At 43.7% G+C, this 288358-nt stretch overlaps 4 protein-coding genes and 1 pseudogene across 10 annotated transcripts; 3 read left to right on the forward strand and 2 right to left on the reverse strand.

Moving 5' to 3' along the window:
- Positions 1 to 508: 508 nt before the first annotated feature.
- On the reverse strand, positions 509 to 34373 carry KIN (Kin17 DNA and RNA binding protein). The gene is made up of 13 exons (XM_047740277.1): positions 34203 to 34373; positions 29241 to 29335; positions 24178 to 24221; positions 23972 to 24094; positions 22703 to 22884; positions 19616 to 19664; positions 18567 to 18624; positions 12495 to 12624; positions 10302 to 10352; positions 7483 to 7551; positions 6467 to 6566; positions 4602 to 4702; positions 509 to 846 (listed from the first exon to the last, which is right to left on the reverse strand). The coding sequence occupies exons 1-13, from the start codon at positions 34314 to 34316 to the stop codon at positions 784 to 786; spliced, it is 1179 nt and encodes a 392-aa protein (XP_047596233.1). The 5' UTR covers positions 34317 to 34373; the 3' UTR covers positions 509 to 783.
- Positions 34374 to 34497: 124 nt separating this feature from the next.
- On the forward strand, positions 34498 to 55256 carry ATP5F1C (ATP synthase F1 subunit gamma). Of its 3 annotated transcripts, XM_047740278.1 has the most exons (10): positions 34499 to 34652; positions 45019 to 45053; positions 45601 to 45732; positions 48216 to 48420; positions 48983 to 49126; positions 49245 to 49309; positions 50968 to 51123; positions 51576 to 51672; positions 54469 to 54505; positions 55113 to 55256. In XM_047740278.1, exons 1-9 carry the CDS (start codon positions 34597 to 34599, stop codon positions 54473 to 54475), a joined length of 897 nt encoding a protein of 298 aa, XP_047596234.1. In that variant the 5' UTR covers positions 34499 to 34596; the 3' UTR covers positions 54476 to 54505; positions 55113 to 55256. The 3 variants fall into 3 exon arrangements, with proteins under 3 accessions (XP_047596236.1, XP_047596234.1, XP_047596235.1); XM_047740279.1 differs by lacking the exon at positions 54469 to 54505; XM_047740280.1 differs by lacking the exons at positions 54469 to 54505; positions 55113 to 55256 and having other exon boundaries at positions 34498 to 34652; positions 51576 to 51676.
- Positions 55257 to 62857: 7601 nt separating this feature from the next.
- On the forward strand, positions 62858 to 236841 carry TAF3 (TATA-box binding protein associated factor 3). 2 transcript variants are annotated; one of them, XM_047741836.1, is made up of 7 exons: positions 62858 to 63213; positions 67699 to 67941; positions 187475 to 189297; positions 199304 to 199386; positions 230573 to 230828; positions 233999 to 234105; positions 234852 to 236841. In XM_047741836.1, the coding sequence occupies exons 1-7, from the start codon at positions 63048 to 63050 to the stop codon at positions 234964 to 234966; spliced, it is 2793 nt and encodes a 930-aa protein (XP_047597792.1). In that variant the 5' UTR covers positions 62858 to 63047; the 3' UTR covers positions 234967 to 236841. The 2 variants fall into 2 exon arrangements, with proteins under 2 accessions (XP_047597792.1, XP_047597791.1); XM_047741835.1 differs by having other exon boundaries at positions 62871 to 63213; positions 187478 to 189297.
- On the reverse strand, positions 224030 to 225402 carry LOC125107113 (histone-binding protein RBBP4-like; annotated as a pseudogene).
- Positions 236842 to 266825: 29984 nt separating the features above from the next.
- On the forward strand, positions 266826 to 287210 carry GATA3 (GATA binding protein 3). 4 transcript variants are annotated; one of them, XM_047741987.1, is made up of 6 exons: positions 266826 to 266915; positions 268520 to 269159; positions 271558 to 272094; positions 277515 to 277660; positions 282011 to 282136; positions 286026 to 287210. In XM_047741987.1, the coding sequence occupies exons 2-6, from the start codon at positions 268919 to 268921 to the stop codon at positions 286308 to 286310; spliced, it is 1335 nt and encodes a 444-aa protein (XP_047597943.1). In that variant the 5' UTR covers positions 266826 to 266915; positions 268520 to 268918; the 3' UTR covers positions 286311 to 287210. The 4 variants fall into 4 exon arrangements, with proteins under 4 accessions (XP_047597943.1, XP_047597945.1, XP_047597942.1 ...); XM_047741989.1 differs by lacking the exon at positions 266826 to 266915 and adding an exon at positions 267849 to 268074 and having other exon boundaries at positions 277518 to 277660; XM_047741986.1 differs by lacking the exon at positions 266826 to 266915 and adding an exon at positions 267851 to 268074.
- Positions 287211 to 288358: the final 1148 nt, after the last annotated feature.

Raw genomic sequence — 288358 nt, forward strand, 5'->3', positions numbered from 1 at the left:
ATCCACACAGTGGACTACCGCTCAGCAAGAAGAAGGGAAGGGAGTATCGACACGTGCCAATGTGGACAGACCTTGAGAACATGATGCTACCTGACAGAAGCTCGTCATGAGAAGACCCCATGTTGTATGATTCCACTGACAGGAAGTGCCCAGAAGAGGCAAATCAGAGACCAGAAGTAGACTAGTGGTGGCCGGGGGCTAGGGAGAGAGGGAGGACAGGGAGTGAACGCGAGCACTCACGGCAATGACAATGTTCTAGGTAAATAGTGAGGATGGGCGCACGACTCTGGAGATGTATGAAAAACCACTGAATTGTATACTTTAAATTGGTGAAATTATATGGTGTGTGAACTCCATGTCCATGACATGTCCATGTCCGTGACTCTGTTTATAGTCTGACTTTTTAAAATGTCATTACATTTATAGTTTAAACCTTACTACAGAAAATAGAGAGTATATGAAGGATTTCCTCTAACCGTAGGATTCTAAATAGTCTTACATAAAACACTTTACAATAACATTCTTTTAATGAAGATTAAAAAGCATTAAGGAAATATTATAAAGGCAACAAAAACACCAAGAACAAAATTTACATTGTTTTGATACTTAGTGAGACATAATTAGATTTTTCTGTAAGCTTAGCTGAACAACTATACAGTAATATTTAAATAAATCCATTCGCTTTATACAAAAGAAACACCCTAACACAGTAGAGTCTCATAATGCCTTGGTGAACACCAATTTGATGCTTTAGGATTTTAATGTGTTAATAAATTTTCAAACTCAGGCAAGTTTCGAAATGTCTTCATACTGAATTCCTTCAACTCTGCGTCCTTTTAAAGGGCCCTACAAGTTAAAACAATTTAAAAAAAGATTAAAAACAGATACTTAAACACAAGAAAATGACACTACACTTAAAGATTCAAATGTGCCTTTTCCACACCCCCGTAACCCTATTCCGGTAGCCACCGATTCTCTGCGACTCTGAATTTTAAACTCCGCTTTGTCATACTCATTACAAAGTGCCGTGACTTCTTCAGTGACATGTGAAATGTGTCATCACTACATGCTGTGGCAAGGACCTGCCGGCTGTTCGGTGTGTCCTCTGCTCCCTGGATGCTTTTCCCCTGGGTCCGCGTGTGGGGAGGTGCAGTCATAGGGGAACAGAAGTGACCATGCTCGGCCGTGTCCTGTGCGAAGCACACGGCAACTGTAAAAGCAGCTCGCGGATGACGGTGGAGACATGAGCAGGAAGATTCCTGGGCTCACAAGTCACCCCTCCGAGAAGAGCTGTCTCCTGGTTGAGAACACCCATCATGGACTTCAAGAATGGGAGGCTAGATTCTACCGTGTTTGCGCTACTTGGGGGTTTCCTTCCTTTTCAAGAGCAGGTATCATGTGAAGCAATTCAGATACTCGTACGCAAACATGTTTGTCTAGCTTAGCTCTGACAGTTCGGCTGGCCTTTATTACCAAAAATGAGCCCAACTTTAAATGTATTTGCTTGGGTGCCTGGGTGGCTCAGTTGGTTGAGCGACTGCCTTCTGCTCAGGTCATGGTCCTGGAGTCCCAGGATCGAGTCCCACATTGGGCTCCCTGCTTGGCAGGGAGCCTGCTTCTCCTGCTGACTTCTCTCCTCTCATGCTCTCTCTCTCTCTCTCATTCTCTCGTTCTCTATCTCAAATAAATAAATAAAATCTTAAAAAAAAAAAATAAATGTATTTGCTTTATCCGTTGGTATCCGAAACAAAGGGAAAAGGGCTACGCTGGGTATTGGGAAAGAACACCCATCACTAGCGCAGATACAGCCGGGAGCACAGAGGCAAGAGTGCGGGCCTGAGCCCGGACTCACCAAATCCCACCTTCACAAGTGACTCGACCCTCAGTGCCCCCAGTGTCCCCAGGCAGGCAGTATTAACAGGATCAGGTTCCTGGGCTGTTGTGAAATATAAATGAGTCACGGAAGAGCTTAGAACAGTATCTGGAACGTGACAGGAGTATGAGCTCAATAATTCTTGGCTCTTATTATTGCATCTTTTGGTTAAAATTTGAAAGCTGGTGTTCTCTTGCACTATATAAAATGATGATGATGATCACTCTAACCCTGAAGGGAGGTTTCAGTGTTTTTTATTGTGAATCATACCCTCCCTTGATCCTTTTTATGGTGCTACTCCTTTAACATAGGATAATGACTGTATCTGAAGGAAGTAAGTTCCCAGATAAGAGGCATGACTCAGATCGAATCTTTCATTATCAAGTACAAAGGCCTGTGGTCAAGTGCGCTTTTCCAATGATAAAACCTGGGGAATGAGAAGGGAGCCAGTCACTTGGTTAATCAGGCAGATAGGCTAAATGGCTGAGACAGTGTTTGAATAATTTGGTAGCTACTTAAAAATCTGCTTAATAAATGAGTAAATCTCGGGGCACCTGGGTGGCTCAGTGGATTAAGCCTCTGCCTTCGGCTCGGGTCATGATCCCAGGGTCCTAGGATCGAGCCCCGCATCGGGCTCTCTGCTCAGCGGGGAGCCTGCTTCCTCCTCTCTCTCTCTCTCTCTCTCTCTCTGCCTGCCTCTCTGCCTACTTGTGATCTCTGTCAAATAAATTAAAAAAAAAATGAGTAAATCTCAAATATTTTGATGCTGATCTACAATTTCAGATGATAAAAAGATAATGATAGTGATAAAAATGGTATTTTGGAATGATATGATAAATGATAAAAAAGAACAGCAGGAGAAAGCACTTAGGAAGTTCGTGTGTTTCATGGCAATGATATGAAGGAACTGTGGGGATGCAGACCAGTGGACACCTGCTCACAGAAACATTAATTTTTTAAATGTGGCGAGCTCAAAAAAGAAGGAGCAGGTGGATTTCTCCTTTGAAACGTGCAGGCTGCTCTGCAGTCAAGCAACCCTTCCAGCGGGGGCCCTCCTGGGTCCTGACCCCCTACAGCTCTGTGCCCCACACAAGCTCAGGAAGGAGGAGCCACTCAGGTCACATCAAGGGAGGAAAGGAAGGGGCCCATGGGAACCACGCTTCGTGACCCAAAGGGATCTGGACGGGACCTACAATGCCCCCCATGGTGACTAGCTGTTTGCATTTCCTGGAGAGGAAAGAATGAATTGGAGCAGGATGTCATTTGGATAGGCCTATGCGTTTAGAAAGTGCCGAAGAATCATTTTGCCAAGGAAATATGAGATGTTCCATGACCGTATGCTGGTTGAGTCAGAAAGACTGACCAGTACCAGGAGAGACGCCTTTTCCTCTCCTTCCCTTATGGTTTATGTCCGTGAATGCCAATTTCTCAGTTCGTGACGTCAGAGCAGGAAAAAAAATGCTCCAATTTCTTAAATGTGGTTTCTCTCAGATAAGGACCTACATGATTTTCCAAACGCAGTCCAGCGAGGGTCTGAGGGGCCTACAACCCCGTAACGCAAGCCATGAAATTGGGCAGATACCTGCAGTTCTAGAGGGCCCGGGACGGTCACTGGACTCTCCGAGGGGTCTGTTATCCCCCCAAATGCTAATACGTATGGTACGGGGTGTGAAAACAGATTTCCCCGCAAGAGGCACAGCACAGTTGTCGTAGTTCCAAAATGCATCAGGCCGGAGTGGGTAGGGGGCGGGAGCCTGCCTCAGGCCCTTCCTTAGCGGGGAAGCAACTCAGGCCTCGCAGGGCCGGGCTCGCAGGCCTGTCCGTGGGCCATCCGTTCTGTCAATCAACAGGTTTACTCTTTGCACATCACATTTCCTGAAATTACTCTACTGATCTCTGCTACCCTCTGGACCTTTATGAAAGGAGGGGCGGACTGTTTAAAATATTGAGGTCTGGGGCTTTCCCCCCATTACGTCTGACTCTATTACACCGTGCCAAATCGAGTTTTGTATTAGATGTGAGAGAAAAAAAAAGGTGGGGATATGAGACTGTACATTATACATCGCATACAATTTTATAAAATACAAAGACCAGAGAGGAACGGATCAAAACGTTAAAGGGAGTTATCTGGCTGGGGGATTATGGGTCATTTTTAAAGCTATTTGTATTTAATTGTCCTTTTCAGGCTTTACACAATGAGTATTGCTGTGGAATGAATGTGTCCCGCCCAGAAATCATAGTTGTGACCTAATAACGCCCTGTGTGACTGTATTTGGGAGTGATGAGGTCATGGGGGTGGGGCCCTCGTGAATGGCCCGGCGCCCTTCTAAGACCCCAGAGAGCTCCTCTGTCCCTTCCACCAGGTGAGGACACATGAGCCAGGAAGTAGGCCCTCCCCAGACACTAAACCTGCCACTGCCTTGTTCTTGCATTTCCAGCCATCAGAACAAACCGTGAAAAGCACACTCGCTTACAAGCTCCAGGCCTACAGGGTGCTGTTACAGCAGCTCGAGCGGACTAGGACCCATATGCATTTCTTTTGAAATCAGAACACAAAATACTTAATAATGGTAGAGTCATTACAGAAACTAAGCTGACAGATTTCCATATAGGAGAGAAGACAAACAAAAAACCCAGACTCTAAAATAAAACAAAGACCAACCCAATGAAAGAGAACTATGGCACATTTTTAAAGCATTTAGAAATTTCTCTGTGTCGACGTACGTACAGTTTCAATGACTATAGTAGCTGAGAAGGTCTTCTCATTGATGGATTCTAAGGTGCCTTCATTCCCTCTGTAGCCTCCATTTAAAACGAGAATTCTTTTTCCTACAGCAGAAAAGAATATCACACTGAATGCAAAGAAAGGTTCACTTTTTTCTTCTGCTTTGTTACAGGAAAGTGCAGTTACACTGAATAAACACAACTGACCACTGAAGGAAAACCAAAACCCCTCTTAGAAGTTCTTAATCATTTTAGAACTCCGTAATATTCTAAAAGAGAGCTTGTATGTCTTGATCACTGTTAGCATTTTAAGAATCCTCAAGGTTTGCTTTTTTTTTTCACTTATTTGTCAAAGGGATATGTTTTAGCTTTAGATTGCAAGGGGTAGAAGGTACTTAGGGGAAACGTCGATAGTCCAGAAATGATCAGGAAAAATTTAGCTTACTTTGGCTCCTTTTTTTTTCTCAAGAGAGAGAGAGGGTGCGTGAGCGGAGAGTGGGGGAAGAGAGAGAGAATCTTAAGCAGGCTCCACATTCAGCGTGGAGGCTGATGCAGGGTTCGACCTCAGGACTCTGAGATCATGACCTGAGCTGAAATCAAGAGTCGAGCACTAAACCGACTGACCCATCCAGGCGCTCCACTTTGCCTCTTCTTAAAAATCACAGGATGGTTTGGCAGTTTCAAAAAAATTTAAATACATCCTATGAGTGAGCCATTCTACTTCTAAGTATTTTCCCAATAGAAAAGAAACTGTATGTCCGTATAAAAATTTGTGTATGAATGTTCTTGGAAATTTTACTTGTAACAGCCAAAAAAACTATAACCAACTGAAACGTCTATCAAAAGGTGACTGAATAAACAGAAAGTGGTACAGCCATATAGTGAAACACTATTTAACAACAGAAAGAAGTGAGCTACACATACACATACACACAACAACATGCATGAACCCAAAAAAATTACGCTTAATGAGAGGTGCTAGACCAAAACACAGGAAACATGGTATGATTTTATTCATATGAACTTCTCGACGGGAACTCCTCTGTCGTGATGGAAAGCAGACAAGTGGTTGCCTCAGGGGCCATGGGAGGCAGGAGTGGAGGGGTGGCAGGGAAGGATGATAAAGGAAGGTGATAAAATTTTCGGTGGGGTAATGGGTGCATTCATGATCACAATTGTAGGGATGGCTTTGAGACAATACTCATGGCTGTAAACTGATCACATTGTATACTTTATATGAGTACAGCTTACTGTGTGTCAATTACATCTCACTGGCGCCAAAAAAATTTTTTAAGCCATAAAGTGAGTTTTACTTTGGGGGAAAGCATAAAGGATCTGATAAGTGGAGGTTTTAGAGACTGACATTATCACCATGCCAGCAATGACGCCACTATAAAGGCTCTGGGTCAGAGCCAAACACCCTAACCATAGCAGCTTTCATACTAGGTATTTAGAAGTACTCAAATGATAAAGACAATTAAGGAAAAGAAAAAAAAAATACAATACAGACTTTTACTTTACTATCTCAGGTAGCTAGGGAAATAGATTAACAATAACTGTAGTATGATTGATTTTTTTTTTCCTTGTGAGTTTGTGTTTTATGTCCGGAAAAAAAAAAGAAAAGAAAAGAAAAAAATGAATCCCAGGAAGGGAAAATGGATTCAGCCACAAAAGAGCTTACACAGAGGACTGGTAGGCAAACTCCCATGTCACACGAAACGAAGCTCATGAGTTATACCAGCAGCTCTATTCTCCTAGAAAGGAAATCCGTGTCTGTAACTGGCAAGTCATGCCTAGAAGCTATGGATTTAAGGATGGAATCACTCCTTTCGATAGCATACACAGTAAATGGTCTGCAAAAAGATTTACCTGGTGCTGGAATTACTGTTTCTAAATGAGTCTGGTCAAGTTTCAGCTTGTCTCCAGAGTCAATCATCTTTACAACAGCTGTGTATTTGTCAATTACTTCCTGTCATGTGAAATCAACATTTTATAACAGCAGAAATCAGTGCAACAAATTTCAAAGGACAGAAACAGGTAAGATGAAAACAAATGAATTCCAGTCAAAAGGTAAGAGTAACTCCTTTATAAATGACACTATTTTATAGATTCTATATATGACTACTCATTCTAGGCTTCTTTTTAACTTTAAAACTTTTATTACATTTTAATTTTAATTCTAGTAGCGTTCACACATGGTGTTATGTTAGTTTCGGGTGTACAATATAGTGGTTCTATGCTTCCTAATAAAGAATTCAGTTCAAGGCTTAGTGAAAGTTTTCGTCTGGAAAGAATAAAGGACTGGTTGGTGATCTTAGAATACGACTTCAGCAAATACAGTGAGAGGAAGAATGCCTAGCTTCAAGTACAATAGAAGGGCATTTCCGCATGCACAATGCTGGGTTCCAGGATGGAACTATTTAGGAAGGGCAAACAGAGAAAAGGACTGGAGCGTCGACTTTTAAATTTTAAAATCCCAGAGCATAAAAGTTTCTCGGGCAAAACACAACAAGGAAGTCTGCCTGGGAACCCTGGGGACATAATCATCTTGCCCCTCCTTAACAAAGAGGAGTGTCTCACTAATTGGCAAGGCACGCAGAGCGCGCGAGTGACTTGAAGCTGTGCCGGTGGGATTTTATACGTGCTATTTGCTCCAGAAAACACACCAAAGTGAACTAGAAACTATGGTTGCAAAGGAATCATTTTCCCAGCCATTATGAATTCAGCCTTCCTTTTATGGAAATGATAAAGACACATGGAACCATCAAGAACCCGAGATACAATGCTCCGGCCCTAGGATGTGATTTTTCAGGAATATCAGAATGGCTTGACTCGGCCACCCCCAGCTCCTTCCACAAATCCCATTCACAGCCTCCTGTCCTTACCTTCACAACACCCTTTTTCTTATGGTATTTCTCTCCAAGTTTCTTGGTTATAATTTTCACAATGATTTCCTAGAAAAGAATAAAAAAATAAAGATGAAAGGAAAGACATAAGTTAGCTTTCCAGTTTTACTCCTTTGCTCTAAACCGTGTTCACCAAAAATCACAGCAAAACGTTAACTGCTCTGCTAAATAAGAAATTTTGAGTTCCAAGCCTTCCCAATTATGCAAAACATTCCCTTATTGATCTCTTTTTTCTTCTTTCTCCCTTTATTCAACACAGTTACCAGGAGGGAAAAAAAATACCTGTCTCAAGGCTGATTTCCACACTGAAGGTCTCTTGAAATCTAGGACTTTTATCTGTCAATCTCAACCCTATTAATCCACGTCTCTTACAGACAGCTTCTCTCTCTCTCCATTCAAGGAAGTGAAAAGGGCCAAAGGTATTACACCGTTGGTGTTCCCTGCTGATAAAAACTCAGATGGCAAGTCTCCCTGTGAATTGCAAGGAACTGAGCATTTGAGCTTTCGCATGACATTTTCCACAATGTTCTTTTCTCATTAGGTTACTCTGAATTTTTGAGACAGATGGGATTCTTCCAGATTAGCTCCCGCTAAAAGTATCGTTCTTCTGAACATCTAATTCTCCAATGGGAGAGAAATCTGGGCTTATTTCATATTAATGCATTCTGCGTTTGCTTCTTTATCATCATTTTCCTGATTTAGATTAGCTGTCTAGCAGCTGATCATGAAAATTCAATCGCCTGACTTCATGCAATAGTCACTATAGTGATTCTGTATTTGCTACTTCAAGTGAATGTAACAGAGGTACTAGATGGTCACAAGTAAGCCAATTAAATTTTATTAATCAAAATTCAATAAGGACTTTGTAGATAGGATATATTATAGCAGAAAAACACACTTAAGAGAAAATATGAGTGGTCTTATTCTTAAGCCTCTAGTCTGAGAATCTAGGACTTTCTAAACGAAGCCAAGTAATGCCAAAACAGCTTCTCTGATTTAGCCAGAGTATTTCTGGGCTAAATTTCTCAAAGGCCCTCATGGGTACACACTTAAAATCTGAAGCTAATTCATTACATCATTGGGGTTACTGATACTTGCTCACACAAAAGAGCGGTTCAAGATATTTCTGAGTTTAAACAATAAATCCCTCTCCAGTCTGTGTGGACTACTGGTGATTTTAACAAACATATCGAGCATTTCGACATAAGAGACACACTGATCCTCACTTTTAATGTAATACTCTGTAGCAGGAAAAACATTTGAATAATTTATTGTAAGAGAACCATCAAAGAGAAAAATGTTAATTGAATTTAAAGTATTATCAATGGGAAGAAAATTCTTGGACTAAAACTTGGAATGCTTTCTCTCTCTCTTTCTTTTTTGGTTTTTTTTCTTTTTAACCAATGAACGGGATATATCAGAATCACCTAGGAGGCTGGTGAAAATACGTACTTCCTTGGAGGAGACTGGAAGGTGGTAGTAATTTGGAAAAAACACTTTGTTAAAAATTTGTGAATTCCTCTCTGGGTAAGAATGATTGCTTTCAGCAAAATTCTTGATTATGTTTTCATAAACAATAATCAAACTATTCATAGTCACATGGCAGCTATTGGAATGGAGAAAACAAAAAAAAACCACGGGTGGTTTCTTCCCTTCAGGTCCAGCCTTTGCTGATCTTGACTAAACCTGTCCTCAGAGATGGGGAGTCAGGGTGCCTGAGACACTCCAGGAAGCAGGTCTGCTGACCAGCTGAGGGCACAACCTACTGAATAAGACTGCCAGGGAGATCCTGTATCACTGCTTACTCTATGACCTTGGGGAATTACTGAAATGCTGATGGCTCAGTTTTTCTCACCTCTGAAATGGGAATTATAACAGGAATTACCTTATTGGGCTGACAGAAAAATTCATTGACGTAATTCATATACAGGACTCACTCGCTACTTAAAGCAGCAAGGATTTTCATGTCAGCTGACTTGCTTCCTGAGCCTTCACGTGGGCACCAGGTAGAAATGCCTCCCATGTAGAAGACCACAAACTAAGACATGGAAGTGAAATTGTTTTCCTGCTTAGAAGGAGCAGGACAATGAAGATCTGAATGAGAACTCTGGATTTCTGGACCTTCTTCTTAATCTTACTTTTGGAATCAAAACTATCTAAACGACACACACTCTCACTACTTTTCAGTCTCCTATTGTTGACCAAACCAGTTTCTTTCAGAAGCTTTAATGAAGGCAACCTGAGTGTCCTCTGGAAACTTCACATCTAGGCTCAAAACAGAGCATCAATAAATAATAATGTTTAAAATTATTTGAATGTTTCAAAATTATTATCTTAAAATAACATCAAAATAAATATATGAGAAAATACAAAGCTCTACTTGAGTTTGTGAAATTAAAACCAGCATTTTTCGACAAAGTATCTAGAGGGAGATTCTAAGTTCAGTAAGCTGTAAGTTGAAAACAAATGCTGCGGCATTCACAGTTCTACTTTTCAGTCTCATTTCTGAAAACACAACCCATGTCTTATAGCAAAAACTGGAAATAATTCCAGGCTTAAAATCAAGAGGTCCGCAAACGAATCTGGCAGCAAACTCAAGAAATCTTACCAACCTATACATGTCAAGTAACTCTCCAATACGGGTGCAACTGATCACTGAAGATCAGATAAAAAGAAAAGTCAGGAAAGTTATAGATCTAGCCATATGATTTAAGTATATTTGAGAAATTCAAGTCTCTTTACATGATTCACTTTTTTAAAAGCATTCAAGACGTAAGAAGCCCCAGCTGGGTACGTACAGGCTGTAGCCAGTGGTCTGTTCGGGCAGTTCTTTTCTTTTCCTCTTCGATCTGGAGAACACAGAAGATACAGAAGTCTCTCTTTAAAACCCTCAATTTATTTCAAATACCATTCTATGTAGCAAACACCATAAAACATACACCTCAAAGGAAATCCGTGTAATTTACAATAGCTCTGACAAATACAAATAACCATTTCTTCCAATTTTGGATTTAAAAAAAAAAAAATTGGGGGGGGCGCCTCTCTGGCTCACTTGGTGGAGTGTGTGGTTCTTGATTTTGGGGTTGTGGGCTCAAGCCCCACCAGGTTCGAGCCCCACACTGGGTGTTGAGACTACTTGAAGATAAAAATCTTTAAAAATGCGCGCACACACACACACACACACACACACACACACACACATACACACATTCTTGGATTTACAAAAATCATGATAAAGCACGTCAACCGGCCAAGAAAATAAACACAAGCAACCTCTACGTAGTCAAGACTGCAAGGCCACGTGCCAGCACTACGTCCCCGTCTCCCTGCTTCCCCCTGGGTGCCTGCCACAACTGGGACACAAGCAATGTTTTCACATGATAAAAACACAACACTTCAAAAAAATGTTGCGCAGTGTGGTTAGTTCTACGGTGGTGGCCAAAAGAGACTTCTCTGTTTGATAAGGATAATAAATCCTGTGAATGTAGGGCAGGAAAAACCTAACCACGAGAGATGGAAACACAGGGGTGTCCAAACAAAGAGCGTGGTCTGGCTGCTGAGGAGCCACGTGACGCCTTTTTCTTTCCTGACAGAGTAAGTGAACCCAAAGTCCCAACTTTCAATGGGACAGACGCTGCCATTTTTTGGTTGATAATAAATCCCACTTTAATGTCTCAAGCTTTCCAATACGAACAAAGAACATTCTAAATTTAGCAGGTTTTTACAAAGCAGAGCGGTCTAGCTTCCCAATTTACTTTGAATTAGATTCAGGAACTTCCTGTCATGGCCTAATGAGACACATTAAGATGTTGCTCTACCTTCTCTCTCAGACTGCGAATGCTACCCAGCTCCCACACTCACCATGCTCCAGCCACGTGGACCTTTCCTTCAGGTGCCGGAATTCAAGATCTTTCCTGCCTTGGCACCTTTCCACAAGCTGTCCCCCAGAGCCCGCCCTCAGACCCCCTTAGCACTTAGTATTTTGTAGTAATACTGGTTCTCTTGTTCATACTCGTACTCACTGGCTCACTTGTTCATGGAATGTCTCTTACTAGAACGGAAGCCCTGTGACAGAGTGGTGCTGTACTTTTCTCCCTACCACGGTGACACAGGACCTCGCACGATGCCCAGCACATAACAGCGACTCAGTATTTGCTCAGTGATGGAGTGACCACATCTCCCAGTACATTTTATACTAGACTCTCAACCATTCAGACCACCTGCATAGTGAGAGCACCCAGAAATGGGAAAGAGCAAGCAGTTGCCTCTGTCCCTTCACAAATGAAGAGGAGGGCTGGGGAGATGACTTTGCAGGAAAAAACAAGTCAGCTTCTTCTATCCATTTCTTCTTTCCCTTCACCGGTCCTTCTTCTCTTTCCTACTTACTTCATAAACGTACTGACAAGGGAAGGCTGTGTGTGGAAAGGGAGACGGGAAGATTAGAACCGCTCTAGCAGCGTGGTAGAGTCAGAGCTGAAACATGGCCCTAGGTCTTAAATCACGGGTTGTCAAGGATTCATCACATAGGCTTAGCCATCAGGCTAAGTCAAATTAAAAATATGTCCTAGCTTCCTCTCGCTGGCTAGGAGGTGGCAGGTGAAGTCAGAGACTGAAGGGGAGCAGGGGCTGGCGGGAGGAATCTGCGGAGGAAGCCCATTTCACAGAGCCACGGAAAGGAAACAGAGCTTTTGTTTTGAGCTTCAGTGACTGCCCAAGCCCCTCTGCTTGAATTCCACTGACCATGAACACACGGGGAGTTCTGAAGACAGCACTTGAGGCAAGAAAATAAACGTGTGATGACAGATTCCAACTCTGCTCAGATGGAACCGTGGCCATGCTCCCTTCCCCCAAGGGGAAGGGAGTACATCTTCTGAGTACATCTTCTGACTTTATGTTAACCCAGGAATTAGTGAGACTAAACTTTCCTTAGTTTGAATGATGTCACTCCTCTAACTGCTAACACGTCGTCGATAAGCAGCTCGTAACTATACCTCCATGATTTCGTCGAGGGCAGATTTCTTTTTCTTCTTTTCTTTTGATTGAGCTGAGCTCCGGGAAGATTCTTTCCGTTTAACTGATGCTGCATTCCCAATGGTACTCAATGCGCTTGGTCCCAAGGAACTGGTGAAAAGAAGAGCCATGCCTGTTAACAAACCCTACGTATAAGAAGGCAGCTTTCGAATGTGCAGGGGAACAGTACAGAAGATGTCTGTTACATGATTAATTTACAACAGATTAGTCAAAACAAGAGAAGACCTGTCTTTAGGCCTGCGGAACCCTAAGCAGCATGAGAACATGTGACCTTTCCTGCCTTAACGCCTTTGTCCCTCTCCTCGCCCCTTCCCTTAGTGCCCACCATGATCAGCACAGACCAGTGGTGACAATGCTGGCTTCGGCTTCAGGGTTAGGCAGATCAGGGTCTAAGGGACTTCTGCTTCTGACCTTGGGTGATTTACTTTTCTAAGCTTCAGTTCTTCATCCATGAACAAGGATAACCATGTGACCCAACTCAGAGCTCAACTGCAAGGATTAAATAAGAGGTTGGCAATGAAGTCTAGCACATTACGGTCAGTTCTATTTTTTGAAAGCAATCTCACCATGTCACCTAATTTCTGATGGTTCCTAACTGCCTAGAATTGACAGTGTAAATTGTTTTTTAGTGTGGTATAAAATTGTCACCATTGGCCCAAGAAATGGTATTTCTGATTTCTTATATGCGCCAGCCATTAGGGATAACTTCTTACTGAGCCATGCCGTGTTTTGGCCTTTGTAAACCGCCTCTTTTATACCTAGAACAATCTCTCTATCTCCATTTGTCCCAAGTCTTTAAGATCCATTCTTCATGAGGGTTTGAACTGCCATAACACTTTCCAGCGTGTATCCTATACCACCTTGTATTATAATCCTTTGCATATATGATATGTACATACAATAATGCGTATATATTTGTATATACTTATTTTTTTTCTGTAGAGCAAGCTGTTATCTTGTGACTCACATAAAATACATGCTCAGTCAATATTTCAATGACTCTTTACCAGTGTAATCATTTAGTTTGTCCTATTCGCAAAAGACAAACAAAGGATAAATCCATGTACGAAGCTACCATGGAGATAAGCAAGACAGAAAGTGTGATGAACAGGAAAACAATAGAACTTTACTCGGACTCTTTTTTTTTTTAAGAGGGGGAAGTGTGAGTGGAGGGGGATGGGGCGGAGCAGAGGAAGAGGGGAAGGGAGAGAGAGAGCAGAAGCAGGGGGAGCAACAGGTAGAGGGAGAAGCAGGCTCTCCGTTGAGCAAGGAACTGGATGTGGGACTCGATCCCAGGACCCTGGGATCATGACCAGAGCCAAAGGCAGATGTTTTACTGACTGAGCCCCCCAGACCCCCCCAACGACTTTTCTGTCCAGGGGCCCAGGTCAGGACTCCCTCACTCGGCCATCAGGGCAGGTGTTCTTCGTTCACCAAACTCTAAGCTTTTACATTTACCCTTTTGAAATTTCACTCACTGGCTTTTGTCCCATAATTCAATCCTCTGAAGAGATTTCTAAGTTCTGATTCTGTTTCTGGGACCCTTGCGCTCTGGTGTGGGGAAGTCAACTGGGGCAGCTGCTGCGGCAAACAGCGAGGCAGAGCCATCAACCCGGCACTTCCGCGGCCGGGTCTCTCCCCAGAGGCACGGAGAGCAGGGACACAAACAGGCATCTGAACGCCAGTGTTCAACAGCACTGTTCACGATCGCCCAGAGGTGAGACTGACTCCAGTGTCCGCTGACTGAGAGGGAGAGGGAGAGGAAGACACGAAGCAAATGCGGTGCATACACACAAAAGGATATTATTCAGCCTCGAAAAGAAGGAAATTTCAACACGTGCCACAACACGGATGAACCCTAAAGATATTAAAGTGGGTGACAGAAGCCAGGCGCAAAAGGGCACTTGCTGTGCGCTTCTCCTCCTGTGAGAAGCCGAGAACAGGCCAATCCATAGAGACAGAAAGCAGAACAGAGGCTGCTAGCAGCTGGGGGCTACCTGGAAATGGGGAATTAAGTGTTGAATGGGGACAGAGTTTCAGTTTGGGCTGATGAGAAAGTCCGGAAGATGGACACTGGCAACAACTACATAACAATGTGAAGCTACTTACCTCCCCGGCCCTGTATGTTTAAAAATGGTGACAATGGTCACTTTATATGTATTTTACCACACCAAAAAAACTAAACTCCATAGAAAAAAAGTTTTCTATCAAGAACATTTATTTGGCATTATTAAATGTCTACAGTGTGACAAGCAATGGGGATAAAAATGTGAACAGAACAGCCCATCAGGATCTCACAATCTCCTGTGGGAGACCAGACACGGAAGGACAGTCTGGGAAGGGAGGACAGAAGATGTGAAGGCAAGAAAGGATGAGCCACCACAGCTCATTTCGGACAGTGCAAATAGTTCAGCATAGCTGGAGGGCAAGGGGCAGGAGAGACACTGGATCACAATGGTCACAAAGCAGCACAGACAAAAATGACAAGTTATTCCACAGGTGAAAGAAAAGGATTTAGAAAGATCCTTCTGCTTGCAACATCAAGATTCTATTAGGGCTAAAACGAATAAGGAAGAATGCGAGAAATGTTGGCAGAAGAAAGTATGAAGGACTGAAGCCAGGAACATGGAAACCAAAGAAATGACAATAGCAAGAAAAGAAAAAGTCGGTATTCCAAAGATTAATAAAATAGCAAATCTGAGAGCCTAGATAAAAAGGATATTCTAGAAAAATCAAAATTGTATAAACTATTGAAGTTTGTATAATCAAGATTATATTGAGAAGTTGAATAAGCTAATTAATTCCCTTGCCTGCAAAAGACACCAGCACAATATTTTACCAAGTTTTACCAAGCTTCCTTACCCGAAAACACGAGTCAAAAAATACTTGTACAAATCATTTTAAAAGTAGACAATTAAATATCAATCTCATTAATGAACATTAAAATGCAAAACAAAATAGTCCATTTTTTTTTCAGCTGTGCATTATTACTAATAATTTTTTTTTTTTTTGAGAGAGAGAGCACCCTCCACCCCTTGCATGAGCAGGCAGAGAGAAGCAGAGAGGGAGGGAGAGAGAGACTCTCAAGCAGACTCCCTGCCAAGTCGGGAGGCAGATGCGGGCTTGATCCCACAACCCCGAGATCACAACCTGAGCTGAAGTCAAGAGTTGGGCACTTAAGCAACCAAGCCACCCAGGCGCCCCAGCTGTGTATTATATATGTATTTTAAAAGATTTTATTTTTATTTATTTGACAGACAGAGACGCAGACAGAGAGCAGGGGAAGCAGGCTCCCCGATGAGCAGAGAGCCCGATGCAGGGCTTGATCCCAGGACCCTGAGATCATGACCTGAGCCGAAGGCAGAGGCGCAACCCACGGAGCCACCCAGGAGCCCCAGCTGTGTACTATATTTGATCTTACTCTAGCTGCTCTAACAATAACATCCCTCCTGCCCAAAGGTTCTATTAGAGGCTGACAAACCGATGTGGGGCAAGATGGGGCTCAAATCAAGGCAAGAAATGAATGGTAACAGATTGGAAATGGAATGTTTGCTTCTAGAACAGCCCTAGAATTCTGCGGTCAGGAACTGGAGTGGGTCCTCACGCAATTAAAGAAGAGAAGCCCCAAAACAGAAATGGAAAGCAAGTAACCTCTGTTCAAACACTGGAGAAGCAGGGCTTGTCTCTGTGCCTCAACATACGATCAAGTAACAATTCTTTATATCCAGAGCCTTCTGTTCATTCTGAGTTTTAGATAAGCAAGAGATATAAATCAACAGGAAAATAAATCTCAAACTCTATTAAAATAGACCATAATCTCAGAAAAAGAAAATTTAGACGAGTCTTTCCATTGTATTACCTGTGACACTACTTATGAGTTATTATCAATACTGGAGACTGAACTTACAGAACTTAATCAAATAAAACTATTTTTCCTAATAACACCAGAGCATTGGGGAAAGAAGGCTAACTAGCAGACCCCAGAGGTAACAGGTCCTCATCCTTAGAGTTAATACATGTTACCTTATTGGCAAAAGGGTCTCTGCAAATGAGATAAGTTACAGCTTCTGAGATGAGATTATTGTGGGTGGCCGGAGTGGCCTCTCTGTGCAACCACACGCGTCCTTTTGGGAGGGAAACAGGTAGGCGTAACACATAGAGAAGGTGATGTGAAGACGGAGCCAGGAGAGACCGGAAGACACAGCTTCTGAAAACTGAAGGACGCAGCCACAAGCTAAGGAACGCCAAGAGCCAGTAGAAGCTGGAAAAGGCAAAGAACGCCCCCCCCCTCCACCCCCAGACCCTCTGGAGGAAGCGTGGCTCACACACGGCTTGATTTCAGCTCAAGGATACTGACTTCAGACTTCTGGCCTCCAGAGACAGAAAACACTTCTGTGTTTCAAGACACCTGGTTTGGGGCACCTGGGTGGCTCAGTCCGTGAAGCATCTGTCTTTGGCTCAAGTCATGATCCCAGGGTCCTGGGATCAAGACCCCCACTGGGCTCCCTGGTCGGCGGGGAGTCTGCTTCTCCCTCTGCCGCTCTCCCTGCTTGTGCTCTCTCTCACTTTGCTCTTATTTGAGACTCTCTCTGTCTCAAATAGTAAAATCTTTTAAAAAAAGATACTTGGTTTATGGTAATTTGTTACAGCAGCCATAGAAAACTAACACAAGGGAGACCAGCTTGGGGCCACTGGGACCAATTTTAACACTTATCTACACTCAGGAATAACAAACAACAAGGGAGAAACAAATGGGTACGGGTCCAAAACCATAAGGCACGTATGATTTGATACACGTCAATCTGTCTTCTAGGTCATATCCTACTACTACTTTGAAAAGAATTTTCCTTTCAAATGTACCGTATGTGGAACCCAATTAACCACCTTTTTCGTGTATCTAACACAGGTGTCAATTCTGAAATGTTTAGATCAAAGCGAAGATCTCTGGCCAGACATCCCGAAGCAGCTGTACATTGGTTCGATCTATTTCCTTCACATCTCCTGGCCGCTTACCTAGCCGTGCCAAGAAGCACTAGCCTACAACTTACCCAAGAAAACCGAGTTAGCTCTTAAATAAACCACATGTTAAAATACTAAGTAAAATAGCAAATATCGGCCAACTCCAAACAAAATTCTGCTAGATGCCGGGAAGTACCAGTAGGAAGGCACTTTCTTGAGTATCTGTTGTCTCGTTTTATTTAATCTCCGTAACCAAACTGGACACATTGTGTATCACAGACAGTGAATAAATATTTGGGGAAAGAACAGATAAGCACTGAAGGTGCAAAGGGAACAGAGGCACCTGACCACACGCCATGCCGAGGCTTGGCAAACTCCAACCTGAGGGCCAGAGGCAGGCTGCTGCCTGTCTTCAGAAATAAGATCTTACTGGAATACAGCCACGTGTGCTTGTTGACTCTCTGTCTGCGGCAGCCTTCTCACTCCGATGGCAGTCTAGTGGTTGCGACAAAGACAGATGGCCAGTAACGTCTACAGTATTGACTATGTGGCCTTTTACGGAAAAGCTCGGTCAGGCCCTGCTCCGCGACTACACTGGGCAGCAGGAAGGAGGCTACGAGTGCACGCTGACGGGCACGTGTAGCCTCCACCAGGGGCTAAGAAGATGCGTGAGTAACCTAGTCTCTGTCTCACAACATCTTAACACCATAGGCAGAACAAAAACTGTATCCCCCAGCTAATATTTAAACTCGGTGAGTGAGCTATGATAGAAAACTCAATAGCGTTACGCAGTGGGGACCGTTACGTGGAGAAGGACCCGCAGGAAAGCAACAACTTGTCATGTGAGGCATTCACTCGGAATGTGCCTTTCCTCAGAAGCATCCTATCTATCATCATGGACAGGTAAGGAAAAAAAATAGCTGCTAACAAACAAAACCAAACCACCATCAAACGGAAACAAGACAAGGGAAAACATTATAACCAGAAAAAAACAGTCCTGAAGCTTTTAAAATGTAGTCATCAGCATTTCACAAAAACTATCAAGTTCTAAGAGATCTGGTCCTGGAGCTCACCTGGATTTGGAGGACGTTGCTGCCGAACTACATGCTCCTTTATTCAAATTGAATGTAACTGGAAGGAAAAAAATGATAAATTTTTTACATGTATATTTCATCATACATATAATAAGTATGTGTGTGTGTGTGTGTGCATGCGTGCGTGTGTGTGTTTCAGGAAAACTATAAAACTTATCAGATAAGGCCAAAATGTATCCACACAGACGCTCATGGACATTTTGAATAAACGAGAGCTGGAATGCTACCCAGCTACCCAGAGATGATGACTTCTGGCAGATAATACTAAGCGATGCTCACAGAGCTGGGAATGGAGCTACCAGTGACAGCCTTGGCCACTCCCTGCCTCCACAGCTCCCCCTCCCTGTGCTAAGGGAACAGGACTCCCAAGTCTGCTTGGGTGTGTATTGTAGCTCTTACACATGGTTTGGAGCTGGAGTCTGAATGTCTGTGTCCCCCTAAAACTGGTATGTTGAAAACCTAATGTCCGAAGTGATGCGATTAGGAGGTGGGGAGATTCAGGAGGTATTAGTAAGGTTTTTTTGCTCTAAACCGATCAGAATAATCCCACTTCATTTCCCAGTGACTGCTTCAGGTGGAGGCTGATATGGACTGGCCAGTGATATTCAGAAGGAAGTCTGCTGGCCGGAGGAGTGTTTTCTAAAGTTTCCTTTTTCCTTGCTCACAGGGGACTCCGGAAGAGATGCCCTCTGTCGTCCTCTGGACAATGTGGGTGTGCATACAATGGCCAAAGTGCCTGCCGCCACCTTGTGTCCAGCGGCTGACAGATGGCCTGGCATCCAGAACAGCTCTACTTCTGGGACTCTTACTCTGGCAACATATTTCCTTATTATTTAGACTAGTTTTAGTTGGTTTTGTTACTTATAGTTGAAGGCACCCTACCTGGTTCATTGTTACCTTTTCATAAACCGGTAAAAACAATGCATTCCAGACAGATTACACGTCTTGCCCCCAAACATGGCGCTAGTTTTTGGCAGAGCCGATATAAAATCATCCATATTAAAAGAGTAAGAAAAAAGTAAAACCACCTTTTTCTTCGTCATTTTCTCTGCTTAATTCCGTAAAAATAGGGGCCTCCTAAAAGGCAAAAAAAAAAAAAAAAAAAAAGAGAAAGAAAGAAAGAAAAAAGAAAAAAAGAGGATGATGGTTTGGTTCACAATGCATTTACTATCAATATTCAAGAGTCCCAAATTATGACTTGCTACCCATGTTGCAAGGCAGCTCCAACATGCAGCTCTGCAATGGTTTAAGATCCAGGCGCCTGGGTTGCTCAGCTGGTCAAGTATCTGCCTACGGCTCCGGCCATGATCCCAGAATCCTGGGATCAGTCCTACGCTGAGGTCCCTGCTCAGTGGGGAGCCTGCTTCTCCCTCCCTCCTGCTTCTCTCTCTCTCTCTCTCTCAAATAAATAAATGACATCTTTTTGAAAAATAAAATAAAATGGTTAAGATCCTAGTTAAGAAATTATATGTACTGCAAATATTCTTCAACTGAGAATTAGTCCAAAGGTGAAAAAAGTGGCTTCTTTGTACCACACTGCAGAAGATTACCTCCATTTTTATTTCTACTACAGTTTAAACAGGAAACAACATAAAACAATAAACCTTAAGAATTTTAGCTAGAGGATGGGGCACCTGGGTGGCTCATTGGGTAAGCATCTGCCTTTGGCTCAGGTCATGATCTCAGGGTCCTGGAATGCAGCCCCACATCAGGCTCCCTGCTCAGCAGAGGAGTCACTTTCTCCCTCTCCCTTCCACTGCTCATGCTCTCTCTTGCTTGCTCTCTCTCTCTCTCTCTTAAATAGATAAAATCTTTAAAAAAAAATAGAATTTTAGCTAGAGGATTACTTTAAAAAGCAAAACCCTTCTCTACAGTGGGAGAGTTTAGTGTAAGATCAAGAGCCTAAGACTAACTCACACAGAACCGCAGATCAAACCCACCTCTGCACGTTATTAGCTCCGGCACCTGTCAATCTCACCATCTCCCTGTACCTCAACTATTCTGTCTATAAAATAGGAATACTATACACATCTAGAGGTGTCATAAGGATAAAATAGGATAAAATAAAGGAAGCACTTAGCATAACGCCTGCAACAGGGTTTGATAAATGTTAACTGTTATTTCTACTAATAAAAATGTTGTCTTGAGATGCAGCTGAGATATTCTTTTCTCCATTAGGATCTCATAAAGGAAGGCGAAAGACAAGATGCTACATTTTAAAAACTGATAATATTTAAGAATACAATGAGGAAACACTGAGCAGTAGGCCTTCCTCTGCCTTTAAGGGGAGGATGCTATTTTTATTTAAAGAGTGCAAATTCACTTGAAGATTTTAGTGGAATTAAGCTAAATTGTTACAAAAGGTAAACGAATTTCCTCCATATAAGATGTGATCCTTCTTAATTTCCACAAGAGGAAATTACCATTTTCCCTCTACTGAAAGCAGAGGTTTAAAAATGAAAAAGGTAAGTCAATTTCAGGAATAAAAAGCTTTAGATCTGAGGCGCCTGGGTGGCTCAGTGGGTTAAGCCTATGCCTTCTACTTGGGTCGTGATCTCAGGGTCCTGGGATGGAGCCCCGCATTGGGCTCTCTGCTCAGCGGGTAGCCCACTTCCTCCTCTCTGCCTACTTGTGATCTCTGTCTGTCAAGTGAACAAATAAAATCTTTAAAAAAAAAAAAAAAGGTTTTAGATCTTAGGCAAGGGTTTAAATTTGACAATTACAGCAGTTTAACCATTGTTTTACTTTAATACAGAAAACTCCTAAAAGACTGTGCGAATAAATGCATATGAACACACGCATATGGAAAGAGTACCATTATAACACGCGCACCCATCACTTATCAAAGTCAACTAACATGGTATAAAAAGCTGACTCATAAACAGATCTTCACTTTCTTATCGCTGGCTACTTCCAGCATTGCTCTGTACTGAACAGCTTCTATCAGACATGAACATTAATGATTAGAGCCCCTGTATTCACCACAGCCAAACACTGAAAACAAGCCACACACTTCTCAACAGGAGAATGGGTAAGTTGTGTGATAGTCATAAAATGGAACAGCAGACATCACTTTAAAAAAAGAGTTAAACACCAACAGGAAAGAACACAGGTACAGGAAACATAAAGAACTTTCTGTTTGAGTTCAAGAAGCCAGAGAGGGAGTATACGGTACAATCTCATTTCTACGAAGTTCAAGAATACACTAACAGATAATCAATAGTGCTACGTTAGAACCCTGGTTCCTTCTTGGGGGAAGGGGGCTATTCACTGGGAGTGACTGTGACTCTGGAAACGGTCTGTATCTTGATCTGGGGGGGTCACTACACAGACTCTGCATCCATCTACTTCCATCCACCCATCTAAAGACACATCCACGTGTAAAATTTCACTGAGCTTTAGTCACCTTAAGAGTAACGCCCATCATGCACTTTATCACATGTATTTTATACCACAATAAGCTTTTTAAAAATACTAAATGGCTAGTGGTTCACATATATACTAGGTTGTTTTCCTGCACACACATGACTTTTGATAGGTAAACACCATGAGGCAGGGAGTTTTTACCTTTTGTTTACTGCTCTATCTCCAGTGCCTAGAAGAAGGCCTAGAAGAAGGGAGTACCCAATAAATATTTGTTAAAATTAATGCCTTACTCTAGTTGCGCCAACACCTGGACCACCTGAACCATGTCTTCCTCCCCCATTTGTCTACGTTTTGCCCATTGCTTTTTCAAGCCCAGAGGTAGCTACCTTCAGAGACTCTGCACCCTCCCTAGGCTGGGGCGAGTGCTGGATCTCCGGGTTCCCACATTTTGTTTAACCGAGCATTGCAGCCAAGTGATGTGATCTGCTCTGTCCCCCGCATTAGCTATCCCCTCTGCCTTAGGGATAAGGAAACCAAGGTTTAGAAGACTGTGTAATTCTAGAAGACCATGAGGCAGTAACTTAGGAACTGAACCCAGATTTGTCTCAACTGCAAAACCCAGGCTTTTCCACGCGGCCATGTTCATTCTTCTCCTAATTAAGGAACGAGACCTATAAAATTAAATGCAGTGCTTAAAAGTTTTTTTGAGACCTTTTCCTGTTGCTTCCTGGAATGCTACCGGTGCTCACCTGGTCGTTCCCTTCCAGACCTCTTCTCACTTGCTCTTGAATAAATTTGGCTGTTTTTTCCTCATCGTCAAGGTCCTGCTTCTTCTTTTTCTCCAGTTCCAGTTGCCGGCGGATAGTTTCTGGGTCCCTGTCTATGTACTGAATATACCAGCCCTTTGGGGTCTCATCCACCTTGCACAAACCTGTAAAAAAATACAAGATTAAAAAATAATAATCATTTTAAAACTTTAAAAATTAAAAAATAAAAGATTTGCGTACAATCCAAACCGAAAGTACACACCAATGTGTTTGATCTCTGCATCATGTGTTTATTCCTTCAAACACATTCCAATACACGACTTCATGCAGCCCACAAATTTTCCATACTCACAGCTGATGACACTTAGATATTTAAGTGGAATATTTTACCTCCTTAAACAGAAAAAATTATTATTCTGATTTTTCACTAGCTACGTTAAGTCAACTATGTAAGCAGGGGAAACACATGAAAGAAGTATCATCTTGCTTAGTGAGTATTTAACTGTGTCTCAGTAGCTAACGTCCAAGGAGAACATGATATTCTGCTAACTTAACTAAGTAGAAATTTTCCCCATCAGACAGAATAAAGGAACACACGGAATAAGTAATACATTGACACACAATTTCTTTCTCCTCTCTTCCTAAGCTTTAGCCTAGGAAGATCAGAAATGGAATAAGCTACAACAAATTGTTAAAGAACTCCGTGGGGTGCCTCCACAGCTTGGTCGGTGGTCTGACTCTTGATTTCAGCTCAGGTCGTGATCTCAGGGTCATGAGATCAAGCCCCATGTCGGGCTCCCCACTCAGCATGGAGTCGGATTTAGACTCTGTCTCCCTCTGCCTCCCTCTGCTCCTCCCACTTGTGTTCTCTCTCTCTCTCTCTCAAATAAATAAATAAATAAATATTTTTAAATATTTAAATATTTGTTACCTCCTTAAGCAGGGGTAACAAAGGTTTCCAAAAGTAAAATGAATAAGGGGGTAAAAAACGGGAAGGACTGATAGTAATTCTTACCCCAGATGAGAGGATGCTTTGGTGATACATCTTTGCACGATCAAAAGAACCATTCCAGACACTCCATATTCAAGTGTAACCCACAAAAATCAATCCTGGAAGATTATGCTCCTCTTGGCCAGTTTTTAATTGCCCTATTTGTCCAAGTTTCCATAAATTTACATGGAAATTATGACAACGGTCTCTCCTTGCCCTGTAGCCACATAACTACTAGTCACATCCTGTCTTACTCTTACCTTCTCTGCCCAGCCACTTTGTAAAATCAGTGAGAGTCTCCCACTGAGTGGCATTCATATGGATGTGTTCCCGGTGGCTGATATACTCATTATAAACGATGTTGTTGTGAACTCTCTTAGTGCCTACGAACAAAATACAACACCGTCAATCCTGGGCAGGTTACAACATGATGATGTTACTATATGCACAACACCAGGATGCTTACCAAAGCGTCTCCTGAGAAGTTCTAGAAAGTCATTTCGGAATTCCCTAATAAGGAAAGGAAAGAGAGCATTATGGCACTTTTACAAATATAAAGCATCACTTCTCTGAATTGTAAGCCACCATACAGTTTCAATGTCCAATGATACATGAACCATCTGTGTGAATGTCTGTTAAGAACCTTTAAAAGCTGAAAAAGGAAGGAATCCCAAAAGACTATAGCTTTCAGGAATGACAGGTCAAAGTCAGTCTGGAGGGAAACTGTCAGCGTTGGCAGAGCAGCCGTAACCAAAGTGACTACACATCTTTGCAGAGGTTCCTTCATCAGGTCTCTTAGTGCTACTGAATGTGGCATAACAACACTGTCTTTTTGATGGTTAAAACAAAACAAAACAAAACAAAACTTCCCTTATTCCACGGGAAATTGGCACTCACTGTGTCCCTCTGCACTGAGTACACTGTGTTAAGTGTACTTAACACAGGTAAACATACGTGAATAAAACACAAATCCTGACCCGGGTTACAATCTAGGAGAAGCAATCATAATAGAAATCGAACTGCAAAAGAGATGTAACAAAGTATCAGGGGAGTCCAGGGAGATCCCTAATATGGGCAGCGAAGTATAAATAGGACTTTAGGGGCACGTGGGTGGCTCAGTTGGTTTAAGCGTCTGCTTTCAGGTCAGGTCATGGTCCCAGGATCCTGGGATCAAGCACCACATCGGGCTCCCTGCTCAATGGAGAGCCTGCTTCTCCCTCTCTCACTCCCCCTGCTTGTGTTCCCTCTCTCGCTGTTTCTCTGTCAAGTAAATAAATAAAATCTTTTAAAAAATAAAAATAAAAAACAAGTAGGACTTTAGAGGTGAAGAGAAAGAGAAGACCTTTCCCAGCTGGCAGAGACATGAAAGCGTCACACTTGGGAAATGAAAATCTAATTGAGCTAACGTTGAGAGTAGACATAAATGGGGGACGAAGTGGGATAGAATAGAATAATGGGGCGTGGGTGCAAAACACAGCTGGAAAATACCGGTACGGCTAATCTTCGAAGTATCTTTAATGTCATACTAAAGAGGGAGGGTTTTATGCGTGCGGTGGAAAGCACCAAATAAGTTACCGAGGAATTAGTCTGTGAAAATCTGTGATTTAGAAAGATAATCTTGTGGAAAGTATAGAATAAGAATTCTCAAAGTGTGGTCCCCAGAGGAGCGGCCCTCACATCACCTGGGAACTAGACAGAAATGCCAAGTCTCCAGCCCCACCAGAACCTGACACTATGGTCCCCCGAGCCCTCCAGGTGACTCGGACCCGTGTAGAGGTTTGTGACCCACGGGCATAAAGTATGATAGGGAGGAGCGGAAGCTGCAGCTGGGAGCCCAGTGAGGAAATCATGGAATTAATTTGGGCAAGAGAGGATAAGAACTATTATTACTAGAGTCTTGACAATGGAGAGGATGCAAGTTTAAAGGACACCGTAGAGGAGAATCGATGAGGACTTCCCAGCCTGGCATTCCAGGTAGGAAGTCATCAGCCAGCCCAGGATAATAAGCAGATGTGGTGGGCGGAATACTGCCCTTAGCTTTAAAATGTTGGCTCTGTATTTAGAAATACAGAACTGTGCAGAAAAAAAAATCTCCCACTCAAGACAGATGTTAGGAACAAACAGTAAGACGGAGGAGTCATCCAACATGAAGTTTTAACAGCTGGAAGAATGACGGGACTCCTGGAGCCTGTGTACTATGGAGAAAAGGAAGCCAAGTGGGCGCCCTGAAGAATGCTCTTGCATCTGAGGAGCTGGGGGACATGCAGAAGGGTTAGGGAAGACAGTAAGATAGGAGGATGGTAAGCAGCGGGAGGAGGAGTAGGAAAGAACGGAAAACAGAGACGTGTTTGTGGACAGTTAAGAAAAGATGGAGGAAGGTGGAAAGAGGCACAAGCGACCCTTCCAGAGGTTGCCGGAGGTGGAGGGAAGCTACCGGGGACACAGTGGACAGGGCTGGGGAGGTTTCCATGCGGATGGCTCTTGCCAGAATGGTATTTCCCCAAAGGTGGCCTGTGGAGCCCAGTGGTATTCCAGACAGTTGTTTTTTTCCCCCATTTTTTCAAAAAGATTTTATTTATTTGGCAGAGAGCAAGAGAGCAAGACCAAGCAGGGGAGCAGCAGGCGGAAGGAGAGGGAGAAGCGGGCTCCCCACTGAGCAGAGGGCCCAATGTGGGACTCGATCCCAGGACCCCGGGATCGTGACCTGAGCCGAAGGCAGGTGCTTAAACCGGCTGAGCCACCCAGTGCTCCTCCAGATGGTTTTGGGTGGTTCAGATAAATCCTCTTTGCCTTTTTCACTGTGCTCCTTGCCTCGATGGCACAAAAGCCATGCAGGGCGAACCTGCGGGCATCTTAGCCAAGTGCAGGCAGTGGGTGCTGAGGCCACAGTATACTAGCGGGCAGGTCTTCTTCATGGGCAGGCGCTCGCAGTGAAAGTCAATGTCAGTCTCATCAAGAATGTCCTTGACAGGGCTGGACTGGGTGGCTCAGTGGGTTAAGCCTCTGCCTTCGGCTCAGGTCATGATCTCAGGGTCCTGGGATCGAGTCCCACATCGGGCTCTCTGCTAGGCAGGAAGCCTGCTTCCTCCTCTCTCTCTCTCTCTCTACTTGTGATCTCTCTCTGTCAAATAAATAAAATCTTAAAAAAAAATGTCCTTGATAAAGCAGCATTATTAATAGTATCACAACTCAACCTTTGGGGCTCTGTCTTTCCACAAGCCTGTGTGATGAAATGGGATTATGAGTTAACCACTTCTGCCGCTGGACAGTGGTTGTCGTGAGCAAATCACTTGTGCCATTGTTTGGGCCACGTGCTGAACTACCTTTTCCACAGAGCACCATTTTGTTCGAAAGAATGACTGACAGATCAACCATGATTATTCCAAACTGGGTATTTAGTAGACATTTTCCCAAACATAAACAAAGGGAGCGTTGTCATGTCAAGGAAAACAACTGACGGTATTTTTGGCCAATGATAAAATTTGGGCTTTTGAGCAAAAATCTAAATCTGGCAAGTTAGCATCAGCCACTGTGAGTCTGATGTACTTTCCAAAACTTCAAGATGTTTTCTGATGACACTGATGCTGATATTAATAAATATGATTTTATGCTATTAAGTAATGAAATGTGTCACCATTCTGAATACACAGTGAGCTAATATTTTACAAATGACCAGTGCATGATGATATAAAATCACACACAGGTATGAGAAGTACAGAGTGAAAGATCAGGGGTTCATGATGTAATAGGGCACAAAAAGTTTGCTGATGTGGTTTCAGATTCCACACTGCAACTAATCTTTAAGAAACTACCATGCCAGGGGTGCCTGGGTGGCTCAGTGGGTTAAAGCCTCTGCATTCGGCTCAGCTCATGATCCCAGGGTCCTGGGATCGACCCCCACATCGGGCTTTCTGCTCAGCAGGGAGCCTGCTTCCCTTCCTGTCTCTCTGCCTGCCTCTCTGCCTACTTGTGATCTCTGTCTGTCAAATAAATAAAATCTTAAAAAAAAAAAGAAATTATTAAAAAAATAATAATAAAAAAAAAAAAAAAAAAAGAAAGAAACTACCTTGCCAGGGAGGCCTGGGCGGTTCAGATGGTTGAGCCACTGACTCTGGATTTCAGTTCAGGTCATGGTCTCAGGGTCCTGGGATCGAGCCCTGCGTCTGGCTCCACACTCAGTGGAGAGTTTGCTTGTGGATTCTCTCTCCCCTTGGCCCATCCCCCCACTCAAGCACAGGTACACACACTCTCTAAAAGAATAATAAATAAACCTCAAAAAAAAAAAAGTTTAAGAAACTACCATGCCATTGTTTTGATGTAGTATCAAAGAGGAATATGCAAAATTATCTGAAAAAGACTATTAAAATATTACCCCATTCCAGCTCTACATCTATGAACAGGGTGGGCTTTGTGTTTCTCAAAACATTTTGAAACAAACTGAATGCAGAAGCAGCTGTGGAATCCAACCATCTTCTATTAAGTCAGACATTGCAGATTGGCAAAAATGTAAACAATGCTACTCTTAACCTTTTTTGTTTTAGAAAAGATATGCTCTTTAAATTAAAAAAATTCATTTATCTTAACATGCAATAGGTTTCTTATTGTTTTTTTTTAAGATTTTATTTATTTATTTGACAGACAGAGATCACAAGTAGGCAGAGAGGCAGGCAGAGAGAGAGGAGGAAGCAGGCTCCCCGCTGAGCAGACAGCTGATGTGCAGCTTGATCCCAGGACCCTGGGATCATGACCTGAGCTGAAGGTAGAGGCTTTAACCCACTGAGCCACCCAGACGCCCCTCTTATTGTTATTTTAAATAAAGTAATAAATACATTAATTTTTCATTTTTAATCTCTAATTTACAAATAGCAATGCACCACTATCAAATATCAATATCAAATATAAACAAAAGCTCTTTGGGTTCATCAATAATTTTTAAAGGTGGAAAGGGGTCCTAAGACCAAAAGGTCTAGAACTTTGGAAAGAAAGAGATAGAAGTAGAACTGAACGTTAATAGTAATAATAATTAACAGCTACTAATCAAGTACTGGGTACTCTTCTAAACACTTTAGAAGTATTAACTCATTAATCTTTAAATAAACTCCATAAAATAAAGGGAACACTTGGAAGATGATGCTGTTTTTAGTCCCATTTTACAGATGAGCAGACAAAAGCGCAGACAAATGTAAGTGGTTCAGCCAGTCACACAGCTCCTGAGTAGAGAAGCCTGGACTTGCAGGGTTTAAGGCAGATGGTTTGACTCCAGAGCTGTGCTCTGAGCCACAACTGAGTTAGGACAAAAGATAGTTTTTTAGGTTTGAAGTGCAAGACTAAATTGTGAGAAGCACTTCTGCAACAATTCCATACTATGATAAACTGTCAAAGGGAAATAAAACCTGAGCACAGGGTACTACAGCTATCGTGCTAATGTGTAAGGAATGGACACAGCTCCCAATACAGAAAATACTAAGCATCTACTCAGTGTCCGACTGAATAAAGCTCATGAGGAAAAGATGTCTTTAAGTTACTTACTCTGAAAAATAATCCATAAATTGCTGAGGATTTTCGGAAGCGAGCAAGAGTTGTCTCTGATGAGATTCAGACATGCAGTGACATTTGAAGCCATTCTACAAAAATGCAGAGGTAGCAGTTACATTCTGATTTAGGTCATCATAAGGGGCCCTAAACAGAAGTATTTAATCAACCCTAAAAAGCTGCTCTTTGATGATAAATTGTAAAGAAAGAAAAAAAAAAAGGAAAAAAAATCACTAGCTCTAAGCTCACTGTTATTTTTATTTAAAAGTTTTTTACGAAGTTGAGTTACGCGACACTCCTAATCAAAGCATAGCCCCGGATTACAGAGACAGAAAACCAGTGCTTTGGAAAACTGACATTAGTAAGAAATCTGACAGAAGAGTGACTTTGTTTTTCTGTGACTTTGTTTTTTAAATCACTTTAACAAATTCTGTCGAGCACCTACTTCATGTAGTGTTGTGCAAGTTCTTGGAGGGATGGAATGAAGGAAAATGGGCCAGTAATGAATTTCCATTAAGGGGACTATTTTCACTCTACTTTAGTTCATTAACCAAAATACACTATGGCATATTACAGAAACCTCATTTAAATACACTAAACGTGCATCTTCTTCAGACGACTATGAAAGAGTTACAAGCTTTGGCTTTGTATCCATCCGGCTTAACATTTACACCTTCTTCTTCATAGAAAGAGAAATGAAAAATGCGTCTCTCCTCCTGTATTCCCGTTTCAGTGAACAGCACAGTCGCACACCCACAGTGAACCTTAGAGACAGGCACCCTCGAGTCGTCCTCTAGGTCCGCCTTCTGCGTATCACTAAGCCCGCTTAGCCTCCTCCTGAAGAATTCTTCTCCTGTCCCTCCGCTCAATCCCACATCATTAGCCTGATGTCACCACTCATCTTACTTAGCTTCCTAAGCTTTGGTTGCCTACAGACTACCCACACTGCTCCTGCCTCATCTGTGTAGTACCCGTGAATTACTCTTACTTAAATGTACCTTAAAAGGAAACTTAGTATCAGTCTCATAAATGGAAAAACCAGTACTACTTTCCATAAATTGAAAATAAATCAATAAAACGGAAACAAAATGATGTTACTAAATTCTAGAAACCCATGAGAGTGGATGGGCAGGAGGGGATATTCTGGATCTAACCACCTTCTCCCTCAATCTTCCAACACTGAGAGACAGGGAGACCCCGGAAGATTTTGGAGGGATCAGTTTCTCCTCCTGCAGGTCATTCTCCCAGGGAAGGAAGGCAATGAACAGACAGGAGGGCAAACAAAACAGAACCACCACCAAGTGTCTTACTCTGAAATTGGTAACCAAAGGGAAAATTAAGCCTTTATCTTCCTTTTCCCATTGGAACTATATTTTATGGCAACATTTAAGGATCAAATAGCCCTAGTTAATGAGAAAAAGGACATTTTAATAAAAGAACGGTAGCCAATAACAAATCTAGAAAAATATAAAAAAACAACCCCTTTGCAACTCTTAAGACAACAATGGACTACGGCAAGGATGCTAAAACACCTAAGTAAAAGGTTGATGAGAGATTAGATATATTCCTTACTGGTAACTCAATCTTGCAAAAGGGAAAATATTAATTTCTACTGTTACTTTACAGGCCAGCATATTTACTCAAATATCTTAGCACTATCAGGTATTATGGGCTTCCTTATGTGATGTAATAGGAAATACAAGGGATTGCCTATGTAGCAGTCTTCCCCAAAATATTTAACCCGAACCTAATCAAGCCTTCAGATCTAAGTTCCAGTTTACAGAAACCATAAGTTAAAGAAGGAAGGTGAAAGACAACCACAAGAAAACTTAGTTGTTTCATACCATAAAGTGGCAATGCTCCAAGGCAGTTACTGGTCTAATCTCTTCAAGTCAATGTCAGAAAAACTTGACAGCAAATTGAAAAGCACAGATACGGAAGCAACTCAAGCATCCATTGAAAGATGAACAGATAAAGAAGCTGGATGAAGACATACACAATGGAATATCAGCCATAAAAAGGAACGAGATTCTGCCATTCGTGACAATATGGATGGACCTAGAGAGTATTATGCTACAGGAAATGAGTCAGAGAAAAGCAAATTTCATGATTTCACCTATATGTGGAATCTAAAAATAAATGAATAAACAAAAACAGAAGGACAATCAGGTCTATAAATACAGAGAACAAACTGATGGTAGCCAGAGGCGGGAGGGGGTGGGAGGATGTGCAAAACAGATGAAGGGAAGTGGGAGATACAGGCCTCCAATGATGGAATGAATATGTCATGGGAATACAAAGTACAGCATAGGGAATATAGTCAATGGTATCGTAATAATGTTGTATGGTACAGATGATAGCTATACTTGTGAACACAGCATAAGGTACAAACTTGTTGTATATACATAAGGTATAGATCATGTTGGACACCTGAAACTAATGTGACTAATGTGTGTCAAGGATACTCATATAAAAAAATTAACTAAAAAAAAAAAAGAAAAATAACTGGGTTTTAGGGGGGCGGTAGAAAGAGTAAGAGACATAAGTTCTATACTCAGTTTAGAATTGAGAGAGAATTAAAAGTCCTAATAACCCAACACAGAGATTTTTAAGGAAACGAAGCTACTCTGTATCTGTATGATACTATAATAATGGACATATGTCATTATGTGTTTGTCCAAACCCACAGAATGTCCAACATCAAGAGTGAACCCTACTATAGACTTTGGTCATGATGATGTGTCAGTGTAGCTTTATTGATTATAACAATAGTACTACCTTGTTGCAAGGTGCTGATCATGGGGAAGTTGTACATATGTGGGGCTCCAATGTGTATGGAAAATCTCTGTATCTTCTACTCATTATGGTTGTGAACCTAAAATTGCTCTAAAAAAAAATCTATTTTTTAAAGTCCTAATAACAAATCCAATTCCTAGCTTTTGATTTGATCTTGGTTTGAAAAAAACTTTTAAAAAGCATTTGTGGGAGCAAGTGAGGACATGTGAATATGGAGTGTGTATCAGATGACATAAGAGAATTTTTGTTGGGGTGCCTGGGTAGCTTGGTGGGTTAAAGCCTCAGTCAGGTGAAGCATCTGCCTTAGGCTCAGGTCATGATCCCAGGGTCCTGGGATCGAGCCCTACATCCGGCTCTCTGCTCAGCTCCCTGCTTCCCTCTCTCTCTCTCTGCCTGCCTCTCTGCCTACTTGTGATCTCTGTCTGTCAAAAAAATAAATATATAAATAAAATCTTTTTTAAAATTTCAAAAAAAAAATAAAAATTAAAAAAAGAGAGAGAATTTTTGTTAATTTTGTTATGTGGGACGATGTGTATTGTGGCTATGTAGAAAAATATCCGAGTATCTTAGAGAAGCATACTTAAGTATTTAGAGATGAAATATCCTGATGCTTGGAATTACTTTAAAATATTACTGAAGGGACGCCTGGGTGGCTCAGTTGGTTAAGCCGCTGCTTTCAGCTCATGTCATAATCCCAGGGTCCTCGAATCAGGTCTACACTGGGGAATCCTTACTCAGTGGGGACCCTGCTCCTCCCTCGGCCTGCCCTGCCTGCCGCTCCCCCTGCCTGTGCTCTCTCTAACAAATAAATAAAATCTTAAAAATAAGTAAATAAATAAAATGTTTCTTAAAGAAGCAAAGACAGGTCAAGTTATTTAAAATGTTTAATATGGGTAATGGATATATGGATGTTCACTGTACTAGTCTCTAGTTTTCTGTCTGAGAATATCACCTTGACTATTATAAAAGAATGAACCGGGGGTGCCTGGGTGGTTCAGTGGGTTAAGCCTCTGCCTTCCAGCTCAGGTCATGATCTCAGGGTCCTGGGATTGACCCTGAGACCCACATCGCATGGGGCTCTCTGCTCAGCAGGGAGCCTGCTTCCCCTGCTCTCTGCCTGCCTCTCTGCTTACTTGTGATCTCTGTCAAATAAATAAAAATAAAATCTTTTTAAAAAATAAATAAAAATTTAAAAGCATGAACTGGAGAGATATGAAAAAGAAAAACTGCATCAGTGTTATTCAGTGTAAGTCCTACTTCAGTATCTCATCCCTGGCTGGCAGAAACATTGGAGTAGATTCTTCCAATTACCCAGTGTTCCTCTGCAGCAGCCCAATCCAACTCGATCTCCAGAGAAAAATATGATCCTGTCACTAGCTTGCTCTCAATTCTTCAAAGTGCTTTATCATCCACCTCACTAATGAGAAAAAGTATAAACTCCAGTGCACGGCATACAAAACTCTCTAAGATCTCCCCAGAGACCCCTCAGCGACTGTACGCATACTCCGCCGATTTAAAACTCACAATCTTACCGGTAGGTACAACTGTTACTTCCACTTTACAAGAGAAGCAAACCGGCAGAGGGAAATGGAAGCAACTTGGCGAAGACTACACAGTTAGGAAGCGGCGCGGCTTGGGGTTCAGGGTTCTGACAGTCTGACTCCCGCCCACGAACCTATCCACGGTAATATCCTGGGCCTGGCACACTGTGGACGCCCCATAAACGCTCGTTAGGTGAGCACTGTGCCAGGGCTCAGTTGTCCTTTCTCATCTGACCCCGAAAAGAGTTGTGAATCCTAACCATCCTGCTTCTCTTGAGTCGCGTCAGGTCAGAGACGACTGTTACTGTTCGCCCCCGGGCTTCCGGCACCGCACTATCCAACGCCCCCGTTTTCGGACAGCCGGAGTAGCATCACGTCTACCAGATCTGCAAAACCCTTTCTTACTTCATTTCTTTCCGGAGGAAGATCGCGGAGGAAGGAGGTGTCAAAGACCACGGTTCCCCTAGGATGAGGGCTGCAGGTAAGGCTGGCCCTACTGAGCTGAGTAGCTGACTCGCGCAGCGCGGAACCCGGACTATGGGACCCGAGATCCACTCCCTCAACCCCAGCGCCAGGGGCTTGAACCAGGATGTCCAGCAGGGCCCCATCCAGGCCCGCTTACCTCGTCCCGACACTGCTTCTGACACATCTGGCAGTACCAGCGCAGCTTCTGAAGCCCCTTGGATTTGATCCTGTTGGCGATGGCCTTTGGGGTAAGAAAATCTGACTTCCCCATCGCGACCACGACAGCGACAACTTCGCTGAAACCCAGCGATCCGCCAACCGGAAGCGGAATGAAGCCGACGAGGGTGGGTGGGCGGGACAAATACCAGCCAAGAGCCGGAAGGAGGTGGGGCTTCGGGAGACTGAGCCCCGCAACGCTCGCGACGCTTTCCTCCTTCTGGCGGGAGGAAGCGAGACTGAAGGAGAAAGCCGGGTGGGAGGGCGCTTGGAGAAGGTCCCGCGCAGGCGCGGTGAGGCCTGTCTGACCGACCTTCAGCCGGGCCGGTACCACCATGTTCTCTCGGGCGGGCGTCGCTGTGCTCTCGGGCTGGGCAGTGCAGCCGCAATGGTATGGCCGCTTGCGAAGGGACGGGAGGGTTACGAGGAATGGAGGAGCTCGGTGAGGGGAAGGAGGAAGCGAGTGGAAGCGAGTAGGACGGGACAGGGGTCACAGGGCCTGCGAGGACCCCTGTCCCGAGGAGGCCCCGGGAAGCCGGGGCTGCCGGAAGTCCCTCCGATCCGGGAAGGGTGCTCAAAGGGGCTGCGGTGACAGCAAGGGCTCGCCACGTCTCCTTAGGCGGGGTGGAGTGAGGGCCACGAGGAGCGGTCATCTGGGATCGGGGTTGAGACTTTAGTCCTAACTGATTTCAGGGCGGTGTTGGCTTCACTCAGCTAATGCATACTTATGGGGGCCCTGCTGCGTGCCGGGCACAGGCGAAGACCGAGGAGGCTGTCCCGGGCCCGCAGAGGGGGAGGGGAAGGCCGAAGGCAAGGTCTAGGGGAAGGTTAAGCTGTGCTTTCTGCCCCGGACGCCTTTTGAAACCCTCTAGTGTTGGGCAGGGTTTGCATGGGCCATTCAGAGCCGTTCGGTTCAGCCGGGACGTGTATTAAGCTCTCACGCCGCAGCGCGGGCTCATGGCTGGGCCACTGCTGTATAAAATACGTGCCTTCGTGGGCTCGTGGTAGTTCGGGTGCGAGAGGGACCCTAAAAGTCCGTCTGATGGCGATCGGAAGGTAGAGACACCTAGCACCGTCTTGAAACCATTGTGTTGAAGCAGTAACCCTGCAAGGTCATGAAATGGTCCCAAGGTCCTGAGGAGGAGATGAGATGGCTGTCAAACGCGGTCTGTGAACGGCCGTGCAAGTTTAAGGATTTTAAACATCGGTTTCCGGAAAAAAAAAAAAACAAAAAACAAAAAAAAACCACCTGCGTATTAGAAGGCCAAGCAATGGGCAGATAAAAGTTGGTTGGTGGGTGGTACCATACAATAGGATGAAATGTCTTGAAGCGAGACAGTCTGGAAGAATTTCAGACACGGTGCTAAGGGGATTATTGGCCAAAAGCTAGTCTTCGGTTTCACAGTAAGGAAGAATTCTGACGAGCTGCAGCGCAAAAGTAGATTTTGTGTCCTAATTTTCTTGCGGAGGGAATGTAGAGCCTTAATGGAAATAGGTTCGTTTTTCATTAAGCCAAGAATTCTTAACAATAGAGAAGAATTTTAGGATAATGAGGTAATGAAATCGGATGTGAATACCTACAGAAAACTGTCGATGGATTTGCCTTCGAAGTCAGATTTTTTTTTTTTTAATATTGAAGATGAGTATTCATGGCCATTAAATCACGTCAGTTGGATTCTCAGTCGTGTAGGTTGTCCCGTTTGTTAATCACCCAGCACGCATTTGTTGGGTGCCTGCCCTGCCCCAAGTTGGTACTGTGGAAAGTACTAAAAAGTGGTAAACAAATACATATGGTCTTAGCTTTATGGGACAGTTTCTGGCGTGCAGTGGTGCTCAGCAAACATCAGCTCTCCTTCCCCTGTTGCTGTGCAGAGATGTCACCTGTCAGTATTTTTACCTGAGGTAGTATCCAGTGGAAAGAGTTTCTGAAACTGGGACAAAATATTTTACATAAAATTGTAGCAGTTAAAAAAAAAAAAAAACAACAACCTTGTAAGGCGATTTTAAGATCTTAAAATAAAAGATAATTTTAAGTAAGAGTAGTCTGACATAACTGCTAGGCTCCTAAGTTAGAACCTACCTTGACAGATAGAGGTTGTAGTCCTGACCTTGACCTTAACCTTTAGAATGTTGGTTTAACCTGGTAGGTTATGAATATTCATCAAGCATTGAGGGAAAGCATTTTTGCGTTATTCTGTTATTCCAGGTCTCCTGTTGCTTCCCACTCATAATTGCCCTTAAAATTCAGAAATGAAACCCATCTTAATGTTTCACACTCCACAGAATTAATTTGGAAGGGGAGAAAAAATAGCTTTGCTTTTACAGAACCATAAAGGGGCACGTCCTCTGTTCTGTTTTGGTTATTGGAAGCTTTAAAAAATGCAACTTTATATTTTTACAGGTTTTGTTTCAGGGAAGTTAGCTTACTGACATTAGCTAAATATTAGGCCCTATTAAAATCTTAGTGAAGTTATATTAATTGTTTAGGGTATCAGTAAAATACCCTGAATTTCGGGAACTTGTTTTTAAGTAGCATTTAAGAAAATGGAGATAAGGAAGACAAGTGTGATTTTTTTTTCTGTCTTCAAATCAGGGAAATATACATTACTATTTCGTGTTCCCCATTCTCTAAAGTGGAAGTGTTTTATGGTAGCAAACCAATAGCCATAAACTATATACGCTGAAAAGGAAGGGAGATGGCACTTGAGGAGACAGAAGGCTGATTGCATCCCAAAATTGAGGTAGTAGTTTTACTTTTACTTGTAAAAGTAAAAAAAAATGTGAGGCATCAGGGTGTGTAGTGTAGGAGATCCACCCACTTGGGAGCCAACTACCAGGATTTGGATCTCGACTGCCACTCACCTGGCTATGTGACCCTAGACAAGTTAGTGTCTCTGCCACCATTTCTTCATCTGTTAAATGGAGGTAATAATAATGCACAGTTCATTGGGTTACACGAAAGTTAAGTGAGTCTGTGTTTGTACAGAACAGAGGTGGTAGGGTTGAAATGCTGGTGTGCATCCAGAGACAGGAACTGAAAACTGTAAACAACATTCTGCAGTTCCTACATAAAATGTAAGAAGGTTTATTGTTCTTGCCAAACAAGACTGGATCATGGGTGGTCGTGGGGGAAGAAGTGCTAGGGAGTTATTTTTTGGTGGACAGGCAGGTGATGGACTTTCATACAATCATATATTATTGGAATTAGACCTGCTTCATCATTTTCCCTAAGAATTAGCTGCTGCTGCTGCTTCCTTAATTTTTATATTTATAAAGCAGTATATACCTTAACAGTCTTGCAAACTCTGTACTTTCTTTGAGGAATCCTTCCCCCAGCAACCTTGCTGGCTCCCTTCTCTACTACTTCTCCTAGTTTTGCTAACATTGCTGTATGATCATAGTAAATAATGGTAATCCACAGGGGCGTCTGGGTGACTCAGCTGGTGAAGCATCTGCCCTCGGTCCAGGTCAGGATTCTAGGGTCCTGGGATCCAGCCCCACGTCTGCTCTCTGCTCAGTGGGGAGCTTGCTTCTCCCTCTGCACCCCCCCACCCCCACCCCTCGCTCATACTCTCTGGCTCTCTCTCTCTCACACACAAAAATAAATAAATAAAATCTTAAAAAAAAAAAAAAAAGATAATCCACAACTCTGACTTTTCTGTCCACTGTATCTGATATGTTTCAGGTTTCTCCAGTAATCTCCCAAGGATTTCTTAGGACTTGGTGCAGTTTTCCAGAACAAATAGCTGATTCAAAACTTCGTGTTTTCTTTTGCAAAAATTACATATTCAGTAGGGCAAGCTGCCCCTAGAGAGATTTGGGGTCAGCTTATGGTTATTCTGTTGTATGTACTCAAGTTGTACTTAAAAACAGAATAACATCGATGTCCTTAGAACTGAGTGAAAGCTAAACATGAGAGCACTTCAAAGTAGGAAATTAGGGCTTGTGCCAGCGTAAAAAAAAATCACAGATCTACCACTTCATGCCTCTCACTTGGGATATTTGTGGAAACCAGAACATTCTGTGTTCATCCAAATATGGCATGGTTAGATTTATTCCCTGATATTCTCTGACTAGAAACTTATGTCCATTAAATTGGAGTATCCTGAATCCATAATGTCCAAATGTCGCTCCTCATATTCTGTACATTTAGATTGGTCGGAGTGAAGAAGTTGATATGCCCCCCCCCCAAAAAAAAATCAACAAATGATGTTATTTTCCGTTATGAAAAGATGTTAATGGGATGGTTGGTATGTCAGGAAGTGTGCTCTGAAGTCCAGAGCTTGGAAGTATTTGACCACTTTTATCTTTTCCATTAGAGGATCCATTCTTATAGCTAAATCTAACATTTTTCTTGTAGTCTCTGTCCTCTTCTGTCTTTCTGTCTGTCGTCTGTCTCCTCTGTCCTTCTTTCTCTATGACTGCATAAATCTAGTAGTAAGATATATAAGTCAAGAGATTATTGGGGCGCCTGGGTGGCTCGGTTGGTGAAGCATCTGCCTTTGGCTCAGTTCATGATCCCAGGGTCCTGGGATCAAGCCCCACGTTGGGCTTCCTGCTCATCTAGGGAGCGTGCTTCTCCTTCTCTCTTGCCTGCCACTTGTGCTTGCTCTGTCTCAAATAAATGGATAAAAACTTTTTTTAAAAAAAAGAGAGATTGTTAAAAATAATGTTTTGTTTACGATCTTTCAGACTTTTTATGCACATAAATACATACAATCACAAAAATGGGATCATAACCATAATTTTATAATATCCTTTTCTGAAGATATTGTAAAGAAGCTTTATTTTTTAGTACAGTTTCAGATTCCTAGAAAACTTGAGTACAGAGAGTTCTGTATACCCACATCCCACTCTGGACAGTTTCTGCACTTAAACCGCATTTTGCATTGGTGTGGTATATGTACCACGATTAATGAAACTGTACTGATACGTTATTAAGGTACGTGGTTTCATTAAGGTCATTCTTTTTTTTTTTTTTAAGATTTTATTTATTTATTTGACAGAGATCACAAGTAGGCAGAGAGGCAGGCAGAGAGGGAGAGAGGAGGAAGCAGGCTCCCTGCGGAGCAGAGAGCCTAATGCGGGGCTCGATCCCAGGACCCTGGGATCATGACCTGAGCTGAAGGCAGAGGCTTTAACCCACTGAGCCACCCAGGCGCCCCAAGGTCATTCTTTTTATTGTATATTCTGTGGGTTTTGACAAATGCATGATGACATGCATCTAGTTTTACTGCGCTAAAACTCTCTCCCCAGAATCCAAGTAACCACTGATCTTACTCTTGTCATAGTTTTGTCTTTTCTGGAATGTCAGATAGTTGGACTCAGACAGAATATAATCATTTCAGATTGGCTTCATTGCTTAGGAATATGCAGTTAAGATTCCTCCATATCTTCCATGGCTTGATAGCTCATTTATTTTTACTGCTGAATAACTCCATTGTATGGATGTACACGTTTGTTTTTCCATTCATTCACATATTGAAAGACATATTGGTTGCTTCCAGTTTTTGGTGATTGTGAATAAAACTGCTATAAACATTCTTGTGCAGGTTTTTGTATAGACATAAGTTTTCGGCTCAATTGGGTAAATACCTAGGAGTGAGATGGTGTATCATATGTTAAGACTGTTGAGATTTTTAAGAAACTGTCAAACCATCTTCCAAAGTAACCAACCATTGTGTATTCCCACCAGCAATTAGTGAGAGTTCCTGTTGCTCCACATCTTTGCCATCATTTAGAATTGTCATTTTTTAAAAAATTTAGTCATTCTTGGGGTACCTGGATGGCTCAGTCGGTTAAGCATCTGATTGTTGGTTTCAGCTCAGGTTATGATCTCAGGGTAGTGGAATCAAGTTCTGTGTCTGGATCCATGCTGGGCCTATGGCCTGCTTAAGATTCTCTTTCTGCCCACCTCTCTCCAAAAAAAAAAAAAAATAATAACAATAATAATTAGCCATTCTTACAGGTGTGAAGTGATATTTCGTTGTTTTAATTTGGAATTCCCTAATGACATGATACTAAGCACCTTCTTTTAAATGCTTATTTGCCATATGTTTCTCTTAGTGAGACTTGTGTTTAGATGTTTTCATTTTTTTTTCTGATTAATCTAATTCAGATTTTTTTAAATCTTTTTTTAAATTTATTTTCAGCATAACAGTATTCATTGTTTTTTGTACCACACCCAGTGCTCCATGCAATCCGTGCCCTCTCTAATACCCACCACCTGGTTCCCCCAACTTCCCACCCCCCCACCTCTTCAAACCCTTCAGATTGTTTTTCAGAGTCCATAGTCTCTCATGGTTCACCTCCCCTTCCAATTTCCCCCAACTGCCTTCTCCTAACTCCCCATGTCCTCCATGCTATTTGTTATGCTCCACAAATAAGTGAAACCATATGATAATTGACTCTCTCTGCTTGACTTATTTCACTCAGCATAATCTCTTCCAGTCCCGTCCATGTTGCTACAAAAGTTGGGTATTCATCCTTTCTGATGGAGGCATCATACTCCATAGTGTATATGGACCACATCTTCCTTATCCATGCGTCCGTTGAAGGGCATCTTGGTTCTTTCCACGGTTCGGCGACCGTGGCCATTGCTGCTATAAACATTGGGGTACAGATGGCCCTTCTTTTCACTACATCTATATCTTTGGGGTAAATACCCAGTAGTGCAATTGCAGGGTCATAGGGAAGCTCTATTTTTAATTTCTTGAGGAATCTCCACACTGTTCTCCAAAGAGGCTGGAGATCTTTTCATTTTTTATTTAGGTTTGTTTTCTTATTGTTGAGTTTTAAGAGTTCTTTGTATGTTTTAGATAACGGTCCTTTATCAGATACGTGTTTTGTAAACATTTTCTCCTGGTGTGTGGCTTGGTTTTTCCTTCTCTTAATGTCTTACAGAGCATAAGTTTTTGAAATTAATAAAATCCAGCTTCATCATTTTTCTCTCATGGATCATGGTTTTCATGTTTTATCTAAAAACTTAGACCCAGACCCAAGGCACCTAGATTTTCTCCTGTCACATCTTACAGAAGTATTATAGTTTTGTGTCTTACACTTAAGATTTATGATTCAAGTTAATTTTTGTGAAAGGTATAGAATTTTTTTAAAGCTTTTTTTTTAAAGATTTTTATTTATTTGACAGAGATCACAAGTAGGCAGAGAGGCAGACAGAGAGAGGAGGAAGCAGGCTTCCTGCTGAGCAGAGAGCCTGATGTGGGGCTCCATCCCAGGACCCTGGGATCGTGACCTGAGCCGAAGGCAGAGGCTTTAACCCACTGAGCCACCCAGGCGCCCCGTATAGAATTATTAAGTAGGTTAATATTTTTCCATATGGATGTCCTGTGTTCAGCACCACTTGTACAAGAGTATCCTTTCTCCACTTAACTATCTTTGTTCCTGTGTCAGCCATGAGTCAGTTGACTGTATTCGTGTGGGTCTCTTTCTGGATTCTCCCTTACTTACACTGTGTCTTTTATTCCCCTCACTTACTCATTCTGTAACTGGAAGCCTGTATCTTCCCTTCACCCATTTTGCCCATCCACCATCACCGCTCTCACCTTAGCAATGGCCAGTTTGTTTGTAGGTCTCATTCTACTTTTTGTTTGTATTTTCATTTATTTTGTTGTTGTTATTGATCTCACTTATGAGTGAAATTCTGGGCTCTGTCTTCTCTTCTCATGATCTGCTTGCCCATTCTTTCACCAATACAATATCTGGATTACCGGACTTATACTAAGTCTTTAAATCAGGCGCTGTCAGTTCTCTGGCTTTGTTCTTCAATATTGTGTTGGCTATTTTGGGTGTTTTGCTTTCCCATATAAATGTTAAAATCGGTTTATTGATATATACAAACTAACTTGCTGAGGTTTTGTCTAAAATTGTATTGAACAAGTTGGGAAGAGTGGACATTTTACTAACATTGAATCTTCCTATTCATGAATATGGAATCTCTCTCCCTTTATTTAGATCTTTCTTTTATCAGTTTTGTGGTTTTCTTTTTTTTTTTTTTAAAAGATTTTATTTATTTATTTGACAGAGAGAGATCACAAGTAGACAGAGAGGCAGGCAGAGAGAGAGAGAGAGGGAAGCAGGCTCCCTGCTGAGCAGAGAGCCCGATGCGGGACTCGATCCCAGGACCCTGAGATCATGACCTGAGCCGAAGGCAGCGGCTTAACCCACTGAGCCACCCAGGCGCCCCAGTTTTGTGGTTTTCTTATAGCATATTTTGTTAGATTTAGATGTCGTCTTTTTCTGTGTGTTATTTTTATTGTGGTAAAGTAACACATAAATTTATCGTCAACCATTTATTAAAGAATTATTTATATTTCTATAATATGTGTTTTATATATTTATAGATTTATTTATTTGAAAGATTTTATTGATTTGAGAGAGAGAGAAAGGAGAGTACCAGCTGGGGAGAGGGGCAGAGGGAGAGGGAGAAGCAGAGTCCCTGGTGAGCAGGCACCACCCCCCCGCAACCCCAACCCTAGAGCTCTATCCTGGGATCATGACCTGAGCCCTGGGATCATGACCTGAGCCAAAGGCAGACGCTTAACCCACTGAGCCACCCAGGTGCTCCTCATACCACCATTTTTAAGTCTATAATTCTATGCTAATTGTTTTTATTTTTCTTTTTTTTTTTTAATGCTATTATTTTTCTAACTTGAAATTCCCAGTTGTTCATACCTTGTGAAAAGAAAGCAATTGGACATACGATTGTTCTTCTTTAACCTGTTGGTGTGATGCATTACATTATTTGATTTTTAAATGATGAACCAGTCTCGTATACCTAGAGTAAATCCCACTTAGCTGTGGTGTATAATTCATTTTAATACATGTTGGATTCAATTTGCTAATCTTCTGTTGAGGAATTCTGCATCTATGTTCATGAGAGATAATGTCCTCTAATTTTCATTTCTTAAAATGATTTTATCTGGTTTTGATATTAGGGTAATGCTGGCCTCATAAAATTAGGAAATACTCCCTCTGCTTCTAATTCTACTTCCCTATTTTGGCACCAGCTTCCATCTTCCATGAGTTACAGATCTCTTTCTCAAGTCTCAAAAATCTCACATGTTTCCCAAACCCATTGCACATTTCCACCTCATCCCATGGTCTTTGTGTCATATTCATTAAAATTCATTATCTTGACTCTTAATCTCCTGAAACAAACAGGGTTGCTGGAGGGGAGAGGGGTGGGAGGGATAGGGTGCCTGGGTGATGGACAGGGGGGAGAGTATGTGCTATGGTGAGAAAAAAATTTAAAAAAATTAAAAAATAAAATTCATTATCTCTTGAGAGATCATCCCTACTCAGTTTTTCTACCTTGGTTAACGACAATACTATCTACTCAGGTCATTAAAGTGGAAATCATTCTTACTGGTTTCCTTTCCACTCTTGAGAACTTGCTCATACATCTCGTCTTCCTGTTGCTTTGCCAGCACAGTAGCTAAGGTTCTTGCCTTCTCAGTCCGGAGGCTGCAGCAGCCCCACGTGGTCCCTATGTCATCAGTGTCCCAGCATCAGCTTGTGGTTTTCGCTGCTGTCCGTGGTACTTCACCGAAAAACTAAACTGGTTGTGGCTTATAAATTTTCATTGTTCCCTGCTACCTATAAAATAAAATTTAAACTTAACCCAACCTGTGTCTCCAGGTTCAAGAGTACGTCCTATTTGAGAATGTCCTCCTTAGGCCTTCTTTATTTATGCACAAATCTACAGATTCTTCCGTTCTCCCATGGAGCTTTCTGAGCCAACACAGACACTTTGTAGAGATTTAAGGGCTAACAGATAATTTCTGTTGGATAGCATGTTGTCTTCCTTAGTAGGATGGCAGTCCTCTGGTATTGATCTCTTATAAATGTGGCTTTCATTAATATACACATGTGTGTGTTTAACATATATTTAAGTCAAATCATTTTTACTTCTGTGCATTAGCACTTTAGTCATAAAGACTAGAAAAATATTTAATGTACATTTTATGTAAATCTTAAGTTTTTATGAATCTTGTTTATGAGATAATAGTGAGCTTCTTATGGTCACAGACCATGTCCAGGAACATAGTAGCTGCTTAGTACATTTTTTTAAAAGATTTTATTTATTTATTTGAGAGAAAGAGAGAGCATGAGTGGGGAGGAGAGGGAGAAGCAGGCTCCCCGCTGAGCAGGGAGCTGGACTACGGGCTGGATCCCATGACCTGAGTGAAGGCAGACCCTTAACCGACTGAGCCACCCAGGTGTCTTGCTTAGCATGAGTTGGAGAAGTTAAAAATTGGTTTAAATAAACTACTTTCACACGTGTGGTCATATTAGAATGTATACTTGATCCTAAGTGTTACTTGAAGAAGTTTCAGCGAACTAAGGAATTCAAGGTAGCTTTTTAGAGGGGGCTGACCTTGGTTTTCAGTATACTTGGATAGCCTAACAAGGGGAAGGACTTTTCTGTCGTGGAAGCAGTACAGGCAAAAGGCATGAAGGTGGGGCAAGAGCATGTGTGAACTTCATCGTGACTGCGGTGGAAGGTCTGTGCTGGGGAAGACAAAATGAGGCCTTTGGCAATAGGGTTTGGTATCATTAAGGGATTAAATATCTGTGTGTGTGTGTGTGTGTGTATAAATATGTGTATATCAGAGTCCTGTATTTAATAGATTGTTTCCTTATGGGACATTCTTTAAGTTTATTAATTTTGATGGTTTTTCTTATATTATGGGGCTGTTTTCAGAAAACTAAAATATTTTTAAAACCTTTATTTTCAGGATCCAAGTTCGAAATATGGCAACTTTAAAAGATAGTAAGTACTTTACCTCAATATGTGAATGAAGAAAAGCTAAATTTTGACAAATAACAATATGCTGCTTTAGCCCATTGTATATTTGATCAAAATTGACAGAATGATTCTAGGTCATATGTGTGTGACATTGAACTTGTTTTGGAAAAGAACAGTGTGAGGCAACAGACAGTTGTTCTGATTCTGTTGTCTGTACCATGACAATGGTATTTAATGTTTTTAATACATAACGTTTTTTAACTAAATACATGACAGTGTAATTAAATGTTTTAAATGTATAATGTGCTACCCTCTTCTGTGGCCATCCTGTCCTAAGAGGCAGCTGGGTTTGACCTTCTGTTAGCACTCACATGGCCACTTTGCCTGTCTGAGCAGCAGCTGGCTTTTAACCTTTGCTCAGTACTCTTTCCGACTTCAAGCCTCAGCATTGTGCTGTTAGTTGATGGTCTAAGTGCTGATTTTTCTGCCTTACAGTTTAGAAAGCTATTGCCATAAATTCACAAGTGAAATGAGACCCCTTTTATCATAACACAGTACTTCTGTTTTTCAGTTACCAGACGACTAAAGTCAATCAAAAACATCCAGAAAATCACCAAGTCTATGAAAATGGTAGCAGCAGCAAAATATGCCCGAGCTGAGAGGGAGCTGAAACCAGCTCGAGTGTACGGGATAGGATCTTTGGGTAAGTGAAGGGTGTAATTCACAAATTACAAAGAACCATTTAACAGAGATCACCACTAATGACTTATCTGGTGCTTGGTGACAACAGGTCCAGTCTCTGTGTTTGACGTTACTCGTTTTTCACAGCCACCCTATGAGGGTCGGAACGTCTAGAGTCCCTTCTTTACAGTTGAGAAACAATAAAATCAATTAACTTGCTCAAGGTCACATGCCTAGGTGATTTGGCATCAAAGCCTGCCTGTTAACCGCTGTATGTGACTCTGTGCATGTTGAAAATACTCTGAAAATCTTCCCAGACTATTAACTATATATTCAAAAGAACTTAGAAATATAGTGCATTCAACTCAGGTGCTTGACTTCGTCCTATGATGTTGTGATGTGCTGGTTGAAGACTGCGGGGTGTGAACGTGACACCCTGCAGCGGAGATGACTGGGCAGGCATGGACGGGACGCAGGAATACGTGAGTGGAATCTTTAAACATCATCCGTAAAGAATGCAAATTTTGCTTATTTCCAAAGTGAAGAAAATTTATGTATTATCTCTGTATTAATACATCTACATATTAGAATTTAATTGTTCATGTAAAAGTTTCTTGTGCTCTTTCGTATTTTTTTTTTTAGATTATTTATTTATTTATTTGACAGACAGAAATCACAAGTAGGTAGAGAGGCAGGTAGAGAGAGAGGAGGAAGCAGTCTCCCCGCTGAGCAGAGAGTCTGATGCAGGGCTCGATCCCAGGACCCTGGGATCATGACCTGAGCTGAAGGCAGAGGCTTTAACCCACTGAGCCACCCAGGTGCCCCTCTTTCGTATTTTGTAAACATCCATTTACACTGATTTAAAAAAAACAACAAACTTCACATGAGAAGATGATAGAGCAGTAGGCCGTGGTGGAAATGAGTCCTCGCTCTAAAAATGCCACATTTAGTTTCACGTGACAGGTCAGAGGACAGTTGGTAGGTAGGCGAGGTTCCAGCCGTCCTTATCACCTCCAGCCCTTTGCTCTCAGAGTCCCATTCGCTGCACAGTAAATCCTAAGCACCTTGGTGGCTCAGTAGAGTTTGGTTGATAAATTACTCTAGCCTATTTATATGGAAAGGGAAAGTTACTTCACTATTCACCTTTCTTGCTGATATGAGAAAATATAATAAATTTGTTTCCCTCCAGAGTCCAGAATCACAAAATTATCTCACAAAGAAGCAGCTGGCTTAGAGGTCTGATAAGAGTATTTGTGGTAACATCAAAAATTCGGGCCATGGCTGCCGATGAGTTCTGAAGTCCTTCAAACCCAGTACTAACTGTTAGCTATTAAGTGGCTGATCATTTTAAATATTGGAATTAGAAAATCCCTGCTCTGTAATGACAGAGGTGATAGCAGGAATTTGGTTGAGATGGGTGAATGTGGTGGCCTTGAAGATACGCCTTGTACCTGCGGGGGGCCCAGCTGCTGAATTCACCCTGCGTCTGTACCCAGGCCATGCTTCCCACAGGCCGTGCCTAGCCGGCCTCTGAGCAGGCACGTCCTTGGGAGACGTGCAGCCCCCCAGCGGTGTTGCTGAACTTCCCCTAAACTGCACAGTGGTCCAGGAAGCTGCCACCCAAGCCTTCTTCCCTCCTTCCTGCAGGTCAGACCTGCGGCAGGATGTGACGGCCTTTCTGACTCCTTCCTGCCTTCTCCCATAGCCGTTTCCTCCATTTCCCCAGTAAAATCTGTGCATATGTCATCCTATTTAATCCCCTCTTGGCCCCTGCTGCTTACAAGACTGGACCAGCCAAGTGAGGTGGTCAGAGCAACGCCCAAAATCAGAGTGGCATCTGCTGTTTTAATGCCAGCAGCTTTTGTAAGAGTTGATATGCAGGTTATATGAGCAGGTCAGTAAGTACCTGCTTCTTACTTTTTTGCTTATATCCTGAAGATCTGCATCCTTCACAAGGCTGATTTGGATAAGCTGGTACTCTGATTCAGGCCTCCTTATAAATTCTTCAGTGGTACTAGAGATTTCTTTAAGTCAACATTTGAGGTAAATTGGCCATTGGGGGCCTTTATCATATAGAGATTGAACCCTTCACGGTTTCAGCCTGATGGTAGATGGATCAAGTACGCAGACAGCTTTTTTTTTTTTTTTTAAGATTTTATTTATTTATTTGTCAGAGAGAGAGAGAGAGAGCAAGCACAGGCAGACAGAGTGGCAGGCAGAGGCAGAGGGAGAAGCAGGCTCCCCACAGAACAAGGAGCCCCATGTGGGACTCGATCCCAGGACGCTGGGATCATGACCTGAGCCCAAGGCAGCTGCTTAACCAACTGAGCCACCCGGGCGTCCCCCAGACAGCTTTGATTGTATTGTTTGATGCCACCTGAACTGAAACGCATCGTTTCGAAAACAGCCAACTCCTTCAAGTCTTTGGTAAATTAGGGATTTGGGGTATATTTCGTATATGTTACCTAGTTTTAAATTCTTGCCATTTGTTTGTTTGTGTTCAAGCTCTGTATGAAAAAGCTGATATTAAGGTGCCTGAAGACAAGAAGAAGCACCTGCTTATCGGTGTGTCCTCAGATCGAGGGCTCTGTGGTGCTATTCATTCCTCGGTTGCTAAACAGATGAAGAGTGAGGTGGCCACGCTTACAGCAGCCGGGAAGGAAGTCATGCTTGTTGGAATCGGTGATAAAATCCGGGGTATACTTCATAGGTAATTGCAGTAGACCCTGTTGCTGTGGCAGCAGGGGTAAGCATGAGTACGTGGCAGCGTCTCCGATCGTTTCTCAGCACAATGTCCTTTTTTGGTTACTGTTTTTATACCCCCAGAGAGGGTTTTGTTTTCATTTTTTCAGGACTATCAGAATACATAGATTTCGTCTGTTTTTTACTTGTCTCGTGTTTCTCTTTCATCCAACCCATGAGTGGAGCACGACAGGAATATCAAAAGCCAGTTGGCATTTTAAACGAACGAGGACTCTCAAGCCAGCACAGCCTGGAAATGTCAGAAGTCAGCAGCATTTAATTGAAATGGGAAGGAGAGAGATACAGCACAAGAGAGGCCTGATGATTAGTCCTTAGTTCTTGCAGCCACTAAATAATCATGATAGTGGATGGAACAACTCCATTCAGTGACCAAATCTCTGTTATCCCCCGAACCCCGGCCCCGCCAGAACACTTGATTCACAGTGATAATATTTTTCCTCGTTCCCTGTGTTATTTAGGCAGAAGTATTCCTTTAAACTACTCTGTGTAATCTCCTGATTCTCTTATAGGACTCACTCGGATCAGTTTCTGGTGTCCTTCAAAGAAGTGGGAAGGAAACCTCCTACTTTTGGAGATGCATCCGTCATTGCCCTTGAACTGCTAAATTCCGGATATGAATTTGATGAAGGGTCTATCATCTTTAATCGGTTCAGGCAAGAAAAACTTAGAAATCAAAGCTTTTTCATGCTTGTGTTCATACTCTAAAATAAGTAAATACTTAACCATTTAAAATATTATTTTGAGATTGATATTCGCTTGTATAATTTCTAGGTCTGTCATCTCCTACAAGACAGAAGAAAAGCCCATCTTTTCCCTTGAAACCGTTGCAAGTGCTGGTAAGCAGTTTTTGCAGGAAAGGTGTTTCTCTGTGTAGAAAGCAGAGATGTAGACGTTTGGGAAGATAGTGTTTGTCAGGACGGCCTTTTCAGCAGCAGCAGAATAGTTGGGCTCTATCACCATCTGTCAGTGGCGTCCGTGATCTCTTAATCTCTTAATGACTCCTACTGCATTCCTTCATTAATAGAATATAAATAAATACAGGATTCTTGGGGCGCCTGGGTGGCTCAGTGGGTTAAGCCGCTGCCTTCGGCTCAGGTCATGATCCCAGGTCCTGGGTTCGAGCCCCACATCGGGCTCTCTGCTCAGCAGGGAGCCTGCTTCCTCCTCTCTCTGCCTGCCTCTCTGCCTACTTGTGATTTCTCTCTGTCAAATAAATAAATAAAATCTTTAAAAAAAAAAAAAACTTCTAAAAAAAATAAATAAATAAATAAATACAGGATTCCACATGCTTTCTGTTCTCAAAGATTGAAGAGCCTGGCCAGAATTGGCTTTGCTGTCTCTGGGAACTCTGCCGAAGCACACATGACTAGCAGCTCCGGAGTCGTGACCTGAGCTGATTTGTGTTGACCCACTCAGGTCTCTTGTCATACTGTGGAGTAACGTCATCATTGCTCAGTGAGGCATCCTAGAGATAATATTCTGGAACCGATTTTATTTTCCTGAGGCATTTCCCCCTTCTATACATAGTATTTCATGTATTAAGATGTATACTTTTTTAACATTTTCATGTCTCAGGTTGGGATGTTCCTACCAGTCAGTGGCATGCCATTTTTATTATTTATTTATTTATTTATTTATTTATTTATTTTTTAAAGATTTTATTTATTTGACAGAGATCACAAGTAGGCAGAGAGGCAGGCAGAGAGAGAGGAAGCAGGCTCCCTGCCGAGCAGAGAGCCCGATGCGGGGCTCGATCCCAGGACCCCGGGACCATGACCGGAGCCGAAAGCAGAGGCTTTAACCCACTGAGCCGCCCAGGCGCCCCGTGGCATGCCATTTTTAATGGACTCTTGTTACTTTCTTTATTAATGGTTCCAAAATCAGGGTTATCATCGATAGCATTTTAAGTTTGATGAAATGCAGACTTCTCAGCACTTCACACTAATGGATGAAGGTTGAGTTGTGCCACTGTATTTCTGCAGCATGATCAACAAGATGGATGTCGGCATCTGACTCCTGGCCTGACACTTCCGTCTCCCACTTCCCTCTCATTTTCCTGATGGACACCTGCAGATTTCTCCAGTTCTCAGAGGGCTGACTTGGGATTTTTGTATTCCACTAAACGAGTTTCCATTGTTTCACTAATTCTTTTATTTAAAAAAAAAAATTACTGAGTATTTGCTTACATTGTGCCAGATGTATGCTATCCAGAGGACTTCCATGACCATGAAATACAGAGAAGTTATTTTAATTGTTGGCTTTTTAGTTTTCATTAAGTTAAGCATTTGTCGTAGAATATCAGATGCTTTGCTTACACATTATATTCTGAAAATCTGCTATAATCTATAGTGTGGAAATAGATGAAACTTTGAGAACGGAGTATTTCGTTGACTTCTGCTCTGTAATTATTAAGGGTTTTTATAGTAGTAAGCTGTTTTGATTCAATCCCTCTTTACTGTATAACTTCAAAGAAATCTGTGCCTTGTTTGAACAGAGAGCATGAGCATCTATGATGATGTCGATGCCGACGTGCTGCAGAATTACCAAGAATACAATTTGGCCAACATCATCTACTATTCACTAAAAGAGTCCACCACGAGTGAGCAAAGTGCCAGGATGACGGCTATGGACAATGCCAGCAAGAACGCTTGTAAGCAACAGCGGGTCTCCTCTGAGAGCACTCTCCTGCTGAGCGTAGCGTGAGGACCTTTGTAGCCAAACGTTACCATCCCTAAGTACACCAGGAAGCAAGGGAACAAGGATCAGGTCCCAGGCTCTGCCACTGATTCTGTGACATCTTTGACCAATGACCATGTGCTTCCTTGAGTTTTTCATCTCAAAAGATAGAAAAATAATCATCTCAGTCTTAAAGGAAGTGTATGTCACTTGGTAGCAGTGAAGTTGCAAGTTTTTTGAAGAGGTGTCTATGCGAGAGGTAGAAATACCTTTGTGAAATTTTTGAGAGGGCAGGTTTGGTACCCAAAGAGACATAAAAATTCTTAATTTTAAATTAAGCAGCATGTATCTGTGAATATGTTAAGGAACAAGTGATTCGTTCATAGTATTAGATTGCGTTGTCTAATCCCTCTTTTCTATTTGTAGCCGAGATGATTGACAAACTGACTTTGACGTTCAATCGCACCCGCCAGGCTGTCATCACGAAGGAGTTGATTGAAATCATCTCTGGTGCAGCAGCTCTGTAAGTAGCAGCAGATTGATGGCCTTGACACTTTTCCTCCTCTCTCCGTGTCTGCTGGCCCAACGTGAGCGTGTTTCGGTTTCAGTTTCGTTTTGCTCAAGGTGAAACCATCCATTGCCTAACCTTGTAATCTAGTTAAGGATATAAAGGTTTGGTGAAAATGAGGTCTCTGGCTTCTTCTGCTTGTTTCACGTAGAAACTTCTGGGCCTAGTTTCTTCTTTTTAGAAATCAGCATATTGCTATTCTAGAGCATTAGGAAAGCTTTAGAGTAGCATTAGGAGTAAAGATGTAAATGATTACGAACAAGGAAAAAGGCATTAGGAATAAGAATGTAAATAATTCACTATCATTTATAAAATCTGTCTTTGGAACTTAAAACATTATAAAGCAAGCCTTCCCCCTGTAGGACTGGTTTTGGGTTTGGTTTCATGTAAATCTCGGGTTTTTTGGTAAATCTTGGTCAAAATTGGTTCTTTGCTTAACTAAATTTTCTATATTAGTACCATATAATAATGTACCATTTTCCTCAAGAAAACTTCTTGGTTGTCTAGATATGTTAAGGTTTGTGAAGCCTGGGTTGAGAAAATGGGGATTCTGTTTTTAAAATGACTAAATTGAACCCCCACCATGTGCCAAGTCAGTGCTAGGAAGTGTCAAAAGATGTGATCAAGGCTTCGGTGTTATAACAGGGTCACAAAAACATACAGGTGATTTAGATGAGAGGTAAATATATAGTAAGTTATCTTTGTCTCTTTCTCACCTCCTCCTAATTGATCACTAAGTTTTGTAAATTTTACCTTCTAAATATCCCTTGATATTACGTGATGCCACGTAATGCAGATCCTTATCATTTCTCTCCTGAATTAACAAGGATATCAAGTGCCCCTAATATGTCAGACCCTGTGCTTGACACTGAGGATGTAGTGGGGACAATATTTGCGCTCAGAGAGCTCACAGCTCTCATAGGGAAAAGAGACACCTTAGAAATTGCAGAAGAAAGGGGGTCAGTGTACTGTGCATCAGAGCCAAGAGCAGTTTTGACATTTTGAAGGAGTTGTTTTGTTTAAAAAAAAGAGACAGTATGTGATTCACAAAGCCTACAGTATTTACCGACTGACCTTGCAACAGACTGTTAGGAAAAGAGTAGAATCCATTCTCTTACCTAATCATTCTGCAAAACACCTTAGCTTGAGATACGGAATCCTGTGTTTTCTGGCCACGAGACGCTCTAGTCTAGTCTTGCCACCGCCATTGAACTTCAGCCACATGGATGTACTTCTAGTTCTACAAACATGTTGTGCGCTTTTGCCTGAAATGCCCTTCTTTTCTTCCTTTCCACCCTGGATTCTTCCTCTGATAGACTCCCACTTCTCTTTGCTGAACTGAGAGAAGCCTTTCTTTCAGAAAGCCCTCCTTTACCATTCGGGTGGGGCATCGTTTACGGTCCTGTGCTTCCCCTTCTCAGCATTTACACTATTTCTTAGGAATTGCCTTTTTATTTGCCTATACTCCTGTGGCTTGGGAGTAATCGTGTCTTACTTTTGTAGCCCTACCACCTGGCACATACCTTCTCAGTAAATATTTGTTGAGCAAATGAGTGATGTGCCCTAAGGAATGGAAATTCAGAAGAGGGAGAAAAAAACATTTCATTGGGTGTGTGAACTGTGGATCCATGTTTAAGAAGTAGGAATAGATAGGTTTGTCAGTAAGGTGAAATTTAAATTGGTCCTTAAGTATACTCTGTCCAGGATAGAAACTGGGCAGAATGCCAAAGAGACACATAAAACTGATGGAGACCATTGTATAAGTTGTCAGTCAGATCCATCAGCTTTGCTAGCCAAGGCGTCCTTGTCTTATTTTGCTTTCCAAGCATGACTTTGTTAAGACTAACCCATCTCTCAGTCTAGTCACTAATGTTGTGTTAGCGTCAGAGAGTACAGCGCAATGATGAATGGCCCTGCCACTTACTAGCGTGATAAACTTGGCTGAGATACTCTCTCTGTGACTCAGTTTTGTCCTTTATAACGTGGGGGCTCAGGCGAGGATTACGTAAGCATATTATTCATTCTCTTCCTTGGTGTGTATCGTATTGCTAATGCCAAGCTGTTTTCCTGGTGGTAAGTGTGAGGAGGCCTGGGGGAGAGAGCTGCCTTCTGAAGGTTTCCAAAGAACCAAGGATCTGGTTTGGCTCTTGAAAAGGGGATGCTGGGAATAAAATGCGAGGATACAGCATCTGCAGTATTGAGGACTCTAGAAACTTGGGAAACCTGGCTAAAGAGTAGCAAAACCAAGGGAAACGAGAAGGAGATTGGGACATAAAAACTGAGAATCTGAAATTGACTATTAAATTTTGGCTTTCTAGAAAAGTAGACTAAATCCGTTCTTAAGGGTTGGCTGTGCAGTCCACGCTTGGCATGTTTATATGAATGGATTGCATGCTCTGTCACCTATCAGTTATCCAGGTTAAAACTGTACTATTTAATACAAACACATTTGGCTCCTTGGTAATACACTGTGCTATTCATAGGAGAAGTAGTGGCTTCAGTTATACTTGCGCAGTCTTGCCTTCTTGCATCAACATGGTTTTATTGTTCTAAACCAGACCAAAATTAGTAACTTTTTATAACAGTCATTGAATCTGTTTTAAAGGAATATTTTGGTAACGAATTTACATGGTACGTTCAAGATACCGAGTACGGAAGTGGATGTTTTTAGTTGGAACTGATGCCTGATTAACTAGCATGGAATGCTTCTTGACTGGCTTGTTTTGTCTTTTCTCCTAACATAATAACCAGGGATTAATGAAAACCAAGTTTCATCCTCAGACAAGAGGTAAAGTGGCAGTATTTCACACTCTCTCCCCAAACCCCTCCAAAAAGAAATCCAGCTAGATGTGATTGACGCTGATTAAGCAACCCTGAAACAGATTCTCTGAGATGTAGATTTTGGCCCATTTATAGTAGCTGCCAGCTTGTGGTAGCATATGGGTAATGCCAGGGGGCTTTTTTTTTTTTTTTTTTTTAATCAAATAAACGTTATGGATAGAGATTTAGCATTATTTTGAAATACTAAATACAGATCAGTGAAGAGTAGTGGTTCTCAGACTATCATGATGGTCTCAGGACCCCTTCGTGTCTGACAGAAAAGAGCTAGATTTTCCTGTTTCTGCATTCTGTCCTGATAGTACACGTCATGTAGCCTCTGGAAAATGCCATATACTCTTCAGAATGAGTAAAACAGGCATATAAGAAAAATAGTTTTGCCTTCAGGGACCCCATGGAAAGGTTCCTAGACCAAAATTTGAGAACAGCTAGTTTATAATAACATTTTATTATGTAAAGTAAGTTCTTAAAACCCCACTTAAATAGGTGTTATCTCTTGACATCGCTCTTTTTCCCTCCGAAACTGACTTTTATTTGTTCTGTACTTTGTTTTACAGGTAAAGAAGAAAAATTCAGCCAGCTGATTTTATTTTTAGCTTACTGCTGTCCTTGTCAGAAGAAATTGTTGGTCCATTGCTTAACCAATAAAGACAGCAAGATGTTTGTAAATTATCTTACAATAAACAACTTACCATAAGAAAGTCACTGTCTTTTCTTGTTACATAGAAACAGTAACTAGTAGTTTTCACAATGAGATGTTAAAAGTATCAAAAAATACTGACATGCTACTGCTAAAATTTTTTGGTAAGAAGATAATTTAAGAGCCTCTGCTGATTTCACAGTTCCAGACTACCCTTCAAAAGTCCAGAGTATTTCGGGTAGGGAGGAAGGAAGAGGCAACAGGCCACAGGCTAACCCAGGCTTTCATTCTTAATGCTCTTTCAAAAAGAACATCCAACCAAATGAAGTAACAATGCTGTAGGAGTCATTTGCTCTTTCTCATCTATAAAGTTTAAACACCAGGGCCCGTGGGTGGTTCAGTCCGCTAAGCATCTGCCTTTGGCTCAGGTCATGATCTCAGGGTCCTGGGACCTGGCTCCGAGTTGGGCTTCCTGCTCAGTGGGAGTCTCCTCTCCCTCTCACTCACTCTCAAATAAATAAATCTTCAATAAATAAATAAAATTTAAATATCTTTTCTAAGTTTTCCACTGAGAAACCTTTCAGTATAATTCGTTCTATATCACATTTAGATAACCATTAAGATTGAATGCCTAGCCTGATTATGCACAAGTTAGCCATGCCAATATGTCAGGGTTTTCTGTTTGTTTGTTTAAAATAGGGAAATAAGTTTTGTTTGTTTGTTTAAAGGTTTTTATTTTATTTATTTATTTGACAGAGTGAGAGAGGGAACACAAACAGGGGGAGTGGGAGACGGAGAAGCAGGCTTCTTGCTGAGCAGAGAGCCCAATGCAGGGCTTGATCCCAGGACCCTGAGATCATGACCTGAGCTGAAGGCAGATGCTTAATGACTGACCCACCCAGGATCCCCTAGTTTTTTTGCTTTTTTAAATTGCAAACGTAATATATAATTTATAAAAGTAATATATAAATTACAAAAAGACTGGAACTAAAATTAGTAAAAATATATACCCATTCTCAATTCGTATGCTGCTCTTGACTTCTAAAAACCATTAAATAAATTCATCAATTTAGAAAGATGTCTTCAAATGCTTTATTATTTTGCCAACTACTTCCACAAAAATGAATTGAACAGTGAGTAATATGAAAACTGATGAGCAACCACAAGCCTGTAAGGAGCAGTACTGCCTTCCTGTAAGAGGGCTGCCAGGGGAGAAGCTGGACGGCCCCCAGGGTCCTTTTCTAGCTTCCCTGAGCCTTTGTAAGAGTCACTGGGTGGGTTGATGAATGAGGCTGAGGCATCAGGTGGACACGCACGTGTGTTCAAACTACCAGATCACCTTCAGGAATGTTAGCAAGGAATGGGGCTGGGGGCGTTTTTTATCTTGCTTCTAAACACGCTGGTCCACCTCCAGTTTCAAGGAGAGCAGAATGCTTCTCTGAGGGTGAACTGCATGTTCTAGACAACACAGCAGGGAGAAAAGCAGGAATGTCAGCACATTGCTGAGTAGAAATCCACGAGACTCAGCATAACAGACTCGCAGGTTCGGAACGGGGGACAATAGTTGTGGGGCCTCATGGCGCCAGCCCTCCATTTGTCTCGAGTGTGACGTTCTGCCCCATCAGTGGTCTTAGTCAGGTGTGTCACTCTCCTAGGTTTGATCTCATTTCCTGTGCCACTTCCCTCGCTCATATTTTGGTGGAGAAAATCTTCCAGGTAAATAGGTAAACCTCTTAAGACCTTGCAGATCTTAAAATATCTATTCTATGACTTTGTGTGGCACCTCTGGGATGGAGACCCCGCTCAACCCTTCCAGGCAGCGGTGTGATCTGGAGCAAGTGACTGATTCCATCGTCTTAACATCCGTAAAGTGGAGATGAAGATAGTAGTTAGTGCATTGGGTTGTTAGGAAAATCAAATGAACTAATGCTTGCTCAATACTTAGAATCTGATACAGGGTGTACTGAATAGAAGGTGGTCCCCCAGTGCACCAGGGCCCCGTCCGCCTGGGCTGTAACCCGCTGGGCACGGGTTCTTTAATCCCAGTCCCCAGCACTGCCATGTCCAGATAATGAGGACCAGGGCTCCTAGAGGGAGTCAGAGCTCTGCTTTCAAGATGATCAGTCCCCCGGTACTGGGTCCTCCTAGCGTGTCAGCAGATGGTGTGACACTCGGACAGCAGCGACCCCTTGTCCCCGCTGCTGCAGCTCTTGCGGGAGGCTCTTGTCTCCCTGCCACCACGAGCTCACCTCAAGTCCATTCTCCCAAAACACCTTCATTGAGAGAAAACACATGCAGTAAAATGCACTGTTTCATTAAAGTGCATAATTCAGGATTAGTAGAGATATTGTGCTCTAAGCCTACAAGCGACTGCAAGACAAATTGTTGCAGAAGGTGTACGTTTATCGAGCACTGACTGCCTGCTAGATATGATGCTGTCTACTGGACATTGATCAGTAATTGAGATGAACACTAGCTGCCTTCCTGAACTGTACGGCCAAGAACAGAATGATGAGTTTGTTTAGGGCACCCATCACACGCTAAATTTGAGTTGTAGAAGGGATATCCAGAAAGACATTTGTCATCGATAAGAGGCAGTTAGTTACACTAGTCTGAACTAGAAAAAATTTTAGGATAAATCTTTATATTAGGGAGTCATCTTTATATAACCATGAAAATGACCAGAGTGAAGCATATAAAAAGAGGAGAAATGCTTAAAAATTAGGCAAAGGTATTAGAGGAGAAAGCAAATATTTGATATATTTGAAAACAGGGTTCTCACTTTGGGAGGAGGGAGGTATCATATGAAATGGGAGGAGGTAAGGAATATGGAATTAGGGGTTTGAATCAGGTTATCAGTGTATACTTAAGACATTTGGAATCTTCATTTTTCTAGCTTTCTCTACTAAAAGGCCCTGAAGCAATGACACCCCAGTAATAATGAAGGTCAGCTAGAGCTCGTATCTTGGTTTCTAAGTAGTGCTCCTCACTGGGAAGAACCAGAGCCCCTTAGAGAGGCGGCTAATTCCTAGTCTAGGGCAGGAAAAAGCATAAGGTGAGCCTGGAAAAATCTGGCGCCACCAAGTACGGAAACACCCAGTGAATGACCAACGTGTGCTAAAAGCATACAGCAACCGGCCTGAGAGGGTGTCTGCTGGCCAAACACGGGACAACTGAAGCAGCAAAAGAACAATAATGTGAAGAGATTCTAGCCCACTGAATAAAAAAGAATGTCTGACTCCATACTAACAGCATACTAGAAGAAAATGAGGCAAGTTTCTAGAACATATGCTGAGAAAGGTAGAAAGAGATGCTGGGATTAGAAAAATCACCGTTTCTTAACCACCAGAGTAATGACTGACTGACTCAGAAACAGACCAGACATGGATGCTCATAGAACCAGAGTGGTGAAAGGTTGGGGAGAAGCAGGTCATTCAAATCAACTCAAAGTATCACCTTGTAGATTACATATTAATCTCAAAGTTAAAAAAAAAAAAAAAAGATACTTCGCAATGGAGAGACTGGTTGATACCTAACGTTTACAAATGACCAAACTTTGTCACTAGCAATGGCACAAAATGACCCTTGCTGTTAACCTGCGTAAGAATATTGTTGCCAAAAATGTTTAGCGTGAACCTAATCAGGTGAGAAATATTGCAAGACATTCTATAAAATGACTGTCCTTAAAAAAAAAAAAAAAGGAAAAAAAAATAACAAAACTCCTAGACTTTGCAAAAATATCATAAAAGACAAAAAAGAAATAAACGAAAGTCCTAAAAAACAACTGGGGGGACTGATCTTATCAAAAAAAAACTCTAGATGTGTCAACGAAATGCAGTGAGTGAATCTTAATTAGATTCTGGATTGAAAAATTATAAAGCTATAAAAGGCATTTGGGGATCATGGGAAGATATGAATACACCCCTGGATCCTGGGTAATGTACTGCTGTGTCACTCTTGAGTCTGTGTGTGCAACAACGGTATTATGGTGTAGTGGAAAGAGTGATGCTCCTCTTAAACTACCCCAACCGGACTTAGGGGTGTGTCTCCTCCTGCCCCCCAGCTTCTAGAACTGTATCAGGACACAGCCTTTAGCACTTAACCCTCTTTGGCATTGCCTCAGCTGGAAATTGCCCAGCCCCAGGTCCCGGCCCCCTCCCTCCTGGCAGCCCACACCCAAGGCCTGCTCAGTGTGGGAGTATAAAGCCAATCCACCTTGCCTGAATTCAGCAGAGGATGTCTCCCACCACCTCTACCTTCTTTCCTTACCTGGGTCCTGATCCCAAGAGCACTCCTATGGACTGATCTCCATCTCAGAGGCTACTTCCCAGACAGTCTTGCTTGGGACAATTTGTATTGGAAGGGGTGGAGGCAGCAGATATTAGGATCTGGGTCAGCCATCTGGATGGCCCCAAGGCCCTCAGCACTGGTGGTAGATGGAGCATGATAAGGTCCTGGCATAAAGTAGATAGTTCCAGAATGTGCAGGTTGTAACACTTTTTACCAGTGGCAAACTAGGGCGGTATCAAAAGGAAACAAGCTGGTATGAGGTATCAGTGTTCGGATATTCAAGTAAAGTGGGGACAATAGGACTGTACTACAGTATAGGCAAAAAGGGCTGGGCTTCCCTGCGTATCAGTCAGAAGCCATGTGCATGAGCTCATGATAAGGGAAGTTAAGGCGTGGGGAGGAAGTCACCTGGTGAGTTTTAGAGATGGTTCCCAGGACAAGGGTGGGTGAGACAGACGGGCAGCCAATGAGTGGGCTCCTCAATCAAAATCAAACCATTCATGGATAGACAACTAGGTGGCTGAGGACAGTTGCCCCAATGAGCAGCCATGACTCCTTGCCCAGCATCTGGATCTGAGCCAATTTTCAGACGGAAACTCTTAAGTCTTTAAGAGGAAGAAGTCAACACCAAATGGAGAGAGAATGATTTTTCTCCTCCTCCCACAAAGGAACCGACAGCCATTGACTCAAGTAACCACCCACTGGAGAAAGGAAATACTCAAAATGCACATTTTGAGAATTGCTGAACAAGGGGCAGAATTGAGACTGAAACCAGAAGATGCAGAGTCATCGTGGGCCTCTGTTAGAGTGAGGGCAGATGAGCCCAGTAATAAATGAAGTACTGGGTCCCTGGTTGATGGACCCAGTCAGTGGTTGATTCCCTGATTTCTTGATGTGTAGTTACATTAGATGTTTAGGGAAGTTGGCACAACTTCCACACCGGTTCCTGAAACAAGTTTTTGAGATTGGTCCTGCGGCTCGGAGGAGGAAGGGGAAGGGAGAAATTAGTGGCATCTTTAAGGACCCAAAGAACGCAGGGCCAGTGGTCCTCATTGTATCTCCATGTATCATTGGATAATTGGGCCCCTACAAACATAATTCTCAGTGACCCGCCTGCGAAACTGTCCTTGTCCCCGCAACTCTGGTTCCTCCAGGTTGACAGTTCTAATTTGCGAGAGGGGGAATGCTTTTGGCACGGGACACACAGGAGTCCCACTGAAATATCAGCTACCGTTGCCAGCTAGGCACTTCAGCCAGGGGTCAGCACGCAGAAAGAGAAGTCATTGTGCAGGCAGGAGTGATTGACCGTGATCATTAGGAACCCACACAGCAGTTACACAGTGGGCATCAAGGAGACATGGTAGGCATCCAAGTGGTCTGGTTCAGTGTCTCTTGGTATTCTCTTGCCCCATGTTGATGGACCATGGGCAGGTTCAGCAGCCACTGGAGCACTCCTTGATCAACCTTCTGCAGGCTGATCTCCATCCCAGACATGACTTCCTGGGGAACTGAACCTGTGACATATGGTTATGTGGGGGAGGGGGATGTTCTTGCTTTGAGGAGACTCATGCTGAAGTATTTTTTTGGTAAATACCAAATATTTTTTGGTAAATGTAACAAAGCTTTAACAATTGGTGAATCTAGGTGAAGTGTATGCCTGTGCTTACACTTTTCTATTTCAACTTTGCTGTAGGTTTGAAATTTTCTGAAGTAAAGGATTAAGGAGTTGAACACACACACACACAGGCAAATGAAGAAGGGTCTAATATAGAAATTAGAAGGAGCCTCCAGAAATATTGAAGGTACAGCAAAAGAACAAGCTATTGTGAAATCCAAGATATAAGAGAGTTTCAAAATTAAGATAGTGTTCAACACTATCAACTGGCTACAAAATGGTCAAGTAAGGCTAGGACTAAAAGTGTCCCGTGGAGTTTGCATCCCAAAGGTCCCTGATAATCTTAGGGATACAAGTGTCATTGAAGAAAATATTATAGGCATCCTGCCACCAAGCATCATCTCTGCAGAATTGTCATTTGGCTGAAGCACCACATTTGCAGTTGTACTGTGGTTTTAAGACTCCTAAAAATTGGGGCACCTGGGTGGCTCAGTGGGTTAAGCCTCTGCCTTCCGCTCAGGTCATGATCTCAGAGTTCTGGGATCGAGCCCCGCATCGGGCTCTCTGCTCAGCAGTGAGCCTGCTTCCTCCTCTCTCTGCCTGCCTCTCTGCCTACTTGTGATCTCTCTCTCTCTCTATCAAATAATTAAAAAAAAAAAAAAAAGAATATGTTAAGACTCCTAAAAATTGAGTATCTATTATGTTCACAGTTCTGGAATACTCCCTGTAGGGAGAACGTAGATCCACTCAGAAACACGATTTATTGAGAAAGGCACATAAACTCAGATACTAAATGCACTATGCCAAGTAGAGGAATAGAGAAACTGACAGAAAAATACAGAGGAGAGAGATGAGGGGAAGGAGGGAAGGAATACTCCAGAAGCTTGGGGCGGGGTGGGGGGGGAGCACAAAAGGGCATATTTAAGAGATCATTAGTTCAGCCATTACAATTGCCTACCAGCAGGCTGGATAATATCTACAACTCGAGATATTTATCACAAAGTCCAGATTTCCGGCAATTTGGAGAGATCTGGCAACACTTGCCTGGGGCTGGGAGAAGAGCCTGGAGTAGACAACAGTTCCCTATTCTCCAGCCCGCTTCATCGATTTAAGGTACTTGTCTGCCCCCTCAGTAGGCAACTGAGTTTTACTGAACCCAGGGCTGGGATTCAAATGAGGCGAGTGAGGCAGGAATTTGGGGGAAGTGGCTTGGATTCTTAAAAAATACTAAATTAAAATACGATGGATCTTCAGTTTTCTGGTGCTCCCATAAATTTTGCACCGAGGCTCGTGTCTCACTCGCCTGCTTCTAACCTCCGAGCAGCGTGGGCTTGATTTAACCTATACAACCGTAAGCAGCAGCATAGGCAAGATCAGATCCGATCAGATCCGCATTTGGGGGCACTGAAGTTCCCACGCTCCAATCCCGCCCCTGCGCTCACAGCCTCTCGGGTTCCCACTTCCCTCTAACACCCTCATTTCAATTTCATATCCTGACTCCCTCTTTGGCCCCTAAGCCACTGACGGTCCCCTCTCCCTTCCCCTCCAAGCGAGCCCACCCGGGAAGGCCCCAAGCACCTGCCTCCTCGGGCGCATCCTCCACCTGCGCTCAGCCCAGCCGTTTCCTGCATCCTTCCAGGCCCGAGAGTCGCTACCGACGCCATCGCTCTGCTCCAACAGGGCGGAGCTTCCTCATTGGCGCGCTCAGCATTCGGCTAGTGCTGCCTCGCCCCGGCGACCGTCCAGCGGGAGGCGGAGCGAGCCCAAAATGGCGGCTCTCAGGCTGGCGCGCTCCGTGCTGCTGGCGCTTTGAGGTGGTCGCCAGGGGTCGGGGGGACGATTTCCCCGCCGCGGGGGCCCTAGAGGATGAATCGAGGGCTCTGCTAAGGTTAGGCGGTGGGGGTGGAGAGAGTGGCAGAAGGGCTGCGGTGGAGTCCACGGAGCGGGATGTGCGAGAGTTACTCCAGGTCGTTGTTGAGGGTCTCGGTGGCGCAGATCTGCCAGGCGCTGGGCTGGGACTCGGTGCAACTCAGCGCCTGCCACCTCCTCACGGACGTGCTGCAGCGCTATCTGCAGCAGTTGGGACGGGGCTGCCATCGGTACTCTGAGCTGTGTGAGTACCGGGCTGGGTGCGGGAGGGCTGCCTCTGGCCAGTCACGAGTGACACCTCCGGTCTTCCCTTCTCTATCTCAGCGTCTCCGAGGTGTTCATCCTTTACCCCTACCCAGAGATCGGGCATTTTCTCGGCCTCTGACGCCCCTCGGATTCCACTGCCCCTGGAAACTCCAGTCATCCCTTTGGTGCCTCTTCCTCACCCACTAACTTCCCGCCTCCAGCCGGGACCCCAGTCTCAGCTCGCAGCTCCACACCCTCTCACCTCTTCTCTGATCGGAAATATGCATCGGTCTTTCTCATCATCTCGTTTTTGCTGCGTGTAGAACCACCTCCAGAATGCCTTGCAGCCTCTGTTACTTTGGTCCTTTTCCTCCCTTGCCTGCAAACTACTACAACTAGTTGTCACAGGCGCTCCGTCTACCGGCCGTTTCTTACAAGGCTAGCCATTCTTCAGCTCATAACAACACATACTCGTTGACAGCTCTGCTCCGTCGGGGACACTGCCTCTTCCTTCTGGATTTGTTCATTTCGTAGAGATTATCCCTGCTTTCTCTTTCCCGAGGCCAGCTTTGTCAGTTTCACTTAGATTAGCTTTCACTTACATCTCTGTTGCTCATTGATTTCCTCCTTGATATTTTTATGTCAGTGGTTATCAACGTGTCGTGGAGGGAACACAGACAACTTACAAGGGTCCCCAGGTGGTCTGGGCTGAAGTATTTATGATTTTTAAGGGAGTGTCCAGTAGTATCTATAGCTGATGGCATTTAATAATTCGGAATACTTAATAGAAACCACACAGCAGCACACTAATGTGAAATAAGTGTGTGTGCGTGTGTATGTCTGTATATAGGGGGAAGTACCATTCATTGAAATTTCAGGTCGTTACTCTTCAGGTGGGTAAGCTGTAGAACTGAGTGAAGTGTTTCATAAAATATTTTGCTTCATTAAAGTGGTTCCTAGATTGGAAACTTGAGACCCACAGATACACTTTACATCTTAGGCCCCTAATTCCATTTCAGCTTGCATAGTGCTGCCAAAATAATCTGTCCATAACACACATTTCATCGTGTCATTCTTAAAAAAAAAATTTTAATTTGTACTCCATTGCTTACAGGTTGAAAAGTTCAGCTCTTCAACAGCACATGGTTTTCGTCATGAGCTTTTTCTTACATCCTGTGGTTCGTACTGCAACCATGCGAACTACCTGCCTTATCCAAAACATTGTAAACTATCCATTCCTATTCGTGTGGGGTTTCCTAGAGTATCCTTCACCCCCTGGTCTACCTGTAGTACTACTTCTATTTTGAGATTCACTTATCACTTGATTTGGGAAACTCATGTCATCTGTCCTCAGAATTCTATGCCCATTCCTGTATGTAACACTGTGTTTTGTAACTATCTGTGTCTGTTTCTCACCCTTTCCTTTTCTTCTCCCCAGACAATAACTTTATTATATTAGTACTAGTACGGTGCCATCATATACTAGGCACCCAGGAGATATTTGCTGAGTAAATGAATGAACTGACAACCTACTACCATACTAGCTGTTTAGTCACTTGACTTTTTGAGTTCAAAATATGTATTTTTGGAATGCACGATTTCACTGATCTTTCTGATGTAAATACGGCACTGCAAAGTAACTCTCATTCGTTATTATCTTGAAAGTACACCACCAGCACGCTGCTCTCTTGGCTTTTGCTTCTTTTCCTTCCCTCCCCCCGCTTCATGGTCCTTGAGTATACTGTTGCGGTTGTACACAGTCCGGCTATGTTTTTGCTACCAAGTTCCCTAAATAAGGACAGACGTTCTGTGTTTTTAGGTAATGACAATATCCCCTGAATACATAGCTACCTTTCCTGCCTTGTACACAGAACCAGAGTATGCTGGCACCGCTAGTAACCAGGTGTTCCAGAGTCGAGTAATCATTGCCGTGTGTTAATGTTAATCCCTTTTCTAATTACCCAATTTCTGTAGTCAGTTTGCTTGCTTTTAGTGAAAATGTGATTATCAGGTTCATGATTTTGTTTGTGACTTACTGAAAATGCTGCTTCCTGGTATACTTATTAGTTATGGACTATCCTAGTTTTAAGCTCGAATTTTGACCTCAGGTTACCACTATGCAGTCTTCTTTTCTCCTCCTTTAAATCCTCTTTTACTTTTTGACAGCATTCACTGAGCACCACTGAGAACTGAGCACTGGGACCGCTGGGTGGCACAGTCGATTAAGTGGCCCACTCTTGATTTTGGCTCAAGTCATGATCTCAGGGTCATAAAATCAAGCCCAGTGTTGGGCTCTACACTCCGAGCACTCGGTGCAGCGTCTGCTTGAGATTCTGTCTCTCTGCCCCTCCCCCCGGCTTGCACTATAAATAAATAAATAAATAAATAAATAAGATCTTGGAGGGGGGTGAGAACTGAGCACTGTGTTGGAGACATCAGCCCACAGGTTGTGGACAAGGGCACAGACTGTGAACAAAGTTAACTGATGGTGTTTGCTCCTTTTTGAAAAAATTGCTCTCAAGTTGAAGCAAGTATCAGAAGTGGCTATCAGTACCGTTCCCTAAGGAATGATTTGTGAAGGCATTCTGGGCGGATGTTTCTCGCTGCTGTGTGTCATGTATTAAATACATGTGTGTGCACTGAAAGTGGGTGCTAAGTATTTCAGAATGACTCTCTAGGACTAGTACTTGTGACAAGATTTGAATTGGGCTTTGAAGCCTGCCTACATAGACATGGAGTGGACGCCAGGCCAGAGAAAAGCATCACCTACGATATCCAAGTAGGATCGATGGTGATGAAGTACCAGTGAGGCGGCCAGCTTGAGCTGTGTGGCCAGGTCATTTGGACGGTGTTACAAGACACGTGAAACAGAGTGAAATCAGGTTTGGGAGGGACTTAGAGGAAATGAAAGCATGGTCAGAAACACTGTGCTTCTAAGGAGGGAAACAGTGTGATGAAAGTGATTATCTTAAGAAAATAGTGTTCTTGTTGAGCGCAAGAAAGACTCAAGTGAGGACACCTGGAAACTGAACTGGGAGTGATAGTAGGAAGAGAGGGAAAGAAAGAGTTTTGAAATCTTTGGCCAGACATGGGCAGGAAGAGGGGAGAACCGGAGGGTCTTGTGTTGAAATTGGAAAGCATATAGAGGACTTCAAGATGATCATTTATTCTGGACTAAGAGACTACCAATGCTTTTCCTAGGAATAGAAGAGTTGCAATGCACATCTACAGCATTAAGAGGAAGAATGAATATCCATTTTATTTATCCCTGCTATTTTCTACATCATGGAAGTAACCCCGACTTGTAGCAAAACTGAGAGGCAGTAGAAGTGTTTGAAGTTCCAAGTCAGAGTCTTCTGCTTCTTTCCTTCTGCACTGCAGCTTTCAGCCCCTGAAATTGTTAACAGTTGGATGTATATCCTTCCAGAACTTTTTTATGTGGGCGTGAGCAAGCGTGTGTCTAATTTTTATAAACTTTGGGTTATTTTCATTTTACAGCATGATTTAATTTCAGACATACTGAATTTGAAGTGATCATAGGAAATTTCAGTTAAAAAACAAAACAAAAAACACCACTTTCGTAAAGAGAATTTCACCTTAACTTTGTATCCTTCTATTTCTATCCATTTTTGTATGGTGTCTTCTAATAACATTTAAAATCTGTTCATAAATTATCTCTCTGAGCTAAGTGTTTTCTGTAAATTTTCTTGGATTTAAAAAATTGATTCAGTGGCATAGTGTCCCCTCATCCACAGGGAATGCATTCCAAGACCCCCCCAGTGGATGCCTAAAAGCACCAATAGTACCAAACACTCACCCTCGTGATGAGGCGAAATGACAAAATTCCCACGTGGTGAGGTGAACCGAGGTGACTGATGTAGGCGTTGTGACATAGTGTTAGGCTGCTGTTGACCCTCCGATGATGAGTCAGGACGATCGTCTGCTGCTTCACCGCACTGACTGTGGGTCACCAAAACCAGACAGAGTTCAATCTGGGATGGCAGGGGAGGAAGCACTTGAGTTCATTCAACAAGAGTGCCATCTGTATGCCAGCCACTGTTTTAGGTTCCAGAGATGCATCCCTGAACCATGGTGACAATATAATGGACATTTACGTAGCACAGCATTCTAGTCACTTGATTAAAAAAAACAGTAGTGGTACTACTTACTGGGCATTTACATTTCGTCAGTCACCGTTTGTTGGTAAACTGCTTCTGATATTTATTCGGTCCTAGCTGACTGTTGTATGAATGGTCTGGTTGTTGGATCCTTTTTCAAACTGACTTCAGGAAGCGGCTTTCTAATGTTTAAACGGCATGCTGTTTTGTTCAAAGTCTATTAAATTCTTCCCAATAACTCAGTCTTAAGTATGTGTAGCATATTTGATTCTGAGCTACCTGCAAACCCCATACTTCTTAATATTTTAAAAAGTATTCATGGAATTTTCTTAAAATAATTTGCTTGGCTCTTGACTTTGTTTCAGATGGCCGGACAGACCCAATTTTGGATGATGTTGGTGAAGCTTTCCAGCTTATGGGGGTCAGTCTTCATGAACTAGAAGACTATATTCACAATATTGAACCTGTGACTTTCCCACATCAAATTCCTTCATTTCCTGTTAGTAAGAACAATGTCCTTCAGTTTCCTCAACCTGGAAGTAAAGATGCAGAGGAAAGAAAAGAATACATTCCTGATTACATGCCACCCATTGTGTCTTCGCAAGAAGGTTTGTGATTTTTTTCCTTTGTTTTTTACTTATACATTTGTAACGATTTTAATGCAATTTTAATCTTACTTTTCCTGAATTATATAAAATGCTATGCCAACATACAAATTCTAGAAATGCAATCAAAATGTTTTAATGTTGTTTGCAGACTAGTCTAACCTTAAGCCAACAAACTTGGACTGGCATCACCCGGCGAAGCTATGGCACAGTCAAGGTTATGTCGGATGAGGCACCTATTCCTTTCTAAATTTTCAATAATAGATGTATTACATGGGAACAGGATATTAAATTGATTAGAAAATCTTTGCTTCATAAAGGAAAGTTGGGGTTGTTCTTTTCCTCTCCTCTTATTGTAAATGTGAGTTAGATGATACTGGAAACAGACAGTGAGTAAATATTCACTAGGCACTAGTCATGCAGATTTACCTTCATTTTTTAACGAGGAGTAGAAATGTTTATTGTTTGGCCATATAGAATTTTTTTTTTTTTAAGATTTTATTTATTTATTTGACAGAGAGAGATCACAAGCAGGCAGAGAGGCAGGTAGAGAGAGAGGAGGAAGCAGGCTTCCTGCTGAGCAGAGAGCCCGATGCGGGGCTCGATCCCAGGACCCTGAGATCATGACCTGAGCCGAAGGCAGCGGCTTAACCCACTGAGCCACCCAGGCGCCCCGGCCATATAGAATTTTTGATTAAAAAATAATAGCTAGGGACGCCTGGGTGGCTCAGTGGGTTAAGCAGCTGCCTTCGGCTCAGGTCATGATCCCGGCATCCTGGGATCGAGTCCCGCATCGGGCTCCTTGCTCAGCAGGGAGCCTGCTTCTCCCTCTGCCTCTGCCTGCCACTCTGTCTGCCTGTGCTCGCTCTCTCTCCCTCTCTCTCTCTGACAAATAAATAAATAAAATCTTTAAAAAAATAAAAATAAAAAAAAAATAATAGCTAATCAGGCGTAGTCGTCAATCACGGCAGAGTTCCTTCCTCCTTGCATGATTTTACATGCTGATCATCTAAGTTCACCAAGGTTCTAAACAGATACATAGTAATTTCTGGTCTCTTGTGCACATAATATTTTTTCCTTGTAAAGGTGGAAAAGTTGCAGTTCGTTTCCTTTTTACCTTTATGTTTGCACCATTTTACCTTCCGCCAGCAATGCTCCAAGGTTCCCATTTCTTGTAATTCGTTTCTTATAATCTCCGGTTCCACTTTAATGGCATCTTTGAGCGCTCCCCATTTGTTTCGTGGACTAGCTTTAGACTTGGAATAGTTGTACAGTCTGTGTGTCGGTGTTGCCCCATTTGAAAAACTGGGGAAAAACTGGCCCTATGTGGGGAGGACTGACTGTGTGTTGGCGTCCCCTCCTTGGACACTGCAGCTCTTGGGTGCAGGGGGACCCTCCTGTGGAGCGCTGGTGCTGTCCGTGATGGGTCAGGGAGGCAGCACCGTACCCATGCTTGTTGGTAGCTGTATATGTGTGGAAATTTAGATAGGCAGGCGTCCTAGTTTTCTGAGTTGAGTGGCTTGGGAAGCTGACGTTGCGTGTCAGCTCAGCACTTGCCTGCTGTGGGGTCTTGGGGATACTGGCTGAAGCAGGCATTGGTATCACTGAATGCTTCACACAGAGCGTGCCTTCAGTAAATGTTCTTGAACTGAGTGAAGTGCTATTTGTGAAGTCTTGTCTGTGGAAGTTCGTTGTTTCTTCTTTCCAGGCCTACTTTTGTACTAGTAACAGCAGGACTTGCAAATCCACAGATGTAACTCAGTCATCCCAACTTTCCATGGTACCTGCTTAAAATTCTCTCTCCTCCTCACCACTGATTTTGTTGTTGTTGTTATCTGTAGCCTGTATTACCTTTGAGGAAATCTTGCTCTTTCTAGCCCCCATGGGAGGTCTGAAACCCCTCATTCCCTAATGACAGCGTCTTTGACCTTAGAAACCAATATTTATTACAACTTCTCTAAACACATATTTGTTTATTTTAAAAATAATAACCATTGCATTTCAGTATCAACATTATCAAAGGAGGGTTTTTTGGCAGAGGCCTGGTTAGTAGCTGGATTGCAGAGAATTCCGTTTTATAGACAGATCATGAATATCAAGCAGGCCTGGAATTTCCTTCTTTGCTCTTGTCCCTCAATGTGATTTAGTAAGCATCGTAGACATCTTCGTGAAAGCAGTGTGAAGTTAGCCTGTGATACGTTAGCTGAAAGGCACTTAAAAGGACAAGAAGTACAAGAGTACATGAGAAAGCATGAATGGTAATCCAGTGCTGGGAGGAAGCTTATGGTGTTACACAGGAGGAAACTGAGGGAGACCCGCTAATGTAAATAAGCAGCATGTCAGCGAGTCTCTGGGTGATGGGTGATGATGAGTCTGAGATCAGTGAATTAGTGGTAAGTTTCACCAGCCAGGAATTCTGTGCGTGATCAGTTGGCGTGTTTTTGAACCAAAACTACTTTCTTCTCCATTTATATATTTTAGTCCATTTTCTCTGGGCCTTTTGGAGCTTTCTAAATCTATTTTGTGGTTTGCATATCTTTCTGTCTCCTCTTCTACCTCCTGTTTAACAAACTGCTTAATTTTTTTTTCTGGCCTTTTAAAAAATTTGGACTCAGATGGACATTTGATTAATCTTAACCCGTGACTCACGCACAAGCTCATCATTGGTCCATGCGTAACCTGCATTTATTCACTTAGAGAGTTTATTGAATCATTTTTAATAATGTGATAAGCCCTGCCAAGCTCCCTACTGAAAACTAAGCTGAGGACTTTGATAGTCATCAGCATTTAACCACTTAGTCCCTCTCGTTTTATTTTTATAGCCTCCAAATGCTGCACGAGGAAATTCATGGTTCGCACTTGTAAATACTGCCCCAGAATCAATATCAGTATGTACTGTAAGATACCAATAAGGGAGTATGAAAAATAATTTTGGGATTTTAACACTGACTTCGGTCTGAAATTACTGCAGTAATTTTTTGAGTCTCTCTTCTGAATTATTTGAGGCCAAAAAAAATCTTACTTCATTTAATTCATTAATATAAATTATAAACATCTGGAAAGGAAAATAACATAAGCCTTGAACACGTCTTTCTTCAGCTAACGGTTACAGATTCCCTCAGGAGCAGAAAGACCGCTGATTCCTAAGGTGTGCACACGGCCCCGAGGACGCAGGAAGTGATAGTACAATAAGGTGCTTATCAACCTCTTCCTGCTAGCCAGGGAGAAGGTTATAAAATGCAGTCCCGTGGTTACCATTTTTTAATATAGCCTCCCAAGTCAGTGTAATAAATCATTCACAATCTGAAATCTTTTTTCTCCCCCACGGGTACAGCGTGTTAGAGAGTTCTGGTATTCTGGTTGGTGGTGCGGAGCGTGGTGCAGACGTGCACACCTGTGGCCGTCCTGCCTGTTCCCCGGCTCCTTCATTTGCCTTTTAACTCCTGAAGAGTCACAGACAGGGCCAGACGTGGTTCATAAAATACAACGAGCAGAGTATGGTCAGGAGACTACGCACTTCTCGATCGTTCAGCGGGGTTCATGTCAGGAGAGCACGAGAATAGCCTTGTCTGCTCGCAGCACTGTGAGCGCTATGCCAAGGGCGTAGCAGCAGGTGGTCATGGAGGAAGCCTGGGCCCCTGGAGCCACTCGGGTGTGACTCAGTGGCTTATTGAGTTTACCATCTTCCTGGCTTGCATTGCCTCTCTGAACTCTATACTCGTCCTCTGTAAGAGGTTTAGTAATCCTGCCGCATGGGTGTCCGCGAGCATCAGGTGAGAGCGGCGAGTGAGCCATTCGTGTAGACGTGGACAGAAGAGAAGGGCAAGTGAGCCATTCGTGTAGATGCGGACGGCGCTTCCCGGAGAGGACACGGAACCGTGAATGTTCGTCCTCACTCGTAAGGAATTTCCTTCTCAGCTGAAACACAGTATACATTTGTGAAGTGAGTCTTCAAGGAGAATAAATCCAGGACAGTGGTGGTCGTAGGCTTGGGCTGCAGGAATGCACAGGTGACAGGCGGGCAGAAGCAGATGCGGACGAGGAGCACTCGGACCCCCCCGCGGCTCGGGGGTGACTCGGAAGAGGACACAGAGGGAATGTTTGCCTGTTGTATCCACTTGTAGGTTTAGACATGAGACCTCTCTGACGATGTTTTATAAACGCACGTTTTGCTAAGACTGTTCCAGTGCTGATGGCTGGCACCCGGTGTGTTTTATCCAAGAACATTCTCTCCTCCGCTTGCCATACATATTTTCAGATTCACACGCGTAACATATTTTTTGCTCCCTGTTTTGTTGTGCTGAAGAGTGTCTGAAAATAGCATATTATGCCAGAGTCATGGTTGGGTTCTGAAGGTGGTCACTGGATCACTGGTCTGGGAGAGTCTTTGCGGCCTGTTGATGGGTCCAAGCTATCTGTGTGAGAACAAGAGAAGTGGAAGGCATTTGCTTGGCTTTCCTTACACTAAGAAACAGAAACTTATCCACCTTACCTTGCACTTGGTAAAGATACTGTGATGTTTTGGGTTTCTATTTTTTTTTTTTAATTTCTAAATAGACTTTTTCTTTAAAATAGTTTTAGCTTGACCAAAAACTTGAGAAGGTAAGTACAGAGTTCCCTTACATGCTGTACCCAGCTTCCCCATTACTAATCTTACATTAGTATGCTACCTTCATTATAATCAATGAGCCAGTATTGATATGTTATTATTAACTAAAACCCATGATCTTTAGTGTTCACCTGATGTCCTTTTCAGGTTCCAGGATCCCAGCCAGGATGCCAGTGGTTTTATTGTCATGTCTTCTTGGCTCTTGTGGGCTGTGACTTCCTCAGACTCTCCTGGTTTTCGATGACCTTGACAGTTTTAGTTGTAGACTGCCCCTCTCCTGGAATTTGATCAGACGGGGCTTACTAGTTTTGGGGAGCAAGGCCACAGAGGGAAGCTCACATCGTGTCAGGGGTGTGGGCTGTTGATGTGGTTCACCACTGCCGAGGTTGACCTGGACCGCCTGGTTCAGGTGGTGTCTCCCCTTGAAGTTACTCTCTCCCTCCTTCCTGTGCTGTCCTCTTTGGAAGGAAGTCGCCACGCACAGCCCATACGGAGTTGGGAGTTAGACGCGCCCCACTGAAGGTGGACTGTCTCCGTAAATTAAACTCCTCTGCGGAAGTTCTTTGGAGCTCATTTGATTTGTCTCTTCTCCTCCCCGGGCTTCCTATTTTCATAATCAAGCCCTTCTGAAAAATAAACATTTACAAGTTTAAAATAACAAAAGTAACAGGAGCGTTGAAAAATAAAACATTGTCCAAGTATATGAAGCATAAAATGAAAGGTCCTCTTCACTCTCCGTACACTCCCAATTCCCATGAGTAACCTCGTTTAACTGGTATGAATCCTTTGAGATCTTTTCACATGAGACACTGTGACTTCTGAGTCAAGACTCGGTGTCCACTCCAAAGTCTGCCATTTATTTCTCAAGCTGTGCACTCTGACTTCTACCCACATCCCTTCCTTGGAACGGCACTCACTGTGATCACCAATTCCTACCTAATTGGCTGACCTAAATGAAATTTTTATCCTAACTGCTCTCTTGGGGGAGGTGTAGCTTCGTGAATTATTATAAGGCAGATACCTCTTAAACCATATCCTAGTTCACCATAAAACTACCCCAGAAGCTCCTCCCAACCCCATGTGCCCAGCCACACTCACAGCCCCTTGTCCGTTCCCTCCAAAGTAACCCCATCCGAAGCTCATAGGGGTTACTTCTTGCCTTCAGTTCTATTAGTCAACTGTGTAGCCCTAGCCCCTTTAGCGTAAGCCATCCCCACTTACATAATGTCGTGTCTTCTAAGTCTCTCTTCCTGTGCAGGCCCCCACCTCCCAGCCCAATCCCTGCCTTTTTCTTATCATTTATTTGTTGGGGAATCTGGGTCATTGGACCGGAACGATTGCCCACAGTGGATTTTGCTGATGGTGTGCTCATAGTGCAGTCCAGTGTGTTTCTGCATATTGGTAGCGAGAATCTCAGGCTTGATCAGACTCTGGCTTAGTACCTTCGTCAAGATATACGTACTGTTGTGTTCCTTCGTCAGGAGGCTGATACGCATGTCTGGTTTTCACTTTTTTGATGTTAGCGGTGTTGACACTTATACTGCATAGAGGCATTAGTCCCTTGGAGTTGCAAGATTTTTATTTCATTCTTTCATTAGAATAATTTTATCAGGGAAGCCTTTTGCTCATTCACTATTTAGTTATTTAGTGGCCCAGTTCAGACAGGGATAGGAGGGTAAATGCTCGACAGTGAAGTGCTCTTTCATTTTGTACACTCAGTTTTCAAGGTAATGAATTGGTTCCTTATCCATAGCTGATAATTATTTATTAAATATCGTTATGAACTTGTAGGTTGAGGCATATTTGATAGGTTTCTTTCATTACAACATTTACCCTTATTGCAACTCAGATTGTCCCCTCTTTGGCCAGTGGCAGCCTTTTCAATCTGCCTTCTGAATCCTTTTAACATGACGCTAGTCGTCTTGATAGCCTCCTTGCAGCCTGGTGTATCAAAATGTTGTAGGCTTATCTTGTGTGTTCTTGTCCCACACTTGGAATCCTTTTCCAAGGAGTCCTGGCTTCCAGGGAAATGGCATTTCATGTCCATGATCTGGGCACTCGGGGTACTTGTTACAACCGATTATTGTTTCTAGGCATAAATATTTGTACTCAAAAATATATGCACACATGTATGTGAATGGATAGACAAGGGGCGGGGTACCTCATGAGTCTATACAGACATTTCCAATTCAGACTCAGGCCTGTGGGGTTTTTACTGTTCTATCAGTAGATACTTTGTCCATAACTAAGAATTCTGGTTCCCAGGCATAAACAGGAGGATATAATTAGAACATCCCATAACCGCACTTCCGCTGCATCTGAGATGACGCATACAGTGGTAATACTGATACTATTGTCCTTCATGATTACTGGAACAGGCTAAATTTTTTTTTTTTCCTTTTGCTCTCCTGTTACTCATCCCGATTGTCTGTGATCGCACCATATACACACCATCAGGTCATACAGCTACTTTCTTGAGGTCTGTCACCTCATACCTGAGTTTTTCTAATGTTGATTTGTGTTCTTTCATGCCTTTTAGACCATTTCAGAATAGTCCAGTAGTGTTTTCATCTGTCTTTTTGAGTATGTGTTGCTCATGTACTTTTGTTGCCTGTAGACATGTTGTCCTGGTGTTTAGTCTCCGTTTTCTTAGGGAAGTTGTGTGTGTATGAGCGTCGCTTCGGAACATCTAGAAGGAAGCTCGCAGTGCTCCCTCTCCTGTTCAGTGTGATGCGCAGGACAGGCAGCTTGCTCTCTGAGATTTTCTGTTTTCTTGCTCCACTTGTATTTGGATCTTCGCTTTCCATAATGCCAGTTTCCTCTTCTGCTTGGTCGTGATGTGGTCCTAACAAGTCTCTTCTCAGTGGGCTCTGTCCTGGGCAGAGCAATGGCGGGTCAGACATGAAAGCTCAGGACTGGACTCCTGAGCCTCCGTAGACCCTGCTTTGGCTTCTGTGCCCACCCCCCCCCCCCCCATCCTCACCCTGGAAGAAGTCACACCCATGCAGCTTCTGGGCCACTCTTCGCACGTTGGTCCTCGAGGCTTTCAGGGAGCGCCTCCTGGCTTTCTGCTGTTCTGCTCTCTCGGGCCAGTCTCCCCACGGCTTCTGGCCATGTGCCCCACACAGACAGGCAATACTTAGCTTTTGTGGCCCTTGGTGGTCGGCCCTCATCCCTCGTATTTTGCTGTCGCTGCGTGAACTCTGTCCCCTCATTATGTTGCTATATTTTTATGTAGCAGTTTGGGAAGATCCCAGAAGTACTTTGCCACACCTGCCACTTTTCTTCCCAGGATTCCCTTCATTGAACCTTTTTGCTGAATTTATCACTGTTGGGCACTTCTTTTTCTTCAGAGACAAAATACTCCTTAATTCATTCTCTGTGCCTTTCATGAGCTCATCTTCCATGGCTTTTCTGCATCTAAACTGTGGGTGCTTCTAAAATTTGATTCTGGACCTGTTGCTTTTCTCACTGTATATAGTTTCAGTGGGTGTTCGAATCTACTTTCATGGTTTCAAGAACCAGCTGTATAGAAGACTCCCCAGACTGCGTCTCCTACCACGCCTCTCAGACTCTCTATCCCGTTGGCCAACTATTTATTGGTTTTCTTTTTCTCAGGAGCTTACACTGGTCTTGCTCCCTCTTTCAATCCTACATTCATTCTACGTTCCACCTCTTATTGCACAAAACTAAAGTCCTTTGAGGCTGCCCGAGAGGTAAACTCAAGATATGGATAAAGGATGCTGTCTTCAGGGAAATTTCTTCAGAATGTTGTGGAAACTGTCTCAAAAAGTAACCTGCCCGAAGTCCCACACTGTCGAGCGGCAGAGAGGTCAAGTCCTAGATGTCTCAGTCTTAGCCTACTGTCCTGTGCACCCTTTATTGCCTGGTATTATTCTCAAAATATAGGTATAAGAAAAGAGAAAGGTTTATCTTGTGACTCTTCAAGTTTTTTTCTTTTCTTTCACACTGACCTCTTGAATCTGGTTACTTGGGGGAAAATCATGTTTTGATAACATCTTATTTGGTTCTTTTTTTTTTTTTAAGATTTTATTTATTTATTTGACAGAGAGAGAGATCACAAGTAGGCAGAGAGGCAGGCAGAGAGGCAGGCAGAGAGAGGAGGAAGCAGGCTTCCTGCTGAGCAGAGAGCCCGATGCGGGGCTTGATCCCAGGACCCTGAGATCATGACCCGAGCCGAAGGCAGAGGCTTAACCCACTGAGCCACCCAGGCGCCCCTTATTTGGTTCTTTTACTCTTACTTTTCTTCCTTCTTATTGTCATCCTTTGAAATAGTTTTTATCTAGAGTATAAAGAGTACAGGTTTTTTTAAAAATTGGGTCTCTCTGGCTTTGCATTCAAACCAACAAAATTAGCCCTAGGGTAGAGATGTATGCATTTCAAGACAGAGGATAAATGTACCATCATGCTCAGATATGATAGATCATAACTTATAGTGGACTTGGTCAAAATTCTCTTTCCTATTCAATTTTTTTCCTTTATTCTCTCTGGATTTATAAAAAGAGGAACACATTTCCAATATTATAGAAAGATAGTTTTTATGTTTCTAAATCCACAAAGTAATCATTTCAAGTGTCTTAGAAAAATTAAGTATTTTGATATTTTACTTACTATTTTTCCCTTTTAGGCATCCAGAACCACAACAACAACAAAAAGATTTTGTTATTTTTACCCACATATTTTAAAATCTCCAGAAATTAAACATCTCTCTTGTCCAGTTACATTTTTCGGAAAATTTCCCACACTCATGCGTGTGCGTGAGTGTGTGTGCGTGTGTTTTAGGAGCATGAGGTCAATCAGGTGTAGGGAAATAGATGTTACATGGCTGATAGTCTAATGCTTTTGTTGTAAGTTAGGATTTATTCTGTCTTGCTTTCCTCAGTTTGAATCTTTTCAGGGCAGTAATTGCATTTTCTTTAACTAATTACCTGCCCTAGCTACATAGAGCTTTCTTTTTTTCTGATAAAGCAATATGAAGTTGTTTGCTTCATTTATAGTGCCTATCAACTGCTCTTGTGCTAGTGGTGCCCAAGAGGAATCAAAATCACTTCGTCATTCATTCACATAGTTGTGGAGAGCCTGCTGTATGCCAGCCATGCTGCGTATTTCTGGAGATACAGAGCTGAACGGAGAAGAAAGGGCCTTCCTAGAATCCGATCTATATGGAGAAAGAGAGATCAGGCTAATATTTACATGTGATTTTAATTTATAAAATGGGGTATCTACCCAGTATTCTATAAGGAGTGAGGGAATCAGTGGATATTTCTAAGAAGCTGGGACAAGCTGCTTAGATTAGTGAATTCTGGTGACAATGAGAAGGATAAACTCAAGAGGGAGGGGGCTGTGGGGAAAGTGTCGCTAGAGCCCTGCTTCCAGGGCAGAGATGTGGGGCCTGCATCCTGACTGTGATGAAGAAGAGGGGCCGAGGAAGGGCCGGACTTGAGAGCTATTGCATGGGTGGGATTCGGTGATAGGTTGTAGAGAATATGACAGAGAGAAGAGCCAGGGTTTGGGAGACTGTGTGGGTGATCTGAATATCCAGATCTTAAACAGACGGGCCTGATCTGGAGTTAAAACTTAGACTGGATCTCATATCCCTCAGGCAATGGTCTACCATAACCATGTATTTATTTTTGAAAAAGGAATCAGGTGGAGTTCAAGACTGTGTAATCTGTCTTGAACCTGAGACTCAGCGCAGACTTTGTTGCTTGTTAAGGGCCATGGATACACTTGCTTTAAAGAAGCCCAGGTTTACTCATTGTCGTTCTTCTTATTGTTGTTATTGCTGGTTTACTCACAGAGTTTCCGCTCTGTGTCAGGCACCATATTGGGGGTACAAAGGCTCTCCTTTCATTGACCTCAGGTGCAGTGAGCATATTTAACCACGACCCTGTCTGTCATTGTAGGACACTGAATTAACATTCATTGAATTCTTAGAACAGAAATTGCTGGAAAACAGCTGACATTAGTTTTTTTTTTTTTTTTTTAAGTAAAAGATTAAACATTGAGTTTTAGTTTACTAGGTTAGGACTTTGAGTGCCAAGAATTTCTAACTTTATTTCATTGAAGCATGAGAATTTAAAGCCATTGTGTCACTTCCTCCCAAGTAGAGTGTGCCTGCTCACTTCTGTCCTAGTTGCCACATTTATAAAATGGAAATAGTAGCCTCCATCCGATAGTTGTAAATGAATGAGAAAGATGTTATCTGCTATGGTGGATCCCTAATACGGTCTTCTTAGAACCTGCCACATTTACAGTCTGTTCCTAAAGGTCTCAGCACCAAGTATAATGGTTGTCATGCCATGATATCCAGAAAAAAGACCATGTACAGGTCAGTCAGTGTACACATTTGTGATGCCGTCGGCCCTAGTTCTTTCTAATATGGAAACCCTGACGTGGTGTGTGGAGTGCTGTGGCCCAGCTCGTACCTCTTGCAGGGACTTTCCTGCATGCCTGTGAAGTAGGATATTGTTCCAGCTGGCGTGGGTCCTTGGACCTTGAAGACCATAGCATAACTCCAAATTTTATACGATTGATTAGCTTCGAGAGAAATAAAATGACACAGGCAGCTGTGCAGATTGTATCGGCCAGAAGTCTACAGTCCCCTCTTAAATTTCTATAGGTCTCTTCCATTGTTTTTTTAATGATAGACTTTCGTTTTACTGATCTACTTTTAGGAACTTTGAATCAACTTTTTCTAAACCGTAAACATATTTGACAATTTCATTTGCGATAATTCAAATAGTTATTTACGTCTAATTTTACCAAAGGAAAGAAGCAGTAGTTTCTTTCTTTTTTTTTTTTTTGTTGTGAGTGTGGTGATGTTCTGTGACTGTATTGGTTAATTGTTCCTGCTCTGTGCTAATATACTGCCATGGGCACAGTTAACACTCACTAATTATTTCTCATTCATGTCATCAGACTGATTTAAACTTATAATTCATTTTTATCAAGTATTAGTAGTAAAAATGTAATGTTTACATATACACAGTAATATTTAATTATCCATTTTATTCTTGCTGGAGACTTCAAATGCTGCAGCATAAGTAAGAATATTGATTTCTTTTTTTAATGTGAAAGTGGTGGCATTTCAGTAGGTGGCAGTCTTTCCTTTTCTGTTAGTGTTAGTGACTATCCACTTAAATGATAAAAAAACATTTTCAAAGTCATAAGAAAAACCATACAACTTAAACCATCACTGGTTTCTTTTAGAAAGAAAAATAACAACTTTGTTATTTTTGTGCAACTTTGTGAGAGCAGTTATAAATGAATAGATTTAATATTTATTTACCTTAGGAAACTTGTATCCAGAGAAAAGTCCTTTTATCATTTAGCAAAAGCCTTAATGTTATTCTTTCTGAAACTTGATTTTCTTTTTAAAAAATGTGGAATTATTATCCATTAGTATCTACTTTCCTTCCATGTTTTGATTTTTAAACATTATCTTTAAAGTCCCATTAGAGGATACTTACTTTAAAAAACGAAGGCACTTTTCCTGACTTAACGTATCAGTTTTCCTGATTTTTCAGTGTGCCCGTCCCTTTTTTTAATTCTGAAGAGACTATTTGGTTAGTTGAAATAACTAGTACAGTTTTCTTTTACTCTTTTTATTCAACATTGTTTGTGTTTTGCTTTTTTAACATAACATTTTTGTTGTGTTTTCTGTGAGCAGTTCCTACTCTTTGAAAGTATTGACATTTCATGATATTTATTCCCTCTTAAAGGTTTAAAAAAGAACAAAGAGAAAATTTACTTTTTAAAAAAAATCAAATAAAGCTCATTCTATCCTGCTATTACCATATAGGTCCATTGAGATCTTTTGCAAATTTAAGTTACATTATGCAATCTTACAGATTGTATTTTCCTATATCCCGAGATATTTTGCTTATTTATCATCATAAGAATTACTTTAATGACTCATCACTGCTCATCAATTATTCCCAACTATACTAAAAAAAAAAAAAAAAAGAAGAAGAAGAAGAATGATGGAATCACCTAGATAAGGATGATCCAATAGTGAAGTAAATTGTCATTCTTTGTTTTTCTAATTGTGGGACCAGAGTATTATATTCTACCTCAAGAATGTATATGAGAGGCTTGAAAACACCATGCTTTAGTCTACTTTTAAATTTCATTGAATATAGTTGAAAATGTGGAATTGTTCATTTTCCACTTACAGTGGAAAAGAGAAAAACTGGCAGGTTTTACAATTATGAGACAATCGACAATGTTGATGATGATGATGTTGTTGAAGAAGAGGAGAAGGAAGAAGAAGGAGGAGGAGGAGAAAAGAAAGTAGTTGATTATATAAAAGAAATCTCGGACTCTGGGTCTTCAGATGACAATGTGCTACATGAATTTTCAACCTAAAATTGACAACTGCATATCTCAGGACAAACAAGGAATAAGGTTTTCTTACCCAGTTAGTCATTCATCAGGAAGTGCTTCGTGATGCAGTATTTTTGTAACAAGAGCCAAAACCATTTCGTTTTGCTAAAAGGACGTGTGACAATATTTTTTCATTTTTCATGCTCTTACACACTGAAATGTACATGATATAAAGGATGTGCTGTGTTTATAGTCTTACTACAATTTCTGATAAACTAGTTTTCACTCTCCTTTTATTCTTACTTATGTAAATGACATGTAAGATGGCTTAAAAATATAAAGGTTCCATTGGACCAGACGTCATATGGTAATAGCTGTTTTTCCTGATGTACTGGGGGTTAAAGTAAAAAAAATACTTGTCAGATTTAATGGCACTATTACATTTTAACACTCCTTTTTAGTGTGCAACCCTAATTATGTCTGACAGACACAATTGGGAATAGTTAGAAGGAAATAGTAGTTCTGGACCAATCAGCAGTGGAATGAAACACTCAGGAAGTCCCAGTGCCATGGTAAAGGAGAAAAACTCACTTTTCATTTCCTCTCACGTACAGTGTGTTCAGATTAACTTTAAAGGAGCCCGGGATGTAGGTCGGAGACTTCGTCTGTGGCTGAGTGTTACCTGCGTGTGGAGCCCGCCTCAGCAGGCCTCTCGTCACCAGCTGACAGACCTGGGCCCGTCCCCCGAGAGCTGCTGGATATCCTGTTGCAAGTTAAATATGAAACAGGGAGACACTTAGGTTTGCGCTGAAAGGCTTTCTGAAAGTTGAGCTTCACATGAGCTTGTTAGCGCGCTCACTTGTATCAGGGCTGACTGTGTGGGGAAGGAGAGGCTAGCTAGTACTGTCCTTCGCGGGAGGACAGAGGTGTTTTGGGAAAATACAGTACGTGGCCTAAATGCTGTGCCTTCACATGTGTGTATGGTACCTGTCACACGTCCTCTCGCGAGTACTGGGCAGTCGTCGGGCCTGCCAAAGTGATATCTAATGTCCTGTGGCAGGACAGCCTATCAGCAAACGTATGTTTATGGTTTAACAAACGTTAAATGTTTCAACAAATGCTTCACAGTGGGGCTGTTTGGAGACTTTGTTTTTTCCCCTTCGTCTTTCCAGACTTTAATTGCAAAAAGAAATAACACGTGGGGTGAGGGACAAGAGACCAGTTCTGGATTGGGTGCAATGTAGCAGACACCTATGACAGGTGGCTGGCCTGACTTGGTGGTCACAAGAGTGTGGTGCTGAACACTCCTCTCCAGCATCACCCGCACGGACTCATGTACTCCTTGTAGTAACCCTATGCCTTATGGGTCGTTACTGTCCTCTTTCTGCAGAGAAGCAAACTGAGGTGTAAGGATGATAGATAACGTCAGATCACATGGGGGATCCGGGATTTGAATCCAGGCAGTTTGACTCTAAAGATCTAGTGGCTTTTTTGTTTGTTTTTAATTACTGAATAATTTTTATACTTAAATTCTATTTCTAGGGGTGCCTGGGTGGCTCAGTGTGAGTGACGCACTTTTGATTTCGGCTCAGGTCATGATGTCATGGGTCTTGAAATGGATGCCCCCGCCATGGGCTCCAGGCTCAGCTGGGAGTCGGCTTGGGCTTCTCTCTCTCCCTCGTCCTCTGCCCCTCCCCTCACTCAACATGTGTGTGTGGAGGGGGCACGCTGTCTCTCAAATAAATAAATACATGTTCTATTTCTGTAAGTGATATTCCCATTTATTTATAACGTTGAAAGATTGGTAAGGAAGATTTTAGACACTATACCACTGGTTTCATCCTGTAGATCTCAGACTTCTGGGAAGACTTGGGGTTATTGCAAGGGATACGTGCATTTCTATTGCACAAAGCATCATGTGTAGGCTAAATAAAAAATACATATAAATGTATATGTACATATATGTGCATAACTAAATGTGTAATGGTGGTTTGGGCTCATAACATGCAAATTCATTTAGTATAACTTAGTTAATTAACTAATCAACTAATTAGTTAATTAACTAATTAACATACAGTATAATTACATCTGTATTGTTGGGGTTCTTGAAAGCTTTTGATTTAAAAAAAAAGTGGGTATTTATTAGAAATGATTGAAAGCCATTGAGTGACAGATGACAGGATTTGCCTGACATATGGATTCCCATCTCTTGATGAATCCTCTGTCCAAACCTCTCAGCTAACAACAACAGTGAAACTCGGTGTTATTTTCTGTTCTCAATGCTATACCTCTAGGTTACATCTTTGCTGTGTTTTAATTAAGGAGCTCACTTGACAGTTACCACTCTGTTCGTTGAGTTGGTCTCATGAATGAGAGCATTCATTTTATTTTGGGGTGGATAGCACAACTCATGCCATCAATTTGGGGAAGTCCTGTGTGGAAGGCAAAATTCATACCATACATAAACTTAAAGTAAAAAATTGATAGTATTTAAAATACTGGCTTTGCAGTACATAGTCCTTTATTAAACGTATTCAGCACATACTTATTGATCTCTGGTTGTGGGTGCCAAGCACTATTATGAACACAGAAAATACTCAAGTGAGCAGAGCAGACAAAATTCCTTGCCCGTGTGGAGTTTACACTTCACGGGATGGAGTAAACGGGAATAAACATAACAGAATAAGTAAACTGTATAGCATTCTGCATAGTATTTATTGGGGAGGGTACTGTGAGAAAAAAAATAGAGCATGACAAGGAGAAATGAAATGCTAAATGTACATTGTACCAAAAAAGGAGGGAATATTTGTCCAGTATGCTAATATAGGATTCGCTAAGAGGTTGTTTGCATAGTTGACAATCATGTGAAGTTCTCACCTGACTTTCCTTCTTTTACTTTAGTTTAAGCCAGAGGTCGACAGACTCTTTCTGGCCAGCAGCCTGATTGAATAAAAAAAACTTAATTGGAAAACAGCTATGCCCATTTGTCCAGACCAGGATGAAATACCTAAAGATAGTGGCAACAGACATTTTCCAACTAAGTAGCCTTGTCAGTTCCCTCTAAAGTGAAGCCCCCGCTTCAGAATCTCCCAGCCCCACTGACTCACTCAGAGCTCCCAGCTGGCTTTTTAATTCCACTCTGAAACATGAGCAGATAATCGGGATTACCAGACAATTGAAAAAGCTGCTCATGTGAAAGAAAACGAAACAAACAAAAAAGCAAGCTGGAGGAAGCAGAATTATGCAAGGGGGGAAAAAAACAAAACAAAAACTTGATAATACTTCTTTACTAATATCCTCAGAGACTTAAAAGGAAATACTGTAACCGTGAAGCAAGAACAGGACACTGTTTTTGAAAAGGAAATGGAGAAGGAGAAGCAGCAGAAGCAGCAGAAAAAGCATTCATTCCAAGACCAAAAGAGCCTTCAGAAATTAAAAGTCATGGTAGCAGAAATAAAACAAAAAACTCAATATAGAACTAGAAAGTACAGGTATAGAAAGGAGAACAAAACAGATTTTAAAAGGGAAAAGTTTTGTTAACCATTATAGGACCCATCCAGGAGAGCCACTGTCCGAATAGCCAGTCTCAGGAAGGCCCAGAAACAGTGACCAACCCAACAGCATGGAGCACCGTAAGAGCCAGATTATTGTCTTGAATTTATTTCTCCCTAAAAGGAACCAGGGCTCCTCAGAAAAACGACTGTTTCCAAGTCTGGGCAGGATATCTACAAAGTGTTCTAGAACATCTTGTCATACCAGATAGCAAGAAAGCGATCAAAGACTGGGAGGGGAGTATCCAAAGGACTCAAAAGCCAGTTTAAAGAGGGACCCATTCACTGTCGTTCTGATGTTTCACAGCTGCTCCCCTCTGCCCCCGCCAAGAAGAAAGTAAATGCATTCCCAAGTTTGTGATAAATTTAACCAACATCAAAATGTGTGGTTACACGATTTATGAATAATACTAAATACTACTTCCTATTGTAGATTCCATGTAGGCAACTGATTTTTTAGAGCGTGCTCTTGCTGGATTTTGTGGCTGACAAACAGGTATTCTCTTATGAAAATGAGGAAGACAAAAATGAAACTAGTATGTATGTTGAAACTTCACTCATTGATAGTATGAGGGACATCTTTGCGGAGTTAGATGCTGGTTTTGAATTATGGCAGAATATTGTTTCTTTTGTGTGTGTGCTATTTACAATGGAATGGCTACAGGCACAACACACTTTTAAATTTAATCTGCATTTTCAGCATTTTCTCAGTCACTTTCTTAAGCCTAGATAATCAACAAAACAGTAAACCATTCTGTGTTTTGTAGCATTAACCCATTTCTAAGATGTAAAATCCTCTCCCCCGTTGGTCAGTTTCACTGAATGCAGCCTTGGAAGCAAACTAGTGGCTCACATTATCTTATAGTATTCTCCTCATATGGGTACAATAGTTGTAAATAACCAGAAGACAGGCATAATCAGGAGGGATGAATGCTAAGCATTCCTTTTTCTTTTCATGGAATTTAATTAATTGTAAGCACATAATATTTAACTCTAAATCTTTTTTAAGATTTTATTTATTTAATTTTGAGAGAGAGGATACAAGCGGGAGGAGAGGGGCAGAGGGAGAAGCAGACTGCTGGCTGACCAGGGAGCCCGATGCAGGACTCGATCTCAGGACCCTGAGATCACAACCTGAGCCAAAGGCAGTTGCATAATTGACTGAGCCACTCAGACAGACACTCTTTAACTCTAAATCTTATTCCTACCGTAGCACATACTAGGCAGGTCTCCCTTTTTGCAGTAGGTGTGTATCTGGAAGTTGATGTGACTCAAATTTTTAAAAATAGAATTTAAAATAAAGACAAAATGCTCCCTATTTAAAAGGTGCTTGCCCCAAATTCTCTGTAAAGTGAGGAATCCTTCTGTAAAACAAGCAGTGATCTAAGTTTCAGGTTAGTTTTTTGAGGACTATCTACACACACAAATGAGGTCATAAAACCCAAGAGAACTAGCTCGAACCTTCAGCTCACTAGAGGGAAGATAGGTGGTGCCTTGTGTTTAGAATATTATGATAATGATATTATATTCCATCAAAAAAGAGTAACTTGAAGACTATAAATTTTCTGGTGAATGTTCTAAAATTTCTTTTGAATTTACTTCTGGATGAAATCAGATCTCTTTTCATTTGATCAATACAAGTAAGCATTTAATTTAGTTTCTAAGGTGCTATTATTTGGATGGCCATGCTGACGCCTAAAATAAAGGAATGTGAAAGTAAGGAATAAGAAGAAGGACAAAACAAAGATTAATTGACTGAAAATGCAGGCTCATCAGCAAGCCATACAAACCTTTTTCTGAAACCGTGTCTTTCCTATCACAGGTCCATCGTTTTATCCCATTAGTAAGTAAGAACTGTTTTCTCTCTCTCTCTCTCTCTTTTCTCTCTCAGACTATATGTCTAGGAGAAAGTTCTTTGGAATTGGAGGAGAAATTGGCTGGGTGCCTACGGGATAGCAATAGGTACTCCCTGAGAGTCAGACTTGGTGCCGGAAAGTCTTTGGGACATTAAAGTAGACACTGGATAGTGTATTATTTTGTGAACTGTCACAGGACTCTACTCAGACGTGTTCTCAAGTTTTAAAAGGCATTTTGATTTTATGTTGCTTGAATTCTTCATCCTATTTGTGAGTTATTTCATGAAAGGGTGATTGTATTTTGATTTGAGGGAAATAATGACTTTTTTCTTTCACACGGGTATAAATATCATCCAAGAATAGCTCTTGGCTCTCCCTTAGCTTTTTTACATGATTATTTACCTCAGTATCTTAAGTGATGTTTTGTTAAGCTTAAGAAAGAAAAAGGTAGGAGAAAATCAGAGAAGTTATGAAACTATTAGCTTTCTAAATTCATTAGGGGAGAACTCTGCTTTTGAGCCCTACCACACTCCAGGGTTCTTTGCAGCGTTTCTGGAAAAAAAAAAAAAAGAAAAACAACCATTTTTTTTTTTTTTCTGCCGACCTCGGGGGTTTCTCTGAAACTTTAGCCATTTGTCAGTTGAGTTATGTGGGGGAGGCAGGAGTAGGGAAGAGTAGAATTAGAGGATACGTAGGGTTAACGGCTTACAAATAGGTTTGGATGGCTTCCGTAGCCCATTACCTTTTGAACTCTGTTTTAGTGTAAATGGGGGCATGAAATCACACTACTACTCTCTCTTATATGCCATAGTAAGAAATGCTCTTTCAAAATAGTGACTGGTCTGGTTGTTAAAAAAGATCTTCCCCAAAGAATTGTAGTGGTAGAATAGTAAAATATTCATTTTCATTCTAAAGCCACTGATTTATGAATTGTCAAGGAAATGAATGATATTATAGGCAATTTCCAGTAATTTTGTATAATTTGGACTTGGATTCTGGTTCCTGTCACTAAATTACATATTTAGTTTTTCTTTTTGGCACTTGGTGCTTTAGAACCCCTGTGTGACATCATAACTTACATGAACTATGCTGTAGTTATTATCATTGACAGAGTTGATTTATTTTTGGAGAATAAAAAAACTCCTTAACTAGTTTCTCATGGGTTCTGGTCATTACTGATTAGCTGGGATGCCTCTGGCTCTTGTATTCAAGTGTGTCTGCAAACCGGAGCACCAAGCCTGAGTCAGAGCCTCAGCCTGATCCCCGGATTCCCAGCTCTGTCGTGTTGAAGTCTTAGCTTATAACTGAGTTCTGTCTCTTTGTTTGTTTTGATACATCTGTTTGTTTGATACATCTGTTGTTAACTAGAACTCACTTTAGGGTTGTTGTGAGGTTAATACACGTAACACACTGAGGACAGTGCCTGGAATCTAGGCAAGCGCTCAGTAGACGTTTCCAACCATTGCTGGTTTTCACGTGAATGGCATCATTGCTGGGTCCCTGGTATTACAGTTTTTTTCTTGTTTTTGTTCGTTTGTTTGTTTAGTTCATCCAGGGCACTACTCTACTTTGGAACAGAAAGTGCTTACAGAGTTATTTATTCCCATGGCTCTGCTGTTTACCTGAAACCGGCTCCCTTGAGAGTGCAGCGAGGTCGAAAACTGGGTATCCCCTGGTAGGAAAGGAGGAAAAACCGAACGGTCGATTCCTCCACCTCCTGAAACGATGATTTTATAGAGAAACAGTTGTCGCCTTTCCCTTCAGTGTGCCTTTTATGGACAGTGCTGTCTGACCCCAAGTGACCAAGCCCCTCCAGCCCACTTGTTTCGAGAAACAGGATGCCGCAGAATGCCAGCGTAAGCACAAAATGCAGATAATCTCTTAGGGTTTGCTGTAGTCAAACTTGGACTCCATGTGCCTGCAGATAGGGCTTGATTGTAGAGGCCCGCCGGCCGCAAGTTTCCAGCAGACGGCAGCTGACACAGTTGTTTGAGGCACTTGGTGTCTGCTTGGAGTGGAGCTTCAAGTGGAGCTTCTGTTTGGACATTTAGGAACGAACCAGCTTATTCTGAGCACCCACCGTGTGTTGTGGTCTGCTTATTACTTTGCAGACGTCGTCTGTTTAATCCCAGCCACGCTGGGAAGTCGCTATTGTCGTCCTCATTTTTTGACGAAGAACTTGTGACTTGATTGTCGGAGGTCCTGCATTTCTTATGTGGCACAGCCAAGTTGGAGAGCCGGCTCTGCGGGACTGTCCCTGTACAAGTCTGCTGTTTCTTCAGTAGTCTTGTATCACACAAGTACGAGTGACAATTGGGATGCATAGGGATTCTCAAAATTAATGTTGTCCCTCTTCCGGTTAAAGTTAGAGACTTGTCGGTGAGGATGACATCAGAGGCTTTGCTGTCTACAGTATGTGTGTTTGTGTGAGTGTGTGTGTGTGAGTGTGTGTGTGTGTGTGTGTGTGTGTCCTGCCTTACTGTTTGCTTCCTCGCCTTCTAAAGGTCTTTATTCATGCCATCTTCTCACCGAGACTTTTCTAGAACACTTTGAGGATTGTAACCCCTCCTCTTTTTTCTTTTTTTAAGATTTTATTTATTTATTTGACAGAGAGAGATCACAAGTAGGCAGAGAGGCAGGCAGAGAAAGAGGGGGGGAAGCAGTTTCCCTGCTGAGCAGAGAGCCCAATGAGGGGCTCGATCCCAGGACCCTGGGATCATGACCTGAGCTGAAGGCAGAGGCTTCAACCCACTGAGCCACCCAGGCGCCCCTGTAACCCCTCTTCTATACACACATGTTCGATCTTCAGGTCCTGCCGTGTGTATTCTGGGTTCCAGGTGGGCTTGGTCACGAAGGCACCTGTCATGGGCTTGTTCTTTAGCCCATTTCAGACTGGGCTAGGGGGATGATGGGGACCCGTAGCCCAGCTTCTCCAACTCCTGAAGTCATGTCCCGGATACAGTTCCCTACTATTTACTGGCCCCACCTTATCTCCTGCAGTTCTACCTTCGATATCTTTACCCTTGATAAAGGAAAGAATTTTAGACCATCTTTCATTTGAGAATGAGGTAGGGAAATAGAAAGGGATTCATCTGCCAATTGTGTTAAGTCCATTTTTTCCTTGGTGGTGCATTAATGGCTGCACTTTACTGTAATTTATTAATTTCATTTCTCTGTCTTCCTCTACTAGACCAGAATCCATGAGGAGGTCCATTTTATTAACTGTTTCGTTCCCTGTACTTACACAGTACATAGCCCCTAGTGGGCTCTCATTAAATGTGGAGCAAGTGGCTGTTTCCTGGAGAATTTATTTCATGCTGGTGATTGTATATACTGCCCTAGCATCCTTGTTTTGTGTCTCCCAATTCATTTTACTCCAAATATGGTTATTAATGGCTGTTGTTTCGGTTGAAATTCATCCTTTGAAATTTTATTCAAGAAATGAATTCTTAGTTGTTTGAGGTTTATTGTTTAAAAACTTGATTTTATAAAACTGATTGGTGTTTTAGAGATATGATCCATAGTGCAATAAAATAGTGCTTTTTTTATAAGTGAATTTATTACCTTTAAAAATACAATTTGTCGGGGCGCCTGGGTGGCTCAGTGGGTTAAGCCGCTGCCTTCAGCTCAGGTCATGATCCCAGGTCCTGGGTTCAAGCCCCACATCGGGCTTTCTGCTCAGCAGGGAGCCTGCTTCCTCCTCTCTCTCTGCCTGCCTCTCTGCCTACTTGTGATTTCTCTCTGTCAAATAAATAAATAAAATCTTAAAAAAAAAATACAATTTGTATGACTAGTATGAGCACATACACAGTTCTACTATTGTCAGACCAGGCCGAAGCATTCTGGGGTGACACAGTGAGCTGACATGGGTGACTTGGGATATTTTAAATTTCCAGCAGAGGATACTGGTAAATGTTTTTTCCAGACACTTGGAAATACTAGCTCAAGGTAGTTTATAGTCTTAACATTAGATCACACTCAATATATTTAGATCACACTAAATATAATAACTATATAGTGTTAACATCAGATCACAATAAATATATATATATATATATATTTACAAAACTAGATTTGTAGTGGTTGCTGTGATTAAAAATAACAACTGTGTGTGAAAGGCATGACAGAACAGCAGAATAGGATGCTCATGTCCCACCAGGCTGCGGTAGTAGAGAAGTCCTGCACTGCGGACAGGTGCACATCTCCTGTGAGTAAGTAACTGGGTTATCTGAGACCCAAAACATACAGGTATAAAAAAAATTATATATGTTATTTAATTTTAAATAGTTGTCAGGTTGTTAGGACAGAAGTGCTAAGTTAGTTTGGCTCTAATTACTGAATAAATGGAACTGTGAGATACTTCTTTTGGCCCTGGTGGACCATGAAAAAAATCACTGAGACTCACTAAGGCCTGTGGGAACTGAGATAGTTTGGGCACCTCTGACGTAGGCTGGTAAGAAGTAATGGTGCCATCAACAACGGGTGATTTTCTGGGAGGGAGTATATAGGAAGCCGCCAGGAGATAAGTAACTAACTCAAGGAATTTAAATAAGGGATTAGATTTAATCAGCAATCCCAATCAACTTTAGTTTCTATAGTTCTGTGAACATTATTTATGTTATTCATGTATATGAATTTATTAAGCTCTGGCTTAAATCTTATGTTGCTTTGTGAACTGTTTTTGGTAAATTGTACATTAGAACTCTTCTGGAATCATTTATGGTTAGCAAACGTGGAAGCTGTGTAGATCTTTAGGTCACTGATGGACTCCTTCAGCCGGGAGCACGTGTTTTTGTCTTCAGGAAGGTTTTGTTCTGATCCAGCACTCAAATTTCCGTATCCCCGATAAGGCATCGCTAATGCTGATGTTTTCAAATTGGAAAGGTTCTATGTACCTCTTTTGAAAGCAGTCTTAGAGGGTTAGAACTGGGAAATTGGACTGATCTATTGGGTTATTTTGCCCTTTTCCAATCCCAGCCCCTGCAAAAGTAACTTGTACATTAACTTTTGAGTACACATTGAAATGTTTTTGTAAGGAGACACTTTTCCTCAGGAACTACGTCGTTACCCAGTAGGATAGTTCATACAAAACAAAAGGCAGGATAAGTGCTTATTTTATATACTCCATTTCCAAGTGACTCCTTGACAAAAGCATATATGATGGATTTTAATCCATTTCAGTTCTTATCCTTTCTGGAGCCCAGTTGCCTAGTCTTTTGCTAGCAGAAGCCTCTTAGTATTTGCTCCTATGCCTTTTGACTTGGTCTTTGATAGATTCTTAGCTATCTGATGTGTCAGGTTGTTACTGGTTCTTAGGGTTGGTCTCAGTTGATTGCCTTTTTTTGAGGATGGGTCAGATTTTCCTTTTTCTTCATACAGCTGATGATTTTTATTTTGTTCTCGTTATCGTGAATGATAGTGTAAAGAGACTGTGGATTCTATTATATTCCTCTGAAGAGTGTTGATTTTTTGTTTCGGTAGGAAGCTAATTTGGCTCCACCAGACTCCAAACTGTGCCTCTTGTATGTTGGGTGGCTGCTGTAATCTGAGTAGCTTTCGATATTTTTTTTCTATACTATTGTCTTAAATTTCTTTCCAGCTCAATTGAGGTATAATTGATGTACAGTAAGCTCCACGTGTTTAAAATATACAATTTGATGAGTTTTGATATATGTATATACTTGTGAAATCATTGTCACAGTTAAAATAATGAACATGTCAGTCACCCTCAAAAGTTTACATGAGCCCTTTGTAATCCGTCCCTTCTTCCCGCCTACCTAAGTCCCCTTCCAGGCAACCACCGATCTGCTTTCTGTTGCTATCGATTATCTTGCATTTTCTAGAACTTTATATAAAGGAAATCATAGTATATTCTATTTTTCTGTCTGGCTTTTTACATTTAGCATGATTATTTTGAGATCCATTCATGTTGTCACAAGTACCCATATTTTGTTTATTTTTATTGCTGAACAGTGTTTTATTATGTGGGTGCATCACAGTTCGTTTACCCATTCACTTAGTCATAGACATTTGGCTTGTTTCCTCTCTTGGACTATTTCAAATAAAATTGCTTTGAGCATTTAGACTTTCACTTTTCTTGGAGAAATACCCAGGAATGGAATGACTGGGAGTAATAAACTATTCCTTATCTGAGTCAGAAGTGTAGTGTCTTCTACCAGAATCCATGAAACTATGGCAGACTGACTTCTTAGCTGCAAGTACAATAGCATTTCAGACCCTTTATGTAAGTTCTTGTCAGCAGGTCCTTTGCATTCCCATATAAAATTTAGAATCAGTCTGTCAATTTCTGTAGGAAAGACTGTTGTAATTTGTATTGAGACAACACTGAATTTATAGGACAGTTTGGAAAGGATGACATCTGAACACTGTTGAGTCTTCCAAGTAGTGAACATGGACTATCTACATTTATTTAGGTCTTTAATTATTCGAGAAATGTTTATTAGTTTTCACTGTACAATTCATATATGCTTTTTGTAACCTTATCTATAAGTATTTCACATTTTTTATGCTATTTTACATGGCATTAAGAAAATAGACTTTTTTTTAGGACAGTTTTATGTTCATATCAAAATTGATCAGAAAATACAGAGAGTTCCCACATACCCCCTCCTGCCTCCATATCCACTCTATCAACGACCCAAACCAGAGTGATACTCCTGTTATAATTGATGTGCCTGTGCTGACACATCATTATTATGCAACATCCGCAGTTTACACATTAGGGTTCATTCTTCGAGTTGTACATCCTGTGGGTTTTGATAAGTGTATACATATCATACATGATACCATGACAGTGTCATGCTTGTCATGGCACTGATCATCTGTGTTCCACCTGTTCCTCCCCACCTTTGCACTAACTCCTGGCAACCAGAGATCTTTTTGGTATCTTCGTAGTTTTGCCTTCTCCAGAAGGTCACAGAGCTAGACTCATACAGTATTTGGGCTTTTCAGACTGGATTCTTACACTAGTAATATTCATTTGGGATTCTTCCACGTGTTTTCATAGCTTGATCGTTCATCTCATTTTAGGACCAAGTAATAGTCCATCTGTGGATACACCACACTTTGTTTACTATTTACCTACTGGAGAGCCTCTTGGCTTGCAAATTTTGGCGGTTATGAATGAACCTGCCATAAATATCCGTGTGCAGGTTCTCACGTGGACATAAATTTTCCACTCTTCAGGAAACTGTTTAGTTTGTTTTGTATTTTGTTTTTGTTTCTATCATTATCTGATCTGCTTGGAGTCTACCCTCCACATGTGTAGTTTAGAGGTCAGAGATCTGAGCAGAATTTATAAGCAGGAGTGGGGGCTTCCCCTCTGTGGCTCTTCCCTTTGTAGGATTCTTCCCTTGCTTTCCAGTTATTATAACTCCAAACGCTGCGCGGTAAAAACGTCGGCTTCTGAGTTCCAGTCCTCTCTCAAAGCCCAGACTGGGGTCTTGCCTTCAGCAGAGAGCTGTAGCACAAGGAAGCTCCTCAGGGCCTCTCCCTCGTTCCAAGTGGTCACACCCCTTCAGATTCTGCTTTCAGTTGCTCTCCGATGGTTTTTGACTTTTGCTTTTTAATATTTTGTCCCACATTCCTAATTGTTACCTGGGGAAGGCGTAGTCCGACCTGTATTGTTCTGCCATTACTGGAAACTGAGCCCCAGTCACCAGTTCTTCTGGGAAATGGCATTTTGGAGCCATTGCTGGTTGTCGGGCTGCTCGCTGCCTTTGGCTTAGCCTTTCATTTCTGGATCTTTCCTTGTCTGTATGAATCATTTGTTCTTTTTGCTTCAATGCCCAAAGAAATTGTTTTTTCTCTTTCTAAAATGTCGATCAATTTTACCAGAATATCTTGGCATTCATTGCTCTGGATTGATATCCTCAGGTACATTGTGTCCTCTTTCAATATGAAGTTAAAAATCTTCTTGAGAATTTTCTTCAAGTATCACCTTAGTGTTTGTTCTGTTCCTTTACATTGGTTTTCTTTTTCAGGATTTCTGTTAGCTGTATGTCAGGGGTGTTTTGGCCTTTCATCAATATTCTTTCCTTTTTAATTCTTTCTAATCTTCTAATTTCAATTTTCTGAATTTCCTTCTTTTCCCTCTCTTTCCCTTCAGGTATTTTTGTGTTTATTTGACTTTGGTGTTTTCTAGTTTAGTCTTTGTTTCTGAAATGCTTTTTAAAAAATGTCTAATTATTTTGCTTTTATCACCTCATTTCTGAGTTTTTCTCATCCTGTTGTTTTTATAGCTTATATAAATTTTAATGTGTTCTTAGCTTGTTTTGAAATAGTATGTTTCAGTGTTGAACTGTTTCTGTTTTTTTCAGTCTTTTTTTTTTTTTCAATGTTTTTCAGTTTTGCTTCCATTTATGATAGGATGTTAATCTTCTTTTCTCATGTGGTAACTTTGTTTGGGATTTGACCTCGATACTTTTCTGATGCTCATTTTCCTTGAGATTAGTTTTCTTGAACACTTAGAAGCCTGGGTTCAGACAGCCTTCTAACTTTCCAGAGCTCCCTCTTTTGTTGTTTACACGTATGCAGGGTTATGAAAAAATCTGGCAGTTTGATCTCTGAGATTAGCTGGCAACATGCCCCTTGCCCACTTTATATGACTTCATCTTTCTTCTGTCTCTGGGGTCCGTGCTCTGCTCAAGTTGGAGTCCCACGCTTCGGTTTCTCTCCATTGTGGGGCCCCTTCCTAAAAGGGGTGCCCTGGCAGATCTGTTCTGAGAGTTCACAGAGGCTGGAATTCCCAGACCCTTCAGACTTGACCGTGGGGCTCAGGACTCCTCTGGTTTGGAGTGTCCGGGATCCCTACAGTGATAGACACGGTTCTCAAAGTGGCCCCTGCACTTTTCTGGTGCATGTCCGTTGGCTACTGTGGGTCCTTCCTTTCTCAGGTTAGGTTGGAGGATCTATTGCTTTCCTTGACCTTTTCCATGAGACGCTGAAAACAGCTGGATCTTTGGCCTCTTGTTGGTAGTGCACATCTGCTTGCTTGTCTTTTGAACTCATCCTTTGACCTTATCTCTTAGTTTGTTAGAAAGGTGATCAGTGGGGTTCGGATTTTGCTGTCTCATTGTTCTGTCTTCGTGTGGAGCCTTTGAAATATCCATATATTACACTGCTACTGCTACCATTATTTTCCCAGAGTTTTCATCAGTATTTTGATGATTTTCAAGGTACTTTTTGAAAGTGTGAATCACCCCAGTAAGTCTCCTGTGTCCCTTTGTCATCACTTTCCTCCTCTCTTGACCCTTCCTCCCCACCAACCACTGATCTCTTCTACCCCTGTGATTTTGCGTTTTCTAGAACGTCATAAAAGGAATAATTCAGTATGTAACCTTTTGAGTCTTTTTCTGCTTAGCATAAATGCTTTTAAGATTTATCCATATAGTATGTGCTGGTGGTCCTTACTTTTCATGGCTGAGTTGTATCCATATTATGACTGTGCCACAATTTGGTTATCCATTCCCCAGCTCATGGACACTGTTTAAATAATTTCTGGTGATTGTGATAGAGCTGGTATGAAACTCGTGTGGGTTTATGTGTAGGCATGTGTTTTCATCTCTCTTGGGGTAAATATCTAGGAATAGAACGTCCAGATCATATGGCTTGGTGGTTTTTTTGTTTTGTTTTGTTTTGTTTTATTGAGCTGTCAAAATTCTTTATATTTTCTGGTCGCCAGTCCTTTTATCATACATGTGTTTTACAAATATTTTATCTCAGCCTATGTTTTGTCTTTACATTTTATTAACAGTGTTGGACTTTCTACATTTTGGAGCCCTGTTTTACATTTTGATAAGTATTTTATCTTTTTTCGTTTCTGATTTGTACTTTTTGTGTCCCATGAAATCTTTGCTAACTCAAGATCGCACAGATTTTCTCATATGGTTCCTTCTAGAAGTTTCATAGTTGTAGGTCTTACATTTAGGGCTGTGATCTGCCTTGAGTCAATCTTTGTGTATGGTGTAAGAGTGCGCTGGGTTTCGCTTTGGAGTTTTTAGTGCATATGGATGTCCACTTGTTTCTTGCGACTTTTGTTGAAAAGCAATGTGTTGTTTACCAACTTGCCTTTGACTCCTTGGTTGAAAATCAGGTGACCACCTGATTTGTGGTCATGTGTGGAGTATGTGTGGAGCTGTTGTCTTTGATATGATTTTGCCCGTTGTAATGGGAGGATTCTAGCAGGACTAGAGCAGATTTGGTGGCTCTGAGACGAGTGTGTTGAGCAGAGAGCAGTCAGTGGGTCTGGAGTCAGGAGGACAGAGAGGGTGGAGAATGTGGGAAGGTCCGGAGGCAGGCCCACTGGGCACAGGTGGTGTGGCCATGGAGCTGTGTGGGGGCCTCCTCTGAGGTTGGTGCTGGTAATGGGGCTGCTGGCGCTGCAGCCTTCGCTGTGTCTAGCGGGCTGGTGGCAGGTGTGGGGAAAGCAGCTGTTGGGCTTTTCTAGATTTAGGGCTTCTCCCAGGCAAGAGAGCACGGAATAGAAGGTTAGTTATCTGTCTTGAATGGGCCAGTACTTTCTCTTAGTTGGAAAATCAAAACAACCCTGTGAAGGTTGCTCCTGCTCCCACGGCTTTCCCACTCTGTTTCATTTCCTCCTCCCGCTCCCTGTGGGCTCTTACTTCTAGGGTTCTCTGCCATTGAGGCATGCAGAGAAAAGCAGCCATGACTGCGTTTTACCCCCTCCCCCCGTTCCTACACACATTGAGCTTCATTGTACGCTGTTTAGCACCTTGCTCTTTTATCATACTTAACACTAAATTCTGTAGATCCTCCCATTCGTAGTTAAGGACTTTTGAGTCATCTTAGTGATGAATGTGTCAAAATATTAATAGCAGGTTTTTTTGGAGTATAAAATAATTTTAAAATGTGTTCCTGTATTTTCTAAGTTCCTTCATTGTGCATATGTTATTTTTATGATTAGTCAATTTGAAACGTTAAATTTAGTTCTGTTAACAGATGTATACTTTGTGCCCTCCCTGTTCTCTAAACACCGGGGATGTCGCAGTGAACAAAAGCAGCAGGGCTCTGCTTCGGGGTGCCTGCGTTCTAGTGAGCAGTAATGGTAATAGTCACCAAATAAGAATAGAGGAAATCGGGTGTGTGTGTGTGTGTGTGTGTGTGTGTGTGTGTGTGTGTGTGGAGAGAGAGAGAGAGAGAGAGAGAGAAACAGCATAGCGGGGCTGTGATTGTGACCAACGGTGGGATTTCAGGGAAAGCCTCCTTCGGGGGGAGAGCATGTAGGCAGCACGGACAGTGACCACAAAGCAGGTCATCATCAGGGAAGAGAGTGTGCGAGCTGGTGCCAGAGCTCTAAGGTAATATTAAACATGACGTTTTCAAGAAACAGAAATAAGGCCGGTCTGTCTAGAACATTCTGAGGAGGAGAGTGGTGTAAGATGAAGCAGGGGTCAGTTCTTATCTGATAATCAGGGAGGAGAATGAGGATATTCTTTTAACCACAGCGGGAAACCATTGAAGAGTTTAAGTTATTAAAAAGAAAACGAGCTTAGGAAAGGCTGGAAAGGCTGCAGTTGACAGATGAGTCGAAGGAGAATCTAGAAAGCCTGGTTAGAAGCAAGTCTCAAGAAAACCCTGCGGTGTTAAATGCATCAGGTGGGTGCTTGGATGAGGACCAATAAGAGGTTTATTCAGCTGTTTTTATGGCGCACTCCAAAATCTAATCTACCTGAAACGGTAACTCCAAATTCAAAAGATAAATTAAATATTAGATCAATATACAGTTTACATTCCAAACGGAGGAAAGCAGTTTTTAAAGACGTGATTTCAAGTATACATTTAAAAGGTATTTTATGTTTTAAAGAATTAGCACTTGGTCACTCCCTTCTTCCAGAATTATTATGCTGACATTGAGGCTTCAGGAAATCCAGTGTTTAAGTTGGTGCACAAAATCAAGTACCTCCGCACTCACTGAAAAATCCTAGCCTGGCTCAGAATTAGCCAAGATGTTTGTGTTTCACTGTGACTAGATGTTTCGTGTGCGGGAGTATGTATAGAATTTGAGGATGGAAGGCCCGTACTCATTCTGTGTGGCGTTTGGATATGGAGCAGACAGGATGACTACTAGAAGTGGAAGGGTGAGGAGGAATATCGTCTTGCAAAGCTTTTAATAGGAAGGAAGATTGGGAGGGCTCCTGGGGGGCTCAGTCAGTTAGCGTCTGCCTTTAGTCCCAGATCTCAGGGTCCTGGGATCAAGCCCCACGTGTTGCATCGGGCTCTCAGCTCAGTGGGGAGTCTGCTTCTCCCTCTCCCTCTGTGCGCTCTCTCTCTCTCTCTCTCTCTCTCTCTCGCTTTATCTCACATAAATAAATAAAATCTTAAAAAAAAAAGAAAAAAAGGAAGAAAAACTGGTATATTTGTGAGCCAAAATGAAGAGTTAGACTTTTATGATATGGACAAGTAAAATGTTCTGGAATAAGAATGATAGAAAATCATCACCCAAAGCAGTGACAAGAACAATGGTGGCACAACTGTGGTGACTGTTTAGGAGTAGAGGAAGTATAACAGAATGGTTAAAACCTCGGGCTCTGTAGGTGCAGGGTCTTGGGTTCAAATTCTGGAGCAGCTCCTTAGTAGCCATGTTTTATTGGCTGAGTAACTTAAATGTTCCAAGTCTCGTTTCCTTATATGTGACATGTACATAATAGTTACTCTCGTCACAGGGTAGTAGAGGAGATGAAGTTATAAACTGGGCAAAGTCTCAGTGCCCTGCCTTTTGGCACCTAGAGAGTGCTGGGTGAACAATAGTGATATAATTAATATAATAATTATTATAATTTTGTTAACTGTTTTATTCATATTCCATAAAGCAAGTATTAATGCCCCCATTTTTCAGATGAAAAACCATGTAGAGAACCTTAAGAAATTTTCTAAAGTTCACACAGCTCGCAAATGCAAAGGTAGGGTTTCAATTCAAGATGATCTGACTCCAGATTCATGCTTTTTAAAAAATTTTTTAAAAGGATTTTATTTTATTTATTTGACAGAGATCACAAGCAGGCAGAGAGGCAGGCAGAGAGAGAGAGAGGAGGAAGCAGGCTCCCCGCTGAGCAGAGAGCCCTGAGCAGAGAGCCCAATGCGGGGCTCGATCCCAGGACCCCAGGACCATGACTTAACCCACCGAGCCACCCAGGCTCCCCTAGATTCATACTTTTTTTTTTTTTTTAAAGATTTTATTTATTTATTTATTTGACAGAGAGAGATCACAAGCAGGCAGAGAAGCAGGCAGAGAGACAGGAGGAAGCAGGCTCCCCGCTGAGCAGAGAGCCCGATGCGGGACTCGATCCCTGGACTCCGAGATCATGACCCGAGCTGAAGGCAGCGGCTTAACCCACTGAGCCACCCAGGCACCCCTAGATTCATACTTTTAATCATAACTGCATAGCATCTTCTAAAAAGGCCCTTCTAAGATCAGATCTCAGGTCATTGGAATTCAGATTTTAGAGAGAACAATTGTTCAGATAGAATAATCCTATTTTGTCTGTTACTTTGAAGGTTTTACACTATATTCTCATGTCCCACTCCTTTTTTAAAAATAAAAACTATCACATAAGAAAGATACTAATTTTGAAAAATTTAAAAGTACATATAGGATCAAAGAAAGACATCCCTTAATAACCTCATTACATAATGGGGTATATCCTTCCTATTTTTTTTCTCCTGTGTATGTGTATATATCTGTAGTTCTTCTTGGTTTCTTTTCTCCAAAATGAGATCACACCATGCGCATATGTTCAGATTTGGTTTCCCTCCCCTCTCATTTTATTATGAAATCTTTCCATGTCTGTTACTGTAGCCTAAGCAGCTTGGTATGGCATTATGTCGGTGTGCCACAATTCATTTACCTCGTTCCTTCCTGTAACAATTAGGTTATTTAGAATTTTCACCTGTATAACAGTGCGTTCATGAACGTCCTTAGTCACGTATTTCTTTGTCCTTTCTAATGATTTCCTTAAAAGAAATTATTATTTATTGTTTTTAAAAGATTTTTAAAAAATTATTACTATTATTATTATTATTATTTTATTATAAACTATTTTTAAAGATTTTATTTATTTATTTGAGAGAGAGAGAACATGAGCACTAGCAGGGGGAGGGGCAGAGGGAGCGGGAGAAGTCGGCTCCCCCGTGGAGAAGGGAGCCAGACTTTGACTTCAGGACTCTATCCCAGGACCCTGAGATCATGACCTGAGCTGAAGGTAGATGCTTAACTGACAGAACCACCCACGTGTCCCCTATTTTTAAGGAACTTTTAAGGATACATGTTTTAAATTGCCCTTCAGGAAGGTCATCCCAGTGTGCTATCCTGTAGCAGCATGAGAACACCTCGTTCCCAACATGTGCATCTCCAGTGGGTGTTAGTTTTTATCTTTCCCAGACTGGCAAAGAATGGTTATATCTTACATGCCTTTGATTACCATTTGTGAACGGTTTGTCTTCTTTTCCATTGTAAATTGCCTCTTTTTCTTATGAGAGCATGAAGAGAAATGAAAGATAGTCTGTAATATACAAATAGTAATAGAGATATCAGAAAAAAATAACATGGTCTAAGGATTTGTCTTCTTTCCTTCTATGTGTTAGATTATTAGGAAATAATAAAAAATAATAAAACTAATAAAATTAGGAAATAATACAATTCTGATCCCAAGAATGATCAATTTCCTTCTTGTGATGCATAATTTCTCTTTCAATTCTGAAATTGTTATGAGTCGTTCTTACACTCTGGAACACTTACACTTCCTTAAAAAAAAAAACGAAAACCTTAAGATCCATCAGGATCTATCCTTTCTGTTTTTATTTCTATTGTAATTTTCTGCCTTTGTCCTATTTATTTTTGTTTCTTCTCTCCTGGTAGTCAGTTCGAATACAGTTTCTTTCCTAATTGAAGATATTTTGGGTGGTCTCTTAGAAAATTGAGAATTAGCTGTGGTGAGAAAAGGGGGTCTTTGTTGAAGTGGACTCAGCCGACTTTGTGGAAGCTAAGTTAAGCTGACCATCAACAAAGCTCTTCTCACTTGGGAGTTCCAGCCCTGACCTAGCAGCAGAACTGGACCCATTTCTCCTTCCTTCTCTTTTTCTCTACATCTGTTCCTTGAACGTCTCAACAGCCTGTCCAAGACTTTACACTCCAGCGACAGTCTTCTGCTCACGGCTGCTTTGTTCTTGATACCTTTGGTGGAAGAAGGGATCTTACTCCTTGGTCCCATTCCTCCTACCCCTCCCTCCCCACCTACTTAAGTTGCTGAGGGACTGTATTCTGGGTAACACCATTCTTGAAGCTCAGAGGTTCACGTTCTGTAAAACAAATTGGTTTTCTGTATACTCATGAAATTCTCGTCCTACTTTTTAAAGTACAATTTACGAAACTTAGATTGTATGGATCTGCGACAGGAATGATCTAATTACAAGGAAAGACAGTCGGTAATTTTCTTCCGTTCTAGGGAAAAGGAATAGTTTTTTTTGGCTAGAGATTAAAATATCATAGTATGTTGAGGTCAATTGAATGTACTCATTTTCAAACTTCATTTGTTCACTTTTCAAAAGTTTCCCATCTCACAATGTGTAGGATTCAAAGGTTTTAAAATACATGTAATTTTAAGTCTTCTGTTATTTCTCATTAATCAGACTTTCATATGTGGTAGAGTTTTTACTTGAAACAAAGGAACTGTACAGTAACAGTGGTTACTTTGTTACTGAGGTCCATGTGCTAAGCATAGATTGTCAATTGTTGCTGAGACCAAGGGTCTTACAGGAATGCTTATAGACTTAATGATGTACTTGCTGGTGAGGAGAAATCAATCAATCAATCAATCAATATTCTCTGAATCTAGGTTGGTTTGAAATATGTATTGCTATTATTATGACATTATGTGCGTGATGGGCAGAGAAGTAGATAAAAATCCGTTTAACGAATGAATTTCACTGAATGAATGAAATTCTAGTTTCTTTTACTAAATATGCAAATTTACAATGAAGAAGTAGTATTGATGAATTATCCAAACATTTCTAAAATGTATTCATCATTTAAAAAAACAGTTTGTCTTTTAGCCAGTTGGTGTATAGTTGAAAGCCGTATTTCTAGAATGTAATTTTCAAAACTATAAATTTCATCAAGAAGCTTTTCAAATATAAAGTTAAATATTGACTTAGGTTTAAAGTGACACAAGTTGGATTTCATTATTTATATTAAAGGAGGGCAGCACGATTTTCTTAATTAAAGTTTGTTCTTCCTGGATTTAGTTTCTAAGTAAAATGTCATTTTTTTCCCCTGCAAAGTTTTACACTTATCAGTAGAGGGCACTGTTGTAACGTGATAGACGCGTTTTATGGCTTCACTTAACTCCCCCAACTGCCTTTGCAGTTTGGAAAGTGTTTTTAAAAGCAATGTTCTCTGTGTAATTAAAATCAGTTCCCTGTATAATTAGCAATGGAGCCTTATTCTTTGTGGCAGAGTTTGTGGATGGTTTTTGTTTTTTTTTTTTTAGTCTGTTCTCTTCTATAGCCAGTGCCAAAAACTGTCGCCTGTTAAAAAATAGAAAGTTGTATTGTGGTTTATCAGCACTAAGCAATATTGTAGATGAAATATATAAAATTACAGTATGTTTCATTTAGGTGCTCTGAGCAAATTATTTGATAGGGGACGTTTAAAATTCCTGGTTCTATCTTGAGAAATAGCAGAGTTAATGTGCCATAGTAATATCTTGTGTTCAGGTGCCTTGAATAATAATGGAGGACAACGAATTCTTGCAACGTTTTTAAAAATGTACCAGCATTAGTGTACTGCTTTAAAAAAAATTTTGATCTACTTAGCAAATTCTCTGTATAGTTTCCTTTTCATGCTTCTTTAAAATCATACAATATAGATACAGATATTTACTAAAATAATGAATATTAAAGCACAATTAAAGTTATACCTCTCTTTCTTAAAGGAACATAAATGTCATATAAAATGACAGTAAATATGCATTTACTTCCTGGCTACCTTGGGAAATGTTTGGGGGCAAAGAGGTTAGAGGAGAAATCAAGCCTGAAGTTTTAAGTTGTCAGAGGTATGATTCATAAAGTTGTAATACATCCATAAGTCCCAGACTCCATTTTAGTAGTTTAAAGCCAAACAAATCTTATTTCAAATCAAAGTACAGATCATTAGCTGTATAATTTTCAGGAACTTTAAAAAATTTAAATAATAATTTAATATAGAGATTAATTTGTTTCTTTGCTTTAGTATTTGTAAAAGAAAAGAACTTGAGAATTAAGAGTCTTTATTTTTTTTTTTGAGTCTTTATTTTTTAATCGTTAGTTGATAGAAAGCCATGTGAAACTAGGGAATTAACTAGAATTTTCTGCAAGAAGTTTTGTTTTTTTTTTTTTAACTTTGTGAAATGCTCTAGTTAAGGGTCTAATCAACTGTTGAAATTGTGTTTGTCTCAAAAGGCCTTTATTTTCAAATGTAAGGAAGGGCTTGCTTTGGCTTATCTTGTATATCACAGACTTTGAAAAAAAAGAATAGATAATTTCATGTTGACTTATTTACTCTGACAATAAAAATGTCCGGGGTAAAATCTGAGCGAGGAGTAAGACTGTTGAAAGAAGCTACCATGTAATTAAAACAACAACAACAACAACAACTTGGAAACATCCTTTATGCGTTTGTCACTGTAGGTGCAATTTTAGAATATTTTAGTTGAGTTGGAGTAGAGCATGAGCTGAAAATTTAGGCACACCTTCAAAAAGCTCTCTGTCACTTTTTTTCTCATGTTATAATGTTATGGATGTCCCCAGAGGAAGACATTTCTGGTTTTGTCCCTCCCTCACATTAGTAGTCCCACTAGTGCTTTCCCATGCCTAGTGAGATAGATGGGGCCAGGTGTTTTGAAGTAGTAGCCAAATAACAGAAGAAGAATATTCTAGAAACTATACTAGTTTCTTGTTAGTAAACTGAAATGTGTTAGGTCAGTGAGAGAAAAACTCAATGCTATTTATCCATAGATCCCAAACCATTGTTTCCTCATTTCCGATTACCAAAGTGAGAATAAAACAAGTTTTCATTTTGCTGAAACATTTGTATTGAGTACTTACAGTTCCCTCTATCATCTTGGTAATGATTATCGCTGTGTTTTCCCCAGAGAGGCCATCCCAGGTTTTAGTCTAGGCCATTTGTATTCAGCAAGGTCAAGATAAGTTTTATCTCTGCAGATAAGTCAAGTGCATTAGAATCAATAGGTAATAGTAAAATGCATTGAAAATATTAATGCCAAGCTCTTAATGAATTTTTAAAGCTGTGAGCTTGTCATAAAATATGCCTCTTATGTTATTTTTATTTATTTATATGGAGCTCAGGAGTATAATTAATTTTACAGGCCTCTTAAAGAAAAAAACCTTAGGAATGGATTAAAGTAACATTTTTAGAAATCCTTAATTACTCTAGATTAAACCTGTACTGATGAAGTTTCAGAGGCTAATATTTTTGAAGAAAAGAAATGCAAAAGAATAAATATTATAAGGTGCTTATAAATTACAAGCATAACTTGAGTTTGCTTGTTTAGATAATCATTTTTAATAAGTTGTATATATCTTACCCATGGGCTTTCCTGTGTAAATCAGATTTCTGCTTCCTTCATTGGGGGCAGTGGTTGGAAAAAGACCTCGTACTCTTATTGAAAGATGATGGTGAGTATTTCATTATTTTAGACTTTCTCTTCTAACCTAAATATGAACAAGCTCTGTGTGTTTAAAGACAAAAAGCGTTTTTCATTGTTTTTTTTTTTTTCTTTCTTGGAGGAATACTTCAATGGCTTATATTTATGAATGTATTCAAAAATATAGATGCTAAAAAGAATATGTTTTGTCCTCATTTTTTTCCAGTCAGTTTTTTTGTGGTAAACATGACCACAATCATAGGAGAAATAGCAATTGAATTAATTTTCTCTGTAGGCGCAAATTACATGGGAAAGTTGTCCCCGGATTACTTACTTACCTTATCAACTAACTATTCAGGACACATACACTAAAGAAATTATGTATTGAACTTTAATTCTTTTCCTTCTTCAGTATTGCCATTAAAAAAGAAAGCCTTTCTCAACTTGATGGGTTTATTGTTTGGAATTATTCTGTGCCTGCTTGTGTTCATGCTGTGTTAATTTCCCCCAGTTCGCTGTATTTCCTTTGACGTTCATTTAAAAGATACCGGTTTGTAGGTTTTCCTTGTTTTAAATGAAGCTTGCTTATCTTAGCTGCTAATTGAAGTAAGGAGACTGAAGCCAGTCTTCATGTTGCTTTTAGGTGTTATTTATCAGTCATTATTTATATGATCGTAAATAAAAGAGTCCGTGCTGTCATAACTGACCCTTCTAATTTTTTTGCCCCCTCTCTCCATACTTCATACATTATTTATTTATTTAACCATTTTAATTGAAGGTAATATAAACATCTGGCACCGTTTCTGGAAATTGTAACTGTTTTCTTTGAAAGTTCTTCTAAGGATTGTCTTTGAGCCTCCCATTTATTAATCATAATATGGGTCTACATTTTCACCCACGTAGCTGTTTCTCTTTCTGGCTGAAGGATGACGATTTCTCCTTAACATGGGGCCGGTTTATTTTTTTTGCTGGAGTAGATGGGCTGTGCCATATAACAAAGAGAAAATCTGGAGGTGTGCAGGGAGGTGTGCAGCAAGTATGGAAAACTCGGCTGGAAACAGGCGCTGGTCTGGAGTGCGCCTGCAGGAAGGGTGCCGCTGGCTGTCGGGGCAAAGGAGTTTGAAATAGAAGTTGACTCTCTCTTGGAAAGTTACCTCTGTGTGGTGGTCCTTACTGCAATTTTCAGAAAATTAGAGCCTTAAAAATAGAACAATGGTCCTTTTAAAATACATCTAGTTTAGGGAATTTACCCCACAAATGTCTGGTGTCTCATTACTCAAAACAAAAGAGAAAAAGGAGAAATCCTTATCTACTGACGGAAAAGTACATTACAAAAAGTGGCAAGTTTTTACTTTTCTCAGCAGAGAACATTTTCATTCTGCTTTAATCAGGAGGGCAACTGAGAACAAACTGGGTTTCAAAAGCAGGCAGATTTTTAAAATCTTCTCCACATAGGACTGATTTTACTGACAGAAACAAACTCCAAGTGATAACAATTTATGTTACTCTTAAACATTAAAATTTATATTTCTAAAGAAAAGTTTGTTTTCCCCTCTCACTTATGTTTGCCTCTTCTGTATAAGAAAGGGAGACACCTAATGACCAAAAGAAAAATATTACGTATGTGTATAAATTAACGTTTGCAGGATTTCTATGTTTTTCCTTTGTTCCTAATAGTCGTAAAATAGGAAAATCTAATAAAAGAAAGATGAGACTATTGTTTAGGGTTAATTTTCTAAAATAACATACAGTGGGTCTTTTGTTTTTGTTTTCAGTTTAAAAAGATGGTTACCTAAAAACAACATGTAGGGCCTCCATTTCTGACTGTGGACCTTGTGGCTTCAACATTTAATTATGAACTGTTGTGTAAGTACTTTCCTTTGAATGAAATGGGTCACGTGCAGGTATTTTAAAGTACAAACAGTTTTCCTGTTGGTTTTGTAAGAATTAAATTTGAAAGGACAACTTACTCAAATAGCTACCAGAATGCTATTACTAGAAATGATTTTATTGTCTGCACAGAAGAAGGAAGTGAATGGCAGCCCTACGGATTTGTGTAATGGGAAAGCTGTGTGCAAAATTGTGGGAATTAATTAATTAATTGTTCTGTCCCATTCCGTGTATTTGTTCTTAAGTAGCTTATTTGAAAATGTAAATGTATTGTCTTAAAAGTCATAAAACTTACTGGTTATTTTCTTTATCTTTGGGGTATAGTAAAAAATCTCTTGTTTTACTGAAATCTCCAACTAGGCTTTGAAATCTCTGCCACCTAATTAAACCGTTTCTTCACTTCCCCAAACTGACCGCTTAAACGCCGGAAAGTGCCTGATTCTTCCTCCAGACTTTTTCCTTGTACTGCAAGTAGGACAGTGCCAAACCCATCACTTTTACTTTGATTTGCTTCCTTTATCTTTAGCAAATCTAAATAAAACTGTCATTCTGATTTTCAAATCTGTCTTCGAACTTCCTTTACCCAAATTGCTCACTTTCCTATCTGCTCACTCTTTTTTTTTTTTTTTAATGGAGATTCTACATCTGATGTTTATTTTTTACTATTACTGTACTTTTTGGATTTTTAAAAATACTTTTACTTTATAACTTATTAGTTGTTACTCCCTTGTTACTCCCTTTCCGTAACCACAAATTTAGTTGAGAATCTTAGAGAACAATTGAGAAAATTGTCAGTCTCCAAGAGTCTTTAAGGGTAATTAATACTGCTTTTGTCAGTTTTTTAAAAGATATTTGAATTTGTAACTTTGGGAATCATCAGTAGGGTTTGAGGTAGTGGTAATGAGATTGTGGGTACCTAGGAAGGTTTTTTTCTTTTACATTTGAATGTATTTTACATAATTAATTTCTCAGGATTATAAAAGCATTGAGGAAAATAAGTAGACAACTTCTTAGCCCAGAATTGTCAACCAAAGTTAAAAAAAAGGTTGGAATTTCTTGCTCAGTTCTTTATGACACATAGAAAAAAATTATTGTAAAAACTACCTGTTTATTTAATTCCTAAATTTTTAGAATATGAATGAGACTATGGCATGATGTATTATTAGAATTTTCAAATATTCTTTCAAGAAAACAAAAATGGAAATGCTCCTCCTTTATCACTATTATCTTAGGGTAAGAGAATCTAAGAATTGCAGAGCTGAAGAGACCTATCAGTTACAGCCCTTCTATCTGAAAGGTAAGGCAACTGAGGCCAGAGTGACAAGTGCCTTGACCGGGGCTTAAAGGTTACTTAGTGACAGGGGTAGAGATAGAGTAGGTTTCTTGGTTTGTACTCCACTTTTAAAAAACCATGTGTGAATTCAGTGTCCCTCCCTCCCCTGTGAGTGCCCCTTATGCACTACGTATTATTATTTTCAGAAAGGTCTAGCTACAGGGGTAGTTTCTGCAGTGTAATGACAATTCAGATCTAAAAGATATTGGGGGGTGCCTGGGTGGCTCAGTGGGTTAAGCCGCTGCCTTCGGCTCAGGTCATGATCCCAGAGTCCTGGGATCGAGTCCTGCATCGGGCTCGCTGCTCAGCAGGAAGCCTGCTTCCCTTCCTCTCTCTCTGCCTGCCTCTCTGCCTACTTGTGATCTCTCTCTGCCAAATAAATAAATAAAATCTTTAAAAAAAAATAAAAAAAAAAAGATATTTGGGCTAATGTGTCTGTCACCTTACCTGTCATGGTTTCCTTTGAATGACTTTTATTGTACTTTCCAACATGGCATTTATTCAGTAGACATTTACGAGTACATGCTGTGTGCCAATGGCATGCCAAATGGTAAGTCACAGATAATGTGCATCTTGACCTTCCTTCCCATGCTTTTAGTCATTCTAAAACATGACTTTCAAAAAGAATACAAGGTATTTCGTTATATGGATGTATTCAGGACCAGATCCTAGTTTTGTGAGGGCAAAGCCTTATGCAATTTTGGGAGCCTTTGTGAAGAAAGTAGTATAAAATGATAAATACAAAAGCAGATTCAAAAGCCTAGCAGCTGTAGAGTGGAGAAATAGCTTGTGGAATATTATACAGCAAAGAAAAGTAATGTCTCTTGGCACACAGTGCAGAAAAATCTCTCAAACACAAATTGAGTAAAAGAAGCCAGACCCATGCAGTACTGCTTATGTTCCTCAAGGACGCTGTAGTGGTGACCAGAGGGGTTGGGAGTAGCTACCCCGGGGGAGGGATTGGAGAGGGGCAGTTGGGTGCTGCTGAGGGTCTTCTCTTGATCTGAGTGTTTTTGGTTATGAAAATTCATCAAGCTATATTCTTACACACTATTAGTACTTTGTGTATGCATATTATATCTTAATAAAACGTTCTAAAAAATCAGATATACAGGGTACCTGGGTGGCTCAGTCAGTTGGGCAACTGCCTTCACTGCAGTTAATGATCTCAGAGTCCTCGGATCAAGTACTTCATCGGGCTCCCTGCTCAGCGGGGAGTCTGCTTCTTCTTCTCCCTCTGCCTGCTCCTCCCTTACTCATGCTCCGTCTGTCTCTCAAATAAATAAAACAACAACAACAAAAATCAGATCTACAACCTTAGGAAGGTTCGTGTAGAGAATCCAAAGGCTATTAGCTTCATGGTAAATCCCCCTCCATATACATGGTAATAAATTCAGTTTACTGGTTTTAGACATATGCTGGTTTTAACATAGAGATCCCCCTGATGCTGAAAGTTTATGAATTTATAATCTTATGAAATGTTTAACATGCCCATCTTTAGGGTTTTTGTAAGTACTATTTCCAAATAGTAGACCAACAAGGAGCTCTTGTTTTCTTTTTCACACTTTTTATTTTAAGAGGCTGTACCCTTGGTATAAAATTTTCATCACCAATTTTAAATATTAAACTGTGGTAGATAACTAATTGCAAACTTGTCTGTGAAAGACTTTTGGAATTACATACTCTTAATGAAAGGCAGCTTTGCATCACAGCAGGTAACATGCTGCTACATACTTGATTATTTTATTTTGTATGGTTTTGAGTCAGAACTACTTTAGCATATCTTAAACAAAACAGTGATGCTCACCCTTGTTTTGTCCCAAGATTAAAATGAACAACAGACCTTTTTTTAAAAGTTTCCAAATGACTATTTTATAAGATTGAGTAACAGGAACTTTTTATTTGCAAAACGGCACAGTATGTTAGATGACATTTAGAAATTTTATATTAATAAACCCCAAAATGGACTCCTAAAAGAAATACAAAATGTACCACAGATTCTTTTAGTTAGATTATTTAGATAGCCTTCGAAATAATGGGAGCTGTTTTTAGGATATTAGCTCTTTTCTTCCACCTGTTGGGTAAGTCACTTTGTCCCTCTCATGGACCACAGTGACTTGCCTTTCTAGCTTTTAAAATATTGTTTTGATCTTGGTTTTGCTTCTCAGTCTTAGTCCTATCAACCTGTATCATTAAAAGTAACGATGCATGTCAAGAAAAATCTACACTTGAATATTAAACTTCATTCCTTAGACTTTTGGGAAGAATGAAACCTTCATTCAGGATAATGCATTCACTTGAAACAGTTTTGTGCCTTTGAAAGCAAAAAGTAGTTTCTGATTAATGCGATCATCTGTCATGAAATGTAATACATTAAGTTAGGTGTAGGTCTCGAGGAAATTGGCGGGTGTTTGAAATCAGAAATATACAGTGATCTTGACTGGCACCCCCACACCGCATAGCCGTGCTGAGGAGAGTTTCAGAGTCGACAGTGGCGTACCAGAAGCTGTAACAGAATGTTCTTATATTGACTATATGATAGCTCATCTCACTCCCATTGTTTCTTATAAATGCATTCATATTCCCAGTTTCTTATAAATGCATTCATATTCCTAGGGTAAGCTAGAATCTGTAGAACAAGTTACATCTTTCCATGCTTTAAGTCTCTCACCTGTGTACATTTTCTGAATGGTTTCTATTCTGACCACCAGGGTTACCAGAATTGACTTACTACTCACCGCTTAGCTGTATTTCCTGAGCTGTTTGTCATTTAGCAATATCATTTTTGATGATGAGTACTACAGAGCGTATACTACTTAAATTACATAACCTGTTAATATTAGTATCTGATTTTCTGCAAATACAAAAAAAAATCAGTATTCAGAGGGACAAAGAGAAAAATCAGGGAGAAATTCACATCACAAAAGGATTCCCTCAAAAGTTCGTTTCTTTAATATACTATTTTCCCACCATGTGTTGCAATACTTCCGTGTATCTTCAGAGTCTTCAGCTCTCCTGGGTTCTGACCTCTTTCAAGAGCTGCCTTTAATTAATACCTCCATGTCGGCGCTCTATCACAATTCCAGATTTCCCTGTAAAAGGACCATATGTTATAAAACAGGGTGATCTGATTCAATTAGGAAGGAGATAAAAGACTTTTGTCTCTCAAATACACAAAATGGACAGCAGATTTGGTACAAAATTTTGTAATAACACATGACCTTTAGGAATAATTTGTTTTCATGTCGAATGTATATTTATGTATGTTTTTCAAAAAGGAGCAAGACACAGTTTGTAGAGAGCCCCTTCGAATGGGATTGAGTGAGTTGTAGGTTTAAATGTAATGAAACTGGTCCTCTAGAAGCAGCATTTTCGGGTCAGGCTGCAGAAGGAGCTCTGACAGGAGAGCCTTAGGCTTGAGTTTTGGTTCCAACTTGCAACCTGATTCACTGTGCAATTTTGGATACTACCTACCTTCTCTGCCCGCATTGACTCTTCCAAAGAAAAAAAGATTATGGAGCTGCATGTTGTGATTCTTCGGCAGATCCCTGCAGTAGAGACGGTTCCTGTTAGCTGTGGATTGACTTCCAGACAGTCTGTCCTGTCAGTTCACAGGTGTATCGCGGGATGAGTGACGTAAAGAATGAGTAGGTTCGGTTGAACAGATACCGACTGGGCACCTGCAGTGGGTTCAGGACTGTAAATCAGGCCATTTTGATTTATCCACAAGTTTGATCACAGTTACTTCCTAAGGTGATGCGCTTATCTGTTTTACTGACTTACAGGGCAACAATTAGGAATTCAAAGGTGTTTTCTTTTTAAAGATTTTTATTCATTTATTAGAGAGCGAGCGAGCATGAGCAGGAGAGCACAAACAGAGGGAGAGGGAGAAGTAGGGAGCCCCCGATGCAGGGCTCCGTCCCAGGATCCTGAGATCACGACCTGAGCAGAAACCAAGAGTTGGATGTTCAACCAACTGAGCCACCCAAGCACCCCTAAAGGTGTTTTCTTATTCAGATTTTGGAAGGTTGTATATAATCTGTGGCGTAGTGCAGAGACCTGCTCATTGGAGAATATCAGAGAATCATTGGTCTCATTTATTTAGCAGTTAGATTTGAAGGTCTCTTCAGTTCATACCTGCATTCTAGTTTACCGTGCATTAGTGTTGGCCCTGTGGATACAGTCCACAGTCCTCGCCTCTTATAAACTCTCTCCCGTGGTTCACAATCTCAGAGGCCATCAGCCCATCTACTTCATTTTCTAGCAGAGGTCATACTATGAAGGGCATGAGGAAAGGAATCTTCCGAAGCAAGAAATGAGAGTGAGAAGTTTGGCCTTTGAAAAAGGAACGTGTTACCATTAAACCTAAAGAATGATAGAAAACCTTTGAAGAGATTTAGGGAAGTAACATTCTAACCACACAGATTTGATGGATGAGAAATGCAGAGGGATAGATTTGGACTCCATATGAGGAATTCTTCTACAACTACAGCTGTCTAAAGATGCAGTCATTCGTATCAGAAGGTGGTGGGAGCAACGAGAGGGGCGTGGGTGGTACTCAAGCATTGCCCAGGTAATTATTTGATGAGGTTCTTGCAAAAATCTTTAAGAACAGCTGGTTTAATCCGCTGGATGGCTTTGTTTTACTTTTTACTTTAAAATCATTTTAGACTTAGACAAAGGACTGTAGGAATAGCACAAAGATTTCCCATATATTCATCATTTGGATTCCCTAAACATTAATATCTCATCTCATTTGCTCATCATTCTATTTTAATATATATACATATTTTGTTTTGCTTTGTTTTTCTGAATTGTTTGAAAGTGAGTTCAGGACAAAATGTCCCTTGGCCTTAAGTATTTGTGTGTATTTCTAAAAACAAGTTTCTCATGTAACCGAAGTGGAGTTATCAAAATCAAGAAATTAACATTGAAATAATGTTAAGTAAGTAACCTGTAGACCATATTCCAGTTGCATTGGTTGTCCCAGCAATAGCCTGCATAGCAGAAGGAAACAAGAACGTGTCTGGTCTGGGATCCGGTCCGGAATCACACGTTGTGCTCAGTTGTCATGTCTCTCTAGTCCCTTCATCTAGAACCGTTCTTCAGGCTGTCTCTGCCTTTCGTGACCTTGACATTTTTGAAGAGAACAAGTTAGTTGTTTTGTAGGGTGTCCCTTGACATGGGTTTGTCTGATATTTACTCATGAGATTCAGGTTATATATTTTCATCACAGAGCAAGTCCCACAGCAGTGGTCTCAACGTTCTTCCCGAGCATCACGTGAAGAGTCCTGTGATGATGACTTCTTGTTATTATACTTGGTGAAGGTGGCGTCTGCCAGCTTTCTCCACTGTCAAGTTACTAGTTTCCTCTTTGATATGGATAACTCTCTGGTGGGTAGATGGTAGGAGATGACGTAAATATTCTGTTTATCATCAAATCTTACCAAATTTTAACATCCATTGATGATTTTTACTTGGATGAGTTCTTATTGTCCTACTTGCTGGAGGGTGAATGTCTAATTCCATCCGTCCTTCTACATTTATTAGTTCATGTTCTACTTTAAGGAGGATTTCCCATTCTCTTGCACTTACTTATTTGTATATTTATGCTGAAGTTCACGTGTGGATTTTTATTTTATTTTATTATACTCCATTCATGTCATTACTTATTTTGATGTACAAATTGCCCCTGATATGGCCATGGAGGCCCCTCAAGCTGTCGTCTCCTGTGCTCTTTACCTTATTTTTTTTTTTTTTTAAAGATTTTATTTACTTAGGGCGCCTGGGTGGCTCAGTGGGTTGAGCCACTGCCTTCGGCTCGGGTCGTGATCTCAGGGTCCTGGGATCGAGTCCCGAGTCGGGCTCTCTGCTCGGCGGGGAGCCTGCTTCCCTCTCTCTCTCTCTCTCTCTGCCTGCCTCTCTGTCTACTTGTGATCTCTCTCTGTCAAATAAATAAATAAAATCTTTAAAAAAAAAAGATTTTATTTATTTATTTGACAGAGAGAAATCACAAGTAGGCAAAGAGGCAGGCAGAGTGAGAGGGGGGAAGCAGGCTCGCCACTGAGCAGAGAGCCGGATGTGGGGCTCGATCCCAGGACTCTGGGATCATGACCTGAGCTGAAGGCAGAGGCTTTAACCCACTGAGCCACCCAGGCGCCCCTCTTACCCTATTTTTATAATTTGAGCAATTCATTACTTTCTGGCCCCACAAGAGGATTTCTTTCTGTACTTCTCAGCTCTCGTCCCAGAATCAGCCCTTCTCCAGAGCACAGGCTTCTGTTTCTTGAAGAACAGAGTTTAGAATCCAAGATCGTTGCTAGAAGATCGTTGCTACTACACTAGCCTTGCTTTTCTAAAGAGATGCTCTTAGCAGACAGAGCTAGGAAATACATTTACGTGTATACACACACATCTTTAGGTATTTTCCACAATTATTTCTCCATATGGAGTAAAAACATGAGTTCCTACTGATCGCTCCAAATCTATTTCAAAGCACAGAGTTTATTCTTTTATTTGCTTTATTCTAGAATACACAGAAAGCAGCTTCAGAATTGCTAATCCTTGGCGATGTTAAAAACAAACCCTCTAACTAAATAGACTTCAATTTTTTTCACTGCTTTTTGTTTTGTTTTCATCTTTAGCTTGAAGGTATGTAGTCAAAATTGCGTACTCAGAAGTTACTTGGAAGGGCTAGCGGAATGGGGCGTTACTGCTTCCTGGCCACAGAGTTTCCACTTGTGATGCTGAAAATGGCTTGGAAATCGACCGCAGTAATACCTTCACAACATGGTGAATGCAATTCATGCCTCTGAATGGCCCATTTACAAATGCTTTAATTGGCAATTTTATGCTATTATATATTTCACCACATGCACAAAACGGTGAACCTGGGTTAGTTTCCTTCCCTCTAGTACGGTTACAATACGCATCTGAAATATGGGTAGGTTATCTGTTTCTATTTATACTCCTTTTTAGGCTTGGTGTTTTTCCCTCTGTCAAATATGAACATGGTTGCAAACACTGGATGTGTACTCTGGCCAGTGTCACAGTATTGCCCCTTCCCTCACCTCTCCACTTGTTCCCGCCCACCTCGATAGGTTCTACTCTCCCCCTCATGTCTCTTTTGGATTCATTTTCTCTGTTGTGCCTCTATTTGATGATAAGCGCTTCTAATTCAGAGATTTCTTTGTGTGCCTTTGATCTCAGTACTTCCCACAGTGGTATCTGCTGTCCCCCAAATAATCAGTCGTTCCTCCCCAACGAGGACAGACATGCGTGTCTTCTCTTTCATTAGCAAATGCCTGTCTTTTCGCTAAATGGGGGATCTCTGAGCTGAACTTTCTCATGGCTGCTTGTCTCCAGATTATTATTTTGGATTACCATTTATTAGGGTTTCAAAGTTGGAGAACACTGGTTAGGCCAGATTTTCCCTGTGTGGATACTTTCAGACGAGTCAGCCACATGTGACACAGCTGGCTGCCCCGCCTTTACCAGCTATTTGTCTCCTTCTGAAGGACAGGCCTCACCTGGGTCCCCTCCTGTCCCTCTTCTGTTTCTTAAGTATGCTCTTTGTTTTCTTTCTCATACTTCTTTCCTTGTAGTACCATCCTTCCATAGTCTCCTTAAATTTTTTTCTTACTCTTAATATGTGACTACACTTGTTTCTTTCTTTTTTTTTTTAAGATTTTATTTATTTATTTGACAGAGAGATCACAAGTAGGCAGAGAGGCAGGTAGAGAGAGAGAAAGAGGAGGAAGCAGGCTCCCCGCTGAGCAGAGAGCCCAATGCGGGGCTTGATCCCAGAACCCTGGGATCATGACCTGAGCCCAAGGCAGAGGCTTTAACCCACTGAGCCACCCAGGCGCCCACTACACTTGTTTCTGTCTTTACTCACAATATGTAATAACCAAGGAAGAGTATGGGCTTTGCATTCATAGATATGGCTTAAAATTGGCTTTCCCACTTACTAGCTATATGACTCTCTTAACCCCTGTGAACTGGCGTTTCCTTATCAGCAAAATGAGGGTAATAATATCTCACAGGGTTGTTGTAAAAATTAAATGAAATAACATATATACATCCTAGCACATTGCAGATATCCAATAAACGTTAATCCCTTTCCCATTTCCCCATCTCACTCATTTTACTTTCACACTCACTACCCAATCTCTTACTTTCAAGGAACTTCTGTGAGTCTTATTTAGGAAGTGAAATTTATATTCATAACATTAATAAAAATAATATAGACTGGAGTAATCTTATATTACACCTACTTTAAATACCTTCTTTAAGATTATCTTTACATTTTGTTTGAATGTTCTCTCTTATATAAGGGATACAAACTGATTATAACAGGAAAGGGAATCTAAAGCAATTTAGGGACTGATGCCATCATTAAAGGGGTTGCTAAGGAAAATGAAGTTACTCGGGGACTTGCCACGTTATGTAAAATAGTGTAGCTATGAACCGGGCTTAGAATTTTGCTTGCGGAACGGTTTCAAGTGTGGAGAGAACTTTTTGCGATCTCATGGATTGCACTGAATCAAGACGGGCTTTGTCCTCACCATGAAAAAAACTCCATACGTAGTAGCTCTTCGCTCTTTTTCTCTTCTTCTCTTCTTTTTCTTTCCCCACTTCTGCTGCTCAGAGGGAAAGGAAGCAGGAGACCAGAGAGCAGAGTAGATGAAAATACAACCTAAGACTTTGCCAGTGATAACCGTGAACTGTTTAGGCAAGATGAATTGCCGGCTGGTGACTGAAACAGATAAGAACCCCAGGAGTGTTTTGATGCTGAATCATCTGAAGTTTGAGAACAAACCTCAAGAAAGGCTTTTCCATCCAAGCTAAAACTGGGGGTGATAAAGGAGAAGTTAAGGTTTACAGAGGAAGATACCTGATTGTACCGTTAGGTTATTCAAAGTCTTTGTAATTTTAATTGGCCATTTGAAACAGAAAGCCAGTGTAAATTAGAGTTGAAAAAATGAAGCATTTTAAGCCTGAGCTCAGCTTCATGCCATGGAGTAGCCATATCAGAATGACTTCAGGGCTTTTTTTTTTTTTTTTTTAAGGAGATTTCTGGGCCCCTGAGTCCATATTCTAAAATGCCCCTGCGGTCATGGTGACAGGACCCACCTTCAAGCTTAGGGGCCTTGCTCTGGGCCTCCTCCCCTCCCATCACATGGTCTCCCTTGGCTTTTTGCCTCAGCCCACACATCATTGCAGATTACTCCCATCTTAAGAAAATCGTTTAACACCCTTTAACTCCATCTTTGTCAAAGCCAAGATCAACACCCCGTCTTTCTCTTACGGCCAAGCTTCCCCAAAGTGCTCAAATGCATTTTCTTTACTTCCTTGCCCAGTGGTTCCAGAGTGCTGTGCACCGGGTCCCTCACTGGGACTCATGTTTAACTTCCATTTATCTAAATTTATTTTTTTAATCTTATTAATATTTGATACATTTTACTTATTTATATTTCATACCTTTAAACGTTAGTACTCTAATTTAGTTGTTCAGTGTTGCAGGGTTGTCGTGAATCATTCGCCCATTTGTTTTCAGTCCCTAGCAATGTGTAACAGTCTACGTGTGCCCAGTTAGGTGCATTTGTGGATTGTGTAGGTTGAATCAGATGAAATTGCCAATATCTGACCATTTTTTTACCTACAAAAATGATGATTTCATTTGGTTCAGGCAGATATTATCTGGTTTTAGTTGAACCTGTCTCATCAAATGGAAAAGTATCTTAAGAAGACACTCACCTTGGAACACTCACCGGGTGGCTCAGTCGTTTAAACTGACTTTGGCTCAGGTTGTGATCTCTGAGTTCTAGGATTAAACCTGGCATTGGGCTCCCAATTTAGAGGGGAGTCTGCTTCTCCTTCTCCCTCTACCCCTCCCCCTACTCCCACTCTCTTTCTCTCTAATAAACAAATTAAATTGAATTTTAAAAAGACACTCACTTAAAAGGCTTTGATTACATCCACTGTGCTCACTTAATGCAGGATTGAACACTGAGAAAGTGTCAGTGCTTGCTTGTCGACTCCTGGTACACCCTTGTCGTTAGCTACATTGTACTTCAAAAGTCACCATCTAACCTGATCTAGCAAGAAACTGTCCCCCCAAATTGGAAGCTCTTAAATGATTTGAATTGCGTTTGATCTCTTACATCATTGGTGTGTGAAAAAGTCATCAGGCATATGTTGTGCCTTGAGATATTAGTCAGTGTTAGTAGTGTAAGGATGCTATTTATAACTGTAGATACAGTAATTGATGTACAAATCTACTTTTCAGTATTTGGAGCATATAATTGTAAAAATTTGGAGATCAAACTATTGCTGCTGCTTTTATTCAAATCTCCAGTGACTTTTTTTTTTTTAAAGATTTTATTTATTTATTTGAGAGAGAGAGAGAGCATGAGAGAGGAGAGGGTCTGAGGGAGAAGCAGGCTTCCTGCTTAGCAGGGAGCCTGATGTGGGACTCGATCCCGGGACTCCAGGATCATGAGCTGAGCCGAAGGCAGTTGCTTAACCAGCTGAGCCACCCAGGCGCCCCTCAAATCTCCATTGACTTCTTAATTTCTGAATCCAGTTGACATTTTCAGAACTTTACTTCATATCTCTGAATTGCTCTGACATACTCTGCCCTCTTCTGCTTCTCCTCTGCTGCTTTTTCTCCCTCTTAAATGGTAGTGTTTTGGGGCTTCCGCGTTGGCCTCTTCCAGCTCTCCACATTTGGAGGCTGATCTCGCCATACAAATAGCTTTGGTCATAATAACAACAGAAACAACAAGACCTAATACCCAGTAGCACTTACTACCTGCCAAGCTCTCTTGTAAACACTTCATAGACACTCATTCTATCATCACAACGACCTGGGAAGGAAATACCATTATTAACCCCCTCCTTTTTTTTTTAACAGATGACAAAGCAAAGGCACAAAGAGGTTGAGTAATGCGCCCGCAGTCGCAGAGCTAGGAAGTGGCAGAGCCAGGATGCACTCTCAGCCTGGCTCCCGGGACCGGGGTTTTCACTGTTGGCAGATACTGCTAACATGTCCCTCTTCCTCCCACGCTCGCCTCTGTTGAGAGGTCCAGACCCACGCGTGCAGTGACTTATTGGACAAGCCCTCCGTCCCATTCAGTATCTCTAATACCCGGTCAGCTATTTCTTCCACTGGTCTGGGTCTCCCCGTGTCCACATCTTGGTCCCCACCCTGCATCGTGTGCCTCGTTTCCGGTGCTCAGGGCCCACGGGTCTTCTCAGCTGCTTCCCTGCCATGCTCCTCTCATCAGCTCTCTCGATTTCTTATCATTGCTACCTCCTAAGTACTGAAATGATGTTCATTTCTGGTCCGGCGGACCCCGTTCTGATTTGGATTTCTGATTTTACAGTTAGTTTCCAATTTAGAGTCTCCTCCCTCCTCTATCTCCCGTACTGCTCCAAAACAGTATTCCTGAAATGGAATTCTGCTTAACAGTCTCCTTCATCCTTCACATTGTCTTGCTTTCCCAATAAAAATCAAACTGTCGGCCCTGGCAGGTAGGAGCAGCCTGACTTCCGGTCAGTTCCCTTTTGCCCTTCCTCAAAGGCCCACACCGCTGCCTTCTGGATGCACCACGGTCTCTCACCTGCCGGCCCCTTTGTCCTCTGCCTCACAGCCCCCCTCCTCTTATCCACCTGCTGAACCTCTGTTTCCCTTTTCACATTAACTCATGTCAGTTTCCTTTTAACCTCTGCTGGCTGTCCAAGCCTCGCTCGATGCTCTTAGTCCTAGTCCTGTTTCCCTTGTGGTGACTTATCATACCGAATTCTCTCTCCTACCAGTGAGGGAGCCCCTGTCTTTGTGGTTCAGGTTCCGACACAGTAGAGAATTCTTACCCTTTCACAGTTGGGCAGTTAAACACAGAAAAGAAATTAAAGCAGGGAATTGTTTTTTAAAAGTCATATGTGAAAACCTTAAACGCTGTATTTCCAGTTAAGATATAGAAATGTACATTCACCTGTCTTCCTAAGCGGGGTCAGGGCTGTCGGAGTGTTGCTTCTCTGATTGGAATTTAACATCGCTTTTCTTGCGTAAACCACACTCTAGCATATCACCTAGGATCTCCTGTTTCTGTGGAGTTAGAACTTTAAAAAACTTGCAAAGTAGTCAGTGCAGAATCCTTCTAGATTTTGACTTCTAATCCTTGTTTATTTTTTAAATCCTCGCCCACACTTAAATCAACAGACATTTCCCCCCAATGATTAGTCTATATCGAGTCTTTCTGAAGTGTTTAATTTCGTTTTCATTAGAAACAAGTCTCTTTTTGCACTCATATTTCCTTGGTTAATATTTAATTAAGTAACCCAGCAACAGTAACCAGTACAACTGGCAAAAACGAGTTTGAGAACAGCACAACTGATTTTTTAAAAAGATTGATTGATTTATGAGAGAGAGAGAGTTGGGTGGGGATGGGCAGAGGGAGAGAGAGAATTGCTCCCCGAGTCGGGAGCCCAGCACTGGGCTTGATCTCACAACTGAGATCATGACCTGAGCAAAAGTCAGGGAGTCAGACACTTAACTGACTGAGCCATCCAGGCGCCCGCGCGCGACTGTCTTTTAATAAGTACATCGCTCAACTAGTGGGTCTTCACCGGCTGCATGCTTTGCGCAGACTGGGAATGTCAGGAGCTAGAGTTCGAGAAAGGATTGGAGCATGTTAGTTAATCTAGTGAATCAGTTCAATGAAGGCTACAGGTTTGTGATGTACAGTTATCCGCCTTTGTTTGGCTGATGGTTTTAATTGTTTTTAGCTGCTATCACAATTTTATCCATTTTGATATATAGGAGTAAATTGTGAATCAGTCTTAACCCTTCATCTTTTATGAATTTATTGGTTGCATCACTACTTTCAAAAAAGTCCTGAAGATGCTTATGGTAAAAGATGCAGATAAAAGTTAAACTTTATACATGGAACCATTAAAAAAAAAAATGCTGCAAATGGTATCAATTTCAGGAAACTTCCTGTAAGAATTCAGTTAATTTTAAGTGACTATTTGCATGCTAACTAGCCGTATGGTACAAACCAACCAATAGTGTATTGCAAGGCCCATTTGAGCCCTTTGGTATGTTACTTACAGAAGAAGTTAGAAAAACATTTTTTTCTAAAAATATCAGTAAGCTTTTAAAAACTATTTTAATTCCCCTCTTTTTTCTTTTTACCCTCTTCCCTATGTTTTTGTTAGAAACTTTTTTTTTCTTAAGATATTTGATTATGGCATAAGGCAGCTAATTTAAGCATCTGTTTATCACTGCCTGGCTCGACTGAATGTAAAATTTCAATTGAATTACCTCCCAAGAGAGCCTTGAGCTCTTAGGGTAAAACACATCATTTTCTCTTCTCCCCCCTGGGATTGTCAGCAGAAAGAATTCATCTAAATAGTTTACATGCATTTTGAAAATGTTGTATCTACTGGACTTAGCTTTGTTGTTTGTGGAACATTGCCAATATAAATGGAATATCTACTTTGCTTGTTAACTCAAGCACAATTGTGTTATATGGTATTACAATATGCATATAAATTATAACAGTGAATGACTTCTGCTGATAGTTAACTTATAACCACTTTTCATATTAACAAATAAGAGATTGTCCTCTTTTAAAAATTTAATTTCAAAACCCAGATGTTCATTCATTTTATTTAATTCATTCATAAATTACTGTATATACAACTTTATATATTACAAAATTCATATATACATTGTAAATGTGTTTTGCCCCCTTTCTCTGGAAGAGTTTCTGGTTTTCTGTGTACTTTACTTTTCGGAAGGGCTTGATTTTAGAAATAATTGAACTGAACTCAACAAATCAATCAGCAGATTAAATGTGTATTCTCTGTCAGGGACTGTAACATGGACGCAGTGTGCATGGGTTCCTGAGCTCTTAGCTTGGGGTCTCTTCGTTCCTTTTTCAAATACAAATTGCATGAGAAAACTCCATAATTTACTTTTCTTTGTTCTATTTGATGACAGCATTTTTGCAAACATCACGATGAAAAACACAGACAAAAACCACGATGCTCTGGTTTTCCTTCTGTGATAACAACAACAACAAAAAGATTGTTTTTGAAAAGCAACACATGCTATTTCATAATTTCTTTAAATATTTTAAAATGTTAAATCTTACCCTGGTAAGATAGAATTTATTGTCAGATTATTAAAATGAAAATATTTGTTATCTCTATCAGTTCTGTCAAATTTAGGTTGGTCTCCGAAACTTGTTTTTTACAAAATCACATCATATATATCTCTGTCGACTCCTCAGTTGGTCAGACTGTCTGTTCATCTTTACTTTGAAATCTCAAGGAGTCTGAATTGGAAATAACTTTTCATTATTTCAATATGGTTTATTAAAATTTGTAAATGAGCATTAAAATGCAATCTGATCCCAGTTATAAAGTAAGTAAATCACAGATACAAAATAAAAATAAAATAACAAATAAAAATAACTCACAGATGAAAAGTACAGCAGAGGGAAAATACTCAGTAATATAATAATAACATATGGTGAGAGACAGTAACCACACTTACTGTCAGGAGTGAGCACTGTGTAATGTACACTTGTTGAAGCCCTGGGCCATACGCCTGAGGCTAATGTACCAGTGTGTGCCAGCTACCGTGCAGTAATAAAATAATAAGATGAAATACAGTCGTGGGGTATTCAAGATGTACATTGGGAAAATTGCCTGATTGTTTCTTGAACTTGCTGTCTTTTAAGAGAAGGATGTGAGGGCCTAATTTCTGAGAGAAAGCTTTGTTATTTGAAAATGGATTAGTATAGGTCTAACAGGGGAAACGTTTGATCTGTGATTTTAAATTTGGTAAGATTATCACTGAAAAGACACAGGTAGGAAGCAGGGAGGAGCTGGGCGGTGGGTCAGCTCTGCAGGTCTGTCCTGTGGGGCGACCTCTCTGGAGCAGCCCTGAGTCGGGGACTGCTGCCCCTCCCCAGGCATGCCTGTCTCCAAGCCTTTTCCTCTGCGCCCGTCTCAGGTGGCTCTGGGCCTTCACTGCTTGAATGCCTTCCTGTTGTTGGTTATATTTGTCACTTTTTCATTCCTGGAGCCAGATCTGTCCTGGTCATCTTCTGCTGTGACTGTTGGCACTTGTCAGTGCTCGCTGTGCCTGTAGCGTTGTCCTCGCCTCTCGGACATGTGTTGACTGCGGTTATCTTTCCTCCCGTTCCTCCCGCTGCAGATTCTCACCTCTGCTTTGCCCGGATCAACCTTCTATCAGATATTCTCCATCCTTGTCAGGCGCTTTCTTATATAAATTCACCCTCATAATTTAAGTACCATTTCTTTTTATATTTTAGTATGCCATGTATCCGTCTAATCATCCTTCCCAAAGGAACTCTTGAGAAAAACAGAAAGAGATGGGGTCAGTCTCTCTGACTCTGTTACTCTCTCTTGCCCTGTCCTTAACCAGCAGAGTAGGCACAAAACTCAAAATACTTTTCTTCTCTCCAACTGAAATCTTCTGCCCTGGATCAGCAAGGGAATTGCACATTTTTAAAAATTAAGACTAAAATCATCCTTTCTTTTTTTAATTTTTGTTGTTTTTTTTTTTTAAGATTTTATTTATTTATCTATTTATTTATTTATCAGAGAGAGAGAGAGAAAACACAGGCAGGGGGAGCAGCAGACAGAGGGAGAAAAACAGGCTCCCCAGTAAGCAAGGAGCACCACGCAGGGCTCGATCCCAGGACCCTGGGATCATAACCTGAGCCAAAGGCAGACGCTTAACCACTGGGCCGCCCAGGCATCCCTTTTTTTATGTCATCTTAAAGGTAACTCTCATTTGACAATTACCTTATTCTAATGAAAGCTATGGAGTATAATCTAGGGTTATAGTTACTCTCTGTATTTGACTTTGGAATGTCACACATTTTTAAAAACTTTACCTTCCCCCATCAGTACACGTTCTTCAATGACATAATTACTGTTCCTGCTGTCAGCAAGGGATGTTTAGTCCTCAAAAAACACATTTGGGCATAGAGCAAATAAGAAAATAAGCACATAGAGTAGAAAATGATCATGTAGAAAAACAGAAACAACCAAAAATTGTTGCCTAGCGTTCTCTCAGCACTGTCTGGTTTCAAACGTAGGTCTCCAAAGTAGAGACGAAGTCTTGTTCATCCCAGCAAGTGCAGCGTATAGCGTAAGTGAGCCAGCTCATTCCCTGGTGCGGACCGGACACTGAACTCTTAGAAGTGGAATAGTGATCTGCTAGCAGTTAGTGTCGTATTTTTTAAAAAGATTTATTTATTGAGAGAGAGAGAAAGTTAGAGCATGTGTGGCATGTGGGAGGTGGGGGGAACGCAGAGGGAGAGAGAGAATCCCAAGCAGACGCCCCACTGAGCTCGGATCCCAGTGCAGGGCTCAATCCCGTGACCCTGAGATCATGACCTGAGCCAAAACCTAAAGTTGGACGCTTAACCAACTGAGATACCCAGGCGTCCCTCAGTCAGTGTTTTAAATTGGAGTTTATTTCTTGAAAACTTACTTTATTTATTCAGCCACTTAATATTTATTTACTACTTACTTAAAAATGTCAAAATCATATTTGAAAATGTTATATATGTTTGTTGAATATATAAAATCAAATACTATTGGTCCTTGAACAACACAGGTATAAACTGCACAGATCTACTTACATGCTGATTTTCTTGGGTGAAGACAGTACAGTACTATAAATATCTTGTCTTCCCTATGATTTTCTTAATGACATCTTCTTTCCCTAGGTTAATTTATTATAAAAATGTAGTATGTAATACATGTAACATACAAAATAGGGGCTAATGGATGGTTTATATTATCTGTAAGGCTTCTGGTCATCAGGAGGCATTTATTAGTAGTTAAGTTCGTGAGGAATCAGAAATTAGACACAGACTTTTGACTGTGTGGTGGTACCTTTAACCTCTGTGTTTTTCAAGGGTTATCTGTCTTTAATATGGAACTGCTCTAATATATATTTCTCTTAGAGAATTTTGTTGACAGGCTAGGGGTATAGGCTAAGACTTTATCTAAATATGAGTCCGATGATGTTTTGACCCAACTTCTTCATTTGCTGTATTGGAAGCCCTCATTGCTCCGGTAACCTTCAGACTGTGGGTAGGAATCCCCAGTGTGTTTCGTAAATGCCAGCCTCAGCATGTGAAGTGGGAATATTAGATTGGGCCGGCACCTATACTAGTAAAGGAACAGAGACTGTACTTGGGCGGCAGGGGGTTTGGAACAGGAGCATCGGAGCAAGACGAGAAAAGGCATGGGGTTGCTGATAACCGTTCAAAGTAGGTTACATCCGTTGCTGCTGATGGGTCCTGTGCCTTAGGTTACCTAGGCCTGGAATAGAATATTGGAACTCTCTTCTATTCTGTTATAACATAAAGCCAGGTACAAAGCAGTCTGTTTCAACCTTCCAGTTTCCTAAGAAAGTAATAACACTCCTCTATATTATTTTTCTCAGATCTTTTAACATTGTATTTTGATGACTGGGCGAGATAGGGATGAAGAGCCAAGTCAGTTCTTGGTGAAACCTTCCTCATTCTGGGTCATACTACCTGTGTGACCGGTCCCAAGGAGGAGATCGTAGTACCAGGTGGCAGGCAAAGAGGCATTGGATTTTTAGATTGGTTCTTTTCTTGAGAAGACTCTTCCCTGGCAAGTTTCAGTTCCTTACAGCTATAGGACTAAGGTCCCTTTCCCCTAGCAGCTGGCTGCGTGGAGACTGCCCACATGTCTTACTACATGTTGCCTTTGTCCTCAAGCCAGTGAGGGCCCATCAAATTCTTTTCATGCTTTGAATCCCTAATTTTTTTTTCCCCTCTCTCCCTTTTTAAAGGAGTTGTATGATTAAATAAGGTCCAGTGGGCTAATCTCATTTTTACGTAATCATGGGAGAGATAGCTCATCATACTCACAGGTACCCCCACACTCCGAGGGGGGCAGATTATACATGAGCAGGAATCATGTTTAGAGTTCTGCCTGCCACAGATCATTTGGCTGAATAAAAAATTCAAAATTGATGTTCATTTTCCTATAGAATTTTTAAAGGAATTACTCCATTATCTTAGCATTTAGAAACATAGTTGAGACTTGCTGTGCCATTCTGAATCTCAATTATACTAGCATTTTTTTCTCTAGCAAATTTAGAGTCTTCTCATTATAAGCATATGTTAAAATTTCTCTGTGATTTGCCTTTTTATGGGTCTCTTTTTTTTCTTTTTCTTTTGTGCTACTGGGCACTTGGGCTCTTTTGATCCCCTTCTCTGATGAAAAGCCTCAGGTCTTGCGCCAGAGTGAAGAAGAGTTGCCTGGCTGCTCAGTGTTGGTCCCATGGCTGAGTTCTAGTGGGTTCAGCCGGTCCCCCTTTCGTTAGCCCTGTGTCCCCCTTCCCAGGGACCCACCGCCTCTGACTCCTGAACTTCATCATGATCTATCCCGGGCTGCAGTTGGTTACTCATTTACATTTCCCTTAGCAACATTCTTTAAATATTAGCTTTTCTTTTCCCTTCAGAGTTAGATACACTGGTGGCTCATTCACCCCGTTTCCATCTTCTCAAAACATTGACATCACCATCCACTTGGTTCTCCTCTCTTATTTTCTTTATTGTTATGGACCCAACACAGTTTTAAGTTCCTTTAATAAGCTTTTTTTTCTTTTTGGCAGGAGACTTGGATGGGAGCAGAGATAAATCCCTTTCATTCTGGCATGTTGATCCAGAAATTCTCCCTTCTTTGTTTAATGAAGATCATTTCATCTTGGGTTCAGTATAAAATGCTGTTTTGTCACCTAGAGGACCGGATGACAGCATGATTCCTTTTTAAGTCAACTAACTTTTGAATATATACTCTGAGTTCTGGGTGTGTTATTTAGAGGGCACCGGGCAGGAAGGACGTAGTCTGTGTCTTCAGGAGCTGTCAGTCCTGCAGGTGTTGAAGAAGAGCACAGGGAGACATTAAGGAAAGGAAGGGAGAACCTAAATGTTCACCAATAGCAATGTTACTGAACAAATAATTTGTTTATAAGATAAACTTATGAGTGGTCATGAAATAATGTTTTTGAAAATGGATTAGGGGATATGTTCTTTATAATGTGAAGTGAAAATGGGATGTAAACTGTTTAGTATGATTTCAATTATGTAGGGAAAATAGAGGGGGAAATGTAGAAAAACATTAAAAGAAAATGAAAACTCTCGTATTAACAGTCATATTTTTTTCCAGATTACAGAATTATGGTGATTTTTAAAGAAAAGTATCTTTTCATCTCTAACTAAGATTGCCTTTTCCCCTCATTTTCTTCCATTGCTGTATTAACTAGCATCTACATGTATCTACTAGGAAATCAGGACTTTTTTATTTGCCTCCCCATTACTTGTCTATTAGAGTATCTTGGAAAGGAGTAGATATTTCTGTAATGGTGTAAAGCTTACACCAGTAAAATGTACTGACTAGTGTGACTTAGCATGACTGATTATAACATCACTTTTGCCTTTACCTTAAGGCATTTAATACCATAAATTTAACAACTGCTTTCCATTTTTTTTTTACATGTTATATCTTCTTTCCAAAATAAGTCTTCTATTCTTTAAAAAAAGTCAAGACTTGATGAAGTGTGCAAGTAGTCTTTTCTGAGGAACCTCCATACTGTTCTCCAGAGTGAGTGGCTGCACCAACTTGCATTCCCACCAGCAGTGCACGAGGGTTCCCCTTTCTCCACATCCTCGCCAACATCTGTTGTTTCCTGTGTTGTTAATTTTAGCCGTTCTGACAAGTATAAGGTAGTATCTCATTGTGGTTTTGATTTGTATTTCCTGATGACTAGTGATGATGAGCATCTTTTCATGTTGGCCAGATGTTGTCTCCTTTGGAAAATGTCTGTTCATGCCTTCTACCCATTTCTTAACTGGATCGGTTTTTGGTGGTCGTTTAATAAAGTTCTTTATATATTTTGGATGCTAACCCTTTGTCAGATATGTCATTTGCAGATGTTTTCTGCCATTCCAGAGGTTTGCCTTTTAGTTTTGTTGCATGTTTCCTTTGCCATGGAGAGGCTTTTTCTCTTGATGAGGTCCCAGTCATTCGCTTTTGCTTTTATGCATAACTGCTGTGGCCAGGTGGGCGGCTGAGCAGTGAGCTGGCCAGCCAACTACGATTGTGTGATTTTTTTAAAGATTTTATTTATTTATTTGAAAGAGAGAGAGAGCACAAGTGGGGAGGAGGGGCAGGGAGAGAGGGAGAAGCAGGCTCCTCACTGAGCAGGGAGCCTGATGCAGGGCTCTAGCCCAGGGCCCTGGGATCGTGACCTGAGCTGAAGGCAGACACTTAACTGACTAAGCCACTCAGGCACCCCCTATTTTGTGATTCTGAAAAAAACCAAAAAGCAAGCACAAATGTTTTGAAGTGGCATCATTGAAAAGTCATGTACCCCTATCATGTGGACTGTGAAATCCAGTATCAGAAAATAGAAAGTGGAGGGCTATGAAATGGTGTAGATTTTGTGAATTTACTACAACATAAAAACTTATCTTATAAAAAGCATCACCCATGAGATACACTTAAGTAACAATTTCCCCAACTTCCAGGGAGATAGCATAAGGAAGGTACATCTGTAAATCATAGGATATTGTTTATTTTTAAGTTATACTGTTTCATAAAATGGTTTTCTCTTTAGGATTCATATTAAGAAAATTAAGACTGATTGGAAGTGTGTGAATTTTATCCTAAGTTAGTAACAGCTCATAAAGATTTTTTTTTAAAAGATTTTGTTTATTTATTTGATAGAGATTACAAGTAGTCAGAGAAGCAGGCAGAGAGAGAGAGGAGGAAGCAGGTTCCCCGCTGAGCAGAGAGCCCGATGCGGGGTTCGATCCCAGGACCCTGAGACCATGGCCTGAGCTGAAGGCAGAGGCTTTAACCCACTGAACCACCCAGGAGCCCCTAAAAATTGTTTTAATCAACAAATTCATCACAAAATATTCACATCTAGGATGCCATTTAAAAAAATTATAAAATAATTTTCAAATTTTTTTTTAAAGTCATGCTTCCTAAACTAGTAGTATATATAAATATTTATAATTTCTTTCAGCATGGTTAAGGCAACTTTCCAGATGTTCACTTATTTTTTTTTTTATAAACCTAGACTCATGATCCCAAAGCCAGTGTTTAGGTTACACATTTAAAGTTACTAAGATCCATTGTATTTGATTATAATTTACTTAAGAATGCCTCATATTATAAACCTATTTTCTTTTATGGGGCTTTATTTAGGCACATAGGATATTATTAAAGCTATTTGTCATGGAGTTTCAATACTGTAACACCATAATGTATATTCTTAAGATTTAAAAAAATCTTACCAGAATTAAGATTGTTTTTTAACAATGTTTTTAAAACAAACAAAAACTTTCTTGGAGTGTTTCCAAACCTAAGCATAGTCCATGCCACAAAAGTAAGAAGTCTTTCTTGAGTGAAGTTAATTACCCACAGGGAGCATGTTGGTCACTCTTTAAAATTCTTACAAAAACAAAGAAATTAATTACCCAATGTAAAAACAAGTCATACTCTTTCTGGCAAACATTCAATTAACTTTTTAGTGCTTGCTATTTAATGTTGTTTTTGACCAACCAACCATAGAAAACTACTTTCCTTTGAATCTGGGCTTGAGTGGAAAGCCATGTTTGTTGCTCTTTAGGTGGTCACTTCCATTCGATCCGGCAGCCTCTTGCTTATAGTCCTTGAATTCAGTGGCTCGTTGTATTTTAGACTCACTGTGAGGTTTGCACTGAGCGTTTATTCTGTGTGTTTGTGCTTAACAGTTAATCTCTAGTAGGAAATAAAAATTCTTAAATTAGTACTTAATACTAAAACACTTCAAAAATTGTTAGTAGTGACAAAGTCATCTGCCTGATCAACTAAGGTCTGTGATAGTTAAAAAAAAAAAAAAAATAGGGGGTTGGGGGTTCCCGGGTGGTTCAGTTGGTTAAGTGAAGCTCTTGATTTTGGCTCAGGTCATGGTCTCAGGGTCCTGGGGTCTGATTCCTTGCTCAGCAGGGAATTGGCTTGAGGGTTCTCTTTCTCTCTCTCTCTCTCCCTTTGCCTCTCCCCCCATCCCATGCACACGACCACGAATTCTCTCTCTCTCCCTGAAATAATTAATCTTTTTAAAAACCTCCCCCCCACACCCAGAAAATAAGTGCTTGCAGTGTTCTTCTTTTTGACATTTTCACTGATAGATATCTTTTGCATTTTGGAAGGTGTATTATATTTGAAAGGTATTATTGGTATTTTAACAATTTGCTACATTTCCTTTTTTTCTCTTTGAACACACACACACACACACCCCAAACTTTATTTTCTGAACCACTTGCGAGTGATTGCAGATGTGGTGACACTTCACCCCTATATATTTTAGCATGTTTTTCCCCAAAAAAGGACACTTCTTCTGTGTAACACACTTAGGAAACATAACATCGACACAGTATTCTTGGCCAATATTAAGTTTTCCCCACTTTTCCCAGTGAGGTTATTCATAACTATCTTTTTTTAATCACTCAGTTCAAGATCTAGTCAAATGTCATACACTGCATGTAAGTTCTGTCTTTTTAGTCTCTAACAATCACTTAGTTTTTTTCCCCTGAATCTTTTATTACAGTGATATTATTGAAGACCCTAGCCCAGTATGGGCCTGTGTGATTGTTTCCTCATGATCAAATTCAGGTGCAAATGTGTGGCAGGTATATTTCATAGGTGATGTTGGTTTCTTTCCAGTGCCTTACATCAGGAGGCACATAATGTCAACTCATCCAGTTTGGGTTTTGGGTAACAATCATTAAGTTAAGGTGGTGTCTACCAGTTTCTTTTTTCATAGCAAAAGTACCTTTCTCCCTTTGTAATTGATGTGCAGTATACCAGGAGGTGAGCCGAGCCTGTGTAAACACTGTATTCCTCAGCATTCATTCAGCATGAGCTGATGATTGCTGCTTAAATCAATTATTATAATGTTGGCTGTAAAATGTTGATTTCCATTGCTCTCATTTCTTCTCCATGGAAATTCCTGTTTCTGTGCCCCTCCCCTCTCCTTTGTGAGCTATTAGACTGGACCCAGGGTTCTTTCTGTATTCAATTTGTAATCTTCTCTTCATGTCATGAAAGTATTACATATCTTGCTATTCTGATTTCCCTAGAGCGAGCCAATGAGCTCCCTTGAAAGTTGTCCTCTGATGTGGCCCCCTCCGCTTTGCAACACTGTCTCCCTTTCTGGCACCACATTTCTGGGCTCCCTGCACGGTCGTTTCCTTGTCTCAGCCTTGGAAGCAGCCATTTCTTATGAGGCCCCTGTTCCTTTTAGTGGGGAAATGGTAGGCAGCAAAATTTATGATTTTTAATAAGGTCGGAAGTGTTCAACTGTACTATAAATGTGTGGCTTAATATGCCTTTATCTTGGGTAGTAACTTCTTATCTAGGAAGCAGGGAGGTGTCATGATTAGTTGGTATTTGAAATTACTTTAGATGATCCAGAGTGCAGTACTGTATAATATATATGACATTAGAATTAATTGTAGGGACTCCTGGGTGGCTGAGATGGTTACGCGTCTGCCTTCATCTCAGGTGATGATCTCTAGTTCCTGGGATCGAGCCCCACCGTGTGTCCGGCTGCTGGCTCAGCAGGGAGTCTGCTTCTCCCTCTGCCTCTCCCCCCTGCTCCTGCTCTGTTTCTCTCTCTGTCTCTCTCAAATGCATAAATAAAATCTTTAAAAAATAATTAAAAAAAGAATTAATTGTAAAAGTACAATTTTTTTTTTAAGATTTTATTTATTTATTTGACAGAGAGAGATCACAAGCAGGCAGAGAGGCAGGCAGAGAGAGAGGAGGAAGCAGGCTCCCTGCTGAGCAGAGAGCCCGATGCGGGGCTCGATCCCAGGACCCTGAGATCATGACCTGAGCTGAAGGCAGCAGCTTAACCCACTGAGCCACCCAGGCGCCTGTAAAAGTACAATTTTGAGAGGACTCCTAATATAGTAAAGATGAGAATATCAATCTTCTCTTTGAATTTAATTATCTTTTTTCAGAAAGGCGAAATTATATATATATATTTTTAAGATTTTATTTATTTGACAGAGAGAGATCACAAGTGGGCAGAGAGGCAAGCAGAGAGAGAGAGAGAGAGAGAGGAGGAAGCAGGCTCCCCGCAGAGCAGAGAGCCCGATGTGGGAATCGATCCCGGGACCCTGAGATCATGACCTGAGTTTAAGGCAGAGGCTTAACCCACTGAGCCACCCAGGTGCCCAAAATCATATTTTTATGTAGCATGTGTTTATTTAAGAGGTAGTTATTATTGGACTAGGTAGATTAGTATTAAGGTGAGTAGGACACAGATCTTACCCTTGAGGAGCTTATAATCTGAGTTTTCAGAGATTGATCTGTATTCATTGATTTATATCATGAGATCTTTCTTCAGAGATCTGTAATATGAGATTACTACAATAAGCATCACAGAACATTTTAAGCTCAGATCAGATTCAGATCAGAGGTCAGATCAGATCTGACTCTGTGGATCAGAGGAGTTTCATGGTGTGTTTGAGTTTGAGCAAAGGCCACTCGGCTGAAAGCCACAAAGAGGGAAGTAATAGAAATGGCTAAAAATGAGATGGAAACCACCTTTAGGAGGCCTTAAATTTCAGGCTAACTTTGTTCTGAATCCAGTAGACAACGAGGGACTGTTCATTCTTGAGTAGGGATGTTTGCGCCTGTTCTTCAGAGAGAGTGGGTGGATCTCAGTGGAGACCAGTTGGAGTGGGAAGAGAGGGATCCACAGTAAGGAGCCTTCCCCAACCAGGGAAGAGTAGGCTGCGTCTTAGTTAACACTTTGTAGTCCTCACACAAATGAAATTAAATCATCTCTGATAATGCTTTTTTCTCTAATGTCTGTTGCCCCCATTAGAATGCACGTAAATGCCACATGAAAAGACCATGGCTACCTTTTCATGAATGAGTATTCGCTCCCTAGCGTAGTGCCTGACACACAGTTAAGTACGCATCCTGTATTTGTTGCATACTTGAACGAACTGGAGAATCAGTAACGAAAAAGTGAAGGGACGAGCAAAGGAATAGTTGAACCGATGGTGCACATAGTAGTGGTGGGGAAGCTGAAGAAGAGAGAAGGCCTCAGTGGAGGCTCGGGCGGTGGACTGGGTCGGGTTCGGGTTAGCTTTTAGGGTGGGCCTTCATGATCCTTTTGGGAAATTTGAAATCATTGCCAGCATTTAGAACTCGGGATTTTTCTGGCTTCTCTGGGAAAGCTGGAAGATCTAGTGACACTGGACTGGCCTTAATTGGCGGTCGCTGACTAGAACCAGGTTTTCCACATTTTGGGGTGCTCAGCTCCCCCCATCCCACCCCGTAACTCCTCTGGGATTTGCCATTTCTCATTTCACTTCCCTTGCACTTTCCTTTTGCTTTTGCTTTCCTGGGTTTTGTTTTGTTTTGTTTCTTTGGTAGATTTAGGAGAAGAAGAGAAATATTTCTTGTGTCCATGTCTTTTAAAGTGAAGGAAAAAAAAAAGAAAGGCTGTGTGTTCCACCAAAGATGAGTGCATCTTTCTTTGTGGGTGTGAAGAGTACTCTTAATCTTTAATATACAAATGCAATGGGTCTGTATTGGAAGAATGCAAGCCAAGGGCCTATTTACGAAACCAACCCCAGAACTTCCCCTATAAGTACTAGAGTCCGAGAGCCCCGAGGAGTGTGGGACAGAAGCTGACAGATGAAATGATGGACAGGAGAGTGAGCGCAGCCCCTGACAGAAACAGGACAGTCAAGAGAAGCGTGAGCTTTTGGGGAGCCAGAGATTTTTGACTTTTGGATTTTTGCATTTTTCTTAATTTTAATTCAAATGAATGACTGGTTAAGTGTTTTCTCTCTTTTGGACCCAGTCAGTTTATTTTCATACACCATGACAATGTAAGTAGTGCCGGCGATCTAGCTTTATTTACATTTTGAGTGTGGTTAGCAAGAGTTTGGGTAGCTAGAGATGTCTGTGTTACAGCCAAAAATATTACAAGGCAGTATCATTCCTTTAGGAACTTAAAATTAGGCCAAAATTCTACCTTATATCCTTATGTTTCTAAAAAGAGGTGGTAAAGGCACCGATTTGACGCAGTGGGTTACATTCCGAAAGCTTTTTGGCAACTGCCAACCAGGCCAAAGGCGAGTTCCTAGAATGTGACTTGGTGAAATGCATTGGCGGTGGTTGAGGTTCTCCAAGGGTAGGACTTGGTACTCTGAAAACACTTCTTTTGTGGCTTAAGTGCTTTAAAATATGTAGGGGAGGTCTCTTCTCTTGTCCCCTCCCTCTCTCCCCTAACTTTTTGTTTCCTACTGAAGTGACTGCTTCATAGTGTCCTGTCTTGAATTTCAGTACTGAATGATAACATTCCTCTTAATCAACGGAACATCATCTGAGTCAAGAAGTAGAACAAATAAGGTAGGTGATAAAGCCCATATCTAAACAGAACGGGATTGTATCATAGAAACATCTCTTCTGACCAAGTTTTCAGAAACTGGTGGTAACTACAGCTACATGAGTCTTTCTCGAAGGAAACGTTTGACCAGAGAAGGAGTCAGTTTGCTGATTAAGATTATACGCTGAGGCTCTCTTCTTTCAGAGTTAAACTTTGAATTGGGCGGGGGGGGGGGTAAAATATAGAAAGATTTAGAAAGGTGGCTGTTTTATGAAAGCTTAAAGATTTCCTGTTAATGTGCTCTATGGGCCCAGTGTAGTGTGAACAGAGACATCGTAGTCTCTCGGTCCTGTGTAGCCCCTGGACCCCCGAACCTAACAGCATGTTTCTTATCTAAGACTCTGTGTGTGAACATGAGCCTTTCCATGAGTCTTTCTTTTCTCCCATGCATTTTGGGCTGAACTATGAGACTAATGCTGGGCGAACAGTGTTTTTGCGGCCGGCTGACTTAGCTCCCTGTAGGCTTGAGTTGTGCAAATAACTTCCAGCACTTTCTATAGAATCAAGCCCAGGTTCAGGCACATGCAGAACATAGCATCACTCCAAGTTCAAAGCCCAGGCACACTCACCCCTCCAGTTGTTGCACTGTTGTCTTTGACCTTCAGAGCACCAGGGAACCAACAGCCCTTCAGGAGGTATCATAGAATGGTCAGGCTTAGCGAGATCGTTTCAATCCACCAGTTTCCAAAATGGACGATACTGGTAAGTGGGGTGATTTTGGGTGGCAAACAGATGAGCATTTTCAGTTTTTTTATTTTAATGTATATTAGAAAAATATAGTTAACACAAGGGTAAGGTGGGTGTGTGAGTTTAAAATTAGGTGAATGTTAAGAGAAATAAAGGAATAATAATTCAGATGTTATGCCAGTACTGCAAAAAAAAAAAAAAAAAAATACAAAGGTAATACACAAATGCCAGAAATGTGGGAAATACTGACATAGTTGAACCACAGACCAAAAAGATGTAAAGTTAAATGACTTTCCCCAAGTTAGGTGATTTGTAATCGAGCTTTCGAGTGCTGACCCAGTGTCCTGTCCACTCAGTCATGCTGTTTTCTGTTCAAGAAACAAATCTGCAGTCAGTCACTTGGTACTGCCTGTTGTTTTAGAGTGCTGCTGTTTGAGACTGCCTGTCAGCTTTCCCTCTGACTCTCTTCATAAAGGCAAGGCTAGTTTTCTGTTCCCTATCCTTGCTACGTGTTGTGGTAGCCTGCTCTGCTCTGCTTTTTAAAAAGTAAAAATAGATTACTACCAGCCTGACCTCTAGCACTTAGGAAGGAAAGTTCCTGTGCCTGTCTTCTCCCTACTAACTCCCTTCCTCTGTTCAGAATGTGCTGTTTGTTAATTATTTTTGCTAGTGTGGTAACCTCGTAGGTGGTTGTTTACATTTTTTGTTATTTTAGGAAGCACCAAATTTTCTCAGCGCTTGGGGCCTTTAGTTTATCACTGGCTTGCTTTCTAAAAGGTTTAAAAGGCTACATGAAAAAAAAATAAACCAAATTGTATGAATTAAGGGTAAAGTTAAGCTGCAGTAATTAAAAGGCCAAATAAAACAGCGGCTTAAACAAGACAAGGTCAGAGTCCGCAATGAGCACTCCGGCTGGTGTGGGCCTGCAGGAGAGCCGTCTTCCCCAGAGTACTGCAGGGGCTCCGTTCTGGCCCGTCATGCTCAGCTGTCCCTAAGAGTGACTGCCAGCTGGGTGTCCCCGAATCCAAAGAGGCTTAGCTGTCACTTGGAGATCCTTCAGCACTAACGCGGTACCGTGCCTCCCCACTTGAGCCCAACTTAGTCATGTGGCCGCACCTCACGTCAGGGAAGGCTGTGAATGAAGTCCCTCGCTGGACAGCCACAGGTGCCCAGGGTGGAGGCAAGAAACGGATTGTAAGGGACAACCTGAGCGGTCCCATGTGCATCTTTTTAATATATGTACATCTCAGGTGAGTGTTTGCGTGAAGGAGAAGGTTCTGTCTTTGTTCAAAAGCCATGTTATAACAGCGTGCAGCTGTGAAAGGTTTTTGGCCAGAGGCAGCGTGATCAGATATGTCTTCTAGAGCACTTAGAGCAGTGGAAAGCTGGGACCAAAGCCAGGAAGGACCCAGGACGCGAGCTCATAAAGTCAGTTCTGTCATTGTCAGCACAGTCGGTGCAGACTTCACATCACTGCAGGAGGAGTAGAAAGAAGGGGATCCGTTGAAGAGGTATTGAGGCGGGGGAAATAATAATGCTGCACAGAATAGTGTGTAGCATCTGCCCTGTGCCCCCCCTGGAGAGCGAATTCCACACCAAAGCCGTTCTTCCGCATTTCCAACCTGCTTCCATCCTGATGCTCCCTTTCTTCTCTGTCCCTTCTGTGTGTAAGTAAACAGGTACTTTCCCCCCACCCTGAAAGCAGGAGCCCCAAACTCCAGTGCCTTCCAAAATGAAATGAATGAAAATGATTAAGGGGCCTGAAGGTGGGGGTAGGAACCTTCGACTGAGAGTGCTATTTCTGTCTGAAGTGCACAGCCTATGCTGCCGGGTTTTTCAGTTTTAAAAATAGAAACTGGAAATTCAGATTATTAATTGAAATCTCCCCATGTTTAAATGTCGGTTACTTTAAGTTCGCACAGTGGTTCTTGCGTGGCATGGCTGTGAAGACAAAACGGGCGAAAATGCAGAGGTCTCAGAACAGTGCCAACATCTTGTAAATGTCACCTGTCACTAGCCAGCGTCATCACCGTCTCCGTCCCCACCTTCTAGCCACCTTCTCTCCTTGCACATCTGCATCACTGAGAGCTGCTGGCGGAAGGCAACAGGGCCCTTTCTCGCTAAAGCATCTAGGTTCGTCCACGCTGCCAGAGGCACAAAAGCACATAATGAGATGGAAGCCAGCATCAAACATTTTTCAAGCCGCAGAACCCTTTCTTCCACCAGTGCGTACATGGAAACCCACCATGTAGGGAGATTAATTTAGCTCTGCTCTGGTGGAAGCGGTTACGGGGAGTTGACTAGAGCAGCCGTTCTCAAACTTCGGCTTGCTGCGGAATCACTCGGGGCTTAGTGAGCTCACACGTCGTCGGGGCCCTAACCCTGGAGTTTCTGAGGTAGTGTGGCTCCGGGATGGGCCCAAGAATTTGTATTTCTTACCGGTTCCCAGGCACTGCTATTCCTGCTCCTTCTGGGGGCTGAGGGGAACCACAGTTGACCACTCCTGGGTCAAGAGACTTGCTTTTAAAGAAAAATAACCTGAGTAGGATGGTTACTTCCCAGTACGAACTGGGGCTCTTCCTTCCTCCTTGGAGGCCTGTTGAATGGGTTTGGTGGTCTATGCCAGTGCGACCTGCTGACCAACAAGCGGCATTGGCATCACCTGGAGCTTTCCATGTATACAAGTTCCCGAGGCCCTTGCTAGACCAGTCTCCTGGGCACCCAGGATCTGTCTTTTTAAAAGCTCTCTGGTTGATTCTTAACATGCCAAGGTTTGAGAACCACTGACCCCACTCCAGAGCTGGGGACAGCCTTAGAGACTCCCCATGGCTAGAACTGCTCGCTACTCTCAGGACTTGACCTCCACCGTCTACCTAGCCCCGCCCCAGGTAGCCCTTCTGCTAAATGAAAGGCCCTGGTTCTAACAAGCTTCCATGGCCTTCCCTCCACCGGTATCATTGGATAACCCGCCACTCCAGCTGACAGCTTAATTTCATGAGTGCTTCAGGTTACAGGAAATAAGACAGGAGGATGAGCCGTTCTGCAGGAGGGATGATGAATTAGATTTTAGAAATATTGTTTGTGGTTGATGGTCCTAAATCCAGGGCAAAAGCAAACTAACGTTGTTCAGTGTATTGGACCATTAAACAATATTAGTCAGCCGAGTATGCCAGATTCTTTTGTGGGCCCCATTTAATTCTAATAACAATGAAGAGAGTTACCATTGTGAAGTAAAATTTGCAGAAGAACCAACTAAGAATGGGCAGAGCCAAGATTTGAACCTGGGTTTATGTGACACTAAAACCTATGCCTTCCACTCCATGGTAGTAATTACTTCCTTGAGCTCTTAAGACTCCTTTAATCTCCTTCTTATAGTGAGCACTTACAGTTTGTAAATGCCAGATTTTTCCTGCTTTATTTGGGAAGTGTGTAATAAAAATAATGTAGTATGGCGTATAGCAAATAGGCAACACGAAGTACTGTAGTGTAAAAACTAAATATCAGGGCTTTAGAAATTCTGTATCTTCTAAACTTTAAACAAGTTTAACTATATTATACTAAAATTAGTTTTTCAGGGACATTAACTCAACTACTAACCAAAAGCTAGAAATAATTTGGTGAATTCGGAACTGAATTTAAATATTTATTTGTATGCAGAGTCATGAACCAGGTTAAAATCTCTAAAAAGTATATCAATAAGTTCAAACCAGAAGTATGCATACATTCTTAAGTTGTTGAATGAGAACAAAACTGGGGCAAATAGTGTCTGACCCAAATGATATTTTACTTATGTAGAGCTCCTGATCTTGATAGGATAGCTGGTTGACTTTAGGTTTACGTATCTTTGATTTTTTTATCATTTTACACAGTCTTGGTGCCTACTATGTGATATGGTTAGGGGATTGATATGGTATTTTGACTTTGATTCCATGAATTATAATAAAAAGACAGATGTGAAAGTTTAGTCTTACTGTGTAGATCTTTCTAAGAAAGTGTTTTGATGGAAAATGTGTGTTAATTGTTGATATGATCAAAACACATTTCTATAGAAAATAGAAATCACAACAAGCAAATGTAGGGAAAGGCTTGAATATTCAAATCCATGAGTCATTTTGATTATCTTGAGTTGGTAAATGAAATCTGGCCTAATCTGGAATGGTAATTTCTCTCATTTAAGGAAGTAAATTTAGATTTTTTAAAGAAAATACTTAGGTTTCTGAAATTATTTGTAAACAAAAATGACGTTTTCTTGAATTTCACCAAAGACATCGATTCTAAGTTCTTTGCCAATTGGCAGAGAAGTAGATGCTAAATAAAATAATGTATTTTTAAAAATGCCTTTGTTGTACGTATGATATACAGGCCTAGCACAGTACTAGTCTGTGAAACTACCACAGTATATTGTTCAGCTTGATTTTGTAGATTTTAGGGGCTGGCGACAGCAGGACGTTTACCGGAAGTTGCCACTGAGTTAGAGCATGGGGTATAATTTTCATTCATCCCGCAAATATGTTTAGTTTGACTCACACAGTGTGTTTTAAAATTCTTTCTTTTGTTGCCAACATTTTTAAATTGGATAAATTTTATATACCAAGCAGCTCGTTTTTAGATCTCTCCTTAAAAAAACCAAAAGATTTGGGAACATTCAGCTTCTATTCCAGTAACAAACACAATTATCTAGAGCTGAGACTTGCTCTCTCTAGTTTGCTCCGGGGCCCGGGCTCCGTTCTGTAACATATCCAGCTGGCTGGCCTTCTGGCCCTATTTCTCCTGCCTGCTTCTGCTTCTTGACTCCCATGTTTCTGGTCCCCGAAGTCACTGGGGTTGGGACCCATGCTGCCACATGGAGTCACATTCACCTTAAAAATTTTGTCATCTGGAATTCTGAAATCCTAATTACTGATTTAGTTATGATTTATATCTAAGTTTGGAGACAGATTTTTTTATATTAATAGAAAACATATTGTGTTGATTATCTCATCGTTCAGGAGACACATCTTTGAGGAATTGAAATGGAAAAATAAACGGTCAGTAGATACAATAAAATGTGAACTTGGCACTATCTATGATAACTAAACCAAGCGAATTAGGAGAAAAAAAATTTAAATGGTAATTTTTCTGAGTAAGAAATAACATGATGTAGTGAAAGGACGCGGTTTAGGATCCTTTTGTTCTGGGACCAGCTACGTGTCTGGTTTTATAATCTCAGTAACTTCAGCTGGTCTTGGTTTTAGCTGTGAAATTAAGTCTCAGTGACCTAACCCTTCCACCTACGAACGCTACTGTTTTCTTAATTTCTGGAAATACATAGTGATTCTGAAGGTAGGATCTTTGGGAAATCTTTGGGAATTGGCCCGTCCACCCATCCGAAGCTTTAGCAGACGGCAGTGTTCATACACAGAGATCAGTTACTACCGTCCCCCAAGTCCACGTGCGTCCCACCAGTTCTTGCTGGAGGGGGCATCTGCCAGCTCCGGTCCTCTCAGGCTGTGGGAGCACTCTTTGGGGGAGTAAGCCATATCCTGGGGCTTTTCGTTTTCTTTCTGCATTGGGTTTCGGGATGCCCTCTGCTAGTTGTTTTCCCCCATCAGCCTTTTAGGCAGCAATGAAATAAGAGCAAATGACAGGTTTCTTTATGAACGTTTGAATAACACAAGAATGTCACACGGCAGCCACTTCACCTCCTTGTCCCTTTTTGCTCCAGGCAATTCCTGGTATCCTGTTTCTACCTCCTTATCTAATAAATGATGGAAATAGAGAAATCAGAAGCGCGCTCCCCACTTCTGAAAGGTAGCTGAGTCAGTTAGGCCGTAGTATTAGTATTTCAAATCCTTTCTGGTGAGGAACTCCCCACCCAGTGTACAAGCCTGTGTGTCTAAACACATCTTCTCCAGCCTCATTGCTAGCCTTAATCTCCCAGACAGTAGTCCCTCCTGCCTCAGGAAACACTGTTGTCCCCTGTGCGGGTGACATTCTTCGACCCTCTTCTTCAGATTGTCCCACTGGTGAATGATGTCAGTGCTGGAAGTGGGACAGCTGGTGTGGCGTGGTGAGAAGTACACTGCATCACCTATGAACTGTTCTTGCCAAATAGATTGAACTTGAGTGTAATCAAGACTTTAGGTCCTGGGGCGCCTGGGTGGCTCAGTGGGTTAAGCCGCTGCCTTCGGCTCAGGTCATGATCTCAGGGTCCTGGGATCGAGTCCCGCATCAGGCTCTCTGCTCAGCAGGGAGCCTCCTCTCCATCTACTTGTGATCTCTCTGTCAAATAAATAAATAAAATCTTTAAAAAAAAAAAAAAAGACTTTAGGTCCAGTTACAAGCTTCTAGGAAGCATCGAGGATGGAGGAGCAAGGGGAACGCTACCACGAGGATGGAAACAGCTACGTCTGGGCTGTGATTTTCTGCTAAACAAGTGACCCAGCAAATTAACGGCATGAAAAAGGAGAGGGCAGGGAACTGTTACTGCTCAAAAGAGACTTATGTGACAGCTGACTGCCACGTGTGGTCCTGTTTTAGATGCTGACTCCAAGAAACCAACTATGAAAGACAGGTTTTTTTGCAGCTTTTGAGGAAACTTGAATATGAACTTGAATATGCATTAAATTTCTTATTGATTTTGCTTAGCGTGATAGTGGCCATGCGGTTATACATATTCTTTAAAAGTCTTTTAAAGATAGTACAGAAGTATCTGCTGGTGAAATAGTATGATGTCTATGATTTCTGTTAAGGTAGGCATGGGGGTGGGGGGAAGAGATAGGTGGTTGGTTCCTTATCCTTTAGGTCTCAGTTTCTGCTCCCTCTGAGGGGTCCTTAGCCAGAGTTTGCCCCATCCCATTAATTTCAGTCATGCTTTTTTTGCACAGCATTTGTCGTAAGCTCTAAGTAAGCATCTACGTCTATTTACTATCTTACTTATGACGCCGGACTCTAGACCTGAGAAGACCAGGGACTACCTCTGGTCACCGCTGTATACTCAGAACCTCGCACGCCATACGGCGTGTGGTAGGCTTTCAGAGAATATATATTTAAAAAAAAAGTGATGGGACATCTGATTTCGTAAAATGTTTGCATTTTACTGTTTCCAGATTTGGACTTGGCTGTAAATTGTTAGCATCTTTTGTAAATGCCTGAGGCTTCTTTGCTTTCCTTCGTTTGCCACTAGACGAAGGAGACCGTAAATGCTGCCTCAACTTTTGTACTGGAGAACTCAAATATGAGATAAATATGGACATCGGAAGTAGTAGCTTCTTTAATTGTGGTACTTTGTTCTAGTACTGAAGGTAGAGTGAAAACCTTATTATTAAATCACTGACCCGTTAGGTCTTTCTTTGTGTGCAGGAAACACATACTTACAGCACACACCTGTTGTACCTGTGTGCCAGCACATGCTTTTCCTGCTCCGTAGCGCTTTCCTGAGAAACCTGTTGCTCTTACCTTTGCTCTCATTTTCCTACAGGTGCATGAATCCTTGTTAGAATTTAGGATGAGGACTTTTTAGACTGCTGAAGAACTGTGCCATCCTGAGTTTTTGATTCCATGGAGCTCTTAAAGCCCCAGTCTCCTTAAGAGTCTTCATGGTCTGTCAGTCTGTCCGATCTGTTGTGTCAGAATGAACGAATGAGGGGTGCCTGGGTGGCTCAGTCAGTTAGTGTCTGCCTTCAGCTCAGGTCATGATCCTGGGATCCTGGGATCGAGCCCTGTATCAGGCTCCCTGTTCGGCGGGGGGCCTGCTTTTCCCTCTCCCGCTCCCCTCCTTGCGTGCTCGCTCTCTATCTCTCTCTGTCAAACAGATAAAATCTTTTCTTAAAAAATGAGTGAATGGTTTATAAATTGTTTCAATATAGTTCTTTCACTTAACCTGAAGCGTTTACTTTGGATGTGACCCAATAGTAACTGTTAAGGTACTATACAAAGTAGAAACTTTACTTTCAGAGAGCTAGATATTTTCCTTTATAAATGCATTATTGCAATATGCATTTGTCTGAATCTTCTTCAGGTAATTAATACAGGCATTCCTATTTTGACCATGTTTTTAAGTTGCATACTGATGTAGAAACTAAAGTGTGGATTATCCAGATTTTTTAGAAAGTTTTTTTTTATGGAAAACTTCATTTAGAAGAGTAGAATAGTGTAATTAGCTTCACATACCCATCGCTCAGCTTCAACCCATCCACTTCATATGTAGATCTTAGATGTAAGATGTGACAAATATAAGAAGTCAATTAATTTTAAGAGTATAAGGACTGGGGGTACCTGGGTGGCTCAGTCGGTTAGGCATTGGCCTTCGGCTTAGATCATGATCTCAGGATCCTGGGATTAAGTGAGTGTTGTGATCTCATCCATGTTTTAACAAGACCGCTTTGGATGCTGTTTGGAGACTAGAAGGTAGAGGTCACGTTGGGAGGCTGTTATCAGGCATGTGGGAAAATCTGTTCACGCTCAGAAGTGCCAGCGGAAGGGCTGACAGGTGGATTTGCTCCTGGATCGGAGATGGGGTATGAGGAAAGGGGCCAACTTGGAAGCCAGTGAGGAGAAAGGCAACTAAGAGGGAAATACTTTTGAGAAGTTATAGAAGGTAAAGACTGAAAATGGACTGTTGACAAGACCTTGACGAGAGCGATTGTGGTGAAGGATTGGGGATAAAAGTCTGATTGGAGATGGCTGGAGAAAGAACAGGAAGTGAGGAAGCAGAGACAAGGAGGGCGATTTCAGAGCATTTAATTAGACATAATAAAGAGCAGACACATGGGAAGGTAGCTGGGTCAAAGGAAGCTTTTTGTTTGTTTCGTTTTTCTCTTAGGATTAGAGATAGCATAGCCGGGGAGTGCGCTAATGGGAAAGTCCTGCTTGAGAGGAGCCAGGTGATGGGTAAGACAGAATGTCAGTGGAGGAGGAAAGTCTTCAGTAAATTGACAGATCTGGGAACAAGAGGTAGCTCTGGTTGCTTCTCCTGGTAAAATGAGTGAAATAAGAGGCATTTACAGATTGAGAATGGAGGAAGGAGAAGGGGGGTGTTGAAGGTTGGAATAGAGAGGAGAAGGTATAAAATAGTCTTCAAGAAAGATGGGATAGGGGCTCCTGGGTGGCTCAGTGGGTTAAAGCCTCTGCCTTCGGCTCAGGTCATGGTCTTAGGGTCCTGGGATCGAGCCCCACATCGGGCTCTCTGCTCTGCAGGGAGCCTGCTTCCTCCCCTCTCTCTCTGCCTGCCTCTCTGCCTACTTGTGATCTCTCTGTCAAATAAATAAATAAAATCTTTAAAAAAAAAAAAAGAAAGAAAGAAAAGAAAGATGGGAGAGGGGTGCCTGGGTGGCTCAGTGGGTTAAGCCTCTGCCTTCAGCTCAGGTCATGATCCCAGGGTCCTGGGATGGAGTCCCGCATAGGGCTCCCTGCTCAGTGGAGAGCCTGCTTCCTTTCCTCTCTCTCTGCCTGACTTTCTGCCTACTTGTCATCTCTGTCTGTCAGATAAATAAATAAAAATCTTAAAAAAAAAAAAAAAGAAAGAAAGAAAGATGGGAGAGAGGGGCACCTGAGTGGCTCAGTCAGTTAAGCATCCAACTCTCAATTTCAGCCCAGGTCATGATCACAGGGTTGTGAGATGGAACCCCATGTTGGGCTCCATGCTGCACGTGGAACCAGCTTGGGTTTTCTCTCTCTCCTTTTGCCCCTCTCCCCGCTTTTTCTCTCTCTCTTTCTTTCTCTCTCTAAAGGAAAGAAGGAAGGAAGGAGAAAGGGTGGGAGGGAAGGAGGGAGGGAGAGAGGAAGGGGAAGAAAGAAAGAAAGATAAGAGAGAGGGTTACCAGGCAGTGCTGGGGGCTGATTTAAAATACATGTTTCTGTGTTCAGAGAGTCCAGCCAGTTAGCTGGTTGGGTAGAGGCCTAGAGTAAGTGAAGAGTGGGGTTTAACTGGTGTTGGGATTGGGCCAGTGGAATGCGATGACGGGAGAAAAGAAGAGCAAGACACTTAAGAGACTATAAGACTGATTCAAGGTTGGCCTATGGTGTCTAGCCTGGGAAAAGAGGGACCTAAGAACATGAGGGGAGGATTGGATACTGATTATGTAGTTAGGCTAGATTCTGTGGTTTTCCACCCATTACAGATGAGGAAACAAGCACAGGAGGGAAGGCAATATGCCCACCAGTAGGAGGGGAAGTGGGAATTGAAAACTTGGCATTCGGCCTTTGAAACCATTACATTGTATGGCCTGAGTTCCCTAGAGTAGAGGAGAGCATAGTAAGCCCCGTACTGACGACGACTATTACAAGCAAGAGTAGCAAGTGGGATTACCTAGTGGCCCGTGCCCCAGAGAACTGGGGAAGGGGGTAGTCGAGAGGCAAAACGAGGAGCAAAGGACATACCTCGCCTTGGGACACTTTGGTATGTGGCATTTGGGTGAAAACCATGCCTCCAGTTGAGGGGCTATGAAAGAAGTAGTATCCTAAGAGATCTAACAGAAGGCAAAGGAAGCATTTGGAGAAGACCCTGCACACATAGGAGATCCTGCTAGGGGATGGATTGTGAGTTTCAGACGCTCAGAGTCTGGGTGAGATGGCAGAGTGAGTCACACGAGGGGCTGGAAGACCCTACCGGAGTCCACATCCAGGTGGGGATGGCTGAGTAACCTGGGTGGTGTAGCCTCTGGGATGACAGATGCCTGGGGTCATAGGCAATGTCAAGTTTATGATACCTGTCTGGACGTTCTCTCAGAGGGAGGTGATAATCTGCTTTACTCCAGGCCCCTTCTGGATTGGTCTCTTCTGCAGTGTGGAGCCCATGGGAGCGGCAGCCCCTCGGCTGCCCTTGCTTCCATCTTGCAGAGTGTGCTGTCCTGGTGTGACTTATATCAGCTCTACGTGTGAGCAAGTCACGTGGCCTATCCCAGCCTCAGTGCTTTTACTTGTTAAATAGAAAGTCCAGTCTTGCAGTTTTTTAAGATTTAGAGATAATGTGTGTATAGATCCCCAGTAGGGACTGGGGTTATAGTAGCTGCTTAATGACATTTTCCCAAAGTATGTACTTAGAAAAATATTCTATACATTTCTAGTCCTTGCTCATATTCTGTGATCGTTCATTCATTTGTTGCTGTTATCCTCAAAAATAGACACACGCGCATGTGCGGTTTATTTGTTGGGTTTCCTCCTCAACTAGATGAATGCTGGGTGTGAATTGTGTGATCCCAATCTTTGTTTATAATGTTGAGCTTTTCATGCTGCCCATTTTGTCTTGAGATATAAATGATAAAAATGTATTTCTAGCCATCTTATGCCAAATAAAGTCATATTGATTTTTTGCATAGCATATAATGAAATAGAAAATAATCTCCTGGTGTCTATTCTGTATTATTCACACAAACAATTTCCAAAGAGCAGGTCTGCGTTTGTACAATATAAATGCCTTATCTTGTTTACTCGATAGAAACTGGCATTTTTGAAGTCAGAATGGAGATAAGAACCTGGGTTAATTGTCCTTCTTTAACATAATGTGACTAAACCTAAAAAGCTTTTTGATTTGCAGGTAAAACATTTTTGAAATAAAGCTTGTCTTTTTACCAAATGCTTTAAGGAGATTTGGTAGCACTGAAATAGGGTGAAATCATTTTTGCCAACTTAGAAAGTTAATAATTTTGTTAACAGTGATTTATACCGTAGGTAAAAAACTATCCTGAGTCTCCCAAATCTTAAAGCTAACTGACCTTGCATTTGAACCCAGATGTAATGTAAACATTCTCTTGAGCTGGGGAGCGGTTGGGCTAGTCAGTCTGGAGGATATTAGTGGTGTTCTGTTTGAGGAAATTGGAATCCTGGGTAATTCTCAGGAGCTCTTTTTTAGGTCACAAATATATAATGTCTTAAACATTATATATTTCTTAATTCTTTCTTGGCCTTCCTTGTACCTTGCTAACTATGCATACTATTTCTCTTGGAAATCTAATTAGTAAAAGACATAATTATCTTTACTTTGAAGTAGGAAGTAAGAGTAGGGTTTTTTGGGGTTTTTTGTTTTGTTTTGTTTGGGATTTTTGTTGTTGTTGTTTTTGTTGTCTTTCTATTCTTTCCACATTATGTGGATGCTGAAAACTTCAATGTGTAGTATTCGGAGTCCCCAGCTTGAGCTTATTGCCCTACTGCCATTAAATATTCTTACCTCTCAGTATCCCGTGACTTCTCCAAAATACTGTGTTTAAAACTGAACTAAAGGGGCGCCTGGGTGGCTCAGTGGGTTAAGCCGCTGCCTTTGGCTCAGGTCATGATCCCAGGGTCCTGGGATCGAGCCCCGCATCTGGCTCTCTGCTCAGCAGGGAGCCTGCTTCCTCCTCTCTCTGCCTGCCTCTCTGCCTGCTTGTGATCTCTCTGTCAAATAAATAAATAAAATCTTTAAAAAAATAAATAAATAAAACTGAACTAAAGACTGTTTCAGCTCTGTTTGACACCCCTCTCCTAAGAGGTACTGAGTGCTGTTTTCCAAACTTCAGGTCATGACCCATTAATGGTTGTTAAGTCAGTTTAGTGGTTGGAAGTCAACATAAAAAAAAAAAAATTAAATAGACTACATCAGTCACAGTTAACCATGGACATGGTTTCATGATACTTTTGTATTTATTACATGTATGTGGCATGTCTATCTGTAAGTATGAAAAACGTATATATACTTTAGACTGTAGGTTGCCTTCAAAACTTGAAAACCGTTGCTACAAAGAGTATTTCAGGTAAAGGTTTCTTTTTTTTTTTTTATTGCGAATTTACGTTGTAAAATATTGGACTTTTAGCTCGATGGCTAATACTATTGTTGGTTGGATATTTTAGAAGAAAAAGGCAGTAAGACTTTTTTTAACTATATATTTTTTAAAAAGTGATTTCTAGGGGCGCCTGGGTGGCTCAGTCATTGGGCGTCTGCCTTTGGCTCAGGTCGTGATTCCAGGGTCCTGGAATGGAGCCGGGCATCGGGCTTCCTGCTCAGTGGGAAGCCTGCTTCTCTCCCTCTCCCACTACCCCTGCTTGTGTTCCCTCTCTCACTGTCTCTCTGTCAAATAAATAAAATCTTAGAAAAAAAAAAAAAAGTGACTCTTAGTTTCTAGTTCTGACATGTCTTATGATCAAAAGCTGAAATGCCAAAACTACCCAAAAGTCAGGCTTCTCTTAACTCAAGAAACATTGATTAAGGCTCTCGTGCTAGTTAATAAGTATATTGAACTGTATAAGGTACAATTTCCCATCTCTGGTAAGTCACAAATTTTTGTCAGACTCATGTTGAAATACATATGTTCACATTTGTTTAATTTTTTCTCCTTAAAAATGGTGACCTCTTTAGTTAATAAATTGACTCTCAGTATCCAAAATCAAGGGAATTTTTTAAAAAAGTATTTGTCCCTGGAATCCTGTAAGACTTCTCAAGGCTGTAATTGAGTAATTCTTCCTACTTGAATTTTTTCTGCTCATTAAATAAACGAACTATCATTGAACCAATGTTAATTATTAAAAAGTTTTCGACTTGCTTGTATTTGGGTCCTAATTTAGTGGATATCCTAATTACTTTTTCTAGAATCAGGTGAGGACCAGTTTGTGAGTTTTAAACATGGAGGGTTTTTCCATTGGGACATTTGCACTGTCTTAAATCCCTTCCCTTAATGTTGCCAAACCTCTCTTTCCCTCTTCTGTAGAACATGAATGATAATTAACTCAAACTCCAAATATCAAACAAATGCCTCAGGTCCTGTAATGTCCTAAAGACATGACAGATCACAATGTGCTGATTTATAATATGGATCATAATGTTTTGTGGATAGTACTCTGTAGAGAAAAGAATGACATAACTGAGATGACTGCCTGGAGGTTGAGACTTGATTGTTGGCTCAGAACTGTGGTTGTCCTCTGTCCTCACTTAAGTCATTGGTTTCTAAAACAGATGGCTAGTAGTCCCTCTCTCAGAGTTTATTACTTAGTTATTAGTGTCTCAGTGTGTGTTTTGACTACCTAATGCCAGTTGTACGTCCTAGAGCATATAGAAGTTACTCGATCTTCAAGCAGTGCTACAGAATAATGATCCTCCTCCTTGGAACATTTAGAAATCACTTCAAGTTCATATATCACTTTAGAGAAAACAAGAGCAGATTACAGTGCATAATTGGAACAGCGCATTGGCCTGTCGTAAATAATAGGTTTATTAGAGAACTTGTATCTCCCAGCCTACACATTTGAACCACTTAGTAACACTAGTTTCTCTGAATGTGTATAAACCTTCAGTGTAAGATTTCTGGTCTGCCCACTGAACAGTTAACTTCCTCATACCATCTTTAGTAAGAGTTTTCCTCTCTGTGTGAGTAAACAGAAGTCGTTAAAATGAGCAACTGTGTTTAAATCCTATTATGATTATAACAGACATCTCCAGTAGCGAAAGGGCTCAACGTGAAAGCTGATATTCTGTATCCTTGATTCATGGCATGTGAACAAAACTGAAGAGTCATAAGAGCAGGGTATCAGATATAATTGAAAATTGCTTTGTGTCACATCTTAAATAATGATGTATAGTTTGGCTTTTTATTAACCTTTTTGTTAGAGGTTTTATATGCATGGGTCAGAAAATGGATTCCTGTGTACTTTGGCGGGGGTGGTTTGTTATCTGTAATCTGTAATATTAACTTGCATGAAAACTCATGCTTATTCTTGTCATTCTAGTTTTGCCACATCTTTATGTTTAAAATGCTCAAAAGGATCTTAATTATTTTTTCTGACTTTATTTTTGAAGTTAGCACTCTATGTCTGCTGTATAGCAAAAAAAAGCCCCCCCCACCTAGCTGTCACATTAGTTTCTCGTTGCTTTCGTGTTCGTCCTGAATTAAACACAATAGTTGATGCATGATGATAATTTTTTAAGAGTACCTTCCCGCTTTAAATGCAGTCAAAATATGGACTCTTCCCCAGTTATTTGGATTCCTATACAAACACTGCTGTAGTTGATAGTCTGCGGTATCTGAATAAATGGGGAAAGAATTGAATTTTTGCACACGATTGGCTTTTTATATGAAAACCAAGGTAAGATATCTTGAGTAAGAAATTTGTATAGAACTAAGGTTTGATATAAAGTAATAATGAAACTGCTTATTTTCATTTTGAAAATAAAGGGACATCCCAAGGTATAAAGTATGTTTCATACTTGAATTTTATAAATGTTGATAGAAACAGGAAGACGAAGACAGTTGAACTATGCAGTTGACAATATTTAAACGGTAATTTCATTTAAAAAAATGTTGAGTACCCTCATGCCATTAAAAAGAAAGCATTCAGCATCTTGACTGTCAACATGAATAAGTTTGAATATATCATTCTTAGACGGTGTTTATTATTTACTGTTCTTTATTCAGTGCCAGGGTATTTGAGAGTCGAGGTAGAAACAGAAAGCCAAAGCTGATTTTTTGGTAGAATACACCGAGTTTGTTTTATTTTGTGCTCACCTAATGGGAAAATATATTAGTACGATAACACTGAAAAAGCTACAGTTCTGTGCTAGCATGTTTCAACTTTGAAGTACATCTGAGTAGTCTGAGCTTTTTGTCCTGTTAATGTAGCTGGTTTGACTTGGTATCGGTGCTTCATTTATCATTTAGGAGTTTGAAATTCCCTGTGTGCCTTCCTTGTGAAGTCCAGTGGCCTGCCTACCAAACAATGACAAACACAGGAGTCAAGCATGTAGGTCATTTACACATCTTGATGGGATATGTCTGCCATTTTCTCTTGAGCCTTTTTCTACACTAAACTCATTTCTCTTGGTCGAAGTTAAAAGTTCGCTATCTTGCTGGGGGCCGTATAAGCAAGATCAAGTGTTCTTTAAAAATCTGTTCTTTTTTTCTTTTAAAATATGTAGAACATTATAGAAAAATTGAAAAGTAGAAAAGAAAAACACCCATAACATCCCTATCCCATCACTATCTGTGCTTGCATCTGTGTGTGTGGCAGAGAAGGGAGATCGATTTTAAAATTTAGAGGAAAATCCCTGGTTCTCTAGTTGTCATATTAGTTTCATTCTATCATAGGACACAAGTATGTCCAAATCTCATTTAAAAGATAAGCTATTCAGAAATTATAGGTTGCTGAAGATTCTGCTTTTTGGATAATCATGTCAATTTAGTTTCCTGATACCTTATCTTACTACTGTTTCATGCTTTTGAGAGTGATAAATACCCTAGAGTCATAATGTTCAAGCTGTAATTTTTTTTTTTTTTTTCAAAATTCATTTGTTCAAATGCATAGGGCACCAAATTTTAACCCTCAGGAGATCACCGAGATATTAACTACTACTGACAACCCAACATGTTTCCTGTGAACCTTGGGATAAAGCTCTTGTTATTTTTGATTAGTTTTAAACTCTGTAAATGGGCAGTTGACTAGAATTGTAGTCCTTTATTGACCTTTTGAAGAGTCGTGTTCCTTACTTGTTTGCTCCCATAAAAGTGAACAAGGGTGTGTGTTTCTGGCATGAGTGTGTGATGCCCTCGGTTGCCGGCCAGGCACGGTGCTGGCTTGTCACCTCAGCATAGACTTTCCATCTTGCTCATCTTGGCTTCTTTGTAAAATAGCAAGTAAATGCATCTGAATGTATTTTGTCATGATGACCTTGGAATGTGGAGGCTTTAGCTTCTTTTATAAATATGGAATGTTTTTTGCCTGACTTGATTCATATTATGTTGTTATGAATAATTGTGATAACAAACACAAAGTTTCCTTGAAAATCCAAACTTAATATTATTTTAGTACCTTGATTAATTGAAGAATATCCTGTGTTTACAAAGTAAGCTGTTAAAACTGTTAAATAATGCCTTCTGAAGTTATGTATAAACTTTTGCTTTAAAAAAGTTTTTATTGTTTATAAATATTGAAAATCTCTGATATAAAGAAAGCAGAAATGACAAATATAGATATCTCTTTGATTTAAAACCGTGCTTGTCCTATGGAAATAATAGCTTAAATAAACCAACCAAATCAGTGATCAGTATTAGTAATCTGAAGGAGGAACAGTGATTTAATTTATAGCCATTCTGTGTGTGATCTAAATAATTTTATGGTTTCATCCTTATTTATTTATGACCTCAATGGGTTATTTATCTTGTAATATTTCAAGGTTTCTTCCTTTTATTGAAGCAGGGAAAAAGTAGGTTGGCTACTGCAGCATTGTCTATCCTGTGGATGTTCAGTAAGGGCTATCTTACTTGACTGAGAATTTTGATCATTGATCTGGGCTGAAGATTACTCTTCCACCATCCTAATTAGGAAAAGTGTTTCTGGGTACATTAAATGACAAACAGAATTTCAGAGTGCTTATATTTTGCCAATTAAAAAAAAAACAGTTTTAAAAGACTTTATGGTACTAGTTTTTAGTATGTGAGAAGTCATTGCTGCTTATTATATATGAGTTATTTCTATTTATGAAGTAGGTTCAGCATCACATGTAATGTATATCTTTGAAATTTTGTATAATTACCCTGGTCATTTGAAAATTAAAGCAAACACAGTCTTTAAAATGTATCCTCTTGTTACATTTACTTCACTAATTCTCTGCCTTCTTCCTTTTTAGTTTCTGAATTTGAGCTCATTATACCTAATATAAAATTTATAATTAATAGAAAATAGAAAATACCTAAAATAAAAATTGCAATTCTTTGTGAAGTAAAAGACTGATAAGTGGTATTTTTAAAACTTTGCTTCTCTTTAATCACGAGTGCATTAATTTGACTTTGTCAGGTTATTGCAGCGTTTTAATGTTAACGTTCTCATAGAACTAACGATAATGTCCTGTTTGGGTTCAGTGTTATCGATGGCAGAAAGTTAGAAGTTGAGGATCCGCAGGTAAATATGGCCTACCATCGAAAACATTACAGAGAGGGGGACAGACGCAGAAAAAGACAAGGACATTATGACATGTGTTGAAAGATGAACTGAGGCCTATTAAAATTTTTAAGAGTTCATTCAAAACTTGATTCAAGGGGCGCCTGGGTGGCTCAGTGGGTTAAAGCCTCTGCCTTCGGCTCAGGTCATGATCTCAGGGTCCTGAGATCGAGCCCTGCATCGGGCTCTCTGCTCAACAGGGGGCCTGCTTCCCCCTCTCTCTCTGCCTGCCTCTCTGCCTGCTTGTGATCTCTGTCAACTAAATAAATAAAATCTTAAAAAAAAAAAAATTGGTTTGAATTGGGCAGCATCTTATCTAGCAAGTAGAAAGGAGCTCCTGAGAGCTGCACAGAATGAAAAGACTGTTATAGCCAGAAGGGAGTGGGAGCAAAGAAATTATACTAGGCCAAAAAGCTTGTTGGCTATTGCAAGGTTAATTTCCCTTAATGAGGAACAGGGGTCTATCAGGCAGATGACCTAGCTGGTGCTGATCGGAGATCCTTAAATTGACTGGTTGAAGATTCTATTTCTGGGAGAGCTGTACTGTCATTAAGTCTCAGCTTGATGACATGGGGCTTAAGCACAAGCAACTCCATTTTGGACCTGTTGTCTTATTTTTTAACAAATGATGACAATGTGGCTTGTCAAAGGATAGAGTTGAAATGCATAGGTCCTTAGTAAGTAATGTAAAGGGGCACTTGTTCAAACTGAAGATTCAAAAGTTTTTTTTTTTTTAAAGATTTTATTTATTTATTTGAGAGAGAGACAGTGAGAGAGAGCATGAGTGAGAAGGTCAGAGAGAGAAGCAGACTCCCCGCGGAGCCGGGAGCCCGATGCGGGACTCGATCCCAGAACTCCAGGATCACGGCCTGAGCCGAAGACAGTCGTCCAACCAACTGAGCCACCCAGGCATCCCTGAAGATTCAAAAGTTTTAATGAAGTCTAGTGTATCAGTGATCTCTGTCGTGGGTCACGCCTTCGGTGTTGTTTCTGAAAAGTCATCACTGTGGCCAGGGTCATACAGGTTTTCTCGAAACCGTGTGACCTTCTGAGTGGTTATAGTTTCGTGTCTTACAGATAGGTCTATGTGCATTTGAGTTAATTTTTGTGATGCGTGTGAGTCTGTGTCTAATCCACTAACTACCTGTGGATGTCCAGTCCTTCCAGCACCATCTGTTGAAAAAACTGTCTCTGCTCTGTTGTACTGCTTTTGCTCTCTTATCAAAGACCGATTGACTGTATTTATGGGGCTCTATTTTCAGAGTTAATGTTATATACTTAACCTTTCAAAATCACGAGGTGAACATTAACTTTACATGGTATTGAAGGTATGGGTACCAAGGAGAGGATAACGAACACAGATGCTGTCTCTGCTGGCCAGGCAACTTCAGTTAGCCGTGTTCTCCTCTCCGTTCTCGGCTCGCATTTCCATTTTTCCATATCTTCTTCTGGACATCTTCAGCACGTCGGTGGGGAAAGTCGTTAAAGCAGTCCTTCCTAGTGGTCTTTCAGTTTTAAGGAATTGTTAGCTCTAGAACCCATGCCTGGGATGCTTGGGTGGCTCCGTGGGTTAAGCCGCTGCCTTCTGCTCAGGTCATGATTCCAGCATCCTGGGATCAAGTCCCACATCGGGCTCTTTGCTCCACAAGTAGCCTGCTTCTCCCTCTGCCTCTGCCTGCCTGTGCTCTCTATCTCTCTGACAAATAAATAAATAAATAATCTTTAAAAAAATAAATAAATAAAACCCATGCATGGAGGTGTAGAGGACAGTTTCTCCACTCCACCTCTCTTTGGGCTCCTTCAAATCCTGCACACACCCCCACACCCCCACCCCCCCACCCCCGCCAAGCTGCGCAACTGACCAGGTTCCTTTTTCCGCTCTCCACCAGTATCTCTGTCCCTCAGTACCAGTTTTAAATAATATGGAATCAGAATCTCTCATGAGTTGACCAGGAACTAATTTACAAAATGGCTGTTCTGAATTTTAACAGCAGATAGTGAATGTTCAGTCGCTTTAGATTCCTCTTTATAAAAGTCTGTATAACGCCCGCCATCCCTTTTTGGCCAAATTATGGTATCAAATAAATGTTCGTATATGTAGTTGGTAATATAATATATGCCACCTAACCAGCTTTGTAAAAAGATAAGAAAGTTATGCTAATGAAATAACAATTACAACAGTGTTTTGCTAATGAAGAGCCCTCGTTCCCTTTTCTTTCATCATGATGAGTAACCAGGGAATTTTGAAAATAGTGGTATGTGTATCTGTAAAAGGTGGCCTGCCTTGCATTCACAGAGAAGGTGTGTCTTCCTCTAAACCTGACCATTGTTTTTTTGGCCTTTTCTCTTTGGAATTTGAATTGTTGATGAATTGTTGATGTTGTTTTTTTTTGGGGGGTTTTTTTTTTTTTACTACTAGCATTTTATTTTGTTTGGTTTTGTTTTTTAGTTGGGGGGAGAAGCAGAGAGAGGAAAAGAGAGAGTGAGAGAAAGAGAGAGAGAGAGGATCTCAAGTAGACTTCCTGCTGAGTGAGGAGCCCAACATGGGGCTCGATCTCAGGACCCTGAGATCATGACCTGAGCCGAAATCAAGAGTCGGATGCTTAATCAGCTGAGCCACCCAGGAACCCCTAGCATTTATTTTATTTTTTAAAGAGACTGATCAAAACTTGATTTTGAAATAAAGGATTAAGAGCATAATTCATTCACTCTATTTATTTTTAAGATTTTATTTATTTATTTATTTATTTGACAGAGATCACAAGCAGGCAGAGAGGCAGGCAGAGAGAGAGGAGGAAGCAGGCTCCCCACCGAGCAGAGAGCCCGATGCGGGCTCGATCCCAGGATCCTGGGATCATGACCTGAGCTGAAGGCAGAGGCTTAACCCACTGAGCCACTCAGGCGCCCTATTCACTCTGTTTATAAATGTATAAAGTGAGTTAAATACCACTGGTGTTTTCTACAGCAAAAGGGCCTTAGGAATAAGTAGAAACTACTCATACTGTTTTTGTCTATCTGCACTGGGTTGTAAGTTCGACATAGACAGCCATTTTGTCCGTTTTACTGCTGTGAACAGCGCTGGAACAGTGCCTCACACATAGGAAGCACTCAAGTAATTGTTGAATGAGCTCATCAAAAGAATTATAACATAATAGAAATAAATTTATCCTGCATCTTTAGGTAATTGGAGGAGTACATAAATAGATTTTCCATGAAACGTTACCTTTTATGTCAAAAATGCCATTTTAATATATTTATGGATATTTTCAAATTATATCATATTCTATTCATTTTTTACCTGGCTTCCAAACATACTTCATCTGCTGGCTTGAGTATGTCATCATGAGTACTAACTTCTGTAATCTAGGCAGTGGCCTGTGACTGGCTCCCATCCTCTTATCCAAGTAATGCAGGTGGACTTTTTGGCAGGGAGTTACTATTTTAGTAGCTCTTGTTTTTAGGTTCAGAGAACTGTATTCTGGAATATAAAGATTTTTCGATGCCTGACCCATAGAGAAGTAGGCATATTAAAAAACAGGTTACACTGTGTGGTTGTAGGCATGCATTTATGATAAAATTTTCATCTCTAAAGCAGAATTACATTTTAGTGGTCTGTATTTGTACTGTACGAAATGGCACATTGAGAATATTTACTCTTTGCATGAACTTGAATTTAATGTAGTGACTGTAGTTGTTCTGCAATGCATAGTTATGTTTTAAGGGAGATTTTTTGCCTTCCTGATTGTTTTCTTTCTGCCTTTTATTCCACTCTGAGGATTTACTTTATAAATGTTTTATGGAGAGACAAGTCTTACTAACTATAATCAGAAATGCAAGGATCTCTTCACTTGTATTAACGGAGGGGAGTAAAAATTTTCCCCTCTGTTTACGATAACAGTTTTCCAAAATCTCTATTGTTATCAATTCAGTCCCTTCCAGTTGAGGATTGTGTGAATGAAGATGAGCACCGTAGAGTAGTACCTCTGGGGGTAGAGATCAGGTTTGGTTTTTGTTGGTTTTGTTTGTCCTTTTGTTTGTTGACATTTCACAAACACGTCTGTGTTTTCTACTTTTTAAGAATATAAGTTTCTGTTATTCAAACAATATGTTACCAATAAATAAGAAAACTGTAGAATACTGTTTATGTTTACTTACCTGTGGGCTTTCATCTGCAGTGTTCTACGGTAGTCAGATGCAAACCACAATAAAACACGTCCAGAAGCGCTAAGAAAAGGGAAAAATAAGTCAGAGTGAATAAACCCAAATTAGAAGTTTTGGTGTAAATGTGAAGGACTCGGCTTTAGAGAGGCCCTAAAAGGCTAACAGTTACGTAGGCAAGATACATTTTCAGGTAGGAAGTGGGCGGGTAAGGAAGGAGAAAAACATGAACGAGTATATGTTTACTCGAATTGTGTAACTGATTCTTGATCATCCATGAGTCGGTTATTAAGGTCACGTGTTCCCTAAGAAAATGGAGTCCATCTGAAAAAGTCATTTTGAATAGTTAATATTTGTAGTCAGCAGTACTATAAATGTACTTAATGCTGGTGTTCAGTTTTTTTCTTACTGCCAGAAGATTAGCATAGGAAAATATAGGGGCTCTATTTTTGTAGCACATGTAATATGCTAATATCTCTCCAGGAGAAAAGGATCTTTATTTTTAGAAGTCCCACCGTTCTCCCTTCCAAAATTGCATCTACCAGGTCTGTGGGATACACTGTAAGTATAGCAAGAACGTAATGTGAGCATACATTACCAACTAAGTCTATTTCCATCCGATGCTACTAAGTGCAGCTAATTTAATTAGTAGCATTGCCTGCTTTTTTCTAGTTGTTTTGATTTTCATTTAGTTTTTGCTTTATTTGATATTATGCTTGATTAATCCATCAAATAACCCATGTAACAGTTAAAATACAGTGAGTGTTTAATACGTACCATGTGTTGTCTCAGTTAGAACCAACTCTTGGGCACTGTGAGAAGGAAATCATTATTATCCGCATTTTACTGATAATGAATGACAGTGTGGAGAAGTAAAGTTACCTGTTCATGTTCTCCTGCTGATCAGTAGAAAAGTTGGACCTTTGAACCTCAAGAAACTGTTCTCAGTCACTGTGCTGTGTCTCTGTGTCTGTTGTTCCTGAAGGTGGTTTAAGACCGAGCTCCCTTACTTTTTCACAGTGGGGTAGATCTGCCATGGATACTCGAAATTGTGGTTAACTATGGGCTTGGGTCCCAGGGAACTGAAACCCACAAGTTAAATTCTGGTAGACCACAGGGACAGGCCTTCAGTTATTTCATATTTCTGATACAATATGATTTTGTGAATAAACAGAACACAGATTTTCATGAGGGTTCTAAAATGTAATTGTAACCTGAAGATTTCAAATGGAAGATAAAGAGCCCATATTTTCAAATCTTAGATTGTGATAACATTTTATGTACTGCGGTGTGATGGTGTAAATTAATTCTGGACAGTCAGGCGGTTAAGTCCTAGGTTCTCGTTTCTTTGTAGGCAGTTACTGTGCCGGGTATTGGACACGCAGAAGTGATTATGATCGTTCCTGCCATCTGGGAGTATTACTGCATTGTCTCCAAGACAGACACATGATTTATCATCAGGGGATTGTTTATCATACAGTATGAGCAGGCGAAAATCACAGAAGTGCATTGGGTGTTTGAAGAGTACGGGGCGCTATCAAAATGGTGCTCTGCCAGAATATGTGCTTCATTTGTTATCATTAGTCAAGAATATTATTGTAAGGGCACCTGGGTGGCTCAGTCGGTTAAGTGTCTGCCTTGGGAGCAAACCCCGCATCAGGCTTCCTGCCCAGTGGGGAGTCTGCTTCTCCCTCTCCACCTGCCTCTCCTCCCTGCTCACACATACACACACATACTCTCTCTCTCTCAAATAAATAAATAAATAGAATCTTTTTAAAAAGAAAGGATATTATTGTATTACCCTATGTGGGGATGCAGAAATTTAAAAATCCCATATAGATTTGTGTTTTAGTTACTTTTTAGGAAAAACGAGTATCAGAAAATTAACTAGGGTCATATTCAATATTGGGAATATAGTCCATTTTTTGAAAAGTAAAACAAGATAAAAAAAAAAAGTAAAACAAGATGAACACACAATTAACTGCAACGTTAACCCAGTTCTTACTTGCTTTTCTTATTGATCTCATTTCCTTTGACTCTCTATCTCTTGCCTTCCCCCATTTCGTTACGTTCTTAGAAAGGAAAGATGTCCTTTATCAGTCATTGTGACAGCTGCTCCTATTTGAAATAGCGTGAGGGATAGACCTGTGCACTAAGGGGATACCAGTTTTCACCTAGGCTGATCATTCACTCTCTTTCCCCCTCTTCTTCGAAAACACTAAAGTTCAGTGACCATGTTTGCATTTAGTCCGGTACTGAGAATGGCGTCTCCGCTCGTCAGTACTCCGTCGGATAGCACAGACCCTGGAAGTAGCCGGTCAGTGTTTTCTGCAGTGAATATCCAGAAAGGCGGGGCGGAGGCTGGGGTGGGGAGGATGACTGCTGGATGGCTGCGTTGATTATCTGTGAACCAGAATTTAAATGTACAGTCAGAATCACCGGTAAAACTAAAACCTCTTTACGTTCTCCAACTTAAAGTAATCCCAAATGTAAACACCAGTTGTATTAGCCTCTTTCTTAGCCCAAAACACAAATGTTTAACCGATGTTGATTTATGTTCTACTTAATATTAGATGAGCAGTACTTGAAACCCAATTCTGCTTATATCCTTATAGTTTCAGTTTGACAGTCTTGGCTGCTAAAAAGAAAGTCGGGCGCCTGGGTGGCTCAGTCAGTTAAACAACTGCCATCAGCTCAGGTCATGATCTTGGGGTCCTGGGGCCAAGCCCCATGTCGGTGAGATTGGTGGGGGGGGGGGGGTCCCCTGCTCAGCAGGGAGTCTTCTTCTCCCTCTCCCTCTGCTCTTCCTCCTGCTCATGCTCTCTCTCTCAAAATTTTTTTAAAAGGAAAAGTTTTTTAAAAAGCCATACAAAGTAAACCAAAAAAATTGATGGTTACTCTGCAATGAGTAGGTGTTACATTGTGTTCAAGATTTCCGTCATCTCTCTTGTGAATTTCATGTTACTAAAATGAAGTTACTTGAAACATATACAGAAATTTGCTCTAAGAGCACGAATACTGTGACATTTTGCTTTTTTAAAATGTCAGTCACTGAACATAACAGGCGGTTACATGAAACAAATTCCAGATCAGAGTTACACAATGGAAAGTTTATCTCGTCATGCCCACATTATAATGTTCTCAATGCGGCCGCTCTGTGGAACCCAGGTAAGGAATGGAAATTCCCAGTGCAGAGCCACGGGCTGCGCTGCAGGCTCTGATGCAGGCTCAGATGAAACCTGGCTTAGGCCAGCGGAGAGCAGCTCCACTACCGAAAATAACTTTTCCAGTGGTGATAGCATCTCTAAGGGGAATTTCTGTGCTGGGTTCCCTCTCCTCCCTGCCTTGTCCTCTTCCCTCCACCTCCCCCTCCTCCTTAAATCCAAGTAGAAAGGAAAGTAGGACAATACTGACAATGATAAAGCGATAGTCAAAACTTCCTCAGCATTCTCACACAGGCACACATGCACACGCGCGCACGCACACACACACACACACACACGGAAATCAGGGCTACCTTTTAGAGATCTCTAGAGATGAGTCTTTCTGCTATAATCCTTAGGGGGTTGGGGGGAAGGGAAAGAAAAAGATCAACGTAGAGTGAGTATACAAAACGAACAGCACAACGATGGATATAATCCTATTTCTTTGCTATTACATCTAGGGGGAAAAAAGCACGTTTTCTGGATTCTAAGACACACATCTTTTCGTATTTTAGCATCTCTAGAATCCAGATGCGTTTTATGGTCACTGTAAGCCGGCAGCTCTGCTGACGCGGCTGTCACTGCCTACACATGTACACCAGCACTTACAGAATGGTGTCCTGGCTCGGGAGGAAATCCCAGAGATGCTCACTGAACACAGAATGCCATATTTCTCACACTCTTGATGGTCTAGAGATTGATCTTGCGCAGTAAAGCATGGACTTTTTAAAAAATTTTATTTTTCAGTGTTCCAAGATTCATTGTTTATGTACCACAACCAGTGCTCCATGCAATATGTGGCCTCCAGAATACCCACCACCAGGCTCCCCTATCCCTCCACTCCATGCCCCTCCAAAACATTCAGTTTGTTTCTGAGTCCACTGTCTCTCATGGCTCATCTCCCGCTCTGAGCTCCCCCAGTTCACTTTTCCTTTCCTTCTCCTAAGGTCTCCGTGTTATTCCTTGTGCTCCACAAGTAAGTGAAACCATATGGTAACTGACTCTCTCTGCTTGACTTATTTCACTCAGCATAATCTCCTCCAGTCCCGTCCATGTTGACACAAAAGTTGGGTATTCATCCTTTCTGATGGAGACATAATATTCCATTATATATATGGACCATATCTTCCTTATCCATTCCTCCATTAAAGGGCATCTTGGTTCTTTCCACAGTTTGGCAACTGTGACCATTGCTTAAAGCATGGATTTTGACAACTCAGCGTTGAAAAGTAATTCAGAACAATCAAGACACTAAACATAAAGATGTTTTAGAACTACCTTAAACTTATTTCATTCTGTTTTTAACATATGGATGAGTGATATATTGAAGTCTATCTAAATATATCTAGAGCAGCTTGTTCAGTCAATCTAACAAAAAATTTCTAAGTGATGAAAATGCAGTCTCATAATTTAATTGCCAGGTTTTTTTTTAAAAAATGGTACATAATGTAAGTGTGTCTTGTAATTGACATCTTACTTTCAAAGAATACAGTAGTTATTCTTTCCTTATATAAACATCTTTATCTCCTTCCACTTTGTTAATATTGAAAAGTACTATGATTTTTTTGAGAAGTTATAACTTAAACACTAAATCCTAGCAGTTTAAGTGGTCCATTCATTCATTTCAAAAATAGTTATTGCTCCTTTACTATGAGGCAGGCACTGTCCTAGAAGCTGGAAACACAGCAGTGACCAGCACTAAAGTCTGCTGTTGTGAAGCATATGTTCTAGGGAGTATAATATACATTAAACAATAAATATTAGTGTCAAATGATAAATACTAAGAAGAAAAATAAAGATAGGCTGAGAGACAGAGAGTGGTGCAGCTTACTGCTTTAGATGGGTTATTAAGGGGAGGTCTCTCTAAAAAGTAGTAATTCCATAAGACTGGAAAGAAATAAGGGAACAGGCCATGTGGTCACATAGCAGGGACATTCCAAACAGAGGGAACAACAGATTCAGAGACCCTGTGGCTGAAAAACTTTAGTGTATTCAGGGAACAGAGGGGTGGGAGGGTGATGGGAGACAATTGTGGCCAGAATTGAGTAAGTGGGAGGGTGTTTTTGGATGGTGACAAGGGCTTGGGGTAGTGTTGTGAGGTCGGAAGTCTGGGGATGCTCAGGACCAGAGGAGTAAAATTCTCTGGACTCCCACTCTGGCTGATAAGGGCACAAGGATGGAGGCACCATGACCTATTCAGAGACCGTGGGAATCATCCAGGAGACACAGTGACATCTAGCACCAGTGAGCTGGCTTTTTTATATTAAAATAATTAAATTATATATTAAAATATAATTATATAATAAATCATATAATACATTATATATTATATATTAATATACACAATATATTATAATTATTACTATATAATTACTATAATAGTATAACTATTATATTAATATATTAACATATTATATATAATATAATAAGTATTATTATTAAAATAGAGAGGTGATGTGATTCTAACCATTGTTTTAAAGTTGTAAATCCAAACAATGGACAGTGAATTAAGTAAGATGGATTCTAGTAGACAAAATATAAGTTATGCATTCATTTCTTGGATACATGGAAAATTAAACTCTGGGTAACAATATTTTCTTGAATAGGGGTGTCTAGGTAGCTCAGTGTCTAGGCAGTAGGCTCTGCCTTCGGCTAGGGTCATGATCCTGGGGTCCTGGGATCGAGCCCCACATCGGGCTCTCTGCTCAGCAGGGAGCCTGCTTCCTCTTCTCTCTCTCTGCCTGCCTCTGCCTGCTTGTGATCTCTGTCTGTCAAATAAATGGATAAAATCTTAAAAAAAAAACAACACAATATTTTCTTGAATAAAGAAGCCTTGCATAATTTTTTAGAAGTAATTTACTAAGCATTGTGGGGTCTATCAAAAGTTATAAAATGTCATCTCTGGGAGCTTTTAGTTGAGATAAAACATAGGAGAATTTCAGTAACAGGTCATAGTAATATGTGCTTAAGGATCGTATGTCAGCTGGTTCTTTTAGAATTGAGATTAAGAAAATTCTGTGAAAGTTTCATAGAAGCAAAAGACTTGAACTGTACCTTTTTAAAAAATAGGCTTGATTTTTTTAGAACAGTTTTAACTTTACAGCAAAATTGAGCCCGAAAGTACCAAGACTATCATATGCTCACTCCCCCTGTCCCACACAGCCCCCCGTACTGAAGGCACCCCCACCAGAGTGGCACGTTTGTTACAATCATGGAATCTACATTGACATGCCATTATCAGCCAAAGTCTTTGGTTGACATTAGGGTTCGCTCTTGGTGTTATACATTCTATAGGTTTTGACGAATGGGCAATGATATGTATTCATCATCATAGTACCATACAGAATAGTTTCGTGTCCTAAAAATCTTTTGTGCTCCTTCTATTCATCCTTCCCTCAGGAGGGGTCAGCAGCTGAAGACAAGAGTTATTTGAAAGTCTGTAAGGTGCAGTGACCTTAGGTACTCATTCACTACTGGGTGACTGACCACTTCCCCATCATTCTGCATAAGACAAGGAGTTCATTTGCTTGTGTTTGTTAATGGACCACAGTGAGTGAATGAACGCAGCAGAGCACAGGGCTGATACTCAGTACTGAAAGTGCAGTTGAGATGCAAGTCTGCTTTTCTACCTCACACAAAATCAGAGGGGTCTTCCCTGGAGACACTGAGTAGTCCCAGAGAAAATATCTACTGATGATGCCATTACTGTTAGTGCTACCTTGTCTTACAGTGAAGCCCACCAGTCAGCAGAGTCCCGGCCGTGCCACACACAGCTTCCAGCAAGCTTTCTATTGACTCTTTAACTCTTTCTGTTGACTCCTAAGCTGACTCTTAAGTCAGCAGAAAGACAGCCAGTAACTATCAGACATCTCAATATCACTCCTCTCAGGAGATACAATGACCAGCATGAAAAGGAGAAAACAAAACCATCAGAAAGAGAGACAATAAACAGGGGAGAACTCCACATGCATGTGTGCGCATGCATGCGCACGTGCACACACACACACACGCACACACACACACACACCCCTTCAGAGAGATAAAAGCAGAAACCGTCAAAGAGGTATAAACAATCACAGAACAGGAGCATGTTGTTGGAAACTGAAAGTATGGTAATCAGAATAAAACTTGTACAGAGGGGTTTTAAGATAAAGTCAAGGAAATCTAAACAGTTAAATTGAGAGAGGAACAATAGAGGAGACAAAAGTGAGGCAACTACAGAACCCATTGGAAGGTCCTAGACCCTACTGAGAGGAATTCCAGGAAGGGAGAACAATATGAAAACCAAAGAAATGAAATTATCAAAGAAATAATACAAGAAAGTTTCCCAGAATTAAGGACATGAATCTCCATATTAAAAGGGCCTAAGTGGTACCCATAACAATGAATTAATAAAAGTGCATTACCAAGGCACATTATGAAATCAGAGGCCATGAGAGATTAAGAGACAATCATACATGTCTAAAATCACATACAAAGGATTGCAGTTCATCGTGGTGTCTGGCTGAAGGAGCACTACCTTTCAACCGACAATGGTACATGCCATTGAAATTGAGAGTGAAGTCATTTCAGTCTCGGCTTCTATATACAGCACAGCAAGCAGATGATAGGAATAAAACAGAAACATCTTAGACGTGCATGGTCCGAAAACATTTACTTCTTACACAGCTATTATCAGGAAAACACCAGATGATTTGGGCTAATTCAATGAAATATAAGTATTTGAGCCCTCAATATGTCCTTTAGCATGATGTCATGCATATAATAAGTATCTTATGCATAGTTATAGACTGGCATGAAAAGATTCAAGAAACAAAGATGATTTAAGGCACAGTTTGTATCTTTGACAAACTTTGAGTTTTCAAACCCTGAGTGACACAGGTAAATAACTATATAAAACATAGTAAGCACAAGTGTTCTCAGAAAGAAACTGCTATGGGGATTTGGGAAGTGAAGAGCTCAAATCAGATTGGAAGTAGGGTTTCCTGAAGGAAGTTATTATTTGAGACAGTTCTTGTAAAATAGATGAGATTTTGATAAGCAGGTATGGGGAGGAAAGCTTTCAGACAGAAACAGTATAACCAGAAGCAACAAAACTGGAAAGCTCCTGACTTGACATAAGTAGCTCAGTGCTGCGGGAAAGAAGAAAAGTTAGGGGGAGAAAGTGAAAGTCAAGGTCAAACTATATTATAGAGAGCCACGGAAATCTGGCTGAAGGCTAAAAGGGTCATCTTTGGTTTAGTAGGCAAAGTGGGAATCACTGAAAGATTTCCGTCTGGAGAGCTGTCTTTCAGGACAGTTAATCCAGCAGATTTATCATGTTTTGCCTGCTAGAGAGAGCTCATTGACAGATTGAGAGTCTTTCTATGTCCAAAACTTTCCTTCCCTCTGGGCATTGACCCAGTATGCAATAAATATTTGTTGAACTTAAGTTTAGATGAATGTAATGAAAGAGAATTTCAAGAAGTAGCGGGCAGCAGTCCTTACTAAGTAGAGTTTGGGCAGGATGGGGATTCTTTGTAATGAGAAATGAGAAAGCCCCAAGGCACTGTGGGAAAGCATGGCCAGTGGATGGTTTGTCAGTTGGATAGGTAACAGTTCAAGAGTGGATGAGTGGTAAAGGGGAATGCTCAAGTGAAAATGTATTCTTCTGAGCAATTTGACAAAGGACCAAGAACGTTTCTTTTCTGATCTGACCGTCCCCTTGCCTGGCTGTTTTCTGATTCTTTGTGTGTATTTTTCCTGCTATGCTGAATTTCTTGGGGCTAAGAAGTACCTTTCCTACTGGCTGTTTATGTTAGATCTGAAAAGCAGTAAGTTCTCAAGAAATCACAAATAGGTAAAAAAGCTTTAACTTGAATTTGGTAGCAGTGTTGAGCAAAAGTAGAAAAGTTGTAAGGGCTGAGTTTTTAGTCTTGGCTGTCATTGTAGAGAATCACTGAACCCGTTTGTAACCAGTGAAGGAGAAGGAGAGAAGTATCTATGGGATCTGGTATTACGTTCCTACTTTCTTTTTTTTTTAAAGATTTTATGTATTTTTTTGACAGAGAGAGATCACAAGTAGGCAGAGAGTCAGGCAGAGAGAGATGGGTGGGAAGAAGGCTCCCCGCTGGGCAGAGCCCGATGTGGGGCTTGATCCCAGGACCCTGGGATCATGACCTGAGCCAAAGGCAGAGGCTTAATCCAGAGCCATCCAGGTGCCCCACATTCCTACTTTCTTAAATAACATTTTACTTTCAAATGTTGTTTGTTTTTAATAGGCCCATCTCAGTTACTTCTTGTCATTTACCCCCAAAGAGTAAAACTGACTATAGCTCAAGGAGTCAGGAATATTTTTTGTGAGGTCAGTTTCTTCACAGGTAGGACTGTGTCCTGTGACTCCGGTTACATTTCAGAAGGTGACAGGTTCACATTTTTACTAAGTTCTGTAATGTTCTATTAGTTATGTTCTTATAACTCGTAATTCTGAATTGGAAGAGGGCTCTTGGAAAACCTCTTGGTCTTCCAGTTAGAAGAGGTGAGAGTCTGGGAAAAAGGAGAGTCAATGCGGCAGCCGTCCGTGGTGATACATAAATTGTCTTTTATAGCTCTCAGGAGGTCTTTCCGTATAGAATGAGCATACTGTATAAATATTACTTACCTGAAAAGATACTAAAGGTAAATATTTTATCAAATATATTTCTAGCCTATCTGTTTTAATTACATTCCATTGGTATTGTTACAGGACGTGTCTCTAGTAGGTCAGGGTTCTTTCCAGCTAAAAATTATAATACTTTTTTCTTCCAGCCAGAAACATTTTAAAAATAGATCTTCATATTTATATGATACTGCTTCATGGAGGTAATAATACTATAAAACATTCTTGTTGATGGGCCTGTTTAAAGCCGTACATTTGGCCTTTCTTAGTTAAACGAGGTTCCAGAGAAAACGTTAGAGGATCTATTCAAGTTCTAAGTCATTGCCAACTGAGAAGATCCCTGGGGGAGGTCCATTTCAGGCTTTCTGGGGGGCTTGTAAACACAGATTCCCGAGAGGTGCCGGGAGTGCATATGCCCCATCTCGGGAGGACAGCCTTACTCTGCCCTGTGGAACGTGGGTGTAGAATTCTAGATCTTCTGGCATTTTCGTAAAGGCAGGAAATTTAGGTTTTGGAGGAAGGGGGATGTTTCTGGATTCTTAAATCTTGGCAGCCAATTAAAAATGTTTAAAACATCATGCACATACCCCCACAAAAAACAAAAAAACAAACTCTTTCAGGCATGAGGGTTGACTGTTAGATCTTCTGGTCTCAACAGGAATTTGACCACCAATCACGGTCTCCACTGCCTGGGTTCAAGCCCTGTCACCTCTCTCCTAGGCTACTGCAGTCACCTCACAGCTTCTCTCTGTGACCAGGTTTGCACCCCAAAAGTCTGTTCTCAACACAGCAGTGCTTGTGATCCTGCTAAAATCAGATGGAAGTCAGTCCTGTCATTCCTTTCTGTTCCGTGAAACTCCTGAGAGCTGCACACAACCTGTCAGCACCCTCTTGTCGTCACCTCGGGATCAAAGCAGGCTCGTGTCAGCCCCGTCCTCTTGGATTCTTCTGGATCCTGGTCCTACAAATGCAGTTTCCTTGGTGGCTCTCTGAGGCCTTCAAAGAGAGAAAGAAGAGTGAAGGAGGGAGGGAGGGGGAGTGAGAGCGTTCGCAGATTTTTCTAGCTGTTCTCTGCTTGGGCTTCATCTGGAGCAGCCTGGTCAGCCAGTGCCAGAGGCAGAACTCCTCTCAGGGGCCCATGTGGTGACAGAAGTCTTCTTCCATAATCTAGGGACTTTCTGTAGGGGAGAGAACCTGGAAGAATTTGTGGATATAAGAAACAGCAAAATAAAATGCTGATGTCTAGACAGAAGCAAGCATAAAAGGTCTGATAATGAAGGTAAAGAAAAGGTGGTGAGAATTCAAATGTCCTCCCTCCAAAACAGGAGAGCTAGAAAGTCTGAGAGGGGAGAGGCTTGAAAAGCATACCAGCATGACAAGCATTCAGTGCGAGTATTACATTGTCATACAGAAGTGCCACTTAATGTCCCTGCTAAAGTGCTCAAATTAACCATGGCGAAGCTATCGCTTACTCAGCAAATAAGATCTCACTGACTTCTTGACGTGGATTGAATATGCCTGGAAATACTTAAGGCATTTCACAGAAAAGACATTTCCTTTGCTTGTGGCCTTGCTATGTAAAGCAGACCGTGTGAAAGGAGAAAATAGCAAATTCAGGGTCGAAGATAGTCAAGCCATTTGATGGGCAAGTTGCCTTCCTTCTCTCTCTTTCTCTCTCTCTCTCTCTGGCTGAATTTTTTACTCTACTGTTTAGCCAAAGCAGTATTGAGAATATTACGGCCATATGGGAATGATTTTTTAAACATTTTAAACATTTTTAAAACATTTTAAAAATATTTATCATCGAAATTAGTCATAAAATGACAGGAAGAGAAAGTGCACTTTAATTAGTTCGCTGTGTTGGGCTGTGGACTGAAGGATCCATTACGAAAGACGTCTGTCTTGGGATCTCTAGATCCCCGTTCTGCATTGCCATCTAATTATTAAGGCACGCACATACAAGGGCCCAACGCATGAACGGGTAAAAACATGCCATCAGTCCTTCTCCATTTTATAGTAGCACACCCATAGCCCTCTGTCCCTTTATCCATAGCATATATGTTTGGGATTTTTGTTTTCTATCCCTGTGAAGTGAGGAGCTCTGTTTCCATCACTACAGTATCCCCAGTGCCAAGGGGAACGCCAGCCACCCAGTAGACATCCACATCATCATTAAGTGAATGATTGTTATAATATTTCTTGTTATAAGCTTTCTTGAGATATAACTCACATACCGTAGAGCTCACCCCTATGAAGTGTACACAGCTCACTGGTTTTTCGTATTTTCACAGAGTCATGCAACCATCACCACAGTCAATTTCTGAACATTTTCATCCTCCCCTCAAATAAATGCCATACCCATTACCGGTCATTCCGCATCTCCCCCAACTCCTGCCCCTCCCAGGCAGGTGCTAATCTCTTTTCTTTCCGTATAAGATTTGCCTGTACATACATTGCATATAAATGGAATCATGTAATATTTGATCTTTTGTGACTGGCTTCTCTCACTAAGCATATTTCAAGGTTCGTCCATGCTGTAGGATGTATCTGGACCTCATCCCTTTCTGTTGCCAAATAATCTTCCATCGTATGAACGGCCACATTTTGTTTATTTGGGAGTGAATGAGTTTTTAACAGCAAATGTACTGCTCGCAAGTTGGTATCTCCCACCTACGGGGCGTATTTCTGACCAGTGCATTCCCACCCTGTCCCCAGTCGGCCTTCTAGCAAAGTCTCAGCAAAGACCATGTAAGTTTCATGTTCATCTAGAATAAACGTGATTAGATGTTGCACATCTAGGAAAAGCGCGATTCATTTTAATTCAGCAAAGATTTGTTAAACCTTGTGCCTGTCATGTCTTGGGCGCTGTCATAGATACCAGGGCTTCAGGGTGAGTACGTCAGGTTTTCTGACTCTCGGGCTAAGAGAAACGTAGAAACAATGTCTCTTACTCACAGCTCAGGGGATTATTTCTGGGGTAGGAAAAGGAAGGAAGCTGATCCTCCTCCATTTGTTAGCTACTGTGTTGGGTTTTCGCATCAACCCTACAAAGTATATGTTAGAGAAGAACACGCAACTCAGAGAGGTTAAGGGTTTGCCTGAAGTCTCAGAGCAGATCCTCGTCGGAATCCCACTTCCAGTCTGGGGCCAGGCTGATTCTAGGGCTCTTGTTCATTTTTGTGCCCTATGGAAAGAAGTTGAAAGTGATCATTCTCCAAGGAGAGGGTTGAGTCAGGGTTTTTCTGAATTCTTAAGATGTGTGTTGTGTCTTCTTTTTTTCAAAAGTCTCCTATAGCAAGGAGGGTATTGAAATGTGAGCTGAAGAATAGACATGATTAAAGTCCTTGATTTCAAAAGATAATTCTGATGTCAAGAGATGTCGAGTGGAGGTAGCAAGAATTCAGAAACCAAAAGATCAACTAGTATTTCATTTTAGTCATCCAGGCAAGAGATGGTAAAGATTTGAGCTTTTGGACTAATTGTAACAACTACCTTTTATTGGCTACTTAGTATGTATTAATGGATGCTACGCCAAGCGCTTTGGTGACATTAACTAACTATATCTTTACACAAACCCTATGGCATAGATATTAATGCAGATCATCCCATTTTACAGACAAGGCTTAGAGACCTCCCCAGGTTCACACAGGTAACAAGCAATGAAGACAGGATGTGAGGTCAAGCCATCCGACTCCCAAGCCCACATACTTAACCACTGCCTTCTGTTGTGTTCTAGCAACCAGACAGAGGAATGGAGCAAAGTTAGCTGATTTGACAAATAGATACATGAGTAGGGGATTTAAAATCTATCTAGGGGAACTACAGATAACGGTTCTAGAGCACCAGGTTTCTGTGTAACTCTGACCCCAACATCCCCTCATTAGTATGGAGTCTACTGTAGGCCATTAATAAGTGTTTGTTCCTTTTTGGTATTTTTTCCCCTTCTTTACAAAGTGCCATTTTTCTGCAGCTATTTCTAACACTGCCTCTCTGATTTTCTTTTACTTGCACACAGTCAACCACATATTCAGTCTTTTCTTTCTGTTTCTCTATCACCTCTTGATTCCTACCTTAAAAACTTCTAGTCTCCCACCCACTTTGTCCTGGTGGAATTCTAGACCTGCAAATCCAGCATGGTGGCCGCTAGCCACAGAGCTCCATAGAGCACTGGAAATGTGGCTCACCTGACCGAGGACTGACATTTTACTTTTATTTAGTTTTTATTGTATTTTATTTTATATTTAGTATTTATTCAGTTTTACTTAAATTTAAAAACTGATGATTTATTCACTACTAAAAAATTTCTAGGTATGTTTGGAACAATTCAGGTATGTGCGTCTACTTTTTCAACTGTTATTTTTATGTAATCTATATACAGATCAAGTATTTCCAATGAAAATTTAGCATCTGAGTCGATTTGTGCTGTAAGTATAAAATACGCCTCATATTGAAAGATTAGCATGAAAAAAAGCTACACTAGCTCATTAATAATTATTTTCATATTGGTTACATGTCAAAATAATATTTTTGATGTATCGAATTAAAATAAAGTTGGTTTTACCTGTTCTTTTTGATATTTTAATGTGGCAACTGAACCATTTTTAATTTCCATTGTGTGGCTTGCATTATATTCCTGTTGGATGGTGCCATTCCTACTATTTATTTCTGAGATGCCTCAGCACTCTGTTTACTTTTCATTACTGCGAACTACCGCACTTTAAGTGATACTTGTTTGCAGATTCCGTGTGGATGAGCATTTTGAGGGTCTTTTACTTACTTGAGTTTTTTTTTTTTTTTTTTTTTTTTTTTTATCAGAGAGAGAGAAAGAGGGAGCACACATGAGCACAAGCAGGGAGAGAGGCAGAGGGAGAAGCAGGCTCCCCATTGAGCAGGGAGCCCGATGCTGTGCTCCATCCATCCCAGGAACCCTGGGATCGTGACCTGAGCCACAGGCAGATGCTTAACTCACTGAGCCACCCAGGCGCTCTTTCTTAGCACGTGGTACTGAGCACATGGCCGGTGTACGAAAATGCTTACTGAATGGACGCCTCTCTTGTGCAGACTTTGTCTCTGCATGGTTTGCAAGCCACATACCATTCTTCCCTTTCACTGCCAGTTCCATTCTAGCTGCCTGGGGTATCTGGGAGCCACCAAACTTGGATAGTGCCAGGCACAAAGTTAATATGGCCTTGTAGAGTGCTTTCCAGTTTTCTTTGAGTTGAAGGCTTACAGATAGTTAGGTGCCCAGAAAACACTAAATGCATGTGTGCCTCTTAGCTTTTGTTCTTCTGTGTCAACTGAAGTTCTAGAAGGAACTAGAGGCAAGCGAGAATTAGTTATGGGGGTTTCAGCCTTCTGAAATTCCACAGCAATTACTAATGAACTTAGAATCCACTGTTCTCTCATTTTCACTGATTAGCAGAGATAGTCAAGAGGTGATTATCGGGGACGCCTGGGTGGCTCAGTTGGTTAAGCAGCTGCCTTCGGCTCAGGTCATGATCCCGGCGTCCTGGGATCGAGTCCCACATCGGGCTCCTTGCTTGGCGGGGAGCCTTCTTCTCCCTCTGCCTCTGCCTGCCATTCTGTCCGCCTGTGCTCGCTCTCTCTCCCTCTCTCTCTGACAAAAAAAAAAAAAAAAAAGGTGATTATCGGACTTGTTTTCTTTGGAGGATAAGTAATTAAAAACAACATCACACCTTTGTAGACCATGTTCGAACTTTGTAGACAGAAGTTCTTTGTACTTTGAAAATGGGATGGGTTTTCTTGTTCTATCTGCAATTGGTATTAAGAGAAGAATATAAAACCATAAGTCTATTCATGAAATATACCTTTAAAATTATTTGCTCATTTTTAAAATGTGTATGTTTTTGTGCACATGTGCATGCATGTGAGGGAGGGGGAGAGAGAGAAAGTAACTTATTTAGGCACAATTGTCAATTTGCTTTTATTTTCTATCTACTTATTGCTTTGGATAAACATACTGGACTACTGCCAAAAATTCAGGTGGCTGAATACTAATTTTGCTGAAATTAGATGGAACAGCCATCCCCTGCCAATTTCTGTCTAAATTATGCAAAAATTTGACTCTTGCAAGACATAAATCTGGTCAAAAATAGAGTCCTAATTTTCTAGTTAGTCAGTAAGACCTTCAACAGACTCATTATTCTTGTTTCAGCTTCTATTTTTTATGTAGGAAAAGAAATAAAAGAAAAATGAAATGCAGTAGAAGTTACTAGTCATTTTTCTCACGTGACCCAAATGTAAACTTGCTGTGTTAAAGACCATAACATTCGTTAACTTGTCTGATACAGAGCAGGAGTGAGCCTCAAAAAACAATTAGTGCATCTTTCAAACGTACCATAGTTATTGAATAATTACTCAAATAATGGTCAGTAATGGAATACAAAGGGTTATCTCTTAGCTAATCCTCAAGTAATGGAATTGGTGTATCTCTGATTTTTCCCTTAGCCTTCCAGAGTTTAAAAGAATGAGACAATAGTGATTATGGGAACTAGAGGGAGCCACTGGAGGCCAGCAAGGAAAAGGAGGCCTTATCTTAAGCAATTAATCAAGAAACTCATATTGTGGGACAATTATTCCGAGCTAATTCTAAAATAGCTGTAGAGCCCCAGGTCTTGAGATCTTGTTTCTAGAATTTTGTCAAGGTCATTTAGAGCTCCAGGACGGCCTTTCGTCAGAGTAAAGGTTTGGTTAATAGTATATATTACTCTGTACTAGAATGTCTACAACAAGAAGACGGAGCATCTAACAGCTTAAATGTGGTCGTAGTTTTTTACTTTATTTTCATTTTTGTGGTAGCAAACTGTCAACATAGAGTAGTCTTATCCCAGAGATACACAACCTTTCTTAAGTGCACAGGTCTGTTTGTTTTATCATGTAACAGTTGGATCTCTGTGCAGATTGTGCACGCCTGGTGGGGTTTGTTGTTGTTGTTGTTTTGTATGTATGTTATTTCATGTAATAATTGATTTCCTATTGAGTGTGGTTGTTTTCTATCGGATTGGTCATTATGAGCTTCCTACCACCATTCCTTTTCCGCTCCCCCCCCCCCACGCCCCATTAGTAGAATGTGTTATTTTCTGGTTCTTTTGTATGTCTTATCTGATAGTGAAACTTGTTGATCTGCTGCACAGTGAACATTTGTAACCCTTTCCTTAGCTTTTTTTACCTTCCTTTCTCCATCTTTTCCTTTCTTTTCATCAAGCTTCCCTGCTTACAGCTGGCCAGTGGTTTCCCATTGTGCTTAGACACTCTGGCCCCCTGGGCACTGAAGACAAGGCGGGCCCCGACCTCCCCCACGGGCTTCCCCTCCAGCCCCAGCGCCGGGCTTCCAGGTGCTGAACATGCCAGTCTGATCCCACGGCAGGGCCTTGCCTTGCTGCTCTCTTTTCTTCTCAAAAATGCACGTGCAAAAGCACATCTCATGACCAGAGTCTTCTTGCGAATCTGGTCTTAACTAAAATGTCCCTTCCTCCGTGACCATTCTTTCTGAAGTAGCCACCCGCCCCCCCCGCCAAAAAAAAAAAAAAACACCCCACCATCTATTCTGTTTTATTGTCTTCTTAGCACTTCATCACTATGGATTTCGTTTGTCTGTTAGTTGCCTGCACGCCCTACCAGCAGGTGAAGTCCACGAGAAGAGAGACCTTGGCTTTGTTTCCTTGCGTCCGTGTTGCCCGTTGTACAGATTGTCGCAGGTGTTTGTGGGGGGAGCAAAGGTGTAAGACTGCTTTAGTGTGTGATCTTCAGTTGGACTCCGGCGTTTGCCTCCACCACTAGACTGAAGCTGTTCGCTCAGGTCACCAGTGACCTACTTCATACTCTTTTCCCAGTAGCTGGAGTAATTTTTCTAAAACAGATCGGGGGTGCTGGGGTGGCTCAGGCAGTCGAGCGTCTGACTCTTCAGCTTAGGTCATGATCTCAGGAGCATGAGATGGAGCCCCACGTCAGGCGCTGTGCTCCGTGTGGAGTCAGCTTGGGATTCTCTCTCTCTCTCTCTCTCTCTCTCTCTCCCCTTCTCCCACTGCCCCTAATTTTTAAAAAAAAGCAGATCAAACTTAAAAAGCCAACTCCTCAGCATGGCCCACAAAGCCCCATCTACCTATCCAGTCCATCATATTCCCTCTTACTCCCCCATTACGCTGGCCACACTGGTTACCTTTCAGTGCCTCAAACGTACAGCCTCGTTATACATACGGCTCTTCTCCGTGCTGTTCCTTGTGCTGAGAATACTTTTCCTCTGGCGTGTCTCTGCCTAGCTCTTCTAATTATTCGTATCCGTGTTTAGTCGATAATAAGAGAGTTTTTTCATCCTACCGAGAAGATGGCATTCTTTCTCACTACTGCCTCCATAGTTGCTATCTTCTATGACTTTATCCTGTTTGTTTGTTTCATAGCGCTTATCATAGGGCTTAATAACTTTGGGGGGATGTGCTATGCTGGATGCTTTTTGATCTTTGGCACAATTGAATACTCCATGTTGAAACCCTTTCTTGTACTTGCTTATATTTTCTCTTCTGGTTTTCTTCCAGCTTATTGGCTGTTCACACACTGTATGTTTCCTCAGGTGACCTTTTTTACACTCCCAGCTTCAGCCACCCCCTTGGGAAATACTGCATGTCGCTATGAGCTTTGCTCAATAAGTATTAAGGGCCTCCTCTGGGTCAGTTGCTGTTTTTGACATTGGGAGTACAATCTGGAAGATACAGACCCTGCCCTCAGAAGGCTGACCTTTGAGTGTGAGACAAAATTAGCTGAGCAAATGAATAACATAATGTTAAGTGGGAGGGAGGCAAGTAGGTCACAGAGGGTGGGTGATCAGAGAAAGACCCTTGCGGACATGGACCCTGGAGACTGGATAAATGAGAGAAGCAGCCACTGCGAAGACCTGGAGAAAGACTATTCCTGGCCATCTGGGAGAGTCCTAGGAAGCAGTGCTGTGAGTTTGAGGAGTGCCAGAGAGGATAGTGTGGTTGGAGAGGAGCAGAGGGTCAGGGTGGGGCAAGGTCCTGACAGGACATTATAAATCATTGGGATTTTAATCTCATTCTGACTCAAAGCATTGAAGCCTTGAGCAGGAAGACGATGCAATTCTGCATTTGGAACTAGAGAGTCCTCCCAACTTCTCCCATCCTGTGGCCTTGATGGGGAATGAAACAATCATCTTAGCTTTTGGTGGTCAGAACTATTTATTTGCAAAGTCGTACCGGTGCTGTATCGAGACATTTCATCACTGAAACATTGTGACTTCCGTCAAAGAAAGTTTAAATCATACTTTGATCAATACTTTCCATCAAAGAAGTTACCAGAAGTTCCAGGTATTTTATGGTTAAATACAGTACCTTCATTCTGATTTTTAAGAAATTTTAACCTGTAGTTGAGGTATATGGTAACTTTCTATTACTCACAAGTTGATTAACCTCTTGGCTCTCCCCCCTACCTTTCATCTCTGCCAGGAAAAAGTTGATTGTAATTTCATAGGATTTTTCTAGTAATTTTTAGGCCATTGTGATACCCTTGTTTTTGTGGCTTATAGTAATTGATGGTTTTTGGGGTATTTTTTGCTAGTTTTGAATCACCAAATTTGAGAGACCAGCAGCGATTTTATAAGCTATCTCCTAAATAGGAGGATCTTTGGGGTTGATGGAATGAGACAATAAAATCCAGAAGCTTCAATACTATTTTCTTTCCCCATCAAATTTATCATTTGGTACTGAACTGATATTTCTCTTAATGATTTCAAACTGGAGCCATCCTGAATTTGGTCTTCTTGCTAATCTTACTTTTTAACAGCCATTGTGTAATTATCCTGAGCCTTCCTTTTTCAGGATTTTCTGGAAATCTCTGGTATCGTACTGGTGTAGTTGGGGGAAGAAGGGTAAAAGTGAGCACAGGAGTGGCTCCCCTCTGCGGATGGCTCCTGCTCAGGGCCCGGTGAGTGGAGAGAGTCGTAGCAAAGAGACTGCTGTTGACAATCCATGGCCATTGGGACAGTTTCAACAAGTTTTCACACGGTTTTTACTGACTGTGAAGCAAGTAGGGTCAACAGTATTTGTGTGTGCGTACAGTGGAAGACTCTTGTGCTCATCAACACAAGAACAGAAAAGGGCTAGCTCCAGAAACCAGGATTGACTCCTAGTTCATTGCCGTCTCCGCTATAATGAAACTCTGCCTTAATAATAAAGTCTGGACTTGAAATAAAGAGCATGCGTCTAAACGCAGAGGTCTTGAGCCAGGTCAGTCTAATAAAAAGGATTGTATAGAAGACCTGACTGGTGAAGAGGTATCTTATGTAAGTAAGGACAGGAAGGGAAAGGAAATGAAGAACGTAGGGCAACAACCGAATCACACCACCTCTCTGAGGCGTTCGCTGAATCACTGATCGCAAGTCCCCCCCTTCTTGGGCCCTTAGTTTGCAGGTTTATCCAGTTTGCTGTTGCTTTAATAGTTTAAAACAGTTTCTCTGCGTTTTGGAAAAGGAATATAGTAAGCATTTAATTATAATTTGGAGCAACTGTCACATTTCATTGACCCTAAGACATCACCCATGGTAAGAAGCACCATTCTTTTCTAAACCACTGAGAAAAAAAACCCACAACTGCCAATTAGACTAAGAAACAATTCTTTCTTATCATATAAAGTGTTACTTTTTAACTGCATAGAACAAATACTTCTTCCTCACATTTTTTTTTACATTTTTTTAAAAGATTTTATTTATTTATTTGACAGGAAGAGATCACAAGTAGGCAGAGAGGCAGGCAGAGAGAGAGGGGGAAGCAGGCTCGCTACCGAGCAGAGAGCCTGATGCGGGGTTTGATCCCAGGACCCTGAGATCATGACCTGAGCTGAAGGCAGAGGCTTTAACCAACTGAACCACCCAGGTGCCCCTTCCTCACATTTTTAAATGGTTATTGTCTGAAACATCTAGGAGTTTCAGTGTCTAGTTATTTTACCAAGAAGGATAGGTTCACCCATAACCAGGCAATGAACAACATCACTGTTATTACTTGTCCGACAGAAATAAGATGCTTTGCTTATAAAACATATCCCTACTTCAGAGATAGACACTTTTTTACTATATTAAGAACTTAGAATCAATAAAATCTGGTGAATAGTTGTATTATCTTTTCCGCTAGTAATACTGCTGGAAAAAAAATTTATTGTCAGCCTGGGATGATTGCTCAGCAGCTACAGGCAAATGTGGTTCCTGTCTGGGTGGGACTTAGTTGAGGAAACAGATAAAAACTGCCAGGAATCAGTTATGGGTTAAGACTCTTTGTTTCAGAGATTGGGAACAGCCAAAGAACATTCCTTTGAGAAGGCAGCATGTCAGCGTAAGATTTAAAGGGTGAGAAAGAGAGACGAACATGGAAACAACGAAGGGGAGCGTGTTCCTAGCAGAGAGCCACAGAATATAAAGATGCCGAGAAGGGAAGGAGCTTGGTGGGTTCCGGAGAGTCAGAGAATGGTCGTGTGGCATGAGCAGGAAGTTCGCGTAGCTAGTGCTCCGACAGCTTTAGACCGAAATACGTCCTGGTTTGGGTTTGGAAAAAATGCCTTGCCAGATATGGTCACAGTGTTATAGTTCTTAAGGCGTATTTAATCTCTTCATTAAATGCCTTCTGAGGACTGGAATTCCTTTCAAATAGAATCTTTTATTTTAAACCCGTAGTCCATAAAAGTATTTGATGCTGATGAATTTATAGCCATATAATTACATACAGTTGATCCTCATTACACTAGGATTCCGTATTTGCAGTTTTGCCTGCTCACGAAAATGTATACGTAGCCCCAGATTCCGGCGTGCCTGACGCTTTCACAGGCGCTCACAGACGAGGCAAAGTGTGGTGAAGAATTTGAGTTTCCCACCGTGTATGTTTCTAGCAGAATCCAAACAAGGGGATACTCTGCCTTGTTGCTTTAGGTCTCATACTCTAAACAAGTGTCATTTCCATGGTCGATTTGTACCATGTTTTTTGTTTTTGTTTTGTTTTTTTTTTTGTTTTTGGGGGGGCAGATTATGCTGTTTAAAACGTCCCTAGGCACGTACGCTAAAGTGCTGGGTATTGTTCCCGAGTGTCAGAAGGCCAGGCTATGCCTTATGGAAAAAATACCTGTGTCAGAGCAGCTTCATTCAGGTGTGAATTACAGTGCTGCTGGCTTCAAAAAACTTCAGTGTTAGAGAATCAACAATAGGTATTAAATGACATAAAACAAGGCTGCGTATTGATCTGCAGACAAAAAATAGTGACGGGACCCTCCAGGAACCTAGCCTCATATTTCCCCTGGGAGCAGTGGTTCTGTTGCTGCTGATTTAGTGCCCACAGCCCCTTCGTCGAATGGAACCACTGCAGGTGACACGAGTCCCTTGTACACGTGTATATGAATACATGATTAACATGATGCTCTGTAGCAAACCACCCCAAAGTTGAGCTGCTAAAAATGATAACAACTGTTAATTGGCTCACAAGTCTGTGGGTGGACCTGTGGGGTTGGCTCAGCTGTGCAGGGCTGGCCTTAGTTGTACATTTGCAATCACCTGGTCATGATGGCCTCACTCATGTGTCTTGATGATTGGCCCAGGCTTCTAAGGCATGCCGTTCTCCTCTAGCGAGCTAACCTCGGCTCAGTCACATGGGGGTCATTGCAGGTTTCCCATGAGCAGCAAGAGGGCCAGCCCCAGTGTACGAGTGGTTTTCAGACCTCGGCTTATGTCTCATCTGCCAACTATGACTCACTGGCCAGAGCAAGCAGGCTCCCCTTCTTGATGAGGAGCCCACGGAAAAGGCATCAGTGTGGAGAGGGGAAGAATTTATCTTCTGTTTTTATACTCTGACTCATTTATTAAGCACTTGGCTGGATTCTTTACATACTTTATTATTGTCACTCAGAAGCCAAAGAGGTAGAACTTTCTGTTAACCCTAATTGGCATAAAAGGAAATTGAAGTTCAGAGAGGGGAAGCGACTGCATAGCCAGTCATTGGCCCAGGCAGGTCACACGTGTCTGAGCGGTTGCAAAGTTTTTATTCTTTCTCTGCCCACGGCCTTCTGATAGACGAGTGGCTAATTTGCCCAATTTGTTTGGGCCCAGGGAGAAAATAAAAAACAGCAGTAAGATTAGTTTCATCAATATAAGAAAGAAAAACCCTGCCATTGTTTGTCTTGGAGAAGAAACTGTGTCACTATTATTGTATAGTGTACATGGTCTTACTAGTGGAGTGAGTTTGAGAAAAGCAGGGAGCCGGTGATTGTAAATGTGTGCTGATTGATTTGCACAAAGGGCCTGCATCCTTGGTAGGGAATCTTAGTTGTAATAGGACGTATTCCGAAAGACTTAAAGGAAGTTGATTAAAATATTAGAGATAGTGACGTTGTCTGAAGAGATCTTGTATTTATTTTTTTTTTAAATCCACAATATTACCATAGCTAGGCCCTATTATGCTATTGTAATCATAGTTGAACCAAGAAGGGTGATTAACGATAGCAATTTATTGTACCTGAGGAGGAGAGAAAATAGGAGATGTTGTCGTTATCATAAATCATATCATAAATAACCAAAAAGAAGCACTCAGAATGCTCGTGTGGTGTCAGCAGCCAGCCCCTTCAGGCCCGTTAGCCCAGGATGTAGCCATAGAAACCCCAAAGTCATATTGTTATCTTAGTCTTGCTGCAGTTATGTGATACAACAGCATTAACATATAGATTAGGCCATTTATAATACTCGGTGTCATTTCAGGTTGGCTTGCTTATATAGCATTTTAGTTTTTTATTGTGCAGAATGTTAGGGAAATAGTGCTTTTTTACAGGTCAGTGTGTGTATGAGTATTTATAACACATCATCTTCACTCTGCTATTAATTTATGGTGTTATTGATTGGTTGTACCCTGTGAATTGTCACTGCCTAATTGTCTTGTCTTTGCTAGTAATTTCATTTTTTTTAAAGTAAATAGGTTTATTTAAAAATTACCTACCCACTTACACACACTGAGTTGTTTTGTAAGGGTCTAATTTCTGTTGCATTATAGACAGCACAATTTGAAAAATATTTTATGAGGGGATGTAGATGGGATTTTAAAAAAATTTTAGCCTCATTTGGAACTAAAAAAAAAAACAACAACATTGCTGTGGATTATTTTTGTATAGCTACTCTTCCTGTATTTCCCAGGCGCCCAGGATCCACTCACCATTTCCAGCTACCCCAGACCCCTGCTCACAGCAGCGTCTTACCCGACCGAGCCTCCCTGCCACCCGCCCCACCAGTACCCTGTGCTCTAAGCCCTCTTTGTCCCCAGTGTTCCGGCAGGTTACTTCAGTTCTGTTCCATTTAATCAGGCTCCTTACCTCAAAAAGCAGGGAAGAGTCATTCATTTGTCAGCTTTACAGCCTTACTTTGGCAGCAGCATTTCAAAGATGCTGGCTTTATCCAAGACCTAAACGAAGTGGTCAGAATGCCAAGTGCTGTTGCGTGTAGTCCGTGAAATAATTTAGGGACAGAAATAACTCTGTCCTGCCCTTTAGGTCATCCCACATGTACAGTTGACTCTGTGTGGAGATGGCCCCAATGAAAAGTTCCTCAACTCTTCCGAGGAGGCAGTCAGATGTCAATGCTGAGGATTTGCAGATGAGAAAACTTAGACGTGGGAGAGGCAGCGGGTGGCGCGAGGTGGACTCGTGGCTCTGGTAACAGATGCCCCACATGCTTTCCGTCTGGACCCCCTCCCCCGCCCGGTCCTCATCTCCCCAGATGTGTACCTTATACTGATCCCTGCCACAGCACTTGAGCTGACGGCCACAAAATGTGGTTGATTCTTAAGGATGGGAAATCATGTCCCATTTGACTTCATGCAGGATGGACCAGAGTGCTTACCACAGGGACACTCAGAAGACACCCAGTAGACGAGCGAGTGAATGAACAGTAGCAGGAGTGAGTCCCTTTGGGGCACCTGGGTGGTTAAGATGTTTAAACTTCTGCCTTCGGCTCAGGTCATGATCCCAGGGTCCTGGGATCGAGCCGCATGTTGGGCTCCTGGCTCAGTGAGGAGCCTGCTTCTCCCTCTCCCTCTGTTCATTCTCTCTGTCCCTCTCTCTCTGTCTCTTTCTCAGAAGAATAAATAAAATCTTTAAGAAAAGAAAAAAAAAAGAGTGAGTCCCTTCAAGGAACTGGCGACTATAGTATCCAGATAGGCAGAAAGGTGTTTTTTTTGAAAAAATATGCATTTTAAACAAATCCCTTCATATTTGTTAATAAAAGAGGAACCTATTATAAAAACAGGAGGATGCGTAAACTAATAAGAAAATAGGTTAACTTTAGGTCATAATTGCTAGAAATTTCTGCATGTGTATTTCTAAAAAAAAAAAAACCACAAAAATAATCTTATTTTAATTATATTGAATTTTTGGTGAAATACATACAGATAGCTGTTTATTGTCCCTGTATTTAAAGTTTAGAAATGCAGGTGTAGTTTCTGCCTATGTTGAGATCATGCCACTAAATTTTAAAGTTGCCTGCATCTGTGTAGTTAATGAGATAAAAAGCTTTCAGGGCTGTATGAAAACAATTTCCTTTTTTCCCCCGAATGTCTATGAGCTTTTTAGATTATATAATGTTTCTTTAAAGGCATTTGTTGTTCTACTTAAAAGGATGTTTTGTTCTCAGTACTTATGGTAGCTTGGAATTAGCTATTAAAAACTCTTTCGGTGTGTTCAGGCCTTACTGCCTTGTTTTATCTTTTGTTCGAGAAGTTTGGTAAAGAAGCATGTTTTTCTCCTTACTCCTCTGGGAAATGTAGTGAGTGTGGATTATTTATTCTTGTCATTAATGAAGGAAACTTGGAGTGGAATTGGTAGTGACCCCCCTACCTCCATCAACATCCGCGGGAGCTTTAAAAAGTGGGATATAACCACGGGCCCATCTTATTTCTGATCTGTGAGTAGGAGGGGACTTGACCATCGCTCTGCAGTCACACGCTGAAGGAAAACATTAATTTGGTGAAACTGGGTGAAGGGTGTTCAGGAGCTCTTTGTCGTGTTCTTGGAACTTTTCTATAAGTTTGAAATTATTTCTGATTAAAAAGTTAAAACATAATTTTGCAATCACATGTTGACCTGGAATCATTGATTGCTGAAATGACCTGCAAGATCATCTTTCTTTTTCCATGTCTTAGGATAAGATACGGAATTTGCTACCAGTTCAGTGACTCTTTTAAATTGTATTTCTGACCATGGTGATAAATTCGCGCTCAGTCATTCACATTATCTCCCATCATTTCCTTTTTTGGACAAATGAGAAAGCATAGCACAGATGCAAAACTCTGGCAGAATGAAAAGTTACTTTTTAATATGGTGGGTTTTCCTTAAATTGGATTATAGTACTTATATAATTTATAATTATAGATTGAATTATAGCACATATATATCAATTATATATATAAATTCACTAATATATATATATATGTGTGTGTGTATATATAGATGTATAAACTTCAGTGAATTTATATGATGAACAGTGTTGTTCAGTAGTGGGCATGAGCCTTCCCCAGAGACTTGACATTTTTGGGGAAAATAAAGGTTCCTATACTGGTGTAAGTGTGGTTCTTAATATGTCTCTTTTCTTATTGTCAATATCTTTTTTTTTTTCCTAGAAGTGTAAGAGTTATATCATAATTTATGGTTTTCTTTGATGACTGGCAGCCCTAACGATGAGTTATAACAGCTATCGCAGTTTTGAATCAGTACTTACACAAAGGATAATCAAATCAAAAGTCTTATCCCCATTAACGTTAGCCAAATTTTAGCACAAGCAGAATAGAAAATACCAGTTTTGTTAATAATTCCTTACCGTGCCTTTAGCAGCAAGGAGCTTCGCTTACTAAAATACCTGTTCTCCTCACACGGTGTCCGCAGCATCTCTGCCATGCCTCAGTGTGGGATGGAGTTCTTCGGCCACATGGAGGAGGTGAACCCCGCTTGGCTGAGTGTTAATTCAGGACTTAGCTGTTATGTAGGGTTTCAGAGGTTATGGCAAGGAGAGTTGTTTTTGTGTTTTTTGTTTGTTACGTTCTCAAAAAGGATTGCAGGGTTGACTTTATAATGTGTATCTATTATGGACCAGTATTATTATTTAGTAGTTTGACTATTGAACTCTAATTAGTTGTTCTAGCTCAGAAAAGCAAAGCACGGGCCTTTCATCGGAGGAGGTATAGCTAACTGTCTTCCTGTGGGTCCCGGGAGCTCCTTTTCTAGGGATTGCTTCTGCTAGAATAATCCCTCTGCCCTCCCAGGGGACTCACCCAAGGCTCTCTCGGGAGGACACCCCATCCCAGAGCTGATCTAGCCCAGGTCTCCTCCAGAGGTAGGAGAACAAGACATGCTTGAACATTAAAGGCCCCACTCAGCTGAATCTTCCTCTTTCTGCTTTGGTCATTAGGATTAGGAACCTGTCGGGTAGGAGGAGGTTCTTTAGAATTTAGAAATAAAACAGGAATAAGTACTCCTAAGTACTCTAAAGTTTTTTATTTGTTCGCTTGGAGACTATCCTAAAGCTCTCTTCCTTCCCGTTTTTTCAAATGTTTGTGCCTGTTCGCAGTTGAGCAGAGTCGCAGTCTGTCTTGCCATTCTGATGAAGACAGGGTTGGAAGGGGCTGTTCAGTTTTTCTGAATAGAGTAGCTCTAGGACAGGAATCTGAAGACATTTCTGTAAAAGGCCGGATAGTAGATATTCTGGACTTGTTTGTTGCTCATATAACCAGAGTATGGTAGAACCCAAAGCGGGAGGGTGCCCGTTTCTAGTTGTTATGGAAAGTGTCATGGAAGATGGAACCCATGATTGGAGGCTAAGAAGAGATAGTTACCCAAGTGTCGTGGGGGCAGAGCCTTCCAGGCGGAGGGAGCTGCGTGTGCAGAGGCGCAGAAGTGTGTCCTAGGGGAACCGCAGACCAGCCCGCGTGGCTGGAAGGGCAGCGCACTCAGGGCGCAGGGAAAGGGGAGGTGAATTACGAACGGAATCAGGTGATGGCAGGCCCTGTAGGTGGTGCTGGGAACATTGGGTCGATTTTACATTTTAGAATACTGGCTTTCAACCTGTTTTAGCTTCACAACAAAAGAGGGCAGAGGCATTACTCTAACGGAAGTTCAGCAGTTAAAATAGGTAACCCTGGGGTAAGCATTCCACTTGATAGAGACTAGGAGACCCAGTCCGCACGGTGCGGTGCCTCCAAAGGGGTTCCACCGAACCCTTGGGCTCCAAGGAATTCCTTTGGCAAAGTAGTCCCGTAGGGACCTGTGAAAGGTTCTTGAGATGGGGAGTCACACGCTTGGATTTGTGGTTTCAGAAGATCAGCGTAAGGCGATGTGGAAGATGGCAGCTGGAGGCCGAGAGACTAGTTAGAAGTACGGAGGGCAGGTGCGAGCGAACAGTGGTAGCAATGGGGAGAGCACGTCACAGGACAGGCGATGGAGGCTGTGTTCACAATGCGGAGGTGGAGAAACAAAGGAAAGAAGGAGTCTGGAATAAGGTTTCCACTTAGGGGCCTGGACGGGTGAGAGTGTTGTTCTCGAGTCATGCTAACTAACAGTCCTTATGTCTCACGTTTGTCCTGTGCTGGTCGTCACTCACTGTCCGCCCCACTCCGGGTCTAGGGCTTGAGCTAATTAATAACCATCTTCCTTCTTTACTTTCTGTCTCTTAATGACTGCAACACTCACTCGCCAGGGCGCAGAGCCTTGAGATGCTGCTCGACTCCTTTCCCCACGCTTAGACCTCATCATTAGAGTCCATTCGTTCTGTCTTCAAGATCTCATCTATCCCTACTGCTTCCTTGTGTTACCGCTGTTCCAGTTCAGACCCTGCTGTCACTTACCTATGTCATTTCTTACCTACGTAGCCCTTAACTTGTTACCTCTCTGTTATTATGTCACCTTCCATCCGTCCTGCATATTCCTGCCAGAAGGATTTGCTGACATATACCCTGGACTTTTCTTCCTTGTCTAAAAATCTTCTCCAGGGCCAAACTACCAGTAGAATAAAGATCATCCTGTCTTTCTGGAACTCAAAGCTTCTAGGATCTGGGTGCAGCCTTTGTAAGCTCACTCTGTACTGTCTCGCAGCCCGCTGGCCGGACGAATTGTTCCCTGGCCTCCTGTGTCCCACCTCCCTGTCTTCGCCATCTGCTCCTTCATCCTGTACTTCGCCATTCTTAGTCTCCAAATACCCAAAATGCTACCTAATTCGTGAAATCTTCCTGAGATCTTTGATACTGCGGTAATCGGTTTCTGCTTTGAACTGCTGTACTCTTTATCTGTCTTATGGTGCCAGTCGCTTTCTGTGTGCTGTACACATAATTGTGTCCCCGTGCTAACCTGTAGCATGCTTCGTTAATATGTGGAGAAAGAAATAATGTGATCTTAAAGCAACTCAGTCAAGTAGGCGGGCTCAGTAACATTGGCCCCTTTCGAAAGGTCTGGAAACGGGCTCCAGGGGTGAAGAGAGTGCTGAAGGCCTGTTGCTCTGTAGTGCCAGGTTGCCAGCGGAAGCACCATCTCTGTAATGCCAAAGCCTATGTGTTTGCCGTCACACCACACTGTGCCTCAAAGTGGCTGACGTCGACCAAGCAGAACAGAAGGCGTAAGTGATATATGAATTATATCCAGGTTGAAGGCTTGCGTTTGCTAAACTCCAAGAATTAACATTTGTTATGAGTCCTCAAAAATGTATCCTTTTTTGTCATTTCTGAGGTTGTCGTCCTATAAGAACCCATCTCATGATCTCTAGAGGTATGGGGGGGTGCACGCGTATGCACACCTGTACACAGAGGAAGAAGGAAGAGAAAGGCAGTATTGAGTCAGGTTAGGAACATAATTAAGGAAGCACGAGACAAATGGGAAATACTTAGCAGACTCCAGATCCTGAAAATAGGGCCAAACCACATCTGCTGTCCCTGATCGCCACTCTTCAGGGAACAATGGTGTGCAAGTTTGGACAATCCTTGAGGATCTACCACTTTCCTTCCCCTCTAAACACTGCCAGTAAATTCCTGTCTTTCCTAGAAATCATGTTTGAAGCCATTGCTGTTATTTGTTAGGACTTTGTATATATTGCACTAACAGCTCTTTCCTCTTCCTTTATCAGAAGAAGAAGAGGAGCAGGTGCCCACTGACGGCGGCACGTCCGCAGAAGCCATGCAGGTTCCCTTGGAAGGAGATGATGAACTGGAGGAGGAGGAAATTATTAATGATGAGAATTTCTTGGGTAAGAGACCACTGGATAGTCCTGAAGCTGAGGAAATGCCTGCCATCAAGCGACCACGGCTCTTAAGCACTAAGGGGGACACTCTGGACGTAGTAGTGTTGGAAGCGCGAGAACCCCTCAGCTCGATAAATACCCAGAAGATTCCGCCGATGCTCTCTCCGGTCCATGCCCAGGACAGTGCAGACCTAGCCCCTCCGTCGCCGGAGCCACCGATGTTGGCACCCGTCGCAAAATCACAAATGCCAATCACAAAACCGTTAGAAACAAAGTCATTTACACCGAAAACAAAGACTAAAACTAGTTCTCCGGGACAGAAGACTAAATCACCGAAAACGACGCAGTCACCAGCAATGGTCGGAAGTCCTATTCGGTCACCAAAAACTATATCCAAAGAGAAGAAATCTCCTGGTCGCTCCAAGAGCCCCAAAAGCCCCAAGAGTCCCAAGGTGATGACTCATACTCCCCAAGCACCTGTCAGACCGGAAACACCAAACAGGACTCCTTCAGCTATGATAAGTGAAAAACTGAGTAAAGACACCATTCAGGTAAAACAGATACAGACCCCGCCTGATCCTGGGAAACTCAACAACGAGAACCAGCCGAAGAAGGCAGTTGTGACGGATAGAACGATCGATGACTCTATCAACGCCGTGATTGCACGGGCTTGCGCCGAACGAGAGCCAGACCCTTTCGAATTTTCTTCTGGATCAGAATCCGAAGGAGACATTTTTACCAGCCCTAAGAGGATTTCAGGTTCAGAATGTACTACTCCAAAAGCTTCCACTTCCTCCAACAATTTCACTAAGTCAGGATCCACTCCTCTGCCTCTTTCAGGCGGAACTTCAAGTTCCGACAATTCGTGGACAATGGACGCGTCCATTGATGAGGTTGTGCGGAAAGCAAAAATGGCAGCCCCTCCCACCATGCCTCCCGCCTTTCCCTACATCTCTTCTCCTTCGGTCTCTCCTCCTACCCCTGAACCGCTGCACAAGGTGTATGAAGAGAAAACCAAGCTGCCTTCCTCCGTGGAAGTCAAAAAGAAGTTGAAAAAGGAACTGAAAACCAAAATGAAGAAGAAAGAGAAGCAGAGAGATAAGGAGAGGGAAAGAGACAAAAGCAAAGAGAAGAATAAAGAGAAGGACAAGGGGAAAGAGAAAGAGAAGGAGAGCAGCAAGGAAACCAAGTATCCCTGGAAGGAATTTCTTAAAGAAGAAGAGCCAGATCCCTATAAGTTTAAAATAAAAGAATTTGAGGATGTTGATCCAAAAGTGAGATTGAAAGACGGAATAATGAGGAAGGAGAGAGAGAAGCATAAAGATAAGAAGAAAGACAGAGACCGGGGCAGAAGGGATAAAGATAAGAGAGACCGGGAGAAGGTTAAAGAGAAGGGGCGGGACGAGAGGCCCAGGGCGGTCCCCGGGCCCCTAGTGCTGCCCCCGAAGGATGCACCGCTGCCCTTGTTCAGCCCCACGGCGGCCGCCAGGGTCCCCACTGCGCTGCCCACTCTGTCATCAGTGCTCCCTGAAAAACTGTTCGAAGACAAAGAGAAGCCCAAGGAGAAAGAACGGAAAAAGGACAAAAAAGAGAAGAAGAAAAAGAAGGAGAAAGAGAAGGAGAAGGAGAAGAAAGACAAAGAGAGGGAGAGAGAGAAGAGGGAGAGAGAGAAGAGAGAAAAAGAAAAGGACAAGCACAGGCATGAAAAAGTAAGCACCTTGCCATGTCTGGACCCCGTCGGGCCAAAAAATGCAGGTAGACAGAGCCCGAGGTCCTGTCTGTGTTCCGGACATGTACTGCCCAGAGGTCAAACGGGAAGGCCCTTGTAACGTGGTGATGAGGTTTAATTTTAATTCTAAGACCCACGCATTGTAACCAAGCACCCCCACACACACACACCCCGCCCCGGTACTAAAAAGTGTTACAAATTCATAGCCCAAGAGGAATCTAATAGCAGACCTTAACCCTCTAGTGAGCAGATAGACTCAGTAGTCTCTGGCAGTTTTAAAACATTGGTCACCTTCAACTGTAAATAATATTTGTGTAATTATCAAGGGTGCCACACAGTGGTTTGTGCCCAAATTATTAGATACCCCCAAAAAGCATCCATCTTACTCAGGGCATGCAGAACTGTGGCACTGTTTTCAGAGGACAGCTAGGCCTGTGGCGTCCCTCCTGGAGGATTCGTGTCTCTCTTTGGTGAGCCGTGTCTGTTAAGTGTTTAAGTTTAGGACTGTCTACTCCTTTCTGTAGTGTCTCTTATCCTTCTGTTTTCTGCTTTAATAAGATTAGGACATGTTTCCGAGTATCTAGGCTGATCGGGCAGCCTGGCTGGTGGGCAGAAAATAATTCCAAATATTTTACAATGTTAGTAAGTCAGGCTCTCCCAGAGTACAGCCAAGGAAGCTGATCTATATCCCGCAGTTTTGTAGAAACAGGGACCTCAAGCCTTGGAGCCCAGGATGTGACCTGTGCTTTTATGGCTTTGCTCTTCAGTTCATGGTTCCTTGGATTATAGTGGTCGACTGGTTGGTTTGAACATTTCTTTTAAACTTTCTGAAAAAGTGCCCAAGTATTCATGGTGTCATACACACAGATTCTGAGACCCTTTCCCTGGCCCCTAGAAGCAATCCTCTTGGAGGGTGGCTGGAAAATAACACACAGTCATTTTTTTCCACATAGTAAATAGGATGTATTTGACACACGGCACATCTGTTACCAGTACATCTGCAATATTTCGAATTTCAAACTTACCTAGAAAAATTAGTTTAGCTGACAAGCCATAACGGCAACTCTCACATTTTTCTGCCTAACTTTATGCTTTTTCTGTTCCCCTTGGCTATTCCAAAATATAAAGAAGTAGAATGGAAGTTCTGATATTAATAACTAAACATCATCAAGTTAACAAGACATGGAACTCCCAACTGTTGTTTCCATTTTTAAAATCATCTTACCATTCTGTTATGTTTTCGTGCACCTGGAACTAGCACACTCCTTATTTTCTCCTCCCAACACACCTGTGCCTGAGGTCCAACAGGTATTGTTACCGACATTTGTGGTTGAGGAAGTGAGTCTGAGAGGATGACTTGTCCAAGAGCAAGGTCACACAGTCGGGAGAAGCCAGGTCACTGACACAGAGATACTCCTCACGGTTTCAAAATGTTGATGGCTGGAGATCTTGCCCAGCAGCAATTAGCACTTACCCATCACGGACCTAGCACCTTGGCAGCTAGCTGGGCCCTCTGTCCTCAGTAACTCAAACAGGGTATTGTTGCCTTCAACACCATCTTAACTTCGGAAAGTCAAGGCAGTTGTTTCAGCGGCCATTATGAATTTGAGTAAAGCCCATCAGATTAGATTTGTAACAGCAATCCTCCCCTTTCCACAGCTTCTACCTGACTTTGGGAAAGGGAATTCCCTCGGACTACCTTGGTCAGAGGGGAAGGCTCAGTTGTGAGTTGCCAGATTACGCCCAACAGAAGAAAACAAAGTCCTTGTACCATGTCTGATGGGTTATGGCTCAGATGAATGACAAAAGATAAAAATTTATAAAAGTTGGGTATCTTATAATGTCTTCAAAAAGAATAAGCAGTATTATCTCTAGAGTTAAACCTGAGTTCACATCCTGACTTTTTTTAGCTGTATGACACCGGGCAAGTTTTGTGAGTAATAAATGGGATTACATCTGAGACGCGCTCAGTGCTGTATTTGGCACATGAGTAAATGCCCAGTCAGTGTGGAGTATGCTGGATGGAGGCAAGTGTTATTAAGTCGTTTTGAATCTACCCATAAAATGTAGAAACCTAGAGTTTGCTGCTTCATTGGACCAGACTAGCCAACTTACATATGACTGGGGATGTCATCTATGCGTATCAGTGTCGGAAAAGTATTTCCCCTTCCTTGGCATTCTTTTAAAGTTTAGCTCTTTATGGAGAGAGGAGAGGATAAAGGCCAGTTCAGCCCATGCAGATGCCACTGACAAGGTATAGAAATTGAGATATTAACGTAAACCTTGACTTGCCCTCTTTCAACTCCACTTGTTCCTCCCCGAGCATCAAGCCATACGAGTAAATGAAAGTATACCTGAAATTGGGTTACATGGGGCTTTAGAATTCCCTCACATATCCACAGATCAACATAAGGCACATCTTAGCTACCCCGAGAAAATGTCTTTTGTCACAAAAATGAGGGCCACTGTGTCCTTCCTGACCAGCTCACAGGAGCAACTCTCAGAGACATTGACCCAGATCAGCAAGCAAGGGCAGTATTTTAATGAAAGAAAAAAAAATTGCCCATATTTATTTAACCTGCCTATGAAGTTGTTACCAGCCACACCCACATTTATCAATACAAGAACCAATAAAGATTAGTTTAGATGGTTAGATTAGTTAGATGGGGATCTGCATGGTAGGTTCGAGGAGCCCTGGGCTCTGGAATCCAACAAATCTGAGTTGAGATCCAGGGCATTTTTTTTTTTAGTTTCTTTACTGCTTAGGCACTCCATCTTTAAAGTAGGGATGTGGTAACACTCATTGAAAAGCAGGAAACACTTATAGTTAATATTTATTGAGTAATTACGATATGCTCAACACCATGTAAACACTACATAAAGTTTAAATTCTCACCCACACCTTTATAAAGTAAATGCACTAGTCAAGGTTAGGAGTAATACACTAGTCAAGGTTAGGAGTCTGGTCTTTTAAATAGAAGCAAACTAACTTTTTATGGACAACACATTAAGAGCAATTATGCTGAGCAGGCGCAAACGTGACGTGATAGCTTCAGCGGCAAGAAACCTATAGCTGTGCCTTTCAGATCAGTTACACTTTCCCATTTGTGCTTATGTCGTACCACATGACCTAATTTATCAACGGTGGGTTTTTGAAGTTGAGATGAATGTTACAGGACTACTTTAATTCACTTTGACTCTCGGTATTTTAAGTGTTTTTTTGGAAGGATTGCTGTGAGAAAATTGAGTAAGAAAATATCTCATTATTTGTTAGTGGAATTGAATGGTTGTCCGTATAACCCAATATTGGACATAAACCAAAATCCACCTGTTAGATTTGGAGATAGATTTTTATGCTCTTGAGTATGATCTGGGAAGGCATGGTAGAGTGTCATCCCCAAAATGATGATGTCACAACTATGGAAAAATAGGCCTAGAAAGTGCTGGCTCAGGAAGACCATGGGCTTTGGCAGTCAGACTGACTTGGATCTAAATTCTAGCTCTGCCACTTACTAGTTATTCCCCAACTTCTCCATACCTCTCGGACCCTCTGCTCCCTTCCTTCTGTCTCCTTCTTCCCATTCAGTACCGGAAAGAGACAGCGTCATCATAAAGGATGGGTTACCTCTGCTTAGAAACAATAGTTTAATATCTTCTCCAAGAAGAAGACCAGTTGGTGTCATTTAAGATGACTCTCCAGAATTTGCTTATAACTAAACAATTATATGGATGATCAACCCACAGATAATTGAGTTTTGCTTATAATGGAAAGGTCACAAATTCTGTAAAGGATTCCCCCAATTTTTATCCTCTTGATTGATGAATGTTATTTTGAGCTAACACCCGCTGTAAGAGGAACTAACCCGAACGGTGAATGATACTAGCAGCTGCTACTTAGTGAGTGTATACGGGCACCAGACCAGGCCAGAATTCGATTAATTAATCCTCCCAACAACTAAAAGGGTTTGGTGCTGTTGGCTGCTGTTTTGAGTTGAAAAACTGCACAGAAAGGTCGAGTAGCTTGCTGTAGCTGCTGGGTAGAGGAGCTGGGACGTGGCCCTAGGTCTGTCTGAGGGAAGACTGTGTTCTCTGTCACCCAAAATGGCCTTCTCAGCCAGTCACCTCAGACAGAGCTGATGAGAGGATAAATGTGGTTTCACACTCCGGAGTAAGGTGAACATCATGATTTTAGAAAACTGTAGTCCCTGAAGAGACCTTAGAGAGCTCGTCTTCAACCCCCATATTTCAAAGAGCGGGCAATCGCGGTCCTCTGTGCTTTAATGACCAGTTATCAGAGCAATTAAAATGTTTCACATTTCTTTAATCTATCCCCAAATCCCTTAGCATTTGCCCTCAGATAATCTTTTATTGAATTTAAACAGTTTGTTCTTTAGAGAAAGACGGATAGTTGTACCAGTTTGTGCCTTTAACAAAAGGTTGTCATTGTTTCCCCTTCTGCTTGGAGTAAAGTACTCTCATTTCCAGTCTTTTCTCATCAGCTCTCATAATTAACTAGTGAAATGAAGGGTTTTTCAGTCAATACAATAGCCCAGTAGAAAGGGAGAGATATTCTCTTCCTGTTTGTTATTACTGTCTGTTCCAAGAGGAAACCAGTAACGTTTATAGGAGTGTGTTTAAATTCAGAGACATTTGCCAGAGGCCATCTGCAACTCTCCATATAGATGAACTTAGTGAAAGCCTGCGTTCTGTTTTAGTTGCCCTTGCTTGATTCCACTTGTCATACTTGACCACACCGTAGAACTTCTTCTTTTTTTTTTTTTTAAGATTTTATTAAATTATTTGACAGACAGAGATCACAAGCAGGCAGAGAGGCAGGCAGAGAGAGAGGGGGAAGCAAGCTCCCCGCCGAGTAGAGAGCACAATGCGGGGCTCGATCCCAGGACCCTGAGACCATGACCCGAGCCGAAGGCAGAGACCTAACCCACTGAGCCACCCAGGCGCCCCGGACTATCTTTTTAATGTCTTAAACAGTTTATCAGTATTTAGACCATGTTTCTAAATTGAATTAATGTAAAGACCTTAATTGCTAAGAAAGACACCAAGGTGCTCACTGGTCATCATGATTCCACATCCAGAATGTTAGCTTATTAAAATTATTAGCTCTTCATCAGCCCTATTTCGGGGATATTTTGCCGACCCGTTAGCATAGATGGGAATCTGAACTGGCATTCGCTGAACTTGCTGCCACCCTATAAGGCACACATTTTTTTTTTTTTAATGAAAGAAGTTTAACGTTAAAAAAATAGAAAATAAAAACTTGGCCAGATTATATTGACAAAGCTGCCCATTACCTTTGCAGAAAGTCCCTGTCAGAAGATAAACTTTAAAGCTGGAATGCATGAAAGAGTTCCAAGATAGAATTTAAATTTAAACTGATTCTTTATAGATAAGCTTTTTAAAAATCCACCTCTTTGCTTCAAGTCAGGATTTTAAAAATAAATTTCCCCTTTAAATCTCTTGAGCGATTTTCATTTTTTGCAAGGCCGCACTGCTGGTGTCCTGGAAAAATGGAGAGTTAGAGCTTTATCAGTTGGTGCCCTGAGGTATGTGGCAAAGAAGCTAAATCCTTGAAGATTAGCAAAAAAAATGCAGCACATGGCAATAAGGGGCTTATATGACTACTAGTATTAGTTCAGGTGAAAGCAGTATTGCTTATACATAAAACTGGACAAATCCACTGACAATGTATTTTTAGTTAGCTACAAAGGAGTCTTCTATTACTGGACTTTGCTCTTTGGTGGATTGGGAAGCTTAGTAATCCACTGTAAATGCTCTGCGCGCCCCAATTCTCAGCTCCCTCTCAAGTGCAGTGCTTTTATTTTAACCCTTAGAAGCTCATGTTGTCCCCAGAGTTTGGCTTCCTGCCATTAAAAGATGGCCTTAGTCGTATGGGTTAAGTAATTCAAATAATAGTCATTTATTTCATTTCTTGGTTTCTGGGAAGGACACATGAGCAGTCGCTTTGTGAATGCAGGACATGTCTTTGTTTTTATTTTGGTAGGCATTTGGATAAAGTTAATGCAAATGGAAGTCTGGTAGGAAATTTTAATTTAGAGATGGTGTTTTCTGTGTCTGTATTATTAGCATCCTCGTTAACCTTTTTTTGTACTTGCTTGAATATTATCCTTAGGTTAAGTCCTATTCAGCTTCTTTAAGAATGAAACTGAGATTTAAGTATTTGTAGGGAGGGCTGCTATATGTCCTGGTTGGCCTAGGACAGTCCCTGTGTACACACTTTTGTGATGTAAATAACAGCTCCCACTTTCACTCGCAGAGGTGTCTCTGGATAATATGGTCACCCTAATTGTACCCTAAGGTAAAATTTGGAGCTGAGGTAACGGGTTCAGAATCATTCATTAATTCCACAAGTTCATGAAATATCTTTGTCTTCAGGGCACATATATACCATTTTTAATTGGACTTACAAAATATATCTCTGTTCTGTTTGCTTATTATTTTTTTTTTTACATATCACATATACATACATACATAACTTTTTTTAAAAGTAGGACATAAATAAACCATGCCTTGATTCTTTTATCCTGACGAGGTACTCAAGATGAGGTACTCAACTAAACCCCAGCCAGGTTAGTCGAATGGAGGTGAGGCCAAAGTCAATCATGATTTCCAACTAGTTATCCTTACGTGGAGAAAAAGTGTTTTACAACCAATGCTAGGGGGACGTAAGTCCTCAGTCGGTTAAGAATCCAAGTCTTGGTTTTGTCTCAGCTCCTGGTCTCAAGGCCGTGAGGTCGAGCCCCATGTCAGGCTCAGTGCTGCATGGAGCCTACTTAACGTTCTCTCTCTCTCCCACTCCCTCTGCCCTCACCTCCCCTGCTCCCCCTCTCTCTGCCTCTCTAAAAAACAACGACCACCAACCCTAGCCATCTCACTAGCGTATGTCATTTATCGTAAGACACATTTACAGAGAAAGTGAAGAAGCAACTCCTATGTAAGACCCCAGCATTACCAAAACAAAAGACTCAGCAGCATGGTAGGGGGGACGGTGGGTTTAGTGTCAGGGGACCTACAGGTAGATCAGTTACTAATTTTTCACTTGGGGCGAGCCACTTAATCCTTCTGGTCCCCAGTATTTGGGAATGATAATACCTCCCACACCCAACTTCCAGAGTTCAAAGAGCAAAGTGCATCCTGTATATGGAACACACTTTGTGCTATGCAGGCGTAAGCTGCAATTACTATGTGGTGTGGTGATAGACATGAACCAAATGATGATGAGAAGCATAATAATAGTAAAGATCTTTTTCCAGGTAAAGCAGCTTTATTTTTAAATAAAGCTTTAAAAAAGGTTAAATGCAAACTGAAGGAATGTGGACTATTACTCATCATTTAGGACCATATGGCCCCGAAGTTTTTTAGAATTAAAAAGATAAAGGAACTTTGTGTAGTTTTCCATTCTCTGAAACAAAACAGCTGAATCCAGTCCTAGTTTTGCTGTTTGTGTAACCATAGAGCAGAAAAAGGAAAAGGAAAAATGATTGCTTCCTCTATGATCAGGTTCCCTGTAAAACAGAAACCCTAATGCCTACTCCACATACTTGTTAAAAAACCTACATGGGAGCATATGAAAAATACTGACCACAATGTCTGGCACAAGATGTGTTTAAAATGTTCGTTTGTTTTGGATGTATTTACCTGTTCTTCCACAGATAATACAGAAAGGTGAGAAAAATAGAGAAATCTTAATAGTTTACAAAATAGACCAAACCATTGGTTTTCAGATTCATTTAGATCTGGAGCTTTCTGTTAAAAAAGGAATGGGGGGAAGACGGTGCAAACCCTAGCTAGTTGTCCATGGATCTTGCCCTGATCCCACCCCAGTGGCCCTTGGTCCTCTAGGGCCTTAAGGAGAACCATCGGACGTCCTGTCCAGAGAACTGGGCAAATGGAGGAGACATGCGCCAGAATGAGACCGTTTAGAGGAGCAGGTTTTTGTGGGGAAGTTGATAAGTTAAAGTTTAGATGTGGTGAGATGAAACACAGGATATTGAGTTCAAAATGTTCAGTAGGCAATATTCTATTTTGGTCTTATCTTCAATCGGTGCTAGTCTAGAGACGGAGATTTTGAAGACAGTGACATATCATAAAAACCTTCGATGGAAACCATGAACATGGATGAGCTCATGGAAGAACGTGTTGAGGGACAAGGGGCAGGGGCCACATAAGGACAGGCAAAGGGAGACGACCTAGTAGAGGAGGAAGAAGGAGTGTGATAAGGTCCCCAGTGGAAAAATATGCCAAGACTTCAGGAAACAATAGGAGTCTGGGGAGAGTGGTGTTAGTGGCTTGCTTGGGAGAGAAAGGAGACTGGAGTGGTTTGGGGAATGATTACATGAGGAAGGAGACAAAGATATGAGACTGAAAAATAAAAGAGGTTGTCAGCGAGAGGCTGAAGGGCAGACGGGTTTTCTAAGATCATTGAGCACATTTAAAACTAGCGGAAAATTGTGGAACTACGAAGTTGAAGATGCCTATGTGAGGAGGAAGTTTCTTCATGAGGCCGGAGGAGACGGCCTCTGGTCTGGTGGCCCATGCAGAGAAGTCCGTGGGTGTGGAGGGGCCACCTCTGTGGGTTTTCCTGTGGAGTCTGAGGGGCAAAAGAGGAAGGGAAATCACGGGAGCTAGGTCTGGAAAGAGGTAAGGGTTTGCAGTCACGGCTTCAGACACCTTCTTTCACTGTGTCTTGTGCACTTAGGACAGGTCAGCCTGCGCTGGGCACTGCAAAGCAGCAGTAAGCAAGCCCGACGTGGTCTCTGCCCTTCCCGAGCCAAGCGGATAATCCAGCGCCGGGCGTTGTTCATGAGAACGGTTGAAACCACAGATCTTGATATGATGATGGATTTAAAAAACAAAAACAGAAAAACTCCAGGGGGATAGTTAAAAACATCTGAAAAATAGTAAATGTGATTGACGTGCAATACGGTAATTAGATGAGATAGTACATTGAGCATTATGTTACGGAGTCATTCACCTTTAGAACTACCACACCGCCCTGTTAGGATTTAATTCTTGGGCTTGAAATGTGTAAGTCAGTGGTTTGCCACTGGGCATCACGGGGCCTAGCAGGAGGCAGGACCCCAAGGCCAGAGACGCTGAACATCTCCCCATGCCTGTACCATTGAATTCAACAAAAAAACTGTCCCAGTCTGATACACCAGTCAGACACATGTGGGAAGACTCTGATACAGGTGATGACGTGAGCTACGGAGCTTTTGTTCACTTTGTTCTTTCAGAATATTGTACCATAGGGTCTTCACACCAGCACATGCGAGGAACCCCTTCAAAATCATCTGGGATCGTGTGTTCCCTCTCTGACCATTGGCTCAAATATTTGTGAAGATCATCAGCCTGTTCAGCAGCTCTCGCCTTCACTACAAATCCTTAAAAAAATCTCTATTTTTTCTTCTACAGAAGTTCAGGTCTACTGACCACTAGCCAAAAACCAGCAGTTTCATGCTGCCGTTACACTTGGTATTACCGTTTTTCTTGTAGGACAGTGCAAACTTAGGATGAGTTTCGTGTTTTTCAAGTTCCATAAACATACATTTATCTTAGAGGTGCAGGTATCATTGCACTTTTTTCTGTTTACATGAAGTCTGGCAGTTACTTAAATTTTCCCCAAATGTTCCCCAGCTAGATGAGTTTTTGTGTAGAAACTCTAACAGTAAAATCCATGAACTTAACCAAAACTAAGAAAATACAGCCATAATTGCCATCACTTACATGAAGTAATTCAAGTTTGTCGAATTTCTCCTGAAGCCGGAGAGCCTGCAGCTGTTGAGAAACAGAATCCAAATAACCCTGATTGTCCTTGCTGCTAGCATTTTCGACACATTTTGAGGCTTAAACTGGCTTATCAGGTTTGTGGAGATGAGGAAGGAGGAGAAGAGGTGGGAGGAATTTTGTTGAAAATGCATTTAACTCTGATGTAATGACTTCAACAGATCAAAGTGGAGCCAGTTGTCCCGGCCCCAAGTCCGGTCATCCCCCGACTGACTCTCAGAGTTGGTGCCGGCCAAGACAAGATGTAAGTAGACCCGTTTTCAATTAGAGCGAAATACATGGAGCTTAACCTTCTCTGCTCTTTCCTAATGGGTTTAGGACTCTAACCTTTTCCAGGTACGAACACGGAGGGTCCAGCTTTACTTTGAGAATTCTTCATTTTCAAATTGTATTGGTTCCTTCCTCAGAGGAAATGCTTACTGCCTTATTTGACATAGAGGATCCCTTCTTTCTTGTTCTTTTTCTCTTTTTGAAAGACATGACGTTGTGTCTGCGTAATTCGTCAGGTCCTAGTTGTCTGAAAAGGAAGAAACTATACGTTGAGTGGAGTAAGTGGCATATTCTGCCCGGTTGGTGTGGTATTTGTCCTTCCCGAGTGTGTGTTCTCTGCCTACCATGACAAAGAACGCAGATTCTCATGGTTTTATTCTGTACCTGAAAACAAAGATATCGCCCAAGGCTGGGTGAAACAGTATGTAATAATAATGTGGAAGGCTGAATTATCAGCTCATTTGTTTGCTTGTTAGTTGAAGAGAGACTGGAAATAGAAACCCCACGCTCACTGTTCGTCTTCATTTTCACAGAATCATCTTATCAGCGCACCTTCTTCAAAGTAAATTAGTTGGCTCTGTTTCTTTTACTCATTTTTGGGATATGAATTAAGGCCTCCAGTAAATACTCTTATGTGATTTTAATAAGGTGATAATAAACCTTGATTTCTTTTCATAAGTTATGTTAAAAATCATTCATTCTTCTTGTTGTAAAAACCATACTGTTTATCATGTAAATGAGTTCCGCAAGCTAAAAGTACTAGTTTACAACCTTATTTTTCACCAGTAAGCCTGAAAATGGATTTGTTTACATTGCAAACAACCAAATATTATGTAGAAAGTGGGTTTGAATTTTCATTCCGTTTTTACCCATCATAATGAAAGTAGGAACCATGTACTTATGTGGTGGGGAGAGTAGGCAACAGAAAATATGCTCTGTGTTCTCAGTGGTTCATTCCATCTTAAAAGTTTGCATTTTATGCTGTTGCTTTTGTGAGTTCCAAATGTAATGCAATGAAAAGGTCCAATGTCATGACGATGAATGATGTTGTAGAGGCGAACATGGTCTTCCAGGAAAATGTATGTTCTTCTGAAGATTGAAGGAAGAGGAAAAAATCCAGATAGTTCATCCTTTTCTCACCTACATTATCCACATAATTTCCACATTACTCTTTTTGGTTCTGTCAGTAGAAACCTAGACAGTGAGTGGTAGTGTTACTCACAAGCTTAGACAGTGTAACAAAAACACTGTAGATTCAGCTCTCAAACCAGATACTGTCTTACCCCATGCCCTCTGTTTTATCTATAAGAATGTGACTAATGTCCTCCTTTCTCGACAGTAGAAGGCTGATTAGCAGGGAGACCCAACCAGAGTAGCTAATGATACTGTCTTTTTGGAAATTCTTGGGCTCATGCCTCTAAAGGGAAGATACTCTTATTTTTCATTCAACAAGTACTTTTCTCTTATTAGTTCACATTTATAACTGTTTTCTCAGTAACTGACCATTACTTAATCTTTACTTACACAAAAGAGTTAGCTTGCTCATTTCCTTTAGAGAAATAAGGTCTGTGAAAAGACTTTGATAATATTATTCCTCTTATCTTTTTCTCCTCTTTTTCTCCTCTCAACAAATCACTCATATACCTAAGATACTGGGAAACGTGAGGAATGGATCCTGTTATCCTAGGATAGACTGTCCAGTATTAGGGAAATTATAATCCTCAGACATTGTAGACAAATTGCCCATGAAAGTATAACATTATATAACATGTGAACTTTCAAACATTTAGGTAAATAGCCCCATGTTACAGGAATCAGTAATCACTAGGCTGAAGTCAGACACAAGGAAATACTTATAATGAACAAAGGAATAAATTAAGTGAAATAGATTACATTTTAAATTAAAATAAGAGAGAAAGAGACCCAAGTCACATAGTAATAGGATTTTATGTAAAATATTTCTTAATCAGTAAAGAGCTTTTTTTTTTTTTTTTTTTTTTTTTTAATCTAAATCAAGGATCAGCACACTATGGCCCATGAGCCCAATCTATTCCACTGCCAGTTTTTGGATGGCTCGCAAACCTAGAAATGGTTGGAAAAAATTAAAAGAATATTTTATGACACACATAAATTATATGAAATTAAAAGTAATCTTTTGTTGTTGTAGCATAAGGATAAATGGCTTATGCCATGGCAGTAATAATGGAAAAGAGGAGGTAGATTCTTATAAATGTGCCTTTACTTAGTCCGTACACACTTGGGGCTACAGCAGTCTTTTGAAGTGACATTAATGAACAGAGTGGGATTCAGAAAGGGGAGTCTGAATAGCCCGGGTTTGTTTATTGCTGAAGAACAAGCAGAGGATAGTCTTTTGAAATTACGGGGAAAAGGAAACAGCTTTACAGGGTTCAAATTATACCCTCTCACTGGAAGATCTTTAAGACAATACTTAGTTTCTGAATTTTCCTAAATAAAGAAGGTCTTCTACCCTTGATCTGGGAAAGTACTTTGAGGTTAGACTGTTTCCTCTGTTCTCTGATGTTGTTCCTCGTAGCAGGACAGACGCACCTTGTTTTTGCCTTCCTTTAACATGCCTGGAATCCGTGTTCCAACGGGGCTGTGGGGGAGTCTGGTGCCACCACCGGAGAAGCATCAGAGTTCAAGATGCCTTAGCAAGGACCTCTGATTCCTTTGACATGTCCTCCAGAAACGGGGCTCCGGAGTTGCCCTTAGTCAGTAATGAAGATGAAACTAGAACAGTGACCCTGAAGTTGTAATCCCCACATCTATAAAGTTCTTGAGCAGTACGAGTGGGAAGAGCATTTAAGCATTTAAGTAAACTGCAAAGACTCAGCCTGGCCCACCCGTCGAGAGGGTCTCGGCTTGTCCAGGAACAGCTGTGCACCTGTGCTGACGAGGATGGTGAGGTCGCGCTTGTACCTGGAGGCAAAGAGCAGGGTGAGTAGAGTGTCCACGGGCACAAGGTGGGCAAGGGGCAACCCAGCATGGCCATCGTATTCGGCGTCCCAGTCTTTACCATTGGCTGAGTTAGTTATGTTGAGCCAATTAGGAAGAGTGAGCTAGCTTACGGCATTCACCTATCTCTCCATTTCTATGAAGAAAATTGAGCAAACTCATGTGATGGGAGTATCTTGGGGACAGGGCCTGTTTGACATGACTGGCAGGAAAGACGGGGCAGAACAGGGCCTGCAGCTCTTCTAAGCTTAAAATGTGTGTGGCTCTATTTTTTAAGTTCAAAATTCTGTTAAAGGAACTTCTCATTAAAAGGAAAGATAATTGTAAATATTGGCAATGTATTCAGAAAAAAATTAAATCTTTGTAAAGATTAGGGTGAACAATAGCAGCAGATAGGGGGTTAGAGATTCCCCCCACCGCATTTCTGAGTTACCTCTTCCTCGCTACCCTCTGCCAGCCCTGAGAAGGAGGCGTCTTTTTCTCCATCCAGTGCCCTGCCCTTCCCTTTGAGCAGACCTCTTTCCTTGTCAGTCCCCCAACAGTCTGTTAGCTCTTTTATTGCGGCTGGTCGATGGGGGGGTTACTGTGGTGGAGAAATTGTGCACTGGTCCCTCTGCCCTCAGGATGCTGGTGCCCTTACGCAGTGAGCTCCCCAGAGAAGGGATGATGACTTGAGCTCTCCTTGCCAAACATCCAGTAATCGTTGGTCATTTTTCCAATTACTCTAATAAGTATTTGATCAAGTGACACAAAATCATTTATGAAGCCTTTCAGAGAACAATGTTATTATCGATGATAATTCTAAATTTTCTTTTGACAGAGAGATTACAATAGCTTCCCTTTTTATAGATGTAACCCCTTTCCCAAAATAGGCAAATTATATACTGAAATATTTTTCAGTGACCACTTTCCTGCTGGCGTTTTCTTTCTGCCAGCGTTTTGGGTTCCACTGTCAGCACAGCCCTGAGTATTATCAGATTCCTTATGATTCTGGAACTCTTTCATTAATCAGACCTCTCTCTCTCTTAGCAGAGGTACTGAAAATCGGATGCTTTCCTTTTTGCATAAGTAATTCAGTTTTTTGTTGCAGTTTATGGAACTTCGCTATTTCTGGGAGGGGCTTTTTAATTTCTAAATCATATGTGTTATGAAAACAGGAGCTCAAATTTGCTCATTAATCTTGAAAAACATCAAGAATTTAATCTTTAAAAAGTAAATATTTATAGATACTTGTTGTCTTTTTATGATCCAAACTTTCCCGAATAATGCTTTTTGACAGTACAGCTAGAAGTAGAGAATAATCGTGAGCAATTATAAGAATAATTGTTGAAAATATTTTTAAAGAAAATAAGCATTTTACATTTTAAAATGTAACCAGGTTTAGATGAAAGACATTTAACAGGGTGAAATGTGTGTCGTGGTTTTTATTGATAAGTTCTTTAGAGAAATAATAACAACTGATTTTTATCCTACTTTCTGCATTTTCCCTCTTTATGTGAAACATTGTTTATTCATATATAATTTTTTTCCAGTCTAAACAAATTTACGGTAGCTTAAAGAGAGAATAATAAAGTTATTAGAAAAAAGGAATAGGAAACTAATACCAAGAAAAGGAAAAAGAAGCGAATGATTGCACATCAGATGGGATTCTGGCTTCCTAGCAAGAAGGGCAAACAGTGAAATACAATTTGAAAAGGAACGTACCTCTGAGTTTCTCAGGGGAGACCAAGTTTTTTAAGGCACCAAATTTAAAACTTTATTTCCATATGGAACCAGCTGACAAACCGTAGCAGCTTTTAACAACAGACACAAAGACAGTTTTGTATTTTTCTTGTAGCAACCTCCAATCCAAGGGTAGAGCATCGGAGCACACTCACGAAGAAGGCTAACGAACTTCTCCTCTCTAGGTGGAACGCTCGTGTTTGCTTTTGTGTTAATCAAGGCTCTTAGTCTTGAATAACGAAAGCCCAAGTCAAACCAGCTGGAAGTACAAAGTAAGAGAGGCTTCTTTGACTTTAGGTGAGGTGGTATCCAGGGTTCAAGACGTATCGTTAGGACTCTGCTCACTGTCTTTTACTCCGTCTTGCCACTGTTTGGTGGCAGACACGGTCCAAGTCAGCCGCGGCTGGGATGCTGCCCAGTGCTCCGCATGCCTGCTTCCAGCACCTGCGGCCACGAAGACAGCCTGTCCGGAGGGGCAGTGGTAGTCCCAGAAGGAAAGGAAGACCCTGACTAGATAAGGGACAAGGGGCAGGCAGAAATGACAGATAACGTTTTATTTAAGAAAAGGCAGTCATAGTTCATATTTTCATAAAAACATGGTGAGGAGGCCAAGCAAAGCTTGTTGGTTTCAAAAAATGATCCTTTAGGCAGCCGGTGGCTCAGTGGTTAAGCGTCTGCCTTTGCTCCGGTCATGATCCCAGGGTTCCCAGGGTTCTCCCTGCTCAGTGGGGAGTCTCCTTCTCCCTCCGCCCCTCCCCCCTCCTCATGTTCATGCACATGTGCTTGCACACTCTCTCTCTCTCTCTCTCTCTCTCTCTCTCTCTCTGTCGCTCACAAAAATAAATAAATACATCTTGTAAAAAAAAATTAAAAACGATCCTTTAGAAGTAAAGCTCAGGAACATTTCAGAGCACCGTGCTATCAGACTTAGAAGGCCCTTTGCTTTCCTATTTTTCATTTGTCTCCCTTCCAATAAAACTGTCTGCTTTTGATTAAAAGAAAAAAAAGATTGAAGCCTGTTGATAGTTTTGTTTTGCCCTAGGTAGCTTGCCAGTGAGATTAAAACATTTCATAGGTATTTTGCCTATATTAGAAACCAGGTAACAGGAACAAGTCCCACCCCACTCCAAAAAATCCCAAGCATAACTATATTTTAAAGTGTATGGCAAATGATTATTTGTAATGCTAGGGACAAGTGGTAGATCATTACAGATGCAGTTCCCTGGCAGCTGGGACACAAGCTGTGGGCTGTGTACATTTATTCTTGCTGCCTTATCTACTTATGAATTCAACAGACCCAAACCCATATGTCTCAGCTGCGATTCCGAGGGGAAGCAGGTAGTTAAAATTTTTCCTGTCCAGGCCTTTGGCCCTTTTCTGCCTTTTGCAGACAAGGAGTTCTTGGCCTCCATCTCTGACTCTGTCATTGTTACTGACCTAAACTTATGATGAAATCTCCAAGTTTAATTTCCTCCCCTGGCGTGTTGTAGTTTGTTCATTAACACCGAACATGCAGTATGTGTAAGGGAAAAAATAGCAGGCTGTCCAGAAAACTGGCTGTAGGTTTGGGGAAATGCTTTTACTACATAGTAAAACAAGTGGAAAGATTATAATCAAAGCATTTCCATCTTACTTGTAAACAATTACAGCCGTTTTTACACGGATGCCACATTAGAAGACTTGGGGAAATTTACTGGATTCCATTCTAATGCAATTAGAGCTAATTTTGTTCCTTAAATGAATAAAAGGTCAGCTAGTAAATCTAGCTTATCTTGAGTCCAGACTTCAATAAATTGTTTTATTTAATTTGTTGTAAAAGATCTTATCCTTAATGGGTTTAGGTCTTATTAGTTCACTTAGGTTTTAAAATATTTATGACCACCTTTTTAGATATGATTTGAATGATAGTTGGAAAGTTTCTCTCTGCAGTGTTATCAAGGCCCAAGATCACTAATTGGGTGAATATAGGAAGGTACTTAAGATTTGTTATCTAGAAAAAGCTGATGTGAACTTCCAGAATTTAAATGTTCTTTAACCTGTGACAGGCAGAGATAATTTAGCTGTATCATGCTAACCTTTTGGATCGTATCGGACTATAATTTCCCCTGCGGTTCAAACAACTCACACTTCTGGGGTTTGGAAGGAATGCGCCCCTACCGATGGAAACACAGAGGCACTCCCACCATTGCTGACAACAACCCGGACAATTTAAATTATCTGCCTTCCGTTATTTCTTGTCGTTTTATGGGCTGTGATATTAAAGCGCGCACGTAAAGGCTCTAGAAGCACAGTGTGATGTTTCTTCTTCTCTGCCCCCTCCTGCCTCTGAGGTTTGGAAGACAGACAACCACGTCCCTGCAGGACTCCTGTGACTCAGAATCTTGCAGCTTTTTGGTAACACGCGGTTGCCGAAGTCCTAACCCACGGGTTGAAGGCTGTGGCCCCGTGTGGGCCCGACTCCCGGTATCGAAACCTGCTCCCCAGTTCCCTCTCCCCGCTAGATGCCCGAAAACACGACTTCCTCTTCTCGTTCGGATGTCTCCAGAAGGACTTCCTGCCAGGGGCTTCCGGATGCTTCATTCCTAAACCCCCTGCATCCTGGCATCTGCCCTTGACGCTTCCCCGGAGTGTGCTCTGCACTTCGGGAGACCCTGCTGTCCCCCCATGCCCCCAGCCCTTTCTGACGCCTTCTAGTCCCTTGCATCTCTTGCTTCTTCACTTCTCTCTCGTCCCTTCTGTTTTTCTCGTGGACGTGCCTCTCCTTCCTGCCCGTGGCCCACGTCACGTTGTTCTCTCTCCCCAAAGCCTCCTGCTCACCCCTTAGGCTTCAGTTCCGCCGCGGTGGTTTCCAGCTCGGATTTCTGCCCCAGGACGCAGACCAGCCTGCCCAGTCGTCTGCCGCCGACTTCCCACTGGGTGCACTGAGCCTCCGAAAACGAAGCGTTCCCAAAATCGAATGCCAGGTTACATCTCCCAGCCTAGTCCTTCTTCTGTCTTTGAATCTGTCGATGAAGAGCCCAGAGCTTCCGTTTTCCAGGGTCACTTGGAAGAAGGCAAAGGCTGTCTGACTCGTGGACTCGAGAGATTTTATTTGCCCTAATACCAGCCTGGGCATCTTGAAAACTAATCTAAGGGTGTCTATCCCTCAAGGGCTGTTTTGAACAAAACTTTGGGAAAGAGAGACTCTGACCAAAGAAGTCTCCTCGGTCTTCATTTGAGCTCTCGGCATCTTAGAACTTCTGGGCAGACCTACAAGTGAGGCTCTCCTCCTTGGCCAGACGCGAGGGACCCGCAGGACCAGAGAAAGGAGAGGAAAGCAGAGACACCGTTAGCTAGGAAACCCAAAAGCCATGATGCACAGAGATATTTTGCTTCCCAGAGAGATTAAGTAATTGTTTTTGGAGTTTTTTCATTGCTCCAGTAGCCGGCACAGATCTCCTCCATCTGAGTTCTCGGCGCCGTCCCCACAGCGTAGAAAGACCCAGCGTTCCCAGCCACACTCCCAGAAGCCTGCAGCTCAAGGAGGAGTGACACCTCTCTCCCTGCCTCGAAGCCTCCCCCACCCAGCAGCCGGCCAGTCCCCAGTGTCTGCCCGTTTACTAACATTTCTCAGTTCCGTACCCCCTTCTCCGCTCCTGGAACGCTCAGCTGTTCTCCATGCTTCGCGCTCCAGAGCCGTCTAGCTAGAACCCGGGACAGCGCCTGGTCGCTTGCTTTGTAGTTTAGCTCTACCAAACGGCTTGCGGTTCCCTGCACAGAGCAGGGGAGTTTTCCTCTTGATTTCTTTTCTCAGGCTGTGCCACCTGCTTGCAGTGCCTTCCACCTCCCTGCCTCTTCTTCGGAGGCATGTTCATACTCATCTTTTAAACTTGTCATCTGTTCTTGGAAGAGGCGGTCACACCCCGCCTCCCCATCCCTACCCCCAGCCGGTCATCCCTCTTCCAAGTGCCCAGAATGTGCCGTTCTCATCCGTGTGGGAGCCCTCAGTATGCTTTGTAGATCTGTCTGGACTGTCTTCTCCCCCGGCCCAGCAGCTTCTTGGAAATTGGCGTGTGTGCCCCATTCACCTTTTTGTCTCAACGACCAAGGAGTGGAAGACATAGCAGACTGAGAATAAAGATTTGTGGAGATATATTCAAGGATTCAGACAGTCTTTTAGCTTTTCAACCATGGAGCTGATTTTTACTCTGAGCGAGCTTTCCTAGATTCAGCATAGTATCCGAGTAGAATTTAACTGAGCAACTTCTACAGAATTGATTTCACACTAGGAGCAACTGTGTTTTTATCAAGTAAAAAAACAAAACAAAAAAAACCCTTAAAATAAGAGGGCCAAAGGAGCCTGCGGGAAGCTTGCTCTTTTATTTTACTCTTTCATTTGAGTATAGTTGATGAGGAAGCTTACTTTCTCTTAGCCTATAGTAAGATTAAAAAAAAAAAAACAACTGCATTTGGTGTGGAAGTCTTTTGTCAAAGATTGCTTTTCCTTCCTACCCATTGCTCTTGGTATTTTACTTAATTTTAGAGGTAATTTGAATAATAAGAAGATGCTGAAAATAAGTTGCTTAAAGGCATTGGAAGGTCTTACAGGTGGAGTGACTAAAATTTCCAAATGTGTTTTAAGTAATGTGAAGTTGGTCCCTCTGTAGTCGATGTAAAAAGGAAATGTGGATCTTTTCAAGACTTGTATTATCTTTATAATAACAGATGTACCACTCTATACAGACAGAAAAAGACACCCATCAATTTGAAAGTGAAATTATTAGAGTAGCTTTTCTTCCAGGGTACACTGTCTCTCTGTCTGTGGCTCTCTGTGCCATATAGAGTTAGGGTTTTAATAAACAAGGAGTAGATAAGACTGTCTGGGAAGCAAAACTCAGTAAACCCTGATCAGGATATAATATAGGTCTTTAATAAATGTTCGTTATGTGTTTCTTCCTTTTAATAAGCTGACTGGACATTTGTTTTAGAGAAAAATACTTTTCACAAAGATGTTATGTATAGGTTTTTGCATCCTTTGGGTAAAACCAGGTATAAAAAGCAAAAGGGCTTTTCAAAAGATATTTTGAACAAGCGCTAACTATGGAAGTATTTGGCTTTGTGTCTTAAATGTTTTTTTTTTCCAATTATAAAGATAATACATGGTTAGTTTTTTTTTGTTTGTTTTTTGTTTTTTTTTAAGATAAACTGTCTAGAAATGTGTAGCTTAGGACAAGAACCCTCCCCTGAACCCATCCTTTCCATAATACTTACTGCTGGCTGTTTGTTGGGGAAAAACACAAGACAGGATCATCTTACAAGTATGGTTTTACTTGTAAAACCATACTTGTAAACCCTTCAGCAAAGCATCCTAGACTTCCCTGGGTCCACGTGACGTGGTATCTTATTTTACTGTAGTATCATAACTCATTTATCTTTTCAGTTTCCAATTCTTGGACATTTCAGTTGTCCCAGATTTTGCTATAACAAATAACATCCTCATATGGTCCCAAAATATGAACATTTAAGAGATTTTTAAGAAATTATTATGCCAGATTATCAGCCAAAAGTCCATACCAATTAAAGTCCCCACCACCAGGAATGAGAATGAAATGACTGTATGTAAGAAGGGTTGGTTAAACCTCACGGTCCTGAAGTTCGAAGAGACTGTGGGGCAGCTAATGAGTGATTTTTATGTCCGTGCCTACCCTGGTGTCTAGTCCTTTCTTGACATATCTGTCAGGCCAAGTTTTGTAACCTTCCTCTCATCCTTCCAGGCCATTCTTGATGTGACAGGATGGTAGGTAGAACTTTGAGAAGACCAGAGGACCAAACTCTGAAGTAGTCTTTAAAACTAAAAAAAAATGTCTGTATTCAGGCTTCAAAGTATGTAAGATCTGCATGACCTTCTCGGTTCTTCCTTTTTTTATTCTTTTTCTCTCCTTCTGTTAGAATGATCTTCATTGGGGTGCCTGGGTGTCTCAGTTGGTTAAGCCTCTGACTTCAGCTCAGGTCATGATGCCAGGGGTCCTGGGATTGAGACCCACATCAGGCTCCCTGCTCTGTGGGGAGCCTGCGTCTCTCTCTCCCTCTACCTGCCACTCCCATTGCTTGTGCTCTCTCTCTGTCAAATAAATAAATAAAATCTTTACAAATATATACATATAGAATGATACTCATTTTGAATGCAACTCTAAAGTCAGTGGAGTAATTCCACAAGTCCTTTTCTGCCTCAGAGAAAATTTTAGAAACATCATTTCATTTTATTTTATTTTGCTTTATTTACTTACTGCTTTAAACTCCCTTGGACCTTTTTTTTTTTATGGATCTTTTTATTCTTAAAAATCCTTTAAATATTAATGCAGCCAGAAATGATTGCCCACTAACTATTTTATCAGTGATCATTGTAAGTCATTTATTTGTTTGGAGTGTGGGAAGACATCTTTTTATCTCATTTCCTGTTTCATAGTTTAACAACTGGACATGTTCTTTTCCCAAAAAGTTGTTGAAATCCCCTTCATTCTCATTTTGGAAGATCATCTTTATTACCAAAGATCTAAAATCAAACAATCGAAGAGAAAGAGGATCCTGAGCGGTCCAGAGTAGGCTACATAGTATCCTTTACATACACTCAAGCCCAGGTGATCCGTATGATACGTACTGTAACTGTCAGGAGTAGGTGCCATAGCATAGGACGTAAGCGAGCTATGGGAGTTATGTATGTGAATGAAAAAATACATGTGCCTGTAACTTGCAAGTTAGAATATGTACATGTATGTGTGTGTATGCACCTGTATTTTTCGTGTGTGTATATATACACTATGCATGATGTATATTCACTTATTTTAGTATATCTATAGATATTTCCCATGCTGTTTACAGAGGAAGATAAAAGTTCAGGGGAAACATGGTGATTTTTGGTGAAGACACAGCAGCTATTATCAGATTTTAATATCTTCTAAAGTCGTGGTGTTGGATTTTCCGAGCATGACTGCAGTAATAACTGAGTTTTATAACACTCCAGTGAGATACACATCTCGGTCACGATCTTGTTCATTTTTCAGGTTCACTGAATATCATCTTATTGCTTTCAATGTTTTCAGCTAACTGAGATGTTCTTTAATCCGAAAATGAATGAATGAGTGAATGAGTGAATGAATGAGTTTCTTATCTTTTATAGTTAACTTGCACATTTAGCATATTTTCATGTGAAAGCATGTTCTTCTAAGTAATTAAGCATCCTCCTCATCGAGGAGTTATTCAAAGTAAAGTCTCACTGTGTTGAATGTTAGTTGCATTTGGCTCTGTTCTTCCTTACTGAAGGTACCCTCCTATTTGCAGGAGAGAAGCAGAAGCCTTTCTGAAATCACAAAATCTTTTAAAAGTTCTGACTCCAGAAAATTTAGTTTTTGAAAAGAACCCTGACAGTGCCCTCGAGAACACCTTCATGGGTTTTCCGTTCTTTAAAAATTGATCTATATTCAACAAATATTAATGTTGATGATATACATGGTACAACTGTGTCGAAGGAGATAAAGCGTATACGAGTGGCACATTGGAATCCGATGTTGGCTCTCCTCTCAAGAACATAGAAATAATCACGGCAGAAGGGAGAAAGTGTTGGGACGCCTGGGTGGCTCAGTTGGTTGGACGACTGTCTTCGGCTCAGGTCATGATCCCGGGGTTCCAGGATCGAGTCCCGCATCGGGCTCCCAGCTCCATGGGGAGTCTGCTTCTCCCTCTGACCTTCTCCTCGCTCATGCTCTCTCCCACTGTCTCTCTCTCAAATAAATAAATAAATAATCTTTAAAAAAAAAAAAAAAAAGAAGGGCGAAAGTGTTAAAGGCCATAAGAGGCACATCCAAAATTAGAAGTTCAAGGTGATTATTCCAGCTAGGAAGAGTTAGAAAAGCCTTGGGGGAGAGGAGAATTTGAATAGAGCCCTACAGGGTGAGTGAAATTTGGAGATGGAGAAATGTGAAAAGGAGATGGAAAAGCAAAGATGTATTAAGGCAAATAACCAAAGCACATTTACCTTCAGAAATGTTAATTATGCTGTTGATGGAGGAGTGCACACGTGCCCTGGCTTTTTTGTGTTTTATGAACCGAAATCATTCTGCACTTGATCTGAGCCAAAAGGCCAAGAAGTGATGAACCTAAATCATGCTGGGTAAAATGCACATGACCAGTAGTTCTAAGAAGTAATCTAAGAAGTTAGAAGAAATCTAAACATTTTCGAACATAACTGAATAAGCTCACAAACTTTCACGTACCCACCACCTGATAGATCTAACAGTTCTCAAAAGGCTGCCATGCTTGCTTGATTGAATCCTTTTCTGTTTTCCTGCCCAAGTCCTGGCCAAGAAAACCCAGGCCCAGGGTCACGTTACAGCCACATACTTGAACATGCGGCTCTAAAAATAGGGTGATTTTCTTGTGTAATCACAATGCCATTTTACCACACATTAGGTATGTGAACATTTTCTTGCTGTTTCCTACCCAGCCCCTATCCAGTCGCCTCCCTTTGTCTCAAACATATATGTGGACAGTGGCTCTGTTTGAATCAGGATCCAAACCAGACTAAGTACCTCTGAACCTAGAGCTCTCACCCTCCGTCCTTCTTTTGGTCACGCCGTTCACTCCTCGAAGAAACTGGGTCATTCGTCCAGTGAGAATGCCTCTCTTTCTAGATTTCTCTGCTTACTCCCTTGTAGCATCATTTCAATTGCTGTTTTATCCCTGTCACAGGCATTTAGCACTAAAGACTTATAGTTCTAAAGATATGATTAGATTCAAGTTCAGCTCTTGTTTGACAAGGATATTTTGCTGCTCTGTATTTCTAACTGCCGTCAGCAGGCACGTTTCTAGCTGTCATGATGCCATGAATGCTGGACCGGTCATTTCATTAGGAGTTGTGAAATGGTAGATTTATTCTAATTAAGTCATTCCTTTCACATTTATTAGCTGAAATCCCTCAATAAAGACAAATTTTTCTTCATCAACTAGGGGATTTCGGTTACCCTGAAATACAGCTCGTATAAGAGACAGGATAAATGCTTGATTCTTTCTCTTTACTTGCCAAACTTTAGTCTAAAGAGTTGGAGTTCATGCCATGATTAATCTCCTGTGGTGACTGTTCCTCCCTCCCTCTTCCTCCCTTTCTCTTTCTTTCTCTCTCCCCTCCCCGCAATTCTTTTAAATATCCAAATGGTCCCAGCTTCACTGATGGGTCTTTGTGTGGTCTTCTGGGATTTATCTCAACCTCATTCATCTTTGATAGCTCTCTCACTTTCTGGTACAAAACGTTCCTGGTTTATCTTCTGTATTTCCTGACCACAGACCTGAAATTAGTCATTCCTTCAAGGAACACTGGTTCCTTTTTATGGGGAATGGTTTTTAGGAATCACAGTCTGGTGCTAGAGGTACTCATTGCTACTGGGGATGTCCTTGCTTCTAGGCCTTTACAATGAAAGCAAATTATAAATCTATACCGTTATTTCCAGCTAAGATTTAACATTACTGTTATTTCTTTGAATTTATTTCCGCATCTGTTCTTTTACATTAGAAGTCTTGATTGTTAACAGCATTAACATAATTACTTGCTTTATTCTACAAGAACTATATGAAAAAGTAATGCCCTTTTAATAATGATTGTTACTAGAAGCAACAATACCACTATTACTCCTACTAAGACTGCTGAATAAAGTTAAAGATTCCTTTTTTCTTCATTCCATATGTTTTTTTAATTAATTAATTATTTTTTTAATTAACATACAATTTGCTTCAGGGGCACAGGTCTGTGAATCATCAGTCTTACACAATTCACAGCACTCACCATAGCACATGCCCTCCCCATTGTCCATAACCCCGCCACCCTATCCCTACCCTCCACTTCCTAGCAACCCTCAGTTTGTTTCCTGAGTTTAGGAGTCTCTTATGGTTTGTCTCCCTCCTGGTACCATCTTGTTTCATTTTTTTCCCTCTCTACCCCCCATAACTCCCTGCCCTGCCTCTCAAATTCCTCATATCAGAGAGATTATATGATAATTGTCTTTCTCTGATTGACTTATTTCACTCAGCAAGATACCTCTAGTTCCATCCACATCGTTGCAAATGGCAGGATTTTGTGTGTCTTGATGGCTGCATAGTATTCCAGTGTGTGTGTGTGTATATATACACACACATCTCCTGCACTGTCAGTGGGAATGCAAGCTGGTGCAGCCACTCTGGAAAACAGTATGGAGGTTCCTCAGAAAGTTGAAAGTTGAGCTACCCTATGACCCAACAATCGCTCTCCTGGGTATTTACCCTAAAGATACAAATGTAGTGATCTAAAGGGGCACGTGCACCCAAATGTTTACAGCAGCAATGTCCACAATAGCCAAACTATGGAAAGAACCCAGATGTCCATCAGCAGATGAATGGGTAACGAAGATGTGGCATTCCATTTGTTCTTGAGACAAACGCACTATGGATGTGTAACCAAAATGCCGTCCTCCTAAACTAACCTGAAATTTTTTTTTTTTCTGTGTGGTTTTATCACCAGCATAATATACTTGCGGGTTCCTTTATTTCCATTTATTTTCAACTTGTAAGCAATTTCATAAATTCAGTCTACTGCACATGTGAAGAAGTGACTTCATTCCAAAGTTGAAGCTCTAATAAGACCTATCCAGAGAGATCCTGCTATCACGTCTTTCGCCCTACCCTTCCTATTCCTTTCCCTATAAATAGTGACCACTTTTGTTCCATTTTTAAAAAAATATTGTTCTACTGTATCTTTTTACAAAAATGAAAAAATATGCATTATTTATGATTTATCTGAATATCAGTACCCTTTTAGGATATTTTACAGATTTTGAGCATTCGACAATACAAGTATAATCATTTGGGTATCTCCTTTGGAAGTGAAGATTCAACAATGGCTATATTTTCCTTTAATTACTTCATGCAATTTGTTTCATTTTTCAAATAGGTCATGCCTGAATTAAAAGATAAAATGTTTCCTACTTGATATGTTCTTGGGCTATGACAAGATAAAATATCCGTTTTATGAAATGATGTAAATATTCAAGAGGCAAGCCATGAGCTTGAGGAATTAAATCCATTTATAGTTGCGTTAATTATATGAATGCTAAAAGTTGAGCTGTGAGGATCAAGAAGAATAAGGAATAATGATTGATTTGGAGAATCAACATAAAACCGATTCTCATAATTGCCTTTTGGTATTTGTTCCTTTTGATCAAATGTGAAATATGGAGATGACGCTGTTACAACTTGGCATTTTAAGCACTGATACTCTAAAACATCATTTGTCCTAAATTCTGAATATTTATTTATATACCTACATGAGATAAACACTTGGTATATTTCTTACTTCCACATAACCAGTGACGCTAAAACTTAGCAACTTAAAGCAATAAACGTTTGTTACTTCCTAATTGCCTAGGGTCTAGGAGTCTGGGTGGTTCTAACTCAGGTCTGGCGTCTGGCTGCTGCGCAGGGTGGCAGTGAGGCCTCGCCAGGGCTGGAGCAAGGGCTGGGAGCTCACGTGCGTGGCTGTTGGCAGGAGGCTTCCATTGCCAGGCACGTGGGACTCGTCCAAAGGCAGCTTCTGCGTCACCCTGGCATAGCAGCTGACTTCCCCAGAGCAAGTGATCCAAGAGACAGCAAATCAGAAGCTTCAGCGTCTCTTCTCCCACAGCGTGGATGCTGCCCACCATTGTTTTCACAGAACCCTGTTAGTCCTACAGGTCAGCCAGCCCGGCCATTCAGGGGACCTACACAAGGCAGGAGGGCGGGGACGTGGGGCCCTTGGAGGCTGATTGGCACTCTTCAAGGTAGCCTTTCATTTTCTTTTCTTTTCTTTTCTTTCTTTTCTTTTTTCTTTTCTTCTCTTTTTTTCTTTTCTTTTCTTTCCTTTCCTTTCCTTTTCTTTTTTCTTTCTTTCTTTCTTCCGTCCTTCCTTCCTGCCTTCCTTCCTCTCTTCCTCTCTCTCCTCTCTTTCTTTCTTTGGATTTTATTTATTTATTTGAGAGAGTGTGAGCGGGAGGAGGGGCAGAAGATGGAGAAGCAAAAAGTCCGAGGCGGGTCTCAATCCTGGGACCCCACGCACGTGATTCTGGGTCACTGACGCCTGGGTAGCTCAGGTGCCCTTCGTAGAGTATTTCTAGGACTTTCACAATGAAAAGAAGAAAACAAAACCGTGATGCTTTATAAAACCACTGTGACCCAAATAGGCAGTTTTATAGTAACACGAAAGTGAAATCTCAGAGGGCTTTCTGTGTGTGTTGTGACGAGTTGGTGTAAAACGCAACACGGGAATTTGTCTTTGTTGTTTCCGACGGTGCGTGGTGTTTCTGAGATTGACTAAAATGTCAGAGCTGAAGAGGAAAAGCAAGTTGTGGCTTAAGGAACATTTTTTTTTTTTTTAATCAAAGTGGTTTTTCTTCCAAGCAGTGAAGAACTTGCCTGTCCCAAAGTTTACATTAAATTCCTGGAGGTGTGTAATCAGTTTTTACCTTTATTTTTGGCTTTATTTTGTTACATTTAAAAACGGCTGTTACGGTGAATAAGCGAACCATTGAAAGGGAACTTTTGAACTTTGTAGGCAGGTTAGAAGCCAGTTATGGGGGCTTTGATAATTCAGATTACTGCCTTCCTAGTGTTTGCACACAATAGCTGAATAATAAGGATCATTAAACCCCCTGGGCAGACTTCTCCAAATTGTGTTCGCCTCTAACCTTGGAGGCTCCGTGTGGCTGGAGAGGTGAGGATTGGCTCTTTATTGACTTGTCAAGCTGTGAGTTTGCATTACAGGCCAAGCAGCCCATGACCCATTCTGTTTCTTTCACTGTTTTGTAGTAGGGAAACAGGTAAAGAAATCCCACGGAAAATCCCTCCTTCTACACATTTTTATGAATAACGCCAGTGTTTATAGCAGTTAGGGCACTCTGATCCAGTCCTCCCCAAGATGTAACGTTAGCAGCATGGAGCCATTGTGGGACGCAGCTGTGGGCGGTGTTGGTTACTCTGAGCGACATTGCTTAGTCAACAGAAGCGCTGGGGGAGAACCTGCCGTGCAGTTAAGTAGGGAAAAGGTGATACTTCAGGGAGAAAAATAGAGAGAAGCAAAACACTGTTCAGAAGCATGGAACAGTGGAGATTGGCAGTGAAGGCCCGGAGGAATCCGGAGTTATTTTTACAGTGATCTTAATTAGGTTAGGTGATGATAACTTATCTCATAGGCGATGAGAAATTATATCATGGTATACTGTTTATTTTTCCTGGAATGTGCAAATTGAAGAGATAATGAAAGGATTGTTCTTAAAGCTATGTATCTGGTTACCACAAAAGTCACCTAGCAGCTAAAATCAAAAATAACTTTTCAGACTCTTGTGTATTTTCTCATGAAATGCAGAGGAATCGGGAAAAACAAGTCACTTTAGTGACCAGTCTGATCTCTTGGAAACAGACAATTAGGACAGGTTTTGTCTCATCAACACTGAGTACCCACTTGAATGTTTTTCCTTTTGCCACGCAGAAAATTTGAATGGCCCTGCCCCATGAAGTGATGGCCAGTCTCTACACCCACTGGCTGTACAGCTAAAACTAAACCATTCTCGGGGGCACCATCCACAGGCCTTATAGGTTAAGAGAGAAATCTAAGAGAAATGGAAGAAAATGAAAGGGCTTGGACTCAGGCAAGGCGGACGATGTTCATTATGTGTTCGGTAGAGCTCAAAGCAACTTAAAAGCACTTCCAGATAATAGATCGAAACCTTCAAGATGTGCTTGATCCTGACGTTGATGTGATCATCATTCTTGGTCTGAGGGTCAGTTCCCAGGTGAGGAACCCGAATCCATGCTGGCAAATAGAAATCTCAGGGGCCTTGGAACTCTTCGAGTATGATGATAAGAAGGTAGGCAGGAAGGAAGGAAAAGAGGAAATTGACCTCGTCTCAGATCTCTTAAACTGACAAAAAAAAAAAAAAAAAAAAAAAACTTATTTTTAAGAATTCTCGAGGCAACATTAGGCCTTACACTTATTAAAGTTGATGAGTGTATATTAAGACACTGTTTTATACTGCAGATAATTGAAAGACAAATATATCCACCTTACTGCCAAGAAATGTCTGCCAAACGTGGGTGATGGACACAGATGTGCATGTATTTGGGACACAAAGTAACTACTTTGTTAGAAAAGACCCGAGACTGTGAACCCATCTTAATATCTCCCAGCTGTACAAATGTATGATTTTAATTGTGTGCCAGAATAGCATAGCTTTATGGGGTTCTCCTCCCTTGACCCTTTTCTTGTTGATCTCTGTTAATGATGGAACACTCTGCTTAGTGCACTCGCTTGAGCGGCTTTTGAATTGAGCCTGGGACTTCGGTGACCAGGCCGTGCTCAGCATTTGGCTGGAAGGCTTTAGCCAAGCCATCGTGTTTTCCCAAAAGGTTATTAAATAAACTCTAGCCTGTGTACAGAAAAGTGGACAGATCAGAAATGTGCAGTTCAAACCATCACTCACAATTCCCAGCATCATTTTGGATGTATATATTGTGGCAAGTGTTTTCAACTTAAATTTTTTATTACATAAGTTACTTGTGATATTTACAGATAAACCAAAAGAAGGAAAAAAAAAAAAAAACACCTACCACTATATCAGACACCTGAAATTAATATAACACTGCGTGTTAACTCTACCAGAATTGAAATTTTAAAAATTCAAAAATAAAGAACCACCTATGGCCCCACATGTGGAGCCAGTTTCAGGGCATTTTGGTGGATATTGTTTTGAACATCTTTCTAAATATACACTCGTGCATTCTTACTTGCTTTTTTTTTTCTTACAAAAATTGGGTTCTCTTACGCATACTCTCTGTAAGTTTCTGGGGGGGTAAACATCATCTATGTGTGTGTGTGTCACCTCTTCAGATAACAGTGCCATTTAGTTTATCTTCATTTCTTTAATCGATCCCCTATTTGGGGGTATTTTATTTTTTTTATTTTATTTAATTAATTTATTTATTTGACAGACAGAGATCACAAGTAGGCAGAGAGGCAGGCAGAGAGAGGGGGGGAAGCAGGCTCCCCGCTGAGCAGAGAGCCCGATGCGGGGCTCGGTCCCAGGACTCCGAGATCATGACCTGAGCCGAAGGCAGAGGCTTTAACCCACTGAGCCACCCAGGCGCCCCATTTTGGGGTATTTTAAACTATAGTCATTGTAGTATTGGGGTTTTTTGCAGTGATAAACAATGCTATAAATAATATTTTTACCCATATCTTTGCATAGTTGTTTACTTATTTCCTCAGGATCGCTTTCTACACATGGAGTCGCTGCTCCGGACTAGTACATTTTTAAGGTTTTGGTAACCATTTAGAAGGGCTGTACAACCATCCCTCCCACTCCCCCATCTTGAAATCTTTTTAATCTGTATCCAAAAATGTATTTTCTTGTTGTTTTCACATTCGTTTCTTTGGCCGTAGAACTTTTTTCCCTGTTGCCGGTGTTTGTTTCTTTTGCTGTCACCTGCTTGCGTCTTCTGCTCATGTTTTAGTGAGAATGTTTGTCTTTTTGGTTTTGATTTGAAAGAACTCTTTGTATCATAGGAACTGAACTTTCTATCATGTACATTGCAAATAATTTTCCTCCGTTTTGTCTTTTGCCTTTGCTTAAGATATTTTATGGTATTTTGTGTATGATATTTACGATTTTTACACACTCAAATCAGTGTTTCCTTTTATGGTTTCTACGTTTGCGGAGATACTTAGAAAATCCTCTTCTAGCCCAAGATTAAAAACATATGTTTACTTGTCTGTTAGGGTACTTTAATGGTTTTATGTTTTCTTTTACCAAATATTTAATCCCTTCAGAATTTATGATCTAAGATACACCCTGTAATTTGAGTTATCTTTTTTCCGTCTTACAATTCAAACAAAGCTAACTCTCAGTTTTGTATGATCATTGTCATAGATCACGTTAGATGATCACGTGTTAGATGTTAGATCACGTGAATACCCAAAGAGGAGTTTAGGTAATAGGTTCAGCTATTACCTCCAGCAAACATTTTTCCACTGGAATAGCTAATAGTGACTTTGAAACAAAGTGGTCATCAGAGGAACAAATTCTCTGCATGTCCTTTTGTAAGTCCCCACCCATCATTCCTATGAGTAGGTAGGAGACCGAAAACGTCCTTCCCTCCAGTAGCCTCCTCTGGTTGATATCTTAGATTTCCGGGTGTATTTCCACCTCTGGTCCTCACAGGTCACAGAGCTGCTGCTTCTTCCTGTCTTCCTCCTGTTCGCCCCCATCTCCCGCCCATCAGCTCTGTGGAACCAACAACCACAGGTGCCTGGGTCTCCCGCACCCTCCTAACCTGTCTGGTATTTCTCTGCATTTTCTCCCTCTGGCTTTACTGACACCCCACGTTTTCCTCTCCTGTCCTTTGTCCGTCTTTCTTCCCACATCGTAGTGCATATGACTCCACAGGTTTTTTTCCTGTAATTTTTGTTGGCTAGGAAAATTCCCTGAATGTATCATTTCTAGAAAATCACTACTTGGGGCACCTGGGTGGCTCAGTGGGTTAAAGCCTCTGCCTTCAGCTCAGGTCGTGATCCCAGGGTCCTGGGATCAAGCCCCTTATCGGGCTCTCTGCTCGGCAGGGAGCCTGCTTCCCTTCCTCTCTCTGCCTGCCTCTCTGCCTACTTGTGATCTCTGTCAAATAAATAAATGTTAAAAAAAAAAAAAAAAAAAGAAAGAAAATCACTACTTGCAGGACCAGCTTTTGTTTAATATAATTAAATATGTTCAGATGTATGAGTTGGTTACAAGTGCCAGTTACCAGGTTAGGTGCTGGGGATACAGAAAGAAAAAGACCCTACATTTCTTTGAGGAGCTCCTAGCATAGCCAGGGTAACAAGCATGTACATGTATACAGACTATTCAAATTATTCTTCGGCCTTATGGGAATCGTTTGCTCAGGTTTTTTTGGAGTGTTTTTGAAAAGAATAAAGAATCTGTATTTGTTGAATACAGAGTTTAAAATGTCGATTGGGTCAGTTTTGTTATTTTTGTTATTTTGTTCAAACCTTATATATTGTTACTGGGTTTTTTTGTTTCGTTTTGTTTTTAGATTTTATTCATTTGAGAGAGACAGTGAGTGAGAGAGGAGAGAGGCAGAGGGGTGGGGGATCCAGGGGGAGGGGCAGAGGGAGAGGGAGGAGCAGACTCCCCACTAAGCAGGGAGTACCATGTGGGGCTCAATCCTAAGACCCCAGGATCATGACCCAAGCCAAAGGCAGATGCTTAACCAACTGAGCCAACCTGGGGTACCTCTTTACTATTTTCCTTTTGTTTTGATTTTAAAGATTTTTATGTGTTCACTTGTCAGAGAGTGAGAGAGCACAAGCATGGGAGCCGCAGGCAGAGGGAGAAGCAGGCTCCCCGCTGAGCAAGGAGCCTGGTGTGGGACTGGATCCCCGGCTGAACCCTGGGATCATGACCTGAGCCGAAAGCAGATGCTTAACTGACAGAGCCACCCAGGTGTCCCTTTACTAGTTTTTTGACTTCCTACTCTGTCAGTTCCAGATAGATACCCTGAAATCCCCAATTACACTTGTGGATTCGTCTGTTTCTTACAGTTCTGTCAGTTTTGCTTTATGTGTTTTAAGGATACGTTTCTAGGTGCAGTCCAGTTTTAAATTGTCGTATCTTCCTGGCACGTTGGGACCTTTTATCATTATGAGGAAACCTTCATTACCACTGGTAGTTCTGGCCTTGCAGAGTGTTTTGTGTGCTGTCACGTTTCCTTATGTCCGCGTGCCTCGTTTGCTGGCCAGTTCCCCCAGCCTTTCCACTGCTCTGTTTCCACATGTGCCTCTTACAAATAGCGTCCTGTTTGGTTTCCCTGCTCTACCCAGTCTGACAAGTAAATTGTTCAGAGCGTTTATGTGAGAGAATCACTGATCTTTAGAGGTACAATCCCCCTTATTTTGGATTTTCTATGTGTCTTATGCTAGGTTTCTCCTTTCCTTCTATCAGATTGGTTATTTTGTTTTAACATTCCATTTTTCTTCCTGCTAGTTTAGAAGTTACACATATACCTCATTCCTAATCTTTACATAGTTATCTAGAAATTACCGCATTTTAAATTTAATACCTTTAGACCTCCTTCCAGATAATAGAAGTGCATTAAAGGGCTTTAGCTCTGTTCATCCCCTGCTGGTTTATGTATTATTGGTTCCGTGTATTTTATCTTTTTTAAATAATGCCATAATATATTATTATTATTATTGTTTCCTTTAGTCAGTGTCTACGTAACTTCACCAGCATGTTATCACTCTTCCTTGCATCTCAGACTTGACGGGATCCCCTTCCTTTTCCTGAAGTTCTTCTAGAAAAGAGGTGCTTGGGGTGATGCACGGGCTCTCAGAATATCCGGCTTTTCGGTAGTTTACGCGTCAGACTGGATAGCAATGAAGTAGGAAGCCCTAATAACACACTCTTTCTCCACGCTAAATTATGATCATTGTCTTGAGGGAAAGAAAGCATTTGTGTGATTATTTAAGTTGCAAGCTCAACCAGCAGCCTTTCTCAAGACGCCATTTTTACTTGAAAGAGCAAGTGACAAACGATGAGTGAGCCCCCCAGGCAGCCCCCCCCCCAGTTAATATTTAGAAAACACCCTCTGTTTGGGCTAGTAACATTCAAACTTGGATATTCGGCCAACGTTTCCTCAGAAATGAACAAAGGAAACCCGTTGCTTCAAGGAAGATACCTGTGAATATTTGTCATAAATGACAAAATGGCAACTTTTTTTTTTTAAGTAGAAAAGCAATTTATTCCATTATAAGCACTTACACAGTTAGTCATGGAGAGTAACAGGCCTGCTGGTGAAACAGGTCACCCAAATAGAGATGGTACCAAACTAGTGGTCCTTAAAAAAAAAAAAAAAGGCAACTCTTATCCAGGATTAATTTAATTTTAAAAACAAATACAAGTATCAATTCACTCTTCTCAACTCAACTGGACAGTCTACCTGTGGTATGACTGTCAGGTAAAAAACACATCTTCACAACTTGGTGGTCCCAAGTTTTTAAAAAAAACTATTTCACAGAAAGGAAAGAAATATTAAAACAGCTCAAGAAATACACTAACAAGCAAAAATATATGGGGAAAGAGGAACACATAGTTTTGACTTAACTGAAGAAACTGAAAGGAGACTGTTCTACATAGGGAAATGTGCATCCTGGAAAGTCAGGTGTGAAAACTTTAGAATAGGAATTTATATGACTTGAATCTCCCCCATTTCCTGAATAAAAACGACATCTTGTGGTATTTATACTTCATGGCTCAGACACCTACCTCACTTGGCTCTATCCTTCCTCACTTTAGCCTTTACTTAAAAGGAGTCTGTAAAACTTGGGGATATGGCCTAAGAAGAAAAAGAACCACACCCCAATATTCCCCTTTCTGTGGCTACTTTAGACCTTTGTTACTAGAAAATTCCTGAAGAATATTTAAATATAAGTCTGTGGCTTTACTGAATCAAGTCCCCCAGTTAATATTTATTTATTTATTTATTTATTTATTTATTTATTTATTTTTTAAAGATTTTATTTATTTGACAGAGAGATCACAAGTAGAGAGAGAGAGAGGAGGAGGAAGCAGGCTCCCTGCCTGGCAGAGAGCCCGATGCGGAACTTGATCCCAGGACCCTGAGATCATGACCTGAGCTAAAGGCAGAGGCTTAACCCACTGAGCCACCCAGGCAGCCCCCCCCCCAGTTAATATTTAGAAAACACCCTCTGTTTGGGCTAGTAACATCGTTGATGGTACCTATCATAGAGGGATAGCCAAACAAAGTCTGTGTCTCAAAACCAGTGTTAAATCCATCAAAGGGTTGAGAGGGAATAAAAGGGGATAAAATCACAAGAAGTGCAGACATATCTAGGACCCTTGTCCTTCTGTATCCACGCTTCCTTCAGGATCTTCATCATTGTAAATGTTCTCTGCCATTTGCCACACTTGCATGATATTGTCTTCTGATACAGAACAAATCACCCAAGGTTCATTGGGATTCCCAGAGAAATCAGATATCTCAGCAGTGTGACCACCATGAACAAACAGCAATTTTGGTGGCCCATCTTCTGCATCTTCCGGGGATTGTTCCTCTCTAATTTTACTTAAATCCCAAACATTCAGTCTGCGATCAGTACCACTGGAAGCCAAAATGGTCTCATTGTGAGGCGACCACTGAACCTGGAATATTTCATCCTTTATGTTATTCAAAGGAATGCAACTTAAGTTTCAGATTTCTCAGATCCCACAAGGCAACAGTCTTGTCGGCTGATCCTGTGGCCAGAATGAACTCACTGTAAGGACTGAAAGATAGGCAGTTCACTTCAGCAGTGTGAGCATCAACTGAGTGGCTTGGTTTGGAAGTATTCTTTGAACGAGTCTCCCAGATCATAAGTTTCTGATCATCAGCAACTGACCCAAACAGACTCATGGAGCAGACGCCAGGAAACATCTACTACTACTGTATGCCCTGTAAAGATGGTCTTCCAATCCAGAACTTTTCCTTCCTTTGGAACAGCACTGATGTCCCAGAGACAGATGGTGTGGTTGTCTGAAGCACTAAGTAAGTGCCCACTGAGATTTGGGTAACAAGAAAGTCCATAGCCTTCCTTCTGATGTCCACGGAGACACAAATCTGGGTTGCACTCTCCAGAAGGTCTGGTGTGGAAGGATGTTTTGTATAGTCAAAAACAAGAACATCAGTGGATGGAGTCTTTGTCGCAGTGATGCAAGGGTTCTGGGGCATATAACGTGCCCGGTTTACTTCTCCTTCATGGTTGATCTTGATTTCTATTTCAGTTTTTCCACTAACTGAGCCAAAACCTCCAAATTCTCCTTTCTCACCGTCGTAGTGTGAAGCATCCAAATTCTCCTTTCTCACTGTCGTAGTGTGAAGCATCCAGATTCTCCTTTCTCACCGTCGTAGTGTGAAGCCTCAAACTGAGCATCATCGTCAGGGAGCTGCACACTGGCCATCACAAGATGGTTCTGTTCATTGGACGCGTGTGTTCCCGGGACAAGTCCATGAATGCTGAAGTCTTTCTCTTCTGGTCTGGTTACATCTGGAAGCCACTGCGCAGTTAGGCTAGGCAACTCCAGGGCATGGGTCATCACCAAATCATAAAGAAAAGGGGTGTCCTTTTTCCGTATTTTGTACTCTTCGTTGATCACACGTTCTTCTACTGCGTCATCAAAGGCTGCTTCCTTGTCGGCCATGGCGGGCAGGCAAGCCGGGGCAAAATGGCAACTTTTAAGTAAAAATTAGAGTTTTGGAAAACATATTCCAAGTTGACAGTTCCTCGGTACTCGAGGACAATTTTGATGAGGTGATGGTAACACCAAGTGTGAGATTTTAATATTGTGCAATGAAATGTGTAAATATTTGGAAGATCTGCATAAGTCCATGAACCAGTATTACAAACCAGGGCATGATGTTATAAAACCCTGTGTGGGTAAAAGAACTATTCAGAGCGCTAGCTGTTCAGTGAATTTTAATGTAACACAATGTGGAAAGCTTATTAGCGATACGGTTTCAGAGTGTACATAGCAACTAACTTAAGAAACTATCACTCACTGCATTTTGGTGCGGTATTGAAGAATTTACATAATTATCTGTAAAGGCCATTAACACACTCCTCCCCTCTGAAGTTACGTACACATACATTCAGGAGATTTGCAAAAGTATAAAGCCTAGTGTTAGTCTTCTCCCAAATTGTTTTTGTAAAAAATGTTATCTGTTAACATGTAATGGCTTTGTTATTCTTTCTTTTAAATGAATTACTAAGGGGCGCCTGGGTGGCTCAGTGGGTTAAGCCTCTGCCTTCGGCTCAGGTCATGATCCCAGGGTCCTGGGATCGAGCCCCGTATTGGGCTCTCTGCTCAGCAGGGAGCCTGCTTCCCCCTCTCTCTCTGCCTGCCTCTCTGCCTACTTATCTGTCAGATAAATAAATAAAATCTTAAAATAAATGAATGAATGAATGAATCACTAATTTTTAAAAAATTCTCAGTTTTGATTTTTAATATGGCAAATATTGACAGATACAGTGCACATAAGCACAAGTTCTTTGGGTTTTTCAGTCATTTTTAAGAATGTAAAGCGGTCCCTAAGACCAGAACATTGGAGAATCGCTAGTTTAGAATTTCCTTTAGTAAAGACCTGCTGTTGGCAAGTCCTTAGATTTTGCTTGCCTGAAAATGTCTTTATTTCATCTTATTCCTGAGAGATGTTTTCAAAGACAAATGCATTTTTTCCTCAACACATTGAAGATATTATTCCACGGTCTTCCAGTTTCATTGTTGCTGCGGAGAAGTCAACCGCCATCTGTTTCTTTGAAAGTAATGTTCTTTTTCCATTCTCACTGCTTTTCAGACTTTACTCTTAATGATGTTTTGTAGCTTCACTCTGATGTGTCTAGGTGCAGATCTCTCTTTCTTTATCTTGCCTGGGACTTGTTGGCTTGCTTAAGTCTGTGGATTGGTATCTGCCGTCAGGTCCGTAAAAATCCTCAGATACTCTTGTTACAATTTTGAGTCTGCCCCGTTCTTTCTCTAGAATTATGATTAAACGTGTACTAATTACTAAACATGTCATAATTGACTGTATTCTCTCCTTGCCCCTCCAAGCTATATTCTAGATCATTTCTTCTGTCTGCTTATTAAGTTTTTAGTTCTCTCATTCTGCTGAGAATAAATTTGTTACTATATTTTTCATTTCTAGGTCAGTTCATTTCTTTTCAAATCTGCTAGATCACTCTTTATAACTTTCTATTACCTGCAGGTAATGTCATGCTTTGCCTTTTATTTTTTTTAATGTTGTAGGCAGAGTTGCTATATAGTTGATAATTCTAGTCTCTGTAGTCTTTTTGGGTCCCCTTATTCTGTCTGTTATCTTCTGGTTGTCCCTGATACTATCTCTTATGTTTGGTTTTCTTTGATTATGTGCTCCTTTTTTTTTTTTTTTTTTCTTAGTAACTGTCTGCATTAATAATATAAAGCCTAGGGGCACCTGGGTGGCTCAGTCAGCTAAGCATCTGCCTTCAGCTCAGGTCATGATCCCAGGGTACTGGGATCGAGCCCCTCATCAGGCTCCCTGCTTGGCAAGGAGCCTGCTTCTCCCTCTCCCTCCATCTGCTGCTCCCCCTACTTGTGCTCTCTCTCTTTGTCAAATAAATACATAAAATCTTTAAAAATAAGAATAATATAAAGCCTAGATGTTAAGTTACTTCCTCTCAGTGTTTAGTGCTGGGTACCAAGGCACATTGCATGTCCAGAGTACTTTAAATACAGTGTCTCAGACCAGCAGAGCTAAGAATTCACAAGGCTCTGATTCATTCTTACTTAATCATTGTAGCCCGCTGGGAGTTTTTAATGTGAGATGGGAGTTCTGTTAGACTTTCCACTTTGGCAGTCCTGGGCTTTGAAACCTGTCCTCTTTATCAAAACCAAAGATCAGAATTGGAGTATGCACACACGCCCTGGGGGAGAAACATCTGTGTTCTGCTTACCTCTCTGGGTTCTTACTTTTCCTTTAGTTTTAGTTCCAGCACCTGTATTTCAAACCATTATGCGAAATTGCCTCCAAAAATAGTGTGTAACATTTTAGTCTAGCCATAAAAATAAGGAGTGCTTGCTCTGTGGATATAAATATGCCCAGAGTGAGGTCTTTGAACTCCCACCTTATGTGTAAGGCAAAACGCACTCAGTAAGCAGTGAGAGAGAAAGCTTAGTATGTTGTTAGGATCACAGGTTCTGAAATCAGACTGCCGGGGTTTAAATCCTGGCTCCGCCTCACAGTAGTCTATGAATTTGTACAGGGTTCATAATCTCTGTGGGCCTTGGTTCATGAAAGGACAACAGTCAGAGTTTTTGTTGTTGTTGTTTTTAAAGATTTTATTTATTTATTTGACAGAGAGAGAGATCACAAGTAGACAGGCAGGCAGAGGGAGAGGGAGAAGCAGGCTCCTTGGTGAGCAGAGCCCAATGTCCGGCTCAATCTCAAGACCCTGAGATCATGACCTGAGCCAAAAGCAGAGGCTTAACCTGCTGGGCCACCCAGGTGCCCCAAGAGTCAGAGTTTTTAACCGCATTTGGTTGTTGTAAGGATCGAGTGAGTAAGGCAAGTAAGCATTTAGCACAGTGCCTGTCATGCAGTTGGCTCTCCAGTGCTGAGGACAGTTGGGTACTTAGTAAGCGTTCAGTAACTACTCACTGTTAGTTGTACCAAGCAGTACTGAGTGTCTTCTGCACAAACAGCCTATCTTCAATGTCTCGGTCTTTGTCTGCATTCAAGTTAAGAGGGCGGTCACACTAGCATGAGACAAATGGAATGCAATTAGGTGGCATTAATTATTTGCTTACATCATAGAATTTTTAAAATAATTTAATGTTTTATAAACTTCTAACGAGGGGTGCCTGGGTGGCTCAGTCGGTTAACCATCTCCCTTTGGCTCTGGACACGATCTCAGGGTCCTAGGATCAAGCCCCACATCAGGCTCCTTGCTCAGCAGGAGTCTGCGTCTCCCTCTTCCTCTACCTGCTGCTCCCCCTGCTTGTGCGTGCTCTCTCTCTCTCAAATAAATAAGATCTTAAAAATAATAATAAAATAAAATTTACATCAGTCTAAAATTAGTCATTCATTAAAAAAAAAAAAAAACTTCTACTAAGAGTAGTGAAGAATCAGTGCTTTTTAGTGGAGGTGCTTTCTAAACAGAGACTTTGAGAAGATAGAAGCGTACAGGCTGGCAATGGTGACGGCAGCTGTCATCCCGAGTGACCGCCGTCAGTATGATGCTGCTGTTCACACTTTACATTTGATGGTTTGGGGCATGTTTCTCTCTGTCCAGGCTTTCACTCTAACCCTCAGAGGCAGTTGTCTGTATTGTACTTTCTTGATCAGCAAAGCAGGGCTTAGAAAGTTGAGTGTGGGATAGTAGAAAGAAGAGGTTGGTTGGTCAGTCAGTATAGGGACCAGCTTGGGATTCCTGGTAACGATGAGAGCGTGCACGTCCTGGGACCCAGCAGCTTAATTTGTGGGACTGTATAGGGTGGGGAAATTCTTGAACATGTTTCCAATCAGGATGTTACATTTATAAGATAGTCTGTTTTACCCTCCGCAGGGCAGTGGACACAAAGCTTTTGACTTATTCATACCACGAGTACTATATAACAATAAAGGTTAATGATACAGATCTGTGTGCATCAACATGGATAAATCAAGACACGTAAAACTAAGTGGGCCACTGGTAGGTAAATAAGTAAATTCTGGAGCTCGAATGCAGAACATAGAGATTATAGTCAACATTACTGCATTATAAACTTCCAAGTTGTAAAGAAGCTAGATCTTAAGTGTTCACAATACAGAGAAGAAGTAATGGGGTGACCTGATAAAGGCATTTGCTGAACCTACTATAAGAATCACATTATTACAATACTATAATCACCGCAATTTGTATCAAATGTCTCAAACTAGCACAGCGCACACCTCAAACTTACACAAGGTTATATGTCAACTGTATCTCAAAAAAAAAAAAAACTAGGAAAAGCTAGTTGCAAAGAATAAATATAGTACAATATTCTATTTATATGGTTGGAAAACAAAAAACAGTGGTACAGTACATATTGTTTGCAGGTATCTACAAAAAAGCATCCTTGCCGGCTTGAGGACATTGGTTCCTTGCGGGGGAGGAAGGGAGATCAGAAGCCATTGTGGCAAAGGCACACGTCTGTGTATCTCTCTTTTCTAAGCTCTCTGTGATGCTGTCATCTCTCTGCTTGAAATTAATATGTAACTTTTCTTCTTTCAAATAAGGAACCTTTTTTAAAAAATGAAGAAAGAATTTGGAATCGAACAGACTTTGATTCAAAGGCTGCTACCCACGTACCCCCATTCCTTTCTCTAATCCTGTTCCCTTGTCTGTGAAATGGGATCGCGGTAACTTCTTCGAAGTTGTTGGGAGGACTGGTTGAGGGGATATATGCCAAGTGCCCAGGATGGTACCCACCTTGGTACAGATGCTCAGGCACAGTATTTTGAAATGACTTCCCCCGGGCTCACGGGGCTAGCCTGTGCCAGATCTAGGGTTTGTGCTGAGTCTGCAACCGTGCAAGTCTAGTATCTGGGGATACACAGAAACGCGCCAGCCAGAAAGGGCAGGAAGGGAGCCCTCCCAGGGTCGCGCCCCTCACTCCTGCTACTAACCCTTCCCTGCAAACCTGACTGCGACCAAATTGAGAGGGGAATGGGGGGCACCTTGCACCCCAGCTCTATAGCTGTCCCCGGACACTCACACGGAAGAATGTTTTGCTCCTCAAGGAAGAAAGTTACTTGTGATATTGTTCTAAAGGCCTGGTTTGGTTCCACTAGCCCATTGTGACTTCTCCTTTTCTCTCTCTTGTCGACAGCGTCATCAGCAAAGTGGTCCCAGCCCCTGAAGCTAAGCCAGCCCCTTCGCTGAGTCGACCCAAGACCCCGCCACCCGCCGCAGCCCCCGCCCCTGTCCCCATGCATGTCGCCCCCGCGCCGCTGCCTTCACCGCTCCTCACACAGTCTGCCGTGGCCCCCGCTCTGATGCCAGCCCCGTCCCCAGCGATCTCGGGAGCTGGAACATCCAAAGCGCCGGTCCGAAGTGTGGTCACGGAGACCGTCAGCACTTACGTGGTACGCTGCCTTTTCTTTCTGGAGCAGTTGAGGAAGAGCCCCTAGGAGCTCACTCTTCCACCATGAGCATGTTCTCAGCTAAGAAGCCGTGTCATATGTCATTACGGGATTTCAGAGGAGATTCTTTATGACCAAAAAGATACTTTCCCCTGCATTTTCAAGCTTTGGGCTGTAGAGTATTACATAAGGTGTTTGCAGATTTAGTCTCCGTAAATAATATCAAAGCATTGTTTTTCTTTAGTTTACATTGTTTTATACATATATGCAACAACGTCAGTGCAGAAATATAGGGATGAATGGTGATATTTAAATCCCACGTTGAATTTCTTGTTCAAGCAATTAAATTATTCACTTCAGAGTGTAAGTTACATCATGAGCACAGATGTTATGGGCCAGATGCTATTTCTGGGTGACATAGCTAATTACGGTATTTCATTGGCAAAGGTTTGGAATATACCAGCGCTCGCATGGAATGGAAACGAGCTTGAGTGCAGAAGCACGTCTGCAGATGGTCAAGCTCGGCTTGTTGAATGAATTCACGCTGTTGTCACGGGACTGTTTTCAGGTGTTTTCCCCATACTGAGCAGTATCAGGGCTTAGTCAAACCCTGAAGTCAATCTAGTAATGACACGTTTTTATAAATAGGTCCCTTGGGCACTGTGGAGTGACAGACACACAATGGAGAGATTTTAGGCACATAGAGGCACTCTGTGTGCGATACTGCTGGGACCACCAAATGCGTAAACTGTGGTCAGCTTCTGGGTGGCACAGGCCTGTCTGAATAGATAGGATTGGAAGGTAGGACTCAGGTGGTGGTTATAAATCAGGTAAATATTATATCTCTTTAAGGCATTTTAGAAGGAAGTGTCAATAAATCATTATACATTTGAGGCACTATGATGATATAAAGGATAAGAAGAAAATCTCCAAAGTATTGAGAGAGGATATAAAGACATGAAACATTAACAGAAAAATATTAAATTGGCAATTCAAGACAAAATTAGAAGATACGATAAAATCGGTGATCATTGGGGCACCTGGGTGACTCAGTCAGTTAAGATCTGACTTTGGGGGCGCCTGGGTGGCTCAGTGGTTAAAGCCTCTGCCTTCGGCTCAGGTCATGATCTCAGGGTCCTGGGATCGAGTCCCACATCGGGCTCTCTGCTCAGCAGGGAGCCTGCCTCCTCCTCCTGTCTCTCTCTGCCTGCCTCTCTGCCCACTTGTGATCTGTCAAAAAAAAAAAAAAAAATCTAAAAAAAAAAAGATCTGACTTTGATTTCAGCTCAGGTCATGGTCTCAGGGTCGTGAGATCGTGCCCCGCTTTGGGCTCTGCACTGGATGTGGAGACTGCTTAAGATTCTCTCTTCCTCCATCCCTCTCTGCTCATGCGTACTCTCTCCCTAAAAAAAAAAAAAAAAAAAGGTGTAATCATCAAATTGGCCCATTCAAGGACCAGTTGTTCTAGGTGTTAAAATTGAGGTCACATCACTGCAAGACGGGTTGGTTGATCAGGAAAGAGTTTATAGTTTACCTCTTCTCCCTCCATTGCTTCATCTGTAATGAGGGGGTTCATGTTAGACTAGCTCATCAATACAGTGTGTTCTACCTAAAATTTCTGATTTTCCAGTGGATTTGGGGGCTAACTCCCTGGAGATGGATCCATTGGCATAGGCAGCATGGATGGAAAACTTGTATCTCCTCAGAGACATTTTGTAGACAGAGACCAAAATGTGTGATTTGGGGGAAAACATGGGCTATCAAGCAAAAATGTCACTGCCTAATAGTGGGACTTTGCTGTTGTCACTTATGTTCCCCGAGCTCCAGTTTCCCCATTCGTCCCCTATCCAAGGGTTGTTTCATGATGAGTAAACAAAGTAAGATGTTGGAAAGAACTCAGTACACTGGCTGGATGTTAGTTATTAAGGATGCTGGGCCAGTTTCTCATGTAGCAACAGAGTCACGGCCTCCTCATTTCAAGAGAGGTCACCCAGCAGCCCAGCTGGCCATGCATGGCCACTTCAGGGCACAGGACGCTGGACCCGTCCTACACCTGGACGGCTGGCACCTGGGAACCGGTGGTCCTCTGCCCTTAGACATAGAGGCGGCTAACTCAGAGCCATAGTGGCCCCAGTTTCTTCGGGAGGCTTTCATATATGAAGCATCTGTGTCCACAGTGCGTCCTCACACACGGAGCCGTTCTTTTCTGAGCATCTATTCAGTGTCGTGTTTGAAAGCATATAAACCGACTGTTCCTTGCCAAATAAACTGAATGAGACTCTTTGCCTTGCTACTGTAGAAACTTTGAAAATCAGCTCATAGTCGTTGCTGTTTTTGGAAGGCCCGTCATAGATTCGTTTCTTCCAAATTGGTTTTATTAATGTGGGATTTGAGGAAGCGACCTAATTCGGGATGCTTCTTGCTAGGAGCTGCTGAGTTAAGGAAAGCAAACCCCAGAGCACAGCACGTCCATAGCAAATGATGTGAAAACGGGTAGCTCGTTGGTTGTCTGCGCCCCTTATTTTATTTGCCCTTTAGTTGATTGTGCTTTAGTTGAAAATGTCATAAAGGGAATGGAAAGTTACTTAGTAACAGCTCTTTCATATCCTTGATCTTATCAGCCAGTTCAGGAGAAGGGCTTGGCTAATAAGTAATAAGGTGATACACGCACACTGGGCTGCATACATTAATGCCATGCCTGTGGATGTGACCGAGGAGGCTGCCTGTGGCCGAGCTCCGTGGCTGCCGACACACCAGCTGCCGCTGCCATGATGGCCCGAATCGGTACCGACCTACATGCTTACAGTGGTTTTCAGATCAAAGTGGCTGCAGGTCATATAGTTCATAGAACTGGTTCTAAAATGCTGTGTTTTTATGACTTGCAAAAGAGAGTTGAAAAGATCCATCAGAAATATCTTCTCACTGAGGACTTAGTGACTCTCTTTTTCACGGGTCCTGGGGTGGTGATGATGGCGATCATGACTTCAGTAAATTGTTAAAACCGCTGGCTCTCTTTTTAGTTTAACCTGTTTGTTTATGAGGTTCAGGGATAAAGTGATAAAGTACTCATTCTTATCCTGTCCTCTTTTTGGTTCTTTCTTTCCCATTCCATCTCTGTTTTTGCCTCCTCCCTCCCCGCCCCCGCTGCCCGCTCCCCCATCTAAAAACCTCAGATCCGAGATGAGTGGGGGAATCAGATCTGGATCTGCCCTGGATGTAACAAGCCGGACGACGGGAGTCCCATGATCGGCTGTGACGACTGTGACGACTGGTATCACTGGTGAGTACTGTGGGCGGGGCCGGCTGCGGGGCGGGGCTCTTCAGGGCACAGGGGCGACCGCCGTCCGTCCTGGTCATGCTCGCAGTTCCACTACTGTCCTAGGAGCAGTGCGGGGAGCAGGATCACAGTAAGATTAACGTGGGATTAATGTTAAGGCTAAAACCAAGAACCTTTGGACTGTTGTTCTTCAGCCTAAATTCCAAAGACTTTGCGTAGCCCAAACCATAGGGCTTCCCTTTCCTTTTTTTCCAGTAATTTTCTATGCTGCAACACTGGACAGTAGCATGGAGGGAACCCCTTGGTAGACGCTTGGCGAGGTGCGGGACGAGATGGCTGGTCTGCTCTTCATGCCTCTCCCGACCGCGCCCCCAAACTGAAGAATCACTGTTTATGCAGTTAATCTCCTCGTGTTATACTTTAAACATCAGATATAAAAAGATTGAAATCTACTCAGTTGCACGATATAGGACACCTCTAAGATAAAAACCAGGCCACAGCTCGGAAGAACTAGCCCGTTTTGGCTGAAAGGACGAGTGACCACCAAACCCTCAGCAGGGCCTCCACGGTAACCCGGTAACCCACGCGCCCAGCAGCAGCACTGCCTACACTGGAGCTCCCCAGCCCAGACGCCACTAAATGGGCCACCGGCCTAGAAATTACTTAATTAAAATTACCAACTCACATAGGGAAAGAATATATACATAAAGCCGGTTGATCCAAAATCTTTTCTCCCCCTGCCTGCGTAGGCCCTGTGTCGGAATAATGGCCGCACCGCCGGAGGAAATGCAGTGGTTCTGCCCCAAGTGTGCCAACAAGAAGAAGGATAAGAAGCACAAAAAGAGAAAGCACCGGGCACACTGACGTGTCCCGCGGCGGGGACGAGCGGCACCGAGTCGGAGGGGAGTTGGGGCCACCCTGGCATCCCGCGTGTGCCCCACATTCCCGCAGAGAGCAGGTCTCGGAAGCCCGAGGACGAGAACACACCGTCCACCCTGGACCGGGTCCCGAGACAGACCGGTCTGGGCGGCCCAGGCCGCGTGACAGCAGACGGACTCCAGGCGAGCCGTGGCTCAGGACCGCCACGCCCCCGCTTTTCTATGACCAGTGACAAGTATTATTAATAAACAGACCGTCATCTTCCCTTCTGATTTTGTTTATTCTCTCCAGGGCCTTTTCGCTAAGGTGTTAGCTGAGAAGACAATGTGTCAGCCGCCTCGACTGTCACTCCCGGACGCCGCTGGTCTGTACAGTCTGCAGCCCGTCCCCCCCCTCTAGTAAGATAATCACAATGACAGAAAAGAAACTCCACTGGGAGTACCGGTAAATATTTTTGTGATGAAAATATATGAAGCTTCCCCGCCCCCACCGCCGTTTTTAGTACTAACATGTAAAATGTTCAGGCTTTTGTGAAATACCTTCTATTTTTTAAGAAAAAGGTTTCTATCATGTCCTGTTTGCTTTGGCGCAGATTATTTTTGTTGACTCACACGTGGTTTCTACGTCCGTGGCACCTGACCGTGGCGCTCCTCCCACGGCTTCTACATGTCATCAACTTGTATAAAACCCCCTGTCCCCGACTAGAAGATCTCCCCTCATGTAAATAATAAATATTTATGAAGTAGTTATTTTTTAAATTTTTATCGTGTTTAATTCTGGCTTTCTCTGAAATCCACGGTGATTTCAGCCACGTCTGTAATTAACTGCTGTACATACGCGAAGAAGGCTAGAAGCAGAGCCATAGTTCCAAGTAACCTACCTAGAGCTGAGCCCGCGCTGGGCCCCGGATGCCGTGGGGGAGAGGGCCCTCGCAGTCGGAAGGACAACAAGACAATTTAAGTCTGTACTTTATGATTTGAAATTGTTTTGTTATCTCTTAAGTTTCTTTGACGTAACTTTTACTAAACGGACATGTAGATTCCCCAAAAGTAAAAAAAAAAAAAACAAAAACAAAAAAACAAAAACAAAAAACGAAAAAACATATATACTGTAGCATTTTGTGTTTATATTGTTTTATTTCTGCAAATCTGTTCATTGAGATTGTGGTTTAAGGCTGAAATGAAGTATATTATGAATTTTTTTTTAAAGAAAACTCATCAAATTTCAGGGTATCACAAAACTTTATTATATTACTATACTGCCCACTATTTATTATATGTTATAGATGTCTGAGAGATAAACCAAATATTTTATTTTTAATGTAAAACATCAAATTTAACTTTATTAGCATATTTTAGCAACTTTGGAATAAATATGGACTTTTACTTGATTTTGAAATAATCCCAATTTGGGCCAGTGTAATGGATATCTTGAATGCTAGAATATGGGCTTTGAACCTAATACAAATATATTAATAGAAATTGTGAATTTTTTTAATGCCAAGTAAATTGATATTAGTGTATGAATTAGTCATATTTTAAAACTTATTATGTGGTTAGAGAAATGAGGTATTCTGCCATGAATGTTAAATTGCAAATCAGTGGAAACGGAGCCGACCTTTTCAGGGTGCAGTATTTCACTGCCCTCCTTGTTGTTCTAGAAGCCAAAATGTTTCTGTCCCTACAAAGAAACAAAGCATCTATGTTGAGCTATGTGTTTTTTGTTTTGTTTTGTTTAATTCTTTGAGATCATCCTAAATACTTTATACAGTATTTTCACATGCACAGATATACCCATTAGTGCTTTTTGGAGAGGGATGGGGGGTGGGGAAGTGCAAAATAAAGATTATTGGCTATTTCATAGTTTGCTTTTCCATTTTCTTTACTTAGGATTTAGTTCCCTGAGGCATGGTCAGTGGATCTAAAGTTTCCACGTTTAGGTGAGCCGGTCACACTACTGAAATCAGAACGGAGGTGGCTTGTATACTTTCCCCCCAATCCTACTGTCGGGAGACTTCAGCCCATAATACATTGAAGGAATTTCAATCACTTGTCCCATGCTATTTCATGGTTGCTTTCCTAAATCCAGTTCATGATTTTATAAATGGCCTTTGCAATAATAAAACCAAAGAATCATTTTCAGGGGGCTGGATAGCTCAAGGGATTAGTAATGGAATACAGAGCCTTTCACCTCGAGGTCAGTGAGTTGAATCCAGTCCAGGTCACTTGAAACCCAAAGCCGTTACCATCTTCTGTCCGCCCCATGGCCTGTGTGACTTGGCCTGGTGGTCTCAGTCTCCGCCGGACCGCCGTCCGCGTACCGGCCGAGGGAAGTGCCCCAACTATACGGGGGTTGCCTCCGAGAAGAAAACACCTGTGGTCCAGAGCCCAGTGAGAAGGCTGGGCGTCGCGCTTCTCCATCGGGTCGTATGAAGGACAACAGACGTGGAGCTTAGAGCACAAACAGCAAGAGTGAGCGGATGGGCTCTGCTTTGCTAGATGAAGCCAAACAAAATGGGCAAAGAGGAGGCTGGTACCAGACGAGAGGGCAGAGGAACACCCGTTGGGAAAGTTGATGGAATCCGGAAAGAAGCTTTAGGGGACTCGAGCTGTTAAGAAGAAAGCAGGTTGTGACTGTGGACAGAGGAGAACAGAACTGGGCCCGGGGGCAGGGGGCAGCAGGGGTCTGCCCTCTGCAGCAGTGGAAGCCTCCCTGGTGTCCGGGGGTTGGGGGACCCACAACATCCCGGCTAGTGATTTTCTCGGAGGACGTGGTATTTAAGAGGCAGAGGGACACCCTCACTCCCTGGAAACAAGTTTATGATGAGATCATCGGTGTGCCGAGCCCTAGTGGCCCGCAGAGTGCCATTCCCGTGTGGGACCGACACGGCGTCCCTCTTCTGAAGGTGTCCGCGGCCAAGTACAGAGAGGCTCTTTATCCCGCTGCTGATTTGTGGTTCCCGGTGTCCCGAAGAAAATCAGTGGCTATCAGAGCATTCCGGCTTTGTTGGGGTTTTTTGAGAGATAAAATACAGTGCCTTACTCCACTGTATCACCTAGACCGCCTTTGTTCCCTGTTCAGTAGGGCGATGAAACAAAGGCGCACGAACCAAACTGAAGTCTAAAATGAACGCGGAGATAGGGAACCGTCGCCACGAAGAATGTGCATGAATGAAGTTCACGGAAGGCGCGCAGGCCAAGTTTTCGACACAAACAGTGTTACAGCCAATCTCTTTAGATCACAGCAGTCTCCCTTAGAAGGTTTAAGTCTCACAGTCGACGCCTTCCCCTGACCGAAGACGAGACCGATTGTGTCCTGAGTGAGGTCTCCGCGGCGTAGTCAGCCGTTCCGAACGCAAGGAAAGGATTTCTTTGAGAATCTTGCATTAGTCGTAGCTAAAAAGTATAAAGTAACTACTAATCCATGCATGCAGGCTGGTGGACGACGCTGGAAATGAGACTTTCAGAGGGACAGCGAAACAGCGCATCCTCAGTGTCACTGCAGCGCGACATTCGGTGGGGGTGTGAGTTACTAGAACACCTGCGATCAGCTACCCTCCAGCCTCTCGTAGAACAGTCGGGAACGCTCCATCTGTCGGGGGAGCATCTGCCGGGCGCCCCCCATGCCGGTGCGGAAAACGGGTGAGAGCCCAGTCCGGCGTCTCCGGCTCCGGCTTGTGAGGCTCACGAGTTGCTTCTGTCCTCCGGCCTCCTGCCGCGACACGCCGCGTGTTACCGTGTATTTCATCGGACCCGAGACCCTTCCCGTGCTGTTCTTCCGCCCTGGTTCTGTGCACACCGTTATCCCCCCGAGACTGGCAGGGGGTTTCCATGTGAATAGAGCTTTACGCTTTGAAATGTTTGTGTTTACGACCGAAGGTTTAAAAGCTTAGCAAGTGGTTCCATTACCGTAGGAACCGGCAGAGCTGACCTGAGACGAACACACATACACACGCCACCAGATTTCAGTGCGTGAGGCTTTCAGAACGGAAGCGGAAGCAGCGTCTGGGGCATGGGGGGGGGGGGGGGGGGGCTCTGTCGGTGAAGCAGCTGCCTTTGGCCCAGGGGCCTGGGATCGAGCCCCATGTCAGGTTTCCTGCTCACTGGGGAGCCTGCTTCTCCCTCTCTCTCCCTCCAAAAAAAAAAAAAAAAAAAAACAGCAGCAGCATCTTTTCGGTACCTTGCCCTAAACAATAATTTCCTGTTGTATCCTGGCAACCTTGTCAGTATTTTGGTAAACTTTGGAAGTTTTGTCGGGGTTTTGAGTTGGGTCTTATTTTTCACTAATGGAATGTTTACAATCTTGGGCAAAATGATACAAACCTGAAAAATACCACTGGTACTGTCCCTTAACAAGCTAATTCTTACCAAGTTAAGTGCTGTGAAGAAAACATTGATGCTGCTTCTAGTTCTCTTAGAACTCTCGAAGTACTTATCAGAGGGAGTTCAAATAGTCTGAAAATATTGCCAGGTTGTATTCTGATTCTTTCTTTCTTTTCTCTTTTTTTTAAGACCTCATTCATTTATTTGAGAGAGAGAAAGGGGAAAAGAGAGAGAACATGAATAGGGTGGGCGCAGAGGGAGAAGCAGTCTCCCCACCAAATAGGGAGCCCCACACGGAGCTCAGTCCCAGGGAACCCAGGATCATGACCTGAGCTGAAGACAGACGCTTAACCGACTGAGCCACCCAAGGGTCCCTCTGAACTATTTCGTATATATTGTTTGGAATGTAGGTTAAACTTCTTTTGCTAGCTTTGAGAAAGTGAACTCCTTATAAATGCATTTCTAACCCCAATTCCTCACCTGTCCTCTCTTCTGTTAGTTTTGACGTAGCTATCCGCAACATTCACGAAAACAAACAACAGGCCCAGGACGTCTTACATTTACCCCGTCTCCTAACCCCTCTCACGAAAGTCTTCTTCGCCCGCGCCCTCTCCAGGCACCCCATGCGTGCGCTGCGCCGGGTGCACAGGGGAAAGGAGACACGGCCCCGGTGCTGTGGCGAGCGGTCACGGGGGAAACGTGTTCTGACCTCGCAAAGGCTCCCAGCGGGAAGTTCACGGTCAGATGACCAGCCCCGCCCGCCGCTGGCCGACTGTCCCCGCCGAGGTGCCTGTGCTGTTTCTGACGAGCTTCACACGTTAAACGGACGCTTTCTGCTCTGCGCATCTTCTCTTCAAATTCTGTTGAGACGTTTAAACTGAATCTTAAGGAATCTAGCATGAGAGCCGCCAAGAGCGCACTTTCTCTTTTTTCTTTTTTTTCTATTTTTTTTAAGTCAGAACCTGGATTTGAATCCTGGCTCTGTTGCTCAACTGCTGAATGGGTTGAACAAGCCACGTCTCTAAATCTCAGTTTCCTTCTCTGTAGAGAAGAGAGGAAGAACCCCTGCTTGGGATAGCTGTGAACGTGAACGAAATCCTGCACCACCGCATGCGGTGAGAGCGCGGTAGGCGCCAGGCTGGGGTGCCCGCCACGCCGCGGCTTCTCTCTCCGGCTTCCTCCATCAGTGTGTACTGTGTTGCTCTTTCTGTAATTTCTCGGTGCTCTGTGAATTCTGGCTTTCCTAGGAGCCTCAGACTGTGGGTTTCGACGCCCCGCCCACCAAAGGAGCGACCTCGATATGACAATCGAGGCTTGAAAAGTTAGACAAGGCAGTAACTAGGCAATTTTCTTATCAAGTGATTTGATTACTGGACGTGGACGATCACTGGGAGACAGAGACTCCCCCCCCCCCCCGCCGAGTGTCCTCCTCCAGAATGGGCACGCAGGTCGACTTTCATGGCACCGCTCCGGTGAACAGAGGCAGAGAGTGGACGGAGAGCCGTGCCACCGTCCCAGGCCCCAGTGCCTCCAACCACAGGCCTGTCCGAACAATGTCAACATGCCGCGGGTCAAAACGCAGCTGTTTTGGCACTGGCATTTTCCAATTCTTCTGCTAAACGATCTCGAGGAACTAACCAGAACAGTAAACCACGGAGGACACGCCGTATTAGCTCACTTAGTTCAGCAGCCTGTTCTTGAACAACCTCAGGCTTCCGCACAGTAAACATGTCAGAAACATGTCAGATAAGGACACCCAACTCACACCTTCTCCCGGGAGCAGGGCGGTCCCGGGGCTGGGATGCACTGATTGCCGGGGCGCCCTCTCGTGGTGGAGCTACCCCTGCAGCCTCCTGGGCTTGTTGCCGAAGCTGCTGGATTCCAGAGCCACAGCGCGGTCTCGGGGCTCAGGCTGCCGAGCAGAATTTTCTGCGACGATGGACACGCTCCATAATTTCCGCACTGTCTAGTACGGCCGCCGTGGCCACGGGGCCTCTCAGCACTTGAAATGGAGCCACACCAGCCAAGAAACTGGACTCACTTCATTTCGTTTTAACTCCTTGAAAGTTAAGTGACCGCAGGTGGCCGGTACCTGCCGAAGGCACGGGGCAGTTCTAGAACATCCACAGGCGTCGCTGTTCCTGGCCCACACACTGCAGTTCCAGCCTTCCCCCTGCGTGAGGACACTGTGGTCACAGCCACGCTCTCTAACTACAGGATGTCCTCGCACGTCCGTTTTGAAACAAAGACGTCCTGTGCGATCTGTATACGTTTGCTGCTCTAACGTGCTCTGCTTGAGATTCGAAGCGTTATAAGGTGTGTCTAAAAGGCGCTGACACGCGAGATCTCTCCAATGCCTGTTAGGATGTCAAATCCAGAGGTGAGGGGAAGTGTGTGTTGTGTAATGGAACCCAACTGGAAACTAGTGGTGTGTTTTAAAATCACGAAGAAGAGGGGCGCCTGGGTGGCTCAGTTGGTCAAGCATCTGCCTTTGGCTCAGGTCACGATCTCAGCGTCGGGGGATCAAGTCTTCTCCTCTCAGCTTGAGCTCTTTCTTGCTATCTCTGTCTCTCCCAAATAAATAAGACCTTTTAAAATAAATAAGTAAAGAAATAAATAATAGAATAGGCCTAAAGTAAAAAGAAGAAATCAAATAAGATACAAAAAGTAGGCGCAGGGGCTCCTGGATGGTTCAGTGGGTTAAGCATCTGCCTTTGGCTCAAATGATCCCAGGGTCATGGGATCGAGCCCCACATTGGGCTCTCTGCTCAGTGGGGAGCCTGCTTCTCCCTCTCCCATCCCGCCTATTTGTGTTCCTACTCTCGCTGTGTCTCCCTCTGTCAAATTAATAAATAAAAATCTTTAAAAAAAAAAAAAAAGGAGGCACAGAAGCTATCCTTTTCAGATTGTCTACCTCTCACAAGAGCAGATTTTACAAAGAACAGCAGAAGGACACCCTCCAGCAGGCAGAACGCCCGCGGCCGGGCCGGGTGGAGTGAGCGCACTGACCCCTGCACAGACAGCATCTTGAATTGCAAAAGTCTGGCTAAAACAAAAAGGAAACACGGATATTGCTTATTGTGGATAAAATGGAAACGGACAAGCTGAAGAGTTTGTTCTCAACTTGCTAACAATTCTCCGTTAAGTACATCCTTCATGTCTCCAGGACTCTGAACCTACATACAGAGTCTCAGTTGTCAGGGTGTGTATTAGACTTCGGTGAAAATGTTGTACAACGTCAATTTAACCATTCATAGGAACACGGGGTGTACTCGTTCATGTACACACATTCAGACTGTGAACACGGGAGCTGCTTCCATGGGCTTGGTGGCCTCTAGGAGGTGGAGTATGAACAATATATTTCAGCGTCCACTTCATTTCCTGGACGGCGAGTTATTTTTTCAAGCATTTTTAACGTGCGAATCATGGTCACCGAACTTCGTTTCAATCCCTAAAAATAATAGAGTAGGTCCACTCACTGATTGCAAAACACCAGGGCCCCTCAGAGGGCTCTGGCTTACCAGACCACCGAAACAGAGCTGGCCCGTGTTTCAGTTTGTGGTCACGGACAATACAGGGATTTAATGCAGCTGAAATCCTGACCTTGGAAGTAGATGGGATTTCTGCCCTGAGAGGCTGTTCACCGCCTTTCCCAAGTCCTGGGTCCCACTGTCCGCTGCCCACTTTGTCTCTGAGAGGCGTATCAAAGTCTGCGTGCATAGATTCATCCCAAGGACGTCCGTACAGAAACACACAGTGTCATTATGACGTACACCTCCCAAGGCTTCATACTTACCTCTATACTGGTGTCGAATGCTGGCAATTATGCAGTTTCCAAACACAGAATTCCCACGAAACTGACTACCATGCTAGCGGGGGCCATGCACTCGGGAGCAAGTTGAGAGTCTGCAAACTCCCGTTGCTTAGTTGGGTTGCTGTCGTCCTCAAAGAGCAGAGGAAAAAGAAGAGGTTTGGAGCTATGGCAAGGAAAGGTCCAGGCGAGCTGGCTCCCCCAGTCCCTTTTCGGGCGTGATGACAGCTCATGTCACTAAAACAAACCTCCCTCCCACCCTTCCCTGCCTGGTCTTCGCTGGCAGGGTCTGATTCTTTTCCTGCTCCCCGAGAAAAGCTGGGCTTTCGTGTGAAGAGGAGTCATGTCAGCAGTTGGGCAGACAGGGTGTGCAAGGACGAACGGAAACCGTGCACCTTACCTACAGAAGCCACCAGGGCTGAAAAGTGCTAGAATTTCAGTAACTTGATTATTTGGACTCAGGTGAGAGCATTAGATCCTGGAGCCAAAAAAAAAAAAAAAAAAAAAAAGGAAGAAAAGAAAAGGAAAAAGAAACATGAATCATGTACCTAAGCCAACCCACTAATCGGGAATGCAAATATGGTACCGAAATATTAAGGCGCTATGAAAATGCAGCTGAACGGTGAATGTGAAAGTAAACACTCCAAGCTCCCCTGCCCCTCACACCTAATCTGATAGAGCCACCCAACGGCTTCACGCAAGCGTAAGCAGAGACGGCTCCCTCCGCGCGCATCGCAGGCTTTTAAACAGACTTCTGTTAACGACCCAGTTGAATTATCTCCTGGGATCCGTGTGGGAGTTTCGGGAGGGCCACCTCGCAGTCAAACCCCCACGGGAAATGGAAAGCACCACGTGATCACCCAGGTCCACCGTGGCTCCGGTTTCAAGGTCTTTCCTGAAAGTTGGCCACGTCGATAACCTGGTTTCCACGCTATTTATGCCTGGGAAGGAGGAAGGGTTGAGCCCAGCCCCTCTGGGATGTGAACTTGCGGTTCCAGGGAGTCTAGGGAATCAAATCTCTTGCTTTCAGGACGGCGCTGCCCCAGAGAGAGAATCCAGCCAGAGCTTTCTCTTAGAACCAAGATGGGAACTGAATTACAATAGCTCTTTCTTAGTTGTGACACAGTAAAAAAAAAAAAAAAAAAAAAGAAGAAGAAGAAGAAAGGGGAAAGCTTTCCCTTGTACTTTGGGACACATTTCACCTGTGGCTTTTGCAAATAGCAATTTTTCTACATTAAGAATGAATTCCTTGTAATATTCTTTTTATTAACCGAAACATCATTTCATCCAGGACCTCCATTTACTGGTGGCAAATCTGGTTAACTTCCGAGAGCCAGTATCACTCCGGCCATCAAAATGGCTTAGTCCGCAGGTTGGGGAAGATTAGGCGCTCAGGTCAAACCCTACCCCTCCTCCCCAGCATTTTAGCCAAGATAAAATTCAAATGATGTTTTTAGTAAAAATGATTGCCCTCTTTTAAAAGATTGCATTAAAGATAACAGCGGTAGGATAATTTCTCGGCCACCGCACAGGAGTTCGGTCTCTTTGTAACCGGATTTACGAAACAGCTGCCTTCAGTGTACTCAGAGGCTTTGGCTTTGGGTGAGTTCTGGGCAAACCGTGACTTGTAGGCCCATCTAGTTAACACAACGATGATCCCCAGCAGGTGAGGCTTATTTAGAGATAGTGACAAAATGTACCCCCTCGGACTCTGAAAATAAATTCTTAGGCTGCTTTCAGTTTGGGATAAGATTTCACAACTTCCAACGGGTCACGGGCAGGAGCATCTCCGGCCACCGTGTTCCTGCTGAGTATCAAAAAGCAGATTTTCACCTGTTCGTAGCTCCTAGAAAAACGTCTGCATCGATCTGCCCTTCTGTGGAAGATGCATCTGAGAAATCCCGTTCCTCAGACTTGCTGGGGTTACAGGGGACCCGAACCCTGCCCCCCAACACCTGTCAAGGGGCACCTTGCTGTCCAGCTCTTGCTGACGCTTGAACATTATTTAGAGAAAGTCGAGTACTGACACACAGTAAGCGCAGAAACTGCTTCCCCCTCACTCCAAAGAGCTAAAAATTGGGGCCCCATGCCCAGCACTTTAAATAAAGTTGCCTGTTCCGGGATTATTTATCATGGTTAGTGGTCGGCCATCAGTCATGAAAGTTAACAAAGACCTATTGGGTTTATCTATAGGCAGCTAAACAAACATATCTTGCTCTTCTGTTATCTTCTTGTTAACAAAGCCCTATCAGGATGTTCTAAACACCCGCGTTTACTGCACGGGGGTCCTTTATCTAGGATGATATATGGCGAGCCCATCAATTAGCGCGAGGCTTTGTAGATACCTGCCACTGTTCCAGAGCCGGCCCGCTCTTCCCTCTCCCCCTGCCACCCGGGTGCTGTGGGGGCTTCTCCGTGGGGTCACCGCTCCCCTCCTGGCCTTTGGTTCATCCGGGTGGCAGTGGTGAGATGATCAGAGCACCTCGGGGACCACTGTCCCGAGAAGCTTGCACAGAAGGAAGGAGCACATAGAGAAACAGGAGCTTGTGGCCCAAGCATTTGTGGAAACAAAACCCACTCAGCTCGTGCGGCTGGAAATCTGGGGGCCGCCGCTCTCATTCTGGGTGTGTGTATGGGAGAAGGGAGGGAGCGACTCAGCAGAGAGGCATGGAGAATCTGTAACTTTCCTCCCCGATCATCTCAGCTTAAAGACTACCCCCCACCCCTCCCCAGTGCCCACAGCATAAAGCTTGACCTTCAAGGCCCTTCACGGTCACGTGCCCAGGCCCCTGTCACTTCTCTCCTCCCCTGGGGGGCGGGCCCATTTCTTAGTTTATTAATGTTCCTGGTCCCCTTCCTCAACCCTGTGCCACTGAACTTGCCCATTCCTTTCTGGAATGGCCTTTGCCACGTGCTCTGCTCCACGAGCTCCTAGGCATCCCCTGAGACCCAGTCAAGTGTTGCCAATGTGGCAAGCACTGGGAGACGGTCCCGGGCCTTCCGTCCCCTGGACTCACACACCAACGTGTCACACACTTACCAGAGTGTTTGCCATTTCTCTAAGGGTCTGTTGGCTTGTCTCTCTTGCCGCTCTGCCCGTCCAAGTTTCTCCCAGAAAAGTCTTTGTAGTCTCAAAGCTCAGCAAGGTGTTCTTTAGGAGAACACAATGTCGAAGGAAGGAGGAGTGATACGTGGACGAAAAGACATGCTCACACATCTGTGGGTCCTCGTCATCCTACGCTGAGGTCTGACAGGACAGAAGCAAGTCCGCAGAGTGGTGACAAGAGCCAGGGTCGGCGGCCAGGCGACTGTGTCACCTGTACAGAAGGGACAGATCTATTAGCTTAGAAGCTGTTCTAAGCATTTAATGAGCATATCTTGGAGCCCACGGACGTTGGGATGGATGCTATTACTATTATTTAGTATTATTTTATGATAATATTGTTACTGTTTTTGGTACCAGTGCCTAACCCTTAGTCATCGGCGGGACTGTCTCCCAGAACAGGCTTTCCAGCAGTTTCCCCCAAGATAGCTCAGTTGGGGGGTGAGTTGTGTGACAGGCGCTGCCTTAAAACCCAAGAGTGGCAGGCTTGTCAGCCCCAAAGCAGGCCGTCCCTGAAGGCTCCGGGGGCCTCCGACACTGTGTCCTCCCCACTCACTATAAACCGGCCGCAGCTTGCAGCTCCTGTGAGGCTGCCCCCTGTGCCCCGAGACCTGTGCCTGTTCTCCCACGGCTCCTCAAATGCCCGGCTCCCACACTCACCCAAACCCGAGTCAGACCCGGGTCGGAGACCACCCTGCCATCCTCCCGGCACAGTCCGGAAGGTACCCATGAGCTGACCTCTGACCCTTGCAGTGCAGAGGCGGGATGTCTTTCTGCTTCCTCCTGCCCTCAGCCCTCTCCCCACAGCTGGAATCAGACACACATCCACACTCAGGATCTCATCCCCACGGGCCCCCCACCCATGCCCCATGTCCCCTCTCCAACCCGCTGCCCTGACTCAGTCAGACTGCTCTAGAGGCCAGCATCCTGATGCCCCTTTGGGAAGGCCTGGCCGAAGGCGGGCTGGAATGAGGGCTCATTTCTCTAGATTATGTTCCTGCGGGAGGTGTGCGGGTGTGGAGAGGACGGACAGCCGGAAAAGCCTGCTGGCTTGCAGAGAAAGGCGCCCTCCTCTGCTTCTCTCCAAGGTCTCCCATGCACTAGGGGTCCCACCATCCCAAGTGGGGGTGCTGTTGATGGGCTGTGAGGACATCCCCCCACCATCGTTTGGTGCTGGTTGACCTTGAGCCAGGTGCCTTCCTCCTGGGACAGACAACACCACTTCTGTGGCCAAGCAGAGGATCACCACACTCTAGAAACAGACAGGAGTAGGGGGCCCCCTTCTAAGGGCACCCTCTCTGGCCTTCATCACCGCCTGCTGGTAGACACAGACCGTCAGGCAACCCCAGGCTTGGGGAGAGAGGTTGACCCTTGGAGCCCCCTTGGAGCCGCTTGCACCTGCTGACCTAGGAGCCCAGCCCCTAACCTTCACCCTGGCACATGTCTGTCCCTGCCAGCTCTGCCGTGACACCATCCAGACCAGAAGCGGGTGGGGGGCGATGGGAGTGGCCCGGAAAGCCCTCCTTTGAGCGGCCCCCTGGTTGGGGGCTGGGGCAGGCTCAGGGCAGAGGCTCGGGATGGCAGAAGCAGGCGCTCTTGGGGATGTAGGAGCGCACGAAGGCAGTCACTGTGGCGGGAGGCTGGCGGGAACCCCATCTTTCAGGCTGAGTTCACAGAGGCCTCTGGAACCCAAGAGTCCCGCCCTAGGGCCCCAGTGGGTCCCCTGCTCCCATTACAAGGAAAAAAAAAAAGAAAAAGACAAAGGCTGGGAGGCTGAAAGCAAAGAGAAAGGAAGGAAAGGAGAGAGGGAGGAATCGGGAGAAGGCGAGGGAAACCGAGGCACTGGCCATCAGTTGCCTTCCTAAACTGCCCTGGGGTGTGGGTTGCCTTCCAGTTTGGGAACAGGTTTGCCATGCTCGCTGGAACCTGCACCAGTCTCCAGGCTGTGTCCTTGAATGACTGACCCAGACGCCCCTGTCTTGGGCTCATCCCACCCACCAGCCCCACCCCAGGCCCCCGCGGGAAAAGACTGAGAACCAAATCCGTGCATTCCCCAGCGCCCCCGACCGGAGTGACACCGGGCCAGGAATAGGCGCCACCAGCAGGCCCTTTTCCAGGGTCAAAATGGGAAGAGAAACCCAAGACCCCTGTGCTCCTTGCACAGGCTCCTCTGGAACCAGGGCAGGCACCCCAGGGAGAGGCAGCGCCCAGGCTGGAGAGGAGAAAGTTGTGTTGCCCAGAGGGGACTCAGGGTGACTGTTCATCAAGGCATGCAGAGAAGGAGCCTCGGTTCACCAGGGCTGGCGGTCCAGGGAAGCCCATTCCCCTCCGCACTTAAGATGTTGCTCCTGCCTCTTACCCTCCAGGTCCCGGAGGTGGTGTCTGAGAAGACCCCGGGGACTGATGGGGATGTGGGGACACTTCTGGCCCCAGCGTGGGCAGGCTGGCGGGTGCCGCGCACACGATTGTCCATGTGGGGCCGGTGCTCCCTGGGCAGTCACTGCCAACGCGGAGCAGGACAATGCCACCCCCGCTACAAGTGCAAACTAGTTTCTGTGTTGGGGGAAAAAGGAGAATAAAAGTTTAATAAACGTGTGCTGTGTCGTGAATGACTTTGTGACGACCTCTGCTGCAAATGGCCTATGCATGCGGAATAATGGTCTCCTTGCAGAGAGGGAAATAGCTTAGCGCTATCGTCGTTGCCTCGGTAACCATCAGAGCCCCCATCTAGCAAGAGAGAAATGAGTTATGAAAAGGCTTGAGTGAAGAAGGGATTAACACATGATCCCAGGGACAGTATGTCAATCAAAATCAACTGAGAAATTACACTGCTCTATTTGAGAATTTCTCCGGAACCCGAACGCTAGTGGAGTCGGGCGCGTATTTTTTTTTCCTCTTTTTTTTTTTTTTTTAATTTGAGAAAGAAGGCGAAAAGTAGCATCGTGATTAGTCTTCATGACTATCATTGAGAATCACACTGAGGGAAGCCAAACACTCCCCCAAAGAGGGTTATTTAAGAAGACAAGCCCCCCCAGCCTCAAAGCACCTCGCTCTTGTGTCCTCCTGGACCCCCCCCCCCCACATCTTGTCCCGCACCCCGCTGCCCCTCCGGCCTGGCGCCCCGATCCCCCATCTGCAGTCTCAGGCTCCCCCATCGCCGTGGAGAGGCCCGGGGCCTGGCGCTCGGCCTGGGACGCACCCCCAGCCGCGCGCGAGGAGGAGGATCTGGGGGACTGAGTGCTGGGGGTCGGGTAGGACGGTGCGGACTGGGGGTCCCAACCCAGGGGCCTGAGCAGCAGCCTTCGAAGCCACCCCTGGCCGGCTGCCTGCTGCCTCCAGTCCATCTCTGACTCAGCGTGGGGGGGAATAAGCCGCAGAATCCGCCGCATCCCCCGCCCCACCCGTGAACCCCCACCCCGCCCCCGGGCAGACCGAGCTGAAGCGCCCAGGCACGCAGACCCCGCGCACGTGCGGGCGCGCCACCCGCCACCCCCACCCCCTACCCGCACCCCTCCCCCGCACCAAAACCAGGTCAAAAATAAAGGAAAAAGACACCATAAATGGCACGCAGCGGGCCTCGGTTCATGGATCTCTAACCCCGCGCGGTCCCCGCTCTCCGCCCAGAGGCTGCTTCTGCTGGGACCTCCGCTCCGGCGCGGGAGTCAGGAGTTTGGGGAGCAACCGCAGGCCGCTCCCCACCCCACCTCCCCGTCCCACAAAGATGTTCTCCTTCGGAAACACTTCAGAGCCGCAAGCCCCGGAGGAGGGACCGCGCCGCAGGAGCGCGGGTGGGCTGCAGGAGGGAAGCTGGACGGTGACCCCAGGAGAGCCCCCGCCTTCCCGGCCACCGAGCTCTGGGCCCTGCGGGAGCCCCGCAGTGCTGGAGTCGAGGGTGCGGGCTCCCGCTTCTGGAAGTCTGTCTGGCCAGCGCCTGGGGGCCAGGCTGGGGGCGGTACCAGGGTCCCCAGCGGGGCCTCGGGGCAACAGAGCCAGTCACGGAGGCCTCCCCACTCGCGATGAACGCCCTGGGCCCACAGCCCGCTCTTTTGTTTCCCAGCAGGAAGGGGCCTTGACCATCATCTTGACCAACGTCCCTCAATCAGCAGGTGGGGAAACCGAGGCCTTGAGCTAATAACAATGACTGAGGGCGCACATTGACAGGGCCGGGACCAGAGCCCAACTCCTCAACTTCACTTAAAAAAATTGGCCTCTTAGAAAGAAAGAACAAGTTGCAAGGAACTTTTCTCCAACTGAGAGCTTTCGTGGCCCTGCGAGGACGAGGAGGTGGGCGGCAGTGCGCTCAGCCCACCTGGCCTGGAGCTCCCCTCGCCCACGCGTCCGTCCCCCAGCCCTGCGGCCGCCCGCCCAGCCTCCCCCGGCGGCCTCCCTCCGCTGCGCGTCCCACACAAGTTTCCAGCCCCAGCGCCCGGCGCGGTTAACTAAACCGCCCTGACCCCGGCGCTATTTGATATTTGCCTCCTTGACACTCCTTTAGGAGCTCGCAGCGGTAACGCAGACATTGGACAAGTCCAGCCTGAAACCGAAGCCCTGCGGACGGGGGGAGATGGGGAGAACCTGATAGCTGGAAACTCGTTTTCTCCAAAGGCTTTCGGGACATTTTAGCCCGGTTCCGGGTCCCCGGAGCGCCAGGGCGCCGCCAGTGCGGGTGTAAACGCTAAATGTCAGCTATTTGTTCCAATGATTGGCATGAAAACCGACTCTTTCTCGTCTTCTTTTTTTCCTCCTTCTCCCTCTTTCCTTTCCCTTCTCTCTCTACCCCTCAGGATTCCCACAAATACTCATTCAACCAGTGGCTCCTCTAATCCGCCTTCCCTTCCACCCCGCCGCCCCCCAGGTCAGAAAACCTCACTGGAGAAACGCAGCCCAGCAGTAACCTCGGGGAGGGGTGGGGGGGGGGCTTGGATGGTTTGGCTCCACTCCTGTGTGCCAGGACCGACTCCCCTGTCTCCTCTTTCCAGACCCTTGTGTCTTCCTGCTTTTCCTTTCCCTCTGTCTCTCTCTTCACTTTCTTTTCCTTCTTTCCTGGGGTGGGGTGGGGGGGGGCTTATTTCTTATAAACAGCAATGGGCCCAATGCACCGGTATAGCGTATTAGAGATTCAGGAGCCCTGTGCTATTAAGGGGAGCCGACCAGATGAGCAGATAAGAGAATCGCCTGGTTTCAAAAGTTCCAGTTTCTGCTTCAGGGGAGCTGCCGGACTGAGCGCCTTCCTTAGAGCACCGGCAAGGACCCGTTTTTTTTCCCCCCCAGAAGGGAGGAAGGGCCACCAAGTTGAGACTGACCACTTGTCACTCTCCCCCAACCCCAGCCATATTCCAGATCTCCAGCCCAGCCCCTTATAACCCCACTCCCCAGTTCTTCCAGTAATAACCCTCGGACTCCAGACTCTCCCCCTTCCAAGAGGCTGGTCCCACCTCTCCCCACCCCGCCCCCAGCCACCATAATTCTCCATTTCTCTTTTTCGTTCCGTCGCTCACTCTAACTTCTTCCGTTGTAACCTGTTCAAACTCTGATTAGTGAAGCTTCATTCTCCTCACTCACGCTTTTCCCCAAACCCCCTCTCTCCCTTTCTCCCTCCTTCTTAAAAGATTTTGGAGCTGAGAAGATAAGATATGCAATCCTCTATCGGGAATCCTGTAATATTAAAGATCAAATGTGGCATCAGTGGAAGACCAAATGCAGAGAGAGACAAAAGGGGGAGGCTGGGAGATGCTCATCAGCTAATTACAGCTGCAAATATTATGCAAATTTATCTTGGCACAGAAATGGAGCACGCGAGTTTAAGTGTGGAGATAATGCTGGAAAATTGAATGTTCATCTGGGCATGGGAAATGGCCCAGTAAGCTCCATTGGTCTGTTTCATCTAGGGAAGCACCGTTTTTATACTCCTATCAGATCACCCGCACTTCACTGGTTGGGGCTGAGAAATTAATATTACTTATAATTGATACTTGAAATTCTTGGAGTGATGTGTCCTAAAGAGAGGGAAGAGAGGAGGAGAGGAAAAGGGAGAAGGGGCAGGGGTGAAGAAGAGAAGGAGAGGGAAAGGAAGAGAGAGGCAGGAGAGGGAAGTCATGCGATGTTTAATACAAAATTGGAACTAGACATCTGAAATCCACTGTAGTAAGTAAAGTGAACAGAAAGACAAGAAGAGAGTATTCCCAGAAAATTGTGTCTCTCCCTCTCTACTACCACCTAAAACCTGAAGTGTCCTTATCATCAAGATCCAAGTTTTAAAAATCTGTAATGGTCTGGATTCCTACTTTGCTCAGGAGTGTGGGACCCGATCAGGAATTGGCACTACAACTCCTGATAGCTGGGAACCTAGCATGATCCCAGGAGAGGAGAGCTGAATGGTGGAAGGGGGTTACTGACCAGAACTCTTGTAGGTCTAAGCAGAGGAAAAGTGGATTTGGCTCTACAGAACCTCGTCCCTGGTTCTGCCCCAACCGCAACCCCACGTCCGTCATCTTGACCACCCGTGTTCAGCATTCTTCAACCCACTCTAGGACTGTCTGGGAAATGACATTCCCGGGAAACAAACCACGTTGTCGCACTTCAAAAGTAAAGGTCCCCAAGTTTGGGGAGGAAGGGAGACAATAGGACGAGGGTGAACTGAAAAGAATCTTAAAAAATAAATAAGTAAAATCCTGCCCCGCCCCCCCCCCCCCCCCCGCCTCCCAGTATAAAAATCTACTGCAACCTAGAGAAACATAGAGAATTTCACAGATGAACGTTATTCGGATACAAGCCATCCAATTACCAAGAAATTATGATCTGACGTCAGGAGGAACAATTGGAGAGCGAATATGTATGAATCTCCTCTCACTGGTTTGCATATTTGCAACGATTGTTTAATCCAAGCAACCAGAAAGTAATCAACAAGCTCAAGCTTAAAGAGCAAATTACCAGTGACTCCTGCCCCTTCTACTTCCTGACGCCGGGTGGTTGCTAGTGTTAGATGTTGGAAAGGGGCTCCCGGTGTAGCCCGGGATTCTGAAATCCATCCTGAAAGAGGCAGACACTAAAGCCTGTTGCATTTAGATGGCTTTTGTTCCTTTGGCGTTAGGGCAAAATACAAAAGAAACAAAAATGCCAATTATCGTAACTAATTAACCATTAAATGAGATGTGTGTCCTCTTCTTTCCAACTCTAAAATGGAGGGAAGATGATGAGGGTAGGTACAGGGGGGATCTGGGAGAACAGGCAGATCCACCCACCACTCTGCTCTGGGGGGAAAAAAAAACCCTATGCACATTCTGCATGTGTTGACAGACAAAGCCAGAGGGGCTGAATATATAAATAAATATATATGTACTTTTAAAGAGAGAGCAAAGCTTAAGAGAAACCTGGAATTGATTTTTTTTTCTTGTTTACTTGGAATGGGGCTGGAGTGGGCAGCGGTTGGGGTAGGAGCTGTGTGGGGGCAGGAGATGGTGAGGAGGCAGGAAATCTCAAAAAAATTAACGTTATTGGTATCTTTCTATATAAAGATGCAAATGGCATTTTATCTTGGCTCTGTGCTTTAGTCAGTGTTTATGATTAATTATCTCCTTTTTCATAAAAATAAATCATGTTAAAAATTAGGATCTTGGGGCTGGGGAGAAACTAAGCGCTGGTTTCAGGTCGATCTTGTTAATTTCAGCCTGAAATTGACACACTAATTAAAGAGCCGCGTGGTAAGGCACGAGCAGGCAAGATTATACCCAGCTCTTTTTTTTTTTTTTTATCAGATCTACCTTATATTTTCCCAATTAAAAACTGCAAAAAGCAGTTTCATTGCCCCAGGATAAAAAATAAGGGCCCCCTTTTCACAACGCTGGCCATCACTTTCTACCATCAGATTCATTGTGATGTATTAGATGCAATAAATTATCCCATGTAACAAAACATTGGGAGCTGAAAGGCAGATAATCTGGAAAGCAGAGATAAGGATTCATTATTCCAAATCATTATGAATCCAACGTTGCCTCTGACTTCTTTCTTAATCAGCTCCTCTGATCCTGGATATGTGAGCAGTACAGATAAGGAAAGAGTCGTTTATAATTCTCCACCTCGTCTAATATTTTAAAATAAAGTCAGAGGCAAGAAAACGCCATAAAACACTGGTGAGCAGGCAAGCGCCGAATGAAAAATCACTTCCATGTTATTATATCCACAGTAAGATTTAATTAAAATTCTCCACGTCCACGTGCTTTATTTTCAGATAGGATTTTTTCCCATCACGTAATAATTGATAGGAATTTGCAAACGGGGCTATTTATTTAGAGTGCCTGGGTGGAATAGGTCTGATTTTTTTTTTTTAAATTTCCAGTCACTGCTTTGTGAAACTTTCATTTGCAGTGTCCGTGGTTCCACACCACCCAGACCCCCACCCTACTTTGCAGTTCTGTACCACCCACCCCCACTCCCCCCAACCAGCGGTCATAGAAACAGACAAAGTCACAGACCTAAAAGCTGAGTTTAATAAAATGTTCTGTTAGAAAAGAAAAGAAAAGAAATGAAAGAACTGGTTTTTCTCACCCTAGACTCCTTTGTACCCTTCCAATCCCCCCATACTACACATTTATAATAAAACAACTCCCAGTGGGTGGAATTGAAAGATTAGAACTTAAAAAAAAAAAGATTTTATTTATTTGAGAGAGAGAAGGAGAAGGGGGAGGGTCAGAGGGAGAAGCAGACTCCCTGCTCAGCTGGGAGCCCGATGGGGGACTAGATCCCTGAATCCCAAGATCGTGACCTGAGCGGAAAGCAGTCGCTTAACCAACTGAGCCACCCAGGCGCCCTGAAGGCGCAGAACTTTAAAACCCAGGTTAGTATTGAGTGTTCTCCTCTGTTAGAGCATGGAAAAGAACTAAACCAATCTGAGGGACTATCCTGGAAGGTAGAAAAATTGAAAGCGGGATCATGCTGAGGACCCAGGGCAGAAAAAAAAATATTACCTGTGTTTTAGGGGAAAGAAATGGGATGTGGAAAACCTGTAAGACTAAACATACAGTCTTGCTTAGAACACGCATAAGTGGCCACACATTCTTAGAAAGATTGGAGATTCTGCCAGCGATTACTTCTCCCTAAAGGGTCTCCTTTTTCTTTATCCAACAGGTGAACTTCCTATCTCCGCGGCCATCGCAGAGATCTGGGACACAGTGTTTCTATCATCATTAGTCATTTACAGATCCATCTTCTATCTCCACAGGCCCAGTGACTTCCTTTTATATTTAAAATCCAATCAAATGCCTCAGCTGTAGGAATGTGGCCCAACACGCCACAGGATTTAAAGCCATTGATGCTGGTGCCAGTTGGGATATCGCGATTGCCTCCAGGGAGAATCCCCAACCCAGCTCTGTCCCCAGGCCCAGGAGCCTCAGAACATTTCTCTAGCAGCTTCGGCCTCTGAATCCTAGCCCAGGGAAGGATGGATGATCAGCTGGCCCAGGGTTAAGGGGTTAAGAAGCCGGTGGTAGGTGCTGCAGGGAAGGGGAAAAGGAGTCAGGGAAGCCAGCAGCGGGGGATATGTGGGAGAGGTACAGGCAATAGGGGAGGAGCCCCCCTCCCACAGTGTGACTGGGTGGCAGAGAGCTGGGTCCTTGCCTTCTGGCCGGGATGCTCCAGGTGTGAATAATGGAGGGTGTTTCTGTGCTCTGCACACGGGTGTACACACACCACCGAGACCTGAACTGCAAATCAGGGAGCGGAGTGGTGGCTTCTGAAATTCAAAAAGCGACTTGTAGCTTCATTAAAGCAACCTCTTTCCAATGGGCCCGGCCGGTGTCCACGAACCAAGAATAAATCTCCAGCGTCTGACTGAGCGACCAGCGCCTTTCCGCCCACTGTTTGCTTCTCGGGATAAATTCTCTCTTTTTTCAACCCCACCCAACCCCCACAATCAAATCGCCCCCAACCCTCCTGGAAGAACTGGCCCTTGTATCCCTAATTAGCAGCAGTTTCCCCCCTAAGTCCATCACAACAGCAAGCAATGCCCAGCTGGGATCTCCCTGAATCTTGCTCTGTCTGGCCACTAAACTGAAAATCAGTTACGTTTTCATTAAGTGCTTTGAAGCCCGAGCGTCTTCCGCGCCCGATTTTGCTTAAATTAAGCCTCCCTTTGCTAAAGGTGGTATTGGGGTGATACGGGAGCGGGGCGAGCGATCAGATTTCCCAGTCCCTGACCCGAGCGTCCCTTCGGACCTGGAGTCGAGCAAGTGCCCGCGTCAGCAGAAAAGGGACGGGGCAGCGGGGCCGCCAGACCGGCCGGAACCGGGCCGCGGGTCGCAGGCGCGCGCAGGGGACCAGGCGGCTAGCCGGTGGGCGCAGGGGTGGCGCAAAGGGACTTGAGGGGCCGGGGGCGGGAGGCACCTTGGGTCCCCGGGATTGCCGGGCGGGATGCGGGCGCGGAGGGGCAGAGGCTCCCCCGTGGGCCGCGGAGCGGGTGGGGAGGAGAGGCGGGGAGCTCGCGGGGAGACCTGGTGCGCGGCCAGTCGGGGAGCCGCTAACCTCCAGGCCAGGGACACGACCGTCGCCGCGCCCCGGGCCCCGCGGTCCTCTTCCCCCACGAGGCCGCTCGAGGAGGGGCGAGTTGGCGCGGGAGCCTGCGGGGCTCCGGGGCTCCCACCCTCCCCTCGCCGCGGCCGGCCGCCCTCCCGGCACAGTCCCCGCCGCCGCCCCCCGCGCCACGGGGCCGGGGCAACAGGTTGCGTGGAAGCTGTCGGGCGAGCGACCTTCTCTGCTGCGTCCCGGCGACGCGCAGCCCCGCGACTCCGCGTCCCGGCGCCCGGGAACTCGGCTCGGCCGCTGGGGGGCGGCGGCGGGAGGAGCGGGCAGGGGCGGGGAGGGGCTGACCTGCTGACGCGAGGTGGGCTTCGGGGCTCCCTCGGAGGCAGGGAGACCCCTTCTCATCTCGGGCCCGTCTGGCAAGTGGGAAGCCCCTCCGCCCCCTCCCCCGGCTGAGACCCGGACCCCGACCGTGCGGAGCACAGGGCGCGGGAGGCGGTGCAGGGGCTCGGAGCCGCGGGGGCCAGGCCGCGGGCCCTCGGGGAGCCCCGAACCGGGCGCCCCCGCCACCCATGACCCGGCGTCGCTCTGACCTCCTTTCCCCACCCGCGCTCCAGCTTCACTCGCCCACCGCACCCCTTGACCCTCCCCTCCGCACGTCCCTCCCCGGCGGCGGCCCACCTCTGCACCCCTCATTCTGCCCATCCTCCCCCCACCCCCACCCCGACGGAACGACCACCCCTAATCACCCGGCGGCAGGAGGCCGGGCGGCCCCTCACCGCCGATCTGGGGCCTGAGCAAGAAAGTTCTTAACTTCCTGGCCCAGCGATGGAAAAATTTTGTTTTATTTCTAACCAAAGATGTATTTATTTTTAAAGTCAGTCTCCATATTCGTGTTGTATAAATATTGTGAAGGGAAAACGCTACCTGTCAAAACGAACGGACCCTGACCTTTCTCCCCCAGTGCTGACGGGGTTTCATTTTACTCTTGCAGAAATTTATTCATGACAGATTTCCTCCTCCGTGGATTATTTTGATCTCCCACCAGCAGAAGTAGAGATGGTACAGGAGCCGGCCGGAGTTTGCTGGGTCTGGTGGGCAGACTAATAGGATGATTTTCCTTCCGACATTATTCCCAGAGCTGCCTCTGAGTCTCGTTCCCTTATCTCACCTTCTAGATGGTAAATTTCTCTCTTTTCTTCTCAAAAAGAGTTGGGACCCTTAGAGAGTCTCCTTCCCAAACCTCTACTTAGTGTGTGCATGGATATCCCTACCTCCAGATGTTTTTATGCCTGTGGTGAGCAGGGCTAAGGAGTACCAGCAAGCCCAGAACCTAGTCACCAGCCATTGTGCTTTCCCTAACTTGTCCTGGATGGCTGGACCCAAGACAGATGGAGGCAGGGGACAGGCATTTTTGAGGCATCAGCATAAAACTGGAGGAAGAAGCAGAAGGGAGAGGGAGAGCCCTGAGGGGCAGAGGCCCTGCTGATGGTGGCTCCGGGTTGTACTCCCACTGGGTCACCACTCGCTCCAAAAATGGGAGGAAGATACTCCGCCAAAGCTCTTATATCTATGGTAGGTAATGACCCCGTTGACACCACTGATGACATTCACAGTGTTGCTTCCACCCCTGCCAGAGACAGTGGGCTCTGTAGGCGCCAGGGGCTGGTCTCATCTCAGGCCATCTTCCCCACCCCACCCCCCAACTCCGCCCGGTTCACACACCCCTGATGTGCGGTTTGCCTGTTTGCAAGAGGGGCTGAAATCCATTCCTCGCTTAGTCTTCTTTCCTCCCTCCCTTTCCCCCTTCGCAACCCGGAAGAGCTCTGCTCTCTACAGGGAACAGAAGGCGGAGGGAGGGGTTCCTAGGAAGGATGCACATTACCCAGGTTTTACTGCTCGCTGGAAGCCCGCCTGAGATGCCGTAAGCAGTTGGGGCGGTTAGGACTGCAGCGGCGGCCAGAGTGGCCAAGTGTGCCTGTCATTTGTGCCTTCGGGATCTCCGGCAAGTCCGAAAAAAAAAAAAAATAAATAAAACACAGCTGGCCCACCAGAGCAAAAGTACCCAGGTCAGTGAATATCGTTATCTTTTCTTTAACTCTGTGCTCGCTTTCCCTGCTCCACGTGGAGAGAATTAAGAGGAGGTCTAGACTGCAAAGGGACAGCTGCCCCTGGAAGAAAGTGAACTAGACCCCAGTCTTGATTGCTTTTTTTTCTGGTTACTGGCAATCTTTGGCTTTCTGCAATGACCTTGGGCGAGCATGGTGTGTGCATGTGTGTATGCCCTTGTTTGGAGGTAAAGAGCTAGTAGAGCTAAGCATGTGGACAAAAACTAAACAGAAGTATGAGAGGTGGTAGGAATGCTTGGGCAGGGCTGGACACCCGTCTCCCACTTCAGGGAGGGCAGAGGATTGGCAAAAAGAACCTAGGGAGAAGCAGCTCAGCCTTCTCCCAAAGGTGGCTGCCGGGTCTGGGTGTCGATTGCGTGTTTATTTCCCTCTGCTTACAAGTGTGGGCTTAGGCTCATTGTCTCTGCATATAATTAAAGAAACAGCTGTGCGCTGTGAGATAAAAGTTGGAGTCCAGATGTGTGGGCATCTGGTATCCCTGGAGAGCTGGTGGCGGGAGGCACCTTTGCTTCCAGGAGCACCCTGAACCGAGTGAGAAAACCACAACCTGTAAGAGAGGGTGCTCAGGGTTGTGGGGAGCAGCATGGACAGAAGGGGCAAGAATTCAACTTTCTCCTGGAACATTGGACCAACAGGGCTCCAACCAGTCAGTCAGGCGCAGTTCCCAACAAAGACAGAAATCGTTAAAATGCAGAGGAAGTTGATGAATCTGGACCAGAGGGTCGCTTTGATATGTCTTTTCTTCCTCTAGGGAGACCTCAGCCTGAGGGAAACTGCCTGGCTGATTCTGTCTAGGGCTGGGGATGGGAAGGAGTCTACCGCCCCCCACCCCAGGATCTTCCCTCGGTTTGGTTCCATGTTTCTTGGCTATTTTCTCCTCCCCTTGTGGCCCACACTCACTAGGACACTGGGGTAGTGGATGGGAGCTTATGAACTTGAAAGTGGCAAATAATAAAGCAGCATTGGCAGTCCTCCACCCCTTAGCAGTTGTGGCAGAAAAGGTGTGTGTGTTGAGGAGAGAGGGGGAGGGAGGCTGCTGGTCCTGCAGCTGGCTTTGGGGGCAGGGGGTCCCAGTCAGGCTGGTGGAGTCCATCCAGGTGTCTGGCTGTGAGATGCTTACAGGCCCCAAGTGGCTGATAGTGGGCAGGAGGCTGGCCAGGATCCCTTTTAAACGTTTGTGTGATTCTGAGGAAAAGGAGAGTTTGCTGCCCATTTCAGAGGGGAGGGGTATGGCATCCAGGTCAGAAAAAGCCCCAGGTGGGTGTCTGGTCCCCGGGGCTCCCATTTTTGATTTCCTTGTGGGGGTAAGGGAGGAGGTCCAGCTTTGAGGTTCCAGCAGCAGGCCAGGCCTAGGGCTCCTGGCTTGAGAACCCGGCTGGGTTCAGAGGATACGGGGGAGTGGCGCTTGGTACACAGTCCCAGCAGGCCCACCCTCCATTCCACACAAGCTGGGCTCTGCCAGCCCCGCCAGGGGGTTGGGGGGAACCGCTCAGGCTTGGGGTTAGCCAGTCCTGCCAAAAAGCTCAGAGACAGGGGAAGCTGCATTTTCCTTTATTGCCATTTCCACCCTGCCCTTCCGCAGCTGATGTATGAGGTGGGGGTAAGTCGGGGGTGCAGTGAGTGGATGGGAGTGGGCGCCCCTGGGCACTCATTGGCGGAGCCTCTGTGTTGGGCGGCCCAGCAGCTCAGGGCCACAGAGAGAGAAAGCGCCTCGGGAAGGGGCAGGTATGTGGGAGGCGGGTGGCTGAGAACCCGTCTTTTGGAATTTAAGGCGATTTGTGTCCAGGAACCTTCAGAGGTGGCAGGGAATTAGGAATCCTGATAAAGTGTGTGGGGGCAGAATCCCGAAGCCTGGTGTTCTCTAGCCCCAATTATCCTGATCATTTCTGGGCTGGATTGGGATGTTGTCTGCTCCGCCTCTGAGCCTTTGCACACAGAAATGTGCATTCGTTTGTGGTATGTCTTTGCGTGTGGACCGAATATCTCGGATCACCCGCTTCTTCATGGTTGGGGGTAATCGGAGCGGGTTTAACAACCGTGGCGATCCGGTCAGGGAAACCCGGAGCTGGAGTGCCAACCGCCCCTTTGCTTCTGGTCGCTGGGCAGACTGGACTGGAGGAGGATGAGAAAGAAACCCGGGGCGCGAGGCACTGGAGCGGGATGGGGGGGGGGGTGTCTCCCTGGGTGTCCGTCGCTGCGGGTCTGCGGGCGATGTGTGTGGTTGGTGTTTTATTTTATGTAACAAATTGCTGGAGGTCCACGAGGTGGCAGAGGGCGGAGAGCGGAGCGCGAGCCAGGCGGCTGGCGGGGAGAGGCGGCCGGGTGGGCACGGTCCAGGTCCGGGAGGGCGCACGCGGGAGGCCGGCCTCTTCACATCTCGGAGCCCCGCGAGCTTGCAGATTTTATTACGGGGTCTCCCGAGCGTCCAAAGGAAGACATTACAATTCGCGCTTTTAGAAGCTCGCCTCTGCGGTCGCCTCATCTGAATGAAATCATCTGCGCCCGTTTTCCCTCTCCCTGTGTGTTATGAAGCCCCCCTTTCCCTTGAGGCCCACCGCCGATCGTCCAGGAACAAACACACCCCAGTTTCCCCGGCTAATCCAGAGAGGTAGAAACACAAGAGCTCCAGCAGAAAGCCCGCCTCCTGTAATGTCAAGTTGGAGTGGCCGGAGAGTCGGGTGCGCCAGGGCTTGAGGCTTGGAGCTGGGGCCGGCCAGGGGCAGTGAGACGGCTGAGCACGGGGAGGCTAAGCGGACTGGAGCAGGTGGCCAAGGGCACCCCTTCCAGCCTGAAAAATGCTGGGGCCTGGAGTGCGAAAGGACTCGCCCAGGAGGAAAGCCTGAGTCTAGACTCAGCGAACCTCAACCTCAGGGCCCGTGATCCTGCTGGGAGCTGCATAAACGGCATCTGGCCAGGGAGGGCCAAGGCACCCGCTGGAGCCCCTCCATCCTTTCTTCCTCTCATGAGGTTCCCGTTTCCCAGACCGCCAAGGCCTGGAGGGAGAGACAGTTGGGAGGTGCGCCCTTCTTCTGGGGTGACTCTCATTCCTTCCGGATCATCCTTCAGGGCACTCTCTCTCTCCTACCCAACACCGGGGCTCCCCCCAGTGCTACCCCCGACCTGTGCACCCTTAGACTCTAAAACAGAAATCCCCTGTCTTCTCCCTCCTCCCTCCCCCTTTCCGCTACACCCCTACCTATCTAATTTTTATATCTATACAATCGGGGTTTTTCTCACCCAAGGAGAAGATGGTAGGGGGAGAGGGACGGCCAGCCTCCCCTCCAAGCTGGAGAGCCCAACCTGGCGGTGGGGAGCGGAGCAGGAGGGAGTAATCTCAGAAGGCATCTCCTCTCTGACTCTCCACATCTCTCGCTGCTCCTCCTGGCCTGGGAGGGTTTCCTTCCGAGTTTTAAACACTGATAGATGAATAAGCAAAAAAAAAAAAAAAAAAAAAAAAAAGGTAAATCAAACCACCTCCCACCCCCAAAGCGATGGTTCATTTTCCAAGGCAGGTAGACCCTAGGCCGGAGGCGGGTGGGCGTGGGAACCGGGAGGAGAGCTGCGCGAGCAGAACTCTTTTCGCCTGAGTACCCGTGGGTTTCCCCCTTGACGTATCCACCTCCAGCATGTGCCCTCTGACCATGAGTTTTGGGGTTCCCCCTTTTCACTTCATACCCCAAGTCCCCTGTTCGCGATGTTTCATCTGAAGAAAGGACAGCCGGCATGCCCACTGCCTACTTCTTTCTCATCTCCTCTTTCTCTCCCCACTGTCTGCGTTTCAGTTCATGCGGGAAAGAGAAAGGGGGCTTGGGTGGGAACTGCAGAGATCCAGCATAATCTGTGTTTAACCTGCGCTGTCCCGGGGCGCCGCGTCCAAGCGGGCTCCCCCGCCATTTCACCCGTGCAGCGCACGCCCGGCGGTGGCGCCTTGGGCCGTGTCCCCGGCGTAACCCTCCCGCCCCGGGAGCCTGCGAGCTGTTTATACAGCTTTACCTGTACTATTCCCGTAACCAGTAAAATCCCCGCCTGCCCATGGTAACCTAATCCGAGGGCCGAGGCAGAGGAGGGGGAGGTGTGTACGCTCCAGAAGGGGGTTCTTCTCTCTTCCCGATTGGGAAGGTAATTGGGTGATGGAGGTGGGGGCCCAAGGGCCGACGAGGAAGGAGGCCTGCTTTCCACGTCCCTGTCCTCTCTGCTTTTCTCCCTCTAACAGGCATCGGGGACCCGCGCAGTGGTCGCAGCCAGGACGCGTGCTGCCAGCAGGCGCGGCGGCCCCGGGGGCGCCCAGCCGTGCTAGCGAGGCCCAGGACTGGTTTCCAGGTCCTGGACCAGGACCCGGGGGCTCTCGTCCCGCTTTCCGCTTGCCCCATTAGAACTCCCACACTTAAGACCAAAAACCAGCAGAGAGGGGTTAGCCTGCCCTCCCCGCCGTCCTCTTCTTCCAGAGCGCCCCTGTGCCGCACGCAGCCAGCGCTAGGAATCGAATTAAACGCCTCTTGGAGGTTATTGTCTCTCGCTAATTGCTCCAACAATGGCCACTATTAAAATGGAGACACCCAATTAAAGGCCCCGCCGGGCAGCGCTCGGCTCCGGGCGACGAACTGGCCGCCAGCCTGGAGCTTGCAGACCGCCCCGCCGCGAACCGGGCTGGTGTGGGGCGCCGGCGCCGGCCTCGGCACCTCTGGCCCCCACTTCCTCCCCAGACGTACAGCAACCGCGGCCGGTTCACACCATTTTTATTGACCGATCGCAGCCAAGGAAGATTGATCGAGCTGGAGTGGGAAAGGACTTCTCCTCCCCCCAAGCCCCGGCTCGCCAGGGCCTCGGGGCCGCGCTCCAATTTCTGGCCTTCGCTGCAGCTCTGCGCCCTCCCTGCCCCCAGCCCCGCAGGTTCCCGGCTTCATTTCTGTCTTTAACTGCGCGGCCGGGTCCGCCCAGGCCGGCGCCGAGGCTCCGGGGGGAGGGACGCGGCGTCGCGGCCCGGCTCCGCTTCTTTCTCGCCTGCAAATATTTGCTGCCTCGCTGGAAATCCGACTATTTCGCGCGCGCTCCGCTTGCAAAGTCCTTAAGTAAACACGCTCAAATGACCGCCCCAGGCGGTCCGAAGCACGCTCACTCCCCCTGCGCGCCGGATTAGTAACTTTATGACTTCGACCCCGAGGCTCGGCTCTCCGGTTGTCCTCCGCGGGCAGCGCGCGGGCGCCCGAGGCCGCTTCTCCCGGCACCTCGGCCCCGCGGAGCTCGCCTGGATGCGCCGGTCGCCAGGCTCGGGTGGGGCACGCTGGCCGCGTGGATCTCCGCTCTCTGGGTCCTGCGACCCCAGGTCGAGCCTGGGGGCACGCAACTCCCCTCTGCGCCGCGGGCTCCGGTTCCTTGGCGGGACTGGGTGTCCCACTTCCTTCGGGACGGAGCCTGGGCAGCCTCGGGAGGGCGGATGGGAGGGACCTGAACTTGGGCATGTGTCTAGGGGGGTGTGTGTGGGTCCCAGCTTACCCCGACCGGGGAGAGAAAGTTAGGTTCCACTTCTTACCCTTTCCCCAAGAGGGCACACACACCCCACTCAACTTGACGCCTGCAGCAGCCGCCTCGAGGCCTGGCGTTTCGGATAGGCCGCACTGGCTCCCGCCGCCCCCGCAGGGCCCTGGGCCCGGAATCCTGAGCCCCGGCCGGGGGCTGCGCTATGGCTCGCTCCGCTCCGGGACGCTTGCCCCCAGGGTCCCGGGCATCCAGGCCGTTCGACAGTCCCTTACCCTGGTGAGGGAGGCCTCGCGCCCTGCAGGAGCCCAGGGCCCCGCAGCGGCGGCGGCGGCGGCGAGATCCTCCTGGGTCTCCTCGCTTCCTCCACCGGCGCTGCGCCGGCTGCTCCCGGGGAGGCGGGGGGCACTCGCTAGACCGGGCCCGGGCCGGGCTTCCTGGGGAGGGGGCCGTCAGGGCTGCTGGAGGGCGCTGAGGCGTCTCTGCAGGAGGCCAGGATCCCAGCTTTGCGGGCTACGGCCGAGGGGGAGTCTGGACCACCTTTCCCCCCCTTCTCCCGGCCTCGAGCCCCCTCCCCTCCCCCGCCCGCCCCGGGAGGAGGAAGCCCGGCCTGCATTTGCCGGCGGGGCGGGTCAGGCCGGCGCCTGGCCTGGCTCAGACCCCCGCAGCCCGGCTCTCCGCCTCAGGCCACACGCTTCAGCCTCTCTCCGGCCTGGCTCCCTCCCTCCCTGCTTCCCCACGGATCCCGGGACAGACCTCGGCCCTCCCTCCCCTGTATCCCCCTCCCCTCCTTTTCCCTACCCACCCCCCTTCTCTGCACTCCCGGCTCTGGGGCTGGGCCCGTGACGTCAAACCCAGTGTGGCGTCGGCGAGACTGGCCGGCGCGGGCCATCAAAAGAGCAACGTCCTCTTTCCCAATTACCCACTGTCAGTCCGGGAACAGGGGCGGACCGGCTGGGAATTAAATGTTAAATACCCCCTACAGGCTGGCTCCATTACACCGGGCATCCAGCCGCAGCCCCCCACGCCTCTCTGCCAGCTTCAAACCATCCAGACCCAGGGCCTTCGAGATCTTTTATTTTTCCAAGGTGTGGGGAGCGGGAGGAGGCGGGGGTGCGGGAGGACTCTCCATCGCTGTGCCGCCCGACTCGGTGCTTTTAATTAAAACGAATAGTGCCCGGCCCCCACGTTCTGTGCCTTATCGGAGAGGGGCCGCACCGCACGGGAAGGCCTCGTTCCTACAAATATTTCCCCTTTGTCTTTTAAAATTGTTCTAAGCTCACAAGTTAACATTTTCAGGTCCTGGCGTCAGCAGTTTTTTTTTCTCCCGGGGACGGCTCCCTTTTTCCTTTTCCCTGGCTTCCAGGTCTCGGGCCAGAAAGCCACGTTTGGGATTCCCCGCGTGACTTTGAACCGGGGTCCGGGTCTAGCGTCGCCTCGTCCGGGGCTGACGCGCCAGGGAGCGCTTTTCTTTCTTTTCTTTTCTTCAACCCCCCCCTTCCATCCTTCATCTTAATCTCGGGGACTTTTAGCAAAAATGTGTGCGCGCTGGTCCGTCCTTGTTTATGAAGCGGTTTCCGGTGGATGGTAGACAGAAACTAAATAATTAAAAGGTCTGGAGAGCCCCGTGAGCAGCAGGAGAGGCTGGCAGCTAGGCTGGCTCTAGAGAGAAGTGGTCAGAGTGAAAAGAAAAATCGATGCTTCTTTACTGGGCCGTCCTAATAAACGGGAACTAAATGGGCTCAGGAGAAACGTGGGGGGAGAGCAGTGCGTGCATGTGTTTAATTTTAGGAATTTTCTTCCTGTCCCGTATCTAGAAACTCAACCCTGATTTCTAACAAACATCAGATTTAAGAAGACGGAGACTCAGGAGAAGCTCCAAATCCAAGACCGGGAGGACCCACGTTGCCACTACTCTGAAATAAATTTTACTAATCTTCCTACAAGGATTGTGTATTAAAACAAGACATCTCTCGCCCCCCACCCCAACACATACACCAAGTTAGGCTGAATATTGATGATTTTCCTTGAGCGCATGAAAGGAATCCTCCAGAACTTACTTTTAGGGACGGTCTCTTGTATTTCGACTTTTTGTATTTGTAGGGAATTTAATGGGGGAGAGGAGCGAAGAGGGAATGATGGCTTCAATTCTAATGAAACCCTAAATCCAGCTGTTAGTACCGTCCGTGGGATGGCCTGAGAGGGAACCCGCACGCTCCTTGCACACAGTGCCCGGGGGTGAGCGGAGGGTGGAACCTGAGTTTTCCCTTCCCGCCTGACCCCTGCTCGCCCCGGCCGCGTTTTCGGGACCGGCGGCTGCAGGAGCCCGGGCGCCGCTAGGGGATGCAGTGGCTCAAAGGACCAAGCGAGGCCGGGGAGGTTGGAGCCCGCGGGGCCGGCCAATCGCGGCCCGGCCACAGCCTCGCCCGCTGATTGGCCCCTTCCCGTCCCCGCCCCGCGGGCCCCGCCCTCTCGCCGGGGCTTCTGGAGCCGCGCCCCCTCCGCCCGGGGCTGCCGGGCCGAGCCGGGCCGAGCGAGTCCCGGGAAGGTCGCTGCTGTCCTGCCCGCCGGCGGGGATGGGGGTAGGTGGAGGGGGCTGGTTCCCCGGCCGGGGAAAAACGCCGGGAGCCAGAGCGAGTAGGGCCCTGGGCGGGGTGGAGGGAAAAGTTGGGTAACTGGAAAGAAGCCCCGAGTGCGTTCTTTGCAACCGCTCCCGCCCTGCTCGGGGGCTGGTGAGCGTCTCTGTCCCCCCTTCATTTCCTTCCATCCCTGCTGCCCCTCGAGTGAGAAGCACGCACCGATGACAGACACCGGGTCCGGAAGGGACAGCTGCGGCGGCGGGAACGTCCCTCCGAGGGGCTCGTGAGCACAAAGGCCGGGGAAAATGTTGACAGCGACCGCCCAAGTCCGGCGGACGTTCCGGGACGCTTCCCTCTTGCCCCAGCCCTCAGTCCCTTAGGCAATTCTCTCCAGAGACAAATCTCAAAAGGACTTTGGCCTTAAAAAAAATTTTTTTTTTCTGATCAGTTTTATTTGCACATAGCCCCAAATCAATAACCTCCCCAATACCCTGGACTGAGTCTAAAAACAGTTTCCTTGTGCTGGTGGTCGTTGGAAGTCTGAGACAGAAAGGCCGCCTGTGGAAATGGACTTTATGAATGGGGCAGGCCGGTCTCCCCCGCGCGGAATCAGCACCCGGGTCGGAATGAATTGGCAGGAGCGGGAGCCACATTTAAAGGGCCAGAGCGCGAATTCCCTACTGCCCGCCCCCTCCGCCCCGAACCCCTGGGGCCTCGCCCACCAGCCCCGCCGCCCCTCCGCCCGGGCAGCCCTCCGCGGCGCCCCCCTTCCGCTCAGCGGAGGGGCGGGAGCAGGGGCGGAGGGGTGCAGGGGGGTGAGGTCCTGGAGCGGGTTTGGGTTGCAGTTTCCTTGTGCTGGTGATCCTGTCCCCTCCTCGCCAGCGCCAGGCTCCTCCCCCTCGGCGCGGATGACACTAGAACCTCCTTAAGTTGCGTCGCGCCACAGCTGTCTGCGAACACTGAGCTGCCTGGCGCCGTCTTGATACTTTCAGAAAGAATGCATTCCCTGTAAAAAAAAAAAAAAATACTGAGAGAGAGAGAGAGGAAAAGAGAGAGAGACGGAGAGCGCGCGCGACAGAGCGAGCCACGCAATCTGACCGAGCAGTTTCTGCTCTCCCAGGTCGTACGCCTCCTCCTCCTCCTCTCTGCTCCTCGCTACCAGGTTGGTACTGGCAACTTTTTTTTTTTTTTAAGTTTGACTTTTTTTTTTTTTTTTTTTTCCTTGCTCCATTTGGGAGGGCTTTAAAACACTTTCAACTTAGCCCTCCTCTTTTGGAGAGTTGCTGGAGGCCTGGAAGGCAGGTCCCGGGATCGCTGTCCCTGGGGGTGAGGGGGAGCTGTCGGCCGAGCTGCAACCGCTCAGCGGGTGCAGGGCCCTCGGGAGGGACGGCCCGGCTGCCGGGGATGGACCTGGGAGTCGTTCCCTGGGCGGCCGCGTCCCGGTTGGCCTCGCTCGGGAGGAGGCGTGCGCGTGTGCGCGTGTGTGCGCGTGTCCTGGGTGCGCGGGCGCGGGGCCGGGCGGCTCGAGGGGAGGTGGTGCCACTTCATAAACTCAGGTGCTCAAGTACTCAGGAGCTCATCCAGGTCTCCCCCTCTCTCCTTCGCAGGTGACCCGAGGAGAGCCTCAGCCTCGGAGCCGCTGAGGGAGCCCCGGTGCAGAAGAGCCTCCCTTGCAGAATTCCAGCCACCTTCGCTCGCCCTCCCCCCTTTTAGGACTTGGTCCCCCTTTATCCTTCCGTACCTATTTTTTGGAATTTCTTTTTTCTTCCCCTTCTTCTCTTAACTACTGCTTACAGATTTTTTTTTTTTTTAAATCTCCTTTGCTTACTTTTCCTTCCCAGCGTTCCCATTCCCCCACTGAAAACAAATCATTAACCGACCCCCGCCCCTCGGACGGCAGGAGCACCTGCAGAGCCTCGGAGCCCCCCGATCCTCCAGCCCGACCGCCCTCCCTCTCCGCGCGCGGGTTCCGGGCCTGGCGAGAGGGCGCGAGCGCAGCCGGGGCCATGGAGGTGACGGCGGACCAGCCGCGCTGGGTGAGCCACCACCACCCCGCGGTCCTCAACGGGCAGCACCCGGACACGCACCACCCGGGCCTCGGCCACTCCTACATGGACCCGGCGCAGTACCCGCTGCCCGAGGAGGTGGATGTACTTTTTAACATCGACGGTCAAGGCAACCACGTCCCTTCCTACTACGGAAACTCAGTGAGGGCCACGGTGCAGAGGTACCCTCCGACCCACCACGGTGAGTCCGCCCGGGGCGCCGGGACCCCCCGCCCAGCCGCCGCCGCTCCCCGCCGGGTCGGGGAGGCGGGGAGGGACGAAGGGGTGGGGAGACCCAACGAAAGCCCCCAAGTGCCGTTCCTGCTACAATTCAAAAAAAATTGGGGCCCGGAAATGGGCGAGGAAGCAGCCTCGGTCGCCGCGAGAGTGTGTTTTTCAAAAGTCGCAGCAGGCGTCTCCGCGGCGGCTGTGCCCGGGGCCTGGCGCTCACCTGGCAGGCGCCCGACTGCAGCCCTCTCTCCCCGCGCGGCCGCAGGTTCGGGGGGCGGGGGCGCCTCGGGCTCACGGGGCTCCGGGAGCCGAGCCTCTGCTTCTGCGGCTGCGGCTCCGTGGGCCCGCAGGCGGCGCCGGCCGAGCCCGGCTCGGGCTTGGGTCCTTCGGAAAGGGCTTCGCTCCCCCAGTTATCCTGGAGTTCTTTCTCGGGGTGGGGTGGGGGGCTACTGCCAGCGTGCCTCAGTTTCTTTTTTGGGCACATGTTCAGAAAGGCCCGAGAGAAATTTAATCCGCATCCCTGTTTCTTTTCTTTTCTTTTCTTTTGACCTTTCTCCGAAGCTAGTGCATTTGGTTCCTGGGCAGGTCTGGTACCCCTTGGCTCTGAGGAGTGACATTCTGGTACTTGAAGGGGTTTGGGTGGGGAGGCTACTGTGTTAAACGGGAGATTCCCGGCTGCATAGAATTTTCCTGCGTCTTGGCTTTTAGGTTGCCGCATTCCCTGCTCCCCCCAAACCTTGCCTTACTCTCTCCTCTGGCCTACCACAGTCCCCTGAGGCTCTCAAAGAAGATTTAGGATCCAACGGGGTTCCTTTCTTATGTGGGAGCGATTCCCACATAAGAAATAAAAGTTGTCTTTTCTTTTCTTTTTTTCCTTTCTCTTTCACCTTTGAATAGTTTCGCCGCTTTCTAAAAGGTTAAGAACTCCAGCCTTGTGCAGTTAGGGGGGGAAAAGCTCTAAGATTTCCAGCGTAAGTGAGTTCCTAAAGAAGAAACAGAGGCACAATCTCAGGCAGAGAAAATGGGAGTCTCTCCTAGTCTGGGCGACTGAGGTCTTCCTTGGTCCCCCTACTTAGAGCCTGCATTGGCGACGCGGGTGACAGAGCCCCTCGCGGCAGGCGTCCTCCGCCCTGCTGTCACCAGGTTTTAAACAATTGTTTCTGCGAATGGGGCGCTCTTTGCCCTCCTTCTGTGCAGATCAGCAGTTAAGTGGAAATGCGGTAGATGCAGACTTAATATTATTTACTATACTACTTCCTGCATAACATTGAATCTTGACCCTTGGCGTTCAGAGAGCTCTCCTTCCCCCTCCCCTCCCCTTCCTCTCTCAAGATTTTAGTTTCAGTATTGTTCTTCATGGTTAAATAGAATGTCAGATGCTGAGGCAGGTAGTGGATTAAAAGATCAATAAGTGTGTGGATTTGCACTTAAAGTCTGCCTGGGCCCCTCTCAGGGTGAGTGGACGTGCCTGAGTCATGGCCATCCGAAAACTGTGTCTTTTGAATGCTCTGGGGAGTGAAAGATACATGTCAACAGGGATTTTGTGTCGCAGGGGCTCAGGTGAAAATTCTCCAGTGGCACTGCTGACATCCCAACTTTGAGGGCAAATTTGGGGTTTACTTTATTTTCCTTCTGTAGGATTTGGAGGGTGAAAAAGGATCTAGCCTTGGAAACTTCCTCCAACAGTCTGGGTGATTAAAAGGTCCTTGCAAATCCCAGTTCAGGCCTTGCAAGTTATGAGCAAGCGCTGAAGCAGGGTTACTGGAAAGTAACCCCAAAATGCCCCCTCTCCTCCCTTCCCTGTGAGCACCCTCCTTCCTGCCCTGGGCCTTGGGAGTGGGGCCTCTCTCCGGGTCCACGTCTTTTCCCGGTGTGGAGCGGTGGTTTGGCCAGGCTCGCCCATCAGGCCTCATTATTCACAGCCCACTCTTATCAGCCTGGCTGGGATCAGGTCTGGGGTGGGGGACTCTGGGCCATTGAAGGAAACCAATAAATCAAGTCAAGTTCCAGAAAGGGACCTCTGGGATGCCGCTTAGAAAGGGTATCTAGAGAGACCAGATATGCCCAGGGGCTCTCTCCACTCCCTCCAAGCATCTCTTGGGTGTCAGACACAGGCCCCTAATCCTGCTGGATTTGATGGGACCTTCGTGTAGGAGACACAGGTGTAAAGTGCGTGCTGGCCAAGGTGCTCGGGCCAGCCTGGGGGAAGGAGTGGGCCTGCTCTGGGTTCCAAGGTGTGTTTGGGTCTGGGGACCCCAGGCAGGGGGAGGACCCCCAGGTGTGTCTGAGGGCCACCGAAGCGGCTCTCACTAAGCGGCTCTCACGGGCATTTCTCTGTCCTGTCTCCCCACAACCCCTTTCCCGCGCAGGGAGCCAGGTGTGCCGCCCGCCCCTGCTGCACGGATCCCTGCCCTGGCTGGACGGCGGCAAGGCTCTGGGCAGCCACCACACCGCTTCGCCCTGGAACCTCAGCCCCTTCTCCAAGACGTCCATCCACCACGGCTCCCCGGGGCCGCTGTCCGTCTACCCCCCGGCCTCGTCCTCTTCGCTGTCGGCGGGCCACTCCAGCCCGCACCTCTTCACCTTCCCGCCCACCCCGCCGAAGGACGTCTCCCCGGACCCGTCCCTGTCCACCCCGGGCTCGGCCGGCTCGGCCCGGCAGGACGAGAAAGAGTGCATCAAGTACCAGGTGCCGCTGCCCGACAGCATGAAGCTCGAGTCCACGCACTCGCGGGGCAGCATGACCACCCTGGGAGGGGCGGCCTCCTCGGCGCATCACCCCATCACCACGTACCCGCCCTACGTCCCTGAATACAGCTCTGGACTCTTCCCGCCCAGCAGCCTGCTGGGGGGCTCCCCCACGGGCTTCGGATGCAAGTCGAGGCCCAAGGCGAGATCCAGCACAGGTAGGAACCTTCTCCGCCGCCACCCCCCATCCCCCCAAACTCTGGAGCCTTTTCTCCTCTTCTCACCTCTCCCTTCTCCTAAATCCAGGGCAGGGAGGAGGGAGCCGAAGGCTGGCCCCTCAGGGGAGCTGGCTGGTGTTCCAGACCCTTCCGAGATTTGATTTCTTCCCTTTCTTCCAGCAGGGCGAAAGAATGAGGTGTGTCCTATCTCATTCCAGTCCTCAGAGCCGAGGGGAAGTGGGATCTAATTTACCGCACCCCCCTCCATGAACTGGGGAAGGAAAAAGACAAACAAAAACAAATTACCCTGTCCTGCCTGCCTGGGGACCTTTGGGTTCTGCCAGTAACCTTTAGTCAGTTTCCAAGACCAAATGGAAAGCCCAGGGAATAAATCTTTAGTGTTTAATGCTAAAACGAAACCTCCTTAAACCTAAACAAACGGGTCCCTCCTTTGACCCCCCTGGCCTCTGTGGCCTTCTGCCTGTTCTTCTGGGCTCAGCTCCGTGGGGGTCATGCAGGCAACAGAGGACAGCCCTTTACACAGACAGCCCTTTACACAGCCCATTACACAGAAATAAAGCATGTGTATATTTGGGGGTGTGTGTGTGGAAAGCAGGACCCTGGCAAAAGCAGCACACGTATTCTTTGCGTGGAAGAGGGGGCTGTCACCCTAAGGGAGGTGGGCTGTGTCCAGGGGAAGCTGGAATGAAAATCAAAAGCCCAGGGGGCCAGTCACCTGTGGTGGCAGCACAGACCCAGGGCAGGAAGGCGGCTCAGGACCTCTTCCTCGACTGATCTGAAGCCAGTGGAGGTAGGAAGGACAGAACGACGTTCCCTAGGTGTGGGTCTCCGCGTCCTCTGCCCATCCTCTCTCAGAAAAGCACCCCCTGTCTAAAAGAGCGGGGTGTCTTTAATCTCTGGCTGTAGACACGCGCTTTAAAAAAAAAATAATAAAAGAGGCAACACCCAACCCACACAAAATATTTTAGCTTTCAAAATAAAATAATCCATCGCCAGTGTTGCTTCTAATCAAAGGAGTCGGGAGACCTTGGGATTCTTCTCTCAGATGAGGTTTAGCTATAGTTTAAAAGATTATTTTTCAAAGATTGTTCTGTCTCCTTGGGTGGGTCCATTTCGAAGTGGGTCTGTCTGTCCTGGCTCATTCCAGCGTGTCACCTCTGCCCTCTATCTATAGAGATCCTATATACAAAGAAGTGGTGAAAATCACTTGTCTTTTCTGGGTGGGACGAGCCGTCTTGAAACCCGGGCTAGCAAAAACCCAGGTTTGAAAAACTTCCGAGGGGGGGCTCTGGGAGCCCAGTGACCATGAGATCAGTTTTCAGGGTTTTTTTCCAGGGTGACATTCACTCCGACTGCCTGGGCAGGACTGTCTCTATTTAGTTGATATGTTTGAGCTAATCCAATTATTTTCAGACTGCCGCACGCGACAGTTGCATTGTTTATCCCGCGCCAGGAACTTTAATAGAGTCCGGATGCGGTTAGGCTGACAGAAAAACTCAGACCTGCATGTTCAGTACATGAAAGTCGGCAGAGGGAGAGGGAGGTAGGCTCGCTGGTGGAGTCAAAGAGAAAGCAAGAGGAAGGGAGAACAGGCAGAGGAAAGTGGCCCGGCTGCCTCATCAGGGGGCTGGGCTTGGGCCTGGAGTGGAGGGTTCCGGAGAAGTGGGGTTCACCTTGGCTCAGAAAAGCGGGGATTAGATCAGAGCTTGAGGACTGATAGCAAAGAGAGCAAACCGACGCATTTCGCATTTCGAGCTAGCGATGGGATTTTTTTTTTTTTTAAAGTTCTCTTTTCTGGTAGCGCAAAGTTTTTTTTTTGGGGGGGGGGAAGATCGTGGTATCTGAGGCTGGGGTGGTGGTTTGAGTGGGGGAGGGGACAGAACGACTTTTCCAGAGCCTCTGGTTTCTCTCCCCACTGGGGGCACACCTTTGGCCTTAGGCTGGTCTTTTCTGAACTTTCACTCTTTCCTCAAGCCCCTGAACACTTGGGGCGGGTGGGAGGAAGAGCTGCACTTACCCTAAACCGGAACCAGGAACACCTATGGGCCTATTGTACTTTTTTTTTTTTTTTTTTACTTTTTATATATTATTATTATCTTGGTAGGTGGGGAGAGGAGAGAGGACATTGCAATATGGCTTTTTTACTTCCTCCTTCTTATTCCTTTCTCACAGTCAGAAACCCCAAGGCTGCACACCTGGGCAGCCAGGGAGCTGGGACTTTTGGGAGTGTGGGAGTGGGGAGGAGGGTTTCTAGACCTTTCTAGGTAGAGAGGGTGGAAATGGCAGCAGTTCTTCAGGGAGTTTTCTGGGGTTTAGTGGTTGCTTTTTTTTTTTCTTTTTTTCTTTTTTTTTTTGAACTCTGTGCAAATGTATTTGCTGAAGGTGGAAACGGGAGAAGAGAGGGTTGTTGCATTTTGAAGGAACGGTTGAAGCAGTGGTTAGGGTACCTCGTGCTTTTCTAACGCCAGGGCTGTCAGCGCTGGGTCTCCCTCTACAAACAAAAGACAAAGGCTTTTAGCGAAGGGCCCTTTCTTGGCTCCCCCACAAGACTCCTCTGGCTGTGGGCGTCTCCCCCCACCTTCCCCTCCGTAGACTCGGGCCCAGCTCCGACTCCTTCCAAGCCAGCCCAGGTCTCAGAATTTCAGCTGGAGACCAGGGGGCTGGGGGTGTGTTTGAAAATGGCTGTCGAATGTCAAGAGGCCTCACGGCTCTGTGGTTCTTGTCACCTAAGAGAGAGAGGTCTGTCTGAGCAGCTCACACCAGGCAGTGAGCGAGCAGAGGGAAGGAAACCAGGAGAGTCAGGGCCTCCATTGGGAAAATTGGCTGTTTGCTGAAGTCACAGACTAGAGGCAACAATGAGACAAGAAAGAAAAAAAAAAAATAAGAAAAAGCCAGACAAGGCAATCGCAAACTTGCAGAGTGAATCAAGACAGAAAATTGCTCTAGTGTGCGGAGCCTGGCTGAAGAGGCAACCGTTGCTAGCCTTGAAGGTCCCCCAGAAAAGGAAGCTGTCATCCTCCCCACTGGCTGACAAAGGAGAGGAAATCAGACTAATCGCGTCAGGCCGGGAGATCCCCCAGCCCCCGGTGCCTAGGAGCAGGGCTGCGGGCAGGCCGCAGCGGGGACTCCACCCGGAGCTGGGGCTCCGGGAGGGGAGGGGAGGGAGGAGGGGGCCAGCGAAACCTCTCCCCAGCCCTCCCTGCCCAGCAGGAAAGGGACAGAATGACAAGGGACCTGAGAGGACTCTATCTTGGCCGGATGGGGAGTGGGCCTGCCGCTCCCCAGGGCCAGCACAGGCCGGTGTCATTGCCCCCAGAAGGGGCCGACCCGGTGCCTGCGTGGGGCACTGGGACTGCAGGGAGGGGGCGCCTGCCCGCCCCCTTGGCTAGGCTGCAGGAGGCACCTTCTCGCCCACTCGCCCTTTCCTCCTTCCTCCCTGCCTCCCCCTCGGCCAAGGCAGTAGGCTTCCGACTCCAGCATCGGTGTAATATGGTCCCAAGACTTTTCAAGGACAGTTAGATCCTGTTGGGTACCCGAACCCGAACGTGGTACCGGGCTCAGTAGCGCCCGAGTTTGGGGAGAACGCCAGTGGTTCAGTGGCTCATGGCAGGCTCTCTGTGGACCCTGGGTTGAACAGCTTTCTAGAATTGGTGGGGAAAAAATACGTATATCTATATACTTAGATATAACTCTTTACAATCTTTTTTTTTTATTTTTTAAAAGGAAAGTGGACAAAAACTAGTCAGCACCATTATGAACTCCAATGTCAGACAAAGTCCTCCATTTCTAAACATCTTTTTCCTTCCCCAGAACCTGTCCCTGGAGGAGAAAAACAAAATAACCCAAGCTTATAGGTGTGAACCCCCCACATCCTTCATACTTGGCCTAGGATTTCCAAAGGCCAGACAGGTCCCCACACCAGCCTTGTGCTCCCGCTGTAGGGAGTCCTCCAGATTCCCAAACAGCCTGCCCGTTCTCTTCCTCCATTCTGTCTTCTGGGTAGTTTAGAATTAGCTGATTAATCTCATAAAACGAAACAACCCTTAGGGGCTCATCTTTGTCCCCTACCAGCCTCCCAAACCTCCCAGCTAGCACCCCCCAGAGAAAGTGAAACCCTCTCCCCGACTCCTCCTCTTGGGAGCTCCTGGCTCCTGCAAGGGTCTGGGGTGGGGAGCAGGGGTGGGGGGCGGAGGGGAGGGAGCTCCTCCCAGTCTGGCTGGGTTGGCAGAGATGCCAGTACAGGCCCGCCTGGAGGGGAAGGCCCCCCAAGAGCTGGGCAGGTTCTCCCAGAAACTGTCCTCTCTTCCCTTCTCCCGCAGAAGTTGGAAAGAAATCAGTGAGCCAAAATCCCCCGTGGTGCTAAAATGGTATTTTGAGGGATTCTCTCCAGGAGCTTTTCCCTCCGGAGTTGGGTCTGGGTCATTCTCCTGCCCCCGGACTGAACCGGCCTGGCCGGTTTTTTGTTTATTTTGTTTGTTTGTTTTTTTGGAAAAAGAGCAACTGCAGGAAAGCCTTGGTTAATGAGCCCGCTGACTTGAGAGGTCGCCCCCCCCCCCTTTTAAATTGGCTTGTTCTTCCCTCTCGCCAACATTTCCAAGCCTATTTCCCTCCAACACCTCTGGGCTCGGTCCAGCTGGGGTCCTACTTTGCCTTCAGTGTCTGTCACAGTGGCTGGCAAGTCATAGAAGACCTTGGCCTTTTCTAGAGAGAGAGAAAATGTGGTGGGGGGATGAGTGGGGCCCCGCTGGGTCTTCGTCTTTATTTGCCAGCCAGGGACATTTCCGGTTTTATTGGAAGTCAAATCTAAAACCTTGGGTCTTCAGATCAATCAGCCCATTGACCAAGTCTGTTCATCGATTTGTTATCTGTTGGTCTCTCCAGCCGTGTATTCATTCCTCTTTCCTCTCTCCCCATCCTGATCGGCAGGATTTAATCCATCTCTATAGACAGACCCCACGGTGGTGGTGGGGACACCTTCGTTTTCCCTTGAGGGCCCCGGAGGGGAATGTTTTGCTTTGCCACAGTCCAGGGCTTAGCCTTTTCTCAGGGAACTATTTCAAGTTGCAATCTGCCTTCTTTCTTCCCCCGGTGTACTTGATCTTCCCCATCAAGTCAGGCCGGCCCCCGAGCAAGGTTGTGCTGCTGTTTATTCATGAGCTACTTCTTGGGGCGGGAGCTGGGCTTGCGGGAATGGTTAAGCTATGACAGGGCCAGAGGGTGGCTCTTCCCCACTTGGGCACCACCTTAAGGGAGGTGGGGGGTGTGTGGGGGGTGGGAAAGTTCCCCAATAGGGGGAGCAGAGAGGGGGAAAAAAAGGTCCCAGTTTTACTCTCATTCCCTCCTTCTGAGTGCCGTCAGTGTTCCTTCCCTAAGTGACTGCTGTGTGGTCTTGTTTCCAGAAGGCAGGGAGTGCGTGAACTGTGGGGCCACCTCAACCCCCCTGTGGCGGCGGGATGGCACCGGGCATTACCTGTGCAACGCCTGCGGGCTCTACCACAAAATGAATGGACAGAACCGACCCCTTATCAAGCCCAAGCGAAGGCTGGTGAGTTCTCCAGAAACACAGATCCACCATGAACCATTGTGTGTTTTTAATTTCCTCTCTTCAGGAAGGAGAGCGTTCTGCAGGAAATTGGCAGGACAGCTCAAAATCATGTCAGCTTGCTTGGGATCCTTCCCCCCTCCCCCCTTTTCTTTTCTCAAATTAGAGCTACAGAAAAGCTCAACTCTCTCTCCTTTTTCCCCTTCACATTTCCTAAGTCACTTAACAAATTTTTAAGGGTGCTGGTTTTTTGGTTATCGAACCTCTAATGTGTTTGCAAATAGAGAGCGGACCAGAGTAAGTGAGCTCAGATTCATTGATAATCGGAGAAATGTGCGCAGATGCAGGTACCAGGAACCATCTAGAACATGTCCCTCAGTGGCAGGCCCCCCGAGGAAGTGAGCAAGGCTCAGTGCCACGGAGGGGTCTCCCTGTGCCCATGCTTTAAGATTGATGGGGCCAATTAGCTGAGGTTCACTAGCAGCAGCCACTGAGTCTAGCTGAGTTTTTCTTCTTTCCTGGTCTTAAGGATGGAGGATTTTCCACAGCTCACGCCTTTGGGGAGAACTGTGGGATTCCTGTCTTGCCTCTTGGTCTCATGTAACGCTTGGTCCTATTTGCCCCTCGAGTCACTATGCAGAGGGTGATGGTTTTAATCCCCTCCTTCTTTCTTTCTCAAACATCTTGACCCCTGGGAGTACTTGAGCAATTTATAAGGAAGACTAGAAGGAGAAGTCCATTTGTGAACTTGTCTTTGGAACCTCAGGCTCGGACTGAAAAGCAAGTGTGTATAACAGGCAAATAAAAGCAGGCTTTTGGCAAAAGATAACCCTAACCACAGTTAAGAGATCAAAATGCTTTTTGTGCTGATGACATTCACCAAGTAGAGAAGAGAGGAGGGGAATTTCCCCATGCAGATTAGTGGATAAAGCTGCATCCATCAGATTGGGAGGGGGGAAGGGGGAGGACGGAAACAAATCCTCTGGATTCTTTTTAAAGAATTATTTGTCATCTCCATCAGATTTGAGTGCAACTCAACACCTTTCACATCCTTTTCAGAAGAAGGAAAAACTTTCTAGGGATGGAAGTGCCCACGTGACTTTAATTTCTGGCAATCCTCGGTCTCCCTGGCTTTATTCCTTCTGATCTTTGCCCCCTTCTCCAGCGCTCTCAACCTCCCCCTCTGGTCCCCCTGCACTTGGGTATTTTTTTTTCCTTTCTCTCATGTGCAAAGCTAACTTCCTAGGAAAAAGCTGCCGGATATCTGAGCACTGGAGATAACTCATAAACAACAACTCAGCTTCCCCAACCTAAACATCAAGATGTTTGAACATATCAGAACAAGTGTTTGAAAAAAAAAAAAAAAAGAAAAGAAATGGCTGGAGGTGTTAGCCCAGAATGAATATGATCGCACCACAAAAGAATGTTCTGAATCTCCCAAAACTGGCCTTCGTAAAAAAAAAAAAAATAAGAAGAAGAAGAAAGAAGGAAAGAAAGAGGCAAAGAAACAGAACTGACAACAAAAACTTTCTTGTTAAAATATGTCTTGGTACCATCCTATAATTGGGCTTTTTTTTTAAGGTTAAAAAAAGAGAGAGAGAGAGAAAAGAGGGTGTAAAGCCTCAGACAATGGGCTGGTTGATGAGCAAGTGTGTATTTGACATTTTCTTGGGGTTTCTTCTGTCTGGGCAGACTGCATAGGAGGGCTCTACTTGCATTTTATGTAAGTCTGTCTTCATCTACCTTTCATAAGAAATCTCGAAAACTGAGTAATATTGCTTTGAATTCAGAGTTCATTGGCTGTCACATTTTCAGCTGTCTTTTCTTTCTTACTCATCTGTCCTGGGTGGTTTTATATTTTTAGTTCCACAGAATTCATAGGCTCCATAGAGCTGCTCAAAACACATTCAGGATAGTTGTTTATTATTATTACTATTACTATTACTATTATTTAGCCCTTAGCTATGTTTGCTTTCTGAGTACCTGGAACTTTCTTTGTCTCTTCCCTGTATTTCCTCTTCCTTCCTGCCACCCCTGCCTCCCCACCTGGCTATTTTGCCTGGGCCGGTTGGCTCATTTGCTGCAGACCACCCAGCCCACCGTGTAGCCCGCCCCTCCAGAAGATGCCTGTCTACCCTCAAGAAACTCATGCAGGAAACCAAAGACATGACCGGAGAGGAGATCCCTAGAATACTTTTTTCCGAGTCTTGCCAGGGTTTTCGTCCCCATGACAGCTAGCCCGTGTCGAGCTTGCTTTATGAATGTGCTCTGTCTCCTGCTCGTGATCCAAACAGTGTGGCTTGGAGAGGTTGTGTAAATTTGCATCGAGTCTGTAGACCGGAGATATACTCCGAGGCCGCTCGTATTTACGTTACTGTCAATATACTGAGAAGGGCTGCACCGGGGACCCCCTTTCTTGGAGCTTAACTTTTACCGGCTGGCATTATGCGCTTGTAGCGCGCGTTTGAAGTTGCTGAGCTGGGAAATCCATGGGCCACGTAGATATTAACCAACTCTATCTCAGTATCTGTTTTCAATAGAAAAGCGCAGGAAGATAATAATAATGACACGATAACATCGTTGTCAGAATCTTCAAGCACTGATTCTTGGTATCGTTCTCCTCCCAAGTGCATACAAGGGAAAGTTAGTCTGGCCTCTGCTCCAGGGTTCCGAAGGCAGGTAGGCACAGGCATGTAGGGGTCAGAGGGGGCGGCCCTGGGCTCTGGGGAGCGGTTTCCAAGATGGACAGCCAGAAAGTAGGACTTTGTCAATGATGACAGAGAAGAGCTGTTTTAACCGCCCAGTTTTTTTTAGAACACAGAGAATACAGAATACCACCCCCAGTCTAATAAATAAAAGCCACAGCTTAGCCCTTTAAGCTTGCAGGAGTCAGGAGACTATCAGTGGCACAGTTTAGTGGTTTGGTTTGAAGGGAAGGGAATTAGCTTTGTTCAGAACGGCCACGAGGTTGCCCGTGTCTGGCAGCTTCGGGTGGGTGGCCTAACTTTTGGCTTGATGAAATATTGACAGAAAAGCATACGACGATCCCTCTAGTTTGATCTCAGACTTTTATAAACATGGTGGAATTTTCTAGATCACACATAGCTGACTTCTGGCTCCTCCTCTCACCTTTGATAATAATATTTGAGCCCAGAGTCGGGGAATTCTTCTTTAGCAGTTAAAATTGTCTTTACAGGTTGGGGAGAGAGGGGAGGTGTTCATAGAGGTATACATTAAAAGGGACCCAACTTCCTTTTCTTCGGAAAGTGCTTGAATTTACCTCTTTCTCCCCCTTAAAGCATGGACGGAGAGAACAGCACTCTCGTAACTTGAAGTGCTTCAAAAAGTGAAAGAAAAATCTCCCTCTTAAAGGAAATGAAGTCAGTGACACAATCAAATAATTAAAATTCAGGCTGAGCCTGACATCTGACCTACCACTCTTGGGCTCAGTGAACGGCAAATAGGAAATACCTAATTTCACGAAGGTGAAATGAGATGAGAGCAGGATGGGGGGAGGGGGCGGGTTCCTGCTGATTAGCAGAATTCTCCCTGCTTTTCAGCTGGGCTCATGACCTGAAAGCCACCCAAGGAGGACGGTGGCGTTCACCAGGATGTACCAAGCCCGCAAGGACTGGGCCCTTAGTTTAGGGCTGCGGCAGATTTCCTGGGAGTCTAGCTCATGAAGGATGTCCTGCTTGGTGCTTCCTAAGTGGCCTGTCCTGTGGCGCGTGCCCCCCCCCCCGACCCCCCAACGCACACAGGTTCGGACACTCTCCCACCAGGCGGGCTCCCTGATCTCTTTCGAATCAGGCATTTGTTATCTGGGAGCTGTCGAATGCTCTGGGTGTTTGGGTTTGCTCTCCCTCTGCTGTCAGTGTGTCCTGACGGCCAGCGACCTCGTTGAGCCTTGATGTTCTTGGCAGTTGCCCTTGCAAAAGACCTCCTGGGAGTCCGGTGCCCAGGGGTACCGAGAGCCCGCAACCGGGGGTAATTCGGAGTTGCGACCCATTCAAGGTAAACATCCGGCCAGGTGTGCTGGCCGAGGCTCGGGGGACCATTCGCTCAGGGCGGTGGCGTTGGTTCTCTGAGCCTCCCGATTCCGCCCCGTAGAGTGGCAGGCGAGATTCCGGCCCCTTGACGACCGAGTGACATGCTCCAATGCCAGGGAATCGGCTGCACGTTTCTTCTTGAGGATCTTGAATACTTTCATGTGGGCCACTGGCTAGTTTTGATTTCAGTGCTGATTCTTTTCTTTTTCTTGTTGTAAGTGTGTCTCTGTGGTTCTGAAGACCCATTTCTCAATTGTTTTGGTTTTGCCCCCTCTCGCTCGCTCTCTCTCCCCCCGACTCCCAGTCGGCCGCAAGAAGGGCAGGGACGTCCTGTGCGAACTGTCAAACCACCACCACGACGCTCTGGAGAAGAAATGCCAACGGAGACCCCGTCTGTAATGCGTGTGGGCTCTACTACAAGCTTCACAATGTAAGTGTCCCAGACCGGACCTGCGTCATTTCTGGGGGTGCCTGTGAGACGGGGTCCCCGGCTCTGGGTCCCCTTCTCCATTGTCTCGTGCTCCCTTAGGCTAGATAACAGGTCTCGGAGCAGCAGCATCCGAGGGGACCTACCCTGTCCCCCGTGGCGGTGCCGAGACGGGACAGTATGGGGCCGAGGACGACCCTGCGCCCCAGGTCGGTGTGGACAATGCCATGATGCGGCGGTCCAGTGCCTCAGTGGGGTCTCGCCGGGGCTTTCCAGTCTTCCCTTTGGGAAACCCTTATAGTTCCATGTTTCCCTGCAGTTGGAAGTTTTTTTGCAAAAGAGGGAATGAGAGCAGGCAGGGGAGGGGAGGTGAGATGTGGAGAGGATTGAGTGGAGTTGTGTGTGCGGCCCATGCCGTGCTGAGATGGGGCAGGTCTGTCGCCAAAGGGAACAGTCTCACATGACCAGACCTGAGAAAGTTAAATGGACTTTCTGTATAGAAGATGGGGAATGAAATGTCTGGCAGATGTCCTCCAATGTCTCTGTCCTCACCAGCCGAGACCAGAGGGGAGCAGCCAAATGGGGTTCTCGTACCAGGGAAGAGAAACTCTTGCGTCCCTTTCTGCATCATCTTTGCAGAATGACAATTGCCAGCTCGTCTCCTGAGCGTAGCTGTGTTGTTTCTAATCTTTTCATGGGGGGGGGGTACGTTTTGTAATATCTTTACGTTCAAAACAAAAAAGATCGGATGTTCTTTTGTTTGCCTGAAATAACTCCAGCTGACAGGTCTTGACCTAATGAGGCCTGAAGTTTAATTCATCCCTAAGAAGAAAATGGCCATTTCCCCCTCTTTCTGTCTCTCTCTCTCACTCGTCTCTTTCCTCAGGTTCTGCTAGAGTCCCTTTGCCAATCTGCCCTTGGCAAAGTCTGGGGCATGAACGGGGAAGAGACTTTTTTCTGGGGGCTGTTCTGGCAGGAACTCGGCTCACCCACCCAGGAATACCCACGAATCGGGAGGAGGCTCTTCTGGGTAGATTTTTTGAGTCACAGGAGAACTTCTTGAGGGCGATCCCAGAAAACTCATCCTTCTTTGCCTTTTGGGACTAAGTTGCTGCCGTGTCCAGGGACCCCGTGACACTCCTGTCCCTGCTTTCCATGTCATCCCCTCTTGCCATGGTCCCTGTGTGATGCCCAGCCTAAGGGAACCGGTCTTCCTGGTCACTGTCTCTTGATTCTCAGACTGTAGCATATACCTGTTTATCAGCAGGGAACCCCGGGTTCCATTTTCGCTTTGGGGAATTTACTTGCTCCCTGCGGTGGAGAGAAACAGATCCGTGATTACAATCCGGAAGACTTGGGGCATCAGCGTTTTAGGGCTACCCAGCCATCGGCGCAGCCTCTCCCGATTGTTTTTGGCTGTAATTTAAGGTTTTCAAAGAACTTTCAAGTTACTTGATTACATTCGAGCCTCGGATAGTCCTGCGATGCCGACAGAGCAGAAATTATTTTATTTCCGTTGTACTTGAAGGCGTTATGACTCAGAGCATCGACTAGCTGGTGCCAGCGGACGTGCTGTTGGAGTGGAAGAGCCGGGCCTGACTTCAGAGCAGCCCAGGCCTTCCGAGGAGGTCAGGCAGGCGCGTGAGGACCCATAGAGACTGGGGGAAAGTAAACACTTTCTCATCTCAGCATGTCCCAGAGTTCAGTTCAAAGTCAGGAGCCGGCCGCGGCTGCATATAGACGTTTCGTTCCACTTCCCACAGAAACACAGGAACGTGGGGAAGTTCACCAGCCGTAAATTTCTCAGACTGCTTAGCCATGATGAGATGCGGTCTCGATTGTCTGATCTAAGGAAGGTTCGGAAGGATGTCGATTTCTCATCAGATCTTCACTGCTCCCTCCCACCCTATTCTTTACTCGCTCCCAACTCGGTGGCTGGGCTCCAGCGATTGGGAGGGGACCTGCTCCCCAGTTAGGAGCGGTTTTCCTGTCTTCTCTGGTTTACCGAGACTTCACAAAAGGAGGGAGTTTAGGTGTATCTACCAACGGGAGATCATCCTCAATGAACATTCTCATTGCATCGTGTTTGCTTGTGCCCATCTGGAGACCTGTGTGTGTGTGCTATGAGTTGGTTCCTTTCTTCTTATCTGGGTGTTTCGATAACTACCTATCTCCGGATCAGTGTAGCTAGGTGGTGTGGAGACTAGTTATCTGGGTTCTTGCGGCTATCTGTGTAACTAGATATTATATTCAGATATCTGGCTGTGTGTATCTGGATCTCCGTCTAGACATTATCTTGGGGGAAGATTTGATGTGACAGTAGATTCCTATCACCTTTGCAGGCTGCCTCTTTATCTTGATTGTCACTTTGAAGAAGGAACCCTGAGATGTTCTTTTGGCAGTGACCTTCCAGCCCTTCTACCTTCCTGGTATAAGAGGGAACTGGGTCTCAGCTCTGGCATGTGGTTCTGTACCTCTCTTAGCGGTGACCTCTCCCAACCCAACCCCAGGAAGCCGTGTGTCTGCTGTTCCCAGAAGTGTTGGTGGCAGCCCTTTTGCTCTTGGGTACTGGCTTCTGTCTTCCTCAGCTGTGCTTTTCTACCTTGGGGAGCAGACAGGTAGATCCTGGAGCCAGGAGAGCCTCTTCTCTTCCTCCACTCTCAAGGATGTGGGTGGCAGAGGATGCTTTTCCCCAAGGAGTCGGGAATGATCGGGACCCTGACATTCCCTCCTCGAGCTGGTTTGCCACATTTCCCTGAAGTGTGGCCAGGTGCGTGGTTTGCCGTATGGGGCACTGTCGGCCATCAGGGTGCCTCCCATTCTGACTCATTGTGGGGAGTGATCAAGGCTTGCTTTGTAAAGTCCCCCACTTGATTCTACCCAAATACATTTTAAAAACAACACAGACAGAGGCTTCTCAAAAAGAGAGAGAGATGCTGTGCTGTCTCTGGTGCGGAAGACTAGTTCAAGACTTTCAGAGTCAGGCCCTTGCTTGTCTCTTTCCTGAGCTCACTCCTGCTCTCTGATTTTCAGGATGAAGGTGCTGTCTTACCAGCTCAGTTCTACATGCCTCTGAGTGCTTAGCAAGGACTCGGCCATGGGTCGGTGGGCCGTTTGGCTGGTTCGGGGTGCAGAGTCAGAACTAGGCAGAAATCGCAACTTTCAGTCATTGCTCGGTTGCTGTGACGGGGGCGAGGGACCACTTTCTGCAGAGACACACTGCGTTGAAACATGGCCCTAGAATATATGCTTTCCAGGGGAGGATTTTCACAGCACCCATTACTGCAAGAAAGCCGGGCAGAAGACTGATAACTTTGGAGAGGGACGGAGCCCTAGTCTCTCCAGGCCCAGGGACTTCAACTCTTGAGGCTGATCGCATTGGCAGTGTTTTCTTGGTCCTAGCACTGATTTCCAATGAGGGGACACGATGTTACCTCCCTCTTAAAGACTCCTTCCTTGCCTCCATTCTTGTGAAGTATTTGAAGGAGATTCTAATGGAATCAGACCAGTTATGACATCTTAGTTACTGGAGAAATGAGGTTGTATGGGGCGGGTCTCTAGCATACGGTCCTTGGGAACACAGAGATTCCAGAGGCACATTTTCCCCAAAGTAATTGATGTAGATGAACATAATTAACACCCTCTGTGTTGGAACTCCTCACTGGTGATCTCTTGACGGCCGACCGAGAGCGGCTGGAACTTGGCCGCAGAACCTGCAGGCCACAGGGTCCCCGGGAAGGAGACAGGAAAGGGTGGGGGGGAGGAAGGGGCCCCTGAAAGCAGATCCCCAGTGTGGGGCCGTCAGAGCAGCCGTGCTAAGGGGGTAAAAGCCTGTGCCCTTTCGGAGCCAGCCAATAAAGTAAAAAAAAAAAAAAAATTGATCTTTGTTTAGATTAACAGACCCCTGACCATGAAGAAGGAAGGCATCCAGACCCGGAACCGAAAAATGTCTAGCAAATCCAAAAAGTGCAAAAAGGTGCATGATACGCTGGAGGACTTCCCCAAGGGCAGCTCGTTCAACCCGGCCGCCCTCTCCAGACACATGTCCTCTCTCAGCCACATCTCCCCCTTCAGCCACTCCAGCCACATGCTGACCACTCCGACGCCGATGCACCCCCCGTCCAGCCTCTCCTTCGGACCTCACCACCCTTCCAGTATGGTCACCGCCATGGGTTAGAGCCGCTACTCGACGCTTCCAGGCCTCCCATCGAGAGTCCCTCCAGCCCCTCCCACGTGCATTTTTGCAGGAGCAGTATCATGAAGCCGAAGTCCCACGGATCTATGTTTCTGAAGGCAGAAAGCGAAACGACGTTTGCCACTTTCGCAGAAGAGCTCACTGTGCTGTGTTCTCGATCACCGAATCTGGATCCCATTTGTGAATAAGCCATTCAGACTCATGTTCCCTATTTATCAGGGTCTCTCTAGTGCTGTGAAGAAAAAAAAAAAAAGAAAGAAAGAAAATAAACCACGCCGAACATTGCATATAACTTATATTGTAAGAAAATACTGTACATTAGACGAAGACGTTATCGCATCTGGGTAGCTGTAAGAAAGGCATGAAGGACGCCAAGAATTTTAAGGAACACGGGGGAAATAAAGTGCAGAAATTAAGAAGAAACTAGGTCTGCTCCTCTCATGGATGAACCGCCAGTGTCAATTCCTTGCACTGGTCGTGGTCCTTGGATGGATTAAAAGGAAAAAAAAAAAAAGCAAGAAAAAAAGAAAAAAGTCATAGGCAAATCATTTGTTCAAAGCGGTGGGCCTCTGTCTGGAAAATTCTGTCAGTTCTGGGCAGTCAGTGTGGCCACTCACGCACGCACGCATTGCCATCGAGGGGGTCCAAGAGCCTCGCTCAGGCCTCCCCGCTTTGTGAACAAGTCCCTGTAATTGTTGTTTGTATGTATAACTCAAAGCACCAAAATAAGAAGAGATGTAGATTTATTTCATCCTATTATACAGACTGAACGGTTGTACAAATTTATTTACTGCTAGTGTTAAGAACTACTTTCTGTTTTCATATTTTCCTTCTCTCTCAATTTTTTGGTTGAATAAACTAGATGACCTTCAGTTGACCTAAGGTGGTCTGTGCTCCGGAGGGCTTCTTTTCCATTTTGTTTTTTGATGATATTTATTAACTAGCTTCTAAGGGTACAGTGGCATCTGTCTCTTCCCTCACGCCTCCCGCAGCCCAGGCTGTCAGGGAAGCAAATGTATGAGCGCCCGCCGTGCATGCCAGGGACCTCGGCCAGACAGACGGGGTCCTGAGAGCCACCCGCCAATTGTCAGCGCCTGTCGTGTTCTGTGTTAGTGATCACCGCCTCCCATGCAGTCTGTTGGAATACTAGTGTAAAAATTAAGCGCAGATATCTTCAAACAACCAAATAACATTGTTATCAAAGCGGGGGGGGGGGCGGCCAGGCTCTTAGAGAATCTGGTAGCTCCCGATAATTTAAAAACAAAACCCAAACGGGAAGTTATTCACTAGGAGATAATGCAAACGTTGATTCCTTTGGGAAGCCGGGCATCTTTGGAGCGCTGTCTGCAGCCTGGGGAGCGGGGAGCGGGGAGGCCGGGGAGGGGGGAGTAACTTCTGTGCCCCCTTCTGTATCCCTTGTGAGCTGTAGCCCCTGTCCTGCGGCCCGAGCAGCCAGGTCTCCTTGCAGGGGCAAGGGGGACCATTCCCTCGCGGAGATCCCGGGCGGACTGCGGATGATGGATTCCCCGCGCTTCTCTCTGCAAGAGGTCAAGGAGCTGGGCCGGTGCCTGAGATCATCTCTGTGCTGCTTTTCTACTGTCGAATTGAATATCACCGCAGTGGAGGGTTTGTTGGCATGTTTGCGACACACAAAATAACCGTTTTTGTAACTTATGCTGTATAGTTTCCTTTTACTCTGTTGACAGAACGTGTAACCCATGGCGCACATTTTAAAATCTCTGTTAAATCGCCTCTCTGCTTTCTTAGCAAATATTTTAAACCTAAAGCTAAATGTTGAAATAAAGGAGTTAGAGACTGAACTGACACGCAGACGGAGATCTTACTGGCTCCTGATTCATGATCTGCCCTGGGAATGTCGGTTTCCCGCGACTTCTGAAGCACTGAAGGAACTCTTCATCTGTTGCCGTATTAAATCTGGGTGATTTTCTCGTGTAGCTCCCGTGTCTTGGGATCTGCCACCTCCTTTCTTCGGGAACAGAGTTAATTCCCTGTTCTTTCACCTTAAGACC

This window comes from Lutra lutra, chromosome 8, assembly GCF_902655055.1.
Source record: "Lutra lutra chromosome 8, mLutLut1.2, whole genome shotgun sequence".
Lineage (NCBI taxonomy): Eukaryota > Metazoa > Chordata > Mammalia > Carnivora > Mustelidae > Lutra > Lutra lutra.

What these genes read in the sequence shown, in the direction of transcription:
- TAF3 (XM_047741836.1), top strand. Translation starts at nt 63,048, where the DNA reads ATGTGCGAGAGTTACTCCAGGTCGTTGTTGAGGGTCTCGGTGGCGCAG. An exon ending in GGTGCCGGCCAAGACAAGAT is followed by an intron (nt 199,387 to 230,572) that starts GTAAGTAGACCC and finishes TCTTGTCGACAG; the next exon opens with CGTCATCAGCAAAGTGGTCC. An exon ending in TGTGACGACTGGTATCACTG is followed by an intron (nt 234,106 to 234,851) that starts GTGAGTACTGTG and finishes CTGCCTGCGTAG; the next exon opens with GCCCTGTGTCGGAATAATGG.
- ATP5F1C (XM_047740278.1), top strand. Translation starts at nt 34,597, where the DNA reads ATGTTCTCTCGGGCGGGCGTCGCTGTGCTCTCGGGCTGGGCAGTGCAG. An exon ending in TATGGCAACTTTAAAAGATA is followed by an intron (nt 45,054 to 45,600) that starts GTAAGTACTTTA and finishes TCTGTTTTTCAG; the next exon opens with TTACCAGACGACTAAAGTCA. An exon ending in ATCATCTTTAATCGGTTCAG is followed by an intron (nt 49,127 to 49,244) that starts GCAAGAAAAACT and finishes TATAATTTCTAG; the next exon opens with GTCTGTCATCTCCTACAAGA.
- KIN (XM_047740277.1), bottom strand. Translation starts at nt 34,316, where the DNA reads ATGGGGAAGTCAGATTTTCTTACCCCAAAGGCCATCGCCAACAGGATC. An exon ending in AGAAGCAGTGTCGGGACGAG is followed by an intron (nt 29,336 to 34,202) that starts GTAAGCGGGCCT and finishes GCATTTTTGTAG; the next exon opens with AATGGCTTCAAATGTCACTG. An exon ending in ACTTCTCAGGAGACGCTTTG is followed by an intron (nt 24,095 to 24,177) that starts GTAAGCATCCTG and finishes TTTTGTTCGTAG; the next exon opens with GCACTAAGAGAGTTCACAAC.
- GATA3 (XM_047741987.1), top strand. Translation starts at nt 268,919, where the DNA reads ATGGAGGTGACGGCGGACCAGCCGCGCTGGGTGAGCCACCACCACCCC. An exon ending in CAAGGCGAGATCCAGCACAG is followed by an intron (nt 272,095 to 277,514) that starts GTAGGAACCTTC and finishes TCTTGTTTCCAG; the next exon opens with AAGGCAGGGAGTGCGTGAAC. An exon ending in TCTACTACAAGCTTCACAAT is followed by an intron (nt 282,137 to 286,025) that starts GTAAGTGTCCCA and finishes ATCTTTGTTTAG; the next exon opens with ATTAACAGACCCCTGACCAT.